The sequence below is a fragment of the Xenopus laevis genome, chromosome 4L, assembly GCF_017654675.1.
Source record: "Xenopus laevis strain J_2021 chromosome 4L, Xenopus_laevis_v10.1, whole genome shotgun sequence".
NCBI classification, from domain to species: domain Eukaryota; kingdom Metazoa; phylum Chordata; class Amphibia; order Anura; family Pipidae; genus Xenopus; species Xenopus laevis.
This window is the reverse complement of record NC_054377.1, coordinates 59898586-60186943: the sequence shown is the minus strand read 5'-3', so window position 1 is coordinate 60186943 and position 288358 is coordinate 59898586. Positions and strand designations below refer to the sequence as shown.

At 37.5% G+C, this 288358-nt stretch overlaps 1 protein-coding gene across 3 annotated transcripts; it reads right to left on the bottom strand.

The window, feature by feature from the left end:
- Positions 1 to 56000: 56000 nt before the first annotated feature.
- On the bottom strand, positions 56001 to 277218 carry banp.L (BTG3 associated nuclear protein L homeolog). 3 transcript variants are annotated; one of them, XM_018257989.2, is made up of 13 exons: positions 276795 to 277218; positions 258820 to 258952; positions 256920 to 257014; positions 252163 to 252362; positions 226041 to 226163; positions 223916 to 224094; positions 193333 to 193572; positions 171253 to 171420; positions 156497 to 156627; positions 153220 to 153282; positions 151362 to 151406; positions 62190 to 62333; positions 56001 to 56684 (listed from the first exon to the last, which is right to left on the bottom strand). In XM_018257989.2, the coding sequence occupies exons 2-13, from the start codon at positions 258890 to 258892 to the stop codon at positions 56613 to 56615; spliced, it is 1533 nt and encodes a 510-aa protein (XP_018113478.1). In that variant the 5' UTR covers positions 258893 to 258952; positions 276795 to 277218; the 3' UTR covers positions 56001 to 56612. The 3 variants fall into 3 exon arrangements, with proteins under 3 accessions (XP_018113478.1, XP_018113477.1, XP_041446139.1); XM_018257988.1 differs by lacking the exon at positions 276795 to 277218 and adding an exon at positions 276570 to 276788; XM_041590205.1 differs by lacking the exons at positions 193333 to 193572; positions 276795 to 277218 and adding an exon at positions 276570 to 276788.
- Between the last annotated feature and the right edge of the window lie 11140 nt (positions 277219 to 288358).

The window sequence follows — 288358 nt, the reverse complement described above, 5'->3', positions numbered from 1 at the left end:
AAACAGTTATTGGATAAGGTGAACTCGTGGGTTGAGTAAAGCAAGGTTATTGGTCTGAGCGTTGCTGAAGGCATTGGCTGCCAGGAGTTAATATTGTGCTATAGAGAAATCTGATTGTGGGTTGGTATGATGAACATTGCTTTTCTCTTTAATGGAATCCTCTGAGGACTGTAATGCAAGAGGACATTGAAAGCATGACTCAGCTGAGGGAAACAAGCCAGCTCTCTGTGTAAGACTGGAAGGGGATATATTTGAATTTAATATCGCACCAGAATTTTCCCATGGACATTCAGGGCAGACAATTTTCTGGCATCACCGCTACTTCAAAATAAATTACTCTGTTTAATGACCGCACAAAAACTGTTTAAAACAAGTCACTAATAAAAAAAAAAAGTGTTTAAATCTGTGTTCTACAGTGTGTTCTGCAACCCAGTAACAATTGCACTTGTTGGCAATGTCCATATTCTGCGGTTACTGTGAGTTTTCAGTTTTGCAAACCCACTGAATATAATAGGAATATAAGAAGATATCATGTTTCAGTCCCTTGCTAACACTGTTATATGAATATCACAAACAAGTTGGCTAGTAATACAATTAAACATATTGCTGCAGAACAACACAATATCCTCACACTGTGTTTCACTACAATTGCCATCCTCTGCCTAAAGGTGCAAATATACAGAATTGGAAAGTGATGTGGCATGAAAGTGTTTTAGACCTAAACCACAATTACCAGTCCTCTAATCATCTCCCAGCAGAGTCTTGTTGTCATAGAAACTAATTTGATTAATTGCTACCATGTTGTATTTGATTTTAAAAGGATAGTTTAGAACATTACAGGAATGTTTCTGGCGGGCCAAGTTTTCCTATAGACAAACAGTTACGAGGCTTGGTATAAATTAAGCGATTTCTTGATTGAACAGAAAAGGTTGTTACACAAAAAATCTTATCAAGTGACAGCATCTTGGATTATACAGTATATGAGAGAAACTGATACAATAGTGCAGTTAAGAAGAATTGGAGACATTTTGTTTGAGAGACTAAATAAGACTAACGAATAAAGCTAGAAATGCCACGTTTTATATACAGGAATGGGACCTGTTAGCCAGAATGCTCGGGACCTGAGGTTTTCTGGATAACAAATCATGCCTTAAGTCTACTAGAAAATCATCTAAATATTAAATAAATCCAATAGGCTAGTTTTGCCTCCAATAAGCATTAATTATGTCTTAGTTGGGATCAAGTACAAGGTACTGTTTTATTATTACTGAGAAAAAGGAAATCACTTTTAATTTGAGTTATTTGGATACAATGGAGTCTAAGGGAGCTGGCCTTCCCGTAATTCAGAGTTTTCTGGATAATGGGTTTCCAGATAACAGATCCTATAACTTTACTAATTATTGTACCAGCCTAAAGGTTCAGCATCTCTATAGTAGTAATGATCAAAGTTGTCACAGGAGTTTCCCATCTTGGACTTTGTTAAGAGTGTCAGTGACATGCACATGCTCAGTGTGCTCTGGGCAGTTGTTGAGAAGCAAAGCTTAGGGGTTGTATCAAGCAGAAAATTAGTTTTATGATGCTACAGAATCGATTATTACATTCTTGTGTTAATATGGCTGGTTTCTGAGCTGCCTTGCACTGGTACAGAACCACAAAACATATAAACGTATAACACGTATGTCCTACTTATTTAGTTAAGCTTAAGATCTCCTTTAAAGGGCACCTGTCACCCCCAATTGTTTTTCTTACCAGAGGTGCAGGCTAATAGAGCCTGCACTTCAGTTGGGGGAAGCAATAGGTTTTTGTTTTTTATTTTTAAATAGCCCCTGCAAGCATTAGGCTGTCTGCATCAGGAGGGAGCTCCCTGCCATGTTGTCAGGCCCAGACTGGCAATCTGTGGGTTCTGGCAAATGCCAGAGGGACTGCTGTAAGGTCCCATAGAAAGTCACCATCCAGTGGGCTGGTGGAGGACTTATTGGGCCTCTGTGACTTGGAATGCCAGGGCCTATTTTGACTCCCAGTCCAGACCTGCATGTTGTGTAGCACTTGTGGCATAATGAGAGCTTCTCTAGGTGCACTTGTTATGCACATTTGCGTGAAGTCACACTCATGCCTATAAAGAGCAAAAGCAGTAGCACAAAGTCTCTGTGTCTCATATGACTACAAGCTTACTCCCAATGTGAGTAGTCTAGCACTCAGTAAGGTCATTTAAAGAAAAAAAAATATTAGCCAGTGAATTAAACAAGGTGAGGGTGACAGGTGCCCTTTGAAATGACATTAAGGGGGGGTTATTTACTAAAAATCCGAATTTATCTCATAATATGAATAAAAATAGCTCAACCAAACTTTTGTGCTCTATTTTAGCTTATTTATTAATAAATAAACAGAAATGAAAAGACCAGTAATATAAAAAAAATTAAAAAATTTGTTTTTACTTAACGGAAAAAAAAAACACCAAGGCAGTTTTAACTTTAAATGCGCAAAGTCTTTATTAAGAGATTACTTACCGATTCTCTGCTTGCGCTCCTCTTTAGAAACGGTGACAGGGCCATCATGCGGCGCTCGATTTTTCCTCCTTGACTTCTATAGGAGATAGCCTGGGAGGAGAAATCGAGTACCGCATGATGGATCATCGCCCTGTCGCCGTTTCTTAAGAGGAGCGCAAGCAGAAAATAAGTAATTTCTTAATAAAGACACATTTAAAGTTAAAACTGCCTTGGTGTTTTTTTTTGTTAAGTAAAAATGAATTTTTTTAAAAAAAAAAAATGTTTTCGTGTTACTGGTCCTTTAATCGGATCATTTTTCGGGCTTTTTTCACAAATCCGTTGATTGTTTTTTTGAGTTTTCTGAAAAGTTCAGATTTTCGGGCTAAACCCAGTGCAGACCAAAATAACTTCAAATTGGGAATAGATGCCTCTCCCATTAACATATACACAGTACATGACCTCGACAGGTCTGAGATGGCAGGTTTTCTGATCTGGCTTTATGCAGTATTGGGGAAAAATAAATCTTGATAAATTCTAGTATTTTTTTCCACAAAAAAAAGTTTTTGCCAAAAAAAGTTAGATGAGAAAAATTCAAGTCTAGTAAATAAAAGTATGACAAATTCATAAAAGCCTTTAAATGCAGGCAGGTTTGTACACTTCAGCATTGCGTTGTCCTTAAATGTACCACTGTTATTATATCAGGAATCCAGGATGACTAGTTACGCATCACAATCAACAATTTAATTCACTTACACAAATTTCAGGCTAAATCCACTTTTGTGAGTTCCTCTCTATGTCTAGAAACCCATAGAAACCAATCAGCAAGCAGTTGGATAGCCATGAAAACTAGACACTCATATTTATCAACACATTTGCAATCGGGCAGCATCCCACAGCAGTTAATTAATCTTTAGCCTTTATCAAACAGCTTCAGGGAGATGAATTAAAGCAAACTTGATTGCAGCAACTGATCTTTCTATTGTTCAATCATATTTGCCCTGAACACAAATCATAGTACTGTTCCCTATATCATAGGATGAAAAGGAGTCATTGCTGTCTGCCACCAGGGCCTAAAGGACTCCTAAGCAAGAAATCAGAAAAGTAGTGAAAAACACATTATGCAGCTTGGGAAAGTTGTACATTGTATATTTTGGTCTCAGCCCCCCGAATTAAGTTATGTTTGTGTTTTAATTTAAATATTTAGGAAATACACTGGTGAGCTCAGTAAGGGAGCAGTCTGTTTGGTTTCTAGAGAGGTGCGGCCACTCTGGAGAACACTGGCTACTGGCCTTGGCTAATATATATTTTTAAAGTAGGAGCAATCAGATCGTGTGCTATTTCCAAGAAATTATTACTATAGTGATACAACTTGCAGGCTCGCCTAACTGCTGTTACAAATGAACATCATCAGCATACATAGCAAGATTCATATTTGTTTTCATTACCCTATAATCTGTTTGTAACAGGGATGAGCTGAATCCAATACTAAGATATGTCTCACAATGCTTTTAAATACATACAACCTATTCATGACTAAAATGGTCTATAAAAATTTATATTTTTGTGAAAGCTGAACTGAAATGCAGATAACTATCAGGCAATTTCAGGATGGGTCTATAGGGGACTTTGGCACTGTACTTTTGGGGTACTTAAAAAAATATCAATCCCAAAACCACCCCATTAGACATTACCCTAAACCAGTAAAAGCTCATTAAACCAGTAAAGGCTTCACTGTGATTTGCAGCTAAGGGATAAAACATATTGGCCAACTTTTACAGTATGTGGTCTTTCTACAAATGGCCTGTAGATGTCACTGTGCCCAGACTTATACTGTGCATACTTCCCGACAGCTTAAAAGTGAACGTTATTGTTGTGTAATGGCTGCATGAGTCTCTGCTAATAAAGCACTGTTATACTCATCCTCGGCTACCCAAAACATAACACAGTATAACTGTATCAGCCCTAGCACCCCCTGCTACTGACTATGAAAGGTGTTATTAGGTGTTACAAATTGGCTGCTAGGATTTCAAATCTAAATACACTAGATTCTTCCTCATTAGTGGTCAATAGCAAAGTGAAAGGTTTCTGATGAAAGGTTGTAAGTTGGCTGAACCTTTATTTTTAGACACAAATTCACATTAGAGAAGTGGACTAAGCCCATGATGATCATGCTGGACTTTGAGAACATGTAACAAGAAGATTAACCTACAGTTAGGCCCATAAATCTTTGGACAGAGACAACTTTTTTTCTAATTTTGGTTCTGTACATTACCACAATGAATTTTAAATGAAACAACTCAGATGCGATTGAACTGCAGACTTTCAGATTATATTCAGTGGGTTAAACAAAAAGATTGCAAAAAAATGTGAGGCACTAAAGCCTTTTTTTAACTTAATCACTTAATTTCAGGGGCTCAAAAGCAAATTGGAGAAATTAAAAAACTGAAAATAAAATGTTCATTTCTAATACTTGGTTGAAAACCCTTTGCTGGCAATGACAGCCTGAAGTCTTAAACTTATGGTCATCACCAGATTCTGGATTTCCTCCTTTTTAATGCTCTGCCAGGCCTTTACTGCAGCGGCTTTCAGTTGCTGTTTGTTTGTGGGCCTTTCTGTCCGAAGTTTAGGGGGTTATTTACTAAACTCCGAATGCAAACATCCCAAAAAATGTGTGATTTTTTTTTAAAATCGGACATTTAGAAAATCATGCATTTTTCGGAATCTATTAAACCCCAAGGATGGAAAAGTCAGAATCAGAAAGTCCAGCATCTCAGACCTATTGAAGTTGTATATAAGTCAATGGGAGAAGTCCCAATGATTTTTTGATGTGCGCTGGGTTTCGTGCAATGCCCCGAAGTTTTCAGCGTTTTTGGCCAAAAAGCATAAGAAATCAGGGTTTTCGGGTGAAAAATCTGAAAAAATCATTAAAATCAGATTTTTTTTTTCAGGCAAAGCAAATTTTCGGGAAAATGTAATAATAAATAAGCATAAAAAAACGGAGCAGATTTGATCTGAGTTTGTAGCCAAAATGTTGAGATAAAATCGGACTTTGATAAATAACCGTAGTCTTCTAACTAGTCTTCAGCAAGTGAAATCCATGCTCAATTGGGTTCAGATCAGGTGACTGACTTGGCCATTTAAGAATATTCCACTTCTTTGCTTTAATAAACTCCTGGGCTGCTTTGGTTGTATGTTTTGGGTCATTATGAAACGCCTCCCAATCAATTTGACTGCATTCTGCTAAGAAAGGGAGCCCCCCTGAAAGACTTACCTGTCAAAATTTGACCCAGAAGATTGACAGGTTGTAGAGATCGAGCTACTGAAGAGTAACTTGATTATTACTTAAATGATACAGAATTTTTAATCGATTATATTTAGAAAGTGTCTTATTTCAGGGAGATGAAGCTTATGGTACATTTTTGCGATAGATTCCCTTTAACATGACTGCCCAAGAGCATAGCATATTGTCCCCGCAGAACTTGACCAGCATATTACGATGGAAGCAATACGATGGCGTGGAGGTATCAGAGTATGGTAAAGGCTTACTAGTACAGGTATGGGACCTGTTATCCAGATTGCTTGGGACCTGGGGTATTCTGGATAAAGGGTCTTTACATAATTTGGCTACTAATACATTAAATAAACCCAGTTTGTGCAATGGGCTTACCTTGACTACCAGAAAATAAATGTGTTAGTTTCTTTTCTAGAAGCATTAATGCTTTGGGCTGGAAATTCTTGTTTTTCAATCTTATTTATTTTTATCTCTGTGCCTCCTTATTTTTTAATTCGTAGAACACGGTGTGAGCGCACAACCTCGCCTTCCCTTTTCAGTGGCCTGGTGCACAATCCTCTGGGGAGACGGCACTCCCACGATTTCCAATGTAAAGCAGAACAAGGAGAGATCGGCACACAGGAACAATTGCAACATGGGGTAAACCCCTAGGTGTTTATTGTGTCATAGTTTGCACAACGTTTCGGGGGCACGCCCCTTCGTCCTTATTTTTTAAAACATTTGCATTGCATGTATCACAAAATATTAATCATGAAAGATGCATGGAGTCGGTACTGTATGTAAACTGTATGTCAGGCAGAAGATAATTGAGGGTCAGACAGAGACAACTGTTGGTCCCTGCGTAGGATTATAATTTAGGCCCCAAACTGTCTCTACTCAGTAGCAGTCTCCACCTTAGGCTGATGTTGAGGCACGGCTCTCTGGCTGACACGCCACATTTACAAGAACAGTACACACCTAACTGTTGTTTTGCTAACAATCTTGGTAGTTGAGCCAAAAATATATTGAGGCATTCTGTTACCCAGGCAGCTGTAACAAAGAAATGGCCACTGTAAGGCTTCACGTATTTCTTTTGGCAGGCTGATTGTCTATTGCATTTTGGTTTCTATGCGTGTTGAAAAATACAAGTTTAAAAAAAAAAAAGTTCAAATTCCCGGAGTTTCGCTGATATTGAAAGTTGGCACTTCCTCTCTAATCCCTGCACCAGCCAGGAACCTTTCAGCAACTTGTCCCAGCATCAGACAATATAACATTGGCAAGGCTACATAATCATTAGGTAACAAAAAACTATAAGGATATGCCTTTTGGTTTCTACCCACTTATGTAGGTGTACAAAATAATATTTCATTCTCCTGTCCCAAAACTTGTCAGAACTATGCAAAAAAAAAGAAGAAAAAACACTATTCCAATATTTTGAATTATGTCATATGATGCTAGTATTACAGCATAATAAATCTATCAGCCACATAAATCAAATTCCCAACAGACATGCAGTTTTAAAAATTGTTCAAGATGTCATGTTCTCTTCAGCTCCACCCAAGTTCTGAATTCCTTTCCCAGTCACCATGTCCCAGTACCTCAATGGAGGCAGAAACCAAACTCTTCAGATTAAAAAAAAAAAAAAAACTTGCACGGACTAAAAGCCTGGCCAACAAATATACAGAAAATTGATAATTCCAATAACCAATTTAATTCATGCATGAAAATAGTATAATTATATGAGGTAACTGTATAATATGCTATCTTTTTAAAATTAGACATGTAAGTTGTTCTCTTGTTTAATTTCCTAGAATTTTGCTCTTTTATAACTGGGAGAAGAGTGGCAATGCCAAAAACAGTGTATAAGCAACACAATAAACATTTGCACATGCCTGTGATAACCCTGTATATGATATCGGTACAGGGCACAGCCAACATCATTTTGGTTCATGATGGCCACAAGTCAGTTCGTATGGTTCTTCACAACACCAAACTATCTCCTTGCTTGTTACTGCAAATACTGTAGTATGGACTGGTAACTCAAATTCTGTTCAAATTGTAAAGAAGATAAAGCACTGACTTAATTCTGAATGGCACACCAATTTTCCAAAAATGCTTTGTAAGTAAAATATGCAATTTATCTATAATAGGACTTGCATTCATACTTTTCTTTCACAAGAAAATGTATGAAAAAGTAATTGAAACAATAATTTTCAACATTAGTGAGAGAGAGAGAGAGAGAGAGAGAGAGAGAGAGAGAGAGAGAGAGAGAGAGAGAGAGAGAGAGAGAGAGAGAGAGAGAGAGAGAGAGAGAGAGAGAGAGAGAGAGAGAGAGAAAACAAAGAAGTCAAGATGGTGGATCCCCAACACTGCTCTTGTAGGAATTGAGTTGCTCTTGTACAGGTAGCTGACATAATTCTGGTAATGGTTTCTAACCACATCACACTCAGCCTAGTTTGTGATTAGCTGTATTGATTCTGTAAGGGGAGGGTAACCAATTCATAAACAAACACTATCACGATATGGAAATTAACATATGTTTAACAATTCATCAGTTTTTGTAATATTTAATGAAAATGTTTTTAGGAGTGAATGATTGGGGTCACAAAAAAAAAGCTATTTGAAAAATCAGGGACATTACTTAGCTATAGGCATTGGGAAGTCAACAACACAAGACCTATGGTCTGTGGCTCTGCAGCCTGAAGTATCCCCAAACATCATTAGCCTGATGACAGTGAACTCCAATTTCATCAAATAGCTACAGTAACAGTACCCTAAAACTCATTAGCCTATAGTGTTCCCAAAGTCAAATTCAATACGATAGCCTCAACAAGCCATTATATAGCTTACAGTGCCCTTACATGATCCAGTGCCACAAAGAAGGTTACTGGTTACTGGTTATGGAATGTTGGCCTCAGGGCAGGAACAAGGGTTAGGCAGAGTAGGTACATACCTAGGGTGCAAAGCTCAGGGTGCTCCAGTCATGTACCTTCTCTGTTGTCTACCCCATGTCCAGTCCCGTCTGCCCGACTGTTCCAAGCATGTGCGCGCGAGCGCCAATTTGCACATGTGCACCTCCAGTTGGCACCGCAACCAGTCAAGTTGCCTAGGGTGCCTGGCCAGCCTGGCCTGGCTCTGGTTGGCCTGGAACATAATATTTGTACTTGGCTAGAGAACTGACTGACTGATCACAAAGAGTGGAGGTAAATGGAACGTTTTCTAATTGGACCAGTGTTGTTAGTGGAGTATCACTGGGCTCTGTACTTGGTCCTTTTCAACTTGTTTATTAATGACCTGGAGGTGGGCATTGAAAGTACTGTTTCTATTTTTGCAGATGATACTAAATTGTGCAGAACTATAGGTTCCATGCAGGATGCTGCCACTTTGCAGAGTGATTTGTCTAAATTGGGAAACTGGGCAGCAAACTGGAAAATGAGGTTCAATGTTGATAAATGCAAGGTTATGCACTTTGGCAAAAATAATATAAATGCAAGTTATACACTAAATGGCAGTGTGTTGGGAGTTTCCTTAAATGAGAAGGATCTAGGGGTCTTTGTAGATAACAAGTTGTCTAATTCTGGGCAGTGTCATTCTGTAACTACTAAAGCAAATAAAGTTCTGTCTTGCATAAAAAAGGGCATTAACTCAAGGGGTGAAAACATAATTATGCCTCTTTATAGGTCCCTGGTAAGGCCTCATCTGGAGTATGCAGTGCAGTTTTGGACTTAAAAGGGAATTAAATAAGCTGGAGAGAGTGCAGAGAGACGTGCAACTAAATTGGTTAGAGGGATGGAAGACTTAAAGGAGAAATAAAGTTTAACTAAAGAAGTAGGTAGAAATGTTGTACATTATGTTTTGTGCTTCTGTACCAGCAAATGGCAACCACAGCCCTTTAGCAGGGAAGATCTGTGTCTCCAAAGATCCCCCGGTAGCTCCCCATCTTCTTTTCTGCTGATTCACTGCACATGCTCTGTGCTGCTGTCACTTACTGAGCTTAGGGATCCATTTACAATATACAGTACACATAGAATACAAATCTCACAATAGAAGGCTGATTAGTACTTGTCACAAATCAAAAGCCATATGTTTTGAAATAAAGGCTATTTAACTGTATTTTTCAGCTGTGCTGTGTTTGAATACCAAAATTGATTAGTAATTAATACAGATAATTACATGGCAACACAGAAACCAGTGCAAATAGCATCAGAATTTAATAATCAGTCCTGTAGAATCAGCTTATATTAGAGACAACCCTAATTGTCTGCTTGATAGCTTGTGAAGACCCCTAAGCTTAACTTCTCAACAGCTGCTCAAAACCCACTGAGCATGTGAGTGTCGCAGACACTTTCCAAGATGGTGATTTCCTGTGACAAGTTTGAAGTCCTGGATCATTGCTGCTATTGAGAAGCTGAAACTTAGGCTGGTGCAATGATTTCACTATATAGAATATGGCATTTTCAGCCATATTAATTTTTAGGGTTTAGTTCTCCTTTAAATTATAAGGGTAGACTGTCAAGGTTGGGGTTGTTTTCGCTTGAAAAAAGATGCTTGAGAGGGGACATGATTACATTTTACAAGTACATTAGAGGACATTATAGACAAATAGCAGGGGACCTTTTTACCCATAAAGTGGATCATCGTACCAGAGGCCACCCCTTTAGACTAGAAGAAAAGAACTTTCATTTGAAGCAACGTAGGGGGTTCTTCACAGTCAGGACAGTGAGGTTGTGGAATGCACTGCCGGGTGATGTTGTGATGGCTGATTCAGTTAATGCCTTTAAGAATGGCTTGGATGATTTTTTGGACAGACATAATATCAAAGGCTATTGGGATACTAAAATCTACAATTAGTATTGATATTGGTATATAGTTTGGAGTGTGTATGGAGGGGTTGGTGTGATTGAGTGTATGGATGGATGCTGCGATTCATTTGGAGGAGTTGAACTTGATGGACTTTTTTCAGCTCAACTTAACTATGTGACTATGTTCAGATTACTCCTGTCATATAAGTTACAGTGCCTCCAATATATATATCTGTATATAGTAGCATTAAGCAGAACACAGTCAGACTCATTTAATAATACTGGGCACATTTGTGTTCATAAATGAGCCCCGCATTGCATAAGCAAATACCATTTCCCTCTACTTCAAAATTCTAATGGCTTTGCCTACTCATGTACAGTAGCATCTCAATTAAGACTTTGCCAAAACCAGACAGACAAGACTCAGTATAGCAGATACATCTTTATGTGCAGCAGGCAAAGGAGTATGGAGTAAAACATACGATCAGATGTCCCTACTCCCATTTATACTGTGCAAATTCTTCCTCAGACACCCTGCCAGCCATGTTTAATTAGCAGCCTGCCTGAATTCTCCTACTTATCTGTAATAAACAGGGGAATACAAGGGCAAAAGGCCCACCCAAGTCAAGACCCAGAGGGAGTAATCCCAGTATACCAGCAGGCCAATCCTACACTATGTACTAGAGCAGCGATCCCCAACCTTTTTCACCCGTGAGCCACAATCAAATGTAAAAAGTGTTGGGGAGCAACACAAGCAAGAAAATATTCCTGGGGTGCCACATAAGTGCAGTGATCGGCCATTTGGCATCCGCTATGTGGACTAGTAGCCTATAGGAGGCTCTGTTTGGCAGTACACCTGGTTTTTATGCATCCAACCCTTGCCTCCAAGACTGGAATTCAAAAATAGGCACCTACTTTGAGACCACTGGGAGCAACATCCAAGTTGTTAGTGAGCAACATGTGGTTGGTGATCACTGTACTAGAGAGTCCAAAACTGCACTTCTTATCACTCAATTACAATTGCAATATTGCTTGCACAGAATCTTGTAAAAAAAAGTGTAAGGCGTAGTGCTATGGATGCAGCCTGTACTTTTATAACTGCCAGGTAGCAGACAGTAAGTACTGGGCTCCATAGCACCATGCACCTGTTGGTGTTCCCTTTCTCATGTGTCTTAATCACAAGCAACTAAGAGATGTCCTTGTTCCTCCCTTGTCCCACCTCTAATGAATACGGCATTGTATGTGCAGGTAGTGCTGTATTTATCACAGAAGCACAGGTCTTTGCACTCAGAACTGGAGCATAAAGACCTGTACCTATTGGTGCTATCTGCGCGGCGGTTCCCATCTGCTTTTTTTTTTTTAATTTTTTGCCAAGCACACTAATATAATGAGCCCTAATAATTTTGTGGCAGTTAACTAGCCCTTTAATAACCCCTGTTTAAGTTTAACAATATCAAGATATCTGAACAGTGGGGTAAAGAGAATCCTGGGCAATCTAGGACAGATTTAATTATAATGGTATGGCTAATTTATTATGGTGTGAGGTTCATTGATACAATGAAAAAATGAGTTCATTAACTTGCTTCTTTTTTTTTTTTTTGCATTGATTGTGGTCCCACCTTGTGCAGGATTTTTTTTCCACAATTACTTTTTATTTTTTGGAAAAAAAAGCTTAAAAAAATAACCCACACAAGAAAAAAAAAAAGCAATCAAAGCAAGTTAAAGTGCTCATGTTTGTTGACCTTGCACCGGAATAAATCACACATTTTTTTTAAACATTTTTGAATAATTTAAAAACTGTTCTTTTATTTAGAAATCTCATTACACACATATACATGCATACATAGGGTTGCAAGGTCAAATGTACTAGCGGGTAGATTTCTAAATAAAAGAACAGTTTTTAAACTATTCAAAAATGTTTACCTTATCTACATAGCTGTGTTTGAAACATACCATATAATATTTTAAAATCGTTTAATGATATCTTTTCACATAATGAAACATGTCTCTGTGAGGTTAAACATTGCCAGATGCGCAGTAAGCAAAATAACAGAATGCATATCTTTATATCACATCATACAATATATCGCTGTTTCATGGGGAGCATGCTGAAATGAATTAGTGAGGCCAAGGCTAATGCTTGATATGGTTACAACAAAACACAGATCCACTGCAGAGCAGCTTTAAGGAACTGAAAGACCGAGGGCAGTGATCCTATCAATGTCCTCCAAAAGCTTCACTGACATTGCCAATAAATGTGTAGCAGTACTGCTACACTTTTAGTCATTTGTGTTGCCTTCCACCAGTTTTTTTAAACTTTGGGGATTATTTATCAAAGGTCGAATTTTAGAGCTTTGTGAGGTTTTTTTTTATACCTCGAACGAGCTCACAACTCGAGTGGTTTCTAATTTAAGAAAAAAACTTGAAACAGTGAATTAATCGAGTTTTCAGTGAAAAAAAACTTGAATTTATTGAAACCCACCGAAAAAAACATCTGCTATTGACTTCTACATGACCTCGACAGGTTTTAGATGGTGTATTTTTGGATTCAAGCTAGAGTCCTGCGCGGGTGCATTTTTTGGAACCCGTACCCACAACCTGCAATCCAGTCCCGCAACCCGCATTCTTTCGCGCTGGGACCTGCTACCCGACCAGCAAGTACCTTATCCGCAACCTGGACCCGTTGACCATCAAGAATAATGAAGTGCTGTCATTGTAAACCGGAAGTGACATCATTGGAAGTAGGCGTGGTCAGAAAAAAGATGTAAAACAGGAAGTAATTTCATTGTAAACCGGAAGTGACATCATTGGAAGTAGGTGTAATCCGAAAAAAGGAGTCAAAATCGCTATTGCGAAGACCTGCGGCCCGACCCGCAAATCCGCAGAACCGCCGACCTGTGTCTATACCCGCACCCAGAACTTCTACCCGCCACCCGCAGGGTACCGAAGGTTTTTGCGGGTAACAAGCTATTCCCAGTTTAAGGGTATAATACCTCTCGAAAAATTCTAGGTTTTTTTTACCCAAAAATTTGAGCTTTGAATTATAATTAACCTTGAAAGCTCAAATTTTTCAGGTAAAATACAACTTGACCAGTAGGATATTGGGTGGTTTGATTCCAACCAGGGCATTATCTACATAGCGTTTGTATTTCCTCCAGGTATTTTAGTTTCCTCCCACACTCCAAAAAATATACACAAAGGGTAAGTGCCTCCTGATAATTTGAGTGCAGAGACCGAATGATCCATTGTATATTTAATCTCTATAAAGTTCTGAGGAATAGGATGGTGCTGTATAAAGAATAAAAAATAATACAATTCTCTAAAGAAAAGTATATTTTGTAAGAATAAGAATATTGTAGAACTCTTTCAGCCTATTAAAATATCTCTTGTTGTACCCATTTATTTAAGTGACAATGGTCGGCTGGTTTAACTGATTGTAGTAACCTCACAACTGTAACAAAGTATTGTCAATAAACATCAGACTTCCTGCAAACTCTAAAAATAGCAAATTTTTTTCAGGTTATTTTTCCCAGGACCACATTTTACTTGCAAACTCCAGAGCACTATAAAATTTATAGCCGCGTTTTAGTTTGGATTATAGGGTCAGCAAATTATACATTGGAAGAACCACAATGACTGAAGCCCATATAGTACGAGTAAACTTCTTATGTACTGAAAATATGTCCAGTTCTAGAGTATTGACCTGAGATGTTTTACCATTGGCCTTAAACTGAATTTCAAATTGTGATTGCTTCTTATAATATGTTTGGACTTAGGGTTTCAGTAAATAACTGTTGGTATTTTTCTATGTTTGGGACACACTTTTCCCCGTTTAAAGAATATTCTATTCGTATCATCATTTCAACTGGTCTTCATCTTTTTAATAGTTTTTGAAATATTTGTCTTCCTCTTTTGCCTCTTTCAAACTTTCAAATGGGGGTCACTGTCTGTGGCAGCCAAAAACAATTGTTCTGTGAGGCTACGATTTTATGGTTATTATTACTTTTTATTAAATTTCGTCTCTGTTCAGTTCTTCTACACAGCAGAGCCGCCTGAAATCAGTGCTCCATGCGCGATTCAGATCTGTGCATTGTTCTAATATGTGATTGTTCAACATAGAGAATTCAGTAATCAGTTAACCCTCTTAGGAGGAATATAGAAGCTGGAGATGTAAAGGGAACCTAAAAATTGTGGCTTGAATTATTCATGCATTAGCCATATTCTGAGATAGTAACACAGAAATCACACCTAATAGTGGTTTGGCTCAGTGAGGCTTAATTCAAAAATGATTCTAAACACTTGTTTGACCTCGTTGCCAAATTCCAAATCCCTTATGGCTATAAATGACATTTTGGATGCAACCTACTGGAATGTTGTAAACAATGTTAATGCTTATGTTGCTATAGAAAACAAGCTTGAGAAGTAGAATATGAATTATGTTCTTTGCTGTACTGTGTATGCCGACACCAAAGAGGTGCACTGAGAAAAATAACTCCTCTATTACAACATCTACAACTCTGTGTAGACTATAAAGTTAAATAGATGGATGCTTATGCAAAGTTGTCTTAAAGTACTGCAGTATTCGAATTTTTTTTGTATTTTTGTGTACTAGAATAGTGCCATAAATTTGTTGAACAATAAGCATCATAGTCTATGGATTTTGTGACTTACTAAGCACTACAAAGCCATCATTTTTATTTTTTATCCTTTATTTATGTAGCACACATTAATTAATCTAACTTGCGTGTCACACAACTCAGGAACCAAAAAATCTGTATGGTTTTTGGTGGATGGGAAACCATCATAATGATCTTATCCATCATTTGTGGATGCAAAGCTCATGTGGTTTGCAATTGTTGTGGGCTAGTGGCATTATTAGCAGTGGGTATTAGGGTGTTTTTAAAGGGTTCAAATGGATAAGACAGTGGAGTGGGAGTTGGATGGGCACCAATCAAGGGTGGCTTGCGTTGCAAGCTTTCGCAGTTTGGACCGAAGCTGGTCCCAATGGTGCTTATACTGCTATATGTGCCCACATATTGAAAGGTACCTTTGTATGTGTAAAGAGGAATGTCCCTTAGCTGTTCGGTATTAAAACCTAGAGAGGAGTTCCATGACCCGTTTTATAGGTCAGTATAAATAGTGGGAAATCTGTGAAAATGTATTTTCTTCAAGTACTGAAAGGATATAAGCACAGCCAATTTTACTTTGAGATACAATATTTACTGTGCTAATGGCAAGGGTTAATCATAGCAGCATTAATGTTACACTAAGGGGGACATGTGCAAGGCCTCTCTGACAGTCACATGCACAACCTAAGGAGTTCCCCTTGACAAAGGCTTTAGTGCCGAAACGTTGGGGTGTTCTCATTTTTGGCAAGTGTATCTGCTCCCTGTGATTTGTCTCTTTTTGCCTTTATCTTGTTACTGTGTGGTATGTATATATTTCTGCTAATACTGTTGTATTTGATATACCAGCCTGTCTGAGGAAAAAATTTTACTATAAAAGAAAAAATGTTCATACCACCTTTGTCTACTAGTGCCCTCCACCAACTTATTTTTGTACATGCACAACCTAAACCATTAAGGGATCTGTGCAGGACTGGATGAGGTGCAGATTATTTGGACTTGATTGTTTACAAACAGAATCATGGCAAAATGTGCATCCAGTTAGTATAGTTAGTATTAACAATATAACATTCACAGCAGACGATCTGCTATTTCTCAGAACATCGGGACAAAATTTTGATGTAGAATCCAGAAAAAACACCAATTGAGATGCATTATAAATTGGTGGGTCCAATTTCACACCAAAAAATTGTGTGAAATGCAGGACAACTTAAAATTAGGGTGTATAAAATTGAGGTTTCGCTGTATTAGATTGGAACCTTATTCCTATTTAAGGGTAATACTTTCCTGCTCTCAAAATGTCCTTATTGGAACAAGGGATATGGGTGTCTTTGCTCTAACATACAGTAAGTAACTTGAATATGAGGCGTCATTTTGGTGGTACCTTTATCAAATTTTATAAATGTCCCGGGATACTGGGAAAAACCCCAGTGGACCCAAACCCTGTTCCCCATGGCCACATTAGATTAGTGCACTCCCTGACCTTCCCCCTGCCCCGATTGCGAAGAGCAGAGAGACACACTGGAGGAGGAGTAGGGGAGACACTGTGAATAGGAATGGGCGAATTTGACCCATTTCGTTTTGCCAAAAATAAGCCGCCGGCGAAATGACGCTAACGCCCATTAAAGTCTGCCAGCAGCAATTTTTTTTTTGATGTGCGTCTTTGTTTTTTACGCAAGTCTATGAGTGTCATTTTTGAGGCGAAACAAGGCAAAAAAATTCATTGGTTCTTCTAAACTGGGAGTTCCTCTGAAACACTGGAAATTGTAAGCTTCATATACAGCCTCTTCATTAGACATGCATTTATCCTCTAGTTTACACCTAAAATAAGGTATCCTTTAATTGTGTGTCATTTAGATACATAACTTGCTAGTACACGGTGCCCTCAAAAGCATTTAGGAGTCATGTTACTGGTGAAGAACATAACATTAATTCACCTGTAGTAGTTTTATTAAGTCATTGACATGTATCTTCCTGTGGACAACTTGAGCCCCATAGCTAAATATTTATTGATCCCCATGGCCAACTATTTATTGAGCCCCATAGCCAATTATTTATGGAGCCCCATAGCCAACGATTTATTAAGCCCCATAGCTAACTATTTATTGAGCCCCAACCAAGTTTTGTCATGATGATGATGTAGACTGTTGGTACAGGGGATAGAGACAGTTTGGCTTACTATGGGGGGTCATTTTATTACAACATGATTGCAATATGTTTCTTGGGATTTTACTTTATGGTTCATAAAATAAAAATGTTGGATTATATTTTTGATATTTCTTGTTTTTTTATGTGAATTACTAGTCTGTTGTAAATATTAGTCACTTTTTAAATTATAATAACCCATTTTTGTATTTATGTTTTTGTATCATGGTATTTTTGTTGGGAATGTACTTTACAGTATCATCGGTGTTGCTTTTTTTTTTTAGCAGATATATTCATTAAGAAGCAACCTTCTATATTGTTGTTTACACGGTTACATCTGACTTCATTTAGACAAAAATGATTGTTACATATACTGTATCATTCTTCAATAAGGTAATGTGTTCTTAAAGAAGTATTTTCTTTTATTTAAAAAAAGAAAAAGGTGATGCTGCCTGTAGTGCATTGCCATCTCATGCTGGAATCAGCCAATTAGAGCAGGTGAAATCTTTCATGTCAAGATTATGATGGTTGCTTCAAAAAATATTAGGTTGAGAAGCTCGCAGATAAATTGTTAAATACATAAACATTGATAAAAAAAAACAACAAACATTTTTGTGAAACACCCACAACAGTTTTCTGTAATTTAGTGACAGATCCCTATTATGCAGACCCAAGAGCTATCCTTAATGCACTTTATTTTTAGAATTGGTTTTATTTCTTGAATTACTTGGCTATACCATTCATCAAGTAGCACAAACAGTGACTATTAAACCATTCAAAGTGTTGACCTTTTTGTAAAGAAATACAGTACTCATGCTGATTAAATGGCAAAATGCCTTACCTAGTGACCTATAGACTAATCCAGTGCAAAACCGGCAAATCCATCAATTGTATTACTGTTCTTTTAAAATCTGCTCAAGCTTATTTTAAAACAAGTCATTAAGAGTCTTACTATAAAATGCATGCACCCCTTAAGAGCTATATCTATCGCTAAACGACTGGATCCCCCTATTAAAATAATAACTGCTATGCAGTTTGGCAGAACGTGCCGCAGCACTTCAGTTTTATTATTTTATTTTGCAGGGAAAAAATGTGAACCGCGCACCATTTACCATTAAAAGTTACTGTCAATTTAAGGATAAGCTTTCCTTATAAATAGGCAACATTTTCCCTAATAAATACATCTGTTTTGTTCACTGAAGCTGTACATACATTTAGCATGCATTCTTTGACAAAGTGCAAGATGATATGAAGCATTACCTCCGTCACTTTGATTGCTTCTAACATACCTAATTTATCCAACTCAGCAGAATAATGGCGTGTTACTCACTAGGCATGGAGTAAAAGGATATTATCATATACAGCAATTAATCAAAATTTTGGTTTTGGTTACATAACAGAATATTATTAAGTGTGGTTTTAATAAAGAACTGTATTGCATTTTTTATTATTATTATTATTATTAATAATAAACATCACACATGGAGAAGGACCTCCCTTGTCTCTGACCTTGCATAATCACTGCGTGAAGAACAGAGGATGTAGAGAATCCCCCTTCTTCAACACTTCTTCCCCCTATTATGCCTGAGAGTACAGGCAGCACAGGGAGAAGTGGGGGGTGGCACCGATTTGTTTATGCTTTGGACAATATAGCCTTAATCTAGGCAGTAAGTGTGAAAAAGAATCTACAAAGGAAAAATATAAAGATAATATAAAAAATGTAATGTAAAAAAAACAAAGTAGTCTCTGATTTTGAAAATGCACCCAATGTATCGGACTTGTGTCATCCTTGTAGTGTACATTTCATTCATCTGGTTTAATCTCTGCTTTAAGCGCAACAACTATCAAGGATATTGTCATTGCTTCCAGACGCATGAGCCAAAGAAAGCACTCTTGTGGCATTCCATGCACTTTTACAGTATCTTCTTATACTGACCCTTTAATAACTATAAACTATAGTTATCTGGTGATGTATTTATCTATGTAGCAAGGACCAAATATGGAGTAAATTCAATTTCCCTGTTAGCTCAAGAAACAACAAAAACCATAGATTTTTCATGATTAAAACAGTAGGCAAAAAGTATGTTCAGAACAAGCGCCATTCATTGAATTCTGGTTAAACAAGAGGGTATACTGCCCCTTTAAGGTACACAACATCAGTCCCATTGGTGGGTCCCAGCAGCCCTGTGTACCGCAATATTTGTGCCAGTACTGCCTTAGCATTACTTTCTGTTAAAAAATCTATCGCCAGACTCAATGGACACTAAAAGTTTCTTTTAATATCCGTAAAATTTTAATAACCACCCTGAAAGTATTTGTTGTGTTGGAGAGAAGAGTAAATTGTAAAGTGAATAATCTTACAGTGCATTGGGGATGCATTTAATATTAAATAATGGACTAACCCTGCTCAGCCTGCAGGTGCTCTGCATTCAAGAGGAATAGGGCAGCGGCCCAGCCCTTAGGAATTTTTGTCCAAAAAAGTTCAAGTGAAAGTTAAAGTGAAAAATAAAGAGACATATATGTGGTATTATAGTAAGACTTTCCAATAGATTAAAATGAGGGGTCTTCCATTTAGGGGGGGGGTACTGCATTAAAGGTTATTGCAGATGAAATTACTGATGGCGGCCTCTCTATCCTGGTGGTCCCTGACCAAATACTTATTTTGTTCCTTTATTAAAGTGACCCTGCCTAGTCTAATATGCCACAAACATTTGTACTTATCCTTCTATTTAAACCATTCTACTTAAATATCTTATCTCTGCAGGATTTATTCGAATTTATGAAATATCAATGTTTGATCCCAAATCAAACAATGTTATTTCCTTTCAGAACTACATTTCCCCAGGGTAACTAATTATGATTACCTGTATTATTCAAGTTCTGGGTGATGTTTTATTTCACGAGTAATAGGATTATAACCGTGATTACAGCTTCATACCTAATATTATATTGTAGCTATGTTGAGTAGACACCTGTAATATGATGACTAAGAATCCACCGCTTCCTCGGAAAAGCACTGTGAGTAAGCTGCCTTAGCTCATGAGTCAGAACAGGTGGCAGCAATAATATGCCAGTGTTGTTAATAACCCTTCTGCTGTGTTCCAGAAATCTGACTTTTATTTTATTTTACAGCACTTAAAAGAAATGTGCACATGCTTCAATAAATATGGGCCACTCCTTTACATTAGAAAGAATCATTCAGAGTTACTTATCTTATGCCATTGATCAGTTTGTTGAGTTTATTCTAGTTGGACTGCTGCTGTACAAATGATGGTAAAAAAAAACCATACATACATTCTAATATAGCTGACAAATGGACGTTATTGAACTATTAAGAGTAAAATAGCAATATTCTAATGTATTTTTCATATAATATCCCGTAGCGTTATGCACCGTTTACCCATAGCTCTTGTTTTATTGTTATTCTTGATTCGTGCATTAAATTAACAGGGAACAATCATGATCCTCTACGTTGGCTGTTACATGTTTTTCCATCAAAAGATACAATTTATATCATTATGGATTTTCTGTCCTACAATTTGTTTTGTCTAATAAAATGAAAGACATTACAATCTAAACAAATAAAAGTTTTTTTGGGAGTAAACATAAAAAAAATATATAAAATTATAAAATACCAAGAGAACACAGGATCTCAGTTTTGTTGCCTCTGCTGATCTAATAGGACATAGCAACTCCATCTAAATTGTCACCACACCATATACACTGTACTGTGTAAACTTACACTCAAGTACATTAGAGGAGCCTATGGACACAACTACAATAACTGAAGAGAAATGTCTTATTCAGAATTATCCTAGGTGATATAGTCAGCTCTCACAGTTATGAAAGGGTTAAGTCATCTGACATACAAGTATTCAAAACAAAAAAAAAACCCACATGGCAACACATAGACAGCTCAGTGTAAAATATACAACTTTTAATGGGAACTCTGCAATCAAATGCCTTGATACAAAACCCATACACATTTCTGCATTCCATTAAAATGGTTGTGTTCTTTAACCCCTTTGTGGGAAAAAAAGCCATTCATTCCACTGTGTCTTGTCAGGGAAAGGCGGTATGATTTTTAGCAGATTTTTGTTTTAGATTATGATTACGTTTCTAAGGGAATTACTCGAAATCTTTGAAGAAGGATGATGGATGAGAATCTGCAGGTTTTCCAGTAACCCCTAAAACTAGGATTAGGTTTTGCCTGCAGGCAATGAAAGTTGGGAGCTTCACGTAGGCCTAATTAGTAGTAATGAATGAAATAATGAAGGAATTGCCAGCTGCATCTGTATCTGAGGTCAGATGCATGTTAATCTAATAAAATACCTAAGCTCATTTTAGCATATACCGTACATTGAATAAAAGCAGTCAGACCTAAATGGGTATAATCTTCTGCACAGACATCAGTAAGGTATAACTGGATTTCTCTGCTAAGTCTAAGTGAGTGATTGAGTTTGTCGATAGCCCTGTTAGAGTGCAGTGACAGGAAGGCAAGCTGCCAATCAGGTACAAAGAGTAGGAAGGTTCTCAACTGGAGTCGTGCACTTACCCTGCAGGACAGAGTAATATGCATGGCTAATATGTCCTTCCTATTGGTAACGGGAAGATTCTTTCCATTCTGTGACTTTATTTTTCATCCAGGGAAGTGGTTTGCTGTATCTTTCGGCTGCATCTCTTCTAAAACCTTCTTTCTCAGCTGAACAAGCTCAAGTTCCCGGCTGGGATTCCCTCTCCACCCCCTTCATATTCACTTAACCCTCATCCCTCCAAGCTACAGCTCCAATCAAACTAGCTAGGCAGTTTCTCAGGATTCTACAAAACCAGCTAGAAGGCTTCTTTAAAAAGGCTGTTGGTATAGGCAGTAAATACATCTGAGTTACCATGCACAGCATCTCAACAGCCAAAAGTGTCCCATAGTCCTTTGCACCATATTCATCAATAAGAACCGTTGCAGAAGAACAGTGAGCGCACATTCGTCTATCTCAGAATCACTATTACTTGAATTACTTTTAATTCTTCTTAATCTATACTGGCTTGCCATATAGCAGAAATACATAATGCCTATAACTTCGGGCATGGCTATATAATTATTAATATATGTGTCAACTATAACATACAGAAAGATACATAATATACACGTATATGTACATAAATACACTGTATATGTACGCATGGGGTTGACATTAGACTGGATGTCTCAGTTATTGTTACCAGCCTTCAGTCATCCTCAGATACCATGGCTGGCTACAGCATGACCGGCTGGTAGTGCTGGCAATTTTGGGGGGCTTAGGGGAACCCAAACATGTTGCTAAGGGCACACGAACTCCACTTTCTATGAAGACTTTCAACAGTAATCTTGAAGTAAAATTTGCTCCAAGAAGCAACATTATATCAAATATCCTGTAAAGGGTAAAAATGCAAAAATATTATTTAAACGTTTAAAAATATAATATATGTTAATCTACCATTTATCTATTTCGCTGTAGCCCAAAATGTAAAATATATCCTTATAAACAGCACATTCTGACGTCAGAATTTACCATTTACAAACATGCTAATCTGTGTCTCTAATGGTTTTCACTATCTCCTCCCTTACTCACCTGCCCACCACTGGCCTCCATGGAACAGGACATGGGGAAGGCAGGACAATGAAGAGAAACAGAGGCATGGAAGTGGAGTGAAATGTTGACAATGGAGATGACAGAGAGGAGGGAAACAAAGTCAGGGGCATAACTATGGGTAATAGGGCCCACATGCCATTCACACTTATAGGACCATCATAACCTACTACACCAATGGGCCCCCATTTCTCATCTGGACCCCTTTCCAAGAGATGTAGATTATAATAAATAATACACCCCCTACTAAAACGTATATTCATATTATAAATGAATAGAATATAAATAGAAATGTAAAGAAACATGGTTAGTCCAAAAAGCCAGATGTTCAAAAGTCCAAAAAGCCCTGTATAGTAATAGTCTAATATTAGGGCAGTAGACTGATTGCAGAGAATTGTAGTTAAAAAGACAATTCTCAAAATTTCCAAAAACTTCTACCCTCTCCTTTACTTAAGACTACATTGAAGTTGTATTTCTCTCTCAAGTGGTCAACAGTTAAAGGGGACCCGTCACCCAAAAAAATTATTCAAAATCCTATTTTATCACATTGGTCAAGCAAAATGAACTTTAATTACACTATATAAATTACTTGAATCTTGTTTCCTTCAGTCTGGGAATTCAAAATGATAGCAAGCAGGCAGCAGCCATTTTGTGGACACTGTTATTAAGACACGCCTTGCATCATCTCAGAATCTTGTTTGTGCACCAAAATGGGGGACACAATGTCCATCCCCATGCCCTGGCTACACAATTAAATGATGAAGAGAATCGGGGAATGTGGGGAGAGCAGTAACATCTAGGAAGTGCTAAATGGAAAGTGAAAGTAATTGTCTGCCCCGCCTCTATGCCCATGGCATAGAGGAGGGGCAGACAATACTTGATTGACAGCTGAAATTTTTAAATGAGCTTACAACAACTATGAATGCTTTAATAAAAAAATGAAATTGGATTTCATGTTTAATTTGAAAAGGACTTTTATTATACAGATTTTTGTGTCTGGGTGACAGGTGCACTTTAAGTAATTGTGAGAAATAAAGCATTATTGATAACCTTGTCAAAAGAGATGCATCAGACTAAAAGAAACAAAGCAAGCGGATTCTAATTTAGCAAGGCGAAACTCATTCAGGCCACAGGAGTTTGAGTCTGTAACAATCCGATACATTCCCGCTGTGTTAAATTCTTTTTGAAAACCTGCCAAGCTGTTACCTGTACTTATTTCAGAACCTGCCATTTTGTCTGTGCATTTTATCATACAAAAGTTTATACCAATATGTTTCCTGTTTTTTTTTTTTTTAAGTAATTGAGTTTTTCTCTTAATTCTTAATTTGAGGGTGGCTGGTCATTTCTAATGGCTCATTGCTTGTTCTAATGGCCCTGCTTGTTTGTCCGATTTATGCTAAGCCACATGGGCATATTATGTAATGCATTTACATAATATTGAATATTATATTTTGTGCTGAATAATTGGACTTTTTTAACTAGCCTTGTTTCTATATATTTCTGTTTATGTGTATTACACAGTGGGCAGATTCACTGCCAAGCATGTTTATAGTGGGTGGTGGATTTGTATCACCTGAAAAAGGATCCCACTCCTAAAACATTGTGTCTATATTGTTTGATAGCCTAAACACAGTGGTCTGTGTTTACTTTGCAACATTTCCGTGTGTTGGCTGTTTATTGTGCCCTATGCACAGACTCACAATGCCTATATGGTAAATACAGCCCTGAGAGTTGCAGTAGTCAATATGTGACATTTGAAGGGGGAAGGACGATTTCCAAGTATAAATGGCTGACAAACTAGAAAAGTTTAGAGATCTGGGTTGAAATTAAGAAACAGAGAGGTGGCGTGGAACCATATGTATTAAAAAGGATGGACATATACAAGGTGAATAATAAGAGGCCAGAAGACAGAGTCCGGAGCAACCTGCAACTGAGTTAATGGAGAAGAGAGACAGAGTGATTTGAAAGTTAAGAGGTAAAATAGGACAGGGCAAAGTCACAAGAATGTAGAGACTGGAGAAAGAGAGGGTGATTTATGGTGTAGGAGTGTAGGTGTAGGAGTATATGGAAGTGTTTTTGTAGATCTTTTTATATCCAAACATCCTCTTCAATCAATGAAGCTTATATTCATTTATATTTGATATAATCTTATAATCATCATTTCTTTATATATCCCAGCACTTTATATTTTATGTAACAAACATGGGGTCTTACAGAGATTTAACACACCAGGGTTACATAATGAGTATTTAGGGGCCCTTCTCACATCTTAAAATCTAAAGGGTAGTTTAGCTCACTGTATTTAGATAGGATCCCCCCCTGTACCTCAGTATAAGCCTCCTCACCCTCTAGCCAACTTACATAGCACCACAGATACCAAGTCTCTAAGGTAGAATCTTTCTCTGCATTCTCTAGCAGACTCCATAAGCCTTACAGTATCTTCTCATCAGCACTCGCATTTTGATGATATGTCCAACAAGTTGTTTGGTATTTCAAAACACCACCACATCTTTAGACTTTCAAAAAATAAGTCAAGCCGTAAAAGCAAAACACTTTATATTGCAAAGTATTGACATTGACACAGCATATAAAAATAGGTTTTCACTACAAAATAAAATATATTGTATATTGTATTGTATTTGTTAGGCAGCATGACGTTAACATTGTAAAATACTGTAGTACATAGCAAACATTTGCCTGCAATGACTGATATTTGACCTTTCTTACAATTGATATTTTTGTTAGTCATTCATTCTAGAAGTGTCATTAGTGGTGCTTGCGAAGCAAAGCATCACTACTGTTATCTTGCAAACTTATTTTTATTCTTCTTCCGTATGAAAGTTTGGCGCGTAACTAGTCCCGCACCGTTTGTCCTAGACCCATGAATGAGGTGTCAAATCGTGCGGCTTAATCGGGAATGGGGTGGTATGACTTTTCTAAGGGGTGGGTGGTTAATTGCCCCTTGCGGGGGCAATTAACCACCCCGAAAAGTCCCATAGATTAACATTGAGGCCAACTTTTGACGGATTCTAGCGCAGAGAGGGAATCTTGTAGAAACGTTAAATTTACCACATTTGAAGAGGTTTGCGACCTGTGTCAGATGATACCCCACACGAGGGTATAAGTTTTACCCCCGGGGCAGGAGAGGTCCCCAAATTTGCCCCATTGACTTATAATGGGGAATTTATCGAATAATTAGTTTGTCGCAGACCCATGAATGAGGTGTCAAACCGTTCAGCTTATTCGGGAATGGGGTGTTGTGACTTTTCTGTCCTATTTTGGGGACCCAAAAAAGTGAGCGGAGCCGCAAACAACCAATCAGATTTTCCCTATTGACTTCAATGAGAAAATGTAAACAGCTGTAATTCTCACAGTAATAAAGCCAGAGCTCCCAAACTTGGCACCGTGGGTCACTGGGTGACTGCAGCCAAAATTTACAAAAAGTGGGCGGAGTCTACAACAGCCAATCAAATTTCAGCCATTCAATTAAATAAGAAAATTTTAAACTGCTGCCGCTCTTAGATGGTTAATGGCAGCCTCCTCAAAGTTGGCACAGTTGGTCACTGGGGGACTGGGATTAAAATTAAGAAAAGTGGGTGGAGCCAAAACCAACCAATCAGATTTCTTTGATTGGTTTTAATGGGAAAAATTAAGAAGGCTGCCATTCTCTCAGTATTGATGCCAGGGACCTTGAATATCACAAATGTGGTCGCTGGGGGTTTCCACTTCAAGTTTAGAAAAAGTGGGCGGAGCCACCAACAACCAATCAAATTTCATTCATTGATTTTCAATAGAAAAAAATAGAAATGCTGCCATTTTTACACATTAAATGACAGCATTCCCAAACTTTGGTATGTTAGTCACTGAGTGACTGTGGTTCACAATTAGGAAAAAAAGGGGCGGGGCAACAACAGCCAATCAGATTTGGGCCTGAGTTTTGCCACGGCAAGCACCACTCACATTTTCTTCAGGAAATGTACCTCTCTAGTTTTATCTGCAACCCTACTGCAGAGATGTCTTCTCACTGCCTACACTGATGGTTTTCCAGATATCTATTATTTATTTGCATCTCTGCCTATTATATGGGCTTTATTTTATTAAATACAATTTGATTCAATTCATGTAAGTCTTCAGGGATTATTTGTCTTTTATACATATCATCAGGATCCAAACTGTTAAGCCTATTGAAATCACATTTGTCCTCCAAATATCAGGCATTTACTAGAGCTGGCAATCCCTCCCCCACCCCTGGATGAAATAAGGATCTTCAGGAAGTTTGTCTGTAAGTTAGAAAAAAGGGAAAATGTAAGGGTGAAGGCAAATAAAATAGTAAGATCATCATAATAACCAGCCTCATTCAACCTCCATTCACTTGGATATTTAAAGGCATATAAAGGATCAACCTTTAATAAATAAGTCTCAAAGCTCCGATAAAAGTCAATAGAGGGTGAAGTAATTTCACTGTGGCAGACTGTGGTGAGCTTGAATTTGTGAACATTTACAGGGGTAAACTCACTAAAGGGCGAATTTTCGTTTACGAAGGCTCCACGACACATCACCACACTTCACCAGGCGCAAATTCGTTACCACTACACTAATTCGCCACAATGTGAAGTTGTGTCTCTGCAGCCGAATGTTGGCGAAGTTTCACTTGCATAAATTCGAGCATTTCATAGTAAACTTTCGCTAACGTTCATATCTGCCTAGTGAAACTTTGTTAGTACACTTATGATTAGGTTAGTTAGAATAGGGCGGGTATACATATAGGTCTTATTTATGTCTTTATTAGAGATTTTGGGAATGTCCAAGGAAGCAAAATAAAAACAAAAGAGATTTTCTATTGTCCTAGACATGAGCCCACCCTAAAACAAATGTGGCATGCCCCTCAGATGGTTAAAAAAAATTTAAAACTAACATTTTTACTAGTTACAACTTTTAAAGACAATCCCATTTTAAGGTATAAAAAAAATGCTAGCGTTTATTTTTACCACTTTTATGACTTCCAGCATACAGGATATGATGTCACTGACATAAGATTGAGAAGGATGTAGTCATCTTATCAGTTCCCCAGGTCTAAGCTGAAGAAGGAAACTCTGCCGAAAGAGGTAACTTTCTGTAAAATTCGCACTTTAGTGAATTTGCGGAGTAGCGACCGTTCGCCTGACAGAATATTCGACTGGTGATAGAGCGCTGAAACTTTGTTAGCGATGAACTCTTTTTGCCAATGTGCCTATGAAGGGATTTCTGGCGAATTTTCGCAAGCGACGGCCACTTCGTCCTATAGTAAATCTGCCCCATGGTTTGAAGAACTTAACCATACTGTGACTACAAATAATGTTCCTTATACCAGGACCCTCAAAGCAATCTTGTATGTCTAGGTAGCCAACAAATCCGTGGTTTAAAAGTTCTGTGTTTAGAGAAGCACAGACACATCACACAAGTCATTTAGTTGTTTCTAATTTAATTAGGAACAGCTATAACTTTAGTCCACTTACGGATGAAAGACTGTTGAGTGAGATTTAATTGGTGCAATCATCTCCTGAGTCACGTCATTCTGATTACAATTATATTCTCTAGTTTCAGATAGAATATTGCAAACCTTTGTTCCGTGCATTAGCATTTTCCTTGTTTCCTTGTAAGTAATGGGAATTTTCAGTATAAATTAACATTTTTGGCTTTGGTCGCAAAGTTATTTTATCTTAATGTACAGATTGGCTTGCTTAAACATTTCTCAAGAAACATTTCTCAAGTTTCTCAAGAAATCATTTACTAAGTCCAAGAGGTTGAATTTTTGAGGAATTAATTCTTAAAGGGAAATGGACATTATTTAAATGACAACAACAAAGCAATAGTGGCTAACTAGAAGCAGAACAAGAAGCAGACCATGTAATGATCAGGCCCGGATTTGTGGAAGGGCCACCATGGCCCGGTCCGAGGGTGGCAGGATTTTAGGAGGCAGCATGCTGCCCAACCACACACACATTGGTTCAAAAACACTGGGGATGCGCTGGAGATACAATAGTTTTTAAAAAATTTTCCATGAGCCAATCCCCATTGCTCCCGATGATAAAAATGTGAGCGAGTAAAAGGGAATGACAGCTGGCATAAGGGCGCCAGCTATGTAAATCTGGCCCTGGTAATGATGGAGCTGAATGTCCCAATACAGCCGTAATATACCTGTTAAAGTGAACCCTGCAGTTGTTGTACTAAAACAGTGTAGCATGAATGCAGCTTTTTCATTTTGCATTTACATTTTACAGCTTTGCTCATACACAGGAAAATACTGAAAATATAGACACAAGCTTGACTTTAGGGCTTTAGACTTACAGCAAGTGCAGTGTAATTTAATGTACAGACAGACCTTTACGAAAGAAAGAAAGAAAGAAAGAAAGAAAGAAAGAAAGGGATTTCTTATTCAGAAAGCTTCTGTATAAATACATTTTGACTGATTTGCTGCTTCCTGCAATAATAATGTAAACAGAAATCTGTGTTAATTACAGCATTCCTATTGGAATAACTCAAATGGAGACTAAGGGGGTTATTTATCAAAGGTCGACTTTTAGAGGTTTTTTTTATAACTTGAATGAACTCGAAACAAACTCACAAATGGAATGGTTTCTAATTTAATAAAAAACTTATATGGGAAAAAACTTGAATCAGCGAGTTCGGGGTTAACAACCCAAAAATTCTAATTAATCGAGTTTACGGAGAATAAAACATGAATTGCTCAAATTGATTGAGTTTTCAAGCGAAACCCTCTGAAAAAAGCTTGAGCATCTTGAAGGCTATTAACAGCTACAAATTGTTGCAGGTAAAAAGTCGAGTGTAGGACTGGCCATACCAGGGATGACTTTGACGTAGTTGGCCATCTTAAATATATTGCAATATATGGACAAACAATCCCTGTGTTGTTTAAAGGGTAAGGCATTTTTCAGTAGCAGTATGCACAAAATGTCTCTGTCTTAAATATATTGATAATGGCTTGAGTGCAGAGGACTCTTGTATGTGTCTATATGTATTTTGTGGTCACAGCCTTGAAAAACAACAAAGGACTGATAGGCAACTTTTAGGGGGCTATTTATTAAACCTCATTTTTTTTCTGGTCGAGTTTTTAAAGGGGAAAAACTTGAATTTTTTTTTCAAGATTTATTATACCCAGAAGCTGCTAAAAATCCAAATCTGAAAATACTCCAGCTAAAACCTGTCAAAGTTAACATCACTTTAAAGAACCTAACTCGCCAAGATATTCATAGCAAAAACAACCTCATGGGTATACAGAACCTACAAAAAAGTTCTTTATATTTTCACCTATAAAGTGAGAAAATTGGACCTTATATTTGTGAAGAATCATATAATACTACCAATTTGAATTGACTGTTATTTTACATTTGAGGGCAGCTTTCTGAATCTCTGAAGACTAGACTGGTGCAAACAGACTTAGATTGTCCATGTACTGGGGAAGGGTAATCCCAGAAGGACACAAATGTAATCTTATTGGAGGCTGATAAAGCATGCAGCTAACACAGAACTAGAATGGAGTAGTATGGCACCTTGAAACATGGTGTAAAAGCAGCTTGAAAGGTTATACAGTTTATCTGCAAGAAAGACTGGGGGCGTTAGTTTCTAAACATATTTATCAAAAGCTCTGAAGATAGGGTAAATGAACTGAAATGGCTGGACATAAAAGTCCAGGAGAAGTATGTGAAGAAGCTACGATATTCAGTTAAGAACATGAGAATGCATTTGGTAGTGGCAGTCAGGTGGAGATTCTCCGTTGGGTTTAGTATATCATTATACAGAAGTACAAATGGCTGAGGAATCAACATATCTTTTTTTTTTTATTAGCTTCTTGACCGATACCTCTGCTAACACCTTGGAAGACATGATAACACATTGGGTCTGATTTACTAAAGTGGCCATTGATATCCAAAATTCCCCAAAAATCTCATCTGCAGAGACATCGCCAATTTACTAACAGGCGTAGACTACAATTTGGTAGCGAAAGAGACCGTTGCTAGAACTCTTTTGTCCTTATTTGCACCAACTGCTGTCTTTATTGCACCAACATCTGTAATAAAGACGTCTGTACAACCTATATGTACCTGCCCTATTCAAATTGACCAAAGTGTAAGAGTACTAACAAAGTTTCAATAGGCAGAATTGACCGCTAGCGAAAGATCGCTAAGAAATGCTAGCACTGACGAATAAATGCTAGCGAAACTTCGCCAGTGTAGTGGTAAAGAATTTACGCCTGGCGAGAAGTGTGACAGAGCATTTGGTGGCAAAAATTCGCCCTTTAGGGCCAGGAATGATCTCAAAGAAAATCCAGTAAGAATATCTGTGGTTATGACACACAAAAGTTAATGTCACCTGAGAACAAGACACATTTCAAAGAAGCAGAAAATACCTAGAATTTTGTCTTGACCTTTTTCCCTTGTGAAACTCACTTGTGTGGGCCAGAGGTCTGAAGCAGCAAGGAAGAATGTTCAAATCTTTAAAGATGGAGCAGAGAAAGTTGTTCTGAGATTAGTATTATAGATTTAATAAGGATTACTGTTCCTTTTAATTCCGTTTAGAGGTACAAAGAACATTATAAATATATACTGTATGTGTAACTTGCTGAAATATAGAACTTGCCTTAGAAATATATTTCCTCTGGTGAAGCCAAATTATGTCATGGCATCAAAGTTATGAAAACATAAAAGGCATCTCAACGCTATCACCCAAACTACATACATTAGCTAAGCCATTTCTTACGGTCTCTAAGAAAAATACTCATATCATTTTCAATAAATTGAAACTATGTTCTTACCGTCTCCTGTGGTTTAATTTTCCACTTTATTGGCTTAAATATTATGAAGACATGAAGTCTTTTATAAGCTGAGGAGGATGCTGGACTGGTACATTTATGCAAAACTATATTTTACATTTTATTAAGTCCAGGTTAAGTCAACAACAATCACACTTTTCGGGTGAGCTCATTGTATTTCCAGCAGCTGAATTCATCACATGTTTTTGACTGCTCACCAACTTGATTATGGATGGTTAGAATTAGCAGCCCACTTGGATCTTTCTGGCACAAAAAATAGCTATATCAGATATTTTTTAATAACAGAAAATGAAAATAAATATTACTCAAAATGCTCTAATGAAACAACATTTCCAGCTAAAGGAACAGATCAAAGAATGAATATTAACAAGAAACACTGGCAAATGGTTTCCAAATTACTGAACCTCACAAAAAATCTAAACACGTAATAGTGACCCTTTCCATCTTAAATGGCACTGGCAACTGCCTGTAGCTTTGCTACAAGTGTGGAAGGAAGATTACAAAACCACACAATCTGCCATATTTTTGCTCTTTGCACCATGCCTTCCATACTAGGTGAATTGGTAGAACCAGCATTCCTATCCCTAATAATTCAAACTAGAGATGCACCGAATCCCCGAAGCCTTCGTGAAAGATTCGACCGAATATCAAACCGAATCCGAACCCTAATCTGCATTTTCAAATGCAAATTAGGGGTGGGAAAGGAAAAAGTGAAAAAAAAATGTACTACCTTGTTTTGTGACAAAAAGTGATGTTATTTCCTTTCCAGCCTCTAATTTGCATATGCAAATTAGGATTCGGTTCAGCCAGGCACAAGGATTTGGCTGGATCATACTGAAAAAGGCAGAATCCTGGCCAAAACCGAACTCAAACCTGGATTTGCTGCATCCCCAATAAAAACTCCAAGCTTGCTACTTTGGGTGGGGGTGTAATATTATGTATTTTACCTCCATACATTGCATGGGTGTCTGGTGGCGATTTGACTCCACTGGAACCTCAAACTTTTTCTGCTTAGCATGTTATTGAGATAGTATGAGAACTCTTATGGGCTCCATGATACTAAGGTTACCAGATTAGTTCAGAAATCAGAAGTGTCCCCTCATTTATGACATGATCTGGTAACCTTACTTAGTATGATTCTGTGATGGGATCCCAACCCTCTACTAGGGGGCAGATTTATCAAGGGTCGAATTTCGAAGTGGAAAATACTTCGAAATTCGACCATCGAATTGAATACTACGAAATTCAAAGTCGAATTCATAGGATTTTTTGCATCGTACGATTGTATTCCAATCATAGAACGATCGAACTCCAATCGTACTACGAATTGTACGTTTCAAACAATTTTATCGTACGATCATACGATTTTCCTTTGAATACAAAAAATTTAGAAAAATGCCCCATAGGCTTACATAGCACTTCAGCAGGTTTAAGTTGGCGAAGTATTGAAGTCTAAGAGACAGTACTTCGATTATCGAATGGTCGAATAGTCAAACGATTTTACTTCGAATCGAAGGTCGAAGTCGTAGTAGCCTATTCGATGATCGAAGTATCCAAAAATTACTTCGAATTTTGAATTTTTTAACTTCGAAAATTCCCTCGATTTCACTTCGACCCTTGATAAATGTGCCCCTAGGTGTTGTGTGGGACTATTGAAAAGTAGGGCCTACTCTTACTATGACCACATATCGTTACTAATGCTATATCCTTACAGATGCAATATCCTTACTAATGCAATATTACTTACTATAGAATTACCATAGCCATTACTTAACAGTGAATGAGGGATCAAAAGTGTGCTTTATTCCTAGTAGCTAAGTTTGCTAACTCTAACCAGTAACTGAGGATAATAATTGCTTCCCAAAAGCAATAATGAAACTACTAAATAAAAGAGGAAGCCTAAAAATGTACATAATTATATGTATGGAGGGGCCTTGAAGGGACTTCATATACGTCTATTCTATTAAATATGAGAGAAAAAAGTCTGCAGAACAAACAGTGATGTAATTTGCTTATATATAGTAAAAACGAGAAACGTAATCCAAAATTGATAAAATATACCCCAAGAGGAATTTGATTGAATCACTGTATTACCTGCACAATAAAGCAGTAGAAATAAAAATATAAATACAGCAACTGGAACTGATATAATATTAGTATCAGATCACCGCATTGGTTTAACCACAATAACATGGAACGTTCCACTGTACAGAACCATCCACCACATAATTACCTTAAATTGCCTTTTATCAGGTTACAATGGTAGTGACTCCAACTCATGCCTCTGTTGCCATCCACAGTATACACGGGAACCAACAGAAGTGAATATTCTTATCATGGGTTGGTGACTTTTCATTAAACACAACTGCAACAATTGGAAAATTTACAGCACTAGGCTAATGGCAGCAACTTATTTCTTGTGATATTCAAGTACTGGTTGTTATATCATCTACTACAGGTTAAATACATTTTAAAGGGAGGACAAGGGCCTGGGGACAGTCATTCCCAACTGTCACATCTAGGGTGTTTGGAATTGTAGTCAGAGCCTGATCAAGAACTATGGGCGTCCAAAGCAGGGATGACACCAGCCAACTCCCCCCCCCCGACGTTAGCATGGAGGCAATATTATGCTGGCGCTATAAAAATACTTGATAATTATAATAGTATATAATAATATAATAATAGTAGGCTCGTGTCACGAAACTCTGCTTATTCTCCCATTGTATGATGTTCAGGGCTGGATTTACAGAAGGTAGCAGAGGTATTTCTAGGGTCCTAGTGCCCCCTCCGTTGCACTCTAGAAACATGCCTGTGCTGACTACGCCTTGGTGCAACCCTTTGGCTATGCCTGAGATGCACAGTCAGAATTTATCTCAATATTTTCTGCTACAAACTCCGATCAAATCCGCTCTGGTTTCTTACGCTTATTTATTATTACATTTTCCCAAAAATTTGATTTGCGGGGGGGGGGGGGGGAAATCAGATTTTCAATATTTTTTCATATTTTTCATCCGATTTTCATGTTGTTTTTCGCCAGATTTTTCACCCGTATTGCACGAAACCCAGCGCACATCAAAAAATCATTGGGACTTCTCCCACTGACTTATATGCAACCTTGAACGGTCTGAAATGCCGGATTTTCTGATTCTGACTTTTCCATCCTTGGGATTTGTGATTTTTTAAAAGTCCAATTTTATAGAAAAAATATCCACGTATTTTTTGTGCTTTTTGCATTCGGAGTTTAGTAAATAACCCCCTAAATATTGTACCATGCTTGGGAATCCTTTAGCCTGTCATTATTTCATCAAAAACTAGAAGCTGTGATATTAATTAAGCTACTGTTGCTGTATCATGTTTCTGTGTTATTTACACTTGCAGTCTATCATAGCCTCAGAGTTAGGAATGTAAGGAGCATGATGGGCCCTCTCACAGCACGACTGCTGGCAAGCCTAGCAAGGACAATGCAAAGTATTAGATTACATGCAGGGATAAATATGCTACTCATACTGACTCATTTCTTATTGTGGTTTCCAAGTATATTTCTCCTTGTCATTGAGAAAAAAGTACATTATTTTATTTTGATCTCTGTAGAATATTGAGGAGAGATCCTAAAATGGAACAATATGTTGTTATAGCACACGTTTATTATACTTATCAAGGCAGAATGAAAGTGAATCAATCTGCCTTGATGAAAACATTTTTATAGATTGCCGAGTCTAAGGGGCTTATTTAATAAAATTCCAATTTCTGTTTTTTTTCACAAATTGAATTTTTCTCTAATATTCATGTTTTTTTATATCTCTGAAACACTAAGGAGGTCATTTATCAAAGTCCAAATTTATCTCCATATTTTCTGCTACAAACTCCGATCAAATCCGCTTGGTTTTTGCTTATTTATTACATTTCCCAAAAATTTGCTTTGTGGGAAATAAAAAAAAACAGATTTTCAAGATTTTTTGGATTTTTCATTCGATTTTCAAATTTTTTTTTGGAATTTTCACCCGAAAACTCAGATTTTTGCCTGAAAACTTCGGGGTATTGCACGAAACCCAGCACACATCAAAAAATCTTTGGGACTTCTCCCGTTGACTTCTATGCAACCTCAACAGGTCTGAAATGCCGGATTTTCTGATTCTGACTTTTCCATCCTCGGGGTTTAATAAATTTTATAAAAATGTGTGTTTTTTTAAAAGTCAGATTTTATTAAAAAAAACCTATTTTTTTTGTTATTTTTGCATTCAGAATTAATTAAAAAAAAAACTTAAAATTGGAGATTTATAAAGTACTGTGAAAAACAGTAATACAAAACTTTGTCATGTAAAAGCTGTCAAGGTCCTATACAAGTCAATGAGAGCTACACTTTTCCTATTTGTCCATTTTTAATCAATTTGGACTTGCTTTATACATTTGGATCTTTTTAATAAATTACATGGCATCTGTGGTTTTATATAAAATCAGTTTAAAAACCTCTAAAACCATTAAAATGAGAATGTTAATAAATGGGCCTCCTAGTCTTTGGTATTGACGGCAGGGAGACATGGAGGACTATTTAAAGGTCGGATTTTAGTGGTTTTTAAAACCACGACTAAACTCACTTTCTCTGAAACAACATACGCCATGACATTTATCAAAAGATCCGAATAGAAAAAGTACAAATGGAAAATTACTTTGATCTTTGTGCTAACAAATACAAATACCTAGTAAACCTCTAAAAAATTTAGTTTTTCTGACAATTCCTAGCACAAAAAACCCCAAATCCTCTGTAAGTTCAATTGGATTTAAAAACGGTGCAGCATCCATTGGCTTCTATAGGACCTCAACAACTTTTACCTGGTAAAGTTTTGTATTAAGAGTTTTTTTTGGTTTTTACACTTAAAAAAAGCTTTTAAAAAATCAGAAAGCCACAAATCTTTTAAATATTAGTGGAAATGTACTAAATTCGAGTTAGTAAATGAACCCATTCAAATGCACATATTTAGGGGGTATTTATCAATGATTGCGTTGTTTTTTTCTATGAAAAATTTAAGTTTTCGAGGATGCTGTTTAGTCAAAAGAATTTTTTGGGGAGAAAAACTCAAAACGAGTTTGGAGATTTATTATACCCCGTAGCTGGCAATAGCTCTAATCTAAAATTTGTTGAGGTCATGTAGAGGTCCCTTGAACCATTTGGAGATGTTTGTAGCCTTCATGATGTGCAAGTTTTTTTTCAATGAGATTTGCTCGAAAACTTTGCGTTGTGAGTTCATTCGAGATCTAAACTTCACTTTATAGGCTATTTTTCAAATCAAGTTTCCAATACAATTGGGATTTAAGAGACTGGGGCTCATTTAAAAAGTTTGTGCAGCACATATTTATACATAAATGGTTGTATTGCCAGTGTTTTTTTCTGAACACTGAAATATTGCACTGCTGTGCCCGTCTTTTTGGTTTTTGTGAATTTGCATTGCACACAAATATTCACAAATGACTCACAAACAAGGATCAAAGGTCAAATTTTGAATTCATGTGAGTTTTTAAAAACTCCTCTTAACTCCCATAAATTTGAAATTCGACCAATCAAAATTTATTAATAAAATCTATTTTTTTTAATCTCAGATGAATTAAATCGACCTAAAAACTTGAAGAAAATTTTATTAAAATCCGCCCAAAATTTGAATGTCAGGAAGGCTACAAAGAACTCCAAATTGATCCCTGGACCTCTCTCATTGACTTAAACAGCAATTTGGCGGGTTTTAGGTGGTGAATAGTCAAATTTGAGTTCTTAAAGGGCTAGAGTAAGATAAATCCCAAAAATGAATTAAAACTTTTAAAAAAAACTCGAATCTAATTTGAATAACTCCCTAGTCGAATTTGACAGTTTTGACCATAAAAAATGCAAAAATTTGAATTTCAAATTCGCACTTTCAATTTGACCCTTGATAAATCTGCCCGAGAGTGTACATTAATATTCACAATTGGCAATTTTACCATATTTAAAAATATTTGCAGCACAAATAAAAATTTTAAATTCTGATTGCATATTAAATACACCACTCTTATCCAGCTTTATAAATATAATCATGCGAAGGGCAAATATGTTTACTGTAGAAACAATTCTGCACTGCGCAAAGTTTATAAATGAGCCCTACTGAGTTTATAATTGTTGCTTTTTTTCTTGAATAGGCGTCAATTTGTGTTTTTAAAATAAAGGGGGTTATTTATTAAAGTCCCAATGCTGAAAACATGAACATTTTTAGTTTTTTATACTATAAAATCTGAATTCTTAGTGAAAAAAACCCTAAAATTTTTCAAGATTTAGAATACCCTGAAGATGGAAAAGGTCCAAATCTGAAAATGCGCCATCTCAGACCTACCAAGGTTTTATATAAGTCAATGGGAGAGGTCCTATTTGGAACTTTCTGTAGTGTGTGCTGGAATTAGCCTGAAAATTAGTCTGTTTCCTGCTATTCAGGCAAAAATCTGACAAATTCAGGCTTTTTGGGAAAAGTCTGAAAAAATTGAGAGATCTGGGAAAAAAACTTTTACGTTTCGGATTTTCACTCGATTTTTTAGTGTTTGTCCCCGATCCAATTAAATCATGCTTTTAATAATAAATAAGGTCCAATTGTGGATTCAGAAGGTAGACACAGTGGCTCCCACCATTTCATGACATATTGTGGCCCACACTATGGAGGGACACACTTTGGCATCTGCCTTCCATGATAGCAAGACCATTGCAGAAATGGCCAGTAAGCACTCCATAAACCCCAAACATGCAAGTAAGATCACTACATAACTGAAAACTGAAAGCATTACCTCACCCAAGCAGAATACCACAAACTTTCTTTGCCAACGTCTATTCTTTTCTCTCTGTCTCCTGGGGGATGGGTGTGCCCTCTAAAGTGGAACTGACAGCCATCTTTGATTGATTCCAGTTGACTGGGGAGCTGTGAGCAGCTTCTGCTTGCAGGCAGATACTGGAAGGTCCCTTCAGACCACAGCAGCAGGGAGGGCCCATCAGAATCCAGGACCCCCTAGCTCTGTGGGGTCTTATTTACACCACTGCCCTTTAACATCTTTTATCTTGAAGTGTCTGTGCATGTGTGCACAGTGCATATAAGCAACATGGATGGATAAATATACAGTTTTCAAAATAAGGTTTTATAAAAATACAGTTTACTTATGGGCTGCTTTATGTGACATGCAATGTTCAGAGGCATCGTTTTCCTTGACACAATGATTAAAATCTTAGATATTTTCTATTTCTTTGGTTACAGAAAAGGCTTTTACCACCCTGACAACCAAAGAGCAGCTCAAATTCCAAACTGGAGAACTGCAGAACTAATTGATTTGAGATTCCTTATAAAGTTCACAAAATGAAGACAAATTGTCTCAGAATATTAATGTCGACTTCATATCACAAAGATATATATCCCTTTTACATGCACAGGGGTCTGATTGTTTAGATTTGAATTTTTTGGTAGTGGAATAGATTCTATCATCTGAAAGCAAACCTGATCTCTTGAGCTTCTGTATATGTCATTTTAATGCAAACCACACTTTCGCTTTCAAAGGATGCAATCTGGAAAACAAATGTTGTGTGAGGGCTTTAGGTATTACACTGAGACAAATCCCTAGTGATTTACTATTCCAATTAGATAGCATTCCTGTGATAACTCTACATGAGTACCAGTAAGATCATCTCTTCTTTGCCGTATTCTGGAAATCACCCTACTCAGTGGATAAACTAAGGCCACTACGGTGGTACTGTACCGAGAACCGAGACAAGAAAGCCTGAACTTTAGAGACCACAGTGCCTTCAGGTGCCAGGTGGTGTTCTATTTATTGTGCTCATGAGTCTCTGAACATAAAGTATTTCTATTTTCATAAACTTTTTACTATCGGTTGCTATAGGTTGGGAACAAAAATTGTGCAATTTAGCAGAAATTAGTTTTTAACCCGTTAGCTACATGTTGAAACATGAAAGCAAAGACCTTGCTATTGGTTGCTTCTGGCGGCTGCATTTGTGCAATTTAGCACTTCTGTTATAAGACCTTATGGCTAATGTGTTCTTGTAACATAGATGCCAAGTTGAAAACTGTTGATACAGTGGATCGTTGGACCGGGGTACACCAAACCCAGCTATGGACATGGATGAGCAGGGCCATCTCAACAAAATATGAATTTTGAGAGAAAAGCGAAGCTTGGGGTCCCAAAAAATGCACCACACATAGGGGGGAATTCACAAAAGTGTCGGTAAAATAAGTAACCCAGAAGTGGTGACCGTCAAATTTGTAAAATGATGTACGAACAGCAAATCCGCAAAGGCAGATGTTACCGTCTCTGAATGTCTCGTAAGTCTGACGATTTTCTAAAATGCCGTATATCTTTTCGTCGGACAGTCGTCTTTTTTTTTTTTTAAAGGTGTTTATTTATACACATTTAAAACATAACAAACAACATAAAGGTATACGTCAGGTAACATAGACAGCGATCAGAATACAGCGAGGTCACGCAGGACCCCCACAGTGCAATAAAGCAAGGAAGAAATCCACACGGTTAACAGCAGATCCCAACAAGAAACAAGCAGGCACGTAAATAACAACATTCCCAGTCGGATACACAGGACCAAAGCACACCTCCCTCCAGGCAAGAAAGCACAATATAGCAGCACAAGATCAGAAAGCAGATGGCGTCCCTAACGAATTACATCATAAGGCCACTTCATCATGTGCCTCAAGCCACGGTCCCCAAATCTTATCAAATTTTTGGGGGCAGTGCCTAGCAGAGTACGTTAGCTTTATGACTGGAAGCCGAGCATTGACCAGTTTTTGCCATTGCTTGATTGTCGGGGGCAGGGGGCTCATCCATTTGATAGCTATCTGTTTTTTAGCATAGAACAGTAGGGCGCGCAGAAGGCATCTGGTTTTAACAAGGGGGGCAAGGGCCTCAACCACGCCTAACAGACATACCCCTGGTGCCAGTACCACAGGAAGCAGGACCACATCAGAGAGGTGAGAAACCACCCTTGCCCAGTAGCGGTTGATCATAGGGCAAGACCATACTAAGTGAAAAAAGTCAGCATCCAGATGCCCACATTTGGGACAGGCAGCATCCGGGCTCCTACCCATGGCCTTAAGCCTAAGTGGCGTAATGTAAGTACAGTGTATTATCCTAAATTGTACCATTTTATCTTTAGTAGAAATCAGAAAGCTGTAGAGCTCGCTAGTTGCCTCCTCCCACACATCATCCTCCATATTAGGAATGAGCGTGTCCCATTTAGTCCTGGCTTTAGCAAAGGGGCTACCCATGGAAGTCACTAATATTCGATATAAGCTAGACACTAGTTTCTGGGGGTTCGGATCCCACAATCTGTCCTCATGTCGCATCGTGGCCGTGGGAATAAGCAGGGAGCCAAACTGCGCAGTAACAGCATGGCGGAGTTGAAAGTACCTATGCCAAGCAATGTCCTGGCACCCCAGGGCAGTGGTGAGTTGGGTCTGGGTCAGGAGGGTATCCTCTGCCAATAAATCAGATAGATGCTTCACTCCTAGCTTGGGCCAATAGACAAAGTCCGGAAGTTGTCGCAGATGCGAGAAATTAGAATTTCTCCACAAAGGAGCTCGGGGGGAGGGCAAAGGGGTTGGCCGTGCCAGCATTCTATGGGCAAGCACCCAAGCCCGTTGTGGGCAGTTCAGTGTGGGAGGAAGTTCTGGCGTGTCCTTGACTCTCCTATATGGAGCGTTACGAATAGCTTCAAACGAACCTGCCAGGGTGGCATGCAATGCGGTCAATGGGTTCTCAAGGTCAGGGTTGAACCAGTTGTGGATGAAGGACAGTTGGCTCGCAAAGTAGTAGAGTCTGAGGTGGGGGAGGGCCAAGCCTCCTCTGTCTACTGGGGCCAGGAGAGTCACCTTATTAACCCTGGGAGGTTTATGTGCCCAGATAAAGGAGAAAAGAACTGCGTCAATTTGCCGAAATACCTGTTGGGGGACCCAAACCGGGGCATTGGGACAGTCGTCTTTTTACCGACATTTTCATTTTTGAGAGCCTAATGTGTCGGAAAAATTGACGGTTAAACAAATGAGTTAACGAGCAATTCATAAAAATGATGGGAAAAGTGGCGCCGAAAAAAACACGCCCACTTTTAACGACACTATTTCAAAATTGTCCTACACGTCGGAAAATTGGCGGGTAAATGCTCTGTGAATTTGTCGGCTCTTACTATGAAACTTTCTACGATATTAAAAGACATTTTTTTGTTTGCGACACTTTTGTGAATTCCCCCCATAGTGAACATTTTAGGCTACTCCTCCCTGGCACTCCCGTTAACACTAATTACCCAGATATGCCAGTATGATTACTACAGAAAATTGGACACGCACTTCATTAACCCAAGGTGTGCCAGTAAGATTACAGAAGAAAATGGATAATGGCCATATTAATTTCGACATGCCAGTAAGAACTGCAGACAACGGATGCCCACTACATTGAGAACAAATATGCCAGAAAGATTACTGCAGAAATGTAATATATGAAAAGCATAATTTCACCAATACTTGCACAAGAATACCACAAATGTGTGCTCATGCTGCTTGTATTGCTCTACCACCTTCTGCTTAAGTAAAACGTTTGTTAAAAAAAAAAAGATTAAAGATGGCTGGTTGCTCTATTAAGAAACTCATAGCAATCTTTTGTCTCCTGACAGTTTCAGACAGTGAGCTTTACGCCCACTTTCATTTTCCCCAATTCCCTAGTGGGCCAGTCCAATCCTTAATTATACCTACAATATGTTATTATGTTGTAATTATTAATAAGTATTTATAAAGCACTCATTTTTGCCACTCTGTAAAGGAGAGAGTATACAAACAAGAGTGAATATTTATCAAAGAGTAAAACTAGAGCTGGTCGCAGGGAAATTCCTCGATTCTCTATTTCTATGGGATTTTATGTAGACAAAGGGTGAAAGTGAGAGTTCACAATTTGATTAATACATCTTTAAAAATTCCATAGAAATGAACACAGACCAGTGGAATTTCATTTTGGTGGACTGTGGCCAAATTTAGTTTCACTCCTTGATAAATATGCCCCAAGGTGAGGGAAAAGGCAGGACCGGGAGTCAGCTAAGCTCAAGCTGCATTGGAAATTGCACTTAGAAAGGGCCAGTAGCTTATTGTGTTTCAAATAGAAGTGCTAAGTTACATGAGAGAACATTTCTCTTAAAGAAGGACTAAACCACATTTTATACATCTGGGCCCTAGGACCAGATCTTTCAGCTCAGCAATGACAGCAGAAGAGGCATTAGACACAGCCAAACATGGCACCAACTCTGTTTAGCTCAGCATTGGGCTCTTTGGTACAGGAGAACAGTGGGAGTCACTTTGGGGAGGATTGGCGATACCATTTGGGAGGGAGAAGTGTGAAGGAGCCCAGCTGTGTAACATTCAACTTAGTTCTTCAAGAAATATGTATTCTAAGGGCCAACAGATTGGGTGAAAGTCTAATAAAATGCGGAAGAGAATTCCAGAGAAGGGGCCCAGCTCTAGCAAAGTCTTGAATATGTGTTTATGAGTAAGTTAACTTGAACAGTAATGAGTATTTGGTGGATACGTGGGAGGTTTCAGAGAAATAGGGTAGGGCAGAGCTGAAAACTGCCTTGAACTTTGAGGTCAGTAGTTTAAATGTAACCCTGAATGGTAGCTGAAGCACAGATAAGGGTTCACAGAATAGCATGGCAGAAAAAGAGCAAATGGTGAAATGTACTAGCCATTTAGATTGTAAGCTCTATGGGGCAGAAATGCCTTGACAATTAATCTCAGTATATTTATACTTATTATAAAGGTTATCCTCCCTGAGTACACTTTTCCACGCAGCAAGACTGGCTCAGCTTGGGTATCCTAGTAGTACTATATAAATAAAGTTATACATACATAATATAGTGAATTAAGTACCCCCTACTTTAGTATATATAGTGAATAAAATACCCCCTCTTGTACAATATAAGGATATTATAAGTTACTGAGGAGTTTCATGACCTGTATAAAAACACGAGGCTGAAGGCCGAATGTTTTTATACAGGTCATGGAACTGTATAAAAGGATATTATAAGTTACCAAGCAGCTCCATGACCATATAAAAGCACAACGCCGAAAGCAGGTCATGGAACTCCGAGGTGATTTCTAATATCCTCATATTTTGCAACAGGGGTTTTTATTTATTATAATACACATGTTTCAGAGAGTCATGTGACAGAAATGAAATCATTAAGCTCAGATTATAATCAACAACATCACTAAGCACCGTTTATAAGGATATAATTTAAAGGATATTCATGGCTCTTGTGTATTATACATAGGGATGTCGCGGACTGTTCGCCGGCGAACTTGTTCGCGCGAACATCGACTGTTCGCGCTCGCCGAATGTTCGCGAACGTCGCGCGACGTTCGCCATTTTGGGTTCACCTTACCTGGCGCTTTTTTTTGACCTCTCACCCCAGACCAGCAGATACATGGCAGCCAATCAGGAAGCTCTCCCTCCTGGACCACCCCCACACCCCCTGGACCACTCCCCTTCCATATATAAACTGAAGCCCTGCAGCGTTTTTTCATTCTGCCTGTGTGTGCTTGCAAGAGCTAGTGTAGGGAGAGAGCTGTTACTGATTTCACTGATTTCTTTGAGGGACAGTTGATAGTAAGTTTGCTGGCTAGTAATCTACTTGATACTGCTCTGTATTGGAGGGACAGAAGTCTGCAGGGATTTGAGGGACATTTTAGGTTAGGTAGCTTTGCTGGCTAGTAATCTACCTTCTACTGCAGTGCTCTGTATGTAGCTGCCTGCTGTGGGCACTGATCTCTTCTGATCTCATCTGCTGACTGCTGTAATAACCCAATAGTCCTTGTAAAGACTGCTTTTATTTTCTTTTTTGTTGTTTTACTTTGCTACTTTAACAGCCCAGTGCTATTAGTCTAGCTGTGTAGGGGAGTGGGACTGGTGTGCTGCTGTGCTGCTCCTAGTAGTTCAGCAGCAGCAACCCGAGAAATTTTTTTTTTTAATATACATATATATTTTTTTCTTTTACTTATCTTACTGTTCTTTAACGTGTACAGTGCTGTTGCTGTTCTTCATAGTAGTGCACCAATAGTAGTGCACTTGCAGGCATTATTTGCCCAGTGTGTTCTTCAAACAACAACCATCTAGCTGTGTGAGCTTGTTCACATTCTGTCTAAATATCAATAATAATACCGTCTCCAGAAACACCACCCGAGTGACGTTTTTCAGGCAGCAATAATATATTCCGAATCCACTGCTGTAGTAGTGTATACGTTGACCTTGTAGGCCTTGTTTGCCCAGTGTGTTCTTAATTTTCAAACAACTCCCATCTAGCTGTGTGAGCTTGTTCACATTCTGTCTAAATATCAATAATAATACCGTCTCTAGAAACACCACCCGAGTGACGTTTTTCAGGCAGCAATAATATATTCCGTATCCACTGCTGTAGAAGTGTATACGTTGACCTTGTAGGCCTTGTTTGCCCAGTGTGTTCTTCATTTTCAAACAACTCCCATCTAGCTGTGTGAGCTTGTTCACATTCTGTCTAAATATCAATAATAATACCGTCTCCAGAAACACCACCCGAGTGACGTTTTTCAGGCAGCAATAATATATTCCGTATCCACTGCTGTAGTAGTGTATACGTTGACCTTGTAGGCCTTGTTTGCCCAGTGTGTTCTTCATTTTCAAACAACTCCCATCTAGCTGTGTGAGCTTGTTCACATTCTGTCTAAATATCAATAATAATACCGTCTCTAGAAACACCACCCGAGTGACGTTTTTCAGGCAGCAATAATATATTCCGTATCCACTGCTGTAGAAGTGTATACGTTGACCTTGTAGGCCTTGTTTGCCCAGTGTGTTCTTCATTTTCAAACAACTCCCATCTAGCTGTGTGAGCTTGTTCACATTCTGTCTAAATATCAATAATAATACCGTCTCTAGAAACACCACCCGAGTGACGTTTTTCAGGCAGCAATAATATATTCCGTATCCACTGCTGTAGAAGTGTATACGTTGACCTTGTAGGCCTTGTTTGCCCAGTGTGTTCTTCATTTTCAAACAACTCCCATCTAGCTGTGTGAGCTTGTTCACATTCTGTCTAAATATCAATAATAATACCGTCTCCAGAAACACCACCCGAGTGACGTTTTTCAGGCAGCAATAATATATTCCGTATCCACTGCTGTAGTAGTGTATACGTTGACCTTGTAGGCCTTGTTTGCCCAGTGTGTTCTTCATTTTCAAACAACTCCCATCTAGCTGTGTGAGCTTGTTCACATTCTGTCTAAATATCAATAATAATACCGTCTCTAGAAACACCACCCGAGTGACGTTTTTCAGGCAGCAATAATATATTCCGTATCCACTGCTGTAGAAGTGTATACGTTGACCTTGTAGGCCTTGTTTGCCCAGTGTGTTCTTCATTTTCAAACAACTCCCATCTAGCTGTGTGAGCTTGTTCACATTCTGTCTAAATATCAATAATAATACCGTCTCTAGAAACACCACCCGAGTGACGTTTTTCAGGCAGCAATAATATATTCCGTATCCACTGCTGTAGAAGTGTATACGTTGACCTTGTAGGCCTTGTTTGCCCAGTGTGTTCTTCATTTTCAAACAACTCCCATCTAGCTGTGTGAGCTTGTTCACATTCTGTCTAAATATCAATAATAATACCGTCTCTAGAAACACCACCCGAGTGACGTTTTTCAGGCAGCAATAATATATTCCATATCCACTGCTGTAGAAGTGTATACGTTGACCTTGTAGGCCTTGTTTGCCCAGTGTGTTCTTCATTTTCAAACAACTCCCATCTAGCTGTGTGAGCTTGTTCACATTCTGTCTAAATATCAATAATAATACCGTCTCCAGAAACACCACCCGAGTGACATTTTTCAGGCAGCAATAATATATTCTGTATCCACTGCTGTAGTAGTGTATACGTTGACCTTGTAGGCCTTGTTTGCCCAGTGTGTTCTTCATTTTCAAACAACTCCCATCTAGCTGTGTGAGCTTGTTCACATTCTGTCTAAATATCAATAATAATACCGTCTCCAGAAACACCACCTGAGTTGTTGTTTTAAAAATAATGCCAGGCAAAGGCAGGCCGCCACGCAGAGGCACTAGGGGCCGTGCTGCTATGCTATCCTGTGGCCCTAGGAAATTGCCCAGTTTTAAAAAGGCAATGACCCTGAACTCCCAAAATGCTGAAGAGGTAGTTGACTGGCTTACACAGCACACCCCATCCTCTACCGTTTCTAACTTTACCACAACATCCTCATCCTCCACTGCTATGGCCACCCCACGTAACACTTCCTCCACCACCGGCGCCCCTTCTTCACTGGAGTCAGAGGAGTTATTTTCACATGAGTTTCTTGAACTGAGTGATGCGCAACCATTATTGGCAGAAGAAGATGAAGGAGATGAGGACGTTACACCAGATTTAATTCTGGCAGAGAACACAACAGAGATGGACATAATGAGTGATGAGGAGGTCCCCGCTGCTGCTTCCTTCTGTGAGCTGTCAGAAGAAATTGATGCATCTGAGGAGAATGATGATGAGGAGATTGATGTTTTGTGGGTGCCCAGTAGAAGAGAGCAAGAGGAGGATAGTTCAGATGGAGAGACGGAGAGTCAGAGAGGCAGGAGGAGAATAAGACTTAGAAGAAGCAGGGAGGACAGCTCGCAGGGAACAGTAGGGCAACAACATGTATCGGCACCTGTGGTCAGCCGGCCAACGCACCCGCCATTGCCGCCAACTTCTACTGTTACCGCCAGATTGCCAGCCTCAAAAAGGTCAGCAGTGTGGGATTTTTTTAATGTGTGTGCCTCTGACAAAAGCGTTGTAATTTGCAATGAGTGCAGTCAGAAACTGAGTCTTGGGAAGCCCAACAGCCACATAGGTACAACTTCTATGCGAAGGCACATGAACGGCAAGCACAAAGCACTTTGGGAGCAACACCTCAAAGGCAACAGGCAAACTAAAAGCCACCCTCCTTCTGGTCCAGCATCTTACTGCTCTACCTCTGCTGTCCTTGACCCGTCTGAACCACCCTCCACTCCGCCTTCCACCTTGACCACCAGTTCCCATTCCCAGTCATCTGCCCCCAGCCAAGTTTCTGTGAGGGCCATGTTTGAGCGTAAGAAGCCAATGTCTGCGAGTCACCCCCTTGCCCGGCGTCTGACAGCTGGCTTGTCCGCACTCTTAGCCCGCCAGCTTTTACCATACCAGCTGGTGGACTCTGAGGCCTTCCGCAAATTTGTAGCAATTGGGACACCGCAGTGGAAGGTACCCAGCCGCAATTTTTTTTCAAAAAAGGGAATACCACACCTGTACCACCATGTGCAGAGCCAAGTCACCGCATCTCTGTCACTTAGTGTTGGGCCAAAGGTCCATATGACTACTGACGCATGGTCCTCCAAGCATGGTCAGGGCAGGTATGTCACCTACACTGCCCACTGGGTGAACTTGGTAATGGCTGGGAAGCAGGGAATGTGTGGCTCAACAACAACAACAGTGGAGTTGGTGTCACCGCCACGGATTGCACGCGGTTCTGCCACCACCTCTACTCCTCCTTCGCTCTCTACCTCGTCTTCTTCCTCTTCTTCGTCCTCTGCTGCTGGGTCCTCCTCCTCCACACCTGTGCACCCCCAGCTCCCCCTAGGCTATTCGACGTGCCAGGTACGCCGTTGTCATGCTGTCTTGGGGATGACGTGCCTGGAAAGCAGAAACCATACCGGATCTGTACTCCTGTCATCTCTGCAGTCACAGGCCGATCGGTGGCTGACCCCACACCAACTGAAGATCGGAAAAGTGGTGTGTGACAACGGAAGCAATCTGTTGGCAGCACTGAGACTGGGCAATTTAACACATGTGCCCTGCATGGCACATGTTCTGAATTTAATAGTCCAACGTTTTGTCTCGAAGTACCCAGGATTCCAGGACGTTCTCAGGCAGTCCAGGAAGGTGTCGGCCCATTTCAGACGGTCCTACACAGCCATGGCACGCCTTGCTGACATTCAGCAGCGGTACAACATGCCAGTCAGGCGTTTGATTTGCGACAGCCAGACTCGCTGGAATTCAACGCTCCTCATGTTGGAACGTCTGCTGCAACAACAAAGAGCCGTCAACGAATACCTGTTTGAACTGGGTGGTAGGACTGGATCTGCAGAGCTGGGGATTTTTTTACCCCGTTACTGGGTGCTTATGCGCGATGCCTGCAGGCTCATGCGCCCTTTTGAAGAGGTTACAAATATGGTCAGTCGCACCGAAGGCACCATCAGCGACCTAATACCCTTTGCTTTCTTCCTGGAGCGTGCCGTGCGACGAGTGACAGATGAGGCTGTAGACCAGCGTGACGAGGAGCAGGAAGCGCACGATTTCTGGTCGGAATCACCAGAACGAACCCAGGCACCTGCTGCAACGCAGGGAGAGGTGTCAGAAGTGGAGTCAGAGGAGGAAGGTGGCTTTGTGGAGGAGGAGGACCAACAGGAGCAGGCTTCCCAGGGGGCTAGTGGTGACCTTTTGGGGACCCCTGGTCTTGTACGTGGCTGGGGGGAGGAGACCGTGGATGATGCAGTCCTTGATAACGAGGAAGCGGAGATGGATACCTCCGCATCCAACCTTGTGAGAATGGGGTCTTTCATGCTGTCATGCCTGTTGAAGGACCCCCGTATCAAGAGGCTTAAGGAGAAGGACCTGTACTGGGTCGCGACTCTACTAGACCCTCGGTAAAAGCATAAAGTGGCAGAAATGTTACCAACATACCACAAGTCTGAAAGGATGCTGCATTTACAAACCAGCCTGCAAAACATGTTGTACAATGCTTTTAAGGGTGATGTCACTTCAGGAACTCATCAACATTCCAGGGGCAGAGGTGCCAGTAATCCTGCCACGAGCGCACCTGCAAGGACAAAGCACTTTGGCCACTCTGTAACGTCAGACATGCAAATGTTTTTTTGTCCAAGGCAGCGGCAGAACCCTTCTGGATCCACCCTCAAAGAACGCCTCGACCGGCAGGTAGCGGACTACCTGGCATTAACTGCAGATATCGACACTCTGAGGAGCAATGAACCCCTGGACTACTGGGTGCGCAGGCTTGATCTGTGGCCAGAGCTGTCACAATTTGCCATGAACCTCTTGTCTTGCCCCGCCTCAAGTGTCCTCTCAGAAAGGACCTTCAGTGCAGCAGGAGGGATTGTAACTGAGAAGAGAACTCGCCTAGGTCACAAAAGTGTGGATTACCTGACCTTTATTAAAATGAATGAGGGGTGGATCTCGGAGGGTTACTGCACGCCGGAAGACTTGTTCTGAGTTTCTGATTCTGACTCCCCATGCAGCTGTCCTTCTCTGCACGCCTCATGACTCCACACACAGCTGTCCTTTAGCGTCCTCCTCCCTCCACCACCGTTACAAACTAGGGTGCAAACCCTACTGGTTTAATTTGAATCCAGGTAAATCCTGAGTTTTTCTGGCCTCTGTGCTTCAGTGGCTGTGACAAAAAAAAATGAATATTTTCAGCATTTATATGGCATATTGTTTCTGGCCTCTGTGCTTCAGTGGCTGTGACAAAAAAAAGGAATATTTTCAGCATTTATATGGCATATTGTTTCTGGCCTCTGTGCTTCAGTGGCTGTAACAAAAAAAAGGAATATTTTCAGCATTTATATGGCATATTGTTTCTGGCCTCTGTGCTTCAGTGGCTGTGACAAAAAAAAGGAATTTTTTCAGCATTTATATGGCATATTTTTTCTGGCCTCTGTGCTTCAGTGGCTGTGACAAAAAAAAAAAGAATATTTTCAGCATTTATATGGCATATTGTTTCTGGCCTCTGTGCTTCAGTGGCTGTGACAAAAAAAAAAGGAATATTTTCAGCATTTATATGGCATATTGTTTCTGGCCTCTGTGCTTCAGTGGCTGTGACAAAAAAAATGAATATTTTCAGCATTTATATGGCATATTGTTTCTGGCCTCTGTGCTGCAGTGGCTGCGACAAAAAAAAATTAATATTTTCAGCATTTATATGGCATATTGTTTCTGGCCTCTGTGCTTCAGTGGCTGCGACAAAAAAAACATAATTTTTCAGGAAAGTACACATGCCTAATTTTTCAGGGTTCTGCAACAGTGGCAAAATCGCATCTTTTATGGTCACCGCAGGTGATCAATAAAGTAGACCAAAACTGGGCCCACACTGCAGAATCAGTGTTTTTTGGTTCACTTCACTGTACATTGAATTACCTCTGCCTGACCGTGCACGTGCGCACAAGCACGGTGACTGCTAAACACACCACTACAGAAATATTGCCACCAACAGGACGAACATCCTGGAGGTGACAAGCTCAACTAGTAATTAACAACTATTATTTGCTCACTTGACGGTATCATTCATTAAAGCTCTTTGCGTTTTTTTGCGTTGCAGTAAGCGCCGCGTTTCGTCTTTGCGTGTGAACAGGCTGTAACCTTTACACGACTTGATTGGCATGTAGACGCCGGACGTTTTAAAGCAGTTTCTTACACAAGTTTAGAAATGTAGTGTGATTTCTGCCCTTTACAGCACAAAACGCAGCGCTGTGTCAACAATGTATTTTTCAGATACATTTTTGCCCTTGATCCCCCTCTGGCATGCCACTGTCCAGGTCGTTGCACCCTTTAAACAACTTTAAAATCATTTTTCTGGCCAGAAATGTCTTTTCTAGCTTTTAAAATTCGCCTTCCCATTGAAGTCTATGGGGTTCCGACGTTCGCTACATCCCTAATTATACACCTATATATAATATTATTATACAAACGGAAACTGCTATAGTGTTTATTTTGAAAGAAATAATGAGAAAAAAAGGCTTCCAGCAGCAATAAAAAAAGACTTGATTTTAAAACAAGACAGTCAGAAAATATAATCATCATTTAGACGTGAATCTTTCAATAGGAAAGTTTTATCTATTGGTGGAATGTAGGGAAGCGCTTCTAATACCAACATTCAACTTAGTCATTTCTTTCAACTCAGTGGTTTTTGCACAGTATTCAGGAAAACTATGATATTGTGATAAAGTAAATTGAGGCTAATTTCATGTAAATACAGCCAAGAAAATGTGTCACAGATGTGGGGAGCCAGAAATTTGGAAGGTGTTAAGTCTCTTCTTCCGTTTTACTTACCTGCCACACTGTGCACCATTGTGCACTCAGGAAACAAGATGGTTACGGCATTCCTCATCAGAGCAGCCATTCTGGAAATGTTTGGATTTGATATTTGTCATCACATGGGTTAAAATGATCAATGTATATATTATGTCTGGCATTCTAAGTAAGATGGCAAACATACTTTAAAGGGGTGGTTCACTTTCAAGTTAAATTTTAGTATGTTATAGAATGGTCAATTGTAAGCAACTTTTCTATTGGTCTATTTTTTTTTAACATTTTTTAATTATTTGCCTTCTTCTTCTTCGCTCCAGCTTTAAAATGGGGGTCACTGACCACATTTTAAACAACAAATGCTCTAAAGGGCTAGACATATATTGTTACTGCTACTTTTTATTACTCATCTTTCTATTCAGACCCCCACCTATTCATATTCCGGTCTCTCATTTAAATCAATGCATAGTTGCTAGGATTATTTTGACCCTAACAACCAGATCGCTGAAATTGCAAATTGAAGAGCTGCTGAATAACAAGATAAACTCAAAAAGCACAAATAACTAAAAACGAAGTCTCCGAATTTCACTCTCTCCATCATAATAAAAGTTACTTTAAAGGTGAACAACCCCTTTAATATACAGGTAAGGTACATATTATCCAGAATGCTCAGGACCTGGAGTTTTCCAGATAAGGGATCTTACTGCAATTTGGATACTTTAAGGGTCAGGGGTCACAGGCAGATTAGGGGATATTAGTCGCCGGGGACTAATCTCCCTGGACTGCCTTCCGCTGGATATATTGAAGATAGATGGCGGGAAAGAACTAGGAGCGATTTGTTTTCCGAAGTTGTCTCACGAGGAAACTTCAGACGACTTTGGAAAACGAATTGCTCCAAGTGCCTTCCTGACGGCGATTTTCATTATAGGCAGAGAGAGGCAGTTTGGGGAGATTAGTCGCCCCATAGAAGAGGAGATTTGGGGATATTAGCCGGGCGACTAATCTCCCCAAATCTGCCTGTGTGCCCTGAACGTAAGTCTACTAGAAAATCATTTAAACATTAAATAGGCTGGTGTTTCCTCCAATAAGGATTAATGATATCTTAGTTGGGATGAAGTACAAGGTAATGTTATATTATTACAGAGAAAAAGGAATTGTTTTTTAAAATTTGAATTATATAGATAAAATGGAGTCTAAAGGCCATCCCGTAATTTCAGAACTTTATGAAAAATGGGTTTCCAGATCCCATACTGTGTACTCCATACGTGTGCCATGTTCAATTTATTGTAGTTCTGTAAATTGTTTGGTTCTGTTAGTTCAGCTTTTTCCTCTCCAATGAGCACTTTTATCTCTGCCTTTGCGCAGCTTCCTTTTGAAAATCTCAATGTTAGAACCCAACTTCAGTCCATTAGCATTATCAGGACAACTGGCAAACAAAACAGAAAGAAGAAGATATATCAGTCACAAACAGGTCTGTATGAAGCTCAATGCGTGCATAGTAGATGTGTTGTTGCTCCTTCCAGAAAAGCCTATTTTAGGAAGAGTTAATTTGGAAAGGCTCAGAGCCCAGAGTGTTCTGCTGCCGCCTTGTTATCACAAGTTTACTCTCAGTGATCTAAAGGTGCAATGTGCCTTCATGTTTCTCAACAAGGCGCCTGTGGTCACTCTAAAATTATGACATTTGCTAATGCCAGCTGGCATGACATTGTGCCCTGAGGAAGCGAATCATGAAATAGCTGCTTGAACCACAGAGCAGGCCCATGTTTATAAACAGAACGCATTTGTATCCTTATCTATGGCCAAAAAGTCTTTTCTACTTCCTATAATATAAGGTATATATCAAAAAATATACTTACTCAGTGTGTATATTGAAAAGATATTAGCAGTTTTATACTTCTAATACCAGGCTTTCAGCTCAGCAGTTTTTTTTCCCAAGGTGAGCATTGTTTCTTTGCCAGATTTCTAATGGGACCAGATAAACAGTAAAGTGGGAGGAAATGTGCAATATGTAGAGTGGTCCCTGAATGAAGGTGTCATCTGCATATTGAATTAAAGGAAATTATACCCCAAATTTAATACATAAGCAATAGTTTGTATCAAATTCAGTGTCATATTGAAGAATCTTACCAAACTGGAATATTTATTTATTTTTGTACAACTCTAACATTTTAATTTTTTGGTCTTACTGTTCCTTTAAGTTTACTAAACCAAACTCTAGGTTTTTGTCATTTATTATACAGGTATGGGACCTGTTATTCAGAATGCTCAGGACCTGCGGTTTTCCAGATAACAAATCTTTCTGTAATTTGGATCGTCATACCTTACATCTACTAGAAAATCATGTGAACATTAAATAAACCCAATAGGCTGGGTTTACTTCCAATAAGGATTAATTATATCTTAGTTGGGATCAAGTACAAGCTACTGTTTTATTATTACAGAGAAAAATTAAATCATTTTTAAAAAATTTGGATTATTTGGATAAAATGGAGTCTATGGAAGATGTCTTTTCCTTAATTCTGAGGTTTCTGGATAACAGGTTTCCTGATACCGGATCCCATACCTGTTATTCTCATTTCAGGTGCATTTGTACCTTCATTTTTTATTTTCTCTTTGTATTTGTCAGTTGCAAGAAGGGAATGAATAATTATTTCCTTTTGGTTTCACAGCTAGCTTTTATGGGGGTGTTACTGGTTTGGCTGGTACTGTAGCTTAAGTCTTGCCTTAATGTGCTGTGAGTAAGAAGAAAAATAAAGAAGCCAGAGGAGTTGTAGCCAAGCAGTCCAGGATATGAGTAACTGAGGGAATAGCCAAATGAATGGGGCCATAGATGGAACTCTACATAACAGGAATGATGACACAGGGTGGTGCTGATGGTCTGACAAGTATGTAGCTGCACGGGGAGTTTGTCCCACTTGTAACACCACTTAGGGGGTTATTTATCAAAGGTCAAATTTTGTATACCTCAAATGAACTCACGACTCGAATGGTTTCTAATTTAAGAAAAAACTGGAACGGAAAAAACTCAAATCAGCGAGTTCGATGAAAACTCGAAAAACCCCTGAAATTGCTTGAGTTTTCAGGCAAAACCCTCCAAAAAAACATCATGAAGGCTATTAACATCTTCAAATGGTTCAAGGGACCTCTGCCTTCGTCTTCTACATGACCTAGACAGGTTTTAGATGGTTTCGAATTCAAACAATTTCCAGGGTCAAGGTATAATCGTTTAGTGTTGTCTTTTTTTGGGCAAAACTCACATTTTCAGGTTAAAAAAACTCAAAATTTTCAAGTTTTCTTTAAAAATCTTTTTGAGATGTATTATCCCCCGACCCTGGAAATACACCATCTACAACCTGCTGAGGTAATGAAGGAGTCAATGGCAGAGGTCCCTTGAACATTTGAAGATGTTAACAATCTGCATGATGTTCCAGTTTTGTTTGGAGAGTTTTAGCAAAAACTTGAATAATTTGAGAGATTAATTTGAGTTTTTGGGATGCAGTACTCGAACTCACAGAAGCAAATTTTTCCATTCAATTTTTGATACATAACCCTCTAAATCTTTAAAAAATTTAGTTTTTTGAAACTCAAACTTTTATGAAACTCAAATTGTTCACTTTTCTTTTTTAACCCAAAAATGTGATTTGTGACCAAAAAATAAACTCGAATTTTAGTGGGAAACACAACTCGATCCTTAATAAATAAAATAAATAACCCCCCTAAAAGTAATTGTGAGGGCTTTGTTGACCTTTAACAACAGAGCAAAACCATACACACAAGGCCCAAAAGAATATTATGGAGGCTTTTGCTGTCATGCAAACATAATAAAACTACCCTTTTTGGTCTAATATTTTTCAGCAGCAGTATGAAATTCTTTGGTGTTCTGAGACAAATGGAAAATTCCCATAGGTTTTTGCTTCAGCAAAAGTATCTAAATTAAAATCAGCAGTTACATTCTGAAGAAGTTATTTAGCATTCTTGAGCCAATGGTTGACAAAATACAGTAATAAAATACAGTGTACACAGTACTTGTCCCAGCCAAAAAACTCAGGAAAATGTGTATTCGAATTGTACACTACAATTTTTATTTTACCTTTTTTCATTCAAAGCATTGGCAGCAGATGCAGATTACTTCAAAGCTAATATTAATTGCAAAATATTCACAATGCAGGGATTTTAAGCTTTAAATAACATAGTAGACCTCTGTCAAACAATCCATTTGATCTCACAACTCTATGGAAGGAAACTAAAAATAAAACACAAAGGGAGTATTCTGTGGATAATGAAGAACATGGACATTTCCATATCTAATAGTAATGTTATCTCATCTTTAGGATATAAGTAATACAGAGGATACAAAAATAGCATATTATTGCATACAAACGAGTTAAAGAATTTGTCTTTCACTTGTCCCATTCAGATTTCAGTGGGATACCGAAAAACATTATTACCATACAAATTGTCATCAGGTAGTGAATATATTTTATTCTATTAAGTAAGCATGGAAATGTCACGATACCTGACCAGGGTCCCTGAAATCCTATGCACATTCTAAGCAGTGGTTATTTACTGATCACATTATTCAATGCTGCAAACTGAAGAACATTTTGCCTTAACGCCGACCCAACTTTACTGGTCAGTTTCTGGAATTTCCCTGATCTTTGATGGTTCAAACTACTGAATCTGGATAGACCCATGTTCAATATGCATTTCTTGCTGGAGAGCAGTCTGCAGAGGTTCTACTGCCTGAAAATCAAAAGAACATTGATAACTACAGTTGGCAAAACATCAACGAAACACTAGGTTATTGCACTGCTTTATTATAAACACTCAGTTTGGGCAAAAGACCAATCTAGCAGAATTTCATTGTAGAAAGAAAGTAACAGTATAAAACTAATTTTTGAATATAATGAAATGCCAGATATGAGGAAAGTGAGGGAAAAACTAGGTTTTAAACTTCTCTCAATTCAGCCCAGGAAAGAGTTTCCCATTGGAGAAAATTCTCATAAATCTAAGGTACTCAGAGGTCATTTTCTCCTTCTATGAATAGTTTGATTTTGTTCTCCTTGCTTGCTGTCAGAAGGTGGTAAAAAGGTATGTGGATTCATATAGACAAATACAAGAGTCCTCTGCACTCAACCCATTATCAATATATTTAAGACAGAGACATTTTGTGCCTACTGCTACTGAAAAATGCCTTACCCCTTAAACAAAACAGGGATTGTTTGTCCATATATTGCAATATATTTAAGCTGGCCAACTACGTCAAAGTCATCCCATATCTGGCCAGTCCTATGCTCAATTTTCATCTGATTCATTAAGAATTCTATTGCATAATTATACATTTTACAAAGGGACTAAGTTTTACCCAAGTTTGGGAGTTTTACTTTGAAAGCAGCTAGTAAGTTGCAGGTAAAGCTTAGTCCCTTTGTAAAATGTATAATTAGGCAATTGAATTCTTGATGAATCGGATGAGGGTTGAGCGTAGGACTGGCCAGATATGGGATGACTTTGACGTAGTTGGCCAGCTTAAATATATTGCAATATATGGACAAACAATCCCTGTTTTGTTTAAAGGGTAAGGCATTTTTCAGTAGCATTATGCACAAAATGTCTCTGTCTTAAATATATTGATAATGAGTTGAGTGCAGAGGACTCTTGTATTTGTCTATATGTATTTTGTGGTCACAGCCTCATTGCACCCCCATCTAATGTTTTTAAAATTAGCGGTGAGCACAACTTTCCCTTGTATGTGGATTCATATACCATCTGCTTTTTACTTCAAATAAATTACAATTAGTGCATACAGTATGTGTAGTACATTAGCAAAACCTAATTATAATCTTTACAGTGTATAAAGGAGATCTTGCTCTATCCACAGTTTATACTTATATTTGTAGAATGGAAACAATAAATGAATTTATAGGTTGGAAAATAATGGTGAATACTAACACTACTGCGTTTATTAAATAGGAATTACAATGGAAAATGTTACAGAAATGTTCTTTGGACTATATATATTCAGTGATAAAACACCTATTTAAAATTAAAGATCATCTACAGAGAAGGTTCATGCCTGAAAATTCCTAACTTCCACCTAGAAAAATATATTTTTAATAACTGTAGTTTTTACAAATGAGAATTCCATAGAGTTCTCTATCAGTTTAAAGCTTTGTGCTAAAGGTTTTGAGCAATTTGTTAAACTGTTACTTCCTTTTTTTTTAGACCCGTGTGATCTGTTTCCAGAAATTCATAAAACTCCTTTGAATTCGTTTCTACTTCATCGTATAACTTTACAAGGCTTTTGATCATGCTCTTTACAATACTTATTGCAAGCACTAACATAATTTATTACTCTAGCCCAGGCTTGGGATGATCTATTGCATAAGGCTTGAAAACGTTAGCTGGAAGCAGCCAGCCTGTGCTTAAATGTGGGGCGCTGTCTCTTGTGGAGAAGGAACATGATTATGAATAGAGGTACATATTAATTCTGACTAGCTGACATTACAACCCAAACTCTGCTAGAACTATTGCGAGGATAACAAAATAATATAATGCAACTCATACACAGAGGAAAAATACTTAAAAACAAGCTAATCACATGCAAAAGTCTGTCATAACATTCATGCACCAAAAGAGAAATATTTCCACACATTTATGAACACAGCACATTTTATTGACTGTGGAATTCTGAGTTGCTCAAAAGTTTCTACTCAAACAGTTTTATAATTTATACAGACTGGTTCTGAACCTAAAGGTGTTCCAACCTTTTGGTCAGGAGGAGCCAATTCAAGATGAAATCAATACAGAAAATATTGATGTCCATGGAGAAGAAAGATTTCATGACACAAATAGACATATCAAGGTTGCCTACCTACCAAGGTGCCAGTAAACTTCAGAACACAAAGAATAAAGGTTATCCCTTATTAGGACCTGTTAATAAGATCTTAGGGGTGATGCTCACTGTACTAGCTCTCTCAGCAGTTCTCAGGTGGTAAGACACCATACCAGATGCCTCATACAGTAGGTAGCTTTGGGATGTCCACATGGTGCCTCGCCCAATTTATGCAAAAGAATGAGGGATTTAAACAGCAGAAATGCTTCCTTGCACTGTTAATGCATGTGGTGAATGGTTGGAATGTCAAGTACTACTTTGCAATACAATCCCCATTTGAGTGATGTTTACACTAGATTTGGTGTTCTCTCAGCAACTAGGAAGTGACGCTTTTGAAACACCCCTGGCAAGTGTCATTGCTGAAAAAACTTCAGAGCACCTCAGAGTAGCTCATGAAAATCTCTAATCTGGTTCTGGAATCATAGTGCTTAATTGATTCACTGAGGTAACCAAGCCAAGCAAATGAAGGGTATAAATAAACCACAACAATTTTAAAGGCCCTGCCACACAGGGAAACCTCCTCTCCCTTAAATACTCTGTGTATCATCCCAAAAACATGGAATTTATGTCTGCAATTATAACTGGCTACAGGAGCATTGAGAGAAGATGCAGAAGTGTGGTACATATATAAGGAGACAAGTATGTTTAAATGATAGAATATTGCTAAGCCTTTTTAATGCTGTATCAACCCTAAATACTAGTGATGTGCAGGTCGGGATTTCCCTAAACCTAACCCACCCTCCCTTGCCCCGCGCCTGCCCGCATCCGACTTCCACATTGCATTTATAGACCAATGGTGTCACAAAAAGGGCGAGCAGGCGCAGCGTCTATAAAAGACAAACCCGGAAGTTGGCATTTGACAGTGGCGGGGCGAGCAGGAGAAGAGCTCAACCTGCCCTCGCCTGCCACCCTCGAGGAAGAGTAAAAGGTCGGCCCAACCTGCCCGACCTGTGGGTCCCACAGGTATTGGGCCGGTCCACACATCACTACTAAATAAATATACCCCTATTGAAACAAATTCACAAAACAAGGGGGAAAAACAAGTTTGCACCCACCTTATAATTAGAATGTCTTTCTAGTGTCCATATCAGAGAAGCACCCTTACATTTCATATGCTCTAACAGAAAATGAGCTATCTATTCTGGCGGAAAATAATAATTGTGATAAGGAGACATGACTTGCTTCTAAGATATCATTGTAACTGGTACTAGGTGGATTGGAATTTGACTGTATTCCATGGCACAGGAGGGAGGCAGAGAAGCACACGGGAAGTCTTTTGCTATTTTGCCTGCTGCCAGCATTTTGTTAATGGGGAATAACTACATTATCTGGATTTGCCAGTTGAGAGCACATAATGTACTCACAGAGCTTATTTACCTTTTCATTACTAGGCTACAATGTGTCCATTCCACACTGACAGTGATACAGAACCAACCAGATCAGACACACAGGTTGCAGCTTGTCTAGGATCTATAAAAACAGTATCCCTTCCAACTAAACCGGCCATTTTCGCCTTCTCAGAGAATATATAGCTGCATGACCGTGAACTTAGAAGTTAACTCCTTATGGAGGAATGGAAGATGTATAGCAGAAACCCCCCAGCAGTGCAGAGATTAAACAGTTTAGTAGACAAAACACTGTCATTTGTATAAACATTTATGCACAGAGTAAACAGATCCTGTGTATAATCAAAGATAATGTGCTTTAGAGGAGTCTCTTTGAATTCCGGAATTGCTTACAATCTACGGTTGGCTTTAATTGTTCACTTTTACAACCAGTAATAATAGTTTCCTTATTTATTGCAGCCTTCTTCCAGATTAATGTGTTTTCCCTTAATCTCGAGCATAATTTAAAGGTATTTAAACAAATGGCAATGATACATACAGAGCTGCTGCTTGATGTACACACGCGCGTCTCATTTAAATGGAAACTCACTTAATTAAAAGAAATATTTTAGTTTTGCCAATTTCTGCTGATTTTAACAGACCAAGTATGTTGTAAGGTTCCCAAGATATAGCTGATTTATAAAAGTACAATGTGTTAAATGTGCTGTTTGTTTTGGTTCCAGAATGTCTTCAGATATAAACATTTAGGGCACACAGAGCGTAGATTCTAATGCTTTCAGCCTAGATATTTTTCCAGGTTGAGAGAAGCAGATCCACTCAGTGCCCTATCTCTTACACGTCCTAACTCATTTCGTATCCAACGATACGTAATTATACCTATGATTACGCATCTTTGGATACGAAACGCGTTAGGACGTGTAACTTTTCGCAGTATGGAATAAACTTCAATTTTACCTCGTCGGCTGGCTCTAGGAGTGCATTTTCGTTTTTTTTCTGGTTGTGAATTCACCTCAAGCTACTGGTTCGGGGGACGGCACCTGAGCCAATCTCTGAACTTTGTGAGTGCGATAAAAAGCTGATTTTATTTACACTATATATTTTGTATGGATTGAGTCCGAATGTGACGGACTTGGGGGGTCTCTACACCCAGGTCATTTCTCCCATCGGGTGAGCTGCAGTTCTACTTCATTTTTATAACCACTTCACATAAAGGGGCCTATTTATAATGCTTTTAAAATGAAATATGCAGAAAAAAACTGTGTTAAAAGCTGTGTAAAATAAATGGTGAAATTATCAAGGCAACAGAACAGGCTGCCTAGATGTAACTTTACTTTTCAACCTTCTTTCTGGCCTCAGGTGGTACAAAGAAGTTGGGTGACAGGATGTATATTAAAAATTAACATTTGAGATAATATAAAATTTAATATAATATAAAATAATTATATATATATATATGTAAATATATTTCCCAAAGATTTTTTTTAATTTCCCAAGTGTCTTTCGTACTCATGAGCTTGTGCCCCTGACAGTATCAAAGATGGAGATGACCACAGAAGATGTACCAGAAGGGTATGAAAACAATACAAGCAGTGTAAGTGTAAAGTTAGAGAAGAGATCCATCTCAGTTACCAAGCATGTGTTAAAGCTGCAAGTACAAATGGTGGTTGTCTGGCTCCTTATGATAGTAGACCTCTGGAACTCAGTGGTTTGAAATTACACAGTGCTTTTAAAAAAAGGGATGTGAATAACATATTCCTCTGTGCATATTCACTGGAGCTTGAGATCACAAATGTGTTGTTTTTGTCTATGCAGTTGATTATTATCCTTTCTGTAAGCCACCTGGGACCACAACGATTCTGGACTGGCTTTCAATATGAATATTATTTTAATTTATATATAGGGAGACTTCTCAAATAAAACTCTTGAACATCCCTATATGGTAACCTTTTTATATACCTTTCCTTTATTTCCCCTTGGATGTTTTTAGTTATATAAAATACAGTTACATACCTGGGCTGTTGCTGATGACTCTGCGACTGGTGCAAGCTGAACATACTGGACTTGAATATCATTGGCTTGAAGTTGTGACCCATCGACCACACCAGTAGTTGGGTCAGCAGAGGCTACCGCTATCAGCTGGGCTCCCTGAAGCACCTACACAAAGACAAAGATTTTAATTAACACATTTCCACATAAGATAAATATGTTGTAACAGTCCAGAAACGAAGTATTAAAGGTTTCTTAGCCTACTGTTGTCATTCAAAAGATGGTGAAGAGTGCTCTTTGGCAGAGAGCTTATCTTATTGACTTTATATATTCCTCAAAGATCACAGTGTTTTCCAGTAGTAAAGATGTTAAAAAAAGAATTCAGGAAGGGCTCCAGCAAAGTATTGTATGTTTAATGCCAGCCAAATAAGCATACAACAATAATGATTACAGGGGTGGAATTCCGGAGTAGACAACCACTGAGCATTCAGAAATGGCCAGGAAATATTGAGTGGCATGTGCATATAAAGATTCAGAAATAGAAGGCAAACATCTAACCCTTTCACTGCTATGGACCTGAGCAAGGTGAATCAAACTCTAGCCAGTATCCAGCAAATGAGCAAGTAATATAGTGCTCTTCCCATACATAATGCTGAATTAGTCTACTGTAGGTGTGTGCATGTAGGTGTGTTACAGTGTCACACTAATTGGAGCTAAGCCCATGTATAAACACAAAAGCTGGAGGACCTGCTCAAGATGGGCTTGGATTCTTCTTTGAACATCTAGACATTTCCAGTATATAAATACATGTCATAACAGTGCACTTCTTGCTTCCTCATTCAGCTAGTGTGCACTGCTAGATAGGTTAGAATAAATGTAATAATTCCAACCACTTAGAAATCAGCTTGACATTATTGCTCCAGGCTGTATAACACACACATAACCATTTTTATAACATTGTACAAAAAGTAAAATGAATGAAAATCCATTGTACACTATAGATTTATGTGTATAGTACAGCAACATATTCTGCCATATATTCAAGCCTGGCCACTATGATGTCTCAATCTGTTGAAATATTGCACCCAACATATATACCAGTAACTGAACTTTGGGGGATGAGATGCTGTAGCTTAAACCTTAAAATCTGCTAAAGAGTGGCAATTACATTATAAATAATATAGCCCAAAGAGATTATTTTGCCTTGGGCCAGGCCACTACAAAGGACAGTACTGAACATATCAATTAAGGTCAGAGAGAATAATGATCTTTTTTTCCCTCTCCTGTACATTTTGCAGTTTAATCACAGACTATCCTGCAGAACAAAAAAGGATTACTGAATTACGAGATGGTTTGCAAACCGCATCAGGGTTTTCACCATATTCCGAGTCTGTAAAGAAGGAGTTATTTTCCAAGGAAAGGAAATTTAAATATTAGTATTGACTTCTTATCAAAAGTCCATGCCAGCTCCATATGTGTTTGGCTTGGAGAGCATGGAGCAGGCAAACTCGCTACTGAAAATTCCAGGCAGGAGTATATAATATTATACAAACAAAGCGCCCCTCTGTCTTCTAGGAAAGAATCCATACAACGAATGCACATGCTGATACTGTAAGTCTGCGGCAAATATTTCATATGATTTATGAGAAGAGTTCAAATGGGATTACACTACATACAGTGATGCAATATCATAACATCACTTTATGCGTTTTCAAGGCTACGGTGGTTACACCAATAAAAAGCTATGTTACCAAAGAAAGTAACTTTATGCCAGGTACACACACACATATGCAAAAATGCTTACAATGCAATGATGCTGCTACTACGAAAAACAGGTTCCTCACCTATGTTATATTAAATAGAATAACACTAATATAGCAATGTAGTTTTGAAATCTTTGTAGAGTTGTAGTTTAAAACAGATGGTAGCCCAGAATTTGACATTCTTACTTTGACTAAGACTGAGGGGCACATTTACTAAGGGTCGAAGTGAATTCAAAGTGAATTTTCGAATTCAAAAACGTCGAATTTCAAAGTAATTTTTGGGTACTTCGACCATCGAATAGGCCAAATTCGACTTTGATTCGAATTGGAAAAACTTCAAATATTCGACCATTCGAAAATCCAAGTACAGTCTATTTAAAAAAAAAACTTTGACTTCAACACTTCGCCACCTTAAACCTGCCGAATTGCTATGTCAGCCTATGGGGACCTCCTAGAACTTATAGCCAACATTTGGCTAAGTTTTTAGAAGTTGAATTTTTTTATTTTTTTTGGAAAATCGTTTGATCGATCAATGAAATCGTTTAAATTGAAGGATCTCATCGATCGAACGAACGATTTAACTTCGATCGCATATGGCCATATTCGATCAAAAAAAACTTTGTCGTTGACTTCGAATATCGTACTACTGCAATTCGATGGTCGAAGTTTTTTCGCTTCGAAATTCGACCCTTAGTAAATGTGCCCCCGAATATATCTGCATTCATGTCATCTCTTTTGGAGCCTGTTTTTCCTACTTATTATTGGAAAAATATACGGTAGTAATTAAAACATAAAGGCAAATATGGTAAACACCCAATAAAATGGGCAGTATACCCTTTGTTGAACATGAGTGCAAAGAACTGTTTTTGCATATGTTTTAATTATAGAAAAAAAGCTATGGTTATTGTTAGTGCTTAAAGGAAAACTATACCCTGTAGATCTCTATAAAAAGATATTGCATAAAACAGCTCATGTGTAAAACTCTGCTTCATGTAAATAAACCATTTTCATAATAATATACTTTTTTAGTAGTATGTGCCATTGGGTAATCATAAATAGAAAACTGCCATTTTAAAAAATAAGGGCCGTCCCCTGGGATCATAGGATTATTGATGCACACAAACATACCATATATGTTAGGTCACATGAGCCAATTAGAGTTGTAGTATTTCTGGTCAGGTAAACTCTGAGGCAGCACACAGACCATCATTAAATGGTGGTTCAAGGCAAGAGATGTAAAGGGCAAGATTTACTTAAATATATATACCAGTTTCATAAGATTCTTTAATATGTCACTTAATTTGATATAAACTATCTGTTGCTCAAGTATTAATTTTGGGGGTATAGTTTTCCTTTAAGCTATACATAGGGTAATTGAAGCTACTCCATGTTTGGTTCTTGTAAAGTAGATAATTAAATTACCAGTATACAACCCCCACCCTAAACTTGTTGTGATGGTTTTGCTAGAAACTCAATTATCGACCAAACATGGAGTAGCTTCAGTTGCAATGATACAAGAAATTTAACGTAATTCAGTTATTAATGGAATAATCCACAGCAGAAAAACACTGGCCTTTGAGATAATCATAGTACATAGCCAGCATTGGTATTTCTTGTATGGCATCCAATTTAAATGGATCAAAATTCACCTACATAGTTTGGTATGGGGATGTGGTATTTAGTTACCCTTGGGAAGTGGGGAAACCCAGGGCACACAGGCCTCTAGTTATATATGTCGGCGGTAGCCAGAAAACAGGCAGGTATTTAAAAAAAGACTATTATATCTACATGCTGTACATGTGTTGGTACAGTGGCATTAAAATGCAGATCTACTTGCTGTTTACTGAAGCATTTTGCTGCCCTCTAAAGGGGACAATATAAAGATATACACACAAACACACACACACACACACACACACACAGTCATGTTAAAAAGTGCACCCTTAAACAGAATGTTTTTTTTCTATTTTATACTTGAAAAAATCAATAAAGGATCTTCATTCAAAAAGCATATAAAGATAAAGGTGATATAACTGAACAAACAAGAAAAGTGTGACTATGCAATCATTTTCTTCAACAAACAACTAATATATGCCATTTCCTTCTGTGGAATAAGTAAGTCCACCCTAGGGTCTAATACCTAGTATTGCCCCCTTCACTGTTATCTGCTGTTTTAACGAACAGGACATTATTGTCAATATATATGTATATATACTGGCACACTAGGATATTGGGAAAACTCCTGCTCACCTAGCATTTGCATTGCATGCCTATACCATGGCCACTCCCCATTTCAATATGAGAACAAAGAGAGCAAATAGAGGTAAGAATAGATGATCATATGTAAGGAGAAGTGATAAATAGAATAAAGAAAGTGAATAAAGAAAGGAGAATGGGCCTGCAGTCAAAGGATTTCTGGTGTGGCATTATATATATATATATATATATATATATATATATATATATATATATATATATATATATATATCTTAATGAATATAATTGTATATGGACCTTTCATAATTGTGAAAAAAAAGAAGGGGCGAAACGTTGAATAAACATTTATATATATATATATATATATATATATTTATATCAATATGAGAACAAAGAGAGCAAATAGAGGTAAGAATAGATGATCATATGTAAGGAGAAGTGATAAATAGAATAAAGAAAGTGAATAAAGAAAGGAGAATGGGCCTGCAGTCAAAGGATTTCTGGTGTGGCATTATATATATATATATATATATATATATATATATATATATATCTTAATGAATATAATTGTATATGGACCTTTCATAATTGTGAAAAAAAAGAAGGGGCGAAACGTTGAATAAACATTTATATATTTATATATATATATATATATATATATATATATATATATATATATATATATATATATATATATATATATATATAAAATAAATGTTTATTCAACGTTTCGGCCCTTCTTTTTTTTCTTTTTTCACAATTATGAAAGACCTGTGAGTGCGGTTATTGGCTTATGATTTGTATGTGTTTTTAAACCAGCAGCCAGGCACATCTTTTGGATGTTCGTTCTGCACCAGCTTGGGACTTTTTTTATTAATCAAGTCCAGACAACTTGCATGTGTGAAACAAAGTTGCATTTTATCAAGTCAAACAAACAAACGTGCAAGCATCATTAACGCACCTGTTTCCTATGTTATTGATGTTACAAAGTATCTAAATTTTGAGATAAGATTACAGGTCTATCATGGAATTCCCTCACTTACAATTATATTCATTAAGACTATACTTAATTAGAAAAGCTATCAGGTCAAGTCAGGAGCATTCAAAGTGCAATCCGCTATAAAAATGTATAAATCTTTGTTCCTCTCTTAAGGTAGGTGTCCCCAAGCTAGGGAGTTAACGCTTAGGCTATGCACCGGGTGAAAATAACATACTGCGACCACTACCTACATAGTAACGAGTGTTGTTATTTGAATGGCAACTAGTCTATAGTCCGAAAAATTTAATTCAATATGATAGAGAGTAAAAAATACGTCCAAAAAAATAAAAAGCAAAAAATAGATAGATAAGGCGATAAAAAAATCCAAAAACATCATAAGGCTGATAGTGACAAGTAACAGCGCAACACCGTGCGAGTTGCCTCCACCCTCGTTGTAATGAGCAAGTGGAACTATTCCGGCTACATAAGAGATTGGGTTAAGATCATAAGAGGCACTAACATGGTTGCTTGCTGCACTAACGTGGTAATCTCACGGACACCTCTCCGACTTTTTGGTGATTAAACTACTGATGAATGGGCAGCTATGCGATCGATCAATGCCACTGAACGGACTGGGGCTATGCATTGAGCAGTTGATGTGAACATTATTTATTTATTCTACCACAGAGATTTTGGGATTTTTTTAAAACAGAAAATCCATTATTCCACTACATGATGCAACTAGTTACCACCAAAAAGCATCTGAAAAGGATTAACCACTGTGAGGGTAGGTAGGGAGTAAGAGTGCAGGAAGGCGAGCTGTCTGTTTTGGCAGAAACAAAGATAGTTAGTATTACACAATGGAACAAAGAGATAGAACAGACTCGGAATATAAAACCAAATAGGGCAAGACGCTGACCTCCACACAAATTGTTAATAATTGGCTACAATGAACACTGCATGTTTCACACGTTTATTCATGTAAATGGCAAACATATGCTGTCTGTCACAGCACCGGTCTGATCCTATAGAACAGCACAGGCTCAGCACAGCACTGACTAAATAGATGAGAGAATACTGTGAGAACTTACGCATGCGTCCTGTTCGGCGCAGGCAGGGGTGCGGTAATGCGCGCTGGCGCGTGATGCCGGCGACGGTCGCGGGCGCAGGGACGTAGGTGGAAACGCCTGTGACGGACGTGCTGGCGTCAGTTCCGCGACATCAGCACGAAGACGCTAGTTTGGCGCCAAAAGATATGTATTTAAACCAGATCCAGACTGACATGCATTGCCTGGTTATTAGGTTATTTACTGAAACCCTAGCATCTCTTTCTATTGAATTTCCTGTTGTGACCCTGCCTGAACCTGGACTACGATTTCTGCTGCCTGCCTCGACTCTTCTGCCTGTCTTATCGTTACGAACCTCGCTGCCTGCCTTTGACCTCGGACTTCCTGACTACGACTTTGCCTAATCCTCTGTACCGCGTTTGATAGTCTCATTTGCTACTCTCCACAACCATGCTCCCTGTTCCATTCCAGGTGGGTAGTGGTTGTGTGTGGCGCTTGTGAGTTCGAAATCTTCAGCTCCAGCTCCTTCTTCGTCTGGATCACACCGGTAAGCCTGACAGAATACCATTTGTTAAAAACAGATGAATCTGGTGTAGAAGCTGGGGGGGGGTTATCATTTAAGCTGGTCATAGACTCAAAGATCCGCTCGTTTGGCGACATCTTTCCCCGATATGCCACTAACGGCAGGACTATATCGGGGGTAATTCGAACGCTCGGCCGTATGGTCGAACAATCGAATTACGATACGCCAAGGGGCTCCGACGGGTCGGTCGGGTAAAAATCAAACCTTCCCAATCGATATCGTGGCCAGATATCGATCGGGAAGACCTGTCGGAAGCCCCCATACACGGTCAGATAAGCTGTCAAATTGGTCTAAACGACTGATATCGGCAGCTTTATCTGCCCGTGTATGGCCATCTTTAGATTTAGAAGTTGTGGGCTTGTAACCTACTGTCCATTGTACTATTTTTTTAATTTTGCTAATTAAATAAGGAGAACCCTTGCAACAGGGATATACAACCTGTCACGTTGTTTGAACAAGGGAAAGACCATCCTCATCTTTATGATAGTTTATATAAGGTTATGGGGCTTTACTGGGCATTCTCCATAGTAAAAGAGCCAAATGTCTTTGTTTAAAAAAAATATTAAACAAAAGAAGCACTTAAAATGACCAGGTATTGCTTTTTTTGCTAACTCTGGAAAAGCACCTTACTTTATGGCAGAAACAAACTGATACGGTTAACTAGAGATGTCTGTCGATTAAACATCAATCGACAATAAACAGCATATTGGTAAAGCAGACATACGGACATTGGCAGCTTTATAATGCAGTTACAGGTATAGGATCAGTTATCCAGAACCCCCTTATCTAGAAAGCTCAGAATTACAGAAAGGCTGTCACTATCTATCAGAGAATTGTACACTCAAAACTGGTTAATCATGCAGTAAAGGAAGAAAATAGTCAATCTGGCAGTTTTGGGTATTCTGTTTTACCCAAGTGCACTTCATCCTCAGGCCTTATACATGGCAAAGGATTTTTCTGCCTATCAGATAGTCTTTTATTAACTCATATTTGAGCACACATCTTATCTGCTTCCATATTTGTGTATATTAATGACCTGCTGGACCCAGCACACATCTCATCTGCTTCCACAAAATTTACTACACACATGCTTATAATTTAAACAACAATTTCTTTATCATTTCAGATTTCAGCATTGCCAGATTAGCATAATGTTTGTAAAGGATAAGTAGCTGCATCTGTGTATATTATATCCAGCCATGTAACAAAGCTAGTGGTTTTCTCCTGAACCCCAACAGTATACTTGATATCAAAGCTGAATGTTCCATGAGATCATTCTTTAGGCCATGTCCAATAATGTGTGAGGGGATATGATCTGCCATAAAATGATGCAAAAATACAATGTATTCCCTCAAGAAAAAATGGTATGTGCTGAGAACAAGCAAAATGCAGACAATAAGGCTTCAATTTTAGTCAATAAGGAGGCTGCAAATTAATATCACTTAGCCTTTCAGCATTCATGATGCTGGTTTATTGAGCGTTACAAAGGGATCCATAGTGTCATTGGATCTTACACCTCCCATCAGCTTATTTATGTTTGTCACTTTGGTTGGGATAGTATTTCATACAGTATGACTAAAGTGTAATACTGCTTAGTGGAGGCCTGTCATGTAGCTGTCCTATTTCACTAATGAACCCCTGGGGGAAACCAGAAGCAGCTTTCAACATGAGAAAGAATTTCTAAAAGCATTAGTCAAGTTAGCGTCTTCTGTGTATAGTTGTCAGAGGTACTATGCTTCCAGCATTGCAACTTAGTACAGTGTGTACAAAGAGCCAGCTGAAAGTTGTTGTGATTCAGCTAAACAAAATAGAAAAGGCTGATTGTTGCTTTTATTCACCCAAAACTGTAGCACAATCGTGGAAATGTATGCATTTGAAAACATTCAGGGCGAAAGCATGCAGATGATGGTGTGAGCTTTCCTAAGGTTCGGTTTTACAGGGAGTGCTATATGTAACCAGTGGAGGGGCAGTGTAAAGAGCCCTCCAATGGGATTCCCCACTGATATCTGGCCAAAAATCAGCCAGATATTTATTGGATGGCTTTAAAACTCCCATTGGAACAAGGACCGCATAGGCTCATGATGAAGTCCTCACTCCAACTTCCTGTATCACCTACATTGTGATCTGTTTGTTGGACTGTAGTGCCCAACAATTAGATCCGCCCAATATCGTCCACCTCAAGGTGGGCATATTGGGGAAAGATACCCTTGTTTGGCAACATTACCAAACTAGCAGATCTTCAAGTGTATGGCCAGTTTAAGCAGGACATCTGTTATCTGCTATGTAAACACAAGCTGACTATGAAGATTTTCATTCATCCAAGTCATGGTATATCTAGTATAGTTAAATCTAAAACAACTGGACTTGCTGAGTAATCAATGAAGACGTTTCACTACTCATCCGAGCAGCTTCTTCAGTTCAATTGACTGGTATGGGAAATAAACTCTTCCACTAATCCAATCACAATGGCATTGTAACTCTTCAAAGAGGTGACATCTGAAGAAATTCACAGAGGTGTAGATTCTGTGTAGTTACTGTGATGGGATTGAGGAGACAAAACAACTGCTCACCACGCGAATGGCTCAGCATAGGAGGGCGAACTCTACAGGGCAAAACTCAGCTGTCTTTCTACACTTAAAAGACAAGGGACACTCCTTTGAAGATAGCAAAGTCCAAATATTGGATAAAGAAAAACGCTGGTTTGAGCGAGGCGTGAAAGAGGTGATTCATGTCAAGGTGGAGAAACCATCCCTGAACAGAGGCGGGGGCCTTCGACACCACCTGTCTGCTACATACAATGCTGTTCTAACATCTGTACCCCGGCGGTTTCAGAACACTTCACACATCCATTCATGCACCTCTCACAAGTAACACCTCTTTCTAGGAGTTGCATGACACATTGGATAATCCTATCAGAGTAACTACACAGAATCTACACCTCTGTGAATTTCTTCAGATGTCACTTCTTTGAAGAGTTACAATGCCATTGTGATTGGATTAGTGGAAGAGTTTATATGCCGAGAACTTCCCACACCAGTCAGTTGAACTGAAGAACCTGCTCGGATGAGTAGTGAAACGTCTTCATTGATTACTCAGCAAGTCCAGTTGTTTTAGATTTACCTATACTAGATAAACACAAGCTGTTGTGCCATATTTACCTTGAATGACTGCCTCCATGACTAAACATCAACTTATTTAATTAAACTATAGCAGTGTTTCTGCTCTCCCGCCCTCGCGTTTTGGTGTTAATGGTCCTTGAACGAAGGTGAAACTACTTTCACAAGCAGAACCTGAATGGTTTTCATTGTCCAAGAATAGAGCTGTGGACTCTAGAACTGCTCAGTGACTGCTAGGAGACAAAAACACACTATAACAAAAGAGGGCATAGTATACTGATTGTTTTATATTAAAATACAATGGCTTCCAAAGAATAGGCAAAACTAAACAGTCTCCAAGCATTGCAGGTTTCCATTAAGACATCTGATATTCAGTATCATTAGACTATGGGTTGTTTTTATGGAAATATGAAGGACTACTGTAACTTTTAGTTAGCCTGACTCCTTTTTAAATGTTAAATATTTAACAAGATGTGCTTTCACCCACACGTCCTGTAATTCACAGAACTTGATTTATTTTGAAAGTGCTGCTAAATGAGTGTTTGTTTTTACAATGCAAATTTTCAAATCCTACGCCAGTGTTCTTATTTTGTGTTCTATAATATGTGCTATCAGTTAGCTTTTCACCAATTTCTATATACAGAAGCACGCTTCTTACAGCAGTAAAAATAAATATAACGGGGTGCTCAGTTACAATTATTTATAATATGAATATTTCTAGTACACTTTGTCAGTTTTTTGGATCCAATATCACCTAGAACTCGGGATAATAATGCTGTAGGCTTGTCAAAATCAGTACTGGCCAAAAATAAAGGCAAATTATAAACAAAATAACTTGTTCATTTAATTATTAAGCCAACCAAACAAAATCTTTTCAAAAAAAGAAGCATATCAGTTTTAACTGGATAGACATAGACCTTTCCTCAGCTTTATTGTTACATATATTGGGCAATTAGCTGTGGAAGAGTGTAGGTAGGGTAGTTTTCCTTCCTTCTTTCACTGTCTGCCCCTTGATTCTCTTTGAACCCTTCCTTTTTTATGTCCCAAAGTGTCTGTTATCTGGTCCCATAAATTGAGTATAGGGCTTGTTAAAGTCCTGTTCTATTTTGACTTTTTAGTACATGCCTGCTAAAATGTAGAAGGTATTTCTTTTTTTGTAAAGCAACTGCAATATATTGAAAGAATTATTATGTTTCATAGAGGCCAATATAGAATGGTGACACCATTTTATATATATCAGCTATTATATCAATCTATTTTTCAGCCCGGGGACCGGTGTAGAGCCATTTTTTTTTTTGCAAGGACCAGGGGGGTCGGGGGATTAGGGAGGGGGTCGGGAGGGGTTGTTGTCCAATTCAAGAGTGTCTGGGGCCTGGTTCTGGACGCAGCCCAGCAGTTGGGGACCCCTGCTATACATGATGCCACTACTTTGTTCTTATTTTAAAAGACTTAAGAGTTAGTCAAGATGACCAGAAGCCTGTGAGCTGCACCGATTTCACACAACTTAAGATATGCCAAAACAGATATAGGTTTACTGTTTATAGAAAATATACTTCATTTAGACCTGCATTTACCAATATCAAGTCTGGAACTTATGAAAACCAAACATGTTTGTTTGTGTGTAAAACACACAGCAATATTTTCATACAAAATACTGAATTCAGTCAAAAAGATCACATGCTAGCCTGTAAGATGCATGTATTTGAATTTTATTTTAATTTTATAGAGTAAAGAATTTATGCACTATGGTTACAATGAAATATATTCTGACTCACAGTTATTCCAAGTTTGATGACTACCTCATAATAATATGAAGCAAGCTTGTAAATGCTCAACATATTGGAGGTTACCTTTACAAGGCAAACAGTTCCAGTAATATGTTACAGATGATTCAAAAATGGACTTGTCTCTTGTTTTCCCCCAATTCAAGAATTTTAAAATCAATAAAATTAAACATATGAATGATTTTTGACTCATACAAACGACCCATAATTTCTGATATTTGTTATAGAGGAATAATTCTCTCTGCGTTTAAATTGAATCACTTCCCTTACTTTGCTTTGTAAAACAAACTGTGGGAGTTCATATAGTGTCAAAACTAAAAGCATAAATGTGGCAGTCAAGTTTAACCACTACCTATTCTGTCAAATCCATTGTGAAAATGCCCATATCTGCTAGAGTTAGCCAGAAAAGATTCTTTGCAAGGCACTTCTGCATCTATAATCATGTTAGATGTTTTTATAAATTGATGACACATAAGTCTACTATTCAAAATGAGTCACATAAACTACTCCGCTGCTGTGCTGGGGTTTTTTTTGGTCAGAAAAGCCCCGTTTATAAAACATATAAACATGTAAGACAAAATTCAACAAACTCGTGACCTTTCTGTTTCTAGGGGTGTGATGAGGATTGTTTAATAAGTTGGTTGACACCAGTGCATTGTCATCTAATGCAGTAGTCTCATACTTATTTCATTTAAGTTCAAACTATAATGTTGAACTATGCCACCAAGTTTGCTGGCATATTAGTAAAACATAAGATGGGCATTTCATGTTATTTTCCATTTTAACATGCAATTTATTCGAAATAATTTAAGTCATCTTTACCTAAAGCATCTACATCTTGTAGCCCACCATTACGGTTGTTAAGCTTTTTTCGACCCGTACATCACTAACCAGTACATATTGTTTTACTCCAAAAACTGTGCTGTTCATCTTTTTCCATTTATTAGGCTAATTACACAATAAACATATAATCATAGGCCAGACTATATTGAAAAGATGATGTCAAAGAACTCTATGAGATGCATGTGAGGTTGGGGCAATTAAAATGCCTTGGAGCACTACATACAACTTTCAGACCTCCAGTTGGCTAGCCATGTAGCTCAGCCATGCAGTACTCAATTAAAGTTAATGTGTCAGCAGATGCAGGACACAGTGAGCAAAACAACATGTTTTTCTATGAAATTCAGTTTCAGTTTACATAACCCTCACAGTTGTTGCAAGATAGCTGATGGCATCTGTACTGATGCTCATTCCATCTCCTACCACATTTACACCATTGTATTAAAGGGGACCCGTCACCTAAAAAAAAATATTCCAAATCCTATTTTATCATGTTAGGCAAGAAAACTAACTTTAATTATATTGTATAAATTATTTGAATCTTGTTTTCATCAGTCTGGGAACTCATAATTATAGCAAGCAGGCAGGAGCCATTTTGTGGGCATTGTTATTAAGGCAAGCCTTGCATCATCTCCGAATCTTGTTTGTGCACCAGAATGGGGGATCCGCATGCACTGGTTACACAATTAAATGGTTAAGAGAACTGAGGGAATGTGGGGAGAGCAGTGACATCTAGAGTAAAGTGCTGAATGGAAAAGTTAAAGTAATTGCTTGCCCCTCCTCTATGCCTAAGGCATAGAAGAGGGGCAGCCAATATTTGATTGACAGCTTAGATAAATGAGTTTACAACAGCTATGAACACTTCATAAAAAAAAAAAAAATAAAAAAAAAAAAAGACATTATACAGCTTATTTTTACAACTTTTTTTACACCTGTTTCATCTTGCAAAAATTTTGCCATGGGATAATGTTTTTCACCATCTCAGATCTTGCCTACATTTGTGAAAAAATGCAAGAATATAAAAAAAAAACTGTCATTTAAACAACTGATGAATGTGATTTGACCTGCATAAAAAGTAGCCTTTGCACGCAAATCAAAAAGGGAAAAAAATGTAAACCAAGAATTCAAGTGTTAAATAGAAAACGGCAAACTGTACTCTCTTATCAAAGACCATCATGCTTTCATTATTTCTTTTTTTAAAACTGAGACATTATAACCACACAGTTTATTATTCTTGATTTAGAGGTGACAGAATAACATTTGTCTGCAATGTGCTTCTGGCTCTTCCAGCATGTAAATGACTGATGATAAGCCAATAAATATTCATTTGGATTTTCTGTAAGACAAAGATGCTCATTTTTAAGGCTACTGAAAGGTTACCCAATAAATCAGGTTAGGCTAACCACATAATATGCATTGCCCTGAATGTGCATTAAATCGTATTAGAAGCATCTTTCGAATTGTGATTCATGTAGTTTTTTTTTTTAATACAAACTTGCCACCTTAAATTTGGCAACCTTATAATTAAAACAAAAAAATAAATGATTGTGGAGAGAAAACTACCAATGCCAGAAAGCATGAACAAAATAGTATCTCTCCTTTTTTCTTACAGTACATAATTATAATCTGACCCAAAAAGGCAGATTTATCAAAATCTAATTTTGAATTCAGAAAGACTTGAAAACACCTTGAAAATAAAACACCTTTTTAAAAACTCCCACACAGTAAAGTCACATCCTGACCTTCATTTTCAATAAATCTGCCAAACTTCAACTTAATCTCAAATTCAAGAATAGCTTGAATTTTGCAAATACAACTCCTATTGACGGCTACATAAACTTGCCACCGTAACAATTGTATTTGAGTTTTTTTCACTGAAAGGGTTGTTCACCTTTGAGTTATCTTGTAATATGATGTAGAGAGTGATATTCTGAGACAATTTACAATTGGTTTTCATTTTTTTTTTTATTATTTGTGTTTTTTGAGTTATTTAGCTTTTTATTCAGCAACCCCTTAAGTTTCAAATTTCAGCAATCTGGTTACTAGAGTCCAAATTACCCTAGCAATCATGCAATGATTTGAATAAGAGACTGGAATATTAACAGGGGAGGGTCTGAATAGAATGATAAGTTATAAAAAACATAAATAACAAACAATTTGTGGTTTTACAGAGCATTTGTTTTTAGATGGGGTCAGTGACCCCACTTTAAAGCTGGAAAGAGTCAGAAAAAACAGGCAAATAATTAAAAAAAAATAATGAAGACCAATTGAAACTCAAATTCAAAATTTTTGCTGCAAAAAAAAAAACAAAAAACTTCAACTGGCTGATTTACCTCATGGATGAGGTCCTCGGTAGCTAATATAGTCAATAATCACCATACACTGCCTTCCAGTGACCAGACTGGGAGTCCACAAATTTTTTTTTGTGGGGTTTAGTCACAGAGGAATTTCATCTGATTTACAACCAAAGGAAAGATTGATCACCAGTGAACTGACCAGTGGAAAATGTATCTGCTTAAATACCAGCTACAGATTGATCACCTTTTAAATTCACCTTGCCATTTTCAGCGACTATATGTTAAAAAAAACGCTTATGATTATGAAAGCACATATGTATTTTGTTATCAAATGAAACTATGGAACATTCAAAATGACTGTAAATCCAAAACTAACATTTTGCCTAATGACATTGTTATCCTATGCAACATTCCAATATATAGTAGTTACAAAATATTACTTGTTTTACAGTAAACATAACTACTATTGAAAGCAGTATCTCTCTTATCTGTCCCTCTTTTTTCTCTGCTCTAGAAGTTCTGACTTCTGAATGTAGCACAAGCCAGACCCCTTCTCATGTAAGTGAGTTTGTATGATGGGATATACTTTTCAATTAGCTGCTCTCAACCTCAAAGTGTTTGTCCGCTTTGGGATTTCCACTGCATAGCTATTGCTTTTTTGGCTTACAAACATTGTATCCAGAACATCCTCCCAGGTCTCTGGTGTCATCTCTGGGATGTCCTGCTGCCAAAATGAATCAGTTAATAGTGCTGCTCCAGCAGAATTCTGCACTGAAATTTCTCAAAAGAGCAAACAGATTTTTGTATATTCAATTTTGAAATCTGACATGGGGCTAAACATATTTTCAATTTCCCAGCTGCCCCAAGTCATGTGACTTGTGCTCTGATTAACTTCAATCGCTCTTTACTGCTGTACTGCAAGTTGGAGTGATATCACCCCCCTCCTTTCCCCCCCCCCAGGAGCCAAACAAAAGAACAAGGTAACCTGATAGCAGCTCCCTTACACAAGATAACAGCTGCCTGGTAGATCTGAGAACAACACTCAATAGTAAAAACCCATGTCCCACTGAGACACCTTCAGTTACATTGAGAAGGAAAAACAGCAGCCTGCCAGAAAGCATTTCTCTCCTAAAGTACAGGCACAAGTCCCATGACCAGAGGCAGGGGAGAAATTGACAAAATGTCTAACCCCATGTCCGATTTCAAAATTGAATATAAAAAAAAAAATCTGTTTTCTCTTTTGAGAAAATGGATTTCAGTGCAATATTCTGCTGGAGTTGCACTATAAACTGATGCGTTTTGAAAAACATGTTTTCCGATGACATTATCCCTTTAAATAAGCTTCTTCAAACGGGTGGGTCTTTTAGGAGTAGGGGTGCATCAATTCCAGGAATCGGTTCGGAAATCCTTCTGCCCAGCCGAACCGAATCCTAATTTGCATGTGCATATTAGGGGCAGGGAGGGAAATCACATGACTTTTTGTCACAAAACAAGGAAGTAAAAAATGTTTTCCCCTTCCCACCCCTAATTTGCATATGCAAATTAGGATTCGGTTCGGTATTTGGCCGAATCTTTCGCAAAGGATTCGGGAGTTCAGCTGAATCCAAAATATTGGATTCAGTGCATCCCTATTAAGGAGCATTTGAAAGTTTGGAAAGAAGGAAAAAGTCTGACAGCTCAAGGCAGAGAGTTCCGGGGGGAAAAGCAGAAGCCTGAGAGAAGTCTTGTAGACGAGAATGAGCTGAAGTGATGAGAGGAGAAGCAAGGCATAGGTCAGAAGCAGAGTGAAGGTTGCATGACAGAGTGTATTTTGGGATCAGAGATGAAATGTAGAGAGGGGCTTCACTGTTAAGGGCCTTGAATGTAAGTGTGAGTAATTTGAATTTGAGTCTAGAGGAAATTGGGAACCAGTGAAGGGACATGCATATGGGATCAGCTGATGTTGAGTGGTAAGAAAGATGAATGAGTCTAGCAGCAGCATTTAGAACAGATTGGAGTTGTGTAAGGCGACTTGTTGGAGTACGTTGCAGTAATCAAGGTAGGAGTTGATAAGAGACTGAACTGAGATATGGTCATATTCGGCAATGTTGCGCAGTTGAATATGACAACATTTTGCAAGTGTTTGGATGTGTGGAGAGAGATCTAAATTGAGCTTCAATTGCATTTTTTGTTGTAGGTATCTAAATTTTTGTTTAAAGTCCTGTCCTCCGCTATTATGTCAGATGTTGCAACCAGAGGTTTCATCACAATGAGTAAACTGTAGATCAAGGATTCTTAAAGGGATACTGTCATGGGAAAACATGTTTTTTTCAAAATGCATCAGTTAATAGTGCTGCTTCAACAGATTTCTGCATTGAAATCCATTTCTCAAAAGAGCAAACAGATTTTTTTATATTCAATTTTGAAATCTGACATGGGGCTAGACATATTGACAATTTCCCAGCTGCCCCCAGTCATGTGACTTGTGCTCTGATCTGATACTTCAATCACTCTTTACTGCTGTACTGCAAGTTAGAGTGATATCACCCCCTCCCTCCCCCCCCAGCAGCCTAACAACAGAACAATGGGAAGGTAACAAGATAACAGCTACCTAACAAAAGATAACAGCTCCCTGGAAGAACAGCACTCAATAATAAAAGCCAAGTCCCATTGAGACTGATTCACTTACATTAAGTAGGAGAAATAACAGCCTGCCAGAAAGTAGTTCCATCCTAAAGTGCAGGCACAAGTCACATGACTGGGGCAGCTGGGAAACTGACAAAATGTCTAGCCCCATGTCAGATTTCAAAATTGAATATAAAAAAATCTGTTTGCTCTTTTGAGAAATGGATTTCAGTGCAGAATTCTGCTGAAGCAGCACTATTAACTGATGTGTTTTGGAAAAAACATGTTTTTCCATGACAGTATCCCTTTAAACTTCATGACCTACAAATAGTACTTGATGCTGTTACGTTTGGGTCTCCACAATCCCCCTAAATAACGAGGGTGAATAAGTTCTAAACCAACTTTTGGATTGTGAAGCTGATTCTGCAACACAATTTGCTAAGCTCTTTGTGCATTTAGTTGGGAGATAAACTGTGGGTGGCAGGGCTGATAATAGTAGAGAGTGATAAAGGAAGCCATGACTCCATACTTATAATTCCTTTTTAAAAAGTAATTGGAGATTAAAAAAGGAGAAAAGAGAGAAGGGGGTGGGGTATAGGGATACTCAGCAATAAAAAGGTCAGTGTGACTTGTCAAGGAAAGAATGAAGAGGAAGTAAATGAATAAGACTGCAAGATTGTAACTCCCTAAGGGAGCTTTATAGTGTAGGCTAGAAGCTGTCATCAGGTTTGTCTGGGAAACCTCTCTCTTTTTAATAATATTTAAACAAGTTCTTTTTCACATTTCAACACTTCAGCATATGCTTGTGTCACTTTAGCACATGATTACTAAACCCTAATATATACTAGTTATCTGCATATATACTCAATGGGGCTCATTTATAAACATTGGGCAAATTTTCACCTGGGCAGCAACCCATGGCAACCAATCAAATGTTTTCTTTCATTGTTCAACCTGCAGCTGGCTGAAAAAAGCCTGTCACTGATTGGTTGCTATAGGTTATTGCCCATGTGCAAATTTGCCCAGTGTTTTTAAATGCGCTCCAATGACATGAAATAATTAACACCAATTGAGGAACAATATGTTATAATTAGGGATGCACCGAATCTAGGATTCGGTTCGGGATTCGGCAATGATTCTGGCTTTTTCTTCAGGATTCGGCCGAATCCTTCAGCCCGGCTGAACTGAATCCGAATTTGCATATGCAAATTAGGTATGGGAAGGGAAAGTGCGTGCCTTTTTGTCACAAAACAAGTAAAAAATGTTTTCCCCTTCCCACCCTAATTTGCGTATGCAAATTAGGATTCGGATTAGGTTCGGTATTCGACCGAATCTTTCGCGAAGGATTTGGGGGTTCGGCCGAATCCAAAATAGTGGATTCGGTGCATCCCTAGTTATAATATATTTCTTATGTTACTTAATTTTTCTGGTTCTCAATATAAATTGCTCAGCTCAAAGTTATCACACCACTGAATGTATTGTATTGTATGCAGATTTTTGTTACAATAGTGCGACTTGCATATGCTGCTCTGTACATTCAAACAAAAGGGGAACAATACAAATAAATATAAAATTCCAGTAAATACTAACCTTAAATCAGAGGCCCACGGGTTGAGGGGATGATTAATTGCTAGGCATACCCACTCATAATTGTCCAAACATGAAACATTAAAAAAAGCCAAGGCAAAGCTGTGAAAAGAGCTACCACCTAGGTTTGTTCATATTCTGTACAGCAATATACTATATCTTTCCGTAATTTATATCTTAATACTTAAGTCTAAAACAATACCATTTAAACATTGAACTGGTAAACTCAATAGGCTGGTTTTTCATCCAATAATGATTAATTATATCTTAGTTAGGATCAAGTACAAGGTACTGTTTTAATATTTGAGAGAAAAAGGAAATATATATATATATATATTTTTATATATATATATATATATATATATATATATATATATATATATATATATATATATATATATATATTAGGGATGTACCGAATCCACTTTTTTGGATTCGGCCGAACCCCCGAATCCTTTGCAAAAGATTCGGCCGAATACCGAACCCTAATTTGCATATGCAAATTAGGGATGGGAAGGGGAAAACATTTTTTACTTCCTTGTTTTGTGCCAAAAAGTCACGTGATTTCCCTCCCGCCCCTAATTTACATATGCAAATTAGGATTCGGATCGGCCGAATCCGAATCCTGCTGAAAAAGGCCGAATCCTGGCCGAATCCCGAACCCCTAATATATATAAATATATATATATATATATATATATATATATATATATATATATATATATATATATATATATATATATATATATACACACAAACACACAGTATATAGTTCTGCCTTCCAAGTAAATTTAACCATCAAACTTTTTGACATGAAAAAAAAAACTATATATATATATATATATATATATATATATATATATATATATATAGGTATATATAAACTGTATTTATCTATACTCTCTGCAAGTACAGGTATGGGATCCGTTATCCAGAAACCTCTAGTCCAGAAAGCTCTGTGTTTTCTCTGTAATAATAAAACCGTAGCTTGTACTTTATCCCAACTAAGATATAATTAATCCTTATTAGAGGCAAACCAATCCTATTTATATCTCTACTAAGAGTAAATGATTGCTCCAGTCTTGTGTCCATCCAACAGCAGACATTGTATAAAGCACCCATTCAAATCTTTATTCACTACTGGAATTTGCACATGGAGCTGATTTGGAGTCATGGTTTATCCACAAAGATTGTAGTTCACAATGGAAAAAATTATTCTGTGGACATGTAAGACGTTCTCCTAAAGTATGAGATACAACTTGTGAGTACAATGTATAACAGCTGAGGTACACTAATGCTAGTTACATTGATGAGATGCATAGCATTTAATGATCCCACTTCCAGGGGTCAATTACTTATTTAAATAAAATCTTGTTGCTGTCCGCTTTGGCATAGCACAGGCATAGCAGCTCACACCTCTATGAATGTTCTTCTTCATAAAAGAAAAATAAAGAATATAAAAGGGATCCTGATGATGAAGTCATGGGATTGCAGCTGATTGGTGACATATGTGTTGTAAGAGTGCGGAATAATTGTAAGTGTGCTTTTTTTTGCCTGTGCTTTCTATTATACAGCCTCTCTGAACTGCATCTTTACAGCGCTTTGGCAATAGAAGACTCTGGATTAAAACCAACAACTTTGTTTTCATGGATTTAGTGCATGCACTCACAGAACACTGGACTAAAGGGCATATGAAACCTACAGTATCTGTAGTGATTTTACAAAGGCAGACAGGTTAAAAAAAACTTTACAGGTGGTCTAAATAGTTTCATATGCCTCTAACTTCACTGATATTGTGTAACAAAACCATGTACATTTTAAGAAAATGCCCTTGCTATGCCATTGCAGTCAAATACTACACACAGGCTGAACTGATTGACCATTCCATATTAGACATTCTTGCTTGCCAGAACAAGGGTTATGAAACCACAAACATACCTGAATTTCAAAACTGGAAGTCATTATGTAGCAATCGCTGTGTATTGTTTGGTTTGATGGAAACAGTTTACCACCTGACACAACCCCATATCTCCCTTGCTCTTGGGAGCTTCTAATCTACACAACAAACACTCTACTGTCTGAACACAATAGCTACCTACAGTACTTATCTAAATTTGCAATCTAATAACACAGATAGTATGTACAGGTATGGGATACATTGTCAGGAAAACCTGTTTTCCAAAAAGCTCACAATTACGGAAAGGCCATATTCCATAGGCTCCATTGTAATCAAATAATTGAGGTTTTTCAAAATGATTTCCTTTTTCTCTGTAGCAATTAAACAGTACCTTGTACATGACTCCAACTAAGATATAATTAATCCTTATTGGATGCAAAATCAGCCTATTCGGTTTAAGTTTAAATGATATTTTAGCAGACTTAAAGGGGTTGTTCACCTTCACCTGGTTTTCAGATAGATCACCAGAAATAACGACTTTTTCCGATTAATTTCTATTTGTCACCATTTTTTAATATTAAAGTGTAATTTTTCACCTTCTAAAGCAGCTCTGGGAGGAAGGGGGTCGCCAACCCTGTAAACTGTTCTAAATGGATACATTTAGTTGATACATTTCTTATCTTTGTCCCTGCTGAGCAGAATCCCTGGGTTTCATTACAGGCAGCTGTTAGACTTGATACAATTGTTGCTAATACTCCAGAGATGCTGCTGAGAAATGTATCAACTCAATGTTGTAAAATTGTAACAGTTTAGAGTCTGCGCCTAAATTACTAAGACAGAAACGCCAGAGACACAAACATTCAACTTTAAACTTAGATTTTGGAAAAACAGTAAAAAATAAATAATGGAAAGTAATTGAAAAAAGTCTTTATTTCTGGGGAACAATCTGAAAACAACTGAACAAAAGTTTTCGGAAGATGAATGACCCTTTTAAGGTATGGGGGTCTAAACTGCAGAAAGCTCCCAGGTCCCAAGCATTCTGGATAACAGCTCCCATACCAGTATATAAAAAGACACTGAATGGACAAAGGCCAGGCAGTTGTAAATCTTCATAAATATACTCTTGGCTAGTGATGGGCAAATTTATTTGGCAGGTGCAAATTTTTTGCGAATTCCCGTGATTTGCAGTCGGCGAATAAATTTGCCAGCGTACAAAAAATGGACACCGGTGTCAAGAACGAGACGCCAGCGCCGTTTCGCAAATTTTTCAGCGAAGCAAAACGCCCCAAATTCACCCATCACTACTCTTGGCATAGCACAGCAGTTGAGATGTTGTTCATGTACAGGTATGGAACCTGTTATCCAGAATGCTCTGGACCTGAGGTTTTCAGAATAATGGATCTTTCTGTAATTTAGATCTTCATACCTTAAATCAACTAGAAAATCATGTAAACATTATATAAACCCCATAGGTTGGTTTTGCTTCCAATAAGGATTTATTATATCCTAGTCTGGATCAAGTACAAGATACTGTTTTATTATTACACATCCATTCACACTCTCACAAGTAACACCTGTTGCACGACAAATTGGCAATCCTATCACAATAACTACACAGAATCAACACCTCTGTGAATTTCTTCAGATGTCACCTCTTTGAAGAGTTACAATGTGCCATTGTGATTGGATTAGTGAAAGAGTTTATATGCCGAGGATTTCCCACACCAGTCAGTTGAACTGAAGAAGCTGCTCGGATGAGTAGTGAAAGGTCTTAGCAAGTCCAGTTGTTTTAGATTTACCTATACTAGATATACAGATAGAAAGGAAATCATTTTTAAAAAGTTGGACTATTTGAATAAAATGGAGTCTTTGGGACATGGCCTTCCCGTAATTCAGAGTTTTCTGGAAAATTGTGTTTCCGGATAACGGATCCCGTACATGTACTTCAAAAACCAAAGGTTTAAGCCAACACTTGACCATGAGTATTTTGCTTTTATACAACATATTTACATACACAGTGACGTTTCATTCCCTCTCAGATTTCCCAATGTAACCAGTTTCTCATTTCCTTGTTAGACCACTGTCTGACAAATGGAGGGTTTTTTTTCACACAGAGAGGCCTTCCTGATTTCTCATGAGGTAGTTCCAAATCCCCACACCTTCATTTATTTTAGGAAATTCCATGTTGCTCATCAACATTATACGGCCTGTTTTAATTCAGACCATGAAGACAGGGATTACTGGCACAATAAAAGATTCTAATGTCAGACTCTAATAAAATATTAAGGAGAGAGAGAGAAAAAAAAAAAAAAGGTTTGGTTTGGATTTAAATGCTCCAGGCAAAAATTAAAGCTAGTCTTTGATGACTCGAGTGCTGCTTTTAATTGAATTGCAGATGCTCTGAACACAGCCGTCTGTCACTCTCGTTCTTCTGCTAGCGAAGGAACAATGCTAAACAACTCATTATTCAATTCCTAAATCCCTACTGCGCTCTAAACATAAATCTCCCTCACATGAATTAGATTTATTACACCCATTTACACATTCTTTCCAGTCGGAAACCAACTATGCTCCCATAAAAATAATAAAGTAAGGGCTTCAGGTTAAATATTTATCTGTGCAGCAATGAAAGCGGAGAAGTGCACTACTGGGCATATTAATGATTGCATTGCTGCTGGGGCAGACACACGGATTCCAATGACTTAATGATTCTGTTAATACACAATTATCAAAACAAAAGTCACAAGCACGCAAGGCAAATCATATGTATTCAATGTGGGAAACATTTGAGAAAGACTCATGGGAAACAGTAGACATGCAAATTATTTTCAACACACAAAACGTTTTTTTTTTTTTTTTTCCTAAATAAAGACGAGAAATGCTATTGAAACTTAATTGGTTAAGGGTGCTGTTTAGGCAGAACAAATACCTAAACAGCCAAAATGAATAATCAAAGTTATAAAGGCTTAGGAGAGAAAAACAAATAAAGGGGAAAGGAATTCTGCAGACTAAGATATGCTCACAGTCTACAGGCTGAAGGATATATGTACACACTTATTTATGTTCAGCAATTAAAGTGACGGCATGGAGTTCAAGATAAAGAGGTTCGAGCTAAGGTCACAAAGTCAGTTTGTTCCTAAAAAACCTTGGCAGGTGCTAAATCACATGTTGGTGGTGTCTTGTTAAACAATGATTTAACCAACCTTTGGGTGCATATATTATTACTGAAAACGATTTGCCCCTGAATTCAGCTGGCTTACATCTGTTATGTATGCTCTATACAGGTTTATACTTTATTGCACTTCTATTTAAAACCTATGATGGAACCTCTCATTTTACTCTCAGTTACCATGGCACATCAATTAGAAAATATTTGCTTTATATTTGTTTAAAAAAACCGGCTCAAGCACCACCAGCCCCTCAAATAATACATACCTCCCAACATTTAAAAAAATGGAAAGAAGGATAAAAAGCTCTGGTGCGAGTAGGGCTGTGAATTTTTTTGACCATGCCGTTTTTGGCCACACTCTTGTTCATTTAACAAAATTTGGCTAAGGTTAAGGAAAGTTTGAACACATTTCTGGGGATTACATGTTTTATGTGTTATTACAGTTTTGCTAGTAAAAGTGAAATTGCTGTTTAAAGGGGACCCGTCCCCCCCAAAAAAATATTCAAAATCCTATTTTATCACATTAGTCAAGCAAAATGAACTTTAATTACACAATATAAATTATTTGAATCTTGTTTCCATCAGTCTGGGAATTCATAATTATAGCAAGCAGGCAGGAGCCATTTTGTGAACACTGTTATTATGACAAGCCTTGTATCATCTCAGAATCTTGTTTGTGCACCAGAATGGGGGACCTGATGTCCAACCCCATGCCCTGGTTACACAATTAAATGGTGAAGAGAACGGGGGAATGTGGGGAGAGCAGTGACATCTAGGAAGTGCTAAATGGAAAGTGGAAGTAAGTGTCTGCCCCGTCTCTATGCCTAGGCATAAAGGAGGGGCAGACAATATTTGATTGACAGCTGAGATTTTTAAATGAGCTTACAACAGCTATGAATGCTTTAATAAAAAACAGAAATTGGATTTCATGTTTAATTTGAATAGGACTTTTATTATACAGCTTTGTGTATCTGGGTGACAGGTCCACTTTAAAAGCAAGAGGCCTGTTTATCTTATTAATTACAATTGTATCTTGGTGCAGGTGCTGAGTATTCTGGGCTCTGCAAAAAAAAAAGCCTCCTCGTCGCATTACGTTTCAGAAACTTAGTATCTTTTTCTGGCATCAGAGCAGGAGATCAAAGAGAAACTTGGGACTTTTTAATAAAAATCCAGCTGAACTGTCAAATTTGGGACTGTCCCGTAAAAAATGAGGTATGATACTGTCCAAAAATGCTCCCTCTTTTCACTATTTACGTATATATGCCTCTTGTAGATATCCATCATCATCACATAAACAATTTAGTCATACCTCCCAACTATCCCGTTTTTAGAGGGACAGTCCCTCTTGACAGCTCAACCTGCAGTCCCTCATTTGTACTGGAAAGTCCCGTTTTTCTCTGCACTGAACAGCCAGAAAAATAAACAACCTTTCTAACTTAATTGGCTTTTGGGAGAGCCCAGAACAGCCACAGCTGCTTATAAGATACTTTTGTAACAATTTCAAGATAAGCAAATAAGTAATTGTAACAATATAACAGAACAGGTCCCTTGGGAAAAGTTAGACTCGCAACTTAAAGGTCTATTCACCTTAATTAGTAAAACTGTAATAACTGAAAAGAAACCACAGAAATATGTTCAAACTTTCATAACCTGGCAGATTTTGTAAAATGAACATGGTAATTAGGGGGTGTGGCCACAAAAATGGACTTGGTAAAAAAAATTCACAGCGCTACGCGCGCCAACTTTTTGTCCCTCTTTTTATTTCTAAAATATTGGGAGGTATTAGTAAAGATATATGCAAGAAGTAAAACACAATAGACAAAATTAGGGATGCACCGAATCCAGGATTCGGTTCGGGATTCGGACAGGATTCGGCCTTTTTCAGCAGGATTCGGATTCGGCCGAACCGAATCCGAATCCTAATTTGCATATGCAAATTAGGGGCGGGGAGGGAAATTGTGTGACTTTTTATCAGAAAACAAGGAAGTAAAAAATGTTTCCGCCTTCCTGCCCCTAATTTGCATATGCAAATTAGGGTTTGGATTCGGTTCAGTATTCGGCCGAATCTTTCACGAAAGATTCGGGGGTTCGGCCGAATCCAAAAAAGCGGATTCGGTGCATCCCTAGACAAAATACAATGAAAAGTAGATGATGTGAAGCAGAAATGAGGATGTAGGTGGACACTAAAATCTATAGACTAGGGATGCAGCGAATCGACTATTTTGGATTCGGCCGAACCCCCGAATCCTTCGCGAAAGATTTGGGCAAATACCGAACTCGAATTTGCATATGCAAATTAGCTGTGGGAAGGGGAAACATTTTTTACTTCCTTGTTTTGTGACAAAAAGTCACGCAATTTACCTCCCCGTCCCTCATTTTCATATGCAAATTAGGATTCGGTTTCGGTTCGGCAGAAGGAATCGGCTGAATCCGAATCCTGCTGAAAAAGGCCGAAAACTGGCTGAATCCCGAACTGAACCCTGAATTCGATGCATCCCTACTATAGATATCTCAGTGGATATAAGCATGACTGAAAGCTCCTTGTTTGTCTTTTAACCAGCAGGTTGAGCAATAGGTACAGCAAGTACTTTTAACAGGTTCCCTCTTAGGGCTCTAAAATTTGGGAAAATCTTGGATAGGGGTCTATCCAGTTTCATTTCAACAAAAATTTAAATATCATGTTTGCGCAGCTACAGAAACTTTTTGCAACTGGTCTCTACCCCAACCACACAATAGCCTGCTATTACAGCTACTTATGTATGTTTAATACTTTAAAAGGTCTTGCTCTGAGGTTATTTGAAGTTATTGCAAAAAAAAAAACAAGCATGGTGGGGCTCATTTATTAAAAAGGAACAGTGTGCAAAACTGGCACACACACCAGGTCCCTTTAATCTCTCACATTAGAAAACTAGAGAATAGAAAGTTAAACTCCACAGTTGGCACATGACTAGCAACTACATAGTAGATGGTTATTCAGTGTTGGACTGGCCCACAGGGATACCAGGAAAACTCCCGGTGGGCCCAGGTGTCAGTGGGCCCTCATGCTGTTTGGCCTATTTCATGGTCATCATGACTTTGACTTAGCACTTTACTAAAACTTAGTTCTGTACTCTGGAAATAAAATTGTGCTTTGCCAGACAACACTAATTTATTTTTTATAGTTTTTTTTTTTATTATTTGCCTTCTTCATTGCAGCTTTCAAAAAGAGGTCACTGACCCCATATAAAAGCAAATGCTCTGTAAGGCTACACATTTAGAGGCACATTTATCATGGGTTGATTTTCGAATTCATGTGAGTTTTTTTACCTCAATAAATTAGATTATACTCAAAATTTGATTGGAGGGTCATTTATTAAAAAAATCTACTATGTCAAACTCGGACTAATTTAAACGACCCAAAAACTAGAATCGAACTCGATGAAACTGCGAAAAAAATTTGAATGTCAGGAAGGCTACAAAACATCTACAAATTGGTCACTGGACCTCTCCCATTCACTTATACAGGAATTCGTCAGGTTTTAGGTGGCGAATAGTCGAATTCAAATTCTAAAAGGGCCAGAGTATGATAAATATCGAAAATGTAATTACAAATTTATAAAGAAAAACTCGAATCAAGTTTGGATTATTCCCTAGTCAAATTTGACAGTTTTGACCATAAAAAAATTAGAAAATTCTAATTTTCAATTCGACCCTTGATAAATCTGCCCATTATTGTTATTGCATACTTTTTATTACTCATCTTTCTATTCAGACCTCTCCTATTCATATTTCAGTCTCTTAATCATATCAATGCATGGTTGCTAGGTTAATTTTGACCGTAGCAATGAGATTGCTTTAATTGCAAACAGGAGGGCTGCTGAATAAATAGCTGTACAACTCAAAATCCACAAATAATTAAAAATGAAAAGAATTGCAAATTGTCTCCGAATATAAATCTCTACATCATGCCAAAAGTTAATCTAAAGGTGGACAAACCCCTTTAAAATAATTATTTTTCATTTTACCCATAAGGGACGTAAAAGCTAGGCTCCAGCAAAAGATCAAAATAAAGATTAGTGCAAAAACCTGATTCCAATCCATGATTTTTGGCCATAATTCACCTTACTCCCATGTATTTGCACTGTCAAAATCATTTGCACTTGACAATGAATATTATGCCAACCTACACAAGATGTATTTAATATGCTGCGGTTGGCACATGTCCTTCTATTGTTCAGCACTGTGGAATAATAAGCTTCAGGGATATAATTATCACTTACAATGATGATAATATTACTTGCACCCAGCATTAATATATTAACTCTAATGGGTATATCAACAGTTCTTCACTGTTTAAAAATAGTAAATATAAATAATGAAGATGGAACGCCCAAATATCCATATAGAAATTACAATTTATAAAACTGTGTGCTGTTCAGCAGAAGACTTTGTATGGCACTTAAAAAAAAGAAACCATTGTAGAAAAATCATAAAAGGAAGCTTATTGGAACAAAATCAGGAGTGCAATTTCATACAAAAGCATTTCTGTTCAAGTAAAGAAGCTTAAAATGTCACAACAATGTGGTTTTCAAGAAAAAAATAAATATAAAAATCAGCTTATATTTTACGTGTACCAATGGTACAGTATAATACTGTGCACGTTGTAATAAGACAACCAACATCAACACTGTATGATCAATGATCAAAGAAGGCTAGCACGCCACTTTGGTACCTGGTGATGAATTACCGCAGCTCTTTAGTCATCACTTCTGTACTCAAATTAACTTATAGACTAAATAATCATAATGAATAAAATACCAAGTCTTCTTTCATGATATGATGAAGAACATCTGGGAAAAGAGCAGCAACTAATGATGTCCTTTACATTTTTTTTTCTACTAAGCGATGCAAGGGGATCTGGTTTAGAAAAAAATTATGCAATTGAACTGGCATGTTGTATTGCATTATAGTGGAATATCTATGCTAGCATACATTTATGTCATCTTATTGTACAGCCTACTATAAAAAAATCTACAGCTTAGCTGGGTTGGCCATAGTAATGTAACAAAAACCCTACAAGCCCAGGCACAAAATCTTACTGAGCCCCCTCATATCAACACCTGATATCTTCCGCTCAAAGTGTTATACCTGTGGTGGTCCAATAGGGGGCAGGATATTGTGAAATAGACCGGGCACCGGAGACACCATTAGTGCTCTTCTATTTCTGTCTGACATCTTCATGAATGACCCTTTCAGACAACAGGAAGAATTCTGTGATATAAAAATGATGTTTGCTGCTGCCAGTGAGTTGGAGAGAATTATATTTTAGGGAAAGTCTAGAACTGCATGGTTAGTCCAAAAAAATCTTCAAAGATGATGGTTCGGGGGGGGAGAAACTAGATATTCAATATTTTCCTATAAGAAATCTGTGACCTGTATTGGAATTGTTGGCACTGCTAAGGTTCCACAATGTGATCACATTTGTTCAACTACCTAAAATAGGGAAACAGTTGGCAGCTTATTTATTTTGTTGTTGTCCTTTAATTTCTCAAATTTTGCAATATAAAATATATAAATGTAAATAAAAATATAATGGATGTAATGGAATGTTATACATGAACGATTAACCTAAAAAAATACTGCAAGGGAGACCACCTATGAAGAAGTACAAATGTTTCTTTTGGGACTTTGGGCATAAACAGCTTATCAAAAACTTTCAGACCAAAATTATTTTTGTAGCTGACTTTTCTTGTTAAAATTTAGGGGGAAAAAATCATAACCCCAAGTGTTTGTCCCACACTGAACACGCATTTACCTCTAGAAATAACTATTTAATATAGGACTATTCACTGTTCTGCCTTGAGGTGCTCTGCATTCACAAAGGAACCTTCTATTGAATCTGATGTTGATGTTCCAGCAGTGGAGAAGTCAACCCAGACTCCTGTCTTGGGGAAAAAAAAAGCAGAAATGGCTTGTGGTTACATCCCAAAAAAGATGAACACAGCGTGAATGTGGTTGAGACACAGTATCAAGTCCATCATAATCTAATACATTCTGTCAGTCCTTGAGTTCAATGTAATTCTAAGAATTATGGTTTCTGTTTAGGAAAGCAGTCAGCTGGCTGTAGTAAATGTCCATGCTGTATATTCATACATGCCTCAAATCTATAGTTGATGGCACATGTCTAGTGTACACATTTTTGCTTTTTTAAGCAAATGAGTTACACTTATGAGCTGGCTTTATTTCGGCCAAGTTCTTCTAAATCAGGGGTTTTGAGACATTTTTGGTTAAAGCCCCCTCAGAGGGTCAATCAGTGTTTAGGGTCTGATATGCACAGTGACTTATTTTGTTTGCTTGGGTTTGTGGTATGTTTTTCCCCTTTCTCTCGAACCTCCCTCTGCAGATAAAATAATAAACTGTGCAGGTCAAATTTAAACAAAATGTTTTTCTTATATGCTGATGATGTTGTTTTGCCTGTTTTGTTTTTTTATGAGTAATATGATTGTAAGCTTGCCGAGTCGCACGCTTGAATATATAATTGGACTGAATGAAATTCGGAGGTAGTCTGAGTGGCTGCCTGAAGAGAGGTCGTTGAATATACCCTGTTTTTATATGGAGTTGGGACATTGCTTTCTGTGAAAACTTTCTGTTTTTGTTCTGATTTTTTTGCTCTGCACATTAATGTACCTTCCAACAACTGTCAACTCCTGAGCTTTGAGCAGGAGAGCTCACAATTTTATTTGTACTCAGTTGTTTTCTTATATTTCGTTGACAAACATTTTTGCTTTTTATATAACAATGCGGATTAAGAAAATACACGTCATATAGGCTGGTAAACCTGTGAGTAATGGACCCCATTTATAGTTTCTTGCACACAATTTTATTAAAGTAATATATTTTCTTTATAGTATGATAATTCTATCATTTATAGCAAGGAATTTATTCTATGTAACATTATATAAGGTCTTTTTGGCAGCAAAGTTAAAAAAAAATGGAGAATTAATATAGCTAAACAAGGTATAACTCACTAGGTCTTGTGATCTTTTTATTCCCTCTCCTACGAGGCTGTGAAATCTGTTTCTTTAAACAGATTTAGAAATATGTGGGAAGAATGCCTCAGCAGTGGTGGGCAATGACAAATCAGCCAATGACTAATGCCATGTTACTAAATAGGCTACTGTGGTTGGCTTGAATTTGACATTTATCTTCAATTGTGGCATGTTGCAGTGTGCTGTATTTAAACCATATGTAGCATCAAAGAGGGGTCATTGAGTTTCTTTCAAACAATGCACCTTTTTTTTTCCAAGCAATGTGCCATAACAAGACTTTAAGGGTGATAGACGACTGCCAACTACTAAGAAGATGTGTACAATTGTTAGCAATTACGGATGCCTGGTTATGTGACTGGGTCTCAAAACACCAGTAACTATTTTTATGTATTGTTGTGGTACTAAAATAAAAGTGATACTAAGGGGCCGATTCACTAACTTCGAGTGAAGGATTCGAAGTAAAAAAACTTCGAATTTCGAAGTGTTTTTTGGGCTACTTCGACCATCGAATGGGCTACTACGACCTTCGACTACGACTTCGAATCGAACTATTCGAACTAAAAATCGTTCGACCATTTGACAGTCGAAGTACTGTCTCTTTAAGAAAAAACTTCGACCCCCTAGTTCGCCATCTAAAAGCTACCGAACTCAATGTTAGCCTATGGGGAAGGTCCCCATAGGCTTGGCTAACTATTTTTGATCGAAGGATATTCCTTCGATCGTTGCATTAAAATCCTTCGAATCGTTCGATTCAAAGGATTTTATCGTTCGATCGAAGGAATAATCTTTCGATCGTTCGATCGCACTATTTGCACTAAAATCCTTCGACTTCGATATTCGAAGTCGAAGGATTTTAATTCCCAGTCGAATATCGAGGGTTAATTAACCCTCGATATTCGACCCTTTGTGAATCGGCCCCTATATAACATCTAATATTTTTGTGACTTGTTACAACTCAGTCTACTGCCTGCCAAAATTACAGGCTGAGAAGCTGTAAATATATGGAATCACACTCTCAAATGAGTTGGAAATGTGCTTTATCTTGTAAATCTTAATGGTCTTTATTTGTTATCTAAAAGCAGGCAACCAAAAACCATATCAACATTATCTTTGGATCACAAACCTTGAACACTTCTAATTATACACTAATGAAGTGTTTTACTAGAAGAGGGATGTGCGTGCTATCAGAAGCAGTCAAAATGCAATGTAAGCAGGTACAACAGGAAAGCACTTTTCACTTCAAAAAGAATCCTGCATGGCTTGCCTATTTTGTCTAGAACACTGAATACTATGATGTAGCAATTTGTTAATATCTCAATACTAATATATATCAATTTGTTAAGATATGTGGGTAAAAGCAACATAACAAGTAGGAATCATGAAGGGGGTTATTTATTAAGGTTCAAGTTATGTGTTCAAGTTTTCTTTTCTAGGTTATTTTTTAGGTCAAAAATCTAATTTTGGGTTAAAAAAAAAAAAACTTGAAGTTTTCTAGATTTATTATACCTCAACCCTGGAAATAGCTTGAATCTGAAATTCACCATCTAAAAGCTGTCAAGGTCATGTAGGAGTCAATGGCAGAGGTCCTTTGAACCATCTGAAGATGTTAATAGCCTTCGTGATGTTCAAGTTTTTTTGGAGGGTTTTTCCTGAATACTCAAACAATTCCAGCGTTTCCAGTTTTTTCTCAATTAATTAAAGTTTTTAGGCTGTTAACCCAACTAGCTGAATTGAGTTTATTCTTAAATTAGAAACCATTCCAGTTGTGCATTAATTTGAAGTATAAAAAATTCAACCTTTGATAAACAACCCCCTTAATATACTGCCACAACAGAAAATCGGCTAAATATAGAGCTTTAGTTAATTAAGAGACACTTCAACTTTTGCCACCATTGTGCAAATGTACAAGTTCTGCTAACTCTTAGCACTGGTAATGAATTTCAGAATGTGTTTATAGAACTGAACACCTGCTGATGGAAATGTGGGTATTGGAAAGAATATTCAGACTATGACAATGTGTCAAACTGCACATGCACCCAAAGCATTTTGGGTGCAGGGGACAGATTATTGAGCTTTAGGATTAAGAAAGGATCACAGCATAGTTGCATTGCAAGGTTATCCTTCTCATATAGGATACAATTTAAAGCAATGCTTGGTAAACAGGGAACAGCAATTGGTCCACTACAACAACAACAACACAGTGCCCATATTTGAAAGTAAATATTTTTGGTGGTGAATCTGAATAATGAAATGTGTTTACTGGAAGTAGACTGAAATTGGGATTTTGCACAGATAAAGCAAATTGTGATATGCAATTGCTGCTCCTTTTGTGATATTTCCAAAAATTCACAGATTTGAAAATACAAACTGTAATTTTACTGCCTGGACCTCCATGAACATAGCATATTGACCAAATTTAGTTTGAAAAAACAGTTTTAGTAATATGTAACTTTTTGTGCACGTGGGCTAATCAACCATTTCCCATGAAATCTGCAATTTTATTTATATGTCTAAAGGAGTTCCTCCCATAAATTGCACTGTCTGCCTTGGTAAACTAAAACTTGTAGTAACGTGTGGACAAATGTGTGGATGTTTGCACATTTAACTTGTGTGTGTGTGTGTGAGAGCCTTATCTCTTCTGGAAAATGTTCCAAATGACCCTTTAGCATAGTTCCGTTTATCTTGAAGTCATTCCTACAATATAATTTCAAAATAATAAGACATATTTTCCTGGCCTTCCTTCGTGAGCATGACCCGTCTGCAGATCTCCCAGCTGCTATTGGCTTAAAGTATGAGTCCAAGAAGTTAGAACTGGACTCCTGAACTGTATCAGGAAAGCCAAATGTCTGGGCCAGCCAAAGTTCTTTCCTTATGGACGAGTATATCCAGATTTAGTTTTAGGCACATAAGGCTTTCTACACATACACACACACACACACTGCTTTTAGTTTCCTTTTTTTCCCCCCTTGGTTTGCATTGTTCTTTATTTCCACAAACAATAGGAAAGTAATATGGGGTGTGAATTTTAGGCAGACTTCAGTGAAACCCATAAGCCTGAGATGATTGTGTTCTTAGAATACACAGCTGTTTATCCCCCTCTATTGCCAACTCTGTTACTCACTTTACGACCCACAAAGGGATAATGTGAAACTGGTGCATAACCATTTAAAAAAACAAAAAAGTGAGGGAAGCACATCTGCTTGTCAGTCATGCACCGGACCTTCAGTAGCCAACCCTTAAAAAAAATCTGGCCAATGTGAAAATATGACAGAGAGATCTCGAAGCCATAGAATGTTCTCAGATATTTAGCATTATTAACCATAGACAGTAATAATTTACTAAATCTTTCTTTAAATGCCCTTGTCTGGTGAAAAGTCCACAATCTATACACTTCTTTAGCCAAAAATTGCATGAAAAAAATTAGATTAATTAAAATCCCTCACACATCGACCCCTGGGGTGTAAGATGTCTGCATATTCAAATGATGTGGCTATTCTTTACAGACCTCTGAGAAAATAATAGAAGCCAAGAAACTGCAAATATTAATAGAAGATTTCCAGAGAGAATACAAATTGTCGCATTTTGCTTTCCAAATATTTTTCTCCAGGTTTAGCATTGAGCAGACCAGTATATATATATCAAACTGAATCCTAGTCAGTTTATAGCTTTCTGCCAGATTAAGAGTATTAGGATTCCAAATATAACATTGTTTCTAAATATATTGAGACTAAAGAGTACTTTCCCTTCTGAAAAAGATTAGTAAAAACATTATGATGTTAAGAGATGTGTTAAAACATTTTTAAACTTGTTTTTTTGTCTGCTCCCACCTTTCTCCCAATTCCCTGCTCTCACTCCTGAAATTAGTTTTAAGTCTTTAAGTTGTATCAGAATGAAAATGACATGTAGCAGGATGGATCAAATTCCATAAGTCAGAAACATATTTAATAGAAATAACTTTTTAATAAGTTCAACGGACATAGTCTGTCTTTGAGATGTGTGAGCTGACTGTGTTGTGTGATCTTTGCATTATCTAAAACATAAGATTGTCGGGTAGAAAACCAATTTCCAGGGGCGTTCAGTATATTACAGATTGACTGGATTTGGGGGGGGGGGGGGGTAAATGGGCCCAATTCATGAAGATTATGTATTAGACAGTTTCCCCAAAATGATATGAAGCCTAGTAATTATAGTGGACCATGAGATTCCCAGTTTGCGGGAGTGCAGAAAACTGTTAGTGTCTGCTAAAAAATAAAACTAAAGCATGGGTAAAAATTCACCATTCAACCAGACAATCGCTGAAAGGACATGGAGGTCCTTTAAAAACGGTCATCTCAATTTGATTAACAATATGTGGCATCATTGCCATTGTCCTTTTTGGATAATAATCATACTGGCATTCTGGAGTTAATATCCTCTAACTATTTTCTGCAATGATCTTTGTAAATTTTCTGCAGTGCTCTTGACACCATATCTGGGGTTAATGGATTGCTTATTGTTAATTTCTGCAGAGATTTTATCTGGATTCACATTTTACCAATGATTAAATAACACTTGTTTGTATTCGTATGTGGTTGCTATTTCTGACAATTTAGAAACGTATGTGTAAGGATTCTGGCCATGTCTATTTATACAAAAAACTAAAATCTAACTAGCAAAAATAGAAAATGTCAGATTCAGAATTTTTTACAGTTCTAATTGCTTTTAACATGTCATTAACAACACCAATTACACAGTGGCTTCAGTTGGTGCATATTTTTCCGGTTCCAACAAGAGAACCATTCTATTTTGTTAATGTTCATAACTGAATAATCATGGATTGACTGAAGTGTCTTCCAGAGCCCTTGCCTTAATTAGGCGAAACATCTCCTGTGGAACTCCTGAGAAATCTGTTGTCAGAGGAAACTAGATTAAGTAGTGCCTCATTTGTGGAACAAGCAACTACACCCAAGCAAATTGTAAGAGTTTGTGAACAGGTGCTTGAACATGCCAACTAAAAGGTTTTGGGCACAGTAGATTTACGGTAAGCAGATCCCAATTATGGAAATATCCATTATCTGGAAAACCCTCAGGTCCCGAGCCTTCTGCATAACAGTTAACATAAATTTATAGAGAAAATACATCAGTGCCTACTTTGTATATAAAAATGAAATAGTGCCAGGCCCAGACTGTTGATCCAGCTAACGCAAGAGGGGCTGCTGTAAAACTGACAGTCAATATTTATTGGGCCTGTGGGGGGCCGTTTGGGTCTCTGTGTAGCTGCAGTGTCATGGCCTCTTTTAAATCTCAGTCTGCACCAGCATAATGGGTATTTTTTAAAATAGAGAGCTAGCTCCTTATGATAACTCCAGTATCCACACTCAGTAATGAATTCATTGGGTAGAGGTTATCTATGCCTTTATAATGCAAATATATATTCTATTTAACTGAATAAACAGCATTTATTTACAATATACAACACTAAAACTTTCTGAAGATTCTAACACTCTTTTCAGATTACCATAAATAGCACATTAAAGAGAACAGAGAATAAAAATGCATACAAGCTCCTTTACTTTTGGTGCTATAGCCCCCTGAAAGTAGTCCATTTGTCCCAAACTGTTAAAATATTTTGGCTGCATATATTTTATGATCCTTAAATTGTACTGTGTTACTGCCGGATATTCTTGTGGCCCAGGGGCTGCCAATTGAATATCCTTGCTATAAATTCAATAGATGCTTTTGCTGTCTGTAATACAATGGGAATTATTAATGCAAAATCTACTTAACCCCTTTAGAGTTTGAAAGGTTCCAAGAAGAATTTCTGCCAAGCAAATAGAAATTTTCCAGAAACAAATACTGATCCAGAGTATTAGTTTATCAAAAGAACTACACCTTTCTGCTGAGAATGCAGATTTCTGAATTATATGGGGTGAGAGGATTAGAACTCAGGAAATGAAAGTGTTATTGTGTGGGTGAGGCAGTATAGGAGTTTCACAAAGTTTAGTTAACCCAATGAAGTGACAGCTGCCATGAAAGCAGCCTAGTCCTGTGAACAATAATATTGATATACAATTTATGGTACTGTAAATATTTGACTGTGCTTGTGAACTCTTGTCAAACAACATGACTTAACAGTTAAAGAGGGAATATAAACAATATTTATTTTTAAACAAAAAAACTCAATCCACAAAGAGTGCTGTTCCTTTAAATAAATGAGATTTGTCAAAGAATTGTTACTTGTTTGTTTGAACAGTTGCCGTTTCAGTGCTATCCCTTTAAAACCATGGCCAATTATAGAACCTCTGCTGCCTGAGGTCTTTCCAATGCCACCTTCTCTCCCCTCAGACCAAACATTTACCTTTTCTGCTCTCCAACAGGGGGTGCAAAAGACAAGTGCAGAGAATCTCTCCAAATATTACCCTTAATGAGCCCCCTGCCACTTCCCCAGTGCCCTGCGTTATTACAAAAAATGGCGATAGTTCAAATCAAAGGAAAACACAAATAAAACAAAAATTCTATGTCTTAGAAATATGCTATTTTTAATTATTTTTACTTAAATTAAATTTTACTTTTTAAAATCTTTGTGGTTAGAAAATAAGTTTCAAAATACTAGTAAATGTAGCTACAATTTCACTTTACTTCTAAAGGCAAACTACAGAAGCTTTAACATCCTCTACTATTACACAGATTATCTCTAATTTTTATAAAAAGACCACCAAGGCACAGCTTTGATCTTCCATGAGATGAGAATCCGTTATGTTTATTATTTTTACCAATAACATGGCTTTTTAGGTACTTGCTGCTATTCCTTTTGGTATGAATTTTTCAGATTTTAAATTAGAAACAGATTAACTCACTCCGTGCTTTGAGCAGTCCAACCACTAACCTGTAATGACCAAGAAAAAGGTAAAAATTTCCTTAAATTTCTCTAAAATGGCAGATGCAAACTCCAGGGAGATTGTCTATAAATATACATATACAAATAAACCAAAATTTCACGAAAAGCATAAATCTAATGCAGGGTCGGACTGGGGGGCCCGGGGCCCACCGGGACCGCTGTCCAGGGCCCCCCTCTGGCCCCCGCTACCTACTTTGAGCCGAAGCGCCGATCAGCATACTCCGTCAGGCGGCGCATCGCGCATGCGCAAAAATCACTAAGCGCGCATGCGCAAATGGCGCGGGTGCGCAAATGGCGCTACGATGCGCCGAAATAGTTTTCCCCCGAAAAACTGTTTGGGAGAGGGGGTCTGGCTTTTCCCGGTGTCCCGCCGGGCCAGTCCGACACTGATCTAATGTATCATTAGGATAAGTTTAGGATTAGGCCTATGATTAAGTGTCCCTGCACGACACGAAACGCGTCAGACATTATCCTTTTAGATGTAATGTAAAATAAAGTATTATATTTTTTATATACAATTTTTGGCTCTTGGAATCTACTTTTGTTGGACGTTCCGGATTGGTGCATGCCTAATGCTGTTTTTTTTTTTTATAAATATACATACTCAATTTATGACTTCAGTGCAGACAACAAATTGTAGAGAGCACAGAAAATTGTTCTGCTATGTTCAAGTTAGGTAAAACTGACCATAACTCACTACCCATTTACACTGAAAATTATTTTTGCTCCAAAATGAATGCAGTTCCTGTGTTTACTAAAGTGAGATGTGTCTAATAGCTTGTGTAACAGGTGATTTCATTGTTCAGTGTTCAATTGCAGTTTACAAATTTGACAAAATATAATAAGAAAAACTGCAAGTTTTTGCAATTGTAAATTTCCTGCATAAAGAAGTAGAAGTGTTGAGGCGTAACTAGATGTTACTGGGCCCCACAGCAAATTCATTTTACGGCCACAAAATATACAGAGGTTGTCCTGAAATTGCTCATTAATTAGGGCCTCATGGGGCCCCCTATACCTCCTGGGCCCCCCTGCGGCCACAGGGTATGCCCCTGACCAGTGGTTTCTGCTTTTCAGAAAACACAAGCAGTGAATTAAAACCTTACTATATTACCAAGCCAGTCTCACTCCTTCACATTCTCTTTAACACTAAGCCCCGTCATACAATACAGCAATCTCTTTAAATGTGTCCCATGGAATAACCAGGTTAAAAATGCATGGTCCTGTTTCAGAGCCCCTCAACAATGAGAGACGGACTTCTTGTTTCCCTTAATTAGCAAGCTCAATACGTTTTCTGATAACATCATTTTGGAGGATCCTAATTTTAAGTGGAAATAAAGATATGGTCAGAAAACAAAATCATTTTAAGAGGATCAACCTGAACCCAGAAGTGAGAGGAAAGAGAACTGTAAAAGCAATACTCACAGAGGAAAAACATATGTATACAGTTGCTGTAGAGCATGTCTTTATGTGTAAATATTTACAGACATTATCTCGCTCATTCTCCCTTCTAAATAGACAGCAATATCTTTAGGAGTTTAACTTTGTCAGATTTGCTTAGAATGTTAAAACTGTTAAACCCGATTTGGTTGGAATAGTTATAAGCTGAGACCACACACAACTCAGGAAAAAGCCTGGAACTCATTCCCATGCAATCTACTCCATCGAAAAAAAAAAGAAATTCCAATAACTAAAATTTGACCTTTTCACTGCCAGTGAAGCTTGCAATGAAAAAAAATCTCTCTCTGGAGTAAAGAAACCCCATAAAAATATGTGTAGTGGTAGACACAAAAAAATACACTCAAAACATATCTTGTATAGTAATTATTTGGGGTTCATGATGCTTGGTGCTGCCTCCATATATTATAGAAGAACAGTGACATTAAAGAGGAAGTTCTCCAAAACATATTGTTTTAAAATCCTAAACCACAAACAAGTGTTTTAATCGTATGTAATGAATTAGTTTTGTTCCCCTCCCCCATAAATAAATCCAGCAAAATTTTAATTAGCCTTCTAACTGATTCTCGAAAATACATACTTACTGGAAACAGTTCTAGTTTGACAATTTTCCACCTAAAACCTGCCGAGTTCATGTAGTAGTCAATGGCAGAGGTCCCTTGAACAATCTGAAGATATTAATAGTAGTGATGAGTCAAATTATTGCAAAAATTATTCCACAACGAAAAATGATGCTCCATAGACTCCAATGCGAAGAAAAACATGTTGTGTGTCAAAAAACACTTTGACACGCAAAAGTCAAGATTTTTTTTTTTGGAGAAAAACTCCATTCAAATTCAATTTGAGATTTGGTGTGGGGACTATTCAATCAAATTTTAGACTGTCGAATTTTTTCATAAATAACCTACCATTTAAATTTGGAATAAAATCTAATTTATTAGAGTGTAAAAAAATTCACATTAATCTAAAATTTGACCTTTGATCAATCAAATTTGACCTTTGATAGTAAAGGACCAAATCAGGAAGCATGATCAGTAAGACTGAAGCTGCTACTGAAAGCCAATACACTGTACAGATATTAGATGTATTATCCATAATTCTTGGGGAAGCATTAGGGGACAAGTAGTGTTTCTGTAAGTGGGATTTCCATACCACATCTAAACATAAAAAAAACTAGGTGGGATTGTTTTGCCACAAATATAGATTTATATATTTAATAATTACTGAGAAAAGGGACTGTACTCTGAGCTTTCTCAATAATGGGTTTCTGGATAAGAAATCCAATATTAAATTGTAACAGTGAGTTGGGAACATGGTTTACTCAACTGCTACTGGAAACCATGATGGGTGGGGGACAAGAAAAAAAACCCAAAAAACATAGTAAAGGTGGCCATACACGCACAGATAATATAGTCTGATACTTAATTTTGTACTTTTATTCAGCAGGAGACCCATATACACACAAAAGACATGGATATTAGTAGTCTTGTTGTTAGACATGGTCGTAAATAATTTCATGGCGCACAAACATTGGCCTGTGTTTACTCCTGAATTGTCAGATACAGGTAGAGTTCTATTGTTTCTACATGTATATCTGATGATTCAGCTCCAAATGTCTGTATTGAAAACAAACGATCTTGAGGTCACAGGAAAGTTAATTGTTATTGTAATGTATATGGACACCTTATGGAGTTGGAACAAGCAATTGATGTCAATCTGTTGTCTTCACAGTTTCTGAGTGCCCTCTGAGTCTTGCACTGCAGATGTTTGTCATCCATTCAGCACTCACATCTAACATAAGAAGTTGGTCGGCTGCATTTGCGTACAAAATTCTAATATGTATGAACCTTGATTTGAAAAGAACATATATACCCCTACAATAATAATGAATGATTATGGATTAGGCAGAACACTTCTCTATGATATCAATCGTCAATATGTGTGATGTTTCTTAAAATACACCAATGGTCTAGGCTGACAATCTACAGTTCGTCGATAACCTGAATGTATAGTGTGAAAACCACTTTCTCTAAGCCACATCTCTCCAAAAAACAGATTAGAAAGCACATCAACTTATTTAAGGGGAAGTCACACTCACTAGCCTACTCATGCGATTAGGGGGAAGTTAACCCCTATATATTCCACAGGATGTAAAATTCCTTCTTTACTCCAACTCAAATATATATTTAATTAATCTCTAGATTCTGGGATTTACCCCTCTAACATTAAAGGAATAGTTCAGTGTGAAAATAAAAACTGGGTAAATAGACTGTGCAAAATAAAAAATGTTTCTAATATAGTTAGTTAGCCAAAAATATAATATATAAAGGCTGGAGTGAACAGATGTCTAATAAAACAGCCAGAATCCAACTTCCTGCTTTTCAGCTCTATAACTCTGAGTTAGTCAGCGACTTGAAGGGGGGCCACATGGTACATTTCTGTTCAGTGAGTTTGTAATTGATCCTCAGCATTCAGCTCAGATTCAAAAGCAACAGATATGACCCATGTGGCCCCCCCTCAAGTCTCTGATTGGTTACTGCCTGGTAACCAGGGTAACCAGTCTGTGTAAGCCAAGAGAGCTGAAAAGCAGGTTCTGACTGACTTGTTATACATCAAATCACTCCAGCCTTTATACATTGCATTTTTGGCTAACTAACTATATTAGAAACATTTTTTATTTTGCACAGGCTATCTATTTAGCCAGTTTTTATTTTTACACTGAACAATTCCTTTAAAGGGGAGCTATTGTGAAAATGAAATCATACTGAAATAAGAAGCCTTCTAAACACAAATTAAAATTAATGTACAATTTCTGAAATGATCAAATTTATCTTCACTATTCTTCTCTCAGCATCTGTTTCTCTTCATTCTGTCTTTATGCAGCAGTTGGGTGTCAGATGAATGATCCAATATATCTTATAGGGGGCTCCTTTTGCCTAGAAGATGTATTAGAGCTCACTCTATAAAAATCACCTGAAATCCTGTCTCTTTACACGCAGAACTTGTCTAAAAAAGGCAATTACTTTGTTAGATTTTGTTTGTACTAGAATCCTAGGAAAGGAAGCCCCCCATAAGATATATTGGATCATTCATCTGACACCCAACTGCTGCATGAAGACAGAATGAAGAGAAACAGATGCTGAGAGAGGAATAGTGAATATAAACTTGATTAGTTCAGAAACAATACAGAATTTTTAATTGGTTGTATTTAGAAAGTTTCTTAATTTGGCGTGAGGAAGTTTATATTACATTTTATTTTTTGCGATAGTTCCCCTTTAAACAAGCATGTATAAACCGTATTAAAGAAAAAAAGGCCACACACAGAATATCCCATCTGTCTAACTAACACCCATATCTCTAGATTCTAATCTCCTGGAACAACTTGTCTTTTAATACTTTATTCACATTCATATATTTACTGCACCCTATGCTGTCTAGTTATCAGCTTTCACTCTCTGAGAGCCATGTAACAGTGACATGTGTATAAAACTTTATAGAGAGTGTTCCTCATTTACATCACTCTGCCCCAGTGGATCTTACAGCTTATGGGGCAAATTCACTAACCTCCGAAAATTCGCCAGCGACGGCTTCGCTCACAGCGCAACATTTGCCAGGCGTAGATTCGCCAGGACAGTGCTAATTCACTAAAATCCGAAGTTGCGTCCAGGGCGCCAAACACTGGCAAAGTTGCGCTAGCGTTACTATGCCAAGCAAGGTGAAGTTGCGCTAGCGTTGCCTAATTTGCATACAGCGGGAAGTCAAAGTTGAATGGACGTATATGTTGCAGCAAATACATTACACTACACAAGCCTGGGAAACCATAATAAAAGAAAATAAAGTTGTTATATTGCCCTACACATGAGCCCAGTGTGCCATATGTTAGGAAATGTAGGGGGGAAGCTGGTTACCCCAAAAAAATCTACACTCTTTTTCAGCCTATCACCCTGAAAAAAGGAAAAGAAGCAAGCGTTTTTTGGGACTTAGAAACATTTTCAACTATTTTTTTAGGAACTCCTATCTACTCTATTGCACTTCGTCTGGTCTGAGGTGGCTAAGGCAAGTCTGGCACAAGAGGTAACGTTCAGTAAAATCTGCATCTTAGTGAATTTGCGTAGTTACGTCCATTCGCCAGAGCACAAGTTCGCCAGGCGCTAGAGTCTATCTCCTTCGCTAGCGAAGTTACGCCCACGTTAGTCACTTCGCCCTTTAATAAATTTGCCCCTAAGTTCCTTATCACATTTATATACTTTAAGGGTCATTAAAAGCCAATTAACCTACTTATATGTTTTTGGAGTGTGAAAGAAAGAGTAGCCAGATGAATCCACACAGACATGGGGAGGACATACAAACTCCTTGCACACTCACAAAGGATCTCTAAATCACAAAAAAATTCATTTCTGATCCTCAAGCATTTTTTATCTGTATTTTATACTGTCAACTAAAATTTTTACACAGAATTCTACTGATTTACCAAATTAGGAACCCGCACCTTCATTGTTTTAATCTTTTTTTTTTTTCACATAAGAGATGCCATACCTCACCTGTACTAATGTTTCCACATATTCCTGGGCTTCTCCCTAGTTTTTCTCTTACAGACACCTCCCTTTTACCCCAACCACATGTACTCCATCATGTTAACCGTTTCTCTCTTACTCTTTATCTCTGGAATTTCATTTCTGAATTCCTCTTCTAGTATTCTGCATCATCCTCCAAAAACTAAACTCTGACATAACTACCTAGCCAGTATTTCATTTTGTCTTTGAATTTATGGGCCTATGCCCTGACCATTGTAAATGGCTGCACTTATTTAACAGCATATTTATAGCTTTAATTTACCCCAACCACTTTGATTGTGTTTGTAAATGATAAGGGTCAGGAATCTCCTTTTTCCGCTGTCTCTACAGTAAAATATGTGCATATATCCTTCTTTGAAACTATATATAATCTTTAGTTTGCACTGCTCCCCATCGCTATTGGTATTGTTTATTCTTACTATCTATTTACAAGGTACCAGCTAATTGCAAGGCCTTATAAATTAAACACTTCAAATATGTTTGTAAGAGGGCAAGTATGGTAGACCTCTGTGGATCTGCTTGCTTGACAATTAATAGTTACATCACGTAAGACAAATTATACAGTAATAAAAATGATGTGCTCCCATATTATTTGTCACCAAAAGTAGATGGAGAAAATGAGTAAAAGCAGAGCAAGGAATGTGTCAAATGTACACAGGTCCCTCCCTGATGTTCTGAGCCAAAAACCATAAAAGGAGACCCAACACATCCAGCTGCAGGTTTTATTGTCTAGCCCATTCCTTCCTGGGCTTCAGTAAAATCCACCTGGTGTTCTTTCCAGGGGATACACTGTGCAACTCTTTTGCAATGAAGAGGCTTGGAAATGTGTCCATTGTCCAAAGAATAATTAAAGTAGGCCTATTACTTTGTCCTTCCGGGATCCTGCTAGTGGACTTCAGCTGTTTTAAGAGATTCTGCAAATGTAGGTAGAGAAAAGCCTTCCAATGAAAAAATGACTCTCTGAGCCTTCTGGAGTAACATACAGTAGATTTAGTCTTGGAACACTCTTTAGGAACATTTTACCTGGAACATTTTTATGAGAATTGAACTGGCTGCCATGTTTTCTGTTTGTTAGACTTTCCATCTCCTCCATCCTTGTGTGACAGTTAATTAATCCCTATGCTGCCAGAGGGGCTTGACACATACATTACTAAGAAGTGAGCTCCTGCCAAAAGCAACGGGTTAATCCTTACTTTACTGAATTTAACTATTTCCCTGCAAGTCTGGCAGAATCAGAGCCAAATAGCTGAAAAATAAAGCACATGCTCAACTATATGCATCAAGGTCTGATTTAATACTTCAGTGTAACTGCCGAATGCCAAATACTGCTACATGAATTCTTTTTTATATACATTAAAATATATGGTTACAAAACAAACCATCTGACATTTCACACTTTGAATGTGTGCAAAAGTTATTTTAAGGTGGAGAATTGGGTGTTAATATGGGACATGTCTTCAAATGCTCTGCAGCCTTTCTGATATAGGCTCCACACTGTAAAACTGCCGGTGCAGGAGGGTTAAAATGTTTAATAAATTATATCAGTGCTTTTTATTCTTAACTTCTCCATATGGTCGTTCAGAGGCTGCCAAAACTAAGCAATCTGCTTCTTTGCAATAAGTCACATCTATACTTAGCTACACTGTCTTTTTCTTTTGTGCTCTAGAGAAAACATCATACTACGTTAAGCATTATCATAATAGTTTCCCAATTCTTTCCAGGCAAGTTTATTTTCTATACAACTGAAATAAATTTGTTTTTTTTTTCAGTTTGATGACGCTAAAGGTGACCTGATGAAAGCTGACAAACTGGTGCAAAACCGAGTCATGAGCTTATTTGTCCATGCATGTGGCCCACCAACAGGCCTGCCAACCGATATCTGGCCAAATTGAACTTTCCTGTCTGACTAGGACTGCATTGGTTTGTTCATATGGTCCTCATCCGATGAGCTACTCTTTATGATCCAATATTGGCCCGGGTTTTGTCCAGTGTGTGGGTGGCCAAGTTGAGCTCAGATCAGCTCACTTATCAGCCTTGCCAAACAGCTTAAGAAGTAGCTGATATAATTTAGTTATGTAGGTTTAAAAATTGTTTACCTCTTATACACAATAACCCCCATAGGCAGTATATTTAACTGGCAGCCAATTCACAACAAACTGTCTGCTATATGCTGATTGCTATGGATTACACCTGGGCAAAACGTACTACATTTTTTAAAAGGGTTGTTCACCTTTGAGTTCACTTTTAGTATGATATAGAGAGTGATATTCTGAGAGAACGTGCAATTGGTTTTAATTTTTTATTATTTGTGTTTTTTGAGTCATTTAGCTTTTTATTCAGCAGTTCTCCTGTTTGCCACATAAACAATCTGGTTGCTAGGGTCCCAATTCCCATAGCAACCATGCATTTATTTGAACAAGAGACTGGAATATTAATAGGAGAGGCCTGAATATAAAGGGGAGTAATAAAAAGTACCAATAGCAGAAAATTTTAAGCTTTACAGAGCACTTGTTTTTAGATGGGGTCAGTGACCCCCATTTTAAAGCTGGAATGAGTCAGAAGAAAAAGGCAAATAGAATTAGCCATTCGATAACATACTAAAAGTTAACTTAAAGGTGAATCGCCCCTTTAAATAATCCAGCTAAACAATTTCCATATCATTATTACTGATGTCCCCTGATTGATGCACACTGGGTTGAACTGTGAGCAAAGCTCAGCTTCACAATATAGCAGCATCTTCTATACTTGCCAGTGAGGCTGTCCTTAAAGTGTTTACTCAAGAAGACAATATGAAATGGTCTTTAGCATAAGAAACAGAGAATACAGTACAGGGAAATTACAAACAACTCATACTTACATATGGGGGCTATTATAGTAACATACTATGGTTTGCTTGACTTTTATTAGCATTTAGATTTAATAAACCACCTGCCCAAAACCCCTCTGGCGTGTGTTGTCTACTGCAGAGCACAGAAAGGTAAAAATAAATATGCACAGAAAGGTAAAATAAATACTATGTTAAGACAAATGTCTGTCTTGATGCATTTAATAAGTAAATGTATATTTTTCAACTTACATAGAAATCCAACTAAAGAACAAACCTACAGACCCTATCTCGTAAGTAACCTGGGGACTGCCTGAATATACAATGATTATATGTTACAGTTCTTCACTTGTCACATATATTTGCTGCTTCACTCAAATAAAATGTGATCATATGATGATGCAGTGGAGTAAAATTAATATCCCAAACATGATAAATGCGTGAGTAGTACGAGTGCTGTTCAACTCTGCCCATTTGCTTTTGAACACATCATTTCTCGTCATCAGCATTTGTTTTACTTTCTCTCTGTTCTCCAATCAAAGTGGCAGAACAATAGTAAAGAGGACCATTGATTGGCCCCTATTTTCAACAAACAAAAAGTAGTATTTTAATTTTTAATACTCTATGAGCCACGAAAAGTACCTGGGCTGCAGTAAATCGTCTGCATCGAAGTGCACACTAATGCAAAGGAGTTTGTTTCTCTTTAATATCAGCAGATTCTGAGTCCCTGCAAATCAGCTGGTCAATAAATGTGAATTAAGTTTATACTGGATGAACAAGCTATAGGCTTTGTGTGAAAAACCTGTGATCCAGCCCTTGCACAGGTTTCTGGTCTAGTTTACTGAACCCTCAAAATCATTTTAACTTTTACCATATCCATTTACAATTATTTGCATTAATTTTGTAGATCAAGGCTATCTACAGCTCCCTAAGGCAAACAGCTTCACAGATTTATATGAATACCATCACAATTTCAATATATATTTATTATCATTATATTGTCATTTGTTAAATTGGGCAATGGGCTCACTGTGAAAAAGATTGGACTTCACCTGCCCATAAATTCTAGTGCTTGATAATCATAAGATGCAGTTTTTATAAGCTTATGTGGCCAAAACAGCAGTTCAATAGAATAGCTTGTTCAAGAACCCCCTAACAGCTGCATCAACAAGTGTTTTTATCTGTTTAAGATGTTAAACAAGTGCAAACTCTTTTGTTTTCATGGAAGTGGCCCACATATATATTTAGGAATAATGGTTTTACATTCAAAGAGTTTTTAAAATAAACACATTTGGCTAATTCAAAAGGCCGAGTGAGTGTGGGATTACAGAGAGCAGCTGCAGAAACTGGACAAAATGTCAACTAGATATGCATATGCTTCTTAAGTAATACATTATGTAACCACTCTGGAAGACCAACAAACATATTCTCTTTCCAAATATTATATTTTGACCAAAGCATGTCAAAGAAAATTAGCTTTTGTAGAATCTCTTGTAAAAACATATACTTGGGTGGCTAAAAGTACAATATGGTTATTAATAAGGTCATGACATTAAGAACATAAGCACATTAATAAACACATATTCTATATATAGGACATTCTATCTGTTGCTATATTTTCCAACAACTTGCATATACATCCCATTAAAGGGGGTTTTCACCTTTAAATTAACATTTAGTATGATGTCAATGAAGTTTTCCCGCACCTACTTTTTTGATCCTATTTCTTGATAAATGAGTTGAATTCATGGACGGAGTTAGGTCAACTTTGTTTTAATTAAACAAACGAGATAAACTCGAGTTTTAGTAGATACCACCATATCTTCATTTCCATGTGACAGCCAGCTGATTAAAAAACACAATCACTGCTCTGCTCCATGATGAAACCAGGAACTTGGTTTTTGTTGATTTATTCTGGTTTACACCAGGCTATACCCAAATTGCTCTTGCAAGTAACTATAAATCCAATTAAAGGGGGTTTTCACCCTTAAAATAACTTCTAGTACAATGTAGACATTGGTATTGAGACAATTTCCAATTGGTTTTCAATTTTTATTTTTTTATGCTTTTTCAGTTATTTAGTATTCTGATCATTAGTTCGTCAGTTTTTATATATCAGCAGCTATCTAGTTGCTAGTATCTTATCTACGCTAGCGATTGAAGCAAAGTAGAAGAGAAATAATTTAACTATAAATAATGAAGACCAATGGCAAAGATGCTAGGAATAGGATGTTCTATAACACACTAAAAGTTAACTTAAAGGAGAATTCAACCCAAAAGTTAAAAAAAACCCTACCCTACATAGACCCCCTCCCTCCTCCCCCCCAGCCTAGCTGCTACCCCGGGCAAATGCCCCTAAGTCTTTACTTACCCCTCTGTGCAGATTCTGTCCAGCAGAGTTCACGGGCACCATCTTCAGCCACTTCAGTAATCTTCGGAATGAGACCGGGGTAGCAGCGCATGCACAGTTGGAGCAATTTTCTGTTTTAGAACAACTGTGCATGTGCCGAAACTCACGAGAATTGGCGAAGTTCTAGTCTCATTCTGAAGATTACCAAAGCGGCTGAAGACTGTGCCCATGAACTCCACTGGACAGAATCTGCATGGAGGAGTAAGTAAAGAGTTAGGGGCATTTTCCCGGGGTAGCAACTAGGCTGGATGGGAATGGGGGGGGGGTCTATGTAGGGCAGGGGGGAAGGTTTTTTTTTTAACTTTTGTTACTGAATGTTGAAAATATTGGGTATTCTGGGGCAAACTGGACTACATTGCATATGCATGGCCTAACAACAGCTTCCCATGTGTTTCTGCAAAGCCTGAAGCTTTTCCATTATCCAATGTTCTAGTTATGAGTGGAGTGAAAATGTAAAGTTTTGTGATAAAAGCCCCAAGTAATGATTAGTCAGTTGGAACTGTCTGTCGGCTTGATGCTACTGAAATGTCTTGCAGTCCTCCAAAACTGCCTACTGTTATCTAGGGATGGTTCACCTTTAAAGCATAAATTTTTTTTTTAAAAGAATTCGTTAGTATACATCGAAAAAAGACCACCAAGACAAATTAAGCTTTAAAATCGTAAAGCCTTTATTAAGAAATAACTGACCGAAATGCGCTTCAGCTCCTCTTCAGAAAAGGCGACACGGCAATGATCCATCGTGCGCCTCCCTGGCTCTCTCCTATAACAAGGGCAGGGAGGAGAAATGGAGCGCCACACAATGGATCGACCGATCACTTTCTGTAGAGGAGCGCAAGTGGAGTTTCGGGAATTTAAGGTACACATGCCAGAATCGACAGATTTCTAGGCCAGGTCTGCTCCAAGTTCAAAAGTCACCTGCAACTGGTTTCTAAGCACTTATAGCTTGGGTGTATCAATCAACATGAATGAGCCACTAAGCATTTTTTTGAAATCCCAGCTATTTAAGACTATAGGCAGGAAGCCTATAGTTGGTTTCAGCCATACACTAATTTTACATGGAAAAAATGGAATGGAAGGCCCTAGCCTATAGCAGAACACATTTGGCAATAATCCTTTTTTGCTGCAATTATGCCATCTAAACAAAGAACACCAATGGATTACTCGTTTGGTTTCTATATACAGAGTTTCAGAATTACCGAATATATTATGCTTAAAAATACTTTCATATGTTTCCCAATATTATCAGGTCAATGGAATAAATGTTCCTGCCACCTCATAAACTATTCTCTTTGTGCTTAGTCAGGAGATATACAATATTAATCTGTAAACTGTGAGGTTGGGTATCACCACTCAAGAGGAACAGCATCTAATCAAGAACAATATCAGTGATCTCACCTCTCCATAAGCATCTGCTCCACATTAGGAATTTAAGAATATAAAACCTCAAATCTAATCCCTTAAGTAGACCACATCCATCAGATTTCTACAGTAGTAAGTCAGATTTCATTTGTATTTATGCAACAAATTTTCCTGCCACTAAAAGAAGGAACCGTGGTTTTCTCCCATGGATTTGGAAAAATCTGACCAGCATGTGATTAATCAAAGTCAAATTGCAACATTTTTTCAGATATGGACTTTTTATGCTATATTTATTAGGCTTTTTGATGTTTTACTTAAAATATTCCAGAAGCATATAAAGAGGTCAATGATTACTGAGAGGGCAAATTTTACATTAGATTTATATTCCACACAAGATATTTTACAAACTGGATTGGGTGTGTCAGTGAGAATGATATAGATACTGGTAACCAAACTCTATTTCCAGACTTGTTCTTTGCACAGCACCATACTTTGCTTATTTAAGAATTAGACAGGCTTGCCCCTGGTAACTTTTTGTAGAGTAAACACAAAGCCTTGAAATTTCACTGATTTTAACTGATTTTGTTCAATAAACTACAGATGTGACTAGTCATCAGCTGCACACACAGTCTTTTTCAAAAATTGTGCAGTGTACATTTAAGCAGACATAAAATAATTATATTGATGACAAATAATTATATAGAAGTTACCAGTGATCTGAGAAGATAACTGGCATAGTTTAGAAAAATATAGTGATGACATATGAGCAAATTCATGTATTTTTAACTTTAAAGGGGAACTATCATGAAAATTTTAATTATACTAAGCTTCGGGATACCGTAATAAAAAACTTTCTAAATACAACCAATTAAAAATGATGTACCGTTTCTGAAATAATCAAGCTTATCTTCGCTATTCCTCTCTCAGCATCTGTTTCTCTTCAGTCTGTCTTCATTCAGGAATTGGAATTGGTTGATGAATGATCCAAAATATCTTATAGGGGGGTCCTTTTGCCAAGAAGATGTATTAGAGCTCACTCTAAATCACCAGAAATCCTGTCTCTCTACATGCAGAATTTGTGCGAAAGGCAGTTGTTTTGTTCTATTTTGTTTGTACTGGAATCAGTCATTTGAGTGAGCGCTAATTCATCTGCTAGGAAAGGGAGCCCCCCCATAAGATCTATTGGATAATTCATTGACACCCAACTGCAGCATGAAGACAGAATGAAGAGAAACAGATGCTGAGAGAGGAATAGTGAACATAAACTTGATTATTTCAGAAACAATGCAGAATTTTTAATTGATTGTATTTAGAAAGTTTCTTACTTCAGTATGGGGAAGCTTATATTAAATTTTCATTTTGCGTCATGACAACCCCGAGGAAGGCCTGGAATTTGGCACTCAAGCTGTATCCAAACAGCTCCCCCATTCTGACACCCAATGTTCAATTGTGGGCTAACTCCCGCCTCCCCCAATTCCATAAATTCCCCGATTTTCTCTAATGGCCACGTAAACAAATTAGGCGGTTACAGGATGTGCTAGACGGTGCCAAGTTTGGCTCATATGAGTTCTTTAAAGGAAAACTCGCAGAGCCCAACCTATCTCACTTTAGATATTTCCAATTGCGGCAAGTATTTCTAGCACAATTTGGAGGATCTGAAATACAAACCTCACAACCTCAGTTTGAAACTGTGTTATGGTCTCCTACCATAACTAAACTTACATCCACCTTATATAAGACCTTGCTACAAACGTGCCCCCCCTCCTTTAAGGCAGCATATCAAAAATGGCTATCTGACATCCCAGATCTTGAAGATGAGGAGTGGGAGGAAGCAACAGACAAAGGTTATAGTCATCTCTATTCTATACATGACAAACTGGTTCAATTTAAATGGCTTCATCAATTTTATATCACCCCTGTGCGATTAAAAGCCATGGGAGCTAACCCAACTGCACGTTGCCATAGGTGCGGGGCTGAAGGAGCCACCTTTATACACATGGCTTGGTCGCGTCCACCAGTCTCCATGTTTTGGACCCAAGTCATGTATATCTTAGCAGATAAATTAGATTTCCCTAGGCTGCTGACCCCACAGGTGTGCATATTAGGAGTCATAGATGAAATCATGTACACTAATCATGCCAGAGTTAGATACCGAACACTATTGTACTATGCTAAGAAAGTAATTGCTATGGCATGGATGGGTCCCCAACCGCCCACGGTGCAAAACTGGATAACATTAGTGAATCAGAATCTGCCTCTCATTAAACTCACCTTACTAGCCAGAGGCTCACTGAATCGATAAGAAAATATGGAGTCCATGGTGGGAAGCGGGGCTTGGGGGTCAGGGCTCCCGAACGTGAAAGGTAACATTTATTTATACTGTCTAAGGCGTACATCCTTACTTCTATCTAAAACCTGATGCTACTGCCCCATATGTTGATGATGGGAATTTAGGAGGCAACTTTCATATCTTAATGTACGACTGTTTGAACTGGGTTTTAAATCTTGAGTGTATCAATTACATTACTAAACGAATTTGTATGCACAAGTTTTATTCCAAGCTCTGTAATGGTAACTCAAATACATTTATGGCATATACTTTGTTTTATGTTTAATGTGTTACATATAAAACAATAAAATTTTACCTTTAAAAATTTTTTTTTCATTTTGCGATAGTTCCTCTTTAAAACAGATTAGGAGAAAACACCCCCTTCTTTGCATACTTAACTTAATGTAGAATTGCAGTTTTGCATGACAGCATAAAAAAGAAACTTCAGAAGAATGTTAACATATACAGTATTTATAGTATCAAAGACTTTGGATAATCTGAAAAGGTTTGGGGTGGGGTTTCAGACAGGTAAAAAACGACAACACGAAAAAATTTGCGATTTGGGTGTCAATTTGTATGATTCGAATTATTGCACGATTTTGACGCGACTTTCCCGCACCAACTTTTTCGAGCTGATTTTTTAGATTAAGGGTTAGGTCAACTTTGTTTTAATTACAAGAATGAGACAAATTTGAGTGTTAGTAAATACCCCCCTAACAGTCAAATATCTTCATTTCCATGTGACAGCCAGCTGATTAACAAGCACAATCCCAGCTCTGCTCCATGATGAAACTAGAAACTTGGCCTTTGTTGATTTATTCAACAGGGGGAATGTTGCTTTTTATTTGAATATCCCAGTTGGGTTTTGATTTTGGTGGTGCTGCTTTACACACCTGTTCACTTGGGTGCAAGGGTACAACACAGGAGCCATGTTTAGGTTCACTATTTATTAAGTATCAATTGTACTAATACACAACACAATTTAACTTTTTTTCTACCTATATGTTATGTTTTAGAGATTGATCCTGAGTGACATTTCAGTGTTTATAATGTACAACACACTTCAACTTTCTACTAATAAAGTCTTATATTAAGGGTTCTCAAAAGTTTCTGACATCAAGGAGTTTCATAGTATTAGAACAGTCCCAGAACTATAAGATTTCTTCAAAGGATTAAAAGAAATAACATTACATGTTGCATCTCTAAAATCAGCTGTGTAGGGACAGGCAAAAAAACTAAATTTCCTATCACAGTCAGTGAATAGATTATTAAAATCTAATTATTAAGCTCTGCCAGTTCTACTTGGCCATCTCCTATTCTGCTTATCAGCAGGGAGATCAGTGGTTTCACATAAAGCCTAAATAAAACTATTAAGTATATGGGCTGAGCAGGATGCATCTAAAATCATTTTAACAGGCTTATCCTTTATTTAAAATTCTGCACCACAATACTGCAAAACCTCAGCAAGTCGCAAAGTTTAATTATGACTATGTGAGGCATGCCAAGGTTTCAAGCTTTTTTGGCAACAACAGATAAACATGCAAAAGTTCTGAGTAATTCCTTTGAACAATTCAGTCCAAGACAAACATGATGATTATGAGTGCAGACAGATTCTGTAGGGCTTTTGTTGGGCACAATAATTGTTTCAAGGGGTATAAATAACCTTCAGTATAATGGTTGAATCTGGGGGACTTCTAGATACAATGCAATTATTATACTAGCAGATAACTAATAATGAATTTGTTTAACTGAAAGATTATTTAAACATATGCTTGTTACCTCGCACCCTATAAACAGAGGCATGGGAACATGCAGTGCTAAATTATTTCCCTACGATAACAGAGCATGTATGCTTTCACTACTATTACTCCTATGTGCATACAATGCCTATACAAGACTAGGGGAGATTGTGGATGCACACCTAAGGCCAATTTCAAAAAGTTTAAAGCCCTGTCTAAATGATTCAAGTAAATATGCAAGTGCATGTAATTTTGAAACAAAGCCCTGGGGCTTTCCTTCTCCTTTAAAAGCCGCTTAGCAGTTGGCGGGGGAGGATCTAGCACAGAGTTTGAAACCAAAGCACAGGAGATGTTTACATAAAGAATTGTTACTACACAGAGAGGTAATGTTCCTTTTTTACTATGACTAAAGATAAATAAGTTAGGGACCACCATGTGGGGTTTTACCTTGACGTGGTATGGTGGCTTATCAATATTATGATCATAACTTTGTAACAAAAAAAACCCTGTTTCAAAATTACATGCACTTGCATATTTACTTGAATCATTTAGACAGGGCTTTAAACTTTTTGAAATTGGCCTTAGGTGTGCATCCACAATCTCCCCTAGTCTTGTATTTACAATGCCTATACAGTGCATTTGCACAGAACCAGTGGAAAAAAATTACAGTTGTATAGGGAGATGGTAGGTTCCTCACCAGTCACTGATGCTTTAGCGAGCAAGTCCACATTAAAATGAATTTAAAGGGTGAACTATAGTGAAAATGAAAATTTAATATAAGCTTCAGCGTTCTGAAACAAGAAACTTTCTAAATACAATCAATTCAATATTCTGTCCTGTTTCTGAAATAATCAAGTTCATCTTCCACTATTCCACTCTCAGCATCTGTTTCTCTTCATTTTCTCTCCATGCAGGAGTTGGGTGTAAAGGTGGCCATACACGGGCCGATAAAAGCTGCCGACAGACCGAGTCGGCAGCTTATTGGGCCCCGATTGAGATCTGGCCGAAAGTCGGCCAGATCTCGATTGGATGGGACTAAAAATCCCGTTGGATCGCAGCCGCATCTGTTCGTTGATGCAGTCCTGCCATCCGACCACCCGTTCCCATTCGTTAGGATCCGATCGTTGGGCCCTAGGGCCCACGATTGGATCAGCCCGATATTGCCCACCTCAAGGTGGGCATATCAGAGAGAGATCCGCTCGTTTGGCAACATCGCCAAACAAGCTGATCTCTCCGTATATGGCCCTTTAGATAGATCCAATATATCTTATAGGGGAGGCTTCTTTTGCCTAGAAGATGTATTAGAGCTCACTCTATTAAAATCACCAGACATCATGTCTCTCTAAATGCAGAAATTGTGCAAAAGGCAGTTATTTTGTTAGATTTTGTTTGTACTGGAATCAGTTATTTGAATGAGCTCTAATACATCTGCTAGGAAAGGAAGCATCTGAGAGAGAGATAGTGAACATGAACATGATTATTTCACAAACGATGCAGAATATTTAATTCATTCACCTTTCTACCACACTATAAACCAGAACACACATTAACCTCAAATTATTGTCATCGCCCATGTGAAATGCAGAGGAAGCAAGAATTAAATAACTGTGAGGAGTGTGTGGCACCTAGAATTTTCTCAAAACATAGATGGGAACAGCCAGAAACTGACTTGCAACCCACATTGAATTCTGAATTGGTATCATTCACAATTAGTTTCCTAATTAAATGAAGTTTAATAGTCACATGAAAGGAGGTTGACACAATCAAAATAGAGAAAGGAAGAATGGAGCAATTTCTGCAGGGTATGGTTTTCAGATGATTCAGTGTGTTTGTGAGAAGTTGCTTTTTGTTTGGCTGAAGACAGAAGTCAACTATGCAGGGAAAAAAATGAAAGGAGTGAGAATGACTGGCAAATGGACAAACACATGGGAAAACAGATTCAAGTTTTCCAAGCATTTCTTTGATGTATCATTGAACTTCTTTTGTATACTCTTTCTAAGAGATATACTGTAAGGGGTTCCCATTGTTAAGACAAGTGAACAATATAGGGGATTATTCTCTATTTTCTGCAGAACAGCTTTCAAGGTTCCATTAATTTCTTCAACCAGAATGAAAATGATCCATAGACAGAGTCCTCAGGGGTGCAGAGGTCAATACCAAGAGCAGCTGAAGTGTTGCATCTAATTAACTGTTCTCAAAAGTGAAACTAAACATTTACAAAATTTAAAAATGTGACCATATCCAACTTTTCTGTTGTGTTAAATTACTAGAAAACATTTTTCTTATTCTTGTAAACATTTTTGTTTTTGTTTCTTCTGCAGTTTCCAAAAGTATTACACGCTTACAGATCCAAATTCTATTCACACCAGACTGTCCCAAACTGACCTGCTTTAGATTTAGGCTGCTTTCCGACATCTATTATGATTACTCAGTCTTGCCAACGCCCATTTATACAAATTTAAATGTCCATAGACATCAAAGAACAGGATTGCATTGCCTGTATTTCAACGTAAAACTAGGGCTCCACTCAGCCCCCCCCCATGGCCATGCACCTGTTTGCATACATTGTCCAAATAATTAACTTGAAAAATATTAGATGGTACAAATAAGCAAATAACTTACCGGTGCTTAATAGGGTTGTTTAAACATTTCTTCATGAAAGGTATGTTGTAGAGTTGATCTTAAATAAATAAATATATATATATATATATATATATATATATCCAGGAGTGCGTTCATTTTTGCAATACTTGTCTAAAACTTACGGGACAGCACCCTGGCATGAACTGATGGGCTTGAACTGATGGTTTGTTGGAATGCACCACGTATGTACAATACATATATATATTTATGCCACCATATTCTGCAGCACTATATATAAGTGTATGTAACAACTGACAAAGGGAAGGAAAGCTATAAAGAAAGGGGCAATAAGGGAAGTTTTGTGTCTTGTCTGCATCCAGGTAGTTAGAATTCACAAAGAATGGCACTACACTATAATTTGAACCTAATATTCACATTTATCTGCATTAATTATGAATGAACCAACTCCCAGAAATGTCAAGACATTTCATTATAGCCCAAATATAATGATAATAACAATGTAAATAAAATATCCTGTTCTTTGCAGGCATCCACCAACTCTTCAAAAAGACCAAATATTGGATAAAAAGTGCCTCCTTATATAAGAGTTTTCATGGTTTGATCAGCAGTATTTAATTGCAAACCATAAAATTAACTGGACTAAAGCAGAAGAGAGAAAAAAATAAAACATTGTTTAACAGTATTGTGTGGTTGTGCAATCAAGATTGAGGTTTCATTGGCTAATGAAAAAAAGCTGCCAGACTGTGAGAGATAATTTATTAAGGGGAAATGTTATGATGGTGGGTTGTAAATATCACAGAATTTCCCTAAAGGAATACATATGCTAATTTGCCTAACTTGCATGTCGACCATTTGAAAAGGAATCAGGCTTTGTGTGGAAATGCTATGAACTGATGGAAAACAATTATGAGAATGAAAGCTCTTAAAAGAAAGAATAAAAAGAATCCAGGTTTATGGGCAATATAATTCAATAAACACCAGATGAGAAGCCCTGCGAATTTCATACTTTGTCAAGTCCTATTACATTTTTAATAGTTTGTAAAGTACTCTGATCTTGCCACCCGTTCATCAGATCCCAACACGATTCTATTTCTTGGCTGTCTGCACAAAGCTTAAGCCTACAATGATGAATGATAGAATCTATATATATATGAAAAGTTTGTTGAAGAGTTTTGTTTATGCTGTTCCATTAGTACAGATTATAGTAAATTTTTATCAAAGCATATACATCAACAAATGGAAAAGGATATTTGCCATAGAAACTACATATTTCTTAAATTTGAAACCCCATTAAGGGGGTGCAAATATATGAATGGATGGAAGCACAGAAAAGTCCTAATGTCTTGATAAAAGCAAGTTTGCTTGGGCATGCTGGGCATTTATTGGAATATGGCATACAACATAAACTCAAGAGTCTCTTTTACATAATACGTAAGAGATGTGTGCAATATATAACAATTTTGATGGTTGCTCTCCAAAATGGCCTGCAAACATTGAAGAGGGTGTCAATCTCTCCCAGTACCCCATCACCAGGTTGCCGTGACAGAGGTGCCTATGGACATCCCATATTACTGCAAACTGAGAATAATATAATAATAATGGATAATATAATAATAATGGATAGCGAACTGGCTAAAAGATAGACTACAAAGAGTGGTGGTAAATGGAACATTTTCTAATTGGACCAGTGTTGTTAGTGGAGTACCGCAGGGCTCTGTACTAGGTCCCTTGCTTTTCAACTTGTTTATTAATGACCTGGAGGTGGGCATTGAAAGTACTGTTTCTATTTTTGCAGATGATACTAAATTGTGCAGAACTATAGGTTCCATGCAGGATGCTGCCACTTTGCAAAGTGATCTGTCTAAACTGGAAAACTGGGCAGCAAACTGGAAAATGAGGTTCAATGTTGATAAATGCAAGGTTATGCACTTTGGCAAAAATAATATAAATGCAAGTTATACACTAAATGGCAATGTGTTGGGAGTTTCCTTAAATGAAAAGGATCTAGGGGTCTTTGTAGATAACACGTTGTCTAATTCTGGGCAGTGTCATTCTGTGGCTACTAAAGCAAATAAAGTTCTGTCTTGCATAAAAAAGGGCATTAACTCAAGGGATGAAAACATAATTATGCCTCTTTATAGGTCCCTGGTAAGGCCTCATCTGGAGTATGCAGTTCAGTTTTGGACTCCAGTCCTTAAGAGGGATATAAATGAGCTGGAGAGAGTGCAGAGACGTGCAACTAAATTGGTTAGAGGGACGGAAGACTTAAATTATGAGGGTAGACTGTCAAGGTTGGGGTTGTTTTCTCTGGAAAAAAGGCGCTTGCGAGGGGACATGATTACACTTTACAAGTACATTAGAGGACATTATAGACAAATGGCAGGGGACCTTTTTACCCATAAAGTGGATCACCGTACCAGAGGCCACCCCTTTAGACTAGAAGAAAAGAACTTTCATTTGAAGCAACGTAGAGGGTTCTTCACAGACAGGACAGTGAGGTTGTGGAATGCACTGCCGGGTGATGTTGTGATGGCTGATTCAGTTAATGCCTTTAAGAATGGCTTGGATGATTTTTTGGACAGACATAATATTAAAGGCTATTGTGATACTAAACTCTATAGTTAATATAGGTATGGGTATATAGAATTTTAATTAAAAGTAGGGAGGGGTGTGTGTATGGATGCTGGGTTTTCATTTGGAGGGGTTGAACTTGATGGACTTTGTCTTTTTTCAACCCAATTTAACTATGTAACTATGTAAATATGGCTGGTGCTTACATTTATGCTGCTAGATTTCTCTTATAGTTAAACTGGGATATGGCTATCTGACTAACAATCTCATATGATGTTTGGCTGAATCTCCAAATGGAGCTTCTGGCCTATGCAAGTCTGGGTCAATTGCTGACCAGTTGCTCAGTTTTGACCTATAACATATTATAGAAAATATAGTTCGGGTTTGAACACAAATTGGTCCCTGGAAGCCAACACATATCTGATGGAAAGAAGAAAATTGTATTGGTACATGTACAACTAGCAAGTGGAAGGTCAGCCTTGTCAAATATGTACTTAGATGATGTACTTACACAAGCACATGGTCACAATTTTGCCTTTATTTTTTCAGGAAGCACATCTGGCACAGTCTGCAACCCTGCATAGAATATCAGGCAGTTCATGTATAATCCTTAATGCTGAGCAGCCCAAGAGGGTGTTGTATAGACATTACATGAATGATGTACCTTGTAGATTTGACCTGCAATATGAGTAAAACGTAAAATGCCACACTTGCTTCTACCAATAGAGTGGAATCAGTAATTACTGACAGATAATAGTTAAAAAGCCCTGTAAAACAACTGTGGTAGCTCATTTTCACTTCAACTATACCTATATATAATTTATAACTATACTATGTGGGGCACAATTTTAGCTCTTTAGGACCCTAAGGAAAGAAGGAACCCCTTGAAACCATTTAAAAAAACTCAAACGGGATGTTGCATCACGTGTAAAGAGTTGTAGAGCTGTGAAAATGCTTTAACTTGTCTTTGGTAATCAATAAATAATAAATTGGCATTTAAATAAAAAAAGTGTGGCTTGGAACTGTTTACAGAAGGGCTCTATGGTCTTGAAGACTAAACTAAACAAACACGCAGGAATATGTAAGCCTAAAGGCACCTCCAGGTATAGGCTACAGGGCTAATGACCATACTGAGGCTGCTTTTGATGTTCTGAAAAGGCTTTCAGAAAATATAATTTACATAGGAAGTCCTGCGGATCACACAGTGCAAATCCTCAGCATGGACATAAATATTTTCATTACCGAGTACCAGAAAGAGATTGTTATCTCATAAATTACTGTTTTGATAATGACTGGTGTAATTATAAGTAATAAATTAAAAATTGCTTTCAAAGAAAAATATAATCTAAAGGGAAATTTTTACTGACCTTTAAAATAGTAGAAGGTTTACATTCAGCCCTTGTTTTAGCAAGCAAAACCTGACAATGGCACTCAAATTTTCAAAAATTAAGACAAAAAAAGCACCCCCCTAAAACAGGTATCCTGGATATTTGGCTGTAAATATTTGTGAAATATTGCTTTATGTTCAACTCATATATGAAAAACAAAACCAATCTATCAGGCAGAAGCCTGTCATTTTACCAAATACAGGTTAGGAAGGAGCAAGATACATGCCTTATCTACGCATTGGTTGTGGCTTCCAGTTAAAGACATTTGAGCATTTAGCTAAAAGTTGGTTAATAGTGTATTGTCCCTTACAATAAAAAAAAAACATTGATGGCAGGCATTGTTTTGTAGGTGTAGGCACTTGATAAAGATGTAATAATAATCTGAAAATTATCTTAAAGGGGAACAATCGTGAAAATGAAAATATAACTTATAGGCACTGGAAGATATAGACTAGAATATCTTGCCTAGCAGATGTATATCAGAAATATTCTCTATGCAGGAGTCAGTTATTTTTGTAAGATTTTGTTTGTGCTGCAATTAGTTCAGATAGCTCTAATACAGCTGATAGAAAAGGAAGCCCCCCTTAAAAGATATACTAGATCTAAGGCTAATGCCACACAGGATAGATTCTTGGCTTGTAGAAACATACTTGAATGTTTTGGCAACTGTAATCTGCTGTGTGTGCCTGTGCCTAGGCTGTTGTTCCCGGGGCAGGCAAGGTAGAAGGCCAAGCATAAGAATTGATTCTCGGCTTCACATACAATGTTTACAAAGAACAAATACTTCGTTGATAATATTATCTGTCTTTATGCTGTATAAAATAGTATAATACCCCATATCATTCACTGGCACACACAATTTTCACATTTACAATTTCCTATTGTTTTCTTCAAACAATGTGATCAATTACTGCAATGAATAATTTTTTATAAAAAATATGACTTGAATTTCTTTCCTTTTGGCAATTATATTTAAACCCATTCTGTTTTGTTTGCAGATGGGAACATACCAGGAGTCATTCATTTCCTGTGGAAGAGCTGAATAGCAGGAGAATGTTTGGAAGATGAATTAAAGCCTGAACACTACCCAGCTTCCATGGAGTACAGGTGCTGTCCAGCTGCTCTGCTACAGGGTACCATGTACATATCTCTATGTTGCCTTTAAAAGCATTTTGGTATAATGTACCATGTTTAAATGTAAACCTGTTTATTTTACCAGTCATTAACACTTTTGATTGCATTAACAGATCTTGAATGTAATTATCAACTAAATTATTATGCCTCTTCTTATGCACAATATGGAAAAAACAAATAGGTTGGTATCACCATACTGCTGTTCATGTTTCTGAGAAACTTAATATAAGCAGCCCATGATTACTTAATTAATCGTTTAGTTTGTTTAATGAATAGTTCTACATGCATATTTCTAATTCCTGTGTTGGGCCCAATGTAATATATTCTTGGTCAACTTGAGCTTCGTGGAGGCTTGTCCGTTAATAAGTCCAGTGGGACTCATGAAGCAAGAGATGATTAGGAGATATTGTGAGTAATGGTCCAATATAAAGTTGGCACTACTTCATTAAAATCATTTTAGCTGTGAGAAATTTCAGCATATCAGCTTCTGCTTTTTTTTCTTCCAGTGACTTATCTCTATGGATTAAGGATATATCCCTTAAAACTGCAACTTCAATCTCAATGGTGTTTTTGGCTTCAATGGTGTTTTTCTTAAAATATTAAAAGGAATGTATTTTTTCTTAAAAAAATTTGAAAAGGAATGTTACAATAGATTGGTCATAAAGTTTGGGAAGAAACTCTCCTGTTACAAACCACTAATCAGGGTTTTAAAAAGGTTTGTATCTTCTTGAACACCCAACTATGCCACAATGTGCAGTAGGTTCATGTGGAGAAGACTCCTGCATGAATTTAGTGTAAAAAAGAGACGTTGCTTACTTTGCTACACATACACTAAAAATACACACTTTTATATTTACATGTGATTTTAGAAGGCAATATGTGGTGTAACTGTATCTGATCAAAAACTCAGGTAACGGGGGGCGTGGCCAGCACGTGCTCTTGGTAAGACTTGCCTTCCATCGCTCCTGCAATTATTCTGAAAATATTCTGATTTAAAGTGCGTCTCTGAGAACCCAGTCGGAAGAATCGGCAGTGCCAAACACTGGTGAAGCCAGCTCTGTCATCATGGGCAAACACTCTGCTGCAAAGACCCCAGCAAGTGCCGTTAAATGGTCTGATCCTAAAGACCCTGCACGATTTCAAGATGGCGCAGGCCTTGAGCACTCGCATCCTACAAAGTCAGTAGTGACAAGTCGGTTGTTAGTGCCTCTGCTGCCAAGCACCTAGGAGCATTTGCAGACGAACCGGCACCGCAAACCCCCGGCTGCTCCTCCATAGATGCGACTGACCTCCCACCCGACAGTCTCCTGTCCTCGGCTCCCTCCCCGGCCTCAGATGCAGGCCCAGATGGTATACTAGTTCCTAGTAGAGTGTGCGCATCGAGTTCCGGCCAGACCATCTCCACCTGGTTCAGGGCCTAGACCATTGATAGCATGCCTGTTGAACTATAGGGACTGGGATACAGCACTAAGAGAGGCAAAATCAATATTCAAAAGTAGACAAGCACTCCATTTCCATCCGTGTAGGTTAAAAGGTAACTTTTATTCCAATCTTGTGAAAAACATCCCTGACGCGTTTCGTATCGTTTACTTTTGAATATTGAATGCGACTCACCTACAGATACGGACTTGGGGCGATGCATCTGGCCACCCATGGATCTGGTGATTTCCCTTTGACGATTTGCCCTTAATACTGTTTAAGGCATTGTGAACCTAAGAGCGGGACCCGGGGTATATGCACCCGGGTCACCATCACTTTTAGGTGAGCCGTTCAAATGCGAAATAAATAATTGGCCGCCAGTATACTTTAAGGGCACTTGGTAGCAAAGCTCATTTGTGCACTGATCTTTAGTGCCTATTTAAGCGGTTTTCGTTGAATTGAATATTTATAGTGTTTGTTACCAAAAATAGCATATATTTTACACATACATTTTCGCCTGCAAAATGCCAACATTTCACTATACCCGGATTTCTCAATGGATGTGAGAAAACAACGACTGCAATTCATGGGGGCAAATTCACTAACCGGCGAAAATTCGCCAGAGCTGGCTTTGCGCACATCGCAACACTTCGCCAGGCGTAAATTCGCCTGGACAACGCTAATTCAAGAAGATCCGAAGTTGCGCACAGGGTTCCGAATGCTTGCGAAGTTGCACTAGCGAAAATACGATAAGCAGTTCGAAGTTACTCAAGCGATCCCTAATTAGCATATGGCGTGCAGTTAAAGTACAATGGCCGTTTATGCTGCAGCAAATACATTACACTACACAAGGCCAGGGAACCTTAATAAAATTATATAAAGTTGTTATAATGCATACCTCCCAACTGTCCCGTTTTGAGTGGGAAAGATCCGCTTTTGACAGCTCAACCCGCTGTCACGGATTTGTACTAAGTCCCGGGTTTCTATTTGATCTGCTGCACTGAACAGCCAGAAACAGATACAAAGTGTCTTGGCAGACAGCCCAGGATACATACTTGACATTCTTTTGTGACAGTTTAATAATAAAAGAACTTAAGACTCACAGCTTAATTTGCATTCACCTTCATTTGCAAAACTGTAATAACATATAAAAACCACAGAAATGTGTTCAAACTTTCATAACCTATCAAATTATGTAAAATGAACATGGTAATTAGGAGGTGTGGCCACAAAAATGGGCGTGGCCACAAAAATATCAGCGCACACTACGCGCACCAAATCTTTTGGTCCCTCTTTCTGTTTCCTAAATGTTGGGAGGTATGCTAATGCCCTACACATGTGCCCACAGTATAGTTTAGGTGCCATATGTTAGCAAATGTAGGGGGGAAGGAGAGAACCCAAAAAAAAAATGTACAATCTGTTTCAGTCGATCACCCTTTAAGTAGGGAAAAAACCAGCGTTTTATGTGACTTAGAAAAATTTTCCCTTTTTTGGACCACGTCCTATATACTCTATTGAAATTCGCCTGGTCTAAGGTGGCGAAGGCAAGTCTGGCGATAGAGGTAGCGTTCAGTAAGATCAATAAATTAGTGAATCAGAGTAGTTACGTCCATTCGCCAGTGCAAAAATTTGTTATAGTGTGAAGTTGCACCAGAGGCTATCTCCTTCTCTAGCGAAATTACGCCAGCACCCGTTAGTAAATCGGCGAAGTGGCAAAATGAAGTAATGCTGGCGAATTTTCAACAGCTTTAGCCACTTCGCCCTTTAGTAAATTTCCCCCATAAACATCAATGCTCTTCCCAGCCAAGCTCAGAGTAGTCCACAATGGCCAATCTCCATTCTTCGTATCTCCGCAACAAGTAATGGCATGGTTGGATTCCACACCCTCCACCAGAAGGCAACAAGGAGCGGAACCTATGCAGAAAGAAAAGGCCTGACCCAGAGCTGTACATGGACAGTTTGTGACAAGTTTTATAGGTTGGTGAGAATCTACTTTTCAGTAATAAAAATGTCTGCACAGTGGCACTCGGGTACTATGCAGAGTTACCATACAATACCCTGGCCCACCCTCATATGTGTGTCCAATGGCCTGTGTGGGATTGAAATGAATTAGCTGGAATGTCAGGAGAATGTTTGGGGATAGAACAGGACACCTACTGGCTCTTACGTGCAGGGAAATAGCCCCATCCACTGCAATACTAAATGTTTGTACCTCAGAAGGCAATATGATATTGGATATGCCAGGGATCAATTCAACCTTTAAAAATTACATCTCCCATGCCTATAGAACTAGAGTCACATATACAAAAGAAGAGTTATGAACATATCTAGCAGACGCAGACTTCCCTACACTAAATATAGAGAGAGACTCCCTAGATGGGAAGTAAACTGAGCAGGAGATAGAGGACGCAATAAGCTCATTCCCTGATGGTAATGCCCAAGGTACTGATGGGATCCCCATGGAGTTTTATAAACAGTATAAGGATACAATGGTGACCCGGTTGAAATCCTGCTATGAACAGGCATTACCTGCTGGGACCCTGCCTCCCTCCATGACAGAGGCCCTCATTGCACTAATTCCTAAGAAAGGGAAGGTCCTAACATTGTGTGAATCCTACCGTCCCATATCCCTGCTAAATTGTGATATCAAAATATAAGCAAAAGTACTGATGATACGATTGAACTCAATTATTCTTAAGATGATTCATAGAGACCAAACAGGGTTTATGCCGGGGAGGGCAACCACCATAAATATCAGGAGACTCTTCCTGAATTTACAGTTACTACATATCAACTCTGGCAAGAGGGTTATCCTCTCACGCCGCCAAAGCATTTGATACCATTGAATGGGGATTTCTGTGGCAAACCCTTGCAGAGTTTGGTTTTGGGGACAAATTTATAAGCTGGGCTTAACGGTTGTATTTCTACCCTTTGGCAAAAGTATGTACAAATAGCTTGGTCTATGAACCTTTCCCACTGGGCAGGGGTACCAGGCAGGACTGTCCTCTGTCCCCTGCACTATTAGCTATGGCCATAAAGGTGCTAGCCATTATCACCAGGGCCGATGAAAAGTTAGAGGGCTGTAAGTATGGAGATATGGAGGAAAAAATAGCATGATATGCTGATATTTCTGGCCGACCGCTTAGACAGACTCCTCCAAAAGGTAAATCTATTTGGGAAATTCTCTGGGTTGCTTATAAACAGGGAAAAATCCCATATATTTGATGATGATGATGATGATGAAGCCCCATGTTACCAACTACCAGGCCAACCCCTGCAATGGGTTACCTGTTTCCAATACTTTGGTATTTCCTTTGCCAAAACCCTCCATCAAAGATGACTTTGATGTGACGGCTAAAGCCTGGCTGCCAAGGCCCAATGGTCACTATCCCCGGTCTTATTATCAAAATCCTCTATGTAAAATATGCTAGAATATTTAACTAACTTTTGCAGAAACCACCCCCTATCATGGCTTTATTCTACACTGCTAAAAAATAAAAAAACAAACGGTGGGCAATTTTAGAGGTAGATGGGAACTGAATATACCAGAATTAGAAGATGAGGAGCGGGAGGAAGCCATGGAGGCTCCAAGTCTGGTGTCCTTCAATGTAATGCAGATTCTCCCAAACTCTTATTCTACACCAAGCATACATTTCCCCGGGCCGCATGCAAAAGGCAAACATAAGGCCAAATGACTGCTGCCCCAAATGTCAAATGCCTGGTGCAGACTTCTTCCACTTAGCATGGAGTTGCTCTGCAATTGCCCCCTTCAGGACAGAGGTGTGTGAGATACTTATCAAAATCACGATGATATGAATTCCAGCATCCCCCAAAGCTTGCCTATTGGGTATTACCTGCTAAATCGCACCATATGTTGACATCCTTGAGAGAATTGCTGTTCCTAGAAGGTAAATGTATAGCACTTAAGAGGCCTTCAGGAGACCTCCCTACTTTGCAAATGTGGAAATCACTTATGCAAGAACACCTCACACTCGCCCAATTAGTGTCTATACATAGGAACCCACCAAACAAATTGAATCTGGTGTGGCAAGGCTGGGCGGACGCTCTAAGGTCAAAAGTGGTCCCACCCAGAGAAACACTGATACAATATACAATCTGTTACTGTGCACCTGCTTGTATGTGTGACACTGTTAAAGACTGCATTGTAGACAAAAAGACATTGTAAACTCTATATCCACCAACCACTGTTTTAGTTTTCTTTTTGGTTTTGCATTTTGATTATGCTATTTTATATTTTGTTGTTTGGTTGTAAAAAAGCAATAAAAAAGATTACAAAAAAAACTCGGGTAACATACTACAGCTTGTGTAAGCCAAGGAAAAATGTGTGACCACTGAACACACTATGGAGTATGTTTGCAATATTTTAACTATATTGATACTGTGGGACAGCGTCTCACTACAACATGTCTGTGGCTTTCTAATTGCCTTTTTTAATGAATAGATAAATAATTTTGAACGGCTGTGAAGTCTGGGACCAGATGTGCTAAATATATTTTCTGAGCATAAGTTTAATGATAAAAAAAGAAGTTACAGTTGTATGTTTTGTGCTGCAGAGACAGTAGGAGTGTTTGTTTTGTCTTGAAAGGAAATTTGGATAAAAAAAGGAAATTAAAAAAAAACATAAGTGCTTTTGTTGAGCTGAAGGCTACTTAACCCAGTTACTACTTGCAATGACTTATGAGTTGACCACTTCAAAATCCAATGAATAGATAAGCAAAAAGCACCCTCCAGTTCAGTATAAAAAAAAAAACACAGACCAGACAGACTCTCGTTACATTTATAACCATTTACAAAGCTTAATAGAAAAAGGGATAGAAGTTACATGTGTTAATATAGATCATTCTTCCAGTTTCCTGCACTGATAATTACTGATAAAAATTTGAATATTGAAATTAAGTATATAATGATTTGTTGATAAATGATTCTGAAATAAAGTGTTTCTATAGAGAGAAAGAAACATTTTTTATCCTTATGGGAAGATTTAAGGTTCGAATTGTGTTCAAGTTTTTCAAGAGTATTTTTGAGTCAAAAATCTATTTTGTGAGTTTAAAAAAAAACTCAAATTTTTTTTGTAAACTCAAATTTTTCGAGATTTATTATGCCCGACCCTGTAAATAGCTTGAATTTGAAAATACACAAAATCACAAAATTGTCAAGGTCATCTAGCAGTCAATGGCAGAGGTCCCTTGAACCATTAACCAGATGTTAATAGCCAAGTTTTTTTTGTTGGGTTTTGCTTGAAAACTCAATCAATTTTTTTCACCAAAAACTCGATTAATGCGAGTTTTCACGTTGTTAATCCTGACTTTTATTAAATTGGAAACCATTTGAGTTGTGAGTTCATTGGAGGTCTAAAAAAGCTCACATAACTCTAAAATTCGACCTTTGATAAATAACCCCCTAAAATCGTATAGGGACCTCTCCCTCTGCAGGTCTGAGATGCTGGATTTTCAGATTTGGACATTTTTCCTCCTCTGGATTTAATAAATTTCAAAAAATTCGAGTTTTTTTTTTCCACTAAAAATGTGGATTCTTTAGTTTAAAAAACTAAAATGTTTTTGAGTTTTTCGCAACCTCTGCAGGTCTGAGATGACAGATTTTCAGATTTGTACATTTTTCCTCCTCTGGATTTAATGAATCTCAAAAAAAAAATTCCACTACAAATTTGGATTCTAAAGTGAAAAAACTCAAATTATTTTTGAGTTTTTGCCATTCATACTTTAATAAATAACCCCTAAATGTCCAGTTGCCTTTGACTTAATTCTACTAGATACTGTATTTTGAAAGAAATATTTATTAAAGCATTTGTGTTTATAACTGTAAGCAGGAGTTGGTCATGACATTCACCATTTGAGGCAACAGTTACATTTAATCTATGTAGCATAGTAACAGAATAGCCTCTGAGGGATAAACTGGCATAAAAAAATTGGAGTATGCATGGTCAGTTTTTCCTTATAATTGCTTGAATATACAACTTCTCAGTACCCTTGTGTCTCTCTGTTTGAAAAGCAATAAAACATATCTATTGTTTTAAAAATCCCAAAGTAGCCAGTATAGCATTCCTTAAGTAATAAAATGATGTCATCTAATTGATGATGAAAATACGTTTTCATATTTACTGGTAAATGCAGGGAAATAGGTTTGTCTTTTGCCACGCTGTAAACATTAAGGTATCTACTAGACATCTATGGTCAATGTCAAAATGTTCCATATACTCCACAAACAAAAGGTGAATTTTGCAAATTCTTCCAAAATGATTTCTTATGTGGTGTCTAAATGTAAGCACATGGGAGATAATACTATAGAAGTTTCTAGCAACTGTTTATAACCCCAAAATATGTTAGGCGTGTAATTTACAATGTTTGAGGGACCTGTGCTTGCCCCCTGAAAGCTAAACCTAGCTTTAAATCTTTTAGCTGCTAAATTGAAGAATATCCTGAACTAGTATACAGTGGTGTGAAAAACTATTTGCCCCCTTCCTGATTTCTTATTCTTTTGCATGTTTGTCACACTTAAATGTTTCTGCTCATCAAAAACCGTTAACTATTACTCAAAGATAACATAATTGAACACAAAATGCAGTTTTTAAATGAAGGTTTACGTTATTAAGGGAGAAAAAAAACTCCAAATCTACATGGGCCTGTGTGAAAAAGTGATTGCCCCCCTTGTTAAAAAAGAACTTAACTGTGGTTTATCACACCTGAGTTCAATTTCAAAGGTTATAAAGCCATTTCTAAAGCTTTGGGACTCCAGCGAACCACAGTGAGAGCCATTATCCACAAATGGCAAAAACATGGAACAGTGGTGAACCTTCCCAGGAGTGGCCGGCCGACCAAAATTACCCCAAGAGCGCAGAGACAACTCATCCGAGAGGCCACAAAAGACCCCAGGACAACATCTAAAGAACTGCAGGCCTCACTTGCCTCAATTAAGGGCAGTGTTCACGACTCCACCATAAGAAAGAGACTGGGCAAAAACGGCCTGCATGGCAGATTTCCAAGGCGCAAACCACTTTTAAGCAAAAAGAACATTAAGGCTCGTCTCAATTTTGCTAAAAAACATCTCAATGATTGCCAAGACTTTTGGGAAAATACCTTGTGGACAGACGAGACAAAAGTTGAACTTTTTGGAAGGTGCGCGTCCCGTTACATCTGGCGTAAAAGTAACAGCATTTCAGAAAAAGATCATCATACCAACAGTAAAATATGGTGGTGGTAGTGTGATGGTCTGGGGTTGTTTTGCTGCTTCAGGACCTGGAAGACTTGCTGTGATAGATGGAACCATGAATTCTACTGTCTACCAAAAAATCCTGAAGGAGAATGTCCGGCCATCTGTTCGTCAACTCAAGCTGAAGCGATCTTGGGTGCTGCAGCAGGACAATGACCCAAAACACACCAGCAAATCCACCTCTGAATGGCTGAAGAAAAACAAAATGAAGACTTTGGAGTGGCCTAGTCAAAGTCCTGACCTGAATCCTATTGAGATGTTGTGGCATGACCTTAAAAAGGCGGTTCATGCTAGAAAACCCTCAAATAAAGCTGAATTACAACAATTCTGCAAAGATGAGTGGGCCAAAATTCCTCCAGAGCGCTGTAAAAGACTCGTTGCAAGTTATCGCAAACGCTTGATTGCAGTTATTGCTGCTAAGGGTGGCCCAACCAGTTATTAGGTTCAGGGGGCAATTACTTTTTCACACAGGTTTGGATTTCTTTTCTCCCTAAATAATAAAAACCCTCATTTAAAAACAGCATTTTGTGTTTACTTGTGTTATCTTTGACTAATAGTTAAATGTGTTTGATGATCAGAAACATTTTGTGTGACAAACATGCAAAAGAATAAGAAATCAGGAAGGGGGCAAATCGTTTTTCATACCACTGTATGTAACTTAAATGTTACATCTTTAAAAGGTACAATAACATTTGATGCATCTAGGATTCAGTGAATGATTCTAATTTCAATGACTAGAAACTAGGTCAGGTCTAGAACCTGAAGATCTTAGTAATCAAATACTCAACCTCATAAGTCACAGAGGTTCATGGTGCTGAGGATTATGGAGATTTCAAGCAGTATGAGAGGGGTTAAAAGGAGCTAGAAAAAATGAAGGTAGCTCTACTCTAAGGGGGTTATTTATTAAAGATCGAGTTGTATTTCCTCGAAAAATTCTAGTTATTTGAGGCTAGTTTCACTAAACAACTGGAATGTTTCGGAGGGGCTCTAATTTTTCTCGATTAATTATGCCCCAAAAAAAGTCTTAATCCAAAAATACTCCAGCTTCAGCATATTGAATTCATGTCAATGGTCCCTTTAACCATTTGAAGATGTTTTTGTCTTCATGATTTTTCAAATGTTTTATGCTAGTTTTCGCTCGAAAACTAGATAAATTCAAGGTAATTAAGGTCTTTTAGCCTATAAACTCGATAAATTTGTGGTATTCGAGTTTTTTTCACAATTGCATTCAATCGTGTTTTTTACATTAGGATTTTTTTTTTTTCGTAAATAAGCAAACATTCGAATTTGATTAAATTGTTTATTCGAGAAAGAAAAAAACCTCACAAACTCAATCTTTAATTAATAATCCCCTAAATGTATACATTACTTTTATCCACAATACATAAAGTACTTCCTCTATTAATTGAATACGGTTAAAGCTGTCTTTAAAAAAGTATTAACATGCCCGATTCATAAGGTAAAACCACCTATCTTCCACATGTTTTAGGTTCATATGGATGACAAATGGGCTATGCCCAAACTGATCAACACCTGACATCTCCAGCACCTGCCTAAGTTAGATAATTGCAGATATAGGGAGTCACATGTTGCCATCACTGTATCCATAACTTAGTTTAAAGGTCATCACTTAAAAATGATTCCCTCACTAAAAGATATTTTGGGCACGTGTTTGAACTGGGGAGAAGCTGACCATCCTGAAATCACATGCAGGTGCATAAATGTGCAAGCTGGGGCAATCTATGCAAATGTATATGCCCCAACATGGCAGTGAGCTCCCAGTGTGGTGTGTCCATTGCTGGCTAGGTGGCTTTTCTGCAAAACAAGCCATTGTTTCCTGCTTCCTGAGTGAAAGCTTGGTTAGCCCACACCTCTAAGTGGGGGAAACATTTTTCATGTGATAGGTGCCCTTTAAATGATTCAGAACAGTATTATATTAAAGGGTTGAACTACTGAGCAGTTCCAGTCCCTATCCTCAGTCATGTTTCATATTTTATAGTTCCTATCCTTTTAATTTTATTAAACTCTCCAGACTGTGAACATCTGATCTCTCCCTGTGGTCTTCATTGAGCTCTGTTTTATAACCCTTTTTAATTTATTGTATAACAACCCAACAGAGGACAATTACAGTGGATTATGGATTAAAACAACAAAATGTTTTGTATGTATTTATTTAAAAGCAAATATACTATCAAACTAGAGAGATGCTTAATTTAAAAGCAAACAAACATAAAAACTGCAGAGTTTCATATTTGCCTGTGTATTTTTATTATAGCTACTGTATGTGGTAAGTAGTCATACTATATGTGTTATTGCAATGCAAAGAAGATACTTTGACTAAATTGTGCTATTTTTTTAATTAACAAATGCCACTATAAACAAGAGAATTATGTTTGTCTTTATATGCAATTCTGGGAGTACTAAACTGTACTAATATAATGCAGCGTTATTCTTACCATAGTATTTTGCAGGGCTACCCAATAAAAAATTTAGGATGACATGAAGCTGTCAGAAATATACTGACAAAACATCACTTGTGGGCCTCTGTTAAGTGCCAAATGCTCATTATGGCTGTGAATAAGGTGGAATAAGGTAGAATTAATACCATGGGCCTCCTGTGACCAACACACTTGGCCCTTAGTAAGCTCCAATGGGATACAGAAAATGCCTCGCCTACCCGGGACGGCCAGTCAGACTGGGACACAAATTTGTGGGTCCCCTATGGCAATCCTAGCGCTACTTTCTAATGGTTGCCCTGCCTGTAACCGTTAGAAAATGTAAAATACATAAGCACTCTAATGTTAAACATTTATGGAAAGCATATTTTACCACAGGTCATTAAAGTTTAAAGAGATACTGTCTAGGGAAAACATGTTTTTTTTTTCAAAACGCATTAGTTACTAGTGCTGCTCCAGCAGACTTCTGCACTGAAATTTGTTTTTCAAAAGAGCAAACAGATTTTTTAACATTTAATTTTGAAATCTGACTTGGGTCAAACATATTGTCCGTTTACCTGGTGCTCCCAGTCAAGTGACTTGTGCTCTGATAAACTTCAGTCACTCTTTACTGCTGCACTGTAAGTTGGAGTGACATGACCCTCCTCCCTCCCCCCCAGCAACCCATCAGCAGAACAATGGGAAGATAACAGCTTCCTGATATAAGAACAGCACTCAATAGTAAAAATCCAGGTCCCACTGAACACCTTCAGTTACATTGAGTAGGAGAAAGAATCGCCTATCAGAATGCAGTTCCATAGTGCAGCACTGGCTCTTTCTGAAAGCACATGACCAGGCAAAATGACCTGAGATGGCTGCCTACACACCAATATTACAACTAAAAAAAATACACTTGTTGGTTCAGGAATGAAATTTAATATGGTAGAGTGATTTGTCTGCCGTGTAAACAGTGTACTTAAGAATCATGACAGAATCCCTTTAAGCTAGCATCCCTCTATATTCTCAAAAATCCTAAGGTCTAAAACTGTAATGCAGAACATTTATTTGTAGATGGACATGCCCATCTTAGTGCCACACTTGTGTTTTTTTTTATAGATGGCAGCTGGCAGCAGCCAGAAAAACAGCATGGTATCTCCAATTCTTTCATCTCAACACAGCTGTAGTCAATCCTGCAGCTCATGTGTGGGAGTTGTGGTTTAACGCACAACACCGTTTTGTGCCAGCCTCTGGAATTTAAAATTCCTTTACTATTTTTAGGACTTCTCAATGATCCGTGGTTAAAAACGACATATATCTAGCATGTCAGACATTTTGACTCTGATGACAGTGTGGTGAAACCAGTGAGTCACCAAGACAACACAACATTTTAGTTGAGTCAGTTTTTTGTGTAATACCTCAAATCCATGTTTTAGTTCAAATCTAATAAAATAGTTGGATATGTGACACTGTGATATTTGTACTCCATACATCTTTTCAGATGTAATAGGAAGAAAATGTTCTACATTTCTGCAATAAAGGAAAATAAAAAATAGGCCATAATGTGAGTAAAAGATATGGTATCTTTGTTTTTTTTTTTAATGTACACTTTTTTAATGTGAAGTGTACATTCTTTAAAAAGTGCCCAGTTTTCAATAAATGTCTTTGTTTCCTGCTCAGAGACAGAGGTAAAATTTACTGACAAGTGTTAAGGTCAATAACACCATGATAGCCATCTCTGCAATAGACATGGAACACGCTTGTCTCTCTGAGAACCTTCCTTGAACTGGGATGAAAAACAGGTCAATCATATCCTAAAACAGGTTTTCCCAGGGGTCTTGAAACATGACAATTCCTTCCCTACTGTATGCCATGAAAAGTCATCCCCTGTGCAATCTGTTCAAATCACATCCTCTCCATGAATGAAATGTATAACAGCCTTCATTACACCTTGTTTGCATATAGCAGGCTGTTTACACTGCTACACAATGATAAAGATATATATTGGGTAGAAAAAAAGGAAATTGTGAGAATTTGCAAGATATGTTAATTCAAGAGTAAGTTATTTGCATGTTCTAATAAAAAACCAGAAGAGGATCATAGTACTTAGTCACAACACAACAAAACATAAAATATTAATATAATTGAGTGCAATTTTTACCCTCATGTCATCATGGGTATTTAAACCCATTAAAAATACAAGGGTATAGAGACTTGCTATGGTGATAGCATTTTTGTTCCTTTTCAAACGATTTTAGCATATTGAAAACTTTCTGACAAGGACAGATAGTCTCTCATAGAATTTAATTTTTCTCTGTAACACAGTATCTTGTACTTGATACTAGCTAATCTGCATGAATCCATATCGGTAGCAACACAATGTATAAATGTTTTTTGCAAATATTTGAGATACAAATTACATAAATACCCCAGGTTCCATGCATTCCGCATAATAGATCCCATAACAGTATTTAATATCTTAGATAACAGGAGTCTATACATTTGGTAATGCTAAGCAGAGTTCTAAATGCTGTGTCTTTCTAAACCCAGACAACTATGAACTGTAAATTTCAGGATCATCAGTTTGATGAGAACTAATAGAACTAATAGTTAAATTTGATAATAAAATGTAGCTATAAAATAAGTTAAAACATGAAAAAGCAAACAGGAATAAATCATGTTACAAGGGTAGGAGATTTTGTAAATGGGAATTTTCAGTAGAAGACTTCAGGTTATTAATATAGTGAATAAAGCACCCCCTCATGTAAAATATAAGGATATTATAAGTTACCGAGGAGTTCCATGATACAGGTCACTTCTAACATCCTCATATTTTGCAACAGGGGATACTTATTTATTATAATACACAAGTTTCAGTGAGTCATGGGACAGAAATGACATCACTAAGCACCGTTTATAAGGACATCATTTATAGGATATTCATGGCTCGTGTATTATATAGTGAATAATGTACCCACTCTTGTAAAATATAAGGATATTGTATTATTATATATGTATTAGTTACCGAGGAGTTTCATGACCAAATAAAAACACGAGGCCGAAGGTCATGTGACAGAAATGACATCACCGTTTATAACTGATGACATCAGAACTCACCGTTTATAAGGATATCATTTACAAGATATTCATTGCTTTTGTGTATTATAAATCTATAAACAACAATTGCCTGCAAGTTTTTTGAAAGCTTAGCTGGTGATAGGTTATAAATTAATTTAAGACTAAAGACTTTTCCTACTGTAGCTCTCCCAAGGAATTTAAAGTACATAACACTAAACAATGTGACCATCCTAGAGTCAAAAAAAGTGCCACACCATGAAATAAGTGTATGAGAAGATGGTGAAATATTTTGAAAACTATCAAGAACAAAATAATTAATACTTAATACAGACATTCCTAACAGTGGGCTTGCGAGCAACATATTGATCACTACCCCCTTTGATGTTGCTCTTGGTGGCCTCAAAGCAGGTGGTCATTTTCAAATTCCAGGTTCAGACACAACATATAGAGGCATAAAAACTCTTTTACCCGGTTTACTCTAAACAGAGCCTTATGCAGGCTGAAAGTCCACATGGGGCTACAAAACAGTCAATCACAGTGCTTGGCAACACAGAGAAACTTTTTTCCAGGCTTTTGTGGCTCCCAAACACCTTTTACACTTGAGTGTGGCTCAAAGGTAAAAATGTATGAGACTCATGACTTAATATTCAGCTGTAGTCTATGGCTTCCAGCAAAAATGGAGCTTGAGCGTTATACTTTGCTTCCCAAGGAAGATGTGGATAGGACAATATGTGAAACAATTCAGACTCAAGTGGCATCTTGGGAACAAAACTGAATAGCAAGAGGAAAAGCAGCAGACAGTGAAACAAAAAATCTAGTAATAAGTCCTGAGACAGAATAACACAAGTAAGTGCAATTAACTATGACAGGTCCAGAAATGCATTGAGGCGTAGGCAAGCTTTCTGACTTTTCACTTAATGAGCAATGAAATGTATTTATGCAAACAAGCTGGAAAATGCTGTAAAATATCACTGTGAAGTGCTTATTTAATATTTGTTTCCTCTGCTGGCCTAACATATTTGCACTTAATTTTTAATTGCCTTGTTTGTAATATGCATTAAACCTCACAGCAGGAGGTTAAGTTCAAAATATTCTGGTTGTTCTAAATATATTGTCAATGACAGAGCCAGGCTACTTAACATAAATATATGATTATATATAAAACTGAAAACACTTTCCTCAGACCATTGCTCATGATTTATATGCTACAATCTGAACAACTGCTGACAGAAAGTGAATCCCAGCGATGTAGAACTAGGAGCATATATTGAATGCCCATTAAACTCTGGCCAAAAATACCAGGCATGGAAAGCAAAATAGCTTTTCACTCTATATCATCAGGCTGGTCATTATAAAAAATGTGGTATGCAATGTAATATTGCCTCAGTATTATTTTAATACCAAGTTACGTATTTTATGTCATAGACTGACTGAATTATATAGCAATCAGATTCTTAATAAAACCATAATTCTTAAAAAAAAAAAAATACAAGGCAATACATAACACTTACACATAGCTGTAATTTATAGACACAACTTAAAGGGCGTCTATCATCAACATTTTTTCCCCACCAGATGTACAGGCTAATAGACCCTGCACATTAGCCCACATCTCGGATTGGGGTAAATAATAGTTTTCTATTCTATTCTATGCCTGTGCAGGAGCCATGTTCTGTTACTAACATGCATACTGTAATCTAGAGCTGTGGCACTTTGCTTATTTCAGCACCATAGCATTCACCAGGGGTGTTTTTAAAACAATTATATATATATATATATATATATATATATATATAAATATCCCATAGGTGACGGCACTCCAAAAATATATATATATATATTTTGGGAGTGCCGTCACCTATGGGATATTTGTATAATTTTACAGACTGGCACCCAGCATTTGGATTTTTACTTATGGTGTGCGTTCCATGCTCGCTTGGACTATATATATATATATATATATATATATATATATATATATATATATATATATATATATATATATATATATATATATATATATATATATATATATATATATATTCATTCCCCCCCCCCAGCTATTAGCCTACAACTCCGGTGGGGGAAACATAAATCCCTAAAGCTGCCATGCAAGGGCCTTATCTAGTAAATACGGCCCTGCTCATATTACAACAACCTTGTCATTCCTTTATTAATCGTTTTGATAATTCTATTGAATGTCATAACCTTAAAAGGGAAACTATACCACTAAACATTGCAGGTCACTATAAAAATAACTCTGAAACAGTCCATTAGTAACACACTTCTTTGTCTAAATAAACCATTTTCATTCAAAAATACTTTTTTAGTACCTGCAACATGTGCCATTGGATAAATAGAACATTGCCATTTTAAACATTAAGAGCCACCCCCAGGCTCACACAATTCACTGTGCTCACACACAACGTTGTAATGTCTATGGCCACCTTTAGATCTACCAGGCAGCTGTTATCTTGTGTTAGGGAGCTGCTATCTGGTTACCTTCCCATGGTTCAGTTGTTGGGCTTCTGGGGGGGATGATATAATTCCAACTTGCAGTACAGGAGTAAAGAATGACTGAAGTTGATCAGAGCACAAGTCACGTGACTGGGGCACCTGGGTAAACTGACAATATTTCTAGCTCCATGTCAGATTTCAAAATTAAATATAAAAAAATCAGTTTGCTCTTTTGAAAAACCGATTTCAGTGCAAGAGTCAGCTTGAACAGTACTATTAACTGATGCATTTTGAAAAACAGTAATGTAACTAGAGGGGGGCGGGCCCTGGTGCGGGACGTGCAGCCAGGCCCCCCCCCACCCCCTTTGTACTTCAGTGGCGCGCAAGCTGCTGGGGGGCCCTGAGGGGGTGCGGGCCCTGGCCGCTCCCACCCCCTGCTCCCCCGGTAGTTCCAGGTTAGAAGTAGTGTAGGACCACGCACACCCTTTGGAAATTAAGAGACGCCTGGTGCACAATGGTAGAGGCTCGGCAACCTCACAATAGGATACAAGTCATTTTTGTTCCCCGAAACGTTGCATTTGCAATCCGTAAATAAAGAATTTGTGGAAGAATTCCTGTAGACCTGTGTGCCGTTGGATGTTGCTGACTTGTACCCCCGGTAGTTCCGCCACTGTTGAAAAAACATTTCCGTGACAATATCCCTTTAAGCATTAAAATGATGCTGCTCTGCTGAAGAGGAAGGGTTCCCAGCATTAACTTTTACTGACATTGAGCAGATCTGGTGGTTCTCCATCCTCCTGATTATCATGTCTGCATGTATTAAGTCAATCTCCAGCAGCTGTGCATTATGAAAGTATAGTGCAGTGGTCCAAATAGGTTAACAACTCACAATAAGGTCTGACAGCTGTAAAGCAAAATTAATAACTGTCATCATAATAAATGTATGTCCTGTAATATTTTCCAGATTTTTTCCGGCTTTCCAGATAACAGATTTTTCAGTAATTTGGATCTTCCTACTTTAAGTCTACTAGAAAATTGTGTAAACATTAAATAAACCCAATAGGCTGGTTCTGCTTCCAATAAGAATTAATTATATCTTAATTTGGATTATTTGCAATGTACTGTTTTAGAATTACAGAAAAAGGAAAAGGAAATCATTTTTAAAAATTTGGATTATTTGGATAAAATGGGAGTCTATGGGAGACGGCCTTTCCATAATTCGTAGCTTTCCAGATTTTCGTATAACGGATCCCGGATCCCATACCTGTACAATGAAGAACCTATTCACTTAGCAATCTAATGTAATATAAGGACATTTAACTACAATATTAAATGACTTTTGTTAAAGAAAAAAATCTAAAATTATCTACTCTATTTAAAATTCAGCAAAACGTATAACACAGGTGAGAGAAGCAAATTTCAAGCAGTTTAATATACTGGAGTGGCAAAGGCATTTGAAACAAGCATGGCTCCTTAAGTTTAAGATGAATTTACAAATAGACCACCAACAATTTAAAGCAATTGAATACTGAAAGTAGTTTTGCATTACACCTGGGATTTGGGTTAAGCGCACCTGTCTCACGACCTAAGCTTGCCACCAGCTTCATCCAAATCATGCATTGCACACCCACCAAAGGATTACGTATCACGTCTTAGAACATATTTTCAGGAGCTTTGAAAGTTAAGCTCCACCACAATCACTTTGCAATGTTTCAAGCATATGGCTGGCTCTCAGGTGTATTTGTAGTTAGTCAGAAACATGAGACTATGCAGAGATCAACTTTGTGGCATTGAAGGTGCCTTTACAGAGTTTTCTCTTAAAAGAAATTATAGCTTAAATCTCATAATCAAGTGTGTTGGAAACTGATAAAAGACATATGTATTGCAAGGAAAGAGGTAAAACTTGATAGTTTAATCACAACCAACATTTTAACCTGCTTTACAGTAAAAGGCACAGGGGAAATTTGTTAACAACCACCCAAGGCACAGCTGCTTGACCCAGTTAAACAGAAATAAATGGAATATATCCAACGGAAATCAAATGACATTGTTGGCCATGTATAAAGTTTGTGAAGTGCATATTTATTTGTAAATGGTTGTATTGCCCATGCTTTTTATGAACGCTGAAATATTGCACTGCTGTGCTCGTCTTTCCAGTTTTCGCAAATTTACATTGTGCACAAATATTTGCAAATGGCTCGCAAATGAGACAGGTGTTTGCATGAATGCGGCCACTGTTGTTGTCCGCAAAAACTATGTTCCATAGCAGTGCCGGGTAATGGCGTCTGGGCGCCCCAGGCAACCTGGCCGGTGACTTGTGCCCCTCCCCCGCGCGTTGTGCGCAAATGAGAGCGCACGCCCCTGTTTAGACAGACTGGAGAGATTAATGGCGTTACATTCCAGTTACCCTCTTGCTGCTACTACCGTATTACATATATAGTCGTCGCCATTCTAATTATATATATATTATTTATTAGCCGTGGCGTGGGCTGACTGGTACCTTTGGCTTCATTTCAGCAATTGATCCAGTGCTCACCTTGAGGTTGAGGGGGCAAATTTACTTACCTTCGAAGTTGGGCCAGCGTTGGCTTTTTGGCACACTTCTCCAGAGCGCCGCTAATTCACTAAAATCCAAAGTTGCGCTCAGGGAGGTGAAAGGTAGCGAAGTTGAGCTAGCGTTAATTCATCAAGCAAAACGAAGTTACGCTAGAGATGCATAATTTGCATATGGTGCCAAGTTAAAGTACAATGGACATATATGTTGCAGCAAATATATTACACTACACAAGCCTGGGAAAGCTTCATAAAATAAAATAGAGGTGTTATTTTGCCCTACACATGTGCCCAGTGTATAGTTTAGGTGCCATATGTGAGCAAATGTACAGGGGAAGGAGGGTACCCCCACAAAAAATTACGATCTTTATCACCCTTAAAAAAGTAAAAGACGCCAGCGTTTTTTGGGACTTAGATAAAATGGCAACTTTTTTTGAAGCAAGCCCTATCTACTCTATTGCACTTCGCCTGGTCTGAGGTGGAGAAGGCAAGTCTGGCGCAAAAGGTAACGTTCAGTAAATTCTGCAAGTTAGAGAATTAGCATAGTTACGTCCCTTCGCTATATCGCAATTTCGCCTGGCGTAAGGGTGTGAAGTAGCGCTAGAGTAGGTCCACTTTGCTAGCGAATTTACGCCAGTGCCCGTTAGTAAATCGACAAAGTAACGAAATGACATCACGCTGGCAAATTTCGCTAGCGTTAGCCACTTTGCCTTTTAGTAAATTTGCTGTGCTAGGGACAAATCCAAAAGAGTTTCTGCAACAAGAGCAGGCCCGGACTGTGGGTTCTGGCATATGTCACAGGGGCTGCTATAAGGTGCCATAGAAAGTCAGTATTTAGTGGGCTGGCTGGGGCCGATTTTAATTCTCAGTCTAGACCTGAGCAAGAGTGAAAGTGTGCTCTTTAATGTGGCCCTATCGTCTGATATTTTTATATAGTTACCATTTATTATTATTTTGTATAGATGGTCAGAGAAATAAATAGTATTGGCGTGGTTATGAGGCTAAGCCTTTCACAGCATGATAAGGAATGGTACTCTTATAAGGTAAAATCATTCAAATACTTCAAGCAACCTGTGCCTTTTAATACTATCTTAGGTTTTAACTTATGATGACAACAGCACTATCCCCAAAGAAGAGAAATGGAGGCATTTGATGTATAACTCATGGTTGGTAGAAATTCTACAAAACCTCACCATTTTACTTCATGTGTTACCAGGGCCAGGCCGCAGCGCACAGGCGCCCAAGGCATGACCCCTGCCCATGTTTGACTATTCTTTGGATCCTGATTTGGTGCTGTGCTTCTGATCTTTGTTTGACCTTGGCCTGTGACCTCAACTACCCTTCAGCTTCCTTATTTGGTACCATATTGTCTGTTTGGTATTGACCCGGCCTTGACCTTGCTCCTTGTTCTTAGTTCCAGTAATACAACATGGTTCCCTTGCCTGGCCAGAGCTTCCCCCTTTGGTTCTCTCACGTTAAGTCCTGGTGGCATCTGAGCAGCAGAGGGCTCCTCCTGAAGCCAAAGGCTGCTATAGGCAGAAGTGCGAGCGGAGACCGGGACCTTGTGGTTTACTCTGGGTTTTGGAATACAGAGCTGCACAAATTTTATAAGTAAACCCTTATATGTATATTTGCTACATTTCTGCAACAAGGCTTTTCCTGGCTTCTATAAATGTGTTACTATGTTGGTTTGCATTGCATATTTTGCATAGTAATAAGCACACAATGGGTCCCATAAACCTCATCCATTCTTAAAGGTTTAAGCAGCTGCACACATATCATTTCGTGCACCACGGTGTGCGCCACTGGCCTTACTGTTAGCCAGATTTCCTTATTTTAAATACATTAAAAAAAAATCAGCACAGACACGAGTCTGTTGATCAAATGGCACTTGGAACTACACCCTAAACAATATGAACAGCTCTCAAACTCAATCATTCACATAACCTTTTCAGAAATACCACAAATATATATATTTTAAGCTCACAAGTATTTCCCTGAACTTAGTAGAGCTACTGCACTATAAAATGAAATCAACGTATGACTCTTGTTTTGTAAGATTGCGACTGAGCACGGCTCTTATTCACTTGGGGGTGCCTAACATTTGGCACACCCAACTGCAAGACAACTTTCCTTCTTCTTTAAGAATTACATTTGCTTTTGCTACGCAAATTCATAAAAAAAATATATATATATTTATTTACTTCCACTTTCCAAGAATTCAGATGATTATAACTACATTAGGAGCTAATAACTGGCCTCCCCCACCCTATATGGTTTACATATAGAGTCAGATTTCTTTTTGAATCGGGTAACTAAATCTCAAATTATTTTATTAATTATTTATGACTTACCCAATGATTAACTCTGGAACATCTCAACAAGCCCTGCAATCAGCTTATAAATGATCATAAATTAACGCTTGCCCTTTCTCAAAACAAAGGTAACAGAGTTGGATTTCCAGGTGTTCATGTTTACTTTCTCTTTTTCCCACTTTGTGCCTTCTAACAATCCTGTTTGTTTCTCTCTTTTGATTATTCAAAGCAGATGTGCTAAATTGGATAAACTGACATTTCTGATCTACTCAACAGCTGGCCCAGAAGCACAGAGTTTCAGGAATTAAAGGAGAAGACAAATGATACAATCATTGAAAGTCTATTTTTACCCTTTTAAAGTAGTGCAGCCCCCTGTTACGCAGATAGGCCATGTCAGAGAACAAAGTATTAGAGCTTCCTTCAGTAATTCTCTCTCCTCATTTCCTCTAATGATATTAAACTTGTGTAAGCATTGTCTGTAACCTCTCCCAAAAACTTCAACCAGCCTGCAACTGTAATATGGTCCCAGGCGAACATCCATTAGTTGCCACTTGCATTTCTCTCAAGCATGCCTTGTAAGTGCTTCATATGAAAAAACTTGGGCTAAAAAATGTCTGATTTTCTTTTTTAGAATGCACAAACAAAGGTGACCTGGAGAACAAGAATAGGTGGGCACAGACAGAAACTGTATTATAAATTACACAAGTATAAGAAGCATTTAGGATTTAATTTTATTGTATAACAGAAAGCTCATCCTGACCCTGGCTGTCAGCATCAATGGTATGAGTGGAATGAAATGTTTATTTTTTTTAGATTTACTGTTTCAAGATATTTGGGCTGTAACTAAACAATATTTCCTTGTAATCAGCAAACAATGACTAAAGTGTGTTTCAAAAGTGAATTGGATTTACATTTCTGGGTTAAGAGATGGATCCTAGCAGTGAACAAAATAATGTTATTATTGTATAAAGCTGATATACCTGTGTGTGCAGTGCAGGTATTGTTACAGTAAACTATATAATGCTGTTCAGCACTGTCAGAGCAACAGTAAGCATGGATTTAACTACTATCTACTACCCTCTGCTGTTTAGAAAGAGTACAGTTATTTGCTTAGAGATAAGTGTAACCTGATCACTGAAAATACAGCAAGTATTCATTAAAAACACATGAAACAAGGTGGATTAAGAATATTAAAAGCAAAGGATTTTTGATACGTGGGCTCCATTCAAAAGATAACAGAGATTGCCAAAACGCTTATCTATTTCAGTTTTAAGTAGCCCAGTGCACTCTGTGAATCGTTCACCCTCCTTCTCTTCTGCACTTGCCAAGCAGGGCAGACAGTTTTTGGGTATGTTTGCATCTTAATATGGATTATTTTCCTTTCTATTAATTACAGAAGCCTTTCATCACATTTTTTAAATGCAAATAACGTCTGAATATTAATATATACTAATAGATCATTCATCCTGCCAAAAACTAAAGCATGCAGTGACAGCACATTATAAACTCCTATTTCTGAAAAGACCCTTCTGAGCATTCTTGTCACTTCTTACTATATAAACTGAAGCACATTTGAGCAGACCACTTACATTCAAAATTTGGCCTGAAAAGAAAATGTTTTTTCAGTTTAAAAAGGAGGAAATAAGGAAGAGGGGGAGGGGAGATATAGAAACCATGGCCATTTTTAAAAGGTCACACCCAATTTGACATCAACAAGGAAAAATGAGAAATTGGGGTTAATTATAGGATTTTCACAGTTCACAATTTTAGCATCCTTTCAGAACACTGTTGTTATATTGAGGTTCAGTGTTACACATGGGAGCAAGAGAATGTTAGGCAGAAAATAAAGAACAATTGTTTCATATTAATATATAACTAATTTCTCCAATGTTAAACCAATCCAGACACGTTCCTGTAATTGTAAGGCATATGTCAGTATTATTATGTTATTATGTTAAAGAGCGACCCTATTGGCAAGGTCACATGCAGAGTTTTTATGTTGTGTTTACGCACATGATAATATGCGGTTTTCAGCCTGTAGTTTTTCCAACATGCATTTCTAGTTTTTCTTGTTCCCCACAATTTTGGTGGAAGAATTTTAGTAAAATTTTGTGGGGGGAAAAAAAGCCAAGTGGAAAAGCAATTTACATGGAAAATGTAGCCAGACTGATTGTCAATATGCAGCGTAATTATGTCACCATTATAAAATGCTGCAAATATGTTTATGCGCAATCCATCTTGGCCGCCATGTTGAAAATACGCTGCGTATTTCAGCTAAGTGTATTTCCAAACCTATGGATCCCATAGAGTTCAATAATATTGCATTTCCTTGGTGTATTAGCGGTTCTGCTGAAAACGCAAATACTGGCGTCACATGGCAGATGTTGACTCACAATTGCCCAGTGGGAATTGCTATAGTGTGTATTCTATTATTTTGAGTAGGAAAAAAGCCCCCGCGTGACCTTGTCCTAAGTCTTCCCCAGCCTAGCTGCATTGACCCCATGAGGAATTGTGCAGGCTGTGTAGAGAGAGTGGCTTCCTGCATGCAAGTTGGAATGGGGACGATTTTTCGATGGAGTACTAGAGTAAACTGTACTCCAGCCCTGCTTGACTGATAGGAAGCTCTACGTGTTCAAGCAACATTTGCCTTCACTAGAGTGCCGGGATGAGGTAAATGCATTTGAGTGAGGGGAACTTGGGGGAAAAAAATTAATAAAATCATATGTTATCTGCAGTGAAAATTTTATGGAAAATGAAGCAGAGTTTCTACTTTAGAAATATGTTCAGATGCCAGTTTTATATTTGCAGCCAACTGGTAGAAAATAGCTTTCCATGTTCTCGGTCTATTCAATATGAGTGCACAGAACAGTCATTCAAAGGTGAATGGCACCCACAAAGAAGACTGAATGGGGCAGCAACATATGTGAAAAAATTATTTTTGTGTAGCTCAGTGGAAGAATAAAAACAAAATCCCCTATTGTCATATGCAGCAAAGTTAAATGATTGTGGAAACAAGGGGGTATGATGCCAAGTAAGCAATAAACCTTGCAGTGGAATTTTATTTATTCTTTCCATTTAAAAGGAGGTTAGAGTTTTGAATACAAATGTTTTAAAGAGACCACAGGGATACAATAAACGCAAATACAAAATAAAATCTTGGGCTTTGTATATTACGGAAGACTCTAATTAGCCCCTCTTCTAAACACTTCGTTAAAATATTTTTTATTTCAGTTATTACTTTAATGATGATATAAAATGCTGCTTAATCGCTCTCTTGAAACTTGTATATGCTTAATGATATTAACATCCAACAGAAAGTTACATCTGAACTTGAGGATATAATTTTAAGCTAATTCAACCCATTATTTTTTACTAAAAGTAATAAAAATTGTTCTTATGAGTAGTGTTTACTTCCCATTTATGTTTCTTAAGAGATTAATATATGATTATATATAAAAAGAAAAAAACTATGGCAGGGAAATATATTCTTGTGACTAAAATGAATAGCATATTTAAGTCCCGTGTGTTCCCGAAATGTGAATTAATGCCATGCATCCCAGTTGTGAAGATTATCCTTTACAAAGAGCTAATTGTGGTAGAGGTATAGGACTTATTGGGGGTCATTTAGCAACACTGGGCAAATTTGCCCATGGGCAGTAACCCATGGCAAATTATTATATTGCTGCATTCATTGTTCTACTTGCAGCTGGCTTTAAAATCTATTCACTGATTGGTTGCTATGGTTAACTGCCCATAGGGAAATTTGCCCAGTGTTGATAAATGAGCCCCATTATATGAAATTCTTTAGACCTGTGTTTTTTTTGAATAATAAGGTCTATGGTCTCCATTTCTGATCCCCAACCGCATGAAACTCATCAGTCCCACCTTTCCCAGTTAGAGAGGGGTTTCATGGGCTAGAGTATCTATACACTTATTCAACTGCGTTTAAGAGACCCCAGGGGAAAATGTGTTTTTTATTCTCATCACTTATCCCATCACCTCTTGGTTGCAAAGCTGCCATTAAATGGAAATAAGCATCGACTGACAACAGAGGAATGTATATGTAGACATCTACTGCTTTAAAACAGCCATGAAATATCCCCTTACACATAGCAAGTGTAGACATTTATAAATGATTCCCGAGTCTCTGTTTATTTGTGCAGGCTTGTAAAGGATATCTCATAAATGATGTAAGTAATATCTGTAATCATGGACTGAGACTAGAAAAGAAAACATTCTTTTAGTAAGAAAAACATCCACATGTAAACGACATTAGTCATTCAGGCAATTTATTAAATGGCATGTCTTCAGTATCAAAATGGATGTCAATACATCTGTCAGAAAAGCAAACTGTGGATCAAATCAGTGACTCCCGAATAACAAAGTATTTTGCAAATACATACATGGCACAGATTTTTTTTCTGGGCTGTGTTACTGCTTTTGCTCTCTCAACCACATTAGTTAAAATGTATCTTAAGGTATCTAAAGCTCAATGCCTCTTCAATGAAAAGAACAATATATACCCTTTAGTAATATAATGTTAACTGCCATGCAAATATACACCTATGTCCAAAACAACTGCTTATGCTGGAAATACATTCTCTACATGTATGGTGAAAAACCCTTCATATATAGGGGGGGGGGGTGATTAATATAATTACTTCAGCTCCACATGAAAAAGTAGGTAAAAAATAAATCCCTTGTAATAATAAAATAATAAATCCTAAGCATGAACATAGGCTTTGAGCACAGTAGTTTGAGCCAAATTCAAGGTATGTTGCTGGAGGTACAGAGGAACTGTACCTATAATTAGGGATGGACAGGGCATAGCTGCAGCCTACAATACTTGCACTTGATAAACCGCGGCCCCACAAGATATATTTTAATAGGTCAAGCATAATTAATCCACTTGGTGTTTATATCTGCCTACAGTGCACATATATCGGATATATTACAGAGGTTTATCATAAACTATGGAAATCTTTGCAATTTTCAGTTTAACTAACATTATAATTTTAACTAACATTCTAACACAAGTGTTCATCAACACAGATCAGAGAGTATGCATCTTCAGCAACAGTTTTTGTTGCTTTTAATGAACTAAAGCTCACAAATGATAATAGCTGAGATTGGTAACTTGGTTATAGCTGGGTGGATGCAGGTTGGACTACGTAGAACTCTAACCATCAGCAAAAACAAAGCTATACCATCCTACTATTGTTTTTAGTATAATCCACCTATATGTCATTGTGTGTGTGACATAAATTCACTCTCAGTATTAATGCATTTGAATAACTTTTCAATCTTCTTTCTCTTTAAAAAGAACAGTGTTTGGGCAAAAGAGAAACTCTCTGTTTAAAAAAAATACAGAACAAACAGAAAAGTTTAAAAAGCAACCCAACTTAAGCATTCACGGGTCTCTGTGTGTCTAACAACAAGATTATCAAGATACAGTTTTCAGTTTTGCCATGTGCAATCTTTAACTTGCAGTAATGTTACCTGACCATCCTGACCAACGTGGACCTGATGAATCTGCAGATTACCCTAGAAAATAACATACAGAAGTAGTTAGCTGGCTACTCAAATCTTCACAAAATGGACTCTCAGTAGTGCTTATTTCAGTTTACGTAAGGAAGTCTATTAACCCAGAAAATTCTTTATAACTTAGCCATTTGTTAGTAATAAAATTGCCTACATGTGATTCATAGTTTAATACACATAGCTGAACAGACAGTTGCTGTTACCTGTATACTTTGCAAACCCTGCTTGTTTACCCATTTGCAACCCCACTTTAAAATTCTGGAAACCTGGAAGATAATGTTATCCTGCACTCTATAATATAGTGATTCCACACTGTGAGGCTGATGTCAGTACTTGCTTTCCTAGATTGCTTGAATTTCAGCTAGGAGGTAAATTAGGGTGAGATTTCTACACTCATTTTCTCTCATAGGTATTACTGGAAAAATAGCTGATAGTACTATGTTTACCTACCAGCCTAACCTTATTATGAGGTAAGGGGGTGTCCTGCAGAGGTTGGTTTTCCAAGAGGGCTGCAGTGTCATCAGAGAAATTGAGAAATGATGGGTCTGCTGTCTCAGGCGTCAGAAGATCCTGATGAGCCACTGGAGCTTGAACCAAAAAACCAACCACTGCTCTGAGATGTATGCCAGATGGTGTAATTTTATATGATTTGAAGTTTAGTATCTCTGGGAGCTTGCGGCTATTACTTCTATTACATTAATGTCTAAACGTAAAGATAAATATTCACCATTTCAGGAATGGGCCATTCTGAATAAAAAGTGTTAAAACAGCTTGTTGTGCACATGTTTTCACTAGTTAATGAACATTTTATTAAAAATGCACTCAAGACCGCACAGAATATAATCCAAAAGTAAAACTTTTATTGTGTTGCAATGTTTCTGAAAGAATTTTAGTATTATATCGCCTGAGAATTCAACTACTCCAATAAATAAAACATTAAGGGGGATGCTCACCGTTTAATTAACTTTTAGTAAGATGTAGAGAGTGATATTCTGAGACCATTTGCAATTGTTTTTCATTTTTTTATTTGTGGGGTTTGAGTTATTTAGCTTTTTATTTAGCAGCCCTCCAGTTTGCAATATCAGCAGTCTGGTTGTTAGGGTCCACACTACCCTAGCAACCATGGACTGGTTTCAATAAGAGACTGGAATATGATTAGGAGAGGAATAGAAAGAGGAGTAATAAAAAGAAGCAATAACAATACATTTGTAGCCTTACAGAGTATGTCAGTGCCCCCCATTTGAAAGAGTCAGAAAAAGAAGGAAATAATTATAAAACTATAAAAAATAAATAATGAAGACTGATGGAAAAGTTACTGGCCATTATATAACAGACTAAAAGATAACTTAAAAGTGAACCACACTTTAATTGTATTAATCGTCATTTTAATGTTCTTTTAAGCCATTTTACCCATTTTGCCTAGTAATGGGATCTGCATTGTGATCGATATCAAATGGATGTTCTACCCACATCATTGTCTCTACATATTCTAAGTGAAGATATTTGGCCTAGGCACAGGTTGTAAGAAGTCACATTGTATTTCCAACATTTTATAGTCAAAATTTGAGCACTAGTGCCGACACCGTTCTGAGATGAGGTCAATAATAGGCATAGGTATATTCCTTTACATTCTCTAGTTCTGAGTTCCTATTGTGATAAAGTCAAGAGTTCCATGGGATACTTGGGACACACACACACACACACACACACACACACACACAATGTGTGTGTTTCCTTGGCATTCTAGTTTACATATACAGTTAGTACTTTTTGATGCACTTCTTGCTATATTTACATGTGCCTTAAAAAAAAATACCTCGCTGTCTTGCGTGATCTGCACTTGCTCTCCTTGCGGCACCTGAGCAATGTGGAGATGCCCCTACGGAAGAAATAAAAGAAACAAAAAAAGCTCAGCAGTTGGAAATCACAGTGATGAAATCAGTCTCTGCACAGACCTGCACATTTAGCTATGCAGGTATCACATTTTGTTTGTCACTGAGGGATCTTAAAATAATGCAATTAATCATTTTTAGATCTAAAGGATTAACTTAAAGAAAATACTTGGTCTTTTCCATTGATATACAAATGTTAACAGAAAATATGGTGCCCAAAACATGTCGTATTGTCCATACGACATGTTTTGGGCACCATAGGCCCTTTTTCAAGCGTGAAAACTTGAAAAAGGGCCTTGGTGCCCGAAACATGTCGTGTGGACAATAATAAAAATATAACTTGCAGTAATTCTGCCTACAGTGTGTGGTTCCCAAACCCTGGATATACATATTTATCAAACAGTGAACTCTCACTTTCAACGTTTTGGCAAATATGTTCCCATATAAGTAAACAGAAAAAAATCCCTCTAACGAACCATAGCAGGCTATTGCACCTTTTGATAAATATGCCCCCTACAAAACTATATATTGCATTATAAAGGGAACATTTAATGGTTTCACTGGAACTAGCAAATTTGTGCTCTTTAAAAAACAATTACAATAATCAGAACATGACTATCTACTCCCCATTTTAACTAATGGGTTAAACTAAGTTTAAACTAAGCTGCATTACAGGCCTTATTGTTAATATAAAACAATAAAGGATGTGTATTAATAATGTATAGGAAATTTTGAAATAAATCAGAAGCAGCAGAATTTTTAGCAAGTAGCTTTGCGCTCATTTTTTATTTTGTAAATAACTGTAAATATTTAAAGCAGCATTGGAGAAGCAGTAGAGTAGGGGGCTGCTTGTACACTGAGAGGGAATTCAAAAGAGGCTACTGTTATATTTTTTCCTCCATTGTTGGCATTTGTTCCAAACAAGCAAAATCTGGGTTCTCACTGGCCTTGTTTTTACAGTTATAAAAAAATTTCAGTGGAAGCAAGATTAAAGATGCTCAATTTGGAATTCAGTCAAAAAGCTTTCTGATTTTTTCTATCTTAGACAAGAACAATTGCCTGTGAATTTCAAAGAGACACAGCTCCCTCTATATCAAACAGTTTCATTTCCTTTGGAAGGATGTAGTCCTATCCATAAAAGAGAAAACAAAACATACGGAACTTATCAAATGTACGACAGGGACTCAAAAAACAGTATCTAAAAAGTCTTATTCATGTTTGATGAGAGGCACAGTGGCATTTTCCTCCTTGGGTCAAAGAAGGCATCTCAGAATTAAACCCTTCACCTACAAATATATTGGTGGGAAGGACTCATGCTGCATTTCTCAGAATTTGTTTTATCCAGCTGTGCTTTGCATATATACAGTATATAATAATGTTTTTTCCTTGTCTTGCAGGTGGATCACACAGACATTCCTGTACATACTACATACTGTATACTAGGACTAGACTGGAAGATTAAAATACAGGAAAAGGCAATTTAGCACTTCTACACGACTCAAATGTTTTACCTGCTGAGAGTCAGACTGACTTCAGTGCAAAGGTATTTTTGAAGCTTCCTCGTCTGTACTATGAGGAGCCATAGTGCAGGTGACAAAAAGTCCCGTTTGCCATCACCCTAAGGCTGCTTGAGGGACAGGTAAGGGTATTGCTCCTGGTGCTCAACACATACAGATTTAAAGGAATTGTTTGGTATAAAAATAAAAACTGAGTAAATAGATAGGCTGTGCAAAATAAAAAAAAAATTCTAATATAGGTAGTTAGCCAAAAATGTAATGTATAATGGCTGGAGTGACTGGATGTCTAACATAATAGCCAGAACACTACTTCCTGCTTTGCAGCTCTCTTGCTTTGCACTGATTGGTTATCAGGCAGTAACCAATAAGTGACTTGAGGGGGGGCACATGGGCCATAACTGTTGCTTTTGAATCTGAGCTGCATGCTAAGTATCAATTGCAAACTCACTGAACAGTTGTGTCCCCTGAAAAGCAGAAAGTAGTGTTCTAGCTATTATGTCAGAAATATGTTGGAATTTTTTTTTATTTTGCACAGTTTTTTATTTTTATACTGAACTGTTCCTTAAAGCAAGATGTTGTACTACATCCAGTGTCGAGCAACCTGGCCAGCAATGCCACGTCCCCCCCCCCCCGGCTGTGCAGAAATGAGGACTCGCCTAAAAGAGGGTGTGTGTGCGGACAGACAAGCGCGGACAGACCTGCACCTGTGCCGAATTAGGGGTAGGTTGCTTATGAGGTACGTGCCTGGCACCCCCCCAAGGTTTGCGCCCTAGTCACGTGCCTCTTTTGCCTATCCCTAGTTCAGGCCCTGGCTACATCCCTTATAGCTGACTCCTATTAGGTGTTGTACTACATGTTGAAATACATGCAACAGCATTCATGCTTAAACACTGGAGTATTAAAATGGTCACAAGGTGCCGCTGTGAATATTGTTAATGTATGATTGCAATGATCTATGCTGTTGTATTTCTGCACTCTGTTGTTTCTGTTTCCTTTTTGTGTCTCCACCATAATGTCCTTGATCTTCCTGTTAAATGTGCTCTGTATTATCCCTGAGTGATTCACAAGTAAATCATTTCCCAAGTTGCTGTGCATAGTGTTCCCTGCATGATCATCATAAAGACCACCTCTGCCAACAGGTTATGGGCCCAGCATGCTTCCCTTATGGCTGACTCCTATTAGGTGTTGTACTACATCCCTTATGGCTGACTACTATTAGGTGTTGTACTACATTCCTTATGGCTGACTCCTATAACCTGGCTCATATTAGCTCTGTTAAGGTAACTACAGGTGTCACAGGTGATTTAGATTTGCAGGTAACAACATATATATTTAACAAAAAAGCGGACATAAATATACTGCTATCAAACTAAGGATGTATTCTTATTAAAATAAGAATGTTAGATGACAATTGTGCAATCATATTACTTTTAATGTTGTTAATGATACAAATTCAGGCACATGACAGACTCCCTTTAATAAAAGCTTAAATGAAAAAAACAGCAGATACCCTGTTAATTGCAGTGTAAAGTACAGACGTGCAAACTCTACTGAGCTAGTTTTTGCTGAATTACTGCTCGTGCTGAATGAAACATTATGCCAACACAACCTTTCCTTAAGGTCAAATAAGTTGAATGGAAAAGGTTAGCAATGAGTTACCGACAAATGTTTGGTGAGCACCTACCACTTGTACTTGTCCATCCTCTCCAATCTGGTGGATCTGAACCTGCTGAGCATTGGCTAGTGCATAGTGCAGAGCCTGAGGGGAGGTTTGCTGCAAGTCACTGGATGAGGACACAGTGTTCTGTACACCTTCTGGAAAACAGAGAATAAATCCCACATTAATGACATTTTGAATTATCACACGTGACATGCATCTAATAACACATCAATAAGACAAAATCAGATGTTATTATTGAATACTAAAGGCCATGCTGATGGATTTCTTATGAGATTTTTCTTTTGTTCAGGTATGCACCCAAGCATTAAGCTGTGTTGCTGAAAGTGGCTACTGTGCATTTTAAACTGTGTTCCAATAGATTGCAGCATACATGAAAAAAAAACATTGTATTTATCTCTATGGCTGAAGGAAAGCAAGAAAGAATGCAAGCCTTGTGTCTAGACAAGATCTATATTTTCACATTTGTATTCACTCATATGAGCATTGTTGAAAGTATTTATTATATATATACGTAAGTAATAGATAATATTCAACAAATACTGGGGTATTAGCTAGATAGCAAAATGACATCACCAGAATTGGTCTGTGCCAAATCATTGTGCAGACTATTTCTTATTTATAATTATAAACCACAAGTTTAATTTGTTCCCCTTCGTAATAAATCAATCGATCAATCACAAGCATCAGATAAAATGTATAATTTAATTTACAAAACACAAGCTACAAAGTACTTTGTAAGCTCTAGTGATGGGTGGATATTATAGAAAGAAATGTGCTACAGATTTAGGATCATATTAACTAATAGCAATGTACTATATCAACAAGAGGATGATGCAGATGTAGAAACAGGTCTATGCCAGTAATTTACAATTTGGATTAAGATGATGATCTAGGCTCTAATATTTTGTGTACTCTCCATGCATCTGCCATGTATTCTACAGGCATAGCAAAGTACACCAGAACTCAATGGAGCATATGAAAGGAAGTTTGTACTTTAGACTACTAAAACAATATTTGTCTTTTATTTCTATTAAAAAAAATAATTAACAAAACACAAACATGAAGTCACCATAAAATAAACTCTTTTGCTCTACATTTACAATGTTGCCAGTCTGGTGCCTTGAACACTTTGGGGTCTAGTTATCATGCTGTGTAAAAAGTGGAGTGAAACATTACCGGTGATGTTGCTCATAGCAACCAATCAGATCTTTGCTTGTGAAACTGTTGAAATCTATATTGCTGATTGGTTGGTCTGGGCAACATCACCAGTATTGTTTCACTCCACTTTTTACACAGCATGATAAATAAGCCCAATTTGTGTGTGTTTCTGTCTATATTTGTGCTGTCACAGTAAATGACTGCCAATCCAAAAAACAAAAAGTAACACTGCAACCCATTATGCCATTTCCTATTTAGTGTCCCTGTCAAGTAGTATAAAAGGGCCTTTCACATACTGAATGAAGGGGAAAACAGGTTAAGCATTTACACATATACTAGGGCTCATATTCAAACAATGGGTAATTTTACACTTTCACATTTTTTATCTGATTGTACTACCTGCTGAACAAAGTTAATTACTGAATGGTTGCTATGGGTGTAGCCCCAAGAGTTACCAATGCCTAATTTTCATTAAAATAACCTTATTATAACTCTTATGCTCAGATAAAAAGTTTGTATAAATAAAACAGAGGTTATCTCAAGCGGTATATACAAAGAATCTGTAAAAATAATCATCATGACATGACTAAACTTTATGGAAAATGTACATCTATAGTCATGACTTTTAAACATATAGTTGAGGGGGCAAACCCTGTATATATTTTTTCTGCAGGACATGTAGATAAAACATATTTAAGAAATGGGTTTCATTTGGGGAGAGTTAGCAATATATCTGATATAGAAAGGAAGTAAGCAGGCGATTCATCATTTATACAATGCCAGCAAGTTATGTATCAATTTGCATTTTTTTTTATTTAACAAACAGGGGCCTTATAATAATTTAACAAGCAAATTCAAAGCTAAATGTAGAATATACAGCTGAAATGGGTGCACTGATTGCTGGTAAGCTTAACCAAAGAGCCCTGCTCACAAGCACTTACAACTGTGTTTTTTTTGGCTAGGATTAAGGTGAGTAGGAGCTCGTGTCAGGACCACCTCAGAAGTTGTCGGATAGCCATTAGGTAGCAAGGCCTGACCAAAAGATTATACGACAGATAGGGACTGAGCATTCAGGGAGTAGGTTAGAGAGAGAACCTACGGGCTGTGGGGAGACAGTCAGTTGAAGTTTATATACTGTATGTGGCCACAACAGAGAAGGGAAAGCCTAGGGAGTAGAGGAAAAGGTTCCCTGGAGTGGTTAACTACATTCTGCTAGTGTTCATCCACAGCACAGAGGTAGTGGACATTTCAGAGAGACGAAACACTGTGAAAGCCTGTGTGTTTTAGTGATTTGTAACGGAAGATATACTGAAGTTGGGTCAGTTTTGCTTCAATATTGACATTTTTGTACAGTGTCATCCTCTTTGTTGGAGCTGCTGAATAAAACTCTGCCTGGTTCATCACACCGAGGTGTGAGATGTCCAATTTAGGTAATACAATATGCAAGTCTCTAAAAATGAAAAACTGTATAATATATTGGCTATAAGTCACTCACTGACATTTTACTCAAATTTAGAACATTATTCATGCATGCCTTTATTACTGTGAATAGTATGTAACTTTGCTCGCTTACTGTACAGGTTTTGCATTGGTTATTTTTTTTAATGGTGGTAATATACCATCATTCAAACAAAACTATATACATTTCAGTGCTGTATGATGTCATTGCTTCATGACCTGCATCTTGCGCACAAGCCAGCTTTAAAATAGAATATTCAATGCTGCGTTGCCCTATATTGTATGAGATGATTTAACCATTGTTTATTCATTATGTTTCTCTCCTACTCCCCTTTTGTTTTTTCTTGTTCTAAATCATGAAAAAGTAAATACCTGCACTATTTAAAAATGATTCAAATTTCCGCATTTAAAGGAAAACTATACCCCCAAAATGAATACTTAACCAACAGATAGTTTATATCAAATTGAATGACATATTAAAGAATCTTAGCAAACTGGAATATATATTTAAGTAAATATTGCCCTTTTACATCTCTTACCTTGAACCACCATTTCGTGACTCTATCTGTGCTGCCTCAGAGATCACCTGACCAGAAATACTACAACACTAACTGTAACAGGAAGAAGTGAGGAAGCAAAAGGCAGAACTCTGTCTGTTAATTGGCTCATGTGACCTAACATGTGGTTTGTATGTGTGCACAGTGGGGGTCATTTATGAACACTGGGCAAATTTGCCCATGGGCAGTAACCAATAGCAACCAATCAAATAGCTGCATTCATTATTCTACTTGCAGCTGGCTTTAAAAAGCTAATCACTGATTGGTTGCCATAGGTAACTGCCCATGGGCAAATTTGCCAAGTGTTGATAAATAAGACCCAGTGAATCTTACGATCTCAGGGGGCGGCCCTTATTTTTTAAAATGGCAATTTTCTATTTATGATTACCCAATGGCACATACTATTAAAAAAGTATATTATTATGATAATGGTTCATTTACATGAAGCAGGGTTTTACACATGAGCTGTTTTACTCAGTATCTTTTAATAGAGACCTACATTGTTTGGGGGGTATAGTTTTCCTTTAAACATATCGAGCTGTCCCTTTACAAAGGACAATATCGCTAGTGATCTGGCTATACCCAACTATTTCCAGAAAGCCCCAATCTTCCCAGAACCCTACTTCTGACCCATGTATATTACATTATACTAACTGTTTTTGTGGGATTTAGTTGTAATGTAAAACTATAAACTTGAAACCATGCAAAACGGATATGTTCCTATTAAACATTTGGTTCATATTAAATTTCCTGCTCCACTTTGATGGTCTACACTAGAGTGTGTCATATGGATGGCAAAAAACTTCACATGGTAAAGGTATGGGATCTATTACTAAGGAAATTGGTTTGCAATGTCCTGTTATACAGGGTATGGTGAATTATGCACTGCATTAACATTAGATTCTTATATTTCTGTGGATACTTGCATTTTTTAGTGATCCATCACTTACCACAAAATAGCTAATGAGCAGAGACAGCCCAAGGGAAACCATTAACAGTGCTTGCAAATGTATTTCACTGAAATCCTTTGATTCACAAGCACTGACAAATATTACTTAATCACTGCACTTATGGATGAACTACTCCTGTCCCTTATGGACAATGGGGTCGCTAATTCTGTTGCCTTGAGCAGTATCCAACAACCCTCAGGAGAACAGCAAAAAATTCAAAGCAATTTGCTATATAAATTGCAGTAAAGCTTTGGCACAATAGCCCATTTTTACTTAAGTGTTCATATTTCATTTCTTGGCCAAATATGGGACATTTTTGAAAGTGTGAGGCAAAATGTTGTTACACAATAGATGCACACAGACATTTACTGCTAGTGCTACTCAATGTAAGAAGGGATGAACATCTAACTTATACTGACAAGCCCAGACGCACAGCCCTTGAGAAGCAAAATTGAAAACAGAAAGCATATGCTGTGGAGATTAAAAGCTGGCTGACTGAAAACAACACTGACTGTGGAGCTAAAAATCCATTGCACAATCAAGTGTGATGTTTCCAGCTCAATGTGCCAGAGGAAATTCTGCAACGCAACTTCTTTGTGATCTCAACAATCTGTTCCAATGGCTCTGTGCGAGAAGCATGTCACTGTGAAATCAACATTTCGATTTTGGTTTGCTTTGCACCTTTCCTGTGTAGGCATCCAGTAAGCAGCAATGTTACATGTATCATTGGTTTATGTGTTGAACTTTTACTTCTAATGACAACTAAATATGAGATTTTTTGATTTGGAAAAGTTTTTGGTTTGTTTTAACAGTGCGGAGTTGAGTTGAAGCCACCTCTAAAACTGGCCCAACAAAACAACACGGTAACGTTACACAGAAAATAAGTTTCTTTTTCTGAGTAAACGGAATTGCAACTCTAATGTGGCTTGACAGGTCAAATGTGTAGAACAAAATATTACGAACAAACTCTTGCCAATCAAAAGCTGAAAACATATTGTACCAATCTTTTCTAACTAATAGCCAGCATTTGTACATGCCAATTCTGGTTTTATCTGTTGCTTTTTATTCAGCTCTAAATGGAGCTGAAAGGTAATAAAATTCTCTAATGAATGGTAAGACGTGCATTAACCTTTTTAAGTAGAAAATAGCCTTGACCTCAAGATGATAAATAAGACAGTAGATTAACACAAGATGCTATGAGTCAGTCATCAGGGCATATGATAGACATCTTTTATTTATTATCCAGCCACCATACTGAGTCAAATATGGTCATTCACCTTGGCCTTTTCAGTTGATATATGCAATGCTTGAACTCAAAAAAACAGGAAGTTTTGCCCTTATCCACAGATACACTTTAAAATGAGGAGATTCACGAGACTAATATGATATTGCTTTACAGATCTAGTCTATTCAAGTCAGATAACAAAGATAAAGTGATTTTTGAATCCCAAATCTCAAGCATGAAGTACAGACATAGAATCTAATCTCTGTAATGTTTGGGACCTGGGAAGTTTTGTAATTTGGATCAACACACCTAAAAGCTATTAAATAAAATCATGTAAAAATGAAATACAAATGATCGTTCTGGGTTTTTTTTTCTATAAAATAAAAATAATAATGTGGCTGCATGTACAGAAGAATCTGTATTCATCCACTACTTTCAGATTATATATATGTATATATATCTATATGTCTATCTCCCTAGAGGTAGAAGGTAACAGGTATTCCAAAAGAATATGGCTTCTGCTTTATCCTACATAGCAACATTTTGGTGGTCATGTCCTCAAATTAATCAAATTGTTTTAATTAAAACAAAGTCGAGCAAACTCCCATCCACAAATTCAACTTATTTATCAATAATTCTTCTTGAAAAAGTTGGAGTGAAAAAAACATAGCAATACATTTGAATTGTACGAGTAACACTCGGAAAATGAATTGTGGATATGAATGCTGTAGGCTGCTTATATTACATACTGCATATAAAGTATTGGTTTTGGTTCATTAATTTTGCCATACTGTGTAAACTTCTCTACCAATTATAATAAGCCACGGCCAGACCAAGGGGTCGATTTATTAAAAATCATATTTTTCATCATGTTTACATAATCAAAACCATAGAAGTCGATGAGAAGTATTTCATAAAGCAATCAAGCATGTCGTAATCCGTACTTAACTCCATGGTTTGATATGTAATTTGGAAGTTTCCACATTTTCTGATGAATGTGCCTCTAAGAGTAATGTCACACAACAGGTTTTCAACACCATTTTCTGACTGAATTCTCAGCCATTTGAATCATTACTCCCCACTGCAAATCACACTCAATCAGAAAGGATTTTGACAACTGTTTTGCAAGCCAAATTTTAAAATAATTGATTTACTTTACTGACAGTAAAGAAAATGTACAAATCATTAACAGATAGTCACTAAGTTAGCCCTTGTGAATCTTGACGGCTTTTTCATTTGGTGGACATTTTCACTCTGTATATGCTAAAATGTAGCATTTTACATTGCAAGCATTTGCCGTTCTGCTTGCTTTGCCCATTCAAAATGGTGCAGCTGTGAAACCAATTTGCAGTTTAATATGGTTTTCCCATTCTGCACAGCAGAAGAGGGGCTTAATGCAAGGATATTAGCTGCATATGCGGTAAAATAGTACATGGATGCAAATGCAATGTTCAGTGTGAATAAACACATGGAACCAACTGGGAGGTGGAGGTTTTAAATGACGGTTTGCTATGGCGACTCATCAGATATTGGACAGGGAATAAAGCTGCTGATGCTGCAAATAACCCCTGGGGAAGCATAAAGAGGATTTACAACCACCATGGAACAGTGAGTTAGTGCTCAGCCTGATCCAAAACATCCCAGAGAATACACAACATATATTATGTCTGCGGCACAGCAGGATCCAAATAAAGTACACCTATTTCTTGCTAAATAATTTCACAGACGTACATCAAAAGTGCTTAAAGTGATACTGACACTAAAAAACTACTTTTTAAAATATGAATGTACATTAAAAGTTACCTATAGGTCATGTTGATCGTTTTTTGCTGAGATGTTTGTTTTTGTAAGTAATTTTAGTTGAAGTTTCTAAAACTGACTGTTTTGCCAACCTGACTGTCCCATCTCAATCTGTCAGTTAAAGTTTCTAATGCTAATGGACTCCTGCTGCACAAATATGGCAGCCCCTCATAGAGTAACATGGGGCATCAGACAGGTGATGTAAAAGCATCCTGCAAATACTTTATGGCAAAATTATAAGAAGCTTTCAAACTGAATATTATGACAGATGTAAAAAAAAAGAGTTTCATTTCTGGTGTGAGTATCTCTTTAACCAGTTGTTTATATGTAGCAACAAACAAAATACTGGGGTACAAGGGTTAAAAAAATGCATTACTGCAAAGATCACGTCGGCTTGTATTTGTAAAAACACTAGTTGTAGAACTGCTGTATTCCTGTGCCCATATCCTTTTGATATGGCTTTCTTTGAATATATGACGGCATAATTACAAATGTAGCACAACTAAATTTTTTATGACCAATGCACATAAAGGTGGTATAATGGGGCTCTCTATTTCACATACATCTTGAGCTACAGCTGATAGAAAAAGTTTGGGCAACCCCTCCCAAATTAGATGTTTAGTTAATATAGTAAGTTAGAAATATCAACTATTGCAGAAATCAGAAACATATTTGCAAGTGTAAACGCACAGTTACATTATATTTAAAAAAACATTGGTAAAAAGTAATTGGGTATATATACAAAAGTTTGAACATCCTAGTAAAGTCCTATTAACACCCCACTGGGCACAGATCATAGCTTGAAAATGCCCTTTGTTAGACCAGATGTTCCAAAACTGCAGAACTGTGTCCCAAATAATGGTTTAAAATTTTGGACAGTATACCATCACTGTATATTACACATTGGCAAACTTTGACATTTAAGGAAAATATGACCTGATTGGTTTTGCCGAAACCTTGCTGAATGAGTCATATGATTGGGCAGTTAATAACAGAGGCTATACTTTGTTTCAGAGGGACAGAGGCAATAGAAAATGAGGAGGGGTATGTCTGTATGTTAGGCAGGGTTTAAACGCGAATAAAAAGGAGTAGGTGATGATAAAAAAACATATACAGTGGTGTGAAAAATTATTTGCCCCCTTCCTGATTTCTTATTCTTTTGCATGTTTGTCACATAAAATGTTTCTGATCATCAAACACATTTAACTATTAATCAAAGATTAGTCAAAGATAACACAAGTAAACACAAAATGCAGTTTTTAAATGAGGGTTTTTATTATTTAGGGAGAAAAGAAATCCAAACCTGTGTGAAAAAGTAATTGCCCCCTGAACCTAATAACTGGTTGGGCCACCCTTAGCAGCAATAACTGCAATCAAGCGTTTGCGATAACTTGCAGCGAGTCTTTTACAGCGCTCTGGAGGAATTTTGGCCCACTCATCTTTGCAGAATTGTTGTAATTCAGCTTTATTTGAGGGTTTTCTAGCATGAACCGCCTTTTTAAGGTCATGCCACAACATCTCAATAGGATTCAGGTCAGGACTTTGACTAGGCCACTCCAAAGTCTTCATTTTGTTTTTCTTCAGCCATTCAGAGGTGGATTTGCTGGTGTGTTTTGGGTCATTGTCCTGCTGCAGCACCCAAGACCGCTTCAGCTTGAGTTGACGAACAGATGGCCGGACATTCTCCTTCAGGATTTTTTGGTAGACAGTAGAATTCATGGTTCCATCTATCACAGCAAGTCTTCCAGGTCCTGAAGCAGCAAAACAACCCCAGACCATCACACTACCACCACGATATTTTAATGTTGGTATGATGTTCTTTTTCTGAAATGCTGTGTTACTTTTACGCCAGATGTAACGGGACGCGCACCTTCCAAAAAGTTCAATTTTTGTCTCGTCGGTCCACAAGGTATATTTGCCCAGTCTCTTTCTTATGGTGGAGTCGTGAACACTGACCTTAATTGAGGCAAGTGAGGCCTGCAGTTCTTTAGATGTTGTCCTGGGGTCTTTTGTGGCCTCTTGGATGAGTTTTCTCTGCGCTCTTGGGGTAATTTTGGCCGGCCACTACTGGGAAGGTTCACCACCGTTCCATGTTTTTGCCATTTGTGGATAATGGCTCTCACTGTGGTTCGCTGGAGTCCCAAAGCTTTAGAAATGGCTTTATAACCTTTGAAATTGAACTCAGGTGTGATAAACCACAGTTAAGTTATTTTTTAACAAGGGGGGCAATCACTTTTTCACACAGGCCCATGTAGATTTGGAGTTTTTTTTCTCCCTTAATAACGTAAACCTTCATTTAAAAACTGCATTTTGTGTTCAATTATGTTATCTTTGACTAATAGTTAACGGTTTTTGATGAGCATAAACATTTAAGTGTGACAAACATGCAAAAGAATAAGAAATCAGGAAGGGGGCAAATAGTTTTTCACACCACTGTAAGATTTCATTCCTTACACAAGTATATTTTTTTAGTTGTAATACTGGTGTGTATGCAGCCCTCTCAGCTCAAATTGCCTGGTCATGTGCTTTCAGAAAGAGCCAGTGCTGCACTATGGAACTACTTTCTGACAGGCTATTGTTTCACCTACTCAATGTAACAGAAGGAGTTGTAGAAGAACATAGATTTTTACTACTGAGTGCTGTTCTTATATCTACCATGAAGCTCCTATCTGGTTACCTTCCCGTTGTTCTGCTGATGGGGGAAGGGAGGAGGGTGATTTCACTCCAACTTGCAGCACAGTAGTAAAGAGTGACTAAAGTTTATCAGAGCACAAGTCACATGACTGGATGCACCTGGGAAACTGACAATATGTCAGATTTCAAAATTAAATCTAAAAAAAAAAAATTAAAATAGTTTTTTTGAAAAATGGATTTCAGTGCAGAAGTTTGCTAGAGCAGCACTACTTACTGATGCATTTTAAATATGACAGTATGCCTTTCACTGTAGGAGTATGCTATAGATCATCTAATGTAAGTGAACAAGAGGGGGCTAAGCTCCTGATGCAAATATAACAGTACAGTACAGTACTGCCAGGACAGTTAATGGGAACAAGTTGCATGACAATTTTATGACATGAAAAAAATGCTATACTGACATGAAAAAAAATGCTATACTGGATCTAGTGATCTCTAATGACCCAGAACATGGGCAAATGTGCAAGTAATTAAACCCCTGGGTAATAGTGACCATAATATGATCTCATTTAATGTCTGGTACAAAAAACTCTAGGGCAACAAAAACCCTGAATTTCAGAAAAGCTTATTTTAGCAACTTAAGAGCTGCCCTGCAGAGCATAGCTTGAGGCATTATGTTTTCTGCTAAAAATACAGAACATTAATGGTTGTCATTTAAAATGATATTAAATCGTTACTATTTTTTCCCTTAAGAAGTAAATGTATAAGCACCAAGAAACTCCCTATGTGGCCTAATATAGAAGTAAAGAAGTTAATTGGAAAGAAGAGAAAAGCATTTAGAAACTACAAGTCTGTGGGGACAGAAGCTGCATTTAACAAATATAAACGCTAAATATTGTAAATCAGCAATCCAGAAGGCAAAGATTGGAAATGAGGGGCGCGACGCAGCACGGGTTAAGACTAACCCCAAAAAGTTTTTTTAAGTATATTAATAGTAAAAAGACGTGGGTTGAAAGTGTGGCTCCTTTAAATAATGGTACGAGTATGGTTGTAACGGATAGAGAAAAGGCAATTGTGTTAAATCAGATCTTTTCTTCAGTGTATACAATAGAGGTGTCACCCAGCCTACCTCGTAGTTGCACTGTTGGTTTAGCTTAATCTAGTCTGTGGCTGGCTCAGGAAATGGTTCATAAAGTTTTACTAAAAATTAATGTGAACAAGGTTTCAAGGCTAGGCTTGACTCGGTTTCATCTGGTATGGTACCTATGGATTGCAGGAAAGCTGATGTCATTCCTATATTTAAAAACTGATTACGATCTCAGCCTGACAATTATAGGCCAGTAAGTTTGCCAACATCTGTGGTGGGCTAATTATTTGAAGGCTTGTTATCGGATTCAAAATGTTGTTCTAGTGAATGGCATATACGTATGGCTTTATGAAGGATAGGTCATGTCAGACAAATTTGATTTGGTTTTGATTTTTATGATGAGGAAAGTAAGATGCTGGACAACGAGGGAGGAATATATGTGATCTATTTGGATTTTACCAGAGAATTTGATACAGTGCCCCACAAACGACTGCTTTCTAAACTAAGGTCTGTTGGGCTAAATTAAGTCGTTTGCACATAGGAAACTGTGCAAACTGGCTACATGATCGGATGTAGAGGGTGGTTGTTAAGAGTACATTCTCTACTTGGAGTAAAGTTCTTAGTGGGGTCCCTCAGGGCTCTGTATTGGGCCCACTTTTATTTAACCTGTTCGTTAATGACTTATGTAGTTAATGACTTATATGCAGCCCAAATAATTCCATCCAGAATGCAACATCCTTGCAACAGGATCTTGACAAGCTGGCAATCTGGACAGCTAAGTGGAAGATGAAATTCAATGTTGATAAATGTAAAGTCATACACCTGAGATGTAAAAATATGCAAGCCACTTATACCCTTAATGGGACTGAACTAAGCAAATCCATAATGGAAAAATGATCTTGCAGTCCTTGTAGATAATAAACTTGGCTGTAGCAAGCAATGCCAGCCAGTGTCATCAAGGGCAAACAAGGTCTTGAGCTGTATTAAAAGGGGGAATAGATTTGTGGGAGGAATGGGCTATTCTTTCACTGTACAGAGGGCTGGTAAGGCACCATCTAGAATATGCCTGCAGTTTTCATCTCCAGGACTCAAACGGAACATTATTGAAATAGAGAGGGTCCAGAAAAGGGCAACTATGCTGGTGAAAGGTAAGGAAAATTTCAGCTATGAGAAAAGATTCGCCAAGTTGGGTTTGTTCACGTGGGAGAAAAGATGTTTAAGGGCGGATATGATAACTATCTATAAATATATAAAGGGATCGTACAATAACGTCTCTAATGCTTTATTTACCAGTAGGTCCTTCCAGCTGACAAGAGGGCACCCATTCCGATTAGAAGAAAGAAGGTTGCCGCTGAATATTCGGAAGGGGTTTTTTAAAGTGAGAACTGTCAAGATGTAAAATTCTCTCTCTGAATCAGTCAAACTGGCTGATACATTAGATAGCTTTAAGAAGGGGTTGGATGGCTTTTTAGCAAAAGAGGGAATACAGGGTTTTCAAAGATAGCTTATAGAACTAGTCGATTCAGGGACTGGTCTGAAGGAATCAGGAAGGAATTTTTTCCCCCACTGTGGCAAATTGGAGAGACTTCAGATTGGGTTTTTTGTCTTCATCTGGATCAATTAGCAGTTAGGCAGGTTATATATAGATTTAAAAGGTTGAACTTGATGGACATATCTTTTTTTTTTTCAACCTAACTTAGGAAGTTACTATTTCTACTTAAGTACTACAATCAGACAGTATAAGACAGAACTGCTTACATGTACACATTATATTCCTTTTTCCTCAACTAAAAACGATATAAAAGAGAAGATGGTTATAATTATTATATTTTACTTATTTATTTTTATTTGAGACACTCTGGATTGAGTCACATTTGGAGAACTGAATTTTTCCATTGAAATCAGATTTTGGCCTTCTTCGTAGAAGATACCGTGGTTAGTTTTAGCAAGTGGCCAAAAGCCCAGCGCAAGCATATTCTGCTTCCCCTTTATCCAGGCTACAATCCAAAATGCTGTTTTTAATATAAACCGTACAGTTATTTAACAATACAAGTGACAATCAGCAATGCCCCTTGCAATACTCCAAAATCCAATATTTTTCTTACAAGCAGTTTCTAATAACACCTTTGTTTTGCTCAACCTGCATTTAAGTTCTTTTTAATTAATTAAACATTTATAATTAGAGAAATTGTTCTATTTTGTTCTTAGGGACAGGACATTTTAGATAAATAATGCATTTAATTTTTTTTATTTATTATGGGCATTTACATTTTGAATTAGCCTATTGCAGTGTACCTCATTAAAGGGTAATATGTAGTTAGGTGTTTATTTTTATAAAACAGATACAAATGTCTTGTGGGGCTACCTTTTGGTTTATCCACTTTTATTGTTACTCTTTGCATATGCATTTTCAATTGATTTCTAGCGCCCAGTTGTTGGATATCAAAAAAGGTTTTATTAATTTCATACTAACTTATTCAGGCCGAGGCATATTTGGATATCATCTTGGTTCTTTTGTTTGTCCATTTTTATGGAACAAGTATGGGATCTATATGCTTGGGACCTAGGATGTTTGGTATTATCAAGTACAAGGTTGAAATATTTGTTTTAATATGACTCTTGAGTTTGACATTTTGACAATGGGCGTCTCTCCTTATAACCCCTCATCCTCCTGAATTTTTTTTTAAGCTATAGTTTTAGGGTTCTTAAAACCAAGCAGGCCTAGCATTTGACATTATGTAAACAGTGCTCTATGAGTTCAGCCTGTCCAAATAATAATAAATATAAAACTCAAGATATAAGTTTTACCTTATAGCTGTCCTGGAGAAATCCGCTGCCTGATCTGATAGAACCTTCCTGTCTCTCAATGTTCTGCACATACTTGGAACACCAATGACTTGCAAGTTAGGTTGAGTTAAAGGACATGTAACCCCTCCCAACAAAAGTGTAATCAGTGAACAGCCACTTTAAAATCTTTAGATAACTGCCACAGAGTAAGGCTGCAACATTTCCTTAATCACTTAGAATTCCTTCTACTCTCTATCCCACTCTGCCCCTCCCACAGGAATTTACTTTGGCTGTTGGTTCATGAGCATGCTCAGTTCTTCTCAGCTTAGATCACTAAACACAGCCTCCAGTCTAACAGCCAATGAAGAGATAGCATTGCTGGTTCCCACAGAAACTCAGCTGTCTGATCCTATTTTTTGCTCGCTCAGTTCAGCTTAGCCAATACAGAGCTCAACCCCAAATAGAGGCAAATAGAGGGGGTATGTGCTGTACAAATGATGTGGCTTGGGGTTGGAAGATATGCCCAACTTATATACATGGTAGGAAAATGTAGGTTTTACATGTCCTTTAAGGAGGAATCTACTATTCTTCCATTAGTAAGAGAAACAATATGCTAGTAGCAGATTAAAAATCAGGCCAATTTTTATTCCTTAATTTTTTCTTGGGGATATACTGATTGAATTCTGTACAGTTTAATAATGCAGAGGACTATCAATGCCTGACATTCAGATGCAGCTGCCCTTTTACCTGCTTAAATGCTGAATTTCTGAGCAAGGGGGGAGCATCATGGACTCTCCAGACCCCCTGGACCCCCTCCAGTGCCAATAAGGTAAGCTTGGAGGGGGGGGTCTGAAGCAACAACCACCTCAGAGCGGCAGAGGGGCTAGAATCACCCCTGTACAGTGCTTCCTTTCCCAATAAATATTAATGGCAGTATTTTTATAAATTGCTGCAATAATGTATTCCAAAGATCTCAAAGTGAATGCATAAAAAAACATCTGTTTGTTGGTTGTTTTTTTTATCTCAAATATTATTATGAGAAATGAAAGGCCTGCAAATCTGTAATGGAATATTCTATAGCTGAGCAAAAAAAAAAAAAATACCCGTGGTGCTATATGATGAGGAAGAAGGTGTTCTTCGTGAAAAGCTTTTTACTGCAAGACTTTGACCTCTCTGTTTTCTACGCCAGGCAGTCCGACATTTTGAATCGATGCTCTGCTTGATTCTATACCAGTCTGACTCTGTGATTCTAAACGTATGGAAAAGATGACCTGCCAAGCAAAAGAAATAAGAAAATGTGACATTATACAAAATATCCCCATACAGGAACCTGAACATATTTAGTTGTCTAGCTTGTAAGTAAAACATCTATTACGCAAAATTCAGATAAATGTACCTCAAGTAGATCAAGTTTTAGACTGGCTAGAACTGTCAATATATGTGATTTTATCACCAACATGCTCTTGACAAAAATACACAATATTAAATTCATGGAAGTACCATAGTTGTCATTAATAAGTGCAGGAATGGGATTTCATTCAGACACCCAAATCTGGGAGAACCAGTGTGCAGGGCATCAAGATGCCATGTCCATAACTGCCTAAACAACAATAGACTGTAAGGTAGGAACTCCAACTTCTCAATTTTAAAATTTTTTAAAAAGAAATACAAAAAAATTATTTGAGGTAGCACCTACAAGCCAATTTATTAAGTTAAAATCATTTAAATAAATGGATCCGGTTTTTAACTTAAACTTGCTTAATCTCTCTTAATCCTCTCTTGTTCTTTAATGTGAGTTTTCACATTTACTGTAAGGAACAGGTTTAGGAACTGGGTATGAAGCCCAAGAGGTACAATGTATTTTTCAGATATATTTTACATTGTTTGTTTACTTGGGTCATATAAATGTGTACTTTTTTCTACACATACACAATGTTTGCTGCCATAAACTGTCTTGTTACTTCCACTCACAGTGCCCACTGAGTTTCCATTCACTATACTTTTAACATTTTTGTACCCTTATTTGTGCTCTTATTTAATTAATGGAAGGTAACATAAAATGAATACATTTGATAGCTTATTAAATGTTTATATGTTTGACTTGCCTCCTAACAAGAACAATAAAACTTAAATAAAGACACGTTTATACCACTGTGTGCTCACCAGCCAACCATATCTGAAGATTTTTTTGCCAACTCCCTATATGCTGATAAATACAACTAGAAACTATGTGTAAATCCTATCAAAAAAGCAGACAATTGGGAAAGGTGAGGTAACATTTTTGGAGACCATTAATGCTAGTTGGACAATGTCAAGGTAATTTTATGCCAAAGATTTTAGGAAAAAAACTTGTCACAAGCATTTTATTAAAGGGGTAAAGTAATTACATTACCCCCCAAATCCCTTTAGGGTAGTAAATAAATGGGAAGAGCTTAAGCAGCGGTAACGCAGATCACAAAATGTAAATACTTTATGGACCATAACATTTCAGGATTAGCTGTGCATGTTTCAGCTCTTAACTGTTCATTTTTTGCCATGCATAATGGATCAAACATTTTATTTGCACACCACATCATCTTTTGTTACAATCCCATAATGGCCCATAATTATCGTTAAGTTTCCAGTGATGAAATCATAAGATCCATGAGAGCTGATTCTAACTGTATATTATATGAAACAGGCTTTCGACATTACGATTTTACACACTCTACAAGCATGATAGCTGAAATCTAAGTCAACAGTCAAATGCCCAATCTCTGCAAACAAAACAAATACAGTTCTCATCTAATCAAGATATATGTCCAGCCAATCCAAATCGTGGGCCAACAGTTACTTCTTGGAATTTAAAGCAAGCTCTGATTTGCATTAACCCTTTTTTTTTTGCTTTTAACTAGCTAATCGTGCCAAATGTTAACACATGCTTACATTTTAATAGAGTACATTACAGATGTATTTTGCTTTGCTGTACATTATAATATCATCATCTTTGGAAACTTTAGCAGCTACACATCAGAGAGCAGAGCTTGTCTCGCCCCCATCAAAACTTTACGGACAATCCAAAATCTATATTCCTTTGTACTGACAGACATAGTTTAATGTTGTTCTTTCTAAGTTACTCTGGATCTATTCCAAGACACAGTGAGAAAAGCCACCAGAGCCTGGGAAAGGAACAGATCATGTTTAAATAGACTCAAGTGTTAGAATACAAGGCTCATACATGGAAAAAGCTCCTCTGTTAACTTATTGATGGTTACTATAGGTAATGAAAAGATTAAATGGAACAACATACATAAGAAGGAAAACTATATAACATTAAAAACCTTGTAAGGCCTCACCAGACGAGGATTAAAAACTTTAATATTTTACAACAGGTTCAAGGGCTGTCACAAGTTCCTAATTAAATTGGAATAATTATAGGGGAGACTGTTAATCCTGGAAATTTGGTAGATGGTATTGTGCCTCTATTCTTCCTATTCTACCTCCGCCGTGGGTGCAAAAATCAGGATTCAATATAAAAGTGGTACAAGAATTTGGCACGTCACAACAGAATAATTGATAAATAGTGCTTTTATTGCCACACAACATGTTTCAAGCTTGTGAGGCTCTTTGTCAAGTGTGAAACAACCAATAGGAAATGCAAATTTAAAGTGCTTTACAGGAAGTGACATATACAGGTGTAGTTCCACATCCCCTCAATGTAGTAACCACCAATGCAATTAAGTAAGCAATAGAAAAAGTTCAATTAAAGTCCAAGTAACTCAAAGCCCATTCAGTAATTTTCAAGCGTTTTTTTCTTCTTGAAAAAACTCAATGGACAAAGTCTGCAGATGCAGCACATGTTATTTTGTCCCTATTTTGCCACATCTTTTATTTCAATGGAACAAGCTTGTGGTAGTATGTGGCAGAAGACTAAATTAGCTATACCCCAATAGTTTCCAGACCAGCACTCCCTTTAGTGAAAAAAATAAAATTTTTATTGTTGCATAGTATCAGTTTCCAACATTTCTGTCCCCTCGTTGGGAACGAAACGTCGGAAACTGATACTATGCAACAATAAAAATTAAATTTTTTCACTAAAGGGAGTGCTGGTCTGGAAACTATTGGTGTATATAAGATTACCGCACACCCCTTTTTTTTACCTAAATTGGCCTTGGAGTGTGGATACTCATTGGAATATTATATATATATATATATATATATATATATATATACACATACAGTATACACACACACAGACAAATACAAGAGGTCCTCAACCCATTATTAATATATTTAAGACAGTGAGACATTTTGTGCATACAGCTACAAAAAATGCCTTACCCTAGGGATTGTTTGTCCATATATTGCAATATATTTAAGATGGCCAACTAAGTCAAAGTCATCCCATATCTGGCCAATGTGGTGGCACTGCATAATGTCTATGTGATCACACAATTATTGTAGATGGGTTTCCTTGTTTCAGACAACACTACAGTATAATGCATGGACCAGTAAGCCATGTACAGACCAGACTGAAAACCAAGTTTAGTCTATCCCTATAGGGACTTGAGCTCTTAACTATTGCCCTTTGTACTGTTCCAACCTTAAATGCCAATTTATATGGCTAACTATTATGCACTGGTCGTGTCCAATAAGAGTTGGACCTGCCAAAGTTAAATTTTATAGGTCAACGTGAACATTTTCAAAATAAAACAAAAGAAATATAATGTAGTAATTCAGGTTAAATTCAGTCTTGGCAAAACATATGTGCCCCTTCCATTGTAAATAAATAAGCAGAGATGGAAATATAGCAATGAGTTATGCCATGATAAAAAAAGTACATATTCCATTACCATTTGAAGGATGAATGCATCATATCAAACAAAATATGCATCTAATGATTGATACTTGTAAAACCTTAAAAATGTCACAAAAGGGAAACATTAATAGCGACTGCAAAACAAATGTATGTCTAAGTACTTTGTTTTTATTTCAGCTTTATAAAGCAGAGATTATACTAAAAATGGAAAAAGCAAACTAATATTGTGATGAAGATTGTTCTTGGCAAAGTGTCTTCTTCCTATGCTTCACTGTGCTACAAAATTGATCATAACATAATTAGAAAGCAAACAAAAAGATAGTTTATGAGGAGGAGAACATTTTTAATCCAAGTTTAACATCCATAATTTTACAGCTGAGTTACATCTCTCAAACAAACAGAATATAAACGTCTACTGGATATAAAGGAATAAAAAAATGTGCATATTAATGGAAAATGTACTTTGCTGCTTTTGGCTCTGGTATTGTTTGGCAAAACATCTACCGTTACATGCTTTGTAGATGTCATACTTAAGGGCCATGCTTCCCAGAATCACCTCTAACTTAAGTCAAGGCCCTGCCCTGTAAATTGTTGCTCAAGGATTTTTAAAATGTATGGGAAACCAAAGCCCCTCCCCTAACTTCCTCACCCTTTTGGCAACTATCCTTGACATGGTCCTTTGTACAAAACACACACAAAACTCTCTCTTTCGCTCTCTCTATTTACACAGAAAGAAGTCCATATTCAATGCGCACTCCCAGATTGAAGCATTGAATATGGATTTGTGCACATATTAAATAAAACCACTATATAGCTCGCCATATTGCTATAGAAGGGAGGGGGTGCAGATCTTGATGGAGGATATATATTTATTTAAAGGAAAAAAAAACATTGCTGCTGTATTAGTGTTACCTATAGCAACATAAAATATAATTTATATTAATATAAAAGTGTTTTATCACAACTGGCATGTACCATCTGCATTCGGCAGTTGTAGCAGTGCAGCGAGTATGAACACTATAGGAGAGAACATGCTGTGTTAACGCATACATCCCACCAGTGGGAAACTCAGGGCAAAATGTTCATGTGTAGATGCCCCAAAAGTTGAATAGGACAAAAGTTGTATGTTTATATAGCAGAAAACAAATCAGCTGTGTAGAACAATTTTCAGCTGTAGAGTAATTACATATGTTAAGGTACATGGTATTGGCCAAATCATACGGATTTGATTGTTTGGTCCCAGTCCAATGATTGGATCACAACGAAGAACAAGCAGGTCCCTCAGGAAAGAGTCACATGAATGCAGCAATCCTCACCAAACATGGTTTTCTAACTTTCTAACAAGGTTTTTCTTTTTTCGGAAGTGTCGTATCGGCGCATGCGCAGTTGGAGCAGTCTTCGGTTTCTTGACAACTGTGCATGCGTCGAAATTGAAGGAAATTGCCTAAGCACCGGAAGACCTGAAGGTTACCAAAGAGAAGAAGATGGCCCCCGTTACCTCCGATGCCCTGAATGTGCACCGAGGGGTAAGTAAAGAGTTAGGGGCATTTACCAGGGGTAACAGCTAGGCTGGGGGGAGCAGGGAGGGGGGTCTATGTAGGGTAGGGTTTTTTTAATCAAGGGTTTAGTTCTCCTTTAAGGTATGAAGATCCAAGTTACAGAAAGATATGTTATCCTGAGCATTCTGAGCACCAGGTTCCATACCTGTTTCTAAACCAGAGGCTTTTGGATGTTTTGGGTTCAGTCCCATCATTACAGATCAGCGCTGGTTCAGGTTTACTGCAGCTTGTACAAAGATACTCAAAATCTGCCATTAAAGACACCATGTTTCAAGGAGTATACAGAATTAATATTCACCAAAAATACCCTAGAGGTGCCAACTCCACAGGAAACTCTGCACTAAAGATTATACAGAAATGGCCAAGTTATTTTCACTGATTTATCTGGCCTGAAAATGGGAGTTTCCAAACATCTGATTTTAGTTGCATTAAGGAACACAGGCTGCCTACCCTTGTCATGGGATATTGCATTTTAGGTATTTTATGTAGGGGAAAAAAGTTAAAGCTGTTAAGCTGCAGTAAACCCTAATATTTATAGTTCTTGATCTTTGTATATTTTACAATATAATGCTGAAAAACTTTATGGATGCCACATGAAAGCCAACAACAGTTGATTCATTAGAAGGATTAATAGTGATATATTTTATAAGAAATATGTTTCTCACACTAATATATTGGTATGTACTTGAAATTAAAACGGAGGAAAATCCAGTGTAAATAAAAGTTTTATAGTCAATTAGATAAGCTGATCCAAGCTGTAACATGAACCATATTATTCTGTTGACTCTAGCAATGAGTTCAATATTTAATTTGGTTGAGAATCAAGCCTCTGAGTTTACACATATGTTTGTCACAAATTGGTAATGCAGTAACATATCACATAACTAAGGACATCTGCAAATCATCATCATAAACATTTACAATTTTAGGCAATCTTGAGATTTTTTCATAGTTTACTTATTTGCCACCAACCAAAAGATATTGAAATATCTCTTAGCTTTCTCTTATTGAGATACTCTGTAATTTACTTTGCTGTAGGTGGCTTTTTGAGCAAAGTAATATGTTGTTCCTATAAGACAAGTCTATTTAGTGATATCTGGCTCAAATATAAAAGTGACATTTTAACACAGTTGTCCGTGATGAAATAGCTAACATCCATTAGGTTTAAAATTTCTCAATTTAAAATGTACTTATTTAAGTAAAGTGCAATCCATATCAAGGTCCACTGGTCAGAAGGGGCTCTCTGTGGGAGAATTTCTTTGCCTCCCTCCCTTGATGGCCTGATGGCTTTGTAGTACATTATCTCATTTATAAAGTTCAACTACTAAAACTTTTTTAGATTGATATTTGGCCCATGTTGTAGCCAATTTCCAGAAAGACACAAATTCCCTGCTCTAAAGTGGCAAGTCTCCGGATCAGCATTTTAGTAGGTGCTTAAATTCCAGCAATGTTCTCACAACGTACTTATAAAAACACCAAGTGCTTTATTCAAAGGAAAAAGTATCTCTCTCCCCATGTCCTTTTTGACATAAGCCCATTCAGTCAAATAATCTGGATCACAAACATGACCTGCAGGTGTGGTGAAGCTCCTGTAGTATAGAAATTACCATGCCCGTTGCTTCAGCGCACCTATCTTTCAAATAAAGTGATTGGTATAGAGATTAGAGTGCATTGTGTTGGACTAAAGAAAAGCCGGTAAAATAAAGGGTACACACATTTTGAACCCAAAAACAAGGTACAGTAAAGAAAAAAAACTGTTTTAAAATCTATAAGCGAGAAAGAAATATTTTTTGTAAAGTATCAGTAAGCTATTTTTAAAAAGCAAAAATGCTTGTTTGATATATAGTGCTTCTGAACTAAAAACTACAGGACAACGTATAGCTGCCAAGAAAAAAAGTGTAGAAACACAAAGCACGATCCACATCACCCGACTTTGTGCTGTTCATTATTTCCACCGTCTGTATCAAGCAAACCAAATATCAGGGCCAAGTCCAATTCTCTGTGGATGCCAAAGTGCATAGACTCTTGCTGAAGCCATCAAACTGGGTGTGGCCCTAATGAATTGCTAAGCCACTGGCAGCATTACCAAATTGTATGTGCAGTTTTCTTAAAAAATGGAGTTGTATGCCTTAAGGTATATTTTCTGTCTGGAGGCAAATGTGTCATGTTGTGCAGATATTACTGTATGTGATTTGATATTTCTAAAGGAGAAAATAAACAAATAGCCATGACGTTAAAATCACATGAGTACTTCTTTTTGACTGATTGTATGGTTTTACTACTACCAAAAATTACAGTAAAGATTGCATTGTCCTGGTGCACCTTTCTTAGAAAATTAGCCCTCATGTGCCCTGCAAGTATACTATGCTCTTTGATTTTAATTCACAGTTTTATTATTTTCAGGGTGTCTCATCCTATTCTACTACTGTTTTACACAGGCTTCTTTGATCCATGTACAAGCAGCTTTCTCTCTACTGAAGCATGGGTCCCGTCCAGGCCCATTTGGCAGGTAGTAAATAATTTATGTGGTGAAAAAGTTAAAGAATTTCTGTGCTGAATGCTTCTCTCTCTAGTTGAATTTACATTTTTAACTGCAAAAATGTAAATTAAAGTAAATTTGTCTACAAAAAATACTTGTTTAAATACAACACATCATATATTTTAAATTATAAACACCTTTACATGCTCAATTTTGGAGTCTTTTAAAGGCCCAATTAAGTACCAGAAGATATAAATTCTGGTGTTATCCAATTTTTCCATGTGGAGGGCTGGTTATATGCTAGACCAAGATGCTTACTTGCCAAATCCTTTTGAAATGATTATGTGATACAAAAATTTAATGGAAGTCTCATGCAGGTTGGAGTGCCATAATAACAATCTGGGCCTCCAACAGGTCTGTATTCAAATCCACAGAGGTCTGAGTTTTGCCAACTGGTCATCTTCTTTGCACTCTTAGCATTTAAAGTGATACTAATGTTTGCAGTCAAAGTACAAAGAACAGTTTACATATGAACATCTGCCTAAAAATACCTCCTATTTAGTCCAATTGTTTTACACAAAATTAAAATGTCCACTGTTATGCTGCTCTAGGACACCCACACATCAGAGAAAACTTAAGAACCATTTATAAGGTATATTGAAGGATAGGCAGTGTTTAAAAAGAAGGTTGTAATAAAAACAAACAGGCACAAGTTTGTGTTTGCTGTCACTTCAACCTGCTTCCAGTCTAATTCATGCTGCCCCTCTTCCTGAAGCGGACTCAAGAATTCAGACACAGAGAAGCCTCCTGCAACACCTGAACCCAGAAGAAGTCTGGAAGGGACAGGATGTCAGAATTAATGCTGTTGATTCTAATAGATAACGCACTCCAAAACAAAAATAATAAAGATATTAGAAGTCATTCTGAAGTTCAGTGACTTGCATAAAATCATTTGATTTGCAGCCTCGAGCTTTTATATGATCATCAGACTCCTTGGTGACGTTTTATAAAGTTTCAATATTAATTTTAGAAATTACAGAAGGGGAGAATATTAGCCAATTTATTAAATGTGCATTTTGACATCTTAAAGTTCCATTTAAACCTAAAAAAAGTAACATGGACATAGCTTTACTATGGGATCTACTGTAAGAACACATAGAAGTTACCTTTATGTAGAAAACTGGCAGCTGCTTGATAGCTGTATACTTTTTCAAACTATTGTCTGACAAGCACTGGTATGATCAATTGTCAGGCAAATGCATAGTCTATGAATGACTGTTTCTAGTACTTCAATGCCAAGGTTTTGAGCTAAAAACCCAAGCATTTATAGAACTCGCATGCACAATTAGTCTAAGTATTACTATATGTCTCACTGCTCTCCTTGTCAACTACTGGCCACAAATGTTGCAAAGTTTACTTTTCTACTTATTTCTGAAGTTCCAGCTACATTGTAGCCCTTATGGTTATTTGTGTAACCGCCCGCCCCCCCCTTTAACTGCTGTATCCATTAGTTTTCTTTTCTTTGTGGCACACTGTTTCTGCCATGCTAGATGATTCCTATATGAACTACAGCCTTGGATTTATAGATCTAGTGTGCTTTTTAATTGTTATTCTGATTGCTCTTCTGTATTCATTTAAATTTCTAGATGAGGATATCTGCGATTAAATCAGAAATGTGAAAATATTGAAAGCTTTCCTATCAATAATGCTAAGAGTAAAATTACATGAACTAGTTCTTTTATTAAGTACCGGGAAGCCTATAAAGAATTACTGCTAAGATATCTGTATATACAGTCTGGCAGTTACAACTGAATTTCCCCAAAATATGGGATACTGTGTAAAATGTAAACAGAATGCAATGATTTGCAAATTATTTAATGAAGTAAATAAAGACATTCCCTGAAAAAGATGTTTTCTGGAAGGCAGCATATGTTGCTCCAACCCCTTCTTTGCATGGTAGAGTTTTAACTTGCATTTGCGGATGAAGTGTCAATCTGTGTTCACACTACAGAATTGTGTGTTTTAATGCAGTGCCACCTAAGTGGTCAAAGATTATGGCCATCTAATACAGGCTTTTGACATTGTCCCTTACATACAGAGATTACTTTGGATTCCCGGAATTTTAATATGTAGTGTTATGAAATCTCCAAATTCAGGAATGTTACTGAATTGCTGAAATATTTGCAGCAATATCAGACAATGTTTCACAGAGTGGTGTACCCACTTACTTCTGAGACCTCAGTCTCTCTGGGATGCTCTTTTTGTGCACTACAAAAAATTTTTCTTGTGACAATTTTTAAAAGAATATTTAGTTTTGCAAATCATGCGAGGGGACATGATTACACTTTACAAGTACATTAAAGGACATTATAGACAAATAACAGGGGACCTTTTTACCCATAAAGTGGATCACCGCACCAGAGGCCACCCCTTTAGACTAGAAGAAAAGAACTTTCATTTGAAGCAACGTAGGGGGTTCTTCACAGTCAGGACAGTGAGGTTGTGGAATGCACTGCCGGGTGATGTTGTGATGGCTGATTCAGTTAATGCCTTTAAGAATGGCTTGGATGATTTCTTGGACAGACATAATATCAAAGACTATTGTGATACTAAACTCTATAGTTAGTATAGATATGGGTATATATAATTTATGTGAAAGGATGGGAGGGGTGTGTGTATGGATGCTGGGTTTTCACTTGGAGGGGTTGAACTTGATGGACTTTGTCTTTTTTCAACCTGATTTAATTGTATGTAACTATGTAATCCATTCTCTCAAAAGATTACTGGATTGCTACGTGCTTGCATAGTTGCCAAAATCAGAAAATCATTTTCAGAGATGTTCTGTCTATGACCATTTACTTCATACAAAAATTTCCCTAAAAGGGTGCACATTGCATCACACCTACCATAAACAACCCGCTTAGCTAGAACTACTATTACTAGCAATTCAATAGCAAAATTTGTGTTAAAATTCAAATATTTAAAAACTGTTAGTACATATATATTTTAATATTCCTACTATAAAAGCTACTTTGATGAACGCCGTTATAATAATTCATGCCACTACATTCGTTTATTTAGTGATTACATGCCATCCTTCGCTGACTTTAAAGAGATAAAAAAATAAAAAACAGGTGTTATAATGCAGAAACCTGCTTAAAATTCTTTAATGTGATCTGTCAAAATAGCTATCCACAACCTGCATTCACAACTAGTTTTTCACTTTATCCCTGTTTGGCCTCTTCCTGGCCGCCTTTTGGTTTTGGCCAGTCAAAACTCTGGAGCAGCATCTGTATAGTGGAACAAAAGACACCCTGCTATAATAACCACTACTAAAAAATGGTGGGACAAAATGCTAACAACATATGAGACAAGTATGAGGCCCAGCAAGCAAAGCCAGGGTGTCACATCTGGAATTTGTTCTAAAGCATTTTAACGAAACGGGGCTTACCATATAGTGACACATAATTCTAAGCATTTTGAAACTACAAGACAATGTGATTTTTTTTAAGTAAAGTTTATTAAAGAAATTGTTGCTGAAAAACAAACCTACACTGCTTACCACTAATTGAACTGGCACTCACTGCTGGCAGGGTGATCTGCAGAAAGACAACAAATACTTTATTTCTTGTCGGAGTGTGTTATGACCAGTTGCTGATATAATATTCCTATAGCTTAGCATTTGGGAAATGGTTCGTATTAGCTAAACACCACACAGACTTTCTTCCCAGAAACAGATTGATTTTGCAGGTTGATGATATTTTGTAGGAGATTCACTATAAAGTGCTGTGTGAACTTTTCTCCATATGTTCTAATTAATGAGTTTTCAATGTTGTGTTTGTTCCTTAGTTATCAGTGGTGTGTGTGTTCCCTGGCTTTCCTATATTGATCCACCTTAACACTACATAGGTGGCCAGTTCTGTTATCTCATTTCACTTCTTTTTTTTTTTTTTAAGAGCGAGGCCAAATTATTAATTTATTTCCTGGTATTTATATAGCTTTACAGAGATTATACATCACACACACACTATGGTCAATTTTATCAAGAGCCAATTAGCCTGCCTGTATAAAAAGAAACAGAGTGGGAAGAAAGATTAGTTTTCCGAAGTCGCCCGAAGTTGCCTCACGAGGAAACTTTGGGCGACTTCCGATAACGAATCACCACGAGTGATTTAGTGCCGGCGTTTTTTTATTTTAGCCGGCGCAGAGTCAGGGAATTCGTTTGGTGGAGATTGGTCGCCGTAAAGACAAGGCAGTTAGTCGCCAGACGACCAAATCTCCCCAAAACGCCCAGTGTGGCCTAACCCTTAAACATGTCTGTTAGTTAGTAAGGAGCTGACTGCATCCGTTTGTCCTTTATGAGATATTTCAGCAGAGCCAATGAGGGAATCCGTGCTCTCCAGGCGCAAAATCGTCTGTTTGTGGTGGCTGTGATGGTGAGCCGGTGGTAGCTTGCCTCTTAGAAGATGTAGCTTGTTGTGATGATTGCAAAGCAGACAATTTTTCTAGTGAAGAAGACATGCTTAAGAGAGTGGCCTGGAAGGGTCGGAACCAATTCAGAATGACATTAGGTTCATCTTCTTTATGCAGACAATCTGTTTTTCTTATGTCCATGCGCACTCTCTTTACCCTTTGGGTGCTTAGGTACACATTTGAAGGTTCTTGAGTTAGGGGCTGGTACCCGTGCCTGCTCTAAAGCCTCGTGGCAAGGCAAACCCTGATGCCATGTTAAGACGGTTAGTGATGGAGAACTGCAGGTGGCAATGAGCTAGAGAGGCTTAGCGAGAGAGGGAAAGAGTGGAGTGAAGCATGTGTAGAGCTGTGCTATCGTTACTTGAGGGTTCTAGAGAGTCCAGATAAGGGAGCGCGGATGGTGGTGCTATGGAGCTGACAGTAGTGTCTGCGATCCCGTCTTTGAAGCTGCCGGATCATAGTCGGCGCATTGTGGAACCAGTCGGAGAAAGGCAGAAACGGAAGCTCCTCTGTGTGCTCTGTGTCCTTTGCGTCTGGCACCAAATGGCTTACTTACTTTCCTGTCCCCACGCTGCTGATACTGGGACTGTGTGGTACATAGCACCTTGGGCATTTAGGGTATCGCTGGGGCATTAGAGTTGGGGGGTAAGATAGTGCTGCAGCATACCTATCTACTGAGCCCCTTAAGAGTTGGCAGCGCTGCAGCATGCCTCTCAATGCCAATAATAATAATAATATGGCACAATAAAGTAAAGGAATAAGAATGAAAAGTATCAAAATGAACAAAATAAAATAAAAGGGGTTTCAGTTGCATTTCAACTGCCCCCATTCTGTATAACAACAGAATATTCATCCCATAACTGCAGGTCCTGGCATCAATGAGTGATCATTATAGGAAAAAAGCAAAATAATAAATTACACAAAAACTTTATTGAGCTAAATATCTGTGTATGCATCCCATTAAAGCAGCAAGACATATTTACAACTGGATTTTTCCATATGTCTGAGAGGAAAAAAATAGATAGCAAAAATGTATTGTGCGCTAATGGTAAAATCACACCAGTGAGATCATAAGCTACAAATGAATCTGGTTAGGATAAGCACTGGCTGGCTTGGCACAATGATAAATACATGACATAGTTGGTTGGCAAACATTTATACGCTATATATATATATAACTTTTCTGTAGTGTTAGAAACAGATTCTGAACAAAGCCAAAGCTGGGACACGCAAGGAATAAGCACAGATGAGAATTAATTTGGAAGGTACTTCAAACATATCAAATTAGTTTTTATGGTAGGGAGTAACTTTGCACCAAAGTAATCAGTGCAACCTCACCATCAAAACAAACTGACTTATACCCTTCACAGCAACTTTACACACCATGAGATGTAAAGAACGCAACAACCTGACTTTTCTTCATGTGAAGATGTCAATAAAGGAGCACCTACTAGTGGTCTTGAATATATGGCACTGTTCTAATGACGCACAGGCAGAATGCAAAGACATATATAAATAAGGAATTTGCTGTTAACAGATTGTTAAATCCTTTACGGCAGAGACACCGTGATGAGGGGTGATTAGTGGCCCGGCGACAAATCTCCTCTTCTTCTGGACGACTAATCACCCGAACTAACTTCCCGCCAGCAAGGCCGGATTTACATAGTGAGCGCCCCGAGGCCCACTGCCGTTCGTCGCCCCTGTCCCCTCCCCTTTATTCATGCAAATTTTCATTCTGGACTAGAGCAATGGGGATTGGCGCACGGGAAATTTAAAAAGTGATTGTACCTCCAGCGCATCCCCAGTGTTTTTGAACCAATGTGGGTGTAGTTGGGCAGCATGCCGTCCCCCTAAAATCCTGCCGCCCTAGGCCCGGGTCTAGATGGCCTTTCCACAAATCCAGGCCTGCCCGCCGGCTCAAATGTAAATTGCGGAAAACCAAGCACCACAAGTGCCATCCCACCCGCGATTTACATTCTAGCCAGCGGGAAGGCAGGGGAGGCAGTTTGGGGAGATTAGTCACCGAAGAAGAGGAGATTTGTTGCCAGGTGACTAATCTCCCCGAATCGCAGCGTGTTTCTCTGCCCTTATGTTTAATCATTATTATGACAGTATATTGCAGATTAATCATTACTGTTTATTTAAACTGTCTCTATATAGTACAGAACATACCACTAGCTCTTTATTTACTCTTTTTTTCCAGTACAAGAAAAAGAACAAACTGGCAGAGGACTAAGACAATGTTAAAAAAGCATTTCCTTTAGCTAAAATGCCCGATATGATCCTATTGATTATATCACTGTTCAGACATTTATCCACAGTTGCCTGTGCGGTTTGTGTTGGTGGGGTTATTGGCTGATAGAGATTCCTTTTCATGCAGTTCATGTCTGTTTCCATTCAGCATTTACTTTAATGCCTACTCAGTATTTTCTTGCCACCACAGAACACCAAAGTAAACTTAAAGCTAAGTGTTTTTTATTAGCTTCGGAGACTATGCGCAGCCTGAAAGCAAATGAAATCCTGCTGACAAAGCATTCACTTTATATATACTAGACTTAGACTTGTGGAAAGACTGTTATTACAAGACAATACAAAGAAAGTCACCACACAAATAAAATGCAACAAAAGTGAGCTGGTTTTAGGTGTTACATGTCCCCCCTCTATAAAATGGTTAAAAAAAAAAAAGAAAAAGAAACACTGACTTATAACCATATTTGATCATATTTTAAAATTTCTTGTAAGGTTTACCACAAAATATGAATAAGTCTGTGCTATGAATTTATAACACCACAGGACATCTTGTACATTCTGTGCTAGGCTTATTGCCATAGATCCTTCTTGTTGAATGGCTACTGAAAAACTCGTACAGGTATGGGACCTGTTATCCAGAATGCTTGGGATCTGAGGCTTTCTTGATAACAGTTCTTTCTTCAATTTGGAACTTCATACCTTTAGGGCAGAGACACATGGACAGGTTTGGGGAGATTAGTCGCCCGGCCAAAATTCTCCTCTTCTTCTGGGCGACTAATCGCCCAAAACTGTCGGCTAGAATGCAAATTGCCAGCGAGATGGCACTCGGATCGCTTCTTTTTCCGAAGTCGACCAAAGTTGCATCACGAGGAAACTTCGGAAAACCAAGTGCTCCAAGTGCCATCCCGCCGGCGATTCTCAACATTCTAGATTCTCCCCGAATCTGACAGTGTGTCTCTGCCCTAAGTCTACTGGCTAAATAAACACATAGGCTGGTTTTGCTTCCAAAAAGGATTAATTATATCTTAGTTTGGATCAAGTACAAGGTACTGTTTTATTATTACAGAGAAAAAGGAAGAAAATGTAAAGTTTGGAGATACCTTACTTAAATTGGCTAACTGAATAAGCAACAATTGCAAGCTTTCGGAACACATGGGCCCCTTCGTCAGGCAAAATACAAATACAAGAGAAAAAGGAAATCATTTTTAAAAATTTTGATTATTTTGATAAAATGGAGTCTATGGGAGATGGCCTTTCCGTAATTCAGAGCTTTCTGGATAACGAGTTTCCAGATAACGGATCCCATACCTGTACAAAGGCTGCCATGCGGATATCCTTTTCACTAAGGTTACACATTAAATAGGTTTGCAGTATAATTCCTTTGAAAAAGTTTTTCTAGAGAGTGCCTCTCAAACCACAATATGTGTACAGGTATGGGACCAGAATGCTCGGGACCTGGTATTTTCCGTATAATGGATCTTTATGTAATTTAGATCTTCATGCCTTAAGTCTACTAGAAATTAATTTAAACATTAAATAAACCCAATAGACTGGTTTTGCTTCCAATTAGGATTAATTATATCTTAGTTGGGATCAAGTACAAGCTACTGTTTTATTATTACAGACAAAAAGGAAATCATTTTTCAAAATGTGAATTATTTGGATAAAATGAAGTCTATGGGAGATGGCCTTTCTGTAATTTGGAGCTTTTCTGACATACATACCTGTACAAACTATTTCAATGTATAAAACAAAAGCTGAATGATATGGAAGTTAACCCTTGAATCTTTGGAGAGGAAAGTCAAGCATATTTAGTAGAGGTAGAGGCTGTCTTAACTTAGCTATAGGGCATTTTTGATAACTGGGTGCAGCACTCCAAGAAATGAATAAACACTACGCTGTTTAATATAATTTGGTAGATATGTGAGAGCTTAAATATGAGAAAGTTCTCATATCCATTATGGTTCATTGGGGTGAGGATTTATCATTAATATGGGGTTGACACCCATTCACATTTACAGATTGTAAATGCCTAGCCAAATTACATCCAACTATATCCTCAGAAGAAATAAAACACAGAATAATCAGCAATTAGGGGCACGACCTCTAACACTGAGTGTTTTCTAGACCTTTGCTGACTCCCACACAAGCAGAACAAAAAGAGCATGAACAAAACTAAGCAACCCACATGTTTCCGTGAACAGAAAATCAAAACAGGAACTAGAAGAATCAGACAATAGATGTAATGTAGAATCAAATTACAACAAGATAATATAAACCACATTTCAAGGGGATCTGTCACCCAGTTATAAAAATCTGTATAATAAAAATCCTTTTCAAATTGAAACCAACATTTTTTTTTATTAAAACATCGATAAAGGTTATAAACTCTTTTAAAATCTCAGCTGTCAGCCTTAGGCATAGTGGCGGGGCAGGAAATTCACTTTCCATTCTGCACTTCCTAGATATCACAGCACTCTTCACATCCCCCCTTCCTTGTCACCATCTAATTGTTTAGCCAGAGCACGGACTAGGCCACAGTACCGTCCAACTTCTGAGATACAAAGGGACGGAATTTTTCTGGTCTCCATGGGGGAGGGTGACAATGGAGGCCAGTGTTCGCCACTCCCCTTTTTAAAGCACACCCACTTTAAACCACAAGAACTTTTAAGACCATGTCCACATTGGTGGTAGCACACCAAAAACCCAAATGGTTGGTGCTCACTGCAGGGATATTACTCATCAATCATGTGAAGTCATATTAAAACATACCCTTAAATCCATATGCCTGCTCCTGTGGATAACACAGAACCCCACTCCAGCACCTAAGGGCCCCTAACAATAATTTTCAAATGCTAACCAACCCCCAGAACAAACCCTACCAGGCCACCACAGATAGTGTATGGCAGGTAGTATGGCACACACAGGGAGAATAGGGCAGGCCGAGTATGGCACACACAAGAAGCATATGGCAGACAGAGTTTGGCACACACAGAGTAGGGCACACATGGGCAGAGTAGGGCACGCACAGGGAGCATAGGGCAAGCAGAGTATGACGCACACAAGGAGCATAGGGCAGACAGAGTATGGCATTTGAAGAAACTTTTGTGTACACCAATGAGTTATATAAGGCGCATTGTTTGTGTTGGTACAGGTTCATCAATGATATTTTTACCATTTGGACGGGGCCACGTTGGACCCTTGAAGCATTTCATCATCAAATGAACTGTACCAGAACAAAATTGAAATTTACTTTACACAGTGATTTAAACAATGTTTCTTTTTTGAACACCAGAATTAGTAGGAGTGGAGATGCACTGTCCTCAGACCTATACATAAAACCTACTGATAAAAACACTCTATTACACTATAATTCATTTCATCCAATACAAATCAAGAAGTCCGTACCAAAATCTCAATTTAGTAGAGTGAAAAGAATAGTGTCTGATGACAGTGCATTAGAAACCCGACTAAATCGAATGCAAACAAAATTTGAAAGAAGAGGATACCCGGTGGGACTCCTAAGGAAACAATGTTCAGAAGTACAGAATGACAGCAAAACCCCAAAAGAATCAGAAAGATAGAATCCCATTTGTATCCCGCTATAGTACAGTAAGTACTTATGTAGAGAAGGCCATAAAAAAAAACACTGGTCGATACTAGGGGAAGGCTTACCTGATATAAATCACTTCAAGAACACCCCAATTATTTCTTATAAAAAATCAAAAACCATTTGGTCAATGGCTATATGAGCCGATGTAGGAGAGACCCATTCCCAAGAGCGACAATTATGTCCCAAAAAAAATGGAACATACCCATGTCTGGGATGTAATTGCTGTTGTGAAAGGAGAGGTGTTATATATCCCGAGGAAAGGGACAGTGATCAAAATAAATGGCTTTTACACATGTGAAAGTACCTTTGTTGTATATGTTATTAAGTGCCCCTGTGGGCTAGCTTATGTTGGACAAACCACACGAAGTGCAAAAGAACCCATAAGAGAACACAAGTGCGCTATCAATACTAAAAAAAGTGATCAAGCAGTTGCAAACCACTTCCTTATTGCGGGCCATGGGGTTCAACAATTAAAATATAAAATAACAGACATGGTACCCAAATTACGGAGAGGAGGAGACCGAGTAAAATTATTACTCAAAAAAGAAGCAAGATGGATTAGAAAATTGGAAACGTTAGCTCCCCATGGCCTCAACAGGGAATACGATTTAAGTAAGATTTAATGTTAAATAATTTAACAAATAATTTTTAATCTGTATATTTATTGAGAATATTTTACTTATGTGTATCTTTTGTATATTTTTACAGTTAAGCTTTTTCACGAGAAAACTTATGGACATTATGGAAAAGGTTTTTGCACTAAGGTAGACAGAAGTATCCACATGTAATTTTGATATAAATATTTGGCAAACAAGTTCAGAGTGGAAACTGTCAGACTTGCACCGGACTGAAGCAATTCGAAAGGCACAGGTGCTGACTGAATTACCTTGTGACACACATGGAGCATAGTGAAGGCAGAGTATGGCACACAGGGAGCATAGGGTAGCCAGTCTAAAGCAAGAGACAGGGAAACTTATCAGGCCCCTCCAGTAGTTTGGATAAGGTGTGAACAGGTGAACGATGTGGGCACTTTCAGTCTGGCTCTAAGGAACGAACAGTGCAGGGTTTAAGGGTGTAAACAATAGAGGTGTTACAGGTGTGAACAATGCATGGGATTACAGTCTGAATTTGAATCTTAAACAATGCAGCGGTCATTTAATCTCAGTACTTTACACAAGGTAAACAGTCACAGCAGGCAGACTTTCATGTGGGGGCCACACAAGGTTGGGGGCGCCAGTTGGACAGCACTGGACTAGGGTATCAGGCCCCTCATTCTGCCACATAAACAAGATTTTGGCATGATGCAAAGTTTGCCTAAATAACAGGGTTCACAAAATAGCTGCTTGCTGTCAAGAATTTGAATTTCAAGACTAAAAAACAAAATGTAAATAAGTGACGTTTATTTTGCTTTGGAATTATTTCTTAACGTGACAAGTCCCCTTCAAAAGGACAAGGAAAGACATTTTTTTTTTGTAGGGCACCGTCCTCTAATCCCAGCTCCTTACATATTACAGGCATGACTGAAGTTTTTGTTGGGTAGTGTACACTCGTTAATAGCTCACTGTACTAATCTGACAGCTCATGGTCCAGGACTTCAGATATCTAGAGGACCCAGCTAGCCAACAGTAGAGCGGCAGCCATAGCTTGTGGAACTACGAGGGAACTATGATCATGGGGAGGTGTTTTACGGAAAAAGCTTTGTCTTCACTTAATCTACTTTGTCCTCACAAAAGCTTCCTACTTACTACCAGTGTTGCCTCCAATTCCTTCTTGGCTATGTGCACAAAAAATGTATTTTGTGCACACATTTCAAACTTTTGTGCTCAGGTAAAAATTGATACAAAATTGTGTGTTTTAACACAAAATTCTTTGTGTGCACCACACACAATTTGTTGTGAGCGCTGGCCTCAAATTTTGTGTGCACATGCATGAGTGCACACCTTAGAGGGAACATTGCCCACTACCTATCGCTACATTCACTGTGAGACTACATAAGATCAAACATTGATTTTATATATAACGAAAGATGGTGTATTGTCTGTGACATTACAAAACATTGAACATTAACTATAGTATCCCACAGTCAGAATTCTATTTTGAAAGAAGCACAGCATGTAGACAAAGAGGGTAGATGCATATTTAAAACAATTATTATAACACACGTCATGGCTTTTATAGAAAATTCTCACACAGAAAAACCAGTGACTAGGTAACAAAGCTCTCCAAGTCCAATCCATCCCTGTGGAGATGTCATGCCCAGAGTCCAGTGTATTAATAGCCCAACTGGAGATGTAAGAGAACAATCTAACATATACAATTCTGGGCACAATGGAAACTAGGACTGGTCAGTCACCATAAACATTAAAAATTGTGCATATACTCTGAATTAGCACACAGTCAGTCTGGGCCCTCGGATTCATACTGTTTAATCTGAATCAGTACAGACAATGGGGCTCATTTTTCAACACTGGGCAAATTTGCCCATGGGCAGTTACCTATAGCAACCAATCATTGATCAATGATTAGCTTTTTGAAACCAGCTGCAAGTAGAACAATGAATGCAGCAATTTGATTGGTTGTCACGTGTTACTGCCCATGGGCAAATTTGCCCAGTGTTAATAAATGACCCCCAATGTGTTTAACTTAAAGAAGAACTAAAAGAGTAACCGTAGAAATGCTGGTCATTATAATTTAATTGCAGCCCTTTACCAGTGAAGATATTGCCTCCAAATATGCCTGTAGTAGCTTCCCATCCTCTTTTCTGCAGACTCCCACCATGTCTTCTTTGCTGCTGTCATTTTCTTGAGTTTAGCACAGCATATACAGAATATAGAATTAATGATACAAGGTTGATCAGTAATTCATATTCTTATTACATAGTGGCTCAGAATTTAATAAACAGCCCTGTGGCATGAGCTCCTATGGCAGGCAAACCTCATTGTGTGCTTGAGGATTTCTGAAGACCACTACTCAACATCTGCTCAGAGCACACTGAGCATGTGCAGTGTCACTGACACTCCTTACAAAATCCAAGATGGTGAGCTCCTATGCAAAGCTTTTAAGGCCTGGATCCTTACTGCTATAGGGCTACTGAACCTTTAGGCTGGTGCACTAAGTTTAGTATGTAAAATCAGTGGCGTAACTACCGGGGGAGGAGGGGGTGTGATTGGGCCAGGGCCCGCACCCCCTCAGGGCCCCCAGGCAGCTCACGCGCCACTGATTTCTTCAGTGTTTCCAGGCGTACGGAGGGGGGCGGGTGTCCGGCTGCACGTCCCGCGCCAGGGCCCGCCGCCCTCTAGTTACATTACTGTGTAAAATGCTGATCAAACTCATTTTTTAGGGTTAAGTTCACCTTTTTAACCCCATTCTGTGTAATCTATGACAAACAGCATATATAGGGACGCCCATGTGGTACATTTATAAAGACTATGAAATCCCCAGTGACATAAACAGAGTTAAAAAAAAAAAAAAAAAGAGTGAACAATGGCAAACAAGGTGTTTTGTTGGTACTGCAGTAAGTCTGTGCTAGTGGGAAAACATATGCATTGTGCAGTACCCAAAATTTCAACTTCTGTCTACTACGAAAAGTGCAGTTATGCTTCCCATTATTACTGCCAGTGGGAAGGCAACGACAGAATTTTGTTGCGCAGATTTACCACGAGACCAAAACTTCCCATGTGCTTTTGCTCTCACCTACCAGACATATAGTCAAGTATAGAAAAAACAAGGGCTAAAAAAAATTAATAAACATACAGCTAATAAAACAAATGTCTATATCCAGGAAGCTGAAAAGTCAGTTAAATAATATTGTGATCTTATTTGTGGAAACATATTTGTTACTTTTTACTGCATACAAGGAATCCTGAGCGATTGCTATTGTATGCTTGACTTTTCAGAGATAAAAGGACAGTGTTTATACTGTATACATACAAAACCACGTGCATATATTATTTGAAAAGAAAAAGGAAACCAAGAATATGGTTAGTTTAGTTCATGAATCATTTTACTTACATCTTATTCCGTAGATCATTAATGGGTCCAGTTGCTTTTTCCCATGTTTCCCCTGGCCTGACAAGTTGGAAATAGCCTGAATTTCTCGATGGAAAAGATAATCAAGTAAAGTAAGCGCCATCTTTTCTGCTGTTCGACAGTTGGTACTGATGTGCAGCATGTCAGCTGCTGATATAGAACATCTTACTCTCGTCTCTGCATTATGTTCATCCCCCAGCCAGGTACCATTAGGATAATCCTCTAAAAAGCAAATTGAGTACACATTACCATTAAAGACTTTACCATGTATACAAAATACATACTTCCCAATTAATACTGCTAGAAAAGGGCGAGACTTCCTGTAAAGTGGGTGGTTTTTAGGATGGACTGGTTGTGTGGTTGGTCATAAATAATCATAAACAGGGTAGATTGGAGAGTGAAACCAAATATATATACAGGTATGGGACCTATTATCCAGAATACTCAGGACCTGGGGTATTCTGGTTAATTGATCTTTCCGTAATTTGGATCTTCATACCTTAAAATCTAGTAGAAAATCATGCAAGCATTAAATTAACCCAATAATCTGATTCTGCTTCCAATTAGGATGCATTATATCTTAGTTTAGATCAAGTATAAGGAAATCATTGTAAGAAACTTGCATTATTTGATTATAATGGAGTCTATGGGAGGCAGCCTTTAGTAATTCTGAGCTTTCTGGACATGAGGTTCTGGATAACGGATCCCTTACCTTTTGGGTATTTGGTGCAATTATTTGGAGAAAACCAAATGATATAGTGAAAATTGAATCATGGTCATGTCACTATGTATATTTGGTTCCACGCCTCTAAAAAGGAACCCGTTATAGCAGATATATCAGGTTTGCTTGAGTTCTTAAAGCCATGGGACATCATAGGTCTTGGAAAATACCCAGTAAGTACATGCCTTAATCGTAATTTATCATAGATCATATTATATATAACATAAACAACATTGCACTTGGCAGGTCTCTCAGTTAGTTATGATTTATTTAGAATATTCTTCCAACATTTTGTTGACAAATGTGATAGAAATGTGGAATTATAACATAGATCATTACATTATGGGGAGGATTTAATAAGGGCTGAATTGGAAATTCGAATTCTCAAATTTTTTTTTTTTGGTCAAAACTTTCCAATTTCAAATTGTGAATTAGCCAAACTCGATTTGAGTTTAAGGGTAGGACTACACAGATGTTTTCGTTGCGATCCAACGCACTGCGACAAAACGCATGTGACAAATCGCATGCAACGAAGATAAGGTAAGAGATAGAAATGTTGGTTGAAGTCGCAGCGTTGATCTGACATGACTGTCGGATGCAGACAAAGTGTGCAAACGCCATGTGCAACATCCTACCCTTAATTCAAATTCGAATTTTGAGATTTCTCATACTCGGGCATTTTAAGAACTCAAATTCAACTATTCGCCACCTAAAACCTGCCGAGTTTATGTATAAGTCAATGGGAGAGGTCCAGGACCAATTTGGACATGTTAGTAGCCTTCCTGACATTCGAGGGGTTTTTTTTTCGGAGAAAAAACTCTAATCAAGTTTAGACGATTTTGATTCAAATTTGATTCGAGTTTTCGAGTCAGCAAAATTTTAGATATTCAAATTTTTTTATAAATAACCCCCCAGTCAAATTTCGAATATATTAAGTTTTATAGAGTTTTAAAAACTTTCGAAAAGAAATTCGACCTTTAATAAATGTGCCTCCACATGTCAGACACGTGGTGATTTTGGTGAAATAAGGTAAACTGATATCCAGTTACAAATGATCTAAATATTTCTATATTATGAAGTGTTGTAAAAAAAATCTTAACAAATGGGAAATATACACTATACAGGTATAGGATCCCTTATCCGGAAACCCGTTATCCAGAAAGCTCCGAATTACGGAATGGCTCTCTCCCATAGACTACATTTTATCCAAATTTTTAAAAATGATTTCCTTTTTCTCTGTAATAATAAAACAGTAGCTTGTTCTTGATCCCAACTAAGATATAATTAATCCATATTGGAAGCAAAACCAGCCTATTGGGTTTATTTAATGTTTAAATTAATTTCTAGTAGACTTAAGGCATGAAGACCCAAATTACGGAAAGATCCGTTATCCGGAAAACCCCAGGTCCCGAGCATTCTGGATAACAGGTCCCATACCTGTAAAATAAATGGGAATACACTACATTCACCAACATCACTGATCTTGATGCACAATAACAAACACCCATTATTTAATATGTTGCTCTACTTTTCTGTGTTTTCCTGTATGCAATTAAAATGTTTATGTGCATTTCTGTTTCGTATGATATGGCTGCTTGTTAAGGAATATATATATATATATATATATATATAGTCCTACATGACACTTAAAACATGCTCCTTGTTTGCCCCACTTATCAAGAAAGCTTTAACTTAACTATGCTCAGAAATCTGATTCTGCTTTATAATGAATTATTAGAATATGAATTTAAAATACTAAGCATTTGCTGAAGACTTGCCCATTATCAGCATTTATAGAGAACACTATACATAATAATCATAATTATTACCAGATAAGGTATGAGAAGTTGATTATACTCCGTTCTCTTAAATTGTTGTCAATCATTATGTAAAACAGAGAACGCAAAATGAAACACCTGCCCAAAAAAATATTCAAGGAATCTCAATATTTTATTCTTAAAGTCTGACTGTTTATTTTTATTACAAATCTGGGTGCTATTCAGGCTCAGTGGATAATATGAAAACTTCTGGTAGCTGTGTTACCAGGACACAGAGTTGCATTAATATTATAAAAACAACCCGTTCCTAGCTTACAAAAATAAACCTGGTCTCTGGAGCAATTAAATAATATCTTTGGCTGATTTGTCAGTGAATTGAGCATTTGCTTGATACAAAAAGGCTTCTATTAATTTTGCAAACCTTTTTTATAGTCACAAAAGTTCAGAAAGGCCAAACTTTCTCTGTGAGAATCCAGACTTAATGAACTTGAGAACCTCAAGCAGTATATTAAAAAATGTATTAATATCTAAACAGGCGCTGTGTCAGTGCTGCTGTTGGTCACTAAAATTATAGAATTCTCAGCATTTAGAGAAGTTTCTAACTCGAAAGGTTAACCTCATGCTGGCATTGAGTTTTGGATCTGCATCCTGTGCCCTTCTTTCAGAAGTTCTGCCTTTAATTCAACAACAATCCTTCTCATGCATTTATTTTTGTTCAAACACTAAACAAAAGAAGACATTGTTGTAGCAAAAGTATTAATATTCCCCATCTCAGCTTGCTTAGTGGCGCTACATTTTTAGTTATTTTGTGACTTCTTAAATACTTCCTAAAAGAATGTTGAAATCCCTACTTGCAACATTCCTGGGGATCAGGGACAATCCATAAACTGTTCAGCTTTTGATGCTGCAGAATAGGCATCTAAAAATACATTTAAAATTCAGGAGGAGAGGAGAAAACTGGTATGTGAGCAGGTATCTCCTAAAAGGGAGTAATACAGCAAAACCAACTGTGCAATGACCAGGACCAGGGCTGTATCTTATTACATATATTACTTATATTTTGGGGGGTTCCTATATAATTAAATACATAAATAAAAAGAACCCTCAAGCTCGGCTAATAAGGACCACGATAGGTTGCTGCTCCCAGTGGATGTGGGAGATGTTGACTGCATAAGAACTCATGATGCTTCAATGCTTGAATCTCACCAAAACTCGATTTTCAGATATATATTCATACTCATTTACTGTTAGATACAGCAGTAGAGATGTACAGCTACTAGCACTGAAAGCACTGGAAAAGCTAGTAGCTGCACAGTGGCATCAAAAATATTTTCACTGCAAAAAATGATGGCCAGGTACTCTGCAGGTCTCACTGAAGGGCCATCAATGAAGGGGCGTGTTATAGAATGGCTAATTCGAAGCAACTTTGCAATTGGCCTTCATAATTTTTTATAGGTATTGATTTATTATTTTTTCTAGCTTTCAAATGGGGAGTCACTGAACCCATCTAAAAAACAAATGCTCTCTAAGGCCGCAAATGTATTGTTATTGATATTTTTTATTACTCATCTTTCTATTCAAGCCCTATCCTATTCATATTCGAAACTCATTCAAATCAATGCATGGTTGCTAGGGTAATTTGGAATTTAGCAACCACAATGCTGGAATTGCTGCTGAATAAAAAGCTAAATAACTCAAAAAACTCAAATGATAAAAAATTAAAACCAATTGTCTCAGCATATCACTCTCTAACATCATACTAAAAATAAATTTCAATGTGAACCCCCCTTTAACTTCCTAGTAGCAAACTTGTATATTAAAGTACATTACTACTGATTATACTAGTATTGGGGCATAAAAACTAGTATTGGGGTATAAAAACTAGTATTGGGGCATATACAAACTTAAGTCAAAGAAAATCATTATATTTTAATTAATTAAAAATAGTGATTAAATGCAAAGAGTAAGACCGGGGTCACATAATATAGTTTTATGTGGTGGTAATTTCTACAAGAGTATGCAGGAAAAAAGTGGCAAACTTTTGAAACCAACATTTATTTTGAAAAGAAAGAAACAATCTTACTAAAAAAAGGAAGGAAAAGAAACATCTCCACTAGTTGGAAATGTGGTGAAAGCAAAATAAATATTAAATAAAAATGCACCATTAAAATCAATCAAACAAGTAAACAGTCTTTCTTCCTGCAGACTATACACTGACTTCATCTTGAGCTCAAGAGAGTAATAGCTGGACCAGTAAAAGCAATGCAGGAATCTTTTTTTTTTTTTTTTTATAAATATACAAAAAAACAGTTACGTTCTTCTTGTAGACTATACACCGACTTCCTTTTGGAGCTAGGATAGCCTTAATTTAAAACAGATATGGCTCCTTATGACCAATCTTTGGTACAAAAAAATCATTATGTTTAGTTAGGTAGCACAAATATCAAAACAATGGCCAGTAAAGTCAGTCAGTAAAATAACTTTAAAAAAGAATAATGTTATATAATAATGGGATTATGTGATTCAGAATACTGTTTCTGCCTTCTTCAATTATCGTAGCAAACTCTATTAAACAAAATAAGAAAAATGGCAAAATGTAGTGCTGATTTAATACACAGGTTCCTAACTGAGCAATCTAACAATAATTACATTTAACATGAAGACTGCTGCTAAAAGCAGTGCTTGATCTTCCAGTCATCCTGTGCCCTGAAGGAAGATTTAGAGACTCCAAACATCATTATAATTCTTAGTCCTACTACAGTAAACAGCATAACTGCCCTGTAGTGGTAGTTTCTCTAGAGATAAATGTAAAACGCCAACTTCTCAAACACCAGAGAGACCAGCTTATAATGGGGGGGGTTTTAATGAGGTGGCAAACCCAACAATGAACCGACAAGGCCCATCTCCAAATCCCCCAAAAAACTATTTACAGTTATTACAAAACTTCTCCTTAGTTGAAACATGGTGGGAGTACCATCCATTTAAAAGTGAATTTACATTCTTTTCCACACCACATAAATCCTATTCGAGATTAGATATGATTCTTCTTAAACAAATCTTTAGAATCTGCTATAGATATTGCCTTAATACATGTCTGTCCCTGGTCCACTCAATTATTAAGCTCCAACTCTGAAATTTAGCACCTAGATCACAACACAACAAGTAGAAAAAGAAATACAGACCTTTTTTCAATTAAAAAAATCTCCAGATATCAAAAATTCTATATTATGGGCAGCCCATAAGGCCTATACCCGTGGTCTATTGACTTAAGCTCCAGAGATACGCAGAAAGACCAGCAAGTGAAAAATATCATCCTTGATGTCCCATTTATCACAACTTGAGTCAGCAAATTAAACTTGGTCCACTGCCACACTGAGCTGAGAACAGACCTGAACTTATCAATGACTGAGCAAGAACTTAAAAAACTACAATAGGAAAGCAAAAATACTTTCAAAAGGCAAAACAAAGCCGATACACTGTTAGTCTGCAACTTAAATAATACATTTGTATACCTCTTTTATGCAAATTAGGACAAGAGCTTTAACAGCAAATCCGGTCAAAATAGCTTTGTTCTATAGAATGCTTTATGAGCAAAAGGCAAACCCTACTCCACAGGCAATTAATGCTTTCCTTAAAAGCATCACCCTTCCTAAATTGTCACAATCTAATTAGATACATATTCTCAGCAGCAAAGCAGACTATAACAAAGGCCTGGACAACACATTCTCTTGACCTTCAACAAGTCAAAACCAGGCTGGTTAACTACCGAGTGATGGAGAGACTCACTAGTATAGCCGGGGCGAATCAGATACCTTTAAAAAGATATGGGATCCCTGGATCCAATATAGGGGATTGACAGCTGGTTAACCTGGCAAAAGTGTACTAGTTCTCAAGCCGAATAATGACTAGACCGTCCTGCCCTTCACTGATTAATTTATAAATGTACTGGAAATAAATACACACAGTCCTACGAATACAAATATAGTTTATATGATACTGCCTTGGTTTCCTTAGTTCTGTTTTTTTTGTTTTTTTTTTTACTTTTCCTTTCCTCTCTGTTTCCTGGCATTCTTTTTTCCTACAGTAAGCCAACCGTGTAACCTGTATTATTAACAACTCTTGTATATGATTTCAGAGCAATGCACGGCAGGTTCATTTTAGTGGAAACAATTATTAAGCAACTGTAAATGCTGTTATTTACAAAATAAAAAGAATCTTAAAAATAAAAAAAGCCAACTTTTCAATGGTATTTTTAGCTATTCTGGGAAATATGCACATAGCCCACTTTACTGGGCAAAGCTAATTGGACTTGATTATTGACCAGTCTGATGGTAATATCCTCTAAGCTGTTCTCAAACTGTTTTTGGTGCATTCCCTGAGTGAGCAAGCTTGCATATGAAATATGAAACAGACCTGGCCACTTTTACACGGACTACTCTGTAGGCAGGTTCTCTGTGGTGCCCAAAGTGCTCCAGTCTGACACTGCAAACAGGTGACCTGCTAAGATGTTGGCAAAAGTGACTAAGGCCTCAGCAAATTTTGCACTTCAGAAGTCCAATTGAAAACTGTGGATGCCTGACCCTGAGAGCTGGGAGGTAAAGCCTTGTATTTTGAAAAAATCATTTTGCTCAAAGGGAACCTGGTTTCAGAAGCTCAGAGGAAGAGATCCTTGTGTGAAAGTTAGAGCTCAGGGTACTGGAATACATTTTAATGAAACAGTTCTAATTCAAATATTCGCCTCCTAAAACCTGCCAAATTAATTCACAAGTCAATGGCAGAGGTCTGTCTATATGTTAATTGCCTTCCTGACATTCAAGTTTTTTTTTTGGAGGAAAACTGGATTTGAGTTTGATTAAAATTTTGGGTCAGGACTATTTGATCGAATATTAGATTTTAGAGTTTATTTCATAAATAACCTCCCATTCAAGTTATTAAGAGTAAAAAAGCAAAGATCCTCAAACGAAATCCTCGATCGTACTTCCCCATCTCCCGACCTGCCACTAACGATTCCAATCAAATAAAGTAGAAAAGAACAGATCAGCCGATGTTCTGCCCCAGTTATGTCCGACCAAAGTTAGTGACAGTCTCCCTCTGAAAATCGTCCGATCTGCAATACATGCAGACATATTACCCGCAGCCTTTCAAATCTTTTAACCAGGCCAATCAATCAAACGACCGATCTCCATTGGACGAAAAATGTCGGGACTCTCCACATGCAGTCTGAAAATCGCATGAACCGAGCATTTGTACGATCGGATCTTTGCGTCTAATGGTTTTAGCAGATACAAACAATGGCAAATGCCATGAAAGGAAAGGTGTATGTGATAAGGAATGCTGCTGCAAGGGAAGACAAACAGGACAAGCGTTTCTTCTTCTCTTATATAATTTGTTTCTACAAGCCCAGTGATGGGTAGTACTAGCAATTAGGGTTATATGCTCTGTATAAAGGCCCATTTTTTAGATGGTTTAGTTGGAAAGCAGGCAAAAACACATTTTTAAAGGTTCAAAGAAGGCATTTCAAAAAAGTTTTCTAAAAAAATAAAAATAAATAAAAAAGTTGCATCCTAAACAGAATGTTTTACTGAAGCATACCACTTTCCCCTATTTACCAGCACATCCAGGACAAATACAGTCAAACAAAATTACATTTGCACACTATATTCAGGAACAGTTCACACCACAGCATTTAAATGGAAATTATACCCATAAACAGTACTGCTCTCTATAAAATGTTATCACATAGAGACCATGTTTATCACACGCTCATATTAATAATACTCTTTCATGAGCAATGTATTTTTCTGTCAAGTGTGTACCACTAGATAATCCCATAATGAAACACTGCCTCTATTAAAATCTCTTTGGCGCATACGAGGCTCTGTGCTCATACATAAAAGTTCATCAAAGTTAGATCATTAGAAACATATGAAAGCTGTGCACAAAATAACAGATGACAGAAACACTACCATATATTGGTTTTACCATTTTATAGCATGATGACATTTTAAAGAATCAATTCCTGTGATACACATTCCTGGCTGCATCCATTTCTTTGTTGGATCTTCAAAGTTTTGGCTTGAGAATAATGCAAACAGATATAAAAATAATCTGGAACAAATCGTTCCATAACCAGTATTCTCTTTATTATGTACTGTCACAAGTTTCAATTTTATCTAAAACATTAAAATTTGTCACGGATGACTGAAGTGCATCCAGGCCTTTCCTCCTCCTATGTCAGGAGCCAGAATGACATCAGTCTAGATGTTAGTGGTCAACACTATATCCTTACTACCTTTTACCATTAATAGGAACCAAAGAAAAAGGTGCTATTTTCTTAATTAATGAAGTATCTATAAAAATAATTTCTTTGGCATATTTTAGGGCCATTGTTTGTCTCACTTAGGACCAGGTATAGTCACTGAAATCAGAATGAATATATCCACCAGAAGCATATCTACTGAATGGAAAAAAAAGAAACTGCCGTAAGTAGGGCAAAAAAAAAAAAACCTCTGCCTTGCATTTCCTTAAAGGGGTTGTTCACCTTTAAGTTAACTTTAAAGGGATACTGTCATGGGAAAAAATGTTTTCTTCAAAATGCATCAGTTAATAGTGCTACTCCAGCAGAAATCTGCATTGAATCAGTTTCTCAAAAGCATTTAATTTTGAAATCGGATATGGGGCTAGACATATTGTCCATTTCCCAGCTGCCCCCAGTCATGTGCTCTGATAAACTTCAGTCACAATTTACTGCTGTACTGCTAGTTGGAGTGATATAACCCCCTCCCTTTTAGACCCAGCAGCCTAACAACAGAACAAGGGAAGGTAACCAGATAGCAGCTCCCTAACACAAGATAACAGCTGCCTGGTAGAAATAAGAACAGCACTCAATAGTAAAATCCAGGTCCCACTGCGACACTCAAGCCTGGATTTGTGGAAAGGCCATCTAGGCCCGGGCCTAGGGCGGCAGGATTTTAGGGGGGCGGCACGCTGCCCAACCTCACCCACATTGGTTCAAAAACACCGGGAAAGCGCTGGAGATACAATCATTTTTTAAATTTCCCCATTGATGATGAAAATTTGCACGAATAAAGGGGAGGGGACAGGGGCGACGAACGGCAGTGGGCCTAGGGGCGCCCTCTATGTAAATCCGGCCCTGGCGACACTTACAGTTAGTTACATGGGGTAGGATAAATAACAGCCTGCCAGAAAGCAGTTCTAAAAGTTCCTAAAGTGCTGGCTCTTTCTGAAAGCACATGACCAGGCAAAAGGACCTGAGATGGCTGCCTACACACCAATATTACAACTTAAAAAAACTAAAATACACTTGCTGGTTCAGGAATTAAATTTTATACTGTAGAGTGAATTATTTGCAGTGTAAACAGTGCAATTTAGAAATAAAAATGACACCATAAAAATCATGACAGAATCCCTGTAAGTATGTTATAGAAGGACCTATTCTAAGCAACTTTTCAATTGGTCTTCAATATTTATTTTAATTATTTTCGTTCTTCACTCTTCTCAGCTTTCAAATGAGGGTCAGTGAAATCTAGGTATTTATAGTTAATCTAGGTATTATCATTTTTACTAGTGGTGTTCCAACTAAAGGGCCAAAATGATTAAAAAGTTTTGCATAATTTTTACAATTATGACAGTACAGATATGAGATACATTAATTTGGTCACCATTCCAAAAAGCAAATCAGTTAAGAAAAATATATTATTTTCTTAAAATAGATTCTGTGAGAGATGATCTTCCTGTAACTTGGAGCTTTCTGGGTAATCTTCAGCCTCAAAGATTTTTAAATGTAATTTAATGCTATTTTCAAAGGTTGGAGAAGTGATTTAGTGAGGTAAGGTGGGTAGTAGGGTGTAGAAGGATATGAAAGTAAGCCTAAGCATTTTATTTGTTATCTTTTATTGACATATAATATAAGAAAGATGTTAACAGCAGAGTGGGTTTTGTCACAGGGACAGGTAAGTGAGTAGTAGTTTAGGCCAGAATTAATTGGGTAGAAAGTGGAAGAGCAATCCGAGAGGAATTAAATGTCCTAGCAGAAAACTGATATAGTTTCAGATGAGAATTAAGTTAGGAATGCTGGTAAAGGATTGTGCTATCAAAACACATGATAACAGGCTCATATGTTTACATACTGCTGTCATTTTCAAAAAGCTGGTCATTTGTCACAGATTCTCACGCTTCTAGAGAAAACTGGTGCATCTGCTCTCCTCAACTGCTTTTCTGAGAATAAGACTTGTGAGGAGTCAGAGTTTAAGGGTAATGGCACACAGAGCTAAACTTTCAGTTTGTCCACTGTGGCTTTTTTTTGGGTTTATAACATATACCAACTCTAAGTGCATCAAGAGCCTGCAATTTATTTTAGTAGGCCACGTTATCTTTTATGTAAATCAGCTATGTAATTCACCTACAAGTACCACATAATTATAGTTGGACAGAGATCAGAATTTTAAATGGGCAACTGAAGAACAACCACCTTTTGTATTTTGCCATTAGGTTATCTAACCCCTGAGGCAACCAAATCAGGCAATGTAAAAAAGGAAAGGTGACATCTGCACCTCCCATGAAGGGATTGACTTTTACTCAGTCATACCTCCCAACATTTTGGAAATAAAAAGAGGGGAAAAAATTTGGTGCGTTTTGCGCGGCGATTTTTGACCACACCCATTTTTTTGGGCACACCCCCTAATTACCATGTTCATTTTACAACATTTGGTAGGTTATGAAAGTTTGAACATATTTCTGGGGTTTTTTTTTCCAGTTATTGCTAATGAAAGTGAATTGCCCTTTAAGCTGTGAGTCTAACTTCTCCCAAGGGACCTGTTACTTAATTGTTACAATTACTTATTTGCTTATCTCAAAAAAAGTATCTTATCTGCAGTTGTTCTGGGCTCTCTGCCAAAAGCCAATTAAGTTAGAAACATTTTTTTTTTTTCAGCTGTTCAGTGCAGAGCAAATCTGAACTTTCCAGTACAAACCCGTGACTGCGTGTTGAGGGACTGTTGGGAGGTATGGTCTAAGACAGCTGTTTGAGTACCACCCATATTCTCAACATCCTCCACACTATTACTCCAAACATCCCTGAATCCAGGCTGTAATTAGGCTGAAGTCCAATGTGTTTGAAGCAAACCATTACAATCAATTATGCCCAGACACAACATTGCTAAATTCCATTACTATCAATCCAAAGTAGTAATAATTAAATCTTTACATGAGAAAAGCCAACTGCCCTACCACGGCCACCTAATCCACATAATCATATACTTGGCTCCATAGACAAATTAAAAGATAAGCCAATTTTGAACTAGCATTCACAATCCTCCAGCAAAACAAAATGCATAATCACCGGGCTTTTACCCTACCCCTAATTTTCTTATAAATAAAAGCAAACCATTTTCACCTTCTGTTAATGTGTTTTGTTCTGGTCTTTTTTGTGGGTGAAAACACCTGGGACCCAGGCCCGGACTGGCAATCTATGGGTTTTGGCAAATGCCAGAGGGGCTGCTATAAGGTCCCATAGAAAGTCAGTATTTAGTGGGCTGGTGGGGGCTGTTTGGGCCTCTATGTGGGCTGATTGGGCCTCTGTGTACCTGAAATGCCAGGGCCTATTTTAATTCTCAGTCCGGACCTGCTGGGACCCTCAATTCAACAGTTTGGTTAAAGATGCAGATACACAAAGCTCTTAACCTTTTAAATGTCTTCTAGAAAGCAAAGTTGTATAAAACATTTTTATACCACCTAGAAATTGACAAACAGCAAAATATCATGGTAAGGTAAAAGGAAGAACGCTAGTTTTTTCACTATTAGGTGTGCTTCAACAAATAAAACATGATTGTTTTGGGCAGCCAAGAAATATTATATGGACAGTTAGTTTTTGGGCTGTCTATGTGCCACATGGTTTAAGTAATCCCATGTTTACTCCATAATATCCATAATTACAGCAGAGCCCCCATTTTACACGTTTTAAAGGGCCTGAAATAAATGTAGACCAGAGGAAAATGTAAAATCAAGGAAGTGCATTATGCATTATATACTGGTGGGACCACAAAAAGTGATTGTGGAAATGTCACAAACAAAAATATAAATCTACAGTTTATATTTTAGCACCTAATAAATGTGAGTTACATGTTTACCAAGAGATGAGAAATTCCTATTTAGAATATTAGTGAAAGAAAAGGTGCTGTAGAATAATCCATTGGAATTGAATTCTGCAAAAATCCCAAAATTTGTGAACAAAGGCATATTTACTTATTGACAGTGTTTGTGCTTAGTCTGCAGGTGCCATAGTGTCAGCTACAGAAAATATAATGTACTATTCATCACTTGTGTACTTGTCATGTAGATGGGTAATCCATTGCATATGTGGTATAAAATTACTGACAACAGGTGGCATAATATATATGATCCTTTGATTTTGTACTCAAGAGCTAGCAGGAGAAACGACTCCACAAAGTGGAGTACATTTTCATTAATATTGTAGAAACCCTTTATTTTAGAGTTTAACAGTGTTGCTTTTGTGCATGATAACAATTGTATTAATTTTACATATTTTGGAATACAGGTATGGAAGCCAATAACCAGTAATCCAGAAAGATCAGAATTACAGGATGCCAACAGACTCCATTTTAATCAAATCACTTCAAAAAATTTCGGTTTACCCTGTAATAAAAGGGTACCTAGTATTTATGTGTAGTAGAGTAAAAAGCTGAACTTAAGTGAAAAAACAGCTATTTCATTCTACTGCGCATGCATCTGCCCCGGGAAATTTGAAGACAGAAGAAGCAGGAAGACTATCCTTTCCTTCTCCTTTGAGAAAAAAATGTTAAAAAAGCAAAGATTTGCAATTTGTTAACATGTTCACCTATTATCAATGAAGTTAAAACGAATTGTGCGATATATATTTCATTACAGTGTTACCGAATTCATGGGGATGTCTGGTTTTACAAAGTATAGGTTGTTGGAGCATATTTTGTATTTTACTGTGGAGCAAAAATCCTCTCTTGTATTTCAATAGGTTTTTGATCAATACAAATTGACATGCGGCTTTCAAAATCAGTTGTGATTTCATGCATACAAAATAATATCTTTACATGAAAAATTGTGCTCAATTACTGAAGAATTGCACAATAAAATTCTGTTACATTTAGGGGCACATGTACTAAGCTCGAGTGAAGGATTCGAAGTGAAAAAAACTTAGAATTTCGAAGTTTTTTTGGGTACTTCGACCATCGAATAGGCTACTACGACCTTCGACTACGAATCAAACGATCCAAACTAAAAATCGTTCGACTATTCGATAGTCGAAGTACTGTCTCTTTAAAAAAAACTTTGACTACATACTTCGGTAGTTGAAACCTACCGAGGTACAATGTTAGCCTATGGGGACCTTCCCCATCACTTTTCTAAAGTTTTTTTGATCGAAGGAAAATCCTTCAATTGATGGATTAAAATCGTTCGATCGAACAATTTGCGGTAAATCCTTCGAATTCGATATACTAATTCGTAGGATTTTACTTTGAGGGTTTATCAACCCTCGATATTCGACCCTTAGTGAATGTGCCCCTTAGAATGCTTAAACTAAGTTTTCCTAGGAAATCCTTGTAATTGGAAAAAAAATTTAAACTGAGCTTAGCAAACACCAATTCTAAAAATTAACATGCTGTGAAGGGTTAAAGGATACTTCGGAACACCCTTGTTTTGGATTGTTAAAAAGAAAATAATCAATACATAATGTTTGTTGTTTCTTTAAAGGAAATAAATTAAATGAATGATGGAAAATAAATATAATGACAAATGAAAAAGGAATTTAAAAACATTTTAGTGAGCTAATGTAAGAATTAACAGCAAACAAGACAACCAATGAGTAAAACATGTATTCTAGAAAGGCAGTCAATTAGAAAGAACTTGCACGCTAGATAATTTACATGTTTCCCTGAAGCATCCATCTGGAAATGCAGCTGTATTACAGTCACAAAACAGGACGTTGGCGTACAGTTAGCATAATAAAATGATAAATCTTTTGATACATGTTTCCTATCTTGATACACAAAGTTGGCCACAAACATGCCTGAGCAGGTAATCTTCATTTCAAAGAAGTGATATACAACCATCTCTGAATTAGTTATCACTAAATTATGTCTAAATATACTTGTCTGATATTTTCAGTCTTCATCATAAGTTACAAATCATGAAAATGATGCATTTGTTCCAAAACATTTTTAAGCTGTTCTATGAAATTCTATTTTGCAAAATAAAAGCCTTTTTGATCAATAACCTTCTATATTTTGTATTTTAACCTTACCCATAGGGCAGCAATTATATATATAAAACATATGCCCTGCTGTGGGTACAGGGTTTGCGGACACAAATCTGCAAATGTAGAGCCTGAGTATTATTCAGCATAATGAAAAATACAGTATCACTCTATTAACCATGCTTAATTACAGTTTGAATTAAGTTATCGTGCAGCACCCATACAGTTATGAAGAATACATGGATTCATTTTTACTAACTTAAGTCAAATGAATTGGGGGTGGTAACAATTTGTTAGGTACCCCCAAAGAGAATCTAATCACCCCACCAGCGCTAGGACACCCGCACTGAGAGGGAGCTCCCGGTTTGAGTGGCCATGTTGAAGCACACGCATTAGCATAATGAGTGGATGCCGCAACTTGCTCGTTATGCACATGACGTCAGATGCTCATTATATGCATGCGATCTGCACAACATGGCCGCTCGCACTGGGCTTTCCCTCACAGTGTGAATGTCCTAGCTCTGGCAGGGCCAATGGTTCTTTTTCCCCCAAAAACTGCTATTACCCCAAACCGGAGTACGGCCCAACATGTGCCCTTTAACCTGGAACCACAATGCGCTGCAATGTTTCTTTATTTCCATGTGGATCCCTTGTGTGGTGCATTTGCTGGGACAGGGAATCGCGGGGAAAATTAAAATACATGGTGGCACAGAAATGGAATGTACCCTGGCTTGGTGCATTTTTTCACAAAAGAGGAGCATCAATACATGGTCCCAGGTGAATGATTAAATTCAATGCGGGTCGTCCATATGAGAGATTTTTTTTTACATCTACTGTGCATGTGCTAGGAACACAATAAAAGCAATATCAGGGCTAGACAATGATTCTCAGGTCCTCAACCCCAGTCCTGCCCCCCCCAAAAAAGGAACCAACTGTTTTTGAGAACAGTTACCCCTACATTGTATCTGAAGGAGAGAAAAACCCAGAGGTTTACAATATGCCTTCCAAATGTGAGGCATTGTATATGTATTTAACATAAACTTGATAGATCATGTTAAAAGTGACAAACACGCTCACTGTAGCCTGTACATTACATGTCAGTTAACACATACATAAGTCTGTTCACTGCATCTTTCATCATAACATACGACAGTTGCCTATATGGAGCTAATGCCACAAATTCTCAACTTATAGTATGGAAAAATGACTTTCTCTTACAAAAACACAATCAGCAGCATCTAGGGTAGTAGCTGGCATGTCCTTCTCTTTACATTCACTATAATAGGAAACACTGTATAAGAACTCTGATCTATATGGCAGTTTCTCAGAATAAATATTTTGAAATATAAAAACACTAAGAATTTGAAAATGTGCAATAGTCTTAAATACATTTCTTACAACCAAAGTGCACACTTAACTCCGATTGGTGATATGCCAGTGTTTCTCTGCCTTTCATACACATCTGCTATTTTTAAATGATTTAATTCAAGGGGAGGTATATGCAGTCAGATCTCTTAGTGGGTGCATCCTGAACTATATTTATTCTTCTCCGGAGCTGACCGTGTATGAAGCTATTTTTGGAAGAAAAACACAAACATTGTTCATTCAGTTGTACACTATAAATCATTTATCAGCATGTGATGGAATTTGATGGCATGAATTACTTCTGCATTATGTCTGTTCCAAGACATTTACTTTAAAAAAAGGCTATGATTTATTTTGGAATTGAATTTAAGGACAATTGTTTGCTCTAACTGGAAATGATTGCAGTTTTACACTCTTAAGCTGGCCATAGATGCAAAGATCCGATCGTACGAATCATCGTACGATCGGACTTTCCCATCTCCCGACCCGCCACTAAACATTCAGATCAAAGTCTTACCAGTCAGATTAGTTAAAGAACAGATCAGCAATGTTCTGCCCCTGACAGAAATCGTACGATATCTATGTCCAACCAAAGCTGGTGAAGGTCTCCCACTGAAAATCGTACGATCGGCAATACACGCAGAGATATTATCGGCAGCTGACAGAAATTTTCTAACCTGTCCGATCGACCAAACGACCGATCTCCGCCGGACGAAAAATTTCGCGACTCTCCACACACGGTCCGAAAATCGTACAAATCCTCGATTCGTACGATCAGATCTTTGCGTCTATGGCCAGCTTTAGGGTGCAAATTTATTAAGGTTCGAATTGTGAATTCGAATTTTCGAGTTGGATTTTTGGTCAAAACTCACAAATTCAAGTTGAGAATAATCCAAACTCGTATTCGAGATTTATCATACCTTGGCCCTGGGAACAACTCGAATTTGACGATTCACCACCTAAAACCTGCCGAATTCATGTAGAAGTCAATGGCAGAGGCCCGATGACCCATTTGAAAATGTTAATAGCCTTCCTGGCATTCGAGTTTTTTCCAGAGAAAAAACTTGATTCGAGTTTAGTTGAATTCGATTTGAGTTTCAGACGTTCAAGTTTTTCTTAAATAAGATACTATTCGAGATTCAAGGTCATTCGAGGCAACAAAAAAAGTCTATAACTCGACCTTTGATAAATATGCTCATTAGTTGTACATTTAATAAAGTATCTTCCTTCATTATCAAATTATTTAACATATATATATATAAAAATGTCCAGATAGTACCTGCACTCTTGCCTTTGCTTTTCTTTGTGGGTGCTTTGGTCAAAATAATGTATATCCTTCAGAATGGACCAGCACACCAAGTTTTCAAGTGTTCAAATTTTCTTTATTGCCATAAAACTCGTGCAATGCTGTGTTACCAATAAAAACACTTTATTCACTTCTACGAGTGTGCTGATCCATTACTACTGCATATTATGAACATTGATCGTGCACCTCTACTCTACTGGAGATTGAGTGCGGACACCCAAAGCATTTATATATATATATATATATATATATATATATATATATATATATATATAGATATATATAGATATATATAGATATATATAGATATATATAGATATATATAGATATATATAGATATATATAGATATATATAGATATATATATAGATATATATAGATATATATATAGATATATATAGATATATATATATATATATATATATATATATATATATATAACTATGCATCTATTTACACCTTAAGAAATAATGCAGAGAAAGACTAGTTAATAAAAACTAAATTCACAAAACTCCTTGTGTTTTGCCAGTCGGCTTTATTAAAAGAAGAGAAATCATAGTGAGTGCAGCTGGAATTGTTCCAACTTTGTGTGGTGACCTTCAAATAACTTGAAATGTGCTTTTATTAGAATTTGCAAGTCTTCCCTCCTATTATCATTTCAAGTTTTCTATCCGATTCTTCACAATAAGTATATTGATTTGATTATCATTACTTTTTCTCATTTATATGGAAATAATTTCTGTTTTGATTTATTAGGGAATATATTTAAGTGTATATATTTCAGCACAACTTGTTTTTGGATTTCCCCCATTTCAAATTATAAATGTAATTGTCAGGTCCTTTGTTTTGTAGCAAACAGTGTCTGCAGTAGTACAGAGAATAGGTCAATGGGTTTTATTTATTGTTTTGTTATGTAAATTGTGCCATTTTTACTTTAAAGCCTTTGTTAGGGATATCCCTTTTGAATACTATGATTAATTTATTTGGGAAGTTGAAGAGTTTCCCATTCTGCTTTCCTAAATTGTGTTTTAAAAACGATCAAGCAAACTGAAATATGTAATAAGAGCGTGTAAGATCTCAAGATAAAATATACTTTTGTTCCTTTCTCAAAAAAACAAACTCAGCAGATGACCAATAAGATCACAAGGAACATACCTCTCCCACTGGTAAAAGCAACAGCACAAAACAGATACCAATATTTTCTATCTTTTATAGGTTTTGAATTTGTCTTATTTTTCTGCCTCTTTAAAATCTGAGTTGCTTATGCCAGCATACAAAACCACTTTCAGGTTGCTAGTGAATTAGATCCTAGCAATGAGATGATGAATTTCCAAACTGGAGAGCTGCTAAATAAAAAGATGAATAATTCAATGAATTCCCAAATAATGAATAACCACAAAAGATAAAAAGACCAATTGCATGGTCTCCGAATATCCCTTTCTAAATCATGTTAACAGTTGAAAGAACAACCCCTTGAAAATGTCAAGTCTATTCTATATTCTAATAACCTTCTAGTGAATGTGGCCCTGCATAATTTGGATTGGGACCTAGTGACAGATTAGAATTTACAAGAACTGATATCATATAACCACCTCAGATAAAATACAATCCATTTTTTTCAAGTGTACACTTCTGTAGATGCAATAAATAGTGTAAAGTTTTTACTGGTACAGGTATCACACTTTTAGCAACCATTAAGCAGGAAGCATTAACTGGTAACCTGTTTACTATGGGTTATAATTGCCTTTGTGCGTTTTATTTCATAAGGGGTTTGTGAATTATAACTGTATTTTTTCAGCAGGAAAATATAATGTACAGTAAAATTATAATTCTGTTTACTTTGAGATAGTATGTTTTCCATGTTTAATAAATATGCTAAAATTATTCCAGAAATGTGGTGAACTACTGCTCAAGTTTGAAAGCGTATTCTATTCCTTCAGAAACAGCTCCTTAGGGGACTCCAACATTGTATCACACTGTGGAGGTCACAAGTGGTGTTTTTGAAAATGTGCAGCTGAGTGCAAGTACACACAAAATGAAGCCCTATTGAAAATAACAAGATTATTTGCATTTTTCAGCAGAAATGTCAATATGCCAAGGAAACACCATATTATTGAACGCTATGGGATCTGCAGGTTTGGAAACACACCGCTGAAATATGACGCGTATTTTCAATATGGCGGCCAAACTGTCACGAGATGCGGTGTCGGCTGGTGACGTAATTACCATGCGTATTGATGATCAGTCCGGCTACATTTTTGCATGTAAATTGCTTTTCTGCTTTGCTATTTTTCATAAAAGTTTACTAAAATTCTTCGGATTGGAATTGTTGGGAACGAGGAAAAACAGAAATGTGTGTTTCTGAAAACGCAACTCATAAACGTCATGTGTGACCTCGCCTTTATTAAGTCTTATTAATGTATAATGCATTCTAATGAAACATAAAAGTTATCTGCACTGCAAATTATCCCCAAATTGTTGTGAGTGTATATCCAGAAAACAATTATCAGTTAGACATACTAACAAAACAAAAAGATATCAATGAAGGTTCATGTAGACAGGTCCTTTGGCACCAATTGCAGTTTGCCCTATTTGTAAACCTGTCACTTAAATCCAACAGCATAACTGAATACCATGGCACTCACTCAAAAGTCAGTGAAAATATTAGACCCCACAGTTTAGTCTGACAAATCCATCTGGACCAAAGCATGGTAAAACTTTTGTGATCAAACTGAATTAGTAGTAGTATATTATAGTAATAGTTTTTGCAATGTAAAGAAAAATTCTGTTAATTAATAGAACATTGGCACAAATAAAATACATTTTCAAATGAAATGACTGCAACCAACAGTCACTCTCCAGTTCTGAATGACTAGATCACTGAAATTTGGGCATTCATCATTTTTATAGCTTCAGTAAGACCCATGTGTATCTAATTTATAGGATAATCAAAACTGGAAAAGCTGACCTATTGTGCTAAATAAATCCAGCAACTTGTAAGGTTGAAGTCCCGTTTGGCTCCTCAGGGTACAAAAAAGCAATACCACAAAAAAACATGCTCATAGAAATCATGTATTTGTAGAAAAATAAAGTTCAGCACACTGTGAGAAATAAACCATCACATAGCCTTTATATAAACATTGCTTGTGTTAAATACTCTGATTATGAAGCACTTTCTTTATGTAGCATCTTTATGCAGGCTGTTGAACTACCCAAACGCACTACAGTGAAACTTGTCGAGAAAATGTTAATATAGCATGAAGATGGGTACAAAGGAAAATAATATTAAAAATGTTCTTCTTTTGATATAAATTAGTTTGGGATCAAATTTGAATCTATCTACAAGTATTCAATTTGCTTCATTTTTCCCACTGACGTGTTTCTATACAGCTTTATTATATACTATAACACTTTAGCTACCTAAATGATCTAATTGTGTTAAAGAAGATGTTATAATCACTGGGGGTGCCCAATGTTACCAGTATCAACCCTCCGTAATTCTAAAAGCTTTCCTGATACCCCAGGCTCCACCTGTCCAGGGCAGCACCACAGAGTGATGAGCTTAAACTTCTTTATGCCGGGTGCACATGTGCAGTGAATGAAAAGTCAAACTTAAAGCAAACATCTGTTGTTGTCACTCTACTGTGCATGTGCTTGGCCAGGCCACAGAAGAATGAAGAAGCTGAAGTATATGATCACTCTGCATCAGCCCAAGGTAACAGGCAAGTGATTATAATCTCTAAAGAATGCCTAACATTTGGAAACACACAGTGATTATAACTTTATTTCTTCTTTAATACCTACTGTTCCAACTTTCTCTTTGATATCCTGCACTGAACAGTCAGAAAAAGATACAAAGTTTCTATTATAGATAATTAGATACTTTTGTAACCAGTTAAGATAAGCAGGTCTCTTGGGAGAACTTTGACTCACATCTTAAAGGAGAAACAAACCCTTGATAAAAAAAACCCTGCCCTACATAGACCCCACCTCCCTCCTCCACCCAGCCTAGCTGCCCCCAGGCAAATGCCCCTAACTCTTTACTTACCCCTCCATGCAGTTTCTGTCCAGCGGAGTTCATGGCAGCCATCTTCTCCTCTTCACTAATCTTCAGCGAATCGGTGCATGTGCAGTTGGAGCAATTTTCTGTTTCGCGACAACTGCACGTATTGCAGACGTGCCGGTCTCATTCTGAAGATTATTGAAGAGGCTGAAGAAGGCTGCACTGAACAGAATCTGCATGGAGGGGTAAGTAAAGAGTTAGGGGCATTTGCCCGGGGGGCAGCTAGGCTGGGGGGGGGTCTATGTAGTGTAGGGGTTATTTTTTTATTTTTTTTTAAAGGGCAATTCACTTTCATTGGCAAAACTGTAATAACACAGAAAAAAAAACACAGAAATGTGTTTCAACTTTCACAACTTGCCAAATTTTGTAAAATGGATATGGTAATTAGGAGGTGTGGTCACAAAAACAGGCGTGATCAAAAATGTTTTGTCCCTATTTCTATTTTCAAAATGTTGGGAGATATGCAAAGATCAATAAATCTTTCACTGTAAATACTCCCACACTACTAAACTGTATGACAGTATGGTAATTATTTGCTTGCTTCAATAACACAGAGAACATAATTCAGATGCAATAAAATAGAAAAACCTTCTAAACGCTTACTTTTAAAGTTCAGTTTTAACATCATATACAGTTGGGCTACATTAAACAGACTTTTGTAACACTAAATATACCTACAATTTCTGCCTATAGTAATATCTGTTCATCATTTTGAAGGTTTTATTGGGTTTATGCAGCATTGTATTGATAATATACTTAAACCATTCTTTCAATTTCTCTACTTTTCTTGGGTGTGACTCTAGCTGGAATGATGTACACTTGCTGCTTACATGACACACCATAATCTTCATTTGGAAAGGATTATTTTAAATTATTGTGTGAAATATAAGCAGTAAACATTTCTGTATAAAAAGCCTTAGTTCTAGAACTGAAGAATGAGGTCAGGAAAAGGGCATATAATGTGAAACGTGACAGATTAATATTCCTCGTTTCAAAAATCATCAAGCTCCTGCCCATTACTGAAGAATATTCAGCAAGTATAAATCCCTTCTTTTTCTGTTTATACTGAAAAAGAAGCCTAACATACACATTTATTACTTATAAACACAAAAATGAAACCAATCATTTCTCAAAAATTCCTTTGGGTCCAACAAATTATAGCCCTACTTTTAGAGAGAAACAGATATCACACAGCTGTGATTAGGTGATATATATATCTCAAATAATTATGTTATTTTTTTCCATCCTTTTTCCTTGGGATAATAAAAAAATATTGTACTTGATCTGAGATATAATTATTCCTTATTAGAGGCAGACTAAATCTGTTGTGTTTAATGTTTTTGTTTTTTTTTTTTGAATGGAGATCCAAATTATGGACAGACCCCCCTATCCAGAATACCCCAGGTCCTGAGCATTCTAGATAACAGATCCCATGTATGTATGTGTGTATATATATATATATATATATATATATATATATATATATATATATATATATATATATATATATATATATATATATATATATATATATATATATATATATATATATAATGGAGGTAACAAGAAGAGCCCGCACACACAGGACTTGAGTGAAGCAAAAAATTAATTTTTTGCTTCACTCAAGTCCTGTGTGTGCGGGCTCTTCTTGTTACCTCCATTCTATGTTTAATTGCTCCAGCACCTAGGCATCCATTTTGTGCTCTGTGTGCACCGACCCCTTGGTTGTTATATATATGTATGTATGTATGTGTCTGTTCAACTTGTTCTGAGAGCTGGTAATCTTGAATTTATAAGAAATGTAGTGAGAGATATATATATATATATATATATATATATATATATATATATATATATCTCACTACATTTCTTATAAATTCAAGATTACCAGCTCTCAGAACAAGTTGAACAGACACACATAATGTGCAGTTAAAATCAAATGCTTTAAATTGCTCTGCAGATGACAAGCCATTGGAAATAATCTGCATAGATAGACTGCAACATTTGAGATAATGTATAAATAAGGGTACATTTTTATACTTAACGGGTACATATGAGCTGGAAGGAGCCAGTGTAAGTTAGTAGCATTTATAGTGTCAGGTGTAGCTCTATCATCCACATGTAGCCCTCTAACAGCTGCTGTGCTACAAATGGGAAGTTCTGTCAACTTTAGTATTCCTAATATATTTAAAATTAGGCTCCTGCACTATTGCTGCTACTGCCCAAATCTCAGCACACCTTGCATAATTTCATAGCTTTTGGCTCAAAGCACTACATGACAAGTACTACTGGAAAACTCCAGGTGAGGGATAGAAATAGCTGTGTGCCAATATAAAACCACAACACGTCGAGGCCTAATTATCAAAGGTCAAATTTTAGTGGTTTTAGAAACCACGACTAAACTTACAAACTCAAACTATGGATGTTGTGAGATTCATTTAAATCCAAATTAAAAAAAAGTAGAAATGGAAAATTATGCTGAACGGTGCTCTAAAAATTACAACTGCCTCTAAAAGTCCGAATTGATTTAGAAAGTAATGCAGTATTTTTTTATTCCAATTCATATCTTGTTTCTCCTGCTTTCAAAGTATTGCTGGCCAGCGTTCATTTTATTTCCATACGTGCCCAAATGATATTCCATAGATTAGCTGTACAAGTATCCAAAGCAAACGTTTCTCAAGAAATATTAATGGATTGGCAGTTTCTTTAGAATTTACATGTGAAGCCTAAAAAAAAAAAAGTTCAGCAACATCTGTTTCAACCATAAAGTATGCCTAGTAACAGGACGGGAATAGACTATACCAAATATTTTCACTGCAATGAAAACCTCTCGTTAAAATGGAACTAAAGTCAAAAGAGAAACATGGCTAAACATGCATTTATTTTAAAAGATGAATGTACTGTAGAAGACCAGAGGATCAGCAGACCTATAATCACTGTTTTAAAATTGTACACCATCTTGGATCTTGTTAAGTCATGTTTTAAGTGCCAGTGGCATTGCACATGCTCACTGTGCTCTGGGCTGTCAAGAAGCTAAGATTATGGGTTATCAAAACCATTAAAGTGAGATTTCAACTTACTTAAAAGCTCATGCTACAGTTTTGATAATGAATCAATAACGTGATGCAGAAAATCACTGGTTTCTATACAGGTATGGGAACCGTTATTCTGTACGGGTTTTTTTGCAAAAGGGTTTCCTTCTCCTTTAAGGTATGAAGATTCAAATTAGGGAAAGACCTGTTATGTGGAAAACCCAAGGTCCATAGCATTCTGGATAATAGGTCCCATACCTGTACTACCATGTAACTTTATTTAATTACTAATCAGTACTGAACTGTGAGTATATATAGTGTATAAATATTGGATATTGCAAGTCTGTTAACTGATACAGGTAACCGACAGCAGCCTAGAGCATGCGGTGTAAATAAGCATTTTTCACCTAATTCATTGTTAACCTTAGTTAGTTTAATATAGTAAATAATGTACCCCCTATTGTAAAATATAAGGATATTATAAGTTACCTTCGGCCTCGTGCCTTTATTTAATCACGAGTACCGAAGGCCGAGTGCTTTTATACAGGTCATGGAACTTCGAGGTGACTTTTAATATCCTTATATTTTGAAACAGGGGGTACTTTATTTATTATAATACTCAAGTTTCAGTGAGCCATTTGACAGAAATGACATCACTTAGATACCGATTATAACTGATGACATCACTAAGCAACGTTTATAAGGATATCATTTACATGACATCCATGGCTCTTGTGTATTATAAAGGGATATGGATTGATGCATGTAAGCGATCTCATCCAGGGCATTACAACTATTTTTACACTTTGTAAACTGGGGAACGCTAGGTTGGAGAAAAGTATTAATGTCAGAAAAAACTACTACCAATATTAACGCAATATACACATCATCACATTATAGAGAGAGAGAGAGAGAGAGAGAGAGAGAGAGAGAGAGAGAGAGAGAGAGAGAGAGAGAGAGAGAGAGAGAGAGAGAGAATATTATAATCTGCACAGATGTTTCTCTCAGCATATGTATGCGTTTGCCTTCACATTAATTTGAATAATGAGCAAAGGAACTGGCACTTTTCTCTGTACAGTTTGCACAAGGAGCTTTCTCCCAGTGTGGGTGGCCTAGCTCTCAGTGGAGCATTTAGAAAAAAATTATTTGGTAATGCAAATGAAAGAAAAGATTCTAATTGCTGAAAGATTACAGAAATATCTTTTATCTGAAAAATGCAAGGTTCTATGCATTCTGGATAAAAGATTCTATACCTGTATAAAATATATCTTCATAGATAATTAAATAATAATTATAATAATAATAATAATAATAAATCCTGAACATTTATAGCTGAGCACTTCTTTACTGAATTCCATTTTCTTTTTGCAAGTTAAAAGGCCAACCTGTCCCATATGTAATAAAAGACAAAGTTTGCACAGGCGCTGCTACTCATAGCAACCAATGATGTCTGCTATTAAATGAGTGACCAATTTGTTCTGCCTGCTGATTGGCTGCTACAGGTGATTAGATCTGTATCAAACTTTGCACATTGGCATACATAACCCCCTTTAAGATAGTAAGGGGCAGATTTATCAATATGTGAGACTAGAGTTTACCACAAAAAAACTCACTTACCACTCTTTCCTATATGATTTTTAGAAGTGTATTTATCAAATGGTTAAAGGGGAAGGAAACCTAGTCGGCGCAAACCCCCCACTCCCCCTCCCGTTTGTTGCCCTTTAACGGTCACCCATTTAGTTTTTCTGTGGCGAGTAGTGATGAGAAGTTTCGTTGTGAATATGATGCCCATAGACTCCAAAGGGTGAAAAAAAATGTAGTGCTAAAAAAATGTTGTCGTCCATAGACTTCGGTTCATTTTCGCCGTTTTGCGAAATTTCCGCAAAGCAAAATGGGTCAGATTTGTCCATCACTAGTGGTGAGCTTTTCACATTTTGATAAATCTGCCCCTAGGTTTTTAGTTCAGCTAAACGTGTGAGGTCTATAATTTAACCAGTAAGCAAAATTTAAAAAGTTCCCCAGTGACCACTAGAACAGAGAGGGTGAAGAGAAGATAGCGGAAAGCATCTAAAAATAGAAAAAAAAAATTTATGATGTTATTCTACAACTGACAGCAAACTTATTCCAAAAAGCTCTTGTCCAAAAAGAAGGGGGTGTATATTAATGATGCTACACATCTTTTATTGTATTTGGAGTAGGCAGATGCACTGACTTTCTCACCATTTAGGTCACAATATTGCTGATCGAGGGACACCAGGGAATGGTAATGTCTTCCAGTTGTTGAAAAATTTGGAAGAAGCAAATTGTTTGAGTCTGAGTTTTGCTAGTCCAAGGTCATTTTTAAGCATTAAAATGTGTATTCCATGAGAGAGCTGATGCATTTTAAATTACATATGTGCTGTTGAATTTGTATAATTCAAATAAGATGCAGATATGTTCTCTTTTATGGAGAAAATTTGTGAATACACTTTGCAACATTTGGTGTCCTCTCTTATTTACTATACAGTGAATTCTGTCCAAGAAATATGAGTTGAAAAATGAGAAAAGACCAGAGTCTTTAGAATTTCATTGCTGAGGAATGTTCTTGCTCCTTCAAATTATGATATTCCACGAGTCATAATTTATAGTCCTGTCTCTCACATTTTCCATAAAATGAATTAAAACCAGTAAGCAGCTGACATAGCTGTAAACAAGAATACAGTTCTGATATGAATTTCCTGCTCTGAGAAATACAAATCACTGCCAAAGCAAGTGTTTGTTTTCTCAGCAGCCGTGTGTGCCAATTTAATGGCGTTATTAGCTAGGCAACCAGCCGCTGGACTCCAAATCCAAGGCTTTTTTCACCCATTTCCAATAGCTAACCACCATACAAATGTCTTACTCCAAGCCAGTGGGTATAAGCTTTCAAGTAATCACATTGAGACCCACGAGTATATTCAACAAATAATGAAAAATACAGCTCTGTACTGCTGCCATGTTTACACTTACACAAGCTATTGACCATGACCACGACCATGCCCGCTTTCTCAAATACAAGTGTATTTAGTTTTTTCTGAAAACATTCCGTTCAGATCATATCAAAGAAATGTTAAATTGTGGTTGGAATGCTCCACACAACAGGACAGCTGCACTAGGGCCTTTCTATGTTTGGAGCCAGCTATCTGCAAATACACCAGTAAACGTGAAGGAGTAACGGGGAAAGCAAATCATGAACTTTTCCGAAGAGGAAGAACACATCAATTTCTCTGGCAGTGGTAATGTGTGATGAACTTTCTAACCAGTACAATAGTGAGTGCAGAGGCTATTGCATGAAAAAAAAATTCACAATCAAAACTAGATTAGCTGAAAGGTGTTTTATATGAATAACACAAAACAGCTAATCACTAAATACGTAATACTCTATCTTGTGAGAGTTCTAATTAGGGTTGCCACCTTTTCTGGAAATAAATACCAGCCTTCTTATCATTTTTCTTTATCAATAACATTGGCATCAAGCATTATGTTTACTGATCAGGACAGTACAATGCCAACCAGGTCTCTAATAAGTTATGAACTCAGAAATAAGCATTCCTGTGCTTACAAATACGGAGTTGTGTAATGTTACTTGCATAGTAAAATAATTCTACATATTACATTATAAAAAATTAACAGAAATCCTTTGCAGAATTGCAAAGCCAGTTTGTAAGCAACCACCTGCATCCCTTCTTACAGTGGTTTTACTATCCTAAGAATCTAGAAAGAAAACTAAAAAAAGAAACCAGACGAACAGATGTGGCCGCACACACTATGCCTAAGGACTATGGGGAAAAAAAAAGAAATGCTGACCAAGGAACCTCTACATCATTCCCACCTGGACTGAAGACATTATAAAAAGGCTTGCTATTCATTATCGAGTCATCTTTTAACTTGTTTTGAGGGAATCCCAGTTCTTTCATGACAATTATTTTTATAGCTGCTATAAAAATAGCTAAGATTACTTGAGGAAACCCATTCTGTTTCAGTGCACCGTGCAGGTCCAGCTATAATACAGATAATTTAATATTGACCTTGCATTGACCTAGTCCCATAAAGCTTGACATTTTACTATTCTGTGCCCCAAACTGCTAAACAAAGGCGTATCGGCTACATACATAACTATATTGGAGTGCTCTTCCTGGGGCACATGACAGCTGAATAAAAGTCATCAGACCACTATGGCTGACGGTTCTCCACTTGATCAAAGGCCTAATGTAAAATATTGTGAAACATGAATTGTTCATTTAGAGCAGTCCAAATGGCAGCCCGCAGGTGGCCTGTGACCCCCCCCCCTTGTGTGCCCCCCCCACATGAAAGCCTGCCTGCTGTGTCTGCTTACTTTGTGTGCTTTAAAATGTATCACTACAGAGACCTTGTACTGTTGACACTCCAGACCCAGACTGAAACTGCCCACACCTCATTTGAAGGGGCTCCAGCACTGTGTCCGCCATACTCTGCCTGCTCTATGCTCCATGTGTGCAGTACTCTGTCTGCTTGATGCCCCCTGTTTGCGCCATACTCTGCCTGCTCTATGCCCCGTTTGTGCCTTACTCTGCCTGCTCTATGCTCCCTGTGTGTGCCATACTCTACTTGCTCTATGCTCCTTGTGTGTGCCATACGCTACCTGCTCTATGCCTCGTGTGTGCCACACTCTGCCTGCTCTATGTCCCGTGTGTGTGCCACACTCTGCCTGCTCTGTGCCCCGTGTGTGCCATACACTGCAAGCCCTATGCTCTGTGTGTGCCATACTCTGTATGCCCTATGCTCCTTGTCTGTGCCATACTCTGCCTGCCCTATGCTCCCTATGTGTGCCCTGCTCTGTCAGTGGAACACAAGCCTGATAGGGGTTTGTTAGCATTTGAAAATTGTTGTTAGGGGCCCCTAAAATGTTTAATCATGTGCTGGGGGGATGTTGTATTGTCCACAGGGGAGGAGGATGCATATGGATTCAAGCATGTTAATATGACTTAATTTTGTCCCTAGGACCAACTGATTGGATCACAGTCACAGTGACAGGTGTTGTCGGAGTGAGGACCACATCGGCTTGTTGATGCTGTCCTTGCACCTATGGGACTTTAAAACCAGCCCAAGCAATATCTGGCAAGTTTTCAGACAGATATCGGTTGGGTAGGCCTGTGAGAGTGCTTCATACACAGCCAGATAAGCTGCCGACTAGGACTGAAGGGGCCAAACAAAATCAAAATTTCCAATTTTATCTTGCAAAATTGACCCAGAACAATTTTTACTGGATGGTTCTTGAGCAGATGAAGTATTTTGGGAAAGAAAGCATCATGCAACAGGAATAATTCAATGTGTAACTGCCTATTAATGTCCTTAAACAATCATTCACACTAGATACAATTCCATAATTCCTTGATGAAGTCTCCAAAAGCAATATAGTAGCAAATGTTTTACTTTTAAAATCTTTTAAGAGAAAGGCTGGCATTCCCCTAAAAAAACTATTCACCTTTACGATAAAAACAACTTTTTTCCAACTGATCTTTAATTTTTTTTAAAAAAATAATACACTTCTAATATAAATACCCTTGTGGCAGCACATCGCCAACCATCAAAGTGTTTCTTTTTCCCTGCCCAGCTGTTACTCCGGAGCCAGGCCAGACATGATGTCAAAGAAGGAAGTTCACAAATGAAGTGCTACTGTACTAATGTCCCTTCCATTCCACTTCATGTGCAGATCTTAGATATGATCATCTGCCATGTTTCAGCCAATCAGCTCAGTGACATACAAATGAAGCTGAAAGTCATGCATAGTAGAACTATTCCTTCAAGCTTCCTACACAATCACACAGGCAGGGGATTGTCATGCTTCAGCATAAGGAGAGGCCAGATACATTTTAGGGGTTGGCAATCTGCTGCTTATAACACTGGTTTCTATCTTGACAGAGGATTGTTTATAAGAAATAAAATGATTTAAAAAAAAAATGGTTTTTGTGATATGGGATGCTCATATTTAATGGTGAACAACCCCTTTAATGAAAGCAGAACATAATGACATACCTTCAGCATTTAAGGTGATCAGGGTGACATTGCTGCCCATATTCGAGCTTCCTGAATTCCCACAATTTGACAGTGTATCACTAGCCTCAGAACCACTGTCATTGTCATCATCATTATGGCTGTCCTCAGGGGCAGGAACTTTCACTAAAATTGTGTTGTGCCTTCTTCCAGGAACTGCACTGAAATGTAAATAATTTAATTTATATAGCAGCGACATCATTTGCAGCCCTATACAAAGATTGCTCATCATTTACAACATTTCCTGCCTTGTAAAACTTGTAATATTTTTTAGGTGCTGTTCAGCAGTCAATCTTTTATTTCTTTTTGGTTTTAAAGGAGAAAGAAAGCTACGGAGGCATTTTATTGCCAATAGATTAGCTGCAATAGTGCAAGCTAGAATGCTATATTTATTCTGTAGAATGTTTTACCATACCTGAGTAAAAAGCTCTAGAAACTCTCTGTTTGTTTAGAATAGGAGCTGCAGTATTAACATGGTGTGACATCACTTCCTGCCTGAGTCTCTCCCTGCTCTGGGCTCAGATTACAGTAGAGAAGGGAGGGGTGGGGGGAGAGGAGCAAACTGAGCTTGCTCTTGCCCAGGGCAATGAGGTTTAAGTTGAAGGCAGGAAGTCTGATACAGAAGCCCATGAGTACACAATAGAAGGAAAGAAATGCAGTGTTTCTTTTGACAGGGGACTCAGAGCAACATTACTTTGGGGGTTTACTGGTATATTTAGATGGACCTTTCTGATAAGGCTTACTTAGTTTTAACCTTTCCTTCTCCTTTAAATGGACTAAGTGGAACAGCTAGTGCTTCATATTGCACTATGCATTTAAAATTGGAGAATCCAAAAAAATTATGTTGTTTAAATGGAGAAAAATCAGTGCTTCCCTATAACATGCCGTTTTCTGCAAGCAACAGTTTGACTGCGATATTTGAAGAATGTGTTTTGTGTATCCATGGCAGATTTGACTACACAAAGAGACTTAGAACTAAACACATCCAAATCTTGCAGGGTACATAAGTTAACTTGCAATTAATTGCTGCACTTGAGAGTTTGTCTTTAATAAGGCTAGGGGTTCTGAGTGAAATGTGCATTAGGCACAATTTTAGTAATAGGAACAGATAGGCTTACAGAATCAATGATGCCTGTGCTGTTGAAGTGTATAAGGAGTCAAGTTTAATCTGTCTGATGAATTTTTGGTGGACTGGCAGTGAAAGAGACTACTTGGTGGTATATGCCTATTAATAGCAATCAATATCTGTGTTTGTCCAAGTGTCAGCAACTAACATTCTGGGGGCAAATAGCAACTAAGTACTCCTCTCCTCTTACATTGCTCTTATACTTAAGAAAATGTTCTCTGACACCTGATCTGTATACTTTTGTTCCATATGTATTGTCATTTTCTATTAATTGTAGATTAAATAAAAGTTGTTTTAAATGGGGTCCCATGTCCCATCGTTTGTAAAAAGAGGCGCAATACTTGGTTGCCAATGAAACTCCCTTTCATTTATCTGCACTCCATTAATTAATGTTTCAGTGAATAGAGTGGGGGGTTGTTTATAAATTCTTATCATAGATGCACACACACAAGCACAGTCACCAGTCTGTATGACTTAGCCATATACCAAAGGTTAAATATAGGCTTTTTCAAATAAATGGCCTTCAGAAAGAAGTCTTTCAAAAACTGATCCTGCAATCCATTTTAGTAATTTCTCAGACACTGAACTGTTACATATTGGATCTGGTTAGTAGATAGAGATGGTACAGAAAATAAGCTACAGCATTTTTTACCTGATCATTGTTGGGCTTTCAATCCCAACTGTTTTACAATGTCATGGCTGATTATTTCAAAGAAATTCTCTCTTCAATACAGTGCACATTGCATACTTAAGACCTAAGACCCAGTTTAATAAAGGGTTTAATTTAATTTCTATTAAAAATAGAAACGCAGACTCCCACTCCTCCCAAGAAAACAGATGCCAACAAATATAAGTAATTCGCAAAAACATAGGTTACACTTATAATAAAAATACATTGAAAAGAAAAAATGAACAAAGGGTATGGATAGATTCATCTTTTGGTGGGAGAGCAGGAATGAAGATAAATAATAATCTTTTTACCTATTCAGCATATTTTCCAGAGTTTCTGTTGTCCTGTTTATAGATTCTTCATGACTCTCGAGTTTAGTTACCCCTGTGCTCTGTCTTTCATTGTTCAGTATTACCGTAGTCTGTGGTACAACACTGTAAGCAAAAATAAAGACATGTTCATATCACAGGATCCAAATATCTTTGTTGGTCATGAAATAACGTTTTACTAGAAATACATGATATTTACAAAGATATGGAGGGACAACAAGACTACAATAAATAAATGTAAATTATTGCATACTTTAATACAATTTAAAGGTAACAATATTTTATCGAAATTGAGAGGGTGTTTGCCGCACCTTCTAACCTAATGCCTATACCTCGGGAGGTCCCTTGGCCGAGGGTCTAGACACCTCGGTATAGATGTGCTGACTACTCCTATGTAAATAGAAAACTGATTCAATGCTCAAGGGAGAGACAAAAATCGGAGTACATGGCGTCGCACAATCTAATAGTGGCCTTGTATTGTGTCTTTCAATATTGAAGTGATCAACTATGATTATACAAAATAAACATTGTGATTTTTGTGAACGTGTCCTTTGTGTTTATTGCGTGGAAAATAAGGTGAAACTCTTATAAATACATGGTGAGTAGAAATGGTTAAAGTGCATAATGCTTAATGTGAAATTGGCGTCCGAGTCGTGGGTTCTAGTACGCCACCCTGCTCACATTAAGCATTATGCACTTTAACCATTTCTACTCACCATGTATTTATAAGAGTTTCACCTTATTTTCCACGCAATAAACACAAAGGACACGTTCACAAAAATCACAATGTTTATTTTGTATAATCATAGTTGATCACTTCAATATTGAAAGACACAATACAAGGCCACTATTAGATTGTGCGACGCCATGTACTCCAATTTTTGTCTCTCCCTTGAGCATTGAATCAACAATATTTTATCATCTACTGCCATCATTTAGCTTGATATAGATAGTCAGTGTGGGTACAAAAGAAAATGCTGGCCGCACAAATGATACATTGGAAAATAAAATCCAGTTAACATATGAGGAATTCCTCTGTAATAAACATATTAGACATACAATCTGCACATCTTTCAAAAGCATCAGTTTTTGTTATTTTAATAATACATGGAAAGAAGCAAATCTTACCATGGCTCTCTCACAGTTTTAATCTAGATGAATTGAAATCTATACATATTAGAAAGCCTATATAACTACTGATACTTCTTAGCCTGTAGGAAAAGAAATGGTAACTCAAAGATAGATAAAATAGGTTTATTTTTAATAGAAAATAGACCTCAATGGGGGGGGGGGGGTCTAGTTATATTACGATACCACTTGTTATTGAAATGTCATACAGGCATGGCAAAACCAATGCATTTAAAGCTGATGCGATCTAGGGCACACTTAAACACATTGGAACACAATGAAATAGTGCATTTCAAAAACCAATTGATTATTTAGACAGGTGTAAAAGGTATAAAGCGGTCATTTCTTGAGTTCTTCCACTTTGGACTAATATATTAATTCTTACATTCCCATGTTAACCCTTCCCCAAAACAAACTTCCCAACAATGAATAGCTTGGCATTGTTAAGTTTTCACCACAAAGTAGTACAAAGTATTTTGTTCCACATGAAAACACTGGCATAGACCGTGGAAAAAAGAACTAAAGCAAGGCTCAGAAGTAAGCTGAAATACGTTTTTATTGACAACAGAAACTCTGCTTACTTGACAAGCCTATAGGTTTGTCACACTTTAATGCCCTGGAAAATGGGAGGAAGGCAGCAAGCTGACAGTTTGGTGACTAATATGAATTCTGTTTTACGGTTTCGAGTGTAAAAAAAACTTTGTTACACTGCATACTTTAAGGTGCACATGTTATTCATGGTTCCTTAAAAGGTCAACAATTAGTCATGTCAGTGACTTATTCCTCACAAAGGATCCCGGCATCTGTAATCACATTATACAATGTCTATTTCTCTACTCTATGAGGGGGCTGCCATTTTTGAGCAGCAGTAGGAACTCGGACAGGTTGAAGTAAGGAACTTCAAGTAACAATTATTTACAAAGCAGCCCTATCATCAAAAAACGATCAAAATGACCTGTAACTTCTAGGAGGTTAGTTATAAAAGGTCGAGTTGTGTTTTTCCCCGAAAAGTTTTACAATGGTACTTTCAGTAAAAAAAATTTTGCAGTAAAAAAACTAGAAATTTTCAAGATTTATTATGCATCGAAGCTGCTAAATGCCTGAATCCGAAAAATACTTCCGCTAAAACATGTCATAGTCATGAAGAAGTCAAGTGCAGAGGTCCCTTGAACCATTTGAAGATGTTTTTTGCCTTAACAATGATCAAGTTTTCGAGCGAAAACCACTGTAAAAAACTGATCAATTCAAGGTATTTGAGTTTTTTTAAGTTGATAACTCAATCAATTTGAGTTTTTTCCCCCAATTTCAATCAAGTTTTTTAACATTCTGTTTTTTTCATAAATAAGCAAACATTTGAGTTGTGTGTTTATTCCAGGTAGAAAAAAACTCCCAAATTTGACCTTTGATTAATAACCCCCTTAATGTACATTTATATTTTAAACAATATTCTTTTGCTGTATCACTTGAAATGACATTATCTTGGGTCAATGGAAATCTACATTACAGAGAAATTAATCAAATTAGGTCTTAATCTGCTGCCACATTCTTAAAGGGTTATTTAGAAAGCAGGTGTAGTGAGCCGTTTTTGAACACAAGGCATATCCTAACCCCGATGCAGTGTTTTCCCCAATATCCATAATAATTGCAGCCACGAGGTTGGCAATGCACCTGGTGCAATGAAGTCTAAGCATCACAACATGATGCACAATTTGCTTGTGCATTCATGTAAATTGGACACAATTGCAGTCAAGTTAAAATTGTTTAATATCCACTGCGCAAAGTCAAAATGAGTGTTTAGGCACAAGTACAGTCCGGGCTAATTGTTGGAACCTGGAACTACACCTAACTTTAATGCACAAAGATTGCATCAATTTTTGTGGGACCAAAACTGCACTTGCAGCTGTAAAGGAGGATTACTGTTCATTTTCAAGCATTTAAAAATGTAGAAAAGTTGAAGCAGAAATAAAGATTTATTGAACCTGTAGCAGAAAAGACATTAAGAAATGACGGACTCCTGTAAAGCCACTGAAAGCATTTGCAGGTAATGAAGCCCATAAATATCAGAAATGACAAGTATACTCAAAATAGGATGTAAATTTATTGGCTAGGGTTCACATTTTTTACTAGTAATTTCTTTGTCAGCAGCAATTTCTATGTTGCTGGTATCAGATTGCAATGGAACCCTTTTCTGTAAATCCCATTAGTGGAATTACGTTTGCATTGAAAGTAAAAAAGAACACTTTACTTTTCTCTTGGGAAACCAACAAGAGTAAGTTTTCAGGATATTGAACATTACAGATGAACAAGGTATATTTAAACGGTGCTTTCATTTCATCACCCAAGGTGTTAAATCCATTTGTATAAAAGGTAATAAAATAAAATGCTCCTCAAACAGAAACGTTACACTGAAAGACAGAGAGTGTTTGACGCTTGTTTCAACAGGCTTGTCCTCCAGCAAGAATTTAAGGTGACTGGATACTTATCAAGGATGCCGGTAGTGTATATATGAAGGGAAAATTTACTTTTGGAACATACAGAAAAGGAGTTTACATTATGGACTTATCTCAGCCTGAGATAAGTCAGGCTGACTTACTTTTAATTCTTATGCAAAACCATTAGAGGCTCCCAATATTGCCACCCCAATGTTTATTTGTATTCTGATTTTATAATACAACGCCTCCAATTTATAACAGCTAACCAGAATTTAATATTTAAAATTGTTGTGTTTTTGGGAGCAGCTGCAGACCTAATCTAATACAAACAGACAAAATACGATTTGGGTGATCATATACGACTACATTTTACGAGCACAATTGTGACGCATAGATACTATTGTACTTTGCATTTATCTGACAGACGAAATCAGATAAACATTTCATTTTCAAAGCAATTTAAAGGAATAGTAATACCAAAAACTGAAAGTGTATGAAAGTAATTAAAATAGAATGTGCTGTTATGCACTGCACTGCTGTGTAGTCAGGGGGGCAGCCATGAAGCAGTAAAAAGGGGAAAAAAAGGCACAGGTTACATAGCAAAATAACAGATAAAACACTATTGTATTGCACAGGGCTTATCAATTATCTGCTATCTAATCTGTGCATTTTCTCATTTTTTCCATCTTGAATGGCTGCCCCCATAGCTACAAAGCAGCTTATTTATATAACCTATAGTAGTCTTTCTACAGCAAACAAAAAGCTTTTACCAGTGCATGCTAACAATATATTATATGATAATTACTTTAAAATGCTTTAAAAAAATTTTGTGTTACTGTTCCCAGTGGCGGAACTAGCGGGGGAGCAGGGGTTGCGAGCGGGCCAGGGCCCGCACCACCTCAGGGCCCCCCCCAGCAGCCCGTGCGCTACAGAAAATGCGGCCGTACAGAGGGGGCGGGGCCCGGCTGCGCATCACGCAGCGCCCCCCCTCTAGTTACGCTACTGAATGTTCCTTTAACTTGAATAGAGATATGGTCGAGCTTGAGTGCTATTCTTTGCAACCTTCCGAATGTACAGTTTAGACCATTGTCTCTGATCTGTCAGTCATGCCCCACAGTCCATCTAACTTTACTTTCTGGTGCACCCTACTCTTTTTAAAGCTGTGATTGAGCGCAACCCAAACAGAATCTTGAAGACTTTGAGGTACCACTGCTGTGAAAGAGACAGCACACCACAAGCCCCTGTAACAATAAGAAAGGATGGAGTCCTATAGAGATACATGGTAAAGTAATGGACTAGATCAGTGCTGTCCAACTTCTGTGGTAGTGAGGGCTGGAATTTTTCTGGCTTACTTGCTGGAGGGCCGATAATGGGAAGCAGTGTTGACCACTCCTAGTTTTTTTAAACTACACCCACTCTAAACCACACCCTTGTTACCACAAGAACTTTTCAGTTTGCGGTATGAACAGTCAAGAGCTTTAGGGGTGTGAACAATGCCAGGGGGATTAGAGATGTGAACCTTATTGTCTAAATTTGATGTGGGGGCCAGTTAATCTCAGTACTGATATCTTTTAAAGTTTACACAAGGTAAGCAGTCACAGCAGGCAGACTTTCATGTGGGAGGCCACATAACGGGGGGGGGGGGGGGTCACGGGCCGCCAGTTGGACAGTACTGGACTAGATGCATTTATCAACTTTTGTCTGAGCAATTAAAGGGGTGGTTCGCCTTTAAGTTAACTTTAAGTATGTTATAGAATGGCCAATTCTAAGCATTCTTCATTATTTATTTTGTATAGTTTTTCAATTATTTACCTTCTTCTTCCGACTCTTTCCAGCTTTTAAATATGGGTTACTGACCCCCATCTAAGTGGGGTTACAAATGTATTGTCATTGATTTTTTTGTTATTCATCTTTCTATTCAGGCCTTTCTTACTCATATTCCAGTCTCTTATTTAAATCAGTGTATGGTTGCTAGGGTAACCCTAGCAACCAGATTGCTGAAACTGCAAACTGGAGAGCTGCTGAATAAAAAGCTAACTAACTCAAAAACCACAAATGATATAAAACGAAACTGAATTGCAAAATGTCTCAGAATATCACTCTCTGCATCATATTACATTTTAATTAAAAGGTGTACAACCCCTTTAAGATAAAGATCTTTGGAAAGTATATGGCCTAAGGCTATACAAAGGTTTAAAGGAACAGTTCAGTGTAAAAATAAAAACTGGGTAAATAGATAGGCTGTGCAACATAAAACATGTTTCTAATATAGTTAGTTAGGCAAAATGTAATGTATAAAGGCAGGAGTGATTTGATGTATAACATGTCAGTCAGAACACTTCTTCCTGCTTTTCAGCTCTCTTGGTTTACAATGACTGGTTACCAGGCAGTAACCAATCAGAGACTTGAGGGGGGGCCACATGGGTCATATCTGTTGCTTTTGAATCTGAGCTGAATGCTGAGGATCAATTGCAAACTCACTGAACAGAAATGTACCATGTGGCCCCCCTTCAAGTCGCTGACTAACTCAGAGTTATAGAGCTGAAAAGCAGGAAGTTGGATTCTGGCTGTTTTATTAGACATCTGTTCACTCCAGTCTTTATATATTACAATTCTGGCGAACTAACTATATTAGAAACATTTTTTATTTACACAGTTTTTATTTTCACACTGAACTGTTCCTTTAATGTCCATATGTCTGGTGTTTGAGTCTGGCAGCTCAGTAATTCAGGTGCAGATTCTGAACAGTTACAATTTTGCAACATTGAGTTGATACATTTCGCAGCAGCGTCTCTGGAGTATTAGCAACTATTGTATCAATTCTAACTGCTGCCTTTAATGAAACGCCGTTTTAGGGATTCTGCTCAGCAGGGACAAAGATAAGAAATGTATCAACTAATGTATCAATTTAGAACAGTTTAAAGAATAAGTAACCCCCCTCCCTCCCAGTGCTGTTTTAGAAATGTGAAAAATTTGATTTACACTTCAATATTAGAAAAACAGTCACACACAGAAAATAGAAAGAAATTGGAAAAAGTCTTTATTTCTGGTGAAATGTCTGAAAACAACTGAACTGAAAAAAGTGTTGGGAGGTTTACAACCCCTTTAAAACGTGCAATCAAAATCCAAATGGTCACCATACAACGAATAAAATCTTAATGTGTACAGCCAAGCTTTACAATCTGAATCTTGTGAACAATACAACAGTCACAGCATACAAAATGAGGGTAAAGACACAAAGCTACTAATTGCAGCTAATTGTCACGGCTACAAAATAGACAATAGTGATAATTGGCTTTATTAAGAGACTATGGGGAAAATTTACTAACCTCTGAAAATTCGCCAGCGACGGCTTCGCTCACTTCGCTAGGCGTAGATTCGCCAGGACAACGCTAATTCACTAAAATCCGAAGTTGCGTCCAGGGTGCAGAGCAATGGCGATGTTGCGCTAGCATTACTGCACCAAGCAAAGCAAAGTTGCACTAGCGTTGCCTAGTTTGCATACGGCGGGAAGTTAAAGTACAATGGACGTATATGCTGCAGCAAATACATTACACTACACAAGCCCAGGAAACCTTAATAAAAGAAAATAGAGTTGCCCTACACATGAGCCCAGTGTATAGTTTATGTGTCATATGTTGGGAAATGTAGGGGGGAAGCCGGTTACCCTAAAAAAATTTACGCTCTTTTGCAGCCTATCACCCTGAAAAAAGGAAAAGACGCATTTTTGGGACTTCAACTATTTTTTGAGGAACTCCTATCTACTCTATTGCACTTCCAAAATTATGACACGTTGGTGAATTTACACCAGCATTAGTCACTTCAACCTTTAGTAAATTTGCCCCAGAGTGTGTTTTAGCAGAGGCAATGCTCAGTATTGTCTATGGCAGGATAGCAGCTATTTGTTGTGGCTACAAAATACCCTGTCATAGACAATATTAAGAACTGCCTCTGCAGTTAGCAAAGCCAATTCTCAATATTGTCTATTTTATAGCCGTTACAAGTAGCTGCTACTAGCAGCTCTGTGAATCTTCAACCTTAAAGGGGTGGTTCACCTTTAAGGTAACTTTTATTATGTTATAGAACGGCCAATTCTAAGCAACTTTTTAATTGGTTTTTATTATTTATTTTTTACAGTTTTATAGTTATTTGCCTTTTTTTCTGACTCTTTGCAGCTTCCAAATGGGCGTCGCTGACCCCTTCTAAAATAGCAAATGCTCTGTAAGGCTACAAATGTATTGTTATTGTTATTTTTTATTACTGATCCTTCAGCCCCTCTCCTATTCATATTCCAGTCTCTTATTCAAATCAATGCATGGTTGCTAGGGTAATTTGGACGCTAGTTACCATATTGCTTAAGATGCAAATTGAAGAGCAGCTGAATAAAAAGGTCAATAACTCAAAAACCTTCAGTAATAAAAAAGGAAAACCAATTGCAAATTGTCTCCGAATATCACTCTCTACATCATACTAAAAGTTATCTCAAAGGTGAACAACCCCTTTAATGTAGGGGGCTGCCCAAGGTAGGCCTGCTAGTCGGAAGTGGCTTGCAGGCCACCAGTTGGACAGCAGCTAGGATAGAGTAAGCTAAATATTAAATATAATAATTAAAAAATATAATTTAATTGATTACATCTGTGACTGTGATGCAAGGCACAAATAAGCTTTATAAATACAAGAACAACCCAAGTAAATGAAGGCACAGTTCTGCAATTAAAAAATAAATGAGAGAGCCCATGTAATTAGGCTGTTTTTAGCTTATGTTTCTTGGGGTGACAAAACCCCACCCTAGATAATTCACACTTCTGTAATATTTATAAAGCTGAAAATAATTTTTAAGTTTATGAAGTACAGAGTTATCAAAGCACAGAGCTAAACGTTCAGTTCATATATGAAGTGCATTTTTTCACTGGTACAAAAGACATCTATACCCAGCCTAGCACGAAGGACAGTGCTTCGAAATGTTGGAACCGTACACAGAGAGGCTTTGATCCGGCAGACTAGTATACAGAGGTGATTAACCGAAGTTAAGCAAACTTTACAGACCAATAAGGGCACTGTTTAAAGAAAATCTGTTGTGGTTTACTCTACTTTGAGGAAAGCTGTTTTAATGCTGGCATGGTCACAGTGGACATTTATTAAATGACACATTTTATATCCAGTGTGTAGCTGGCACAGTAAAATCCTTTTTTTGTGCCCAATCTAGAAACATTAAGGACCTGACCTCGTGTGAACCCTTATGCATTTTCCAATCTTCCAGCCGATGCCCATCAAGACTTTCCTAACAGAGACTCAACATTTTTCCGCACAGATTGAATGTGCAACTACATTCACGCCTAATTTTAACTTTTAATTATTGCCTGTGTATTAGTGTCTCAGAGGAAGCAATAAAAAGTGTAGAGGGCTCCCTGTGGCAATCAGAGGTTGGAATACCTATGTGAGCAAGGCTTAAAACAGTCATTTCCTGAACAGGAGAAAACATCAACCCTTTTAGCTCCTGCACAGGGACGAGAGCAGAGGAATCTGTAGTCTCTAAAGTTTTCACTTGTTTAAAGGGTGAAATAAAGCTTTAGTCACTCTGTGGGTAGAGAAGAGGGTGGATTTCTGAATAAAAAAAAAACGCATCTGGACAATTTCAAGATGCTATATGCTTAAATTTTCTTGAATTTGAAGGCAGCTAAAAGTAATCTTTTTGCTAAAGGAAGAGTATTACTCATTATTCAATGAACAGGGCTTTTTTGTTGTTATTTTATTTCTGGAACTTAACAGGGAGACTAAAACTACCTACTGTTACTGTTTTATTAGCAGGAGTCCATTATTTAAGGCAGGAGTGCCCATACTTTACTAATGCGAGGTGTACTTTTAGCGACGTTGTCCCATTATTATCTTCATCCTTAATATCACTGTTAGCATTCTGTTCCATGGAAAATATTACTTAAATATTATAATGATTTATGAGATCATTTATATTGCTATATATATTTTTTTTATACTGCTATATTTAAGAAACAACTATTTCTTATGTAACCTTAACATAATAAATATCTGAATGAAAAGCATGAAATAGGAGGGTGATTTAGACAAGCTGTTTGTTGACAAGCTGGTGATCAGTAGATCTCAAGACACTAAGGTCTACTGGTAGACCCCCGATCTACCTTTTGGGATTTAATTAACTACCTCGCAATGTCTCTGTTTAGCTCAAAAAATAGAAAAAAACCAGTGATCCCCAACCATTGGTTCGTGAGCAACATGTTGCTTATCAACCCCTTGGATGTTGCGCTCAGTGGCCTCAAAGCAGGTGCTTATTTTTCAATTCCTGGTTTGCAGGCAAGTTTTGGTTGCATAAAACCCAGATGTACTGCCAAACAGAGCCTCCTGTAGACTGCCAGTCTATATAGGGACTACCAAATGGCCAATCACAGCACTTATTTTGCACCACCCAGGATTCATACAAAAATAAAAAATTTAATCTACACAAGATATACATATATATATATATATATATATGTCTTGAGAAAGGTCCAGACTGGACCGAAACGTTGACAAATAAACTTCACTTTGCTTGATCTCATTATGAAGTCCTGGAGTGCGTCATTCCTTGGAACACGACTATCAGTAAAACTCTGCTGGATTGGAGTGCACCACAGCCTGAACTGTATTATGTATGTATGTATGTATGTATGTATGTATGTATGTATGTATGTATGTATGTATGTATGTATGTATGTATGTGTGCATATATATATATATATATATATATATATATATATATATATATATATATATATATATATATATATATATATATATATATATATATATATATATATACATACACACCAAAAAATATGAATTTACGGTGCTCAAGCTTTTCTGATTTCTCACAGAAAGTTATAAAGCTACAAGCAATATAATTTTTTATGCAAATTAGGGGTGGGAAGGGGAAAACATTTTTTATTTCCTCCCTAATTTGCATATGTAGGATTCTGTTCGGTCGGGCAGAAGGATACATACATATACAGGTATGGGACCTGTTATCCAGAATTCTCGGGACCTGGGGTTTTCCGGATAATGGATCTTTCTGTAATTTTCATACAGTAAGTCTTCTGATAAGTTATTTAAACATTAAATAACCCCAATAGGCTGGTTCTGTTTCCAATAAGGATTAATTATACCTTAGTTTGGATCAAGTACAAAGTACTGTTTTATTATTACAAAGAAAGAGGAAATCCTTTTTAAAAATACTGATTATTTGGATAAAATGAAGTCTATGGGAGATGGCCTTAATTCAGAGCTTTCTGGATAACGGGTTTCCAGATAAAAGATCCCATACCTGTATATATACACACATACTGGGGGTCATTTGGAAGGGGTGAACTTTAGGGACTTTTGTCTTTTTTTTTTTTCAACCAAAGTTAACTACCGGTATGTACAGAATAAATGGCAATAAAGAAAATAGCCCAATAGAGGAAAGCAACAGCTTTGCTGCTTGTACAGCATTAAAGATCATATAATTGTTAAAATAAATTGATTATGTGTGTATATTTCTCATATGTGCTGAAAATCTAAACAAAGACCTTATGTGTGATCAATGAACTAGATCTTGGGGTTCTGCCTGTAGAATGAGCAAAGTGCTTCACTTTGGTGGTTAATTCTGAGTTATGGTAAAACAAGGGCCATCAGGATGACGTACATCGTTGAACTCATGCTGATTAAAATACACGCCAGACAAATTAAAAACATATTTTCTGAGTACTGTAGCATATTACAAATGTGTGGCTGGCTCCAGAAAGCATGTAAAAGGCATACATAAAGCAAAGCTTATCGACCTTCTCCATAGAGAATGAGATAGGAAAGAGTTTGCAACACAAAACCCTCATGCTCACACCACATTTTACTTCTGGCAACTCCATGGTTGCCTGACCAGTTCACTAAAAAATATGAAAACATCAAACGAATTGCATCAGGATGAATGAATAAATGTGCTTTGAATTGTATTCTGATGTATGCTACATACTGCTGAATACATCAGTATATTCAATTATATTATTCTAGAAAGCACAATTGTTCTATGTAAGCAACTGTGATGGATAGGGCACATAACAACAACTTTCTGATAGCATGATCTTGCATGACTTGCCCTGTATAAACAAACGCCTGTTCCAGTGCCTAGCTGCTATATTAAATTTTATGACTGTTCACGTTGCTTGGTATTCACTTGTAAGATATGAACACCAAGAAACCAAGTTTTTTGCTCTTTGAAATCTAGTTGACATAACACAGGAATGTAAAACTCTACAGGGTATAAAAACCTTTGCAAGAATTAACCAGTGGTTGTAAACCTAGCTTATGATTTATCTTTCTTCACAACCAATTTATGCTTCAGTTGCATGTCTCATATTCAAAAATAAGGACATTTGTTTAAAATCGGTCAGGTTACACCTATTGCTTAACTTCCCATGGGGTTTAGGTAATATAACAATGTACAGTATTCACAAATGCTTATTTTTATAGGTTTTGAGTACATAGTAATATATTAGCTGTACCAAAGCGCTTAACCAAGCTACACAAAAGCCTCTGAAGTCACGTCTTTTGGACAAGACTTTCTACCCTCCCAGCATTTACAGCTTGAATGTTTCTGGAAATAACAGTCTCCTAACTATTCGAATTTGAAATTATGAATATAATTATTTAGTGACCTAGTTTCACCTCCTCTCCATTTCTCCGTTAGCAAACCTACTTATTTTATTTAATATTCCATACTAAACATAGACCTTGGGTTCTGTTCAACTAACAAAGTATATCCAAACTGTTCCATCTGCCTATGCTTAAATACTCTTTTTTATTTCAAATCCGAAAGTACTTAAAAAGATGAGCCAACGCGAAAGCTTCGCTAAATTGAGACCATGGCCCAGACTCCATATTGTGCTGAGTAGTACATTTTTACATTCTGATAGACAAATAAAAAAAAATCAATAGTGATGTAAATAAAAGAAAATGCTTTAATATGTGCAGCCATCAAAAACTGAATTCCTTCCTCAGCCAAAGAACAGTCACTGTAACTGCTAAAGAAAATTTAACTGAGTAAGCAAAAACAACACATTTTGCAAAAACAACTTGTTACGGCTAATTAATACCATCTGATATTCAGTATAATGGAGCTACATTGTGTTTTACCAATATTTTCTGTATTTCAGTTTTACAGAATATTTACTTACAAACAAGTTTTTAGTAGAGCTTAGAAATGACACACCTAATCATCAAAATGAAGTTTCCATTAAGATTTATGAATATTGAGTGTCAATGGGAAATTATAATAGTAATATAGTAAGTTAGGTTGAAAAAAAGACACTTGTCCATCAAGTTCAACCTTTGAACTCTATTTTAACCGGTCTAGCTGCCAGTTGATCCAGAGGAAGGCAAAAAACCCCATCTGAAACATCTCCAATTTGCCTCAGAGGGGGAAAAATTCTTACTCTAAGATGGCAATCGGACTAGTCCCTGGATCAACTTGTACTATGAGCTATCTTCCATAAACCTGTATTCCCTCACTTGCTAAAAAGCCATCCAACCCCTTCTTAAAGGGGAAGGAAACCTCCTCGGCGCTAACCCCCCACCCCCCCTCCCGTGTATTGCCCCCCTCCCTCCTCCCCCTGGCCTACCCCTCCCGCTGGGCAAATGCCCCTAACTTGTTACTTACCCTTCTGCACAGGTCCAGTCCAGGGAGTTCACAGGCGACATCTTCTTCCACGTGATCTTCTTCCTGCTTTGACCGGCGCATGCGCAGTAGGATCGTTTCGCCGGTACGGTGACTTTTGGCGCATGCGCAGTAGATCCGTACCAGCGAAATGCTCCTACTGCACATGCGCCAAAACGCCGGTCAAAGGAGGAAGAAGATCGCGTGGAAGAAGATGTCGCCTGTGAACTCCCTGGACTGGACCTGCGCAGAAGGGTAAGTAACAAGTTAGGGGCATTTGCCCAGCGGGAGGGGTAGGCCAGGTGGGAGGAGGGAGGGGGGCAATACACGGGAGGGGGGAGGGGGGTTAGCGCCAACGAGGTTTCCTTCCCCTTTAAAGTTATCTAATGTATCAGTCTGTACGCCTGATTCCACATCTTCACAGCTCTCACTGTAAAAAACCCCTTTCGAATATTTAGGGGGAACCACAATCAGCTAAATTAATCTGTCTGGACTAACAGCTGACTGAGTAACCCACCCAGGAGTGTTTCTCTTACTTTTCCAACAGCAAAGACATAGCAAGTGACCCTAAAACAGCTACACAATCATCATAGATTTATTGCAAATTTGAAGAAAGAAAGAAAGAAAGAAAGAAAGAAAGAAAGAAAGAAAGAAAGAAAGAAAGAAAGAAAGAAAGAAAGAAAGAAAGAAAGAAAGAAAGAAAGAAAGAAAGAAAGAAAGAAAGAAAGAAAGAAAGAAAGAAAGAAAGAAAGAAAGAAAATATTGATTACTGTATACTTTGTGTAGTGTACTTTTAGGCTAAAACTTTATATAACAGAATTAAAAGGGCATACATTAATAAAGCATTTAAGACACCAACCCCCATATGTAATATAAGGTATTAAGTTTGCCCAGGAGCAGTAACGCATGGCAAACAATAAAATGCTTACATTTAAACAGGTTACTTCTACCTGCTATGGGTAACTGCCCCTGGGTAAACTCAGTGCCCACGTCATGTGGGTTGAACTAGGAAGGATTTCTAAGGTTTGTGTAGAACTGTGTTTTACGGATTTCCTAAGAGTTGCTCAACCTTTCCACTTACTGGTTACTTACTTAAAGGTAGGGCATGCTCTTTGAAATTTACCATTAGGGATCAGGTGTAATTTTAAAATGTTGAATTTATTTGTTGTTGGAAAAAGATGTTTTAATGAGAACTACACAACAGCTCAACAAGTCAGAACAAGTTTTTTTTTTCTTAAAAAAATGGTTGAGCATATTTAATTGAATTTTAAAGGGCTTACAAATGGCTGAATAAGCAAAAAAAAATCTAGAATTTTAAGCTGAATAAAAGTAGATGATGTCTTGGATTTACTAGTCCATTGGTTTATTTTACTATACAACAACAGTTCTGCAACTGTTAATAAAACACGGATGATTGCTAAAACAAGTGACCTCGTTTTTCTGGCTCTGCCAGTATCTGGCAAAATACATGTCAATAGCTTATAAGAACAATGATTACACACAGTCTCATAATTAAACTCTCTTAGAAAGTGGGGGTGCAGTGTACTGTACACAAAGCGAATGAAATTACGAGTTTACACAAGAGGTTAAATGGGTTAAGTATCACCAGAGTCCCTTTGAAACTTAAAATAATTTCACCCATTAAATAACTATAGCCTATGCAATAAGTGGTAATGATAGCCTATGCAGCAAGAGTAATTTGTCATTCATAACCAACCACAAATGCTGTGCACATATAGTTGGTTTGAACATAGAAAATAAGGATTAGTTCACCTGCATATAGCAGAATTGCAGAAGATAGCATGCACCATTCTGAAAGTTAATCCTGGATTCAGCATACAAGGTGAAATAGATTATAATTATGGAATCCTCTGGTAGGCTGCAGACCATAACACTCTCTTGGTGAGCCAAGTCTGGCCCACTGGACAACGATGATGTAAAAGATCCCTACAGCAGCTACAGTGCCTTGCAAAAATATTATTCAAAATCCTATTTTATCACATTAGTCAAGCAATATGAACTTTAATTACACAATATAAATATTTGAATCTTGTTTCCATCAGTCTGGGAATTCATAATTATAGCAAGCAGGCAGGAGCCATTTTGTGGACACTGTTATTAAGACAAGCATTGCATCATTTCAGGATCTTGTTTGTGCACCAGAATGGGGTACCCCATGTCCATCCCCATGCCCTGGTTACACAATTAAATGGTGAAGAGAACTGGGGAAATGTGTGGAGAGCAGTGACATCTAGGAAATGATGAATGGAAAGTAATTATCTGCCCTGCGTTTATGCCTAAGGCTTAATAAATATTTAATAAAAAAAAATAGATATTGGATTTCATTTTTAATTTGAAAAGGACTTTTATTATACAGATTTTTGTGTCTGGGTGACAGGTCCACTTTAAGAAACCATGTCTAATGTGAACTACAATGGTTGAAGGATTTCTGAGGTTTGTACAGAACTGTGTTTCATGGATTTCCTAAAAGTTGCCTACAGTATCTTTCAACTTACCAAAGAAGTTGTGCCAATGGCAAATAGTAATGCATACCCTTAGGGAATCAGAAGTTTTTTTTTTAAATGTTCCAATTTTTTGTTGCTGTTGGAAAGCTTTAACAAACGAGTCCCTCCCTCTCTATAAGCAGTTCTACCTGAGCAGAGACTATCCGGCAAGAAAAATTCGGGGGCCATGGATGGATGGATTTTTAACATCTCCAACCCAGGACATGGTTAAGATATGCCTACGATCTTCTTTTTCTTTTCTTCTATACATTATCACTAAAAAATGTTTGCTCATGTGCTGGTTGCTCCTGTTGCCCTTACCCTGAGATGTTATGAAACACTGCTTCCACGTGTACAACCAATGTATCTCTGATCTGAATGCTCTTCTATCTGAATAATCAAACTAGACTTTTATTACAGCTACAAAAAAAACATTCAATACACCAAAGTACATTATTATTTATGTTACGATTAAATTGCTTTCTGAAAACCATGATGGAAAAAGAGTAACACAAAATCACTGTAGAAATTACAGCCAGAGCATCAGCAACGTCTGATCTACTGGAACCAAAAGCCCCCAAGTTGTTACCATACCCTAAAGCAGGCTGTCCAGTTGGCACACCAATTGCATCCAGTGTTGGTCCCTACATACTGTATGGAAACTATGGCACACTCCCCAGCCTTGCAACAATTATGCTCATCTTTTCAGGTCTGCTGCTGCATGCAATATTGCATGGGAACCCCATTCTATTATCGATCACCAACCAAAAGTCCACAATAAATACATCATATACGATTTGTGTACTGTAACAGCTAATTTATCTGTTTATGTGTGTTCATTCGTTTTTGGCTACTATGGTAAAAAGATAATCACCATATATTGAAGATTGCTTTTTTTTTTTATTTATTTATTTATTTTTTAAACTGACTGTTCAATGCTACACAGGTATGGGATCGGTTATCCAGAAAGCTCCAAATTACGGAAAGGCCATGTCCCATAAACTTAATTTTAACAAAATAATCCAACCTTTTAAAAATGATTTCCTTTTTCTTTGTGATAATAAAACATTACATTGCACTTGATCCAAACTAAGATATAATTAATTCTTATTGGAAACAAACCCAGCAGAATGGGTTTATTAATTGTTTACATGGTTTTCTGGTAGATGTATAAAGATTATTCAGGAAACCCCAGGCCCTGAGCATTCTGAATAACAGGTCCCATACCTGTATACTAGTATCCTACATGAAGAAGGGATTGCAGTTTTATTTTATGAAATGACATCCTTAATTGGGCAGTTTAATTGGATAATTTATTTTATTACACAATTTAACTGGGTGATTTATTTTATTTCATCATAAATCACAATAATAAACGAGGGGCACTACTTTGGCTCCAAGCTTTTTTTAGCTCTTTTTGTGGGCCTTCAGGAGGAGAGGAACATCTGAACTACTTCATGCAAATCCCATATTTTATATTAGGGAATGTAGATGTTATAAAGAACAGATTATCTATTTTAGACATGAATACAGAAGTGGTAGGGTGTTACGTTAATGACTATTAACAATTTACAGTCTAATACAAACACATACCTCCTTGTCCCAAGATTCACGTGTAAAAAAATGTCACAAACAGGCAACAAATAATTTGTTCCTGATCATTCTGGACCACAATCATAATAGCAGGAATAAAGCAAGAGTAATTTAAAGAAAGATTGGATATAGCACCAGTTTTAGGAAATAGGCCTGGGTATATACCGGAGACATATTTAAGTAGTTTTGTCAACAACACTTTAGTCATAATTAAAGATTTATATATACAAAAGAAATACAGTAAGTGGGACCTGGATGATCATTTGTCTTGTTTTAAACAGCACTTTATGGTACAAAACAACTTTAATATTCCCAAAGTGTTAAATGATCAGACAAAATTGGGTTAATCAGTAGCTCGACATGTGCACCATATATTTTTTCCCAATGCTCTATTCAAAAAATTGCTAACTAGATGATATGTAGTAATCTTTCAGCACAGGATTTTTTTTTTTAACTTTTTGGGTATTTAATACAAAGAATTTAATAGAAGAACTACAAATATTAAGGACGTATCAGTGCTATGATATTCTGGAAAAAGGCACACAAACAATCCTAAATAGCCTGTGTGTCTTTAGGCAGTGCCATCTAACTTTTTCACTACAATAAGTATGATGTACTACATGTTATAAGAACAGTAAAAGTCCAAAATCCACTTAGGAATGCTGTGTTTCCAATCAGTGGTCCTCCTCATGGACATCCATCTTTATTTATATAGCACCAACTTATTGTGCAGCGTTTTTCAGAGAATGTAAATAATTTACATCAAACCCTACCCAAATGGTGCTTAGAAACGTAGGTCCCTATTGAGTACGTCTGACTTTCTGAAGTCTCTACTAAAACGTGAATTTGTACTCAATGATAGGATGCAACAGAAGTGCAGAAATGTGTGTTTTTGTTAATATTAAATGCAATAAAGATGTGGTTATATTGGTAATTTTCTGGAATCCATGTAGATTATTTAAAAGAGTTGAGTCTATGTTTTTAGTAATTCTGATGACATGGCAAGTCAAAAACAAATCTAATTAGACTAAAGTCTGTAAGAAAACATTTTTCTACAGTATCTGTAATTATATTATTTCTGAATAATCAAATGAAACTGTTTTATTAACATGCCTGTATGTTTTTTTTGGAGTGTGGAGGAAGCCAGAGTACCTAGCAGAGTACTTCTGACTTACTGAACTGCCCAGATTAAACCCATGCATTCATTCAGTATGTGCCTTCATTCGGTTATTGAAGGCCTGCATCAGCTCAGCCGAGCATAGTGAAACCACACACGCATGATAATATGTGTTTTTCAGCCTGTAGCTTTCTTTTCCCAACATGCATTTCTGTTTTTTCTCATTCCCGACAAGAATTTTAGTAAACTTTTGTGAAAAAAGCCAAGTGGAAAACAATTAACATGCAGAATGTAGCTGTCCTGCTCGTCAATACGCAACGTAATTAGGTCACCAGCATACAATGCGGTAAATACGTATATGTGAAATCCATCTTGCGAGAGTTTGGCCTCCATGTTGAAATTACGCAGCGTATTATAGAAATTGTATTTCCAAACCTGCAGATCCCATAGAGTTCAATAATATGGCATTTCCTTGGCGTATTAGTGTTTCTGCTAAAAAACGCAAATACTGGAGTATTGTGGCGGATGTTGGCTCGCAAGCGCCCCTTGAGAATTGCTATAGTGCGTATTCCATTCTGCGTATTTACGCTCGGCTGTACGTTTTTAAAAACGCAAGTAAATTAGCCACATGTGACTTCGCACTTGGGCTAGGGCCAGATGATGTTTAGAATAGCGGAGTCTCCACAGGCTGAGAATTCACTGCCCTGTTGCTCCCCCATGCCTTTTCAGTGTGGACGGATGTTGGTGCAAAATGCTAAATATTGTATTTTGCCGCAGAGATCTGCCGCATCTGCCTACACCAAAGCAGAAACAATGCTTCTGGGTCCAGGCAGACCAGGAGCGGAAGTACAGCGGGCAGCGGATTTTCTGCCTGTGGAGAAACGTCATTGTAGAGGATAACAGCTAGAATGAGATTGCCCAATAATTTGCCTATAACAATAAGGTATTGGTGTCATTTATGGAACACAATGCAGCTTAGATTACTGTGCAAAAAGGTTACTGACCAAAAGCTAAAGAAGTTTGCCATTACCAAAGGTTATTTTCACTCAGCTTTATAGAGCATGCCCCACGAGAAACAGAAATGGGGCAGGGGATTCCCCAAATGGTAGATCAATAGAAATACTATATACAATTAATACTTCATATGGGAAATGGTCAAACATCATTTGTATGTAGAACAAACATGCTTTATTGCTCTTAAATTGTCTGCACCACTGCAGTCCTACAGAATATTTGGGATGTGCATAACATTTTTCATAGTTGAGTGAAATATATAAAAGACGCTCATTGGCTCATAGGCCAAGTTTCCCTACCGCACCCACTAAAAAATGATAACTCTAAAAACTTGGAATCTGAACTGGCAATAAAAAATACGGAATGCTAATAAATCATATAATAGAAGTGATTGGAGAAAATAACGCACAGTTACGAGGTTACAACATTTAGATGGGGGTGGTTATAACAAATGCAAGAGTTGGCTCCAAGATTTGTTCTTATAATCCGGGTTTGTCAAATAACAACTCAGATATTGCCATCTGTTACCCCAACACTTTTCCTGGAATACAGGATAATGCCGGAAAATTATATATTGACATTATCTACAGGGTCAGCTGGTATGGATGTCCATTTTCAGGGAGGCTATATTGCATTTATATTCCTTTTTAAAGGGCAGTAAAGCAAATTTAGAATTTTAAATATGAAATGTCAATGTACTCATAAAGTTATGCCCTCATGGTATGTATATTAATTTGAAACACAATATAAAACCTAACTGGCATTGTAGCATATTTACTCTCTCAAATACAGTTTTACAGCAAAACACACAGAGGTCTTTAGAATAGCGGGAAAAAATGGAAATTTCATCTGTAAATGCATACTGTAGACAATGATATTCTATAACAACTTGCCATTGGTCTTCATTTTTATGCAAGGATTTCAGCAGTTTAATTTATCCTAGAGACCAGGCAGTGGTTTGAACTACAGACAATGAAAAGAAAAGGGTCTGAACAGAAAGATTAGTAATAAATATAACAAACTTGTAGCATCACAAACTAGTCATCTTTGTAAAAAAGCAGAAAAGGAAGGCAAAAAAAACTATTAACATTTGAAACATGTAAGCTTAAAATCCTGCATTTACAATTGAGTTATCCTTATTTTCAGTATAAATCTCTATGGAAAATATTTAAAACAATATATATTTTTTTAACATGTTTTTATTTCGTTTTCGTAACAAAATAAACAAACAATTTTAAAACAATATTTTAATACAAACACACACACAGATAGATAGATATAGATTGTACTGCAAGCATGCCTTGCCTTTACTAATTCAGTAATACCATGTGACACATTCACTCAGAATAACGATTACAGGGGAGGACATGGGAACACGTAATTGCAATAGGTGGTTCATCTTGAAGAGGAGCTAGCAGGAACATGCAAGGACAAATTTAGCTTGGTAGCTCCTTATTCAAACATTGCTGTTTGACCATGCTGTGTGAGTGAAAAAAGACTTAGGGGCAGATGTATCAAGGGTCGAATATCGAGGGTTAATTAACCCTCGATATTCGACTGCCGAATTAAAATCCTTCGACTTCGAATATTGAAGTTGAAGGGTTTTGCGCAATTCGTTCGATCTAACGATCGAAGGAATAATCGTTCGATTGAACGATTAAATCCTTTGAATCGAACGTTTCGAAGGATTTTAATCCATCGATCAAAAAATTGTTAGCAAGCCTATGGGGACCTTCCCCATAAGCTAACATTGGCCTCGGTAGGTTTTAGGTGGCGAACTAGGGGGTCGAAGAAATTTTTAAAGAGACAGTACTTTGATTATCGAATAGTCTAACGATTTTTAGTTCGAATCGGTCGATTCGAAGATCGAAGTAGCCAAAAAAAACATTCGAAATTCAAACTATTTTTCCTCTATTCCTTCACTCGAATGGGCCCCTCAATATAATATTTTACTGACATATAATTGAACTTGCCTACCCCATGACAGTACAAAATAAAATAAAGTATTACAGTAATTTCTTTTCCCTCAGCTTTGCTCTCAGCTTGCGTATTTTTGCAGGCTGAGAGAAGCAGATCAACTCCACGCCCCATATTTATTTATTCACACTCACACTCGGCATTGGTCAGCCCAATACGTGAAAGGAGGCATCTTTGGGCGACCTCTGCTGCATGTGACTACACACAAGCAGAAGCAGAGTAAATGAATGGAGCGAATCCACTCAGAATATAACAGAATATATGGAGGTTATTGAAAGGTTTTCGCTATACATTTTAGAAAAACTGCTAAAAAAAATAGCAAGGAAAAGGTCATTATTTATAGTGTGCTATTTGTGAAGGTAAAACTACTTAATGGCTAAAAGTGCATATAAAACATATTCTTCCAAATGTGGTTATTCAGAAATTAATTAGCTCAAAACTACTGCAATTTACTCTATTTTCTGCTGATTTCAAGAGGTAATAAAGGAAATGAATGACTTTTGAGCACCATTGGACGATCCCTTTGGAAAAATAAAAATATTTGACAGTAGATAAGAACCTCTAGCCTGTACATTCTTAAAACTTTCTCAGGCCCAAATTTTGGCTCTGCACAGACTTGAGTATTTTCCAAATATTCTTAGATCTGTAGAAAGCCCATTGCGGGATTGTCAAACTCATGGCCATCCAGATGTGTGAAAAATACAAGCCATTATTTCCCAGCAGCTGAAAACACACCTATACCATGCAACTATTCCCCTTTTCTATGAATCAATTTTCTGCTATCCTTTAAAGGTGGTTAAGTTGTAATGTGTTACAGAATGGGCAATTCATACATTTTTTTTTAATAGTTTTTTCAATTATTTGCTTTTTTCTTCTGACTATTTCCAGCTTTTAAATAGGCGTTCACTGACCCCATCTAAAAAACAAATGCTCTGTATAGCTTCACATTTATTGTCATTGCTACTTTGTATTACTCATCTTTCTGCTCAGGCCCTCTCCTATTCATGTTTCAGTCTCTTATTCGAATCATGGTATAGTCGTTTGGGTAATTCTGACCCTAGCAATCAGATTGATGAAATTGCAAACTGGAAAGTTGCTGCATAAAAAGTCAAAAACCACAAATAATAAAAAATTAAAACCAATGGCAAATTGTCTCACAATATCGCTCTCTACATCATACTAAAAGTTAACTCAAAGGTGAACAACCCCTTTAACTCAAAGGTGAGCAACCCCATTAAGGCCACTAGATTTCTATGCAATATATAAGGAGTAATGTACCCCTATTGTAAAATATAACAATATTACAAGTCAACAAGGAGTTTCATGATCATTTTAAAATTTTATACAGGACATGGAACTCTGGAGGTAAATCTTCATACCTTTATATTTTAGAACAGAAGATACATTACGCTTTTTTTTAGAACACAAATTTCAGTGAGTCATGTGACACAAATGTCTTCACTATAATCAGATTATAACTGATTATATAACAAAGCACCATTTATAAGGATGTCATTTACAGGAAATGCATGGTTCATATGTTTTATTACCATGAAGATATGGTTACATTGTTAATGTAATAAAGACACAAAAGTATGCAACTGGTCTTTACCCGCTATCAGCGCTGACTGATATATTCACGGGAGGCTTAGGTATTTAAATCAATGCGGCTTTCTTTGGACATACTAAGTGACAAAGGTCCTTATTCAACCCTTGTGGTGTCACTGTTTCCAATATTCCTTAATTGGAAACAGTGACACCACAGGGGTTGAATAAGGCGTGTGATATTAAATTCTATATGGTTAAAATCAATAGATAATAATATTGATAGTTTGGCAATATGGCCTGTATTATTTATACCCCTGTAAATGTATTATTACTATTGGTCTTACGTGTCTAAGAATAATATACTTACCACCAGAATTATTTGATAATAATATTAGATTATATACAGAGTAATATAGCACGTTAAATCATGGTTGATTTTAATTTGCATATTTGATATAAGTAATTTTGATATTAACATTTCACTTTTATTAATTCACTCGTTTATAATATAATTTTTTTTTTTTCTAAAAAAAACTCTTTACACTTATCAATCATGAAATGTGATGTTTAAGTATACTTGAGACACTATATATATTGTACACATGATTGACATCGTTGGTTTTTATTAAGCTAATGAATTGTCACTTTTTGTATGCAATTGTACTTTACCTTTAAATATTCATTGACATGTATATGTTACTCTATTTAAACACGCTAACATGTCATGTCCACTGAACTCTGAGGAAGTGCCGAGTTGTAGAGGCACGAAACCCGTTGGTTTTCTTACACACCCACTACAGAACCTTTGTCACTTAGTATGTCCAAATAAAGCTGCATTAATACCTAAGCCTCGCGTGGATATGTCAGTCAGTGCTGATAGCGGGTAGCGTTTTTTGTGAGAGTTGGAGTCCTCAGTGGAAGTTGGCAAAATCCCGCAAGAGCTGCGACTAACGAGGAGAGGCTGTTTACTCAGGGTGAGCTCCGCCATCATCGCATCTCTATATTTGCCGGTAATAAACTGGCCTTATAACCCACAGCATGCAATCAGGTGCTTGATTTCAAAGAAGTGATCAATAAATGTAACCCTTCTGGTCACTATGGTTTACTAGAACTTGCGCAGGCTCTGTGTAGAAATTATTCCAAATCTCAGTCCAAGTCAGTCTCCTAAACTATATTTCCAAAGAGACCTTTCAATCTACATTAAGAACTCCTTTTTTTTTGCCAATGCTATGAAGTGCATTTAAATAATGTTATGTTGTTCTATATATATATATAAAGATTTGATCCAGGTACACCAAAAAGCATACCCAGATTACAAAGTATTCCTTTAACTTGGAAACATTATAACAATGCATGGCTAGATAATTATTTTTCTTGTAAATGAAGTAGATATTGTTCTAATATTACATACAGTCATGTGAAAAAGCACCCCATTATTAATTTTTCCACACACTTGATCTACTTTTCAACAATATTGATAAAGGTGAAATATTATGAACCAGCTACATTATGTGGTCCATAGGGTAATGTAAATGTACATCAATGCACATTTTGAATGTGACAAAAGTAACTACATCCCTATATTTAACTATAGCTCAAATATCTAACATTAGAAGTGCACCAAAACAAGTGAAAATAATTTGAAATTCTCTAGAGAATTTGTCAAACTTAAACCTCAGGCATTTAGTTTGATTCTTGTTGAAGTGTGAGTGGTATCACAATGCCTAGATTGAATGAGCCTTCTAAGTAAATTAGAAAGTTTTTAGAAGCCTAGGAGTCTGGGAAGGGATTTAAAAAGATTGTCAAACAATTGTAAGTCAATCATTGCACTACCCAGATGATCATGGACAAGTGGGGGGGGAGTTTGAATGAGTGACAGCTTGACCAAGATCAGAATGCAAGATGCTGAAAGACATTTTTAAGAACCCCAGAATTTCATCAATGGTTTACAGAGTAAGACTAAAATTTGCCTACTAACACCTGGAATAAAATGCTGTGGACAGATGAGGCATTTTAAGCACAAACATTAAATGCTTCAGTTCTTTTCAGCTCTCTTATATATACTTACCAAAAGAGCACATGTATAAATGCCAGACTTCATAAAATAAGAGAGCATATAACCCATTTTTTGAAAATATTTGTAAATTATTTTGCAAGCAACATCATTTCTAAAGAACTTTTAATAAACATCAGGCCATGGCTGCAGCATCCCTCAAACTGTATAAAGCTTTCCCAAACCATCCACTAAGAATAAAACCTAAACGAAAATAAGGTATTTAATCTATTCCCCAGAAAGCCTTCCAATGATTCTTTTTTTTTTTTTTTTGCTCATAAAAAGTTACGTTTTCTGGCACTCTTTAGACATAAAACCTATAAAACTTCAGAACAACTCAGAGCAGACCTTGCACCTTATTTAGTTGCTAAATTTCCAATGTGTTTGCAAAATGTCAACTGATGACAAGAGCAATTAATTCACTTGCAAAGTGGGAGAAACATAAACTGGTTTCTAAGACATATAGTAATTGGGGATTAAAAAGAAAAGTAAAAAAAACAGTCATTCAAGAAAAGTTAAAGGATTAAAATGCTACAGTTTAGAGCCAAAATTAATTTTTGTTGACTACAGAGAATTTTTTTTTATCTCCAACAAACATGCCAGGTTCTACTGGGATAAATAAAAAGGGTTCCCCTTTGCAACATCATTATGCAGGTCAAATGTAAAATCGTGTAAGAATCACTGTGCTATAAATGCTTAACCTCAGGGAATATGAATCATTCAGATTCCATTTAAAATTAAAAATAAAACAATTGCGCATCTGTGACCCGGATACAATGCATTAGGAGTTTCATTTTACCATAAACTTCAGAGCTAAAATTGGCAAGACTTTCATGTTCATCTAAAACCTGTGGGATGTGATCCAAAGTAGAATCCCCATGATTATGGTGGGTCTCTATGATCCCTTTAGTAAAGTGAAATATAACAGACTGATTAAATTGGTTGGGGGACTATCGATATAATTGAAAAATAAAGTAATATTGAGGCATAGTCTAATACTGATAAAAGTAATTGGGTAAATAAGTATATTAATCTTCTTACCATCGTACTTTATTCCAGGTCTGTGTGGCTCCAAGTGGTGAACCAGCAACCATTGGGACTTGGATTGGATTCGGTTGTTTGTTCATTATGAGGTCCAGTTTTTCTTCTAATGACTTACATGTTGCTTCAAGTACCTGCAATTTGGACTCAATGCTGTCTAGTCTTAAGCAAATCGTCTGGTTGATTGAAAACAGAAATGACTATGAAGAGAAAAAAACGGAGACAGGACATAAATTAAGTATATATAAAATAAATATATATTTTTGATACTTGATACATTTGATACATCTATATAGTTGCGAGTGAGATTAACAATGGTTACAAAGTTTGTTTTTAGGTATCCTCGTAAACAAGAGAGAGAGATAAAGAAGTTCACCTCTATTTCTTAAAACTAAAAAGTAATATGAAAGGGTAAAATATAGTAACAGCTCAACAACAGCTACTCATCTGCACCATAAGAAATTAACTCTTACATTTGTATTGAAGGGTTAAAAGTAATTGCATGGTATTTAATGCTATTCCATATCTCATATAGTGTGTCTATATCTGAAGTAAAAAAGACAAGCCAATGGAAAAAAGCACCTGTGATGTCATTGGGGCATTTCATATATGATTGAATTTCATATATACATTAAAATAATATTACAAACATAATATTACAAAATAAGGGGCAGATTTATCAAAATGTGAGTTTAGATTTTAATAAACAAACTCATCCACGTCCAATTCATGTTTATTTATCAATAAGTGAAAGTTAGAATTCACCATTTGATAAATATGCTTCCAAAAATCCAATAGGAATGAATAGAACGTGGGTGAGTTTATATTTATTAAAATCTAAACTCACATTTTGATAAATTCTCCCCTAAGTGTAAAACAATGTATACAAGTTATGTGCAGGTCGAGAAATTCTCATCCCGCACCCGACCCTAACCGCGCTTCCACATTCCTTTATATACCCGCACCCAACCCGCCCACATTTCTGATATCACAGAGGGGGTGGGGCAGCGAGCGGTGATAAAAAGACACAATCAGCAACAGAAGTGGGGCACTGTTAGATTATGGACAGGCCCAAATATTTGGTGTGATTGTCAGTCAGAAAACGAATGAACGGCGGGTCCCAAGGGCTTCGGGCCGGTCCGCACATTACTAATGTATACCCCAGTCCAGATACCTTTTGTCGAGGTCCAATTGAATATTTAATTAAATCTGGAGAACAGGTCTCATGGGGTATATACATATGTAAAAATATTCATATATACCCCATGAGATCTGTTCTGGCAAGTCTATAACAGAAGCAGGTGCTCCAGAGTTAAGTAACCAATTCGACAAGTAACAGTCTATTTTAGGTTGTGGGATTGTGGATTTGTATTAGATATATGGATAAAACATGTTCTAACCTAAAAGTGTTTCCGTGAACAAAGGTCTTGGTAGATCCCTAACATTTAAAGTAAATATAAACTTGCAAGATATTTCACAGCATTTACTTGTATTGTCAATGACTGGTCCTGATATCTCTAGGTTCATTATGCCATTTATCTGCAATTGAAAGTGGCATAGGAGACAAGATAGGTACTTTATTCTATACAGGCATTAGGATTTTAAGATTTGCACTTAAATTACAGTTAAACTGAGAAGTGGGTGCAAATTAACTGTGCTACATTTCAGCTCCATGTGAATAAAATTGTATGTTCTATTTTTTCTAGACCTGACTGAATGGCATCTCAATCATGGGATTCAACTGTCCATTTCCGTCAGATGCTTATTTCATAATGCTGGAATAAAACACTAGCAACCTTAAGTATGCAATGTCATATACATAACATCTGTTACATGTAATCTTGGAAAGTTTAATGTTCATAAAACAAAGATAAACGTTTAAATTTCACAATCCTGCTATGTAGAAAAAAACATAATATTACTAAAATAGCCTCATTTATATAAACAGTTATATATTCAGTTAATACCAGACCCTTCAGTCGGTACTGATGCTTTGGTAAGACAAATATAGTAAGTGAAGAGAGATGGAAAAGGATGATTGTGTGCTTTGTGTAGAATGCAAAGTTACACATCTGTTGAATGACAAGCTTGCCATCTTGTGGGAAAATTTTGTAATAACAACACACTTTAAAATAATCATTTTATGGGGCTGTCTTGGAAAGCACATTTTGCAATGTGCTCTTTATTATTATTACTTTGGTTTAGATTCCTTCTTTAAAGGAATTGTTCAGTGTAAAAATAAAAACTGGGTAAATAGATAGGCTGTGTAAAATAAAACATGTTTCTAATATAGTTAGTTAGGCAAAAATGTCATGTATAAAGGCTGGAGTGACTGTGTGTGTAACATAATAGCCAGAACACTACTTCCTGCTTTTCAGCTCCCTCGGATTACACTGACTGGTTACCAGGCAGTAACCAATCAGAGACTTGAGGGGGGGCCACATGGGTCATATCTGTTGCTGTTGAATCTGAGCTGAATGCTGAGGATCAATTGCAAACTCACTGAACAGATATGACCTATGTGGCCCCCCTTCAAGTCACTGACTAGCTCAGTTATAGAGCTGAAAAGCAGGAAGTAGTGTTCTGGCTATTATATTAGACATTCAGCCACTCCAGCCTTTATACATCACGGTTTTGGCTAACTAACTATATTAGAAACATTTCTTATTTTGCACAGCCTGTTTACCCAGTTTTTATTTTCACGCTGAGCTATTCATTTAAGGTGTTGATAAAGTAAATATTCAACATCCCACAACAGGCCTCAGCTGACATGTACTTAATGCATAAGTAAACCTTAAAAATAAGTGAATGTAAAATTGATGATTGTGCTATTTTAACTTTTGCAATGAATATTAATTTTTTTATTCCAAGATATTAAGGGATACATGTACTGTTAATATGAATTAATTTTGTTACAACAGTGCCACCTGCTGGTCAGTTTCTGACCAGTCTGACCACCAAGTAGTGATGAAAGTTGTCAGGAGAATGAGGCTGCTCTGATGTTCTTCTGCTTAGGAAAGACGTGATAAAGGTTTCTAATTTTTTTTTCTAAGCATAAGAACATCAGAGCAGCCTCTTTCTTTCTCCTAACAACTTCTGTAACTACTTGGTGGTCAGGAGGGTTGGAAAATTACCAGCACGTGGCACTGTTGTAACAAACATTATTTATAAACAGTACCTGTATCCCTTAATATCTTGGAATAAAACATAAATAATCTAAATTACAAAAGTTCTTAGAATAGAACCCTTATCAATTTTACAGTAACTTATTTTAAAGGTTAACTTATCATTTAAAGGAGAACGAAACCCTAAAAAATTAATGTGGCTAAAATGCCATATTTTATATACTGAACTTATTGCACCAGCCTAAAGTTTTAGCTTCTCAATAGCAGCAATGATCCAGGACTTCAAACTTGTCACAGGGGGTCACCATCTTGGAAAGTGTCTGCAACACTCACATGCTCAGCGGGCTCTGAGCAGTGTCGAGAAGCTAAATTTAGGGATTGTCGCAAATTATCAAGAAGAAAATGAGGTTAGCCTTTCATATAAACTGATGCTACAGGGCAGATTATTAAATTCGGATGCTAGTTGCACTGCTAGTTATGTGCTGCCATGTAGTAAATATCTGTATTAATTATATTATTGCCTTATATTGTGACATTTCTATGCTATGTGTAACGTATATTGTGAGTGGGTCCCTAAACTCAGTAAGTGACAGCAGCACAGAGCATGTGCAGTGAATCAGCAGAAAATAAGATGGGGAGCTACTGGGGCATATTCAGAGACACAAATCTTCACTGCTAAAGGGACGTGGTTGCCTTGAGCTGGTACAGAAGCCCAAAACATAATGTACAACATTTCTAGCTACTTCTTTAAACTGTAGTTCTCCTTTAAGCAATATAGAGGTACCACCAGTTGTCAAAGCATAGTTTATGGATGCATTATCCATTGCAATCCCACTGGTTTTAGGTGATGACTTATCCATACTTATTTGAATTAATTTTAAAATCACTGCTTGTCAAAAGTTGCAATTCTTATCTGAAGCAACATTTCAGGGTATACAGTGTTCTTTTGTCACACAGTCACAGCCTATTAATAAACCTGCATAAAATGATTTACACCATAAATATTGTAAAACAACATTAAGGGGCCGATTCACTAAGGGTCGAATATCGAGGGTTAATTAACCCTCGATATTCGACTAGGAATTAAAATCCTTCGACTTCGAATATCGAAGTCGAAGGATTTAGCGCAGATAGTTCGATAGAACGATCGAAGGATAATTCCTTCGATCGAACGATAAAATCCTTCGAATCGAATGATTCGAAGGATTTTAATCCAACGATCGAAGGAATATCCTTCGTTCAAAAAATCTCAGGCAAGCCTATGGGGACCTTCCCCATAGGCTAACATTGACTTCGGTAGCTTTTAGCTGCCGAAGTAGGGGGTCGAAGTTTTTCTTAAAGAGACAGTACTTCGACTATCGAATGGTCGAATAGTCGAACGATTTTTAGTTCGAATCGTTCGATTCGTAGTCGAAGGTCGAAGTAGCCCATTCGATGGTCGAAGTAGCCCAAAAAACACTTCGAAATTCGAAGTTTTTTTAATTCGAATCCTTCACTCGAGCTTCATGAATCGGCCCCTAAGATCACCAACAAAGTCCAAGGTGCATCACCCTGCTTTCCAGTGTTTCCTCTGCCTTCATTTATTACTGAAACAATATAAGCCAAAGGAATGACAACAAATTAAATTAAAACCTTAATGGACGGATCCTCGCAATTGATTTCTATTCTCTGACGTTTCAGCGTAGGTGACAAATCCTCCTCAGTCACTTCATGATTCTCCAGCTCAACTATAAGCAAAACAAATAGTAATATTATGCAAGGCAGCAGTCCATCAATTCAGATGATTTTTCCAGGAGTTTCCACTGCATTCTCTATTTTTTAAAAAACACCATACAATAATATTCATTCTGGTTTATGTTCATTGTGTTTCGCACTGCCATGATCAATATCCTTGATATTTTAATGCATCTTATTACAAAGGACTGATGTCTGATAAAAAACAGCTTCTTATGATATTGCCTGGGTTTCTTTAAAACACCAGTATATTGTGTTAATTTCACAGCAAGATGGGAACAGTAAAATTTGATACCCAATGTGTGTCCCCTTTAAGTTGTTGTTGAAGTACAACTCTAAGGACCCTCCCACAACCAAAGGTTGTCAAGGTTGGTACCAGTTACAATAAGAAAGTCAATACCTTTGTATGCAGGAAACGGGTGATCCCAAGTTTTATTCCAAAGGTTGGTACCAGTTATACACAAAAAAATAGTTCAGTAAGCAGTCTGAACTAAACACTTAAGGGCATAACATAAATCCACCAAAATATCATCCAAAGAAGCACTCTCAATCTTGCAACTGTACGAAACATGCAACACAGATCTCTCTAAACATTTTGGGGTAGTCCCCATTCATCAAGTACCCTTGATTGCTTCTTTGCATAATACAGTATAGTGGTAGTAGGAGTTGTAATTCAAACATTAACTGAAAGATCATAGGTATTAAATATCAAAGGTATTAAAGATTTACTTTATATAAATAATGGGGCCTCATTACGAATGATTAGACTTTTGATAAGAAGTTTGATAAGACATTGTAAGGTCTATCTGGCTAACAGGGATCCCAAACCAGTAGCCCGTGAGCAATATGTTGCTCCCCAACCCCTTGGATGTTGCTCTCAGTGGCCTCAAAGCAGGTGCTTATTTCTCAATTCCAGGCTTGGAGACAAGTTTTGGTTGCATAAAAACCAGGTGTACTGTCAAAAAGAACATCTTGTAAGTTGCCAGTCCACATAGGGGCTACCAATAGTCAATCACAACCCTTATTTGGCACCACACAGAAACATTTTTCATGCTTATGTTGCTCCTCAACTCTTTTTACATCTGAATGTTGCTCACGGGTGGAAAAGGTTGGGGACCCCTGGGCTAAACTCAGAAGGTGAACAAAAAAAAACAGACAAACAGAAATTTAGAGCTAAATTAGCCCTAAAAGTGATAAGGATAATTTTTCTTATCAGCACGTATGTATTGTTTATTTCACCAGTACCCTCAGGCCCCATTCCATTATCCATTAAATTGCTATGGTGCAGACTTTCCAACAACAGTTAACTGCAACCAATGGCTGCTCGGCTGCTAGAAAATGAAGAAACTTCTACAGAGCTACAGGAGAGAATTAAATTCCAAAAGGTCACTTGCAGACTGAAGTGGGCTTCATGTACACTGACGAGGCAGACATGTATTTTATATATACCACTAACTCCCACAAGGGACTGAAATCATCAGCACTATGGCTGTGAAATTTACACAGTTTTGGAGCTTACAAACTATTTTTAGAAATTTAAATGTTTTCCAACTATAAAGATCGCAAAGAGGTACCTATTTGGCATGCCTGATTGATTTTCATTATAGTAGAGGCAGTAAGCATGCCCTGTAGGCACTTCTTTGAGTCTTTGGTCTTCATAGTCGGTGATAACGCGCAAAAGCACAAAAACGACTGGGAATGGTGGATTCGGTGCATCCCTAGCAATTAATTTGCAATACTTTTATCTGTTTGTGTGTGGGCATACAGTTAAGAAACCTATTTTGGATAAAGTACTGACCTGGATGATGGTCTGAATGTAGATCCTCCACTGCTATTTGAACCACTTCAGACAGTTCTTGGCCTGACATCATTGGAAGTATAGCAGAGATATGCAGCAAGAGAGGCTTTTCTGATAAGAAACGTGGATATTTCTGCCGATAATACAAAATAATAACATGACAAATTAAATATATATTTTAAGATTTTGTGATGTTGATAGCAATGTAAAGTTGACCGTATATGGCAATATAGAGAAAGGCAATTTGGCAGAACAAAAAGAAGAAGCCTCCAGTCACTAGGTACAGTAGGTTATTAGCCGACTGGAGCATTTACCATAGAGCCCTATGATTTTCTTTTTCTCTGTAACAATAACACAGAACCTTGCATTTGATGGAAACTAAGCTGCATGAAGCCATGCGGGGGGCCAAAATAATCTTATTGGGTCTGTTCAAAATGTTTTCTATAGACAGTCAGTCTGGTGATTCAGATTGTGTAAAGACCCCTTATCCATAAAACCGCAGGTCTCAAGCATGCCGTATAATAGATGCTATACCTGTGTTTGTTTATCCATGAGCATAGCCAAGATGCACACAATTGGATTCAATGGATGGTAAGGGAATGAACTGAACATTTTGACCAGCTTTACGTAACAAGCTCAGTAAATAAAAATATGTTAAGGCTATGTATTTTAGTTATCAATACACAAAGGTCTCTACAAGAAGGAAAATAAGGATATCTAGTTTAAAGAGTAGAATGTTAAGTGCATGCATTAGTGAATGGAACAGGAGTATATAAAAGTATGGGAGTGATCCCTACAGATCTCAAATCAAAAGCATTTTCAAGTGTAATGCCTTGCTGCACTTTCTTCACTACAACCATATTGAAATGAGTTTATTTGTCCTTTAGAGCCCACAAACCCACCCAAGCTTAATATACGCCTATCAAGCAAACTGAGAATGAGGTATTGTGACTTTGACCCAGGATACCCAACCTCTACTGCATGCTTTGGGGTAAAGCTATATACAAGAAAAATAAATAAATTAACTTAAATTGTTTAAAATGGACCAGTCATCTTCACATAAAAGTTTTATAATGGAAGACCTTTTCAAATGAAATAAAGAACACAAATTATATTTTTCATTAAAACATCCATACCTGTTATAAAGGTGTTCAAATATCTCTCTTTTGGATCTTTTAATAACTAATAATACTGAACTCATGAAACTAGCATTTGTGTGGGTGAGCATTTAGGGAATAGTGATCATTACATGGTCTCCTTTTGATTCTGTTACAGAAGCAATTCTATAAGGGAGTAACTAAAACACTACATTTCAGACGTGCAAACTTTGACAGTATAAGGGCATCTCTGCAACATATAAAGTGGGAAAAGCTTTTCACAGGGTTAAACACAGAACAAAAATAGGAAGTCTTTAAAATGCTGCTTAATAAATATACATGTCAGAATATTCCCCTTGTAAGCAAGGAACGTCGTTGCAAAGCAAAACCTTTTTGGTTCAATAGAAGCGTTGGTGTTGAGGTGGGTAAGAAAAGACGTGCTTTTAAGGCTTTCAAGTTAGCTGGTACAGCCGAATCATTTTTAAGGTACAAGGAGGCCAATAAATTATGCAAAAAAGCTATAAGGCAAGCTAACATTTATTGAGGTTTCCTTATTAATAGTCCCAATTCTAGTAATACAACTAATGATGCATGGTTCACACATGAGGAAATTCAAAAGAGACTAGAACAAGTTAAGATAAACAAAGGTCCGGGGCCGGGTGGTATTCATCCCAGGGTACTTAGCAAGCTTAGCTCTGTGATTGCCAAATCTCTTCGAGATTCTTTGAGGTCTGGCACAGTGCCAAGAGACTGGCGAATTGCTAATGTGGTGCCTCTATTCAAAAAGGGATCCCGTTCTCAACCTCAAAACTATAGGCCAGTTAGTTAATAGATCTTGCCAGACTAACTTAATTTATTTTTATGAGAAGGTAAGTAGGGACCTCGATTCTGGGATGGCAGTGGATGTGATTTACTTAGACTTTGCTAAAGCATTTGATACAGTGCCACACAGAATGTTACTGTTTAAATTAAGGAATGTTGGCCTGGAACATAGTATTTATACTTGGATAGAGAACTGCCTAAAAGATAGACTACAAAGAGTGGTGGTAAACGGAACATTTTCTACTTGGACCAGTGTTGTTAGTTAAGTTCAGCAGGGCTCTGTACTTGGTCCTTTGCTTGTTTATATGAACTATTATAGTGTTTCTGAAGCAAACAGATACAACACTACATGATATTTTCATTACTTTAAAGCGATATTGACACGTTCCTATAAAAAGCATTGGAATGTGTCCAAATAAAGCAGGCATGTCCAAAGTCAGGCCCGGGGGCCAAATGCGGCACGTTTTCAAATTTACACCGGCCCTCAGCCTCCTTCATGAAATTAATAATAATGGGCCCACAAGCACAGTGCAGCACAGTGTGCTGAAGGTGTTAGCAATAGACACGTACTGGCACGTAGTGACGTGCCGCTTCACATACTTTAGGGCTGAAGGTGTCAATAGACGTACTGTAAACTAAAGAAGTAAGTGAGAGTGGAGCGTCACTATGTGCCAGTACGTGTCTATTAGTAACACCATCAACACACAGGCAGCAGTATAGACCAAGTGGCAGATCATTTCACTAATGTGCCCAAATATTACTGCTACGGCTATGCAATTTCTTGTTTAAATGATTTAAATGATGTAAATGGTTCAAAGAATGTCAGGCTGAATGGTCAACCCCACACATTTTCACCTCACCAAATCTGGCCCTCGTTGCAAAATGTTTGGACACCACTGGTATAAAGTAAATGCTACACCTGTAATCGTTCCCTTTAAAGCCCCCAGCAAAGCCACAGGTTTGCGGGGCTGGGGGGCGTTTTGAGGGGGTATTTGCGGGGAATGATTACAGGTGCAGCATTTACTTTATACTGACATGTTCCTATGATTTTTATAGGAACGTGTCAGTATCGCTTTAAAACACTTTTTTCATGTTTTTGGCGTTACTCTTCCTTTAAGACCACAGCCACACCTTACTGTTTCTCAGCTGTGTATAAACACAAGTCAAGACATAGTCATTCTGCTGGCTCTGCTCACGCCTGCACTAACAGGCACTGGGATCTACCTGGGTGCAGAAACGGGTGGCACTAGCCATGAAAGCAAGTTGTTTTTAATTCTTGATCTTCTTGCTTGTAAAACTGTTAACCCTGCAAGTGCCAGCAGAGTTTCACATTTCACTTGCCGTTTTTTTTAAAAAATTTTGCACACTCACTTTATGGGTATTTCCTGGGAGTTTTTTGAGCATTTCTACCTCTGAAACATGAATTAGCGCTCTAGATACAAAAAAAATTACAAGATTTCATAGAATATTTAACAGATTTGAAAAACCGTATGCCTTGAATGTGCCAATACCAGATAATTATATATTTATGAAGATAAAACTACTATTATAGATAAAAAATTCCCAGCAGTGCATTATGATATTTTTAAAGCACTACAGCAGAATTCGGCATACTTCAGATTCTTGGTGTAGCCGAGGGAAACCATATTATTTTTAAAGTAAACATTCTGCCAAACCCAAAATACTGTAGGTAAATAGGTCTTTTACTCCTAATCACTTCAAGGCATTTCTGATCTTTGTGGTTTTTATTAACATTAACCCGAAGATTTGAGCTTTGACTGAAGAACACCTACGAAAATACAACTTTATCTTTGATAAATAACCCCCCTAGTATCTCCCATATATCATTAGGTACCAAGATAAAACCAGTGGCGGAGCCAAGTTCCTCATGTGAGTGGAAGCTTTTTCCCAGAGCTCTTCATTAAACAGCCCAAAAAGGTGCACAAATAGCGCATTCCACACTATATTTGCCCAACTAACAAACCCGCTGAGAGCCTAACTTCTCAGGAAAAAGATGGGACCCAGAAATCCGGTGAAAAAAAGACTCCAAAAAGGTATCGGAGTTCTCTACAGAACAGCACAAGAAACAATCAGGCGCCATCTTGGACCAACATGCAGACACCAGAATTTAATCTGCAAGCGCATTTTCTCCAGTCGCAGCAGCAGAAATTAAAACCATGCTGATGCAGCTCAGAACATCGCTGCAATATGATTTCAAGCTGTTCTCTGCTGAAATTAAAAATAGGTAAGAGACCTCATAGAGCGCACCAATCATATGGAACGCGAGTTCACATCAGCCCATAATGAAGTAGCCGACACGCAGCAAAGTATGGAGAAAGAGATGGCCAGGCTCACTGATAAAGTGGCGGACCTAGAAGATAGGTCCCGCCGATGCAATATAAGAATACGTAGAATCCCAGAAGGTATTAAACCGGAGGGCCTACTTTATAGACTTACTTCACAATTTATTACTAGATGCAACACAAATCGACCTGACAATCTATCGCATTCAGAGGGTCCCTAAGCCAAAAACGGCTCCTGAGGCGGCTCCAAGAGACATACTTACCAAGCTGCACTTTTTCAAAACCAAGATAAAACCAGAGCTGTCAACCTGGCAGAGTGCACAGTCGGGGGGAACTGGTGACGCGCGGATATGTGCCACTGGATTTTCATATAAAATTTTGGAAAATCATCAGTAGACCGCAAATTCTGGTAACTCTCGAAAAATTGGGGGGAGGTTTTGACAGCTCTGTAAAAGAGCATAATTAAGAATGCCAGAGGCTACCAAACAGTTTGATGCATATTATGTATAGGCTCACCAAAGTATCTAGCATGTAAGGACCCTGAAATAAAATTAGTGCATAAAAACTGGCCTGGAAGTCACATCAGCTATTGAAAAAGTAACACATTTAGTGCATTTATGTGGGGTAAAGCTACAAAAAAAAAATGTGTTTACCATAGAGAAAAATATTTTTGGAAGATACACATCCATGCAACATTCATTTATGAAAAATCAAGGTTTTGTTTTTTCACAATTCGAGAAAAAACACAACGAAAAACACGAGTACGAATATACTTGAGAATATTCTTTGTAATGTGGAATAGTCTACATTTATTAATGAATAAAACCTCAAAAAGTTGCCAAAAAAAACTCAGCAAGTAAAAGCTGGTGGGGAGTATAGAAGAAAATGGAAATGATCTCTGATAACTTTTAGTTTCCCAGTTTATTAAAACATTTGAGATATTCATGAATGTGACCATGAGATTCTCACTGTGTGTGACTTTTTTTTCTTGAATAAGCTAGCCTTTGAGAAAAAAAGTCACACACATTTTGTCGACCTTTTTATCCCTCGTCTGTGTTTTTTTTTCACAAACGATTTTGATAAATCTGCTGCAGAACGTAGAGTCTACGGACTGACAATTCAGTCCTTTTATCCACAGAATGTAGATTCTGTATTCTGTGGCACTTAAAGGATAACTAAAGAAGTAGGTAGAAATGTTGTACATTATGTTTTGTGCTTCTGTGCCAGCCCAAGGCAACCACAGCTCTTTAGAAGGGAAGATCTGTGCCTCCAAAGATGCCCCAGTAGCTCCCCATCTTCTTATCTGCTGATTCAATGCACATGTTCTGTGCTGTTGTCACTTACCTGATCTTAGGGATCCACTCACAATATACTGTATATACAGAATAGAAATGTCACAATATCAGGCTAATTAATACAGATAATTACAACATGGCAGCTCAGAAACCAGTGCAATTATCAGCAGAATTTATGTATCAGCCTTGTAGCATCAGCTTAAATTAGAGGCCAACCTCATTTTCTAATTCTATTTCTCATTTTTCTAAATTTGTGACGACCCCTAAGCGAAGCCTCTTGGCTACTCAGAGCCCACTGAGCATGTGAGTGTCAAGTTTGAAGTCCTGGATCATTGCTGCTATTGAGATACTGAAACTTTAGGCTGGTACAATAAGTTCAGCATGTAAAATATGACATTTTTAACCATTCATTTTTAGGGTTTAGTTCTCATTTAAAAATTTTAAAAAGTTGTCAGAACAAAACATGATAAACAAGAGTGTGCATAATAATTTACAATAGCAATGGAAGTCTTAAGAGTAAGATTTCCAGGTAATTGGCAAAAAAGGGACAAATGAAAATGTACACTAAATACAGAAGCATCCTTTTTTGTATTAAGTAAGCTAGAATGGTACTCACTAACTGGCTTATAAAAGTAACAGTAAAATGAACAGTAAAATGAAAGAGATGTTAAAATAAAAAAGACTATTTTTTAATAGTCCCCCACCACCTATCTAGGTATGCAGTCACTTTTGTTAATGAAATATTCAGACGTTTTGCATGAATAAAATTCATTTGGAAATAAGTAAATACATACAGACTGCTCCTTAAAGGAACAGTAACACGTGTTTTAAAGTACTGAAACCATCATTTACTTTTGCCCTGCACTGATCTGTTTGCTTCAGAAACACGAATATAGTTCATTTAAACAAGCTGATGTGTAGCAATGGAGGAAACTGAAAAAAGACTATATGGCACAGGCTAAATAATGGATAACACCATTATGTTCTACAGAGCTTATCTTCTGTGTTACCTGAGCCTTTTCTCCTTTGAATGGCTGCCCCCATTGCTACATAGCAGCTTATTTATATAAACAATAGTAGTGTTTCTGAAGCAAATACAGCAGTTTTACCAGTGCAGGGCAACACTGCATTATATTTGTGTTACTTTAAAACACTTTTCTTTTTTTTAAGTTACTGTTCCTTTAATGTGGCTAGCCATATATTTATAAATGAATATATTGTCTGTCCCCAGAAGTTTCTTTGGCTTACTCATTGAAGCTCTACCCAAATAAAGCCATCCAGATACCACTGTCATAGTGTTATATAACTAAAAACAGACGAAGACTGATTTTTTTTTTTCAATTCCCCATTAGGGATTAATTTAGAGAACGTACTGCTTTAATACATGTAAAAAGCAATGGATTTTAAAAAAGCTGCAGCATAAATCATAGGATAATAAAAGACCAAATGGAAAGTTTTTGTTTTCGGTGTACATAAAAGGGACAGTAGCATTTTATAGAGTTGCTGCCTCTTCTGGAACAAAATACGGATCTTTACAGCAGATTTCTTTCTTCCCTATAAATAACAATGGCGTCAGTTATGATTTCTACTAGTCTACTAGTAAAATGATGGCTAAATAAAAAGCCTACAGACAGCCATACATGGATCAGTGGCTGCGGCTCTTCTTCACTTCCCCCTCAGCCGATCCACAATGAATGGCCAGCATGTTGTGTCGGCAGCTGATGCTGGAACCAACCAATATCCATAGTACAAAGATATTAAAAAGGCACACATATAAAATAAAGTTTTGTACAATATTATTGATATGTATATGGTCAGCTTTATTGTCACTACACATCCTATCAACGGAGCTACATGGAGTGGATACTGTATAGGAAACGTGAACGTATGCATTTTCTTGGAGATATCCGCTTAGTGTAGTTCCACACAGGCCAACAATGGGCCTGTCAATGGAGCTATGGGGGTGAGCGCATTACAGCACATTCACTTTCCTTTGGCTCTAATGACTAAGCTTGAACTACACTCCGTGGTTTATTTATTAAAACTTGGGCTATCTGGGGCAAAACTTATAATTTTTAATGGAAAAAAAAAACTTGAATATTTTGAGATTTATTATAGTTGATGCTGCAAAAAGCCAGACGCCGAAAATCTGCCATTTCAGATCTGTCAAGGTCCTGTATAAATCAATACCTATCCCAATTTGAAGATATCATGCTGGGTTTAGCCTGATAATCTGATAAAATATGGGTTTTTGGGCAAAAACCCGAAAAAAAATGTCAAAAAGTGATTTAGGGGGAAAAAAAGTCTGAAAAATTGTACAATTCAGGTTTTAGTTCGATTTTATCGTCTGTTTCGTGATCCAATTTATTATTTTAATTAGGGATACACCGAATCCAGGATTCGGCCTTATTCAGCAGGATTCGGATTCAGCCGAATCCTTCTGCCCGGCTTAACCGAATCCGAACCCTAATTTAAATATGCAAATTAGGGGTGGGAGGGAAATCGGTTGACTTTTTGTCATAAAACAAGGAAGTAAAAAATGTTTTCCCCTTCCCACCCCTAATTTACAATGAAAATTAGGGTTCGGGTTCGGTATTCGGCCGAATCCTTCACCAAGGATTCGGGGGTTCGGCCAAATCCAAAATAGTGGATTCGGTGCATCCCTAATTTTAATTATAAATTTAATTATAAATCCTGTTAAACGGGATGAGAACCTCCATACAAATAACTTGTTTTAATATAGATAGATTTTATTTTTTTTCCAGTTTCACGTGATATGCACCTTTTCATACAGGGGGTCGCCGACTTCCTACTCCTTGGCTTCTTATGGCTGTATCACGTCCAAAGCAAAGTGCAACTATTGAGTGTTTTTGGGTTATTTTTTGCATAATTAACAAAAATGAGCCTTTATTCTTGCATAATTAACAGAAATACACTATAGATTTCTCAGCATGTGAGGAAGGTTAGCAAATAATGCATCACTTGTAACAGGGGACTTTAATAAAGCTCAAGGATCATATTGAGTAGGGCTGAAAAAAAAGCATCAACTAACTAGCGATGTGCGGGTCAGAAATTTTCTGACCAAACCCCATACCATACTGAATGTCCCAATTATTTTATAGAGCCGATCCTGATCCACCATCCAAAGACATCAGATTAGTGGGGCAAGATGGATACATCAAAGGGGATGGGAAAGGGGCAATGACATCACAAGCATGAGCGAGCCATGAGTTTGACCAATAACCCATCCACAACTTGCAACTATTGATAATAAGTCAGGCCAAACCTGCCCAACTCAACTAATACATTAATTTTGACATCTTAGAAATCTACTTCCTACAGGTTCAGGGAAACATGGGAGGGACAAATTTGAAGCTTTAAACTTAAGTCTTATAAAAACGATCAAAAATGAAAGCTGGAAAAGGTCATTGCAATCATCGGTTTTCTGAACCATTCTCTTTAGACAATACAGGTTAAAAAATTAATCATAGTATGAAGGGAAACATGCCCTTTACCTGCTACGGAAAGTGCTGGAAGTAACACATGGACGAGACTATCCATAACAAGAGCAATAATCCCTTTATGTACCAAATCAATGGTAAGTCCCATTAAAAAAAAAGAGAGAGAGGTGCACGTTTGCACTGGTACAGGCACAAATGCTGGAGGGCTAATGAGTACAAACTTGCACCACTAAGGTCAGATACACAATACTTGTGCCTGTAGCAGTGAATATAACTCTCAAAGGTACAACTGCAGTTTCCTTTGATTACCAGTAGGTAAAGTAAACAATGCCCAGTGTTGAACAAAAACTGTAAATCTAGGGTCAAACATGACAAATTGTCCAACGCAGCCTAAAAAGGTGAAAACCCGCATTATCAGATTTTGTCTGTGCACAAAGCATGTGAGTGTTGCAGACAAGATGGTGACCCCCTGTGACAGGTTTGAAATCCTTATAACAGCAAAAGGTACCATTTGACACATGGAGCCGGAGTGGGAATCACTCTATTTGCCTTAATGGGCCAGGCCAAAATATATGTACTATGGATATTGTTCAGGCAGGTTTGAAAACTAAGCTCTTTTTACTTCACACTGTTAGGGGCAGATTTTTAGAGGATCGAATTGAAATTCAAATTTCGTGTAGTGTAAATCGAGAATAGTCCAAATTCGATTAGAGTTTATAAAAAAAAAAAACTCGGAATGTATCATATACTGAACCTTTAAGAATTTGACTATTTGCCATCTAAAACCTGCCAAATTAGTGTTTTAGCCTATGGGGGACCTACAATCAATTTGCAGTCGTTTGGTGAAAAAATGTTTGTTTTTTATTGTGAAACAGCTCGAATTGAATTCCAATCGAGTTTGCAGGACGATCTTATTATTTTTTAATAGATTTCGTCTGGTTGTATTTGTTTTTTTGCATTTCGAGATTTTGGGAGTTTTTAGGAACTCGAATTTAAAAAATTCTAATTTTTTTTTAATGCATTTCATCGGGTTGTTTTTTTTTCCGAATTTCGAGATTTTGGGAGTTTTTAGAAACTCCCATAAACTCAAAATTCGACCCTTGATAAATCTGCCCTTATTGTTTAGGCTATGTACCGGTAGTCATTCTAGCAGCATCCAAATGTTTGGCCAGCGATTAAACTGCTTGGATAAAGAAGGGTATTGCCTAGTCTCCAGTCTGATCAGTTTTTTTTTCTATTTTTGAAACTGCAGAATGTGTAAACTGTCACATAATCCATTGACAGTTGTCAAAATATTTAGTAACAATTCCTTTCTAATTATTCTAATTAGAGATATTCTTTCATTAAAGGACATCAGTCAACTTAAATAGCCTCCCCCCACCAGAGGTGCTGGCTAATGGAACTGCACTCCTGTTGGGGGGGAAAAAAGCAATAGGCTGCCTACACTGGGTGCAGGAGGTCATGTTAGAGCATACATATACACATAATGAGTGAGTGCCATAACTCGCTCTTTATGCATCAGATTGTGAGATGTCAGAAGCTCATTACGCAGATGTGCGCTACACAACGTGGCTGCTCACAAAGGGAGCCCCCTCATATTTTAAGCAGCTTAAATATGCCTCATAGGATCCAAAAAGACAACAGTAATAGTATGGTCCAATTTATGGTAGCCCGAGCTTTCGTGCTCACGCAATAAGGAAACCCTATGCGAGTCCACTAATTATGCAGGGTTTCCTGCTGGAAAAAAAACTTGGCAAGTTTCAATAATTAAAAACTCGCAGCTTTTTAATTGGCCCCCCCGAGTGTTTTATACATAAACCTGCCCTTTGTCTGTATGAGAAACAGCCATTTTGGTTATGCCAGTATGTTATGTTACATATAATACCTGTACAAAGGTTAGAACTGCACTACAATAAGACTTGGAGATATTTTCACTAATTATATTTCAACAATATAATTGTAGTTATAATAGTGCTGCGTATTACATGGAAAAACCACAGTTCTTACCACATTCAAATAAAAATAGAACCTCGTGGAAAGATACCAAAGGCCACTCAATAGTATTTGCAAAAAAGTTGCAGTTCTATACTTTGTTTTTAAAGGTGAGCGCAATAGAAACAAAGTATAGAATATTAACATTTTTACAAGTGTTATACTATTGTGCGCCCTTTTATGGTGATGTTATGTTAAATGTGTATTTGTTTGTGGCCTAGTGCATATTTTTGTTTTATACGTTGTCTGCAAAGTCTTCCAGGTAGCTAACATTCCACGTCACACCCTTACCCAAATTTCCATATCAAAGGTGTGTCTTGGAATTGTAGTTGGTTACTACAGGAGCAAAAGATAAGGATGTAGGCAAGTTGGGGGGTTTATCTCGGCATCTGGTCAGTTGGGAGGTGAGCTGTGGGGGCAGGTGTCACAAACCATGATAAAAGAACCTTGAACAGGAGAGTGGGGGGGAGGAGAGAGTAGACTGGAGAAGAGACGGAGAAGCCGTTGGGGTCAGGGCACACAGGCAGATTCGGGGAGACTCGTCACCCGAAGTTGCATCACAAGGAAACTTCGGGCAACTTCTGAAAACGAATTGCTCTGAGTGTCATCCCGCTGGCAATTTACATTTTAGCCGACGGGAAGACAGGGGAGACTGTTCGGGGAGAAGAAGAGGAGATTTGTCAACGGGCAACTAATCTCCCCGAATCTGCCTGTGTGCCCTGACCCTAATAAGGGCTGAGACAAGTGGAGATTAGTCTCCTGCGACATATCGCCTGTTCTTTGGCCGAATAATGTCCCTGAACTGCCTTCCCGTGGCGGGATGGCACTCGGAGCGCTTTGCTTTCCGAAGGCTCAAATCAATACAATCTTATAAATATGCCGGTAGTAGCTTCTAGTAAGTGGAAAAAAAACCCCTTCAGAATAACCTGGTTTTGCAGACAAAAATATATCTAGATTAAAATGCTGCTTAAAAGGAATGAAGTGTCAGCCTCAGCCTGCAATTCAAAGAAGTAGCCCAGTTTGTATTCTTATACCTACCTGATTAAATTGCATCTCATAAATGTAATTGTATACCTTTATCCTAGGATGTACACACTTGAAAATGGAAAGGCTCTGCAGTTTACATAGGTCCTTCTATATTAGCACCTGGCCCTTTAACTGTGAATGTGAGCAAATTTGACACAAATGTTTGGATTAAGCGCCAGGACACAGTGGAATCCACCTGTCTTTAGCAGTGGACAGGCAGATTGCAAGAATGCGTACACTCAAGCGTTTGCAGCCAAAATCAACCTGTCAGCAATAGTTTCCTCTGAAGCTAATGGCAGGCCCCATGGCAGGATAACTGCAGTTTTCCACCAGCTCTCAAAGAATAAACCCCATCAAAATGACAGAATATATAAATTAGGACTTCTGAGTTTATAGATGCCACACATTCAATTCGGATTACATTCATTCATAATTTGCAATAATGTTAATCCCAAAAATAAATCGTTGACTCAGAATTACAGCACTAAATAAGCACACGTAGTTGAATCTGATGTGCACAATGTTTAAAGCTCTGGTTCTCACGATGATGGCAGGGAATCTTTCATTACAAATACTGTTCCGGATGCAACTGAATGAGAACATTTGGTATATGATCATTAATATGACCTGATACTAGGAGGCAGGAATGCTTCAAAACTGTGCTCGAGGAAAGATACTTCACTCCATCAGTTCTCAGACTAGCTTAGAAATGCAGCTAGATCAATTTCTCTAGATGTAGATTGGCTTCTCATTCAAGATGCTGCCCTTACAGTTTAGTTAAATCCTGGGGCCCCATTCTTTGTGCAATGCTGTGGTAGCATCTTACATTAAATGTCCCCTAAACCTTTCCCTGCATAAGTACATATTTATGAACCAATGTAAAGGGATTGTTCATGTTAAGGCTAATTTTTAGTATGCAAGCAACTTTTCGATTGGTCTTCGTATTATTTATTTTTTTAATTTCTGAATTATTTGCATTCATTTTGTGCTAATTTCTCTCTCTCAATCAGGGGTCACTGACTCCTGCAGCCAAAATAACTATTGATCCCTGATGCTTTACAGTCCTCGAGTTACATACACCCGACTTACATACAACTCATACTTACAAACGGAGGCTATTACAGTAATGTACTGGGGTTTAAATGGCCTTTATTAGCATTTAGATTAAATAAAACACCTGCTCCAATCCCCTCTGGCGTGTGTAGAGCACAAAAAGGTAAAAACAAATATGCACAAAAAGCTAAAAATAAATACTATGTTAAAACAGACATCTGTCTTGTTGCATTTAATAAGTAAATGTAGATGTTTCACCTTACATACAAATTCAATTTAAGAACAAACCTACAGACCCAATCTCGTACGTAACCCGGGAACTGCCTGTATTTGTCTTGTTATTGCTACTTTTATTACTTACATTTCTATTCAGCCCCCCTACTATTCCTTTCCCAGTCTTTTATTCAAGCTCTTCCAAGGCATTTTCAATACAAATCATCTATACTGCTCCTTCAATATAGCTTGAAACAAGCTAAAACTGACTTATATAGAGTGTGATATTTAACTGAACGTATATGAATTAATAAACATTTGCCCAGAGACAATATCTGACAGTAAACAAGGGTGGCTTTATAAACAGGGTGGCTTTATAGCCCTTCTCTCTATCTATAAGGTTTCTCAGGAGAAAATCTGACATAACTTGGTATCTCATCAGCAGTGATTTGTAGTCCAGCAACATCTGGGGACCCAGAAAAAAGGTCTTAATGTCACTCAATTGCAGCTTTTTGCCAACCCCAATATAAACAGGTCAAAGTGCTGAAGCTGTGAAAAGATTCTTTGATTGAAGCATCCCCAATGAGCTACAATAAATTACATAGGCATGCTTTAATAATTGTTTGCAACTGAAATATTAACCAACTAATAGAACAAGCCAACTTCAACACTGCTCAGGTAAACCTCATTCCAACAAAAACAAATATTTCCCAGTATGTTAAAAAATGTAATCTGAATTTGGCAACGGGGTGAGTTCATAGATGAAAACAAATGCCTCTGTAATCTTTGGCTTTTGTCTTTGGGTGTTACTTTATAACTTTCCTAAAATGTTTGGCCTGAGTAAATGCATTACTAGCTCCAGATAAAAAATCAAAAAGACAAATAATGATAGACTATTTTTATTACTATCTTTTTTTTCTTTTACATTTTTTTTTAAACATAATTATCATATCTTGACATGAATGGGGTAGAAAATAGGCTAGCAATATTCAAAAAGGTCATAACCACACAGAGGCATTACCTAGTTTGAAGGCTTCAGTTACAATCATAATTGTGTTTAAACAACACCTTTGTCAGGTGAAATTCGAAGCGACTTTTCAATTGGTCTTCATTATTTATTTTTTTACAGGTTTTTCTTAACTGTTTCCCTTTTTCTACTGACTATTTCCAGCTTTCAAATTGGGGTCACTGACTCCATATATAAAAAAAACAAATGCTCTGCAAAGCTACAAATTTATTGTTATTTTTTTATTACTCCTCTTTCGATTTAGGGCCTCTCCTATTCATATTGCAGTTACTTATTCAAACCAATGCATGGTTTCTAGGGTAATTTAGACCCTAGCAACCAGATTCCTGAAATTGCAAACTGGAGAGCTGCTATATAAAAAAAACAAAATAGCTCAAAATACCAAAAAAATTAAAAACAATTGCAAATTGTTTCAGAATATAATTTTCTACATCGTACTAAGGGGCCGATTCACTAAGGGTCGAATATCGAGGGTTAATTAACCCTCGATATTCGACTAGGAATTGAAATCCTTCGACTTTGAATATCGAAGGATTTAGCGCAGATAGTTCGATCGAACGATCAAAGGATTATTCCTTCGATCGAACGATTAAATCCTTCGAATCGAACGATTAAATCCTTCGAATCGAACGATTAAATCCTTCGAATCAAACGATTCCAAGGATTTAAATCCAACGATCGAAGGAATATCCTTCGATCAAAAAAAGATAGCCAAGCCTATGGGGACCTTCCCCATAGGCTAACATTGACTTCGGTAGCTTTTAGATGGAGAACTAGGGGGTCGAAGTTTTTTTTAAAGAGACAGTACTTCGACTAGTCGAACGATTTTTACTTCGAATCTTTCGATTCGAAGTCGTAGTCGAAGTAGCCCATTCAATGGTCGAAGTAGCCCAAAAAAAACTTCAAAATTCGAAGTTTTTTAACTTCGAATCCTTCACTCGAAGTTAGTGAATCGGCCCCTAAAAGTTAACTCAAAAGTGAACAACCCCTTTAATAGAAAAATTAATTAATCCACATTGGAAGCAAAATAAGCCTATTGGGTATATTTAAGGTTTAAATGATTTAGAAGACTTATGGTATAAAGAACCAAATTAAAGAGATCACTTATCTGGAAAAAACAATGTCCCAAGTATTCAGGATAACAGATCCCATATTTGTATTACATCTTAGGGCATAACCATATATATAAAAAAATAAAGATAGGCTGTGCAAAATAAAAAATATTTCAATACAGTTGTTTAGCCAAAAATATAATATATAAAGGCTGGAGTGATTGGGTTTCTAACAATAACCAGAACACTACTTCCTGCTTTGCAGCTCTCTTGGTTTCAACTGATTGGCCAGGCCGGTAAAATACCAGCCAGGTGGCAACCCTAGTTGGAGGCGCTGAATAAAATTTAAGTTATAGAAACATTGCAGCTACAAACTACATATATCCAACACAATATGTCAGATGTGAACGTTGCACGCTGCGTCTTCATCCGACAGTCGTGTTGTGTGTAGTTTGTATCTGCGATGTTTCTACAACCTACATTATATTCAGCACCTCTGATTTGTCACCGGCATTTCCTCTCAGCGGGACGCATCAAATCACATCGAGCCATGGAGTTCTGCCCTAAAGGCTGGCAAAGTGCAGATATGAAAATCAAATGCACCAAAACACATTGGGCAGTTGCAGCTGACTGCACCAACTTTCTGGTCACCAGTCAAGTTTTAATAAACCTTGTTAATACATAAATATTAACCATGGATTTGATCATCTGTGAATAAATACCATTACACATTACATTGAAGGAAGGTATGACTTTAGAACGTGCAAAGTATCAATAGATTACTTGCTGGTGAGGTAAAAAAATTCTACAATAGGTTCTTTGTACTGCAAATGCTTGATACACTCACAGTAACACATTATAATACACAAAAGCCATGAATATCCTTATAAACTGTGAAGGCCTTGTGTTTTTATATGGTCATGAAACTCCTCTGTAAATTATAACATCCTTATATTTTACAAGAGAGGGTACTTTTTTTCACTATATAATACACAAGAGCCACGAATATCCTGGAAATTATATCCTTATAATACACAAAAGCCATGAATATCCTGTAAAATATATCCTTATAAACGGTGAGTTCTGATGTCATCAGTTATAAACGGTGAGTTCTGATGTCATTTCTGTCACATGACTCACTTAAATTTGTGTATTATAATAAATAAAGTACCCCCCGTTGTAAAATATGAGGATATTAGAAGTAACCTCGGAGTTCCATGACCTGTATAAAAACACTCGGCCTTCGGCCTCGTCTTTTTATATGGTCATGAAACTCCTCGGTAACTTATAATATCCTTATATTTTACAAGAGGGGGTACTTTATTCACTATATAAAAAGTGCTCAGTGATGTAATTTCTGTCACATGACTCACTGAAACTTCGGTCACCTCGGAGTTCCATGACCTGTATAAAAACATGACATTGGCTTATTGTTTATATGGTCATGAAACTCCTTGGCAACTTATAACATCCTTATAGTTTACAAGAGGAGTACTTTATTCACTATATATTAGTCATGTGCGGGTCAGGTAAAACCCGACTTTCACCCGGCCTCCCTCCACTCGCACCAAGCTCGACTTCTTAGTTCCTTTCATAGACCCGCCCTGCGGTGATGTCACAAAAGGGGCAAGGCGAGCAGGGGCACAGCTATAAAAGTGGAAGCAGGAAGTGTAAGGTGGCCACCCTATCACACAATATATATATCAGTCCATGAACACCATCCAGTGTGTATCAAGTAATTTATTGGCACATGGGATCACACACACACACACTACACTTTTATTGAAGTAAGAGACTGATGTTTCGGCCTGGTCCCAGGGCTTTCTCAAAGTGAGAAAGGCCTGCGACCAGGCTGAAACGTCGGAAAGAGTGAAGCGGACTCCATTTTGCTAAGAGAGGGACAAAAAAAATTCTTCTAAACCCACATATACACCCCCATATCAGTCTCTGGATCAACTCTGAACTGTGTTTTTTATACGGTTACCTTAAAATAAGCTTTTAAATTTCTCATTGGCCCAAAATGCAGAGCCTTTCTAATTGAACCTCCTTTCCTCAAAACCTTCCTTACCATAAGTTGTATTGCCATCCAAATACTCTCCCTTCTTCCTGTACCTGAGCAGCTGAACATTTGGCAAATTAGTTACAGAACCACCAACATGCCCATCACTTCTAGAAGAAACCTCATTAACCTCAACCACCACTTCACCAGCGCCTGCTCAAGCTGCAGTGTGACTTACTGTGAAAAACAACATGGATGCTGTTCACACAAAGCACACTACTGAATAGCTTCTCATACTAACAACACATCTACCCCCTCCCCCCCAAATGTTTGGATAATAAAAGAGAGACCGCAAACTTCACTCAAAGAATTATTCAGGCAATTTAATTTCCTCTGCAGTGAGTCGTTACCATCGTGAAGACTGCAATTTGGGACAGCCTTACTGTGTCGCATAGAAATACACAATGTAGCCCCATCTATGTCTTTAGGAACGTCCTCAAATCGGCCCTAGTACCGCGTCTCTGCATCTGAAGGAAAACACACTACAGAAGCTATTCCCTCAAGAAATGTGCTTTACTGCACAAACGTCCCGCTCACAGCAGCTCATCCGCAGCATTACAGCGCGTTTCAATTACCGTTTGGGGGCGAATTCTCGTGTTGTTTTGTGGGCGATAATGGCGTCCTTCCTCGCGAGAGAATAAAAGGCCTCCTCGTATAATCCCGTCTTCCGTCTACTAAACACAGCGCCTTGTGCGGCTGCTCAGAACATTCGGCACATGGCTGCGGCTAGTTCCTAGAGGCGCGTCGTCCGCTGGTGACGTCACGACGTTATGTTAACACTGAAACGAGGGGTGTTTGTAGAGTCCCCGTGACTGAATAAAGCCCTATCTTTCATAATGGCTGTCGAATTTGTGTTTTTTTTTTCCAATATTTTTGGAGAGTTAGGGTCAGTTTACTGTGTGTTGTGAGTTTATTTGTGGGTGCTGAGAGCTGTCGGAACGGGGGAGGAGTTACAGAAAGTTGAATGGGCGGAGGTGATAGCCGAGAGTTTTGTGAGGTGTTCCTAAGAGCTGTATGGGGTGCTGAGGTGTTGATTGCTATGGGGGTTGGGGTTGCTGGAGAGCTTTATGAAGTTGCTGCTGAGAATGTTTGGATTTGGGACAGTAAGAAGGGTCTCTATATATGTGTCATATGACATGGGGGGGGGTTGAGGCAGTGTGTGTGTGGCTACTATGTATTAGGGTTGCCACCGGCTTTTATGGTTAGGGTTGCCACCTGGCCCGTATTTTACCGGCCTGGCCTGTAAAAATGATAGTTGATCCCAATGTTATTAATAGGGAAAATTGATAAATATATAGGAAGGCAGGTATTTTATTCCGGAAAAGGTGGCAACCCTAGGTATGGTTGATCCCAATGATGTTAATAGGGAGAAAAGATAGATATATAGGAAGGCCGGCATTTTCTTTTTACATAAAAGGTACAACCCTACTTGATATTTGGGATGGGCATATGGTGGCGCGTCAAAAAAAAAAAGGCATGCTTTGAATTTTCTTTATTGGGCGTTGGCGTCGGGCGACATTTCGCCAGCGGCAGATTTTTGGCGAAACTAAATGGGTCAAAGTCGCCCAAGCCTACTCGGTATATGTACAAGATAGGGGGATTTGGGGCAATATGTGGGTCCCTGGTATATCAGTTGTCATGATGGGGCTGTGTGTAGGGCCCCTAGGTATATTTCCTACTGGGAGGGTGGGTGGTGGACAGTGTGTAGGGCTTCTAAGTATATGTGGCTGGACCCAAACACAGAGGTTATCAGGGTTCTGCATTTAACCTGTGTGCTGGGTTTTTTTTTTTTTGTAATGCCCATTCACAGTATCCCATAGTGTGTTGGCCACTAGGAAATAGACCCTTGCTATAAAATACACAATATTCTAGTGGCTTGCAGTGTCCTATATGAGCCAATCTCTACTGCACGGAGCGTGAGAGAAATTAATCAGAAAATGTCACAATTTACTTTTAATTATTGCTGGTTAAATTATGATTTAAAATAAAATTACCTAAATATTATTCATTTTCTATGTTTCCAACTTTATTTTATAGTTTAGGACACCCTTACTGTGTTGTGTACAAATACAGAATGTATCCCCATGTACGTCTTTAGTAACTGCGGGCCCATCGGACGTCCTAAAACCGGCCCTGGTACCGTGTCTCTGAAGCTTAAGGAAAACACACCACAGAAGCTATTCCCTCAAGAAATTTGCTTTACTGAACAAAAATCCTGCTCACAACAGATCATCCGCAGCACTACAGCGCGTTTCAATTACCGCTCGGGGGTGAATTCTCGTGTTGTTTTGTGGGCGATTATGGTAAAATACCGGCCAGGTGGCAACTCTACATGGGGCTGTGTGTAGGGCCCTTAGGTATATTTCTGACTGGGAGGGTGGTTTGCAGTATGTAGGGCTTCTAAGTATGTGTGGCTGGACACAAACACAGAGGTTATCAGGGTTCTGTATATGAAGGGTAATTTACTATGACCCTGGGCAGAAGTGCAAGCCCTGTACTTACCATCTGCCATAAGTAAGACACGTGGCAATCTGTCAAGCCTGGGAAAGTAGGGTGCAAAATGCAGGAAAAACAGCAAATGCACCTTTTTTTGCACTACTGGAACAGAGTAAAGCTGAGCACACTCCTTCTTTTGTTCAGATAGCCTGGTGCACAGTGTAAGAGGGTACGGCAACTCCCAAATACGACAATTGTGCAGAGATACACTGGCACACAAGGCAATTAAAGTGCAGGGTTACCCCTTGCGGTTTAGTTTGTGCGAACGTGCAACGTTTCGGGGCCCCGAAACGTTGCACGTTCGCACAAACTAAACCGCAAGGGGTAACCCTGCACTTTAATTGCCTTGTGTGCCAGTGTATCTCTGCACAATGACCTTTTTTTGTACCCCCTTCCTTTATGTAAGAACAAGATTTAATTTAGATTTAGACTGATTTAATGTAGTTTAATGCAGGGCAATGTTCCCTTTAAGATGTACGCACTCTCACAAATTTTGAGGCCAGCATACACTCAATTTTAACAAACACAAAGAATTATGTGTGAAAACATATAATTTTGCATTTATTCTGACCTGCGCACAAACAAATTTGTAGCTAAACCTTGTTGCAGAGCTCAGGAGGGGGGTACTTTTCTAACGATAAGCACTTTGTGCAGTATACATACTCTACTCTACTGTGCATATCATTTGCCTTCCTATATATTTTTTTCCCCTATTAATAACATTAAAATCAACCATTACTCTTAACGACCAGGCTGGTAAAATACCAGCCAGGTTGCATCAGAAATTGTTCTGAACTTTTGCTTTGGGGAATGGCTGCACTCTTTACCTTGCACCAAACAACAAAAAATGCAGCATTAGTGTTTATGCATGGAGCACTTCTGCCCAGGGTAATGGCTCTGTTCTTCACCTCGCACTGGATAAAAAAAATGCCCTCCGAAAACCAGCAGCAGGTATTAAAGAAGAGGGAAAGATAATTATTTGAAATACTTGGCAGCATTCATGATACGTGTACAGGGCATCATTGGTCTGCTATATTTATTTCTAGAAGCTTGTGAGATGTATTGGTGTGTAAAGAGTATGTGTTATGTACATTTATGAACATGAAACACCATATTTAGCTGCAGCTAACTAATTTCATGAGTGAGAAAATGGTTAAAATTTTTCTAGGATATTGTGCAGAGACTACAGGGTCATACAACATGCAAGGCAGGGTGTAAATTATGAAAAGGTGTATAATCCACCATGTTTTTGCACTTAACACTCTGGCTTGCATGTTTCATATAATTATGTGTGTAATTAGTTAGCTGCATCTAAATATGGTGTTTCTTTGTAATATATTCACAAGTCTCTACATTGGCAAGTTCAATTTAGGATGCACCAGCAGAGCAGTTCACAATAGAGTCCTGTATTTACTGCCTGGCAAGTCACTAGACTGGGCTGCCAGTGCTGAGCTCTGCAACTTGCAACACAGCACAGTCAACCCCTCAACAGAAGTGCTCCTTGAATGAGTGTACTTTTGTGCTTTTTAGTGCTCTTGTACTTCTGCATAGGGTCTTTGTAAATGACAACTTTTATGTAGCACTGTATTTAGGTCCAATGCCACCCTAGACACCGGACCTTAGAGCACCCCCAAGTTGCAGTCACCGCGCCACAATGTCAACCACAAGCCCTCCCCCCAGATCCGCAACCACATTTACAGGTCAAGTCTCCAACAGTGGCTGGGGAGAGTTTTATTTTTCGGTCTCTAGTTAAAAAACAAAGTATAAAGGTACCAGAGGGCTGCCCTCTTAAAGCTGCTGCCATAGCATACCTCCCAACTGTCCCTTTTTCGGAGGGACAGTCCCTCATTTGTACTGGAAAGTCCCTCTTTTCTCTGCACTAAACAGCCAGAAAAAGAAACAAAGTTTCTCACTTAATTGGCTTTTAGCAGAGAGCCCAGAACAGCTAACAGGTGCAAATATGATACTTTGTAACAATTTTGAGACACAAAAACACAGTTTAGATAAGGAGAAATATTTTCAAACTTTCATAACCTGCCAAATTTTGTAAAACAAACATGGTAATTAGGGGGTGTGGCCACAGAAAGGGGTGTGGTCAAAAAATTGCTGCGCTACGTTCGGGAAAAAAATTTTTGGCCCTCTTTTATACTTCCAAAATGTTGGGAGGTATGCCATAGGCACAGGCCCTCAGGTGCCTATTTTTTGGTATCTTTTTTTTTGGTATTTATCTTTGGTAAATAAAGTTGGAAATATGTATCTACAGGCTGCATCTCAGTATCACACAAACTGTTTGGTGAGACTTTACATATTAACTAACCTCAATACATCTCATAGAAGACTGTTAAAGACTATCACTTTTTTTTAAACCAAGTCATTTCTTGATTGCCTGGGAATGACACATTTTTTGTTGAACAGATTTTTTGGTGGTACAGCCAACCAGAGTCTAGCATGTCAGGTGGCTGTAGTACCAGAAATCATTTGTTTGTATTAGAAATAATTTTTGTAACCCCACGAAATCACACACACTCCCGCTGAAGATGTCAGCCTCGGAACTGAAGTTGCTACAACTCAATTTTGATTACAAATGGGAGACTAACTCCATTACGTACCTGGGGATACAACTGACCTCATCTTATGACACATTATACAAGGCCAACTACCCCAAGCTGTTGGATAAACTTAAGAAGGACTTACTCACTTGGCACACATACCACCTCTCTTGGTTTGGCAGGATTGCTGCGGTTAAAATGACATTACTACCACGATTGTTGTATCTGTTTAGAACACTACCGTTACACTTCCCAGAACAGTCCGCTCGTATCCTCCAAAGGTCAATATCAGATTTTAGTTGGTGTGGTAAGAAACCAAGAATCAAGGCGGAGATCATGACTAAGCCGAAATCTATGGGGCGTTTGGGGGTCCCCAACGTACATCGATACTATATAGCTAGCAGATTGGAGGCTATGATACATGTGCATGCCCCAACCAGCGAACCCTGGAAGGAAATTGAAAATCACTTTATCTATCCCCTCCAGCTAGCTCACCTTTTCTGGATACCTAAAGCTTCCAGAAATGCCTCCCTGAATGTTTTACCCACGTCACGACAGGCTTTGGATCTTTGGGATGCAGTGTCTATAAAGTTGGGTCTGAGTACTTCTAATTCCAGATTTAGGACTATTTTTCACAATACTGATTTCACACCGGGTTGCTCTCCACTTGATTTTACTCCATGGATAGTGGCAAATCTGACTACCCTTACTGCCTTTCTGACGGACCAGACAATGATCTCGTTTCAACAATGTAGAGAAAAACATGACATACCACACTCACAATTTTTCAGATATCTACAAATCAGACATTACATGGACACGGCCCTTAAGTCCGCCACGAACACTACACTAACGTACTTTGAAACCATTTGTCACAACCGATCATACCCGACTCATCTCATCACCAGTCTCTACAGCTCCATTGCATCAGACACCACTACTTATCGCCAACCCTACATGACGAAATGGGAGGAGGACCTTGGTTTTCCGGTTTCAGACAAAACATGGTCATGCATATGGGACACGGCCAGAAAGACGTCCATTTGTGCAGTCTCTGCCGAGAGAGCATATAAGATTATATTTAGATGGTACTATACCCCGTTACGCATCAGTAAACTCAGCGGCAATCCAGACCATGCTAACTGTTTCAGGGGTTGCGGAGCACAGGGATCATTTTTACACACCTGGTGGACGTGCACAGTTGCCCGAGAATTTTGGGGGAAGGTGGCCACTCTGCTTTCAGAGGTCCTCCAGGTCACTATACAAGCCTCCCCACACACCTTTCTTTTAGGCATGAAAATCCCAGAAATACACTCGAAAAGTTCGCACAAACTGGCCACACACATTCTTACAGCAGCAAGATCTTTACTGGCAGCTAATTGGAAAAAGCCGCTAATACCGGGCGTACAGACCCTTGTAACAAAAGTTAATTGGATCAGAGCGATGGAGTCCATTCGAACCAGGCTTTTGGATAGAAGTTATGAGGAGGAGCTGGAGTGGCATCCGTGGACCCGTTACTTGGAAGTGCTTTAGCTGAGGACAAATGTGGCGATGTGAGCCACTGCACCTGGACGGTGTAGGACATGTTACCTTCGTTTAGATGTACTTCTATGGTTGAACGCACTGCTATTTCTGACCCTTTCCTCTATTCTTTATTTTCCTTTCCCCTTTTTTCTTTTTCTTTATCTTTCCCTTCTCAACCCCCTATCCCCCCTTTTATAATTGACAATACAGTCACTTTAGCTTTTTTGAGGTATTGGTTCATATGTGGAAACTGCATTTATAGATCTGCTGTCTAGATACCTCCTTTGTTACTACTTCAGCCGATGTCCTTTTGTTGCATTACGTTCTGCAATCTGTACTGTATTGGTAAAAATCAATAAAAATTTCAAATTTAAAAAAAAAAGAAATAATTTTTGTCTGAAATTAGATGTGTATTGATGTGTCGCAGACACTTCCTAATTCACTGTTCCTCATACAGTATGTGTACATAGTGTTTATTGATAAACAGTAAATTGGAGTTGTGATAAAAGAAAGAAAAATCCCTTGCCCCATGTATAAACAGGGTACATTTTCATTTCATTATCCCTATGTGGGAAACAGCCTGAAAATATCTCAGTTTAAACAAGGACATTTTGTCATGTGGATCACTAATCAATATTTAGGATATGATCTTTTATACGTCATATCAGATGGTTTCCTTGGGGATTAGCCACAGGAACATTGCTTACGTCGCCCTTTTATGTTTGTCTTTCACTATGTATGCTCTCCATTTAAATGTTGCATGTTCCAGCTCAGTCATGGGACCTGTGCTGTTATCTTTGATAAAGATTAACTACCTGCCCATGCAACATAAATGACAGATAAGGATGCACCAGTCTAGTGCGTCTCATATTGAAAAATATTCTCTAAATTCACAGATTTTTTTTACACTTGTGTTCAACATGAGTCCAATAAAAACAGCTTGCCTTGAAAATAAATTATTCATATAGTCATATTATCTAATTATTTATTAAAATATCTTTTTTGTTATTTTTTTGCAGTAAACAGCACAGATTGGTGAAAATGTTAGCACTTACATTTTAAAACCATTTTGGTTGTGAAAGGAGTAGAAGATTGTCAGTCAAATTGCCCTTCGCAGTTAAACCCTCTAAACGATAAACTCCACTCTATCTGTTAACATGAAACCAATGTATTATATTATACATTGACAAAAATGCTCAAGTGCTAGGTTTCAATAGACAGTTTGTACAAGATTGTAAGTTCATGTGGGCAGGGCCCTCTTTACCTCTTGTATAGTTTAGTGGTTGTGTTTGTATGTGAATCTGGAAGCTCAGTGTATATTTTATTATGGAATATGTTGATGCCTTACAAATATGTAATGATAATAATATGAAATCCTTGCCTAAAGATGAGATAAGCAACAACTAGGAAAGGAAGGGACTAATTTATAAAGAGTCTATCCTTCAGGGGCGTAACTATAGAGGAAGCAGACCCTGCGGTTGCAGGGGGGCCCAGGAGTGTAGGGGGCACAGTGAGACCCTAATTAATTAGCAATTTTAATATATCTTGGTAAAATAGGCCAACTTATAAATATTTTGGGGCCCTAAATTGAATTTGCTATGGGGCCCAGTAACAACTAGTTACGCCACTGCTATCCTTTTAAATTAACACAGTTGCTGGGGGGAGTTGTAAGGGTAGTAGCAGATGTAAAGATTTTTGATATTTTGCCTGATGAATTTTTTTTTACTCACCTAAACACTTGAGCTCATTTACCAGATTTGCAAATGGGAAGTAAACCTATGTCAACTAAAATGTTTTCTTTCAAGCTCCTATTTGCATCATTTTTGCCAAGACAGATAAGCAATATGATTTAATTTAATGATTTTCATATTTTTTTAACTATTCCAACACTTTCTACAAGCAAACATTAGAAAAGGCATGTTATTCAATTTTAGTTAGCTTTCCTTCCAATGCTGCAACGTTAGATTAAAATCAACAAATTGCATTCAGAGAATGAAGTAGTAAGTATTAAGTAAAGAAGGTGGAACTAGGTAAGAGAAAATGGAGCAAATTTGTGTTGTACTTCCTTAATGCTCACACAGTACCTTTACTTTTAGTAGAAAGTTGGTAGGGAGAAATTAAAGGACGCAGGAAAAGGGGCAAGGGGAATGTAAGTGAAAAGTGGAAATAGGAAAAAAATGCAGGCAGGTGTGAATCACGTATAATGCACTCTATTTAGTTGTGGACCTGTGTTTCTTCCAGTTAAAGTGGCTACTATAGACAAATCTGACAGCTGTCTCATTTTGCCCACAACGATATTGAATTCTGTATAGAAAATAGCAAAGGGCTTAATTAAAGAGGGGAAGGTGTCTAGATAACATCAAAGGTTATTTAGAGTCTGGAGTAGCAGAAATGCCCAAGGGCTTCATCATGCGCAAACTAGTTCAGATAAATCAGTTGCCACATAGGCAGAATAACAGGCCCCATCCTGTCTATGTTTATCTTTTGTCTAGGGCCTCTTCTCCCACCTAAAAAGAATCACGCAGTGCCAAAAGTGACTATCATATCTGAGTGCCCAAAGGGACCACTACAAGGATGAGGTATAGAGAGGGTATAGAGCATGCAATCAGAACCCCACTCCCTGGGGTAGCATATTTTGTGCCCCGGAAGACTAGGATGAGGATGGCTGCTCAAGAGTCATTTAAAGACAATCTTTTTATTTTTAATCAGTCTTTCTAGTTTAAAAGACCTTAAATCTATTCTATTAATTATTAGAAAGCTAAAGCTGGCCATGCGTTAGCTTCTGTTCACTTCCTCTTGTTCCTCTTGTTTGGACTGTCTGCCTGAATGATTGGAACTGTAACGTACTCGTCAATCGGGAACCTTGAGGCAGCGGGTACACTCAGATGCACATAGGAAATCCCTGTGGATTCCAGTGTTCACAGACACCCTTTTGGGGCCCCAAGGAACCAACGAAGAATAGATGCATTAGGTAGAAAATGAGTCGAAACGCGAGCGTCATTACACTCAGCATCCATGCCATGGTCAATTCCTCCGTGACGTCAGCGCCAGTGCACACGGATCCGAGGAGAGACACGCCAGGACGTAAGCAGACCCGACGATCTCCCTGCGTGTCTTACAGGAACAATATGGACCGTCATGTATATGTCCATTCCGCCTTGGATGATTGGTGGCATACCCACGATGATGACAACTCTTAAAGGAATTGTTCAGTGTAAAAATTAAAACTGGGTAAATAGATAGGCTATGCAAAATAAAAAATGTTTCTAATATAGTTAGTTAGCCAAAAATATAATGTATAAAGGCTGGAGTGAGGAAATGTCTAACATAATAGCTAGAACACTACTTCCTGCTTTTCAGCTCTCTTGGTTTCCACTGATTGGTTACCAGGCAGTAACCAATGAGTCACTTGAGGGTGGGCCACATGGGCCATAACTGTTGCTTTTGACTCTGAGCTGAATGCTGAGGATCAATTGCAAACTCACTGAACAGTTATGTCCCATGTGGCACCCTTTCAAGTCGCTGACTGTAAGCGATCTGAAAAGCAGGAAATTGTGTTCTATTCTGTCATGTTAGACATCCAGTCAGTCCAGCTTTTATAGATTAAATTTTTGGCTAACTAACTATATTACAAACATTTTTTTATTTTACACAGCCTATTTTATTTTTATTCTTACTTCGATTATAAGCTCTTTGTGGAACGGACCTCCTTCCTTTTGTATCTTTAATAATTAGTTCTTAATCTTTAAGGGCTCTTACACATGAGCGTTTTGACCTGCGCTCCCCTGCGTTCCGTTTTTTGGCGTTCAGCCGCAGGGGAGCGCAGGAATAGACGCAAGTCATTATTTGAAATGGGGCTGTACTCACTCAGGCGCGTGTAGGCGCCGAACACAGGTTCAGACGCAACATGCTGCATTTTTCCTGTGTTCGGCGCCTACACGCGCCTGAGTGAGTACAGCCCCATTTCAAATAATGACTTGCGTCTATTCCTGCGCTCCCCTGCGGCTGAACGCCAAAAAACGGAACGCAGGGGAGCGCAGGTCAAAACGCTCATGTGTAAGAGCCTTAATGCAATTGTACTTGGTATTAATTTGTATTTATTACTGTAATGGCCCCTACTGTACAGTGGTGCTTACATAAATAGCACTATATAAATAAAAATATACATACATTCTTAACAACAAGTACATTTACAAACCTGTAACCTGATGTTAACAGGCCCAAAACCGTTCAGAACGGCAGAGGAATGGTGGTCCACCAATATTCCTGAACTCACCTCTGATGACTGGGGAGAAGCGACTGATGATATGTATAATAACTTGGTTTCGATAAGAGACAGGTTTATTCAATACAAAACTTTCCACCACTTGTGTCAGATGGAGCGAATACCTAGGGGCCGATTCACTAAACTCGAGTGAAGGATTCGAATGAAAAAAATTCGAATTTCGAAGTATTTTTTGGGTACTTCGACCATCGAATTGGTTAAATTCGTTCGAATTCGAACGAAATCGAACGTTTCGAACGAAAAATCGTTCGACTATTCGACCATTCGATAGTCGAAGTACTTTCCCTTTAAAAAAAACTTCGACCCCCTACTTCGGCAGATAAAACCTACCGAAGTCAATGTTAGCCTATGGGGAAGGTCCCCATATGCTTGCTAACCTTTTTATGCTCTAGACTCGTATTTAGACTATTACTTTTCTATGCCAAGAAAATAGTAGCCATGCACTGGATGGGCACCACAACCCCTACGCTGAAGGCCTGGAAACGACTAGTCAACATGACCCCTCTGTACAAACTAACATATGAAAACAGGGGATCGTATACCAAATTTGATTAGGTCTGGGGCACCTGGTGTGATCTAGAGGAGCTTAATAACAACAGAGAGGAACCACCTTAATATAGAGCACTGAGATCATTAATGTGAAGCACCGCTCTGTTACCTCCCGTTATGGGAAAGAAGCAAAAAGATAATTTTGCATAATATTAACCATAGAGGTAAAAAAACTCTCAAACTTGCACATGTGACCCAGAAACTGTAAAGTCTCCTTCTGCCATTGTATTGTAATTTTGTTCTTTTCTTTTAGACTTTTGTTTTTATCTGTGTTCTTTTTGTTATTGTTAATTGTTTTATCTTTTTGAAAACAATAAAAATTTACAGTTGGCGACAGCTCTCCATTTACTTGAAGTTAATTTCTTTTAGTTGAATGTCTGGAGCAAAACATGAAAAAATGCAGGAGGTCATAGGATCACATATAGCTCTTGGAGCGTGCACATTGCATTTGTCAAACAGGGTGGACTAGTCCAGCAGGGGCAGGTTAAAATCAAGTTCTAAGAAAAAGTTTACTGCAGGTTTGTTTATGTATTTTTATGTATTTAGTGAAAAAAGCATTTATGTCTCTTTGGTAACTATAATTAGTACATTTAACAGAATTATTTTTGTTTCAGCAGTTTAAGTGACAGTCACACTTATCCAAAGTTGGGCATCATACATAATGGAGAATGCGTATTATAGTATATAAGATATAAGGCTCAGAATAAAATAATGTATTTTAGGTTTGTTTAAAGGT

Excerpts from the sequence above, each read along its gene's own strand:
- banp.L (XM_018257988.1), bottom strand. The coding sequence starts at position 276,635 with ATGGGGCTACATTGTGTATTTCTATGCGACACAGTAAGGCTGTCCCAA. Across the intron at positions 156,628-171,252 it reads CTCATCATATAGCACCACGG|AAGGTGTACAGAACACTGTG; the intron begins GTATTTTTTTTT and ends TCTGTTTTCCAG. Across the intron at positions 153,283-156,496 it reads AGGATGGACAAGTACAAGTG|GGGCATCTCCACATTGCTCA; the intron begins GTAGGTGCTCAC and ends TTTCTTCCGTAG.